Below are 240,713 nucleotides of genomic sequence, written 5' to 3' on the forward strand. Positions count from 1 at the left end.
TCAAATCAAAACAAAACCCAACCACATGTGGGAGCAATCCTAGGTGTTTCCCAGTCTCTAAATATTTTAAGACTGAAATAATGATTGGAAGTAATTGGCAGCATCGTGAAAAAAGAGTCAACTTGGCACACATCCTGATGCTCAAACATGAGAGAAGAACAGGTGTGCAAACCAAAAAGAAGAAGAAAAAAATGGCAAAGTTTCTCTAGTGGGAAGTTATATTCATAGACTAAGAGAATAGCTTGGGACCCAGACAGAATTTATGGAAAATTTATGGCTAATGAGAGAAAAGAACCATAAGAATGCTCAGATGCTAAGGAAGTACTAAGGCAAAGGTAAAAAACAGGCTTAATGGCTATGTAGGGAGAAAAAGCAGATCAATTATAAAGGAAAGGAATTTCTGAGCTGATACAGTTCATTTTATGGAAACAATGAGAGCTTTTTACTTTGCCAGATGAATTAGTAAATGAATACAGAATTGCAAAGTTTTCTGGGCCTCCAGAGGAGAATTAGTGGTACTGGCTGGTACTGACATTTGTTAAAAACTGTTTGGGGATTCTGCTAGAAACGCAAGTAATTGCTTTCCATTTTCAAGGGGAAGCAAAAGCAAGTGGAATAGACTGAATTCATATATGTCAGGCATTCCCCCCACCGTGTCACTCTTTTATGGATATTTAATACACTGCATGAGACCCAGCGGGTTCCAATGAGCCTTACAAACTTGCAATTTGTTATGGGTGGGCTACGCTATGGGAATCACTGACCTGAAAGAGATTTTTTTGAAGAAGGCTCATTCCTTTTTAAATTTTATTAGGGTTGCCATACTGCTCTGGAACAACCATAAAGTCCTTGCATCGCTCTGAGCTGGCAAGATACGTCCGGAGCTGTGGGTTTGGAAACCCTCTTCCATTTGGGAAAGGGGGTCTCGGGCACTTAAGACCCAATTGCCCTTTGCTTTTAACAAATGTACCAGCAATCAGATCTTTTTGGAAAAAAGGCTGAGTTCTGTACAGTCCTGCCAGTTCTGTACATTTAAAACCATGATTGGGCCCAAGTTAAAGCTTCAAAGCACACATAAGGAAGGGGACCGAGGTAACTGCTGGAAAGGGAGCCTCAATTAGAACAGGAGCGATGAGATCTCCAGAAACAAGTAGAGAGGGAAGCTGGAAGGTTCATTGGGCACCATCCAGAAACAGCAAATTCTCCTTTCAACTGCAATAACTCCCATGTACTTTGTAGGGTTAGCCCTCCTGACATAATTTCTTCCCATAGACTTCAAATTTCCTTCTTACTTCACTCTGCAAAGGCCTTCATACTGAACAGCTCCATCACCAAGCTTTCAAAAAGTCTCTCCTCCTAGGTAGCATTAACAACCCCTTTTTCTCTGTAGGAGAGAGATCACAAATCTACTCCTGCTCCTGAGAGCTCCTTGTTCATTGAAACTATTAAATATATGACACTCACAAAGTGCAGAGATGAATGCCGCATGTATTCTGTTATGCAAAACATTATTAAACTGAAGATACAAAGGGTCTACCTCACTTTGCCAACACCATTTGAGGAGCTCCTACATGGATTTCTTTCATTCCAAACCCCTAGTAAATGTGAGTGAAAAGTATGCAGGAGTGAGAACACAGATGCAGATATTGTACTACTACGCCGCTTCAATGTGACCTGCAAGTGCTAAGGAAAGACTTGCTTGTTTGATTATTTGTTTTATTTCTCTAAACCCAGGACTGGGAAGAGCACTATCAGCAAGAGAGTCCAAAGGGCAGATCTCGCTACTTATCCTGTTTGACACAACATTTTAGAGAAATCCTTTATGCAAGAAAAACAACAAAGCACAACAATATATTTTGTTCTCTGAGGGAAGAAGAATGAAAATAATCCTATTAAAATCAAAGATGCTATTTTTAAAAAAATTAATAAGGTTTTCATTGTATCTTTCTTGTTTCAAAACAATTTTCAAAATAAGATGTAGAAAACCTCATATATTATGAGTTCATTTTATAAAATGAAATACCACTACTACTAAAACAAACAAACAAACAACAACACAACACACAAAACCCAACAAACAACATCAACAAAATCAATATCTTTCCTAAATGAGAATACACAGAAGTTATCATAGGAAACAAACAAGCCAAAGGTACTGTAACCTAACTTTGGAGCCCACAGGCCTTATTTAAGCTCAGGTCCGAGGTGCCTGTGACTCCTTTACAAAGCAGAAGGACTTGGGCACTCAGAAAGAACCTGGAGAAAACAATCAGCTTCGTGGTGAGGGCATGAGACCTTCCCCTTCCTCCTGAGCTCACTTTTGTCACTTGCCTTCAAATTACACCAAGGCTCAGCCATCCTCAGGCAGAGGAGGGAGTGCAATCCATGTCTTGTTCCAGCCCCAAACTCCTGGATCGCGTTCGGATAAGCACATCTCTTCCTCCATTTTCAGCAGCAATACTGAAAGACAGGAGGCCTACCCTACAGCATTTACCTGACAGCCTAATCATGACAGCCTGCTCCAAGGTGACCACAACAGAAATATATTCTTTATTAACCCCACCAGCCCCTTCTGTTTTCACATCTGAAAATCTGATTTATCAACAGATTCTGAAGCTCTCCCCAACTAGGATGGCATAAACCTGCAACAACAGAACTACGGTCTCTCCTTACTGCCTTTTGTATCATAGGAGAAAAGCTTACTGCAGTTCTATAAGCCGGCAACCCTTGGCTATTGGGACATCCTGCAAAGGCTGTTTCAGTCAAGAGCATCCGCTGAGGTCTGACACTGCTCTAAATTTTATTGTGGCCCACACTAGTGTCAGTACTGAAGTGTTAGGTGACATTGTCCCATCACTTGCCCAGAAGTCTAAACTGGACACCTCTGTGGATTTTTCTCAGGGTTATCTTTGATCACAAAGTTGAAAATCTTGAATTATTTCATCTCTATTTACAAACCACCTCCCCAAACCTAAAATCTTGAAAAAAAAAATCCCAAACAATGGTTTATCATCACTCCAGTATCAACCAATGAGGAAAGGAAATGAAGCAGTGAATTCAAAGGAAACGATTCATCTGCTACAGTAAAACAAGCCTTGGCACATCCTAAGATTAAGTAAAGAAAATGGTGCTTCTATTGTGTGGGGTGGCTTTTTTTGTTTGTTTGTTGTGTTTTTTTTTTGTTTTTTTTTTTTTTGGCTTTTTTTAGAGGAACAATGACAGCTAGGTTCAATGATAGAACAGGGCATAGAAAGTCCCCTGATGACCTAGCAGGCAACTTTGAGCACGATCTCATTTGGAAAGCAAATTGGTATTTGCAGTCCCAGGTTGCATTCTCACGTTACAATTAGCTTGGCAACGTTTCCCAGCTTTCCCCCAGCACTTGTTTTTTGACTCCAGGTTCTAGTGCAGCTTTCCTCTGATGGTTCAAAAGGCTGTGCTGTGAATTGTCTTAGAGAAGTTTTGGTGAAGGAAATATAGATTTAAAATCAGCTCAGCTCATCTATATCATGAAAACAGCCTGCAGACAAATTAGATTGTGTTGGCAGAAGCTGGGAGTAGTGAACCACGGTGTGAGGGCACGATGCCACAAAGCCCAGTTACTGCCAAACTCTGGGCATTGTGAAACCGTGGTCTCAGCTAATAGAAATCAATGTGTGTAAATTCAGCTGTCAGCCACTGAAATTGCTGCACCTCTTTTCTCAGATAGCACCACAATTTAATTAAGTGTTGATGTGTTTTGGGTGGAAGCCTCTCAGCTGCACCGCTTTTGAATGAGCCATTTCAATTTTAAAAGGGTATGAGAACAGGGGCCTCTCCCATATGAGAGAAATACTCTGGGACTCAATTTGCATTTCACCTATCATTGCTTTCGTAGTAGCTGGATTTAAACTGAAACAAAAAATAACATCACAAGTGACATTCCTATAGCTCATTAATGGTGATCACAAAAGCAGTGGAAAAACTATTACCTAATCTACTATTCGGGGATCAATAAATTGTTTTCCCCTTCCTTTGCAGGTTTACAAAAGGGCATATATGCATTGGTCTTCATTTGCTAGATATTAAATAGTGTCAGGTTGGCAGAGGGGAAACAGTAAGCTGTTCCTGTAGGACATGTCTATTTTTCATGTTAAAATTACTGTGTTTTACATCTTGGCAAGCCTCTGGAGCAGATTAAAAGTCAGCATAAACAAAACAAGATGCAAATTGACAGCTATTTCATCATACTTCTTTCTCAAAAAAGGAGAAACCACCCCCTCTCCTCCTTGCATGTATCTTAGTGTCTTTATGGCACCAAGTGCAGGCCAAGTGGACATATGGCAGTTGGATTTCTTCTGGGTGAGGTCATTTTGAAGGGCTTTTTTTCCTCCCTCTACAGACATTTACATGCTGTCCTCAGAATTTGGCCATGACATTCCAGATAAAATTATCACTTTCCCAGTCCTTAGTATCTTCTCAATTTCCTTTTTTAAGTCAGCTCTGGGATGATAGCCGTATCACTGCAGAATAGCTAACAGATTTTATGGATTCTAGCCAAAATGCTGTTTTATAATTGCTTTTTGCTATGTTTTGGACCGTTGTGCTGCTACATAGCTGGAGTTTTGGAAGTGTTTTCAGGAGTCGTTTTCCTAAGAGTGTTAAGTGGCTTCTATAGCACAGTTAGTCCTGTTTTTGAGAAAATTCAGGCAGCTCTTTCTGGAAACAAGAATTAAGGTAGTATTGCAAGATCCTGTTTTGAAAATGAGGTATATTCCCTAATAATAGAAGAAATAGCATCAGCACAAGTTTCTCAGTCTAGATCAGCTAAGCCTTGTTTTAGATAGACGGTTCACAAATAAGAAAATAGGTTAGTCCACATGATCTGCTGCAACTGGTGACAAAATTGCACATTAACAGTGATTGTACTGGTGTGTGTTTTGTGGTGCACCCTACATGTACCAAGAATACCAGTCATTGTATAGAGGGAACTGAAAAAAAAACATGTATTTTTTTTCTGCAAGCACTTATTACATAGGTTGGACTAGAAGTAGAAAGAAAAAAGAGACTATCAACAAACGTGAAGTTATTCTGATTAAGAAAATGTAAAAAGGATAGCAGACCAATCCACTAATAACATACCTTAAATGATTTCTTTTCTCTCATTAGAAGACATCCTCTGTTTTCACATTTCTGTAAACAGAAGCGAATAGTCAATAGTCTATTAGTCAATAGTCAAAACAAAACAAAAAAAAATCATTTAACACAGCTAAAAATACTTTTAATAAAATAACTGAAGTAATTCAAAATAAAATGCATTATTTCTTAAATCCAGTTTATCTTTTTAGCTCATGAAATCTTCTGCTGAATTGTACATTAGCTCACATTCATGGGGAAAAAAGTGCTCCACAAGGGCAAAGGATGAAGCCAAGAGATATGAACCCCAATCCGAGTGGAGTGTTATCTGCAGCTTAGAGCAGTCATTTAGCTCTCGCTGCCTTATCACTCCCACTCGTGGAGCACTGACCTGCCCCACAGGTGCTGTGCAGCTCAGTCAGTGTTCGTTAGAAATACGGAGATTTTCAGCTGAAAGGCACTACTAAAAATATTTTTGTTTCCATAGTAACAGACTGTGAAATACAATAGTATGGCTCTTTGCAGGATATTGCCAGAAGATCACAGATGAGAAACTCTTACTTGAAGCGGTATAACTGCAGTAGAGCAAAGGACTGACAAAAGCCATTGCTATTTATGTAATTGTACCTTGCTCTGCTTTGCACCACTGTGCAAATCTCTTTTTCTTTCAGCAGAATTATAAAGACAAACTTCCCCTGACTGAAGAATAACAGTAACAATAATATCTAACACAGTATATAAAATCTTCAGGCATCCTTAGTTTTCATACTAGTTACCAAAATGCTTTCTAATTCATAAATTTCAATAAGCCTCCAAGCACCTTTATGGCCCTATCAATAATTAAACTTGAACTATATCGATATACTGAAACTATGGAGAGGCTGCCCTGACTCACTTCAATAACAGCACCATTATCATTGCTTGGGGCAGAAGATTTCATAAATATGTGCCTATAGAAAGGTTTGGAAATTCATGCCCAGGTTGAACACTCTCTAGCCCTTTGGGAATTAGTAGGAGAAAAGCCTTTACTGCAATCACAGGACTATCATTTGACAGCCTGGATGGAGGTTAGACCTCACTTTCAATCCTATTCTTGAAATTCTTTGCATAAAAAGTAGAAATTGACTAGAAAGTCCATCTTTTTGGCTTTCATGAGAGCTGTGCTTGCTCATTATCTCTGTCTAACTTGGATAAACACAGTTTGTGATATATTATTTCTGAGTGAATAGCTTAGCTGGAAAAGAATTCAAGGAGCCTGGCTCTCAGTTCCTTGCTCCAAGTTATCCAATTTTCATCTTCAAAATTGGTCAGTCTGCCAAGGCTTCATATAAAAATGAATCAAGGCAAAGTACAACCAAATGAAAACGTTTCTTGAGAGCTTATCTTATTTTAATGATTAAAACAAGAGACCATTTGAATTAAAGTGAATCAACTGTTTATTCTTGGTGCAGCGTGACTCCATGCAGAAAGAGATTCAGTTTACATTATTGTTAGTCTGGCTGGGATTGAATAACTGCGGGCCAGTGTGCCTCATTCAGCTATTCAAGAAATAGCATTCAGCAAAGTCTTTCTACAAACATCTAATTGGCATCTCATGCTAATGGAATTAAATCAGCCTCAAACACTCATTTAGTTGCCAAATTGTTTGAAGTACAGTAGAACACAGAGAGACTGCCAGGGAGAAAATGTGGGTTAGCAAAAGAAAGAAAGAAAGAAATAGAGATCTTTGAGCCTAAAAATAGCAGAAGCATTGTACTGGAAAAAATGATAGTTTACAATTAAGAAGTGAATATTTATCACAGCCGAGATTTATAATAAAATGAAAGAAAGCTCCCTGGTTATATTGACACAAAAGGAGGTTAATGTGTCTGTTTCTCCTGATGAAAAATCTAAGTCCAATTATTTTGGCTATTTTGTCAGGTCAAAAGTTCTGGAATTTAGTATCTGAAGATCAAAGCCAATGTGTTCACAGCCAAGTTCTCCCCTAAAAATGGAAGGGAGGGAGGAAAGGAGGAAGGAAGGAAAATCCAGCTTTGAAATATGAAAGGAAGCGCGGAAAGACCTGAAATCAATGAGTGCTTGAAGAATGTAGGGTTTTGTCATTAAAAAACAGTTACAGTATAAAGGTATACAATAGAGGAATTCTATGGGGCCAGCAAGTATTTACCTGTAATCTACTATTAATACACATCTTTTGCTCTTTCTAAATATTATCTCCATTAGTTGTCCTGCTATAATTTTGAGTAATTTACATGCACCAAAGCACTCAATCATGTGATTTCAAAGGGATGTAAGCACATACTTAAAGTTAAGCCTATATAAGTCCTTTGGTGGAAAGGGATAAACTTCAGCATATGCTTAAATGCTTACTGAATTGCAACCTAGCCTCCTTTGGCACTTCGCCCATCCTGCCGGGTTAATTTCACAGTTTGTTTCCTTCACCTACAAGGGATTCAGTGCTTACCTGTGGTAAAATACCTCTCCCTTAACATGGATATACCAACAAAAGGCATTAAATAATAAGTAAAATAATAAAGGTTGTGTTTTAAGAACTTTTTTCAAATTTGACGTCACCTAACTGACACAGAAGTCCAACAGAGAAGAACAGATATATTTTCTCCTGTAACTCTGAAAACAAGGATTATCAATAATCACATTTTGCCAGGAAGTGCACCTTCCCTTTTCTTCTATTTCCTTCCAAAGTAATCACCCCTGTTATTCTTCCGTTGGAGAACAGGAAAGATTTCTCTCAGTGTCTGACCTGAACTGATTTTTGATCTACCGGAACAACTGGACCATATCTTACTGATTCTGATAAAGGAGCTTGTAGGTAAAATTCGGCAGTAGGATAAGGTGCAATAAGAGCTCTTGGGCATAAAAACAATAGAGTCAGTTAATATTTTGTGTCCCCCTTCTCTGTAGAAATTAGCTATCAAAGCAAGAACTGTACGACTTACGATTCAATACAAAGAATCTTTAACTGTTGTATTAAAGAACAGCATGGAAATAGAATGGAATAGGAATTAACATTCTTAATGTGCACATGCTACTGAAAGGAAAGAAAGAATTCTTAGTAATGTTATAGGAACATCTACACAGTAAAAACAAAACAACAACAACAAAAAAAAACACAACACAGTAGAACAAAACATTTTAGAAAAATACTGAAGAACTAACTGAGCAGTTGTGGCAAACCGCGAGCTAAAAGCACACAGCATCTTGGAAAATTGGTCTTCCAAGCACATAAAGAGCATTCTACATGTTACTTGACAGGTCTCTCAAGGACTAATGAAACACAAGGGCAACTAAATGCAGTTTTTTGTATTTTTATTAACAGAAACACATCTCACGCAAAGACTTAATCTGCCAGTTTCCAGCCTAGACTGAATTGTAATAGCTGAATTTGAAACTCTTCAAAATAGGAGTTTATATAATGGAAAGGCTGACACAGCTTTGAGTTCAGTGATGAGAACTATGCCATCATATTTTCCTCTCTTGCTGAGGAAATTAGGAATGGTTTCAAGCAAAATTGTGGTAAAGAAAAGATGAAAATGATCAGGAGCTCTTTAGATGCATCTTGAAGAAAAAGGTTTTGAGTGGTAAATCAGAGCAGATTATAAAACACGGTATAAAATAGCACGCAATATAGATGTTAGCCAGTATCACAGGATATAGAAGGAAATAATTTTGCTCTTCCCTGAGGCAGATCTTCTTCAGACATGTGCTGTGAAGGAAATGTAACTTGAAAGCAGTAAAACTTTCCTGAAGAAAAGTAATAACAGGTGATGTCGTGCCAGAGAAAGAGGAAATGTTCTCCTTCACCTGTTTTTTGAATGGGATGCTGTGTGATATCAACCAGAAATCAATTCCTTGGAAATTCTCTAACATGACTATTACTCTCAGGATCTCTGCAAACATCTCTAGGCTTCTTGACAGTTGTAAAAAGAGGAACACTGCAACCCTGCAGCAGATGTACATGTATTTCTGCAGTATTGTAGGAAACGTGGGCATTACTTCTGAGCTTCCATCATTTTTTAGTCTGCTTTTACAAAACCTGTTTCTTTGTTTCTTATGAAACAGAATGTGTGTTTGGGGGACTGTTCTTTAATTAAAAAAAAAAAAAAAAAAAAGTTTTTAAACTCTTCCTTTATGCTCGCAAATATTCCTTGAGGAAACGACAAGTGTTTTTTTCTGTGACTGAAAATACACCTAACTGTGGTGGGCTAACTGAGCAGACTTGAGAGGACAAAGTTCAAGAAGCCATGAGGTAAATGAGACACAACAGGAAACAAAAAAAGTGCTGGAGAAGCTCCTGGAGGCCTCTGCACATACTGTTGGCCAGTCAGAAGTTTTCTGAGGCAGCCAAAATCAAGCCTACAAGCTACTACCTAGTAAGGGATGGAAAAGACTTGTGTATAAACTATTTTTGTTTCTGTTGAGTTTTTATTAAAGACCTATTTACAATCAGTTCTATCTTTATTTTTAATAAATCTTTATTTTTATTTGTTTATTTTTTTGACTGTAAAATCATCTTTGTCTCCTCTTATGGGATTCATTACAGCAGAGTCTAGGATCTGCAACATTCTGGTAGATGTTGGATACTCAGAGCCCATCTGAGGTTTACTTGCTACAGTGACTTTGGGTGACAATAGAAATAAAAAGAAATACATGTAAACATAGAGATTTCATTTTCACCATATTCCCAGAATCAACAATGGCATCAATTTTCAGGAGAGCAACTGAGTGACTGAATGGAAATTGAGTGTTTCTTTCAGATATTTAGGACAAGACTTAAGCAAATAAACAAATGCTGTAGACCAGCACACTAAAACTGGTGCCAAAATAAACCCAGACAAATACTGTAGTAATTGAGGCTCTGAAATTGTATATAAATGAGTGTTCACAAATGTTTTTACTCCTAAAACAATAATAACAACAACAGAAAGTTACCGCAAGCACTGCATGACTTATCTCTCAGCTAAAGTAGTAACAGCACAAATCATGGTTGTGTTATATTGATGACATTATAGGGCACAAATTCACCGCAAGCACAGTGGATAACTCTCTGTTCTACAAAAGTATCAATCAGAAAGTTAAACAGATGTTTTCCAAAAACCCACCCAGGCACACATTTGCCTCAAAGACTAGCACTCCTCTTGTGCCATTCCCTAATCTCTTCAGTAACTACAAAACAATTTAAGAACAAAATAGAATTGTTCAAAAAATGTATTTCTAAGAAAAAATAGAGATATGTATTCTAACTTTTTCTTTCATACATAGGCTAATACAAAGAAAGTAACTGTACAAAGTTGGGTTTTGAAAATCAATGCTCTGGTAAATTATGCTGGTGTAAGTCCAAGGAACTTCACTGAAGGCAGTGGAAGTTCACAAGTTCTTACCATCATATTACTGACGCTCTCAGAAACCCTCCCAGTGAGGAAACTGTCCCTCATTTTCCCCAAACTCTGAATGTACAGAAGTTGTTTGACATCTTATTTATTTATATGCCTTTTTTTTTTTTTTTTTTTTCTTCCTCAGGAGCTATACTTCAGCAAAAGCTTCTTTTTCCTTTTAGATATGCCAAAAGTCCATTTCATGAGGTACTTTTCTGCTGGTTTGGAGCTGAATGTGGACAACTAGGTGGCCTGAGGATGGCAAGGTGAACAAGCATACAGGTTGATGAAGACCATCTACTTAAAAGCAACAACAAAAATACTCAAAATGGTCCAAAATGAAACATAAACCAACCTAAACAATCAAAGCAGAATTTTCTCAGCTTCAAAAACTATATTGCCTTTTAACTCTTTTTTTTTTTTTTTTTTTTTTTTTTTTTCTGCACCTCTGCACTTTTTAGGTCTGGTCATGCCTGGAAGCAAAAATATCAACTTCTGCCAAAGAACCTGTTGTCACAGGATTTCCACTACATTTTGGCAGGTGCTAAAGATAGTTGCTTGCATGTGAATATCTGTCTGTTTATCCAGTTAAAAACTCCAAGCCTTTAGAGATTCCACCAGCACAAGTTGGAATAGGAGCCTAAAGCCATTTCCTTCCTTTTATAGAAGAGTCAGGCTCACCTTCCAGTTAAACAAAATTCAGCAGCATTTCCAGCATAGGTTTATTTCATGGAATTTCTACTACCTTAGTTCCCTTTCTGTCATTCAACAGTCAGAAAGGTAGCTGTAGTTTACCAAGGCATGAGGATGCAGTTAAATATAGGAACCCAGGTTAATAATGCTAAAAATCAAAATGATATGGTCTTGCTTTTGATTTGAGGCTTCTGAGAGATCAGACTTACATGTCATCTCCAAGAACTGAAGTTCATTAATCATAGCAATGCTTATTTTTCTGAACACTAAATGTCTCCTACCGCTTTCTAATACGTGTATGATTTCTTAAATTTTGAAGAACAGCATAATGTGTTCACTTTCCTGCTGTGTTATTGCTATAGGCTGGTTAGCACCTGCATACAGAAATACTCTTGAAATCATGCCAAGCTGAATGGAAGAAATAAAGCAGAATACAAAAGGTATTTTTTTTCTGGGAATACCACCGAGCTTACAGGTCTCCTTTCATCTTAATCATTTTAAAACGTCCTTTAGTTGTCTGCTTACAACTCTCCTCAACAATCTCCCACTCTACTCTGTGCTGGTGCGGCCTCACCTCAAGTACTGTGTGCAGTTCTGGGCACCACAGTACAAGAAGGACATTGAACTGTTGGAGAGTGTCCAGAGGAGGGCAACGAAGATGGTGAAGGGCCTAGAGGGGAAGACATATGAGGAGCAGCTGAGGGCACTGGGCCTGTCCAGCCTGGAGAAGAGGAGGCTGAGGGGGGAACCTCATCGCAGTTTACAACTTCCTTGCAAGGGGGAGTGGAGAGGCAGGTGACCTATTCTCTGTAAACACCAGTGATAGGACATCAGGAGGAGGTTCTTCACAGAGAGGGTGGTTGCACACTGGAACAGGCTCCCCAGGGACATAGTCACTGCACCAAGCCTGCCTGAATTTAAAAAGCAATTGAACTGTGCACTTAGTCACATGGTCTAAACTTTTGGGTGGACCTGTGCGGTGCCAGGAGTTGGACTTGATGATCCTCATAGGTCCCTTCCAACTCGGGATATTCTATGATTCTATGAATGGTGTTTTTTTTTTTTTTTTTTTTTTGTTTTGTTTTGTTTTGTTTTGTTTTTTGTTTTTTTTTTTGTTTGTTTGTTTTTTTTTTTTTTGTTTGTTTCTTTTGTTTTTACTTCCAGTGGCAGAAAAATCCTTCAGAAACATCCTAGAAGGTTACAGCAGGTGGTTGATTCACTGAAAAAGAAAACCATATAGCAGATACATGTTTTTTTCAAGTTTCTGTATTTCACTCCTACTTCAAAGCATGCTTTATTAACTTGCTAAAACACAAAGATATTTGATTTGCTGAGATGATCTTATACTGAAAAATAAATGACTCAGTGTTGTTTTTCTTATTTTGAAAATAGTTGTTGTGAGTTGCTAAGAAGCTGGATTTTAGACATGATTTCTAGTTTTAGGTTTAACACTTGACTGACTGCTTAACTTAGAAGAAACTTATTAAATATATTATTAAGGGAAGAGGTGAAATGCAAGAGAATTACAGATGATCTACTTTGTTATTAGGTAGGGTCTTGCTTACTCCTAGGAATATCACAACCTGTTCATTATTAGAAGTGCACACATACATATTATATAAAGTCCATCCACATATAAAAAAAAGCATACAAAATATTACAGCAAACATAGAACAGCATTTAAGTCTTCATGTCTATAGCAACAGAAAATGCTATTGTACTCTCGTACACTCTTGTACTAATAAGATATAAAAATGAAGCATCTTTTAAAACACATGTAGCTTATATTTCCATTTTTCACATTACTTCCTACTCTTGGCCATTTTTAATTCAATGCCTGTTCTAAATAGTGTATATACTAAATGTGAGTTTTACCATGAAACATAATTTCTGTGCAATGATTTTTTTTTTCACTTTTTAAAGCAAATCTTACAATAAAGTGCATTCAAATGAACCTGCATTTTTTTAACTGGCCTTTTCAGATGATATCCAGTTATGTCTCTTGTAGAATAACACTATATCAACTACCACTTCCAGTATATGCAAAATCATTTTATAGACAGTTTCCAGAGGGTGCATCACAAAACCTGTTACACTTGTCTACCTAAGCACAGAAGCAATATAAGGAATGAAGTTGGGAATAATCTTAGGAGAAGTAATATAAGGAATGAAGTTGGGAGTAACCTTAGATACTCCTGTGAATCAGGTCTACAGTAAAGCAAATAAATATGAAAGACCATGGTGGTTATTACCCTAATTTTGTTATATGGATACAGACAGCTTTTTAGTCTCAAGGGATGGATGCTACTAGTGCCTGAGATGTACTTATTTTTTTGGGGTAATTTATGTGGAACTGTATCTTAGAGCAAACAGAATCATTTGACAACAGTGTCTGGGGCAAGAAGTAGCTTGCACGCTCCCTAACAGTGTAAAAAGCAATAGGAAGTTCAGAGACAGAGCTGAGTGAACCTTTCAAAGTGGCCCCCACTTTTCAGGCATCAAAGATCTGTTGGGGTTTTAGAGCTTGATAGGAAAACTCTAATAAGGTGTCTATGTTAAGAGCTACACTTGCACTTACAAATTGTGACTACAAAGGGAAAACTTACAAAAGCTTTTCGTTCCACAAATGCCATGAGCTACATCCATCTCCTTGAGCCCATTTGGGGTGCATCCTTTATTCATATTTATTCACACTGCAGTACTTTCATAGCTGGCCTAAACTTTTGCTGCTGCTTCTCTACCAAGGTGCTTCTCATCACAGAGAGCAGAAGCCCATTTGTTGAAACAAAGGGAAAAAATGGTGTTGCGCAAATTATTAGGGAAACTTTTAATCTCTCTGAAAGATTCCAGAAATGTCTTGGTAAATAAATGACTGGATTAATGAACTATTAAGAATAACTAAGATGAACGTTGGCCATGGGATTCTTATTAAAAGCAACAACAAATTGCTCAGTAAAAGAGTCTCTCATTCTGAGACTCAAGTTTCTAAAAAAAATTAGGGTACAGAAATCCAACAGACATTAACGACAATTGGTTATCTCTCTTCCTTTGAAATTGATTCTCCAGTAAAATATTACAAAAAAAGATTTATTGTCTGTGAGTTGAAGATCGTCAGTCCCATACAACCCTTTGAAAATTACAATGAACCTGTAATTACCTCCCCTAAACCACCTTTCCCTGGTGACATTGAGCAGGCTGAGGCTTTTCTGTTCAGACCTGAGCTTTGCCACTGTGCATCCAGCAGAGGATTTGTTAAAAGAAAGAGAGGAAGAAGACAAAATGGGTGTAACTTTTTTGGGAATTGTCTGGGTGGTAAAAAGCTGAGGGCTAAGCCTGGACAATTGTGTAGCAACCAGACAGCTCAGCCAAGCTGTTTCTTCACTTGAAAAATAATAAAATAAAATAAGAAGAAAGAGATGAGTTTATGCTACTGATATGAAGCCAAATTGCTTCAAGTGTTTAAGCATTCCACTTCAAGCAGTTCAGGGAAGGTCCCTGAAATGGCTAAGGAAGACTAGCAGCAGCCTGACAACTCCTGCCCCCACAAATGGCTTTCGTGCTGCTGGCTGCATGGTCCCACCTCATCCCGGGTGCTTTCTCTGTTGGCCTGTTGGGACCCAAGAGGCAGTGTGAGGGGCAGAGCTGGGCTGTGCAGGGGTGAAGGCAGGCCCTCAGGGTAAATTCTGCTGCAATGAAGGGTTAGATGAGCTCACCAACCTCTCATGGCATTTCAGCCTCAGCTGAAATCAGTCAGAGAAAAATGCCTAAATGCCTCTGAGAAGCACCTCTGATATTCACTCTTGGACAGGAAACATCTATTCAGTGGGAGGAACACGGGGTACAAATGAACACCCATGTTTTGTTTAACTTAGTTCTCTCCACATTTTCTTATTTGCAGTTTTTATTTTCATTTTGCCTAAACTAGGCAAAATGGTGTATTGTTTTTACCAAGTGCACATTCATTAGTACTTTAAAAGGTAATGAGATTACTCTGAAATTTTTGGAAAGAATAATGAACCAGATACTTTACTAGTCAAAATAACTATTGACCTCAATAAACACAATGCAATGCCAGCACCAAAAAGCAAAGGCTGTTTCTTCAATGGGGACATCACACGTTGTTTTAGCTCATACTTGAGCAACTGTTTTGAAATTCTCCTTTTCCCAAGAATGCAGACTGCTCTCATTGCCTAGGAGCCCAGGGACTGTTCCCCAGAATATGAGTAGCCAAAATGAAGTACTTGGATGACTTGTGAGTAAAGCCTTGATGTGGTGTGTTTGGAAGAGGGCAGCTTTTGAAATATTTAGTAACAAACCACAAGGCATTGTGCTTCTGCAGACAGATTTTTGCAGCAATTTGCTTGCCTTGCAATCATATTTTGTTTCTAATACAGCATAAAAAAAAATTGTCCCAGGTTTTTGTTGAGTAATTTGAGTACAAGATACATAGCATCAGGTTTGGAGGGCAGAATAGGTGGCAAGACTGTCAAGGGTAGAATTGAAGCTGGTCTTTCATTTCTGCTTTAATAGAAGGGCTCACTGCTATGTCAAATGAGAAAAAAAAAAAAAAAAAAAAAAGGAAAGAAGAAAAGTCTAATTATTTTTATTTTTTAAAAGAAATGCTTAACATTTAGTTACAACATTCCATACTCATCATACTTTAAATCCACAGGCATTTAGATTCCTGCAGTGGCAAGAATGGAATATGTTTTGAGTGATGGTTTTAAAAACTGGGAAAGTGAAAGCCAGAACTCAATGGTAAGAATATTTCTGAAATATTCACAGTGGCAAGACAGGAAAAAACAAACCACGCTTTTCACAAGTTACTAAGTTTCTGACTGTGTCACAGCAAATTGAATTTGCTTGGATGTGGAGCAATTGGAGCAATCTCCCTTACCACTGGGAGATTTTCAAAAGGGTAAATAATATGTTTGTTTCAAAATCAAGAGGAAGAGCATAGGAAAATGATTTTGGCTCAAATCCTGGATTCATGAGGTAGAAGTATTTTGCTATAATTTCACAGTGGCATTGTTTACGTTACAAATTGTGACAAGCTTCATGTTTCACCTGTTCTAACTAGCAAGTAAGTTCAAGCACAAAAATGTCAGAGCTGTATAACCAGATCTCTTATCAACTACATATTCATGAGCAGAGTAAACTCCTAGGTAGAAATGTGTCAGAAGATAAGCAAAAGATGGAATTTGCTTGGATCATCCAAGTCAAATACTGCGTCTAGAGCTGTTACTCAGACTGAGCTGTGCCTTTCTGAAAGATTTTGAAACTCAAACTTATTTATGGATTTAATATATATATAAATTTAAAAGCATCCTCTTGCTTCATTTTGTTTTTAAACTGTCCTCATTATTGACTCATTCTTAGACAAATATATCCTCAAAGAAATATAAACTGTGTATGCCTACCTGTTGCTCATGAATGTCTGGCAGTTAAGCATGTAAGTTAAGAATTTTGAAAAATGCATTGCTACAAGCAATGAACAATACAAATGGAATTTGTTTTTACTGCAGTGAATATTTATGAAACCCTCACAGGATTTGCCCTGTTCTTTACAGTATATCCTTGTTCATAGTTTTAAATATGATATAGTCTTCCTTGAGATTTTGTTTGTTTTATGGAACTTTGATGAAAACATCTTTCTTACAACCTTAGTTATTTTCCAGTTCAGGAGCTAAGCACCTGAATTGTTTTTAAAGGATGAACACTTGGGCCCTAATCCAGGTTGGGTCTTTCTGTAACAGACACTTTACTATAAAATTTGTACATTCCTTTCTGAGAGAGCATCCAGATAGAAACATCACTCTAGCACTGATATTAACCAGCCTTTGTTATAACCAGTGGGGCTGTATTGGAGAAGAAATGGTGTTCTAAACGCAGCAGATCCTGTTGTGAGAAGGCAGGAAGAAAAACTACTGTTTGTGTGAACGGTGGCAGAGAAAGAAAAATGATGAAGTACAGGGTAAATGAAATACAGGAAAAAAATTGTAAAGGAGATTAAAGTGTTTTGTGAGACCTTTTAAGATCAATGATTTTAAGAGAACAGCCTCAGCTATAATCCTTCCTTAACTTTACATGAAAGAGTATGATGAAATAATGAATTCATAGGATGGTTCTTTCATGTATATGTGAAATTGAGAGAGACTTTCAGTGCCACAAAATGGTATCAAACACCCTTCTGTATGGGGCCAATATAGCCTCAGACAGACAGTCCTGGCATATAATGGCACAGAGAGAAACAAGCTGGGAATAAGCTGATTCTGGGGATTTCTACATCAGAAATGCAAGTAAGGTCATTATGAAGAAATCTAAAAGCTCTTGTTTTTTAACTAGATGAATATTTTTATTACCTTTTTTTTTTTGTGAATGAAAGTATGCAGTCTGTAGAAGCCAAATCAGAATTTGAATAATTGGGGACAGAAGAGACCTGTGGCGTTGTGTAGTCCAACCTCTGCTACTCAAAGCAGCGTCTGCTGGAGCAGGTTGCTCAGGGCTGCACCCAGTCCAGTTTGGTCAAGCATCCAGAGAAGTAGGGAGACCCCACAACCTCTGCACAACCTGCTCCAATGTTTGACAGCCTTCAGAGTAAAAGTGTTTGTTTTTATGTTTAAATGGAATTCCCTGTATTTCAGTTTGTGCCTGCTGCCTCTTGCCTTATCACTGGGCACCACTGAGCAGAGTCTGACCTGTTTTCTTCAGTCCCCCCTTCACGTTTCTGTACTCATTGACAGGATCTCTGAGCCTTCTCCTCTCCAGTTGAACAGACCCAGCTCCCTCTGAGCACAGCAGTTCAGCCTGTTTTCAGTCCATCTCACTGATCCCCTATCTAGTCCATGCTTCATCAGTTTGTTAATACACTTTCCTATGAAAGGAGAATTTGATAAACATTCATAAAGGTTTTACTGAGAATTATCCCTAAGCCTAGGATATTTTTTTTTTTTTTTTTTTTTTTGCTAAAGAGAGATAGCTGAAAGCCATACAAATTGCATCTTCTGCCTTAGATGAGACTTGCAAGAAATCACTCCAGTTGCTAGGTATTCACTATTCTCTTCTGATTTTCATTCTAGCCAGCAAAACTAACTTCTGACAGATTAAGATGTGTTTAGTATGGGGGGAAAAAGCAAACAGTGAGAGACTGTAAGTTACTGAGAGTATTCCATAACAAAAGATTAAAGGGAAAAAAAATATAAACTAAAACTTTAGCTTCCAGCCAGAGATATTCAACAGTCTTCATCTCATATCAGTTTCCAGTGTTTAGCAGAAACTCCGTTATTTCACCTCATCTCCTGAAGTGGAAGACAGACATATTTCACTTTCAGCTAGTTGATCTTATCTCCTTGCTTGAGACCGCAGAGGAAGTCAGTGTCCCCACATCAGAATTAAGGAACTGGGCAAACCACTGCCAGGGAGTTTATTGTTGTGGCTGCCCACATCTGGTTGAAATGCTGTGGAGCTTCTGGGCTCACTTTCCTACTCCTTTTGCATCTTTGCTTACTTGTGCCATGTCTGTGACCACTGAGGAGAGGTAGTGTTTTCCTCTATTCCTAATTCCAGAGGCAGAGCAAGGAAGTTGGTGCACACTGGGTTCACCTTGTGCTGATTAGGACTCCCAACTCTCTGCCTTCAAATCCCCTGCTCTGGGAAGAACAGGCTTTGGCAATATGAGCTGTTGGGATTATATTGCACACCATATCAAATATCACCATACCAATCCTTATCATTAGGCTAGAAAGATTACCTGACCTGGAGAAAGAAGAAATAGAAGTCTGCACATCCCTCAGATTGTATGTATTTCTTTTCTAAACTTATTTTTTCATGGGTAATCTTAAAACGATAGGCAGGGTTGTTCCAGCTTTAGAGATGGAGAACCTGAAGAACATGTTAGGTCCAGGTGACAGCGCAAACTCTCACAGAAGAGAAGTTCATCTTTCTGCTCCTTCTTTTTAGGCAGTTGCATTAAAGTAGCCTGCCTGCTGTATGAAGCTGTTGTATTTGACCTTTTTGATAGTATGAATGCCACAAAGAATCAGTAATTTTACATTATGGGCTATTTAGCTCATTTATGAATACTACTGGAAGCATTTTAGTTCTTTAGTGACTTCATCTGATTAAGATGGTAATTTACAGAAAATTGATTTCACATTTACAAACTCATTACTAAACTCTAAACCTCCAAATACCAGACAAGAATATTTATTTCTTACCGTAAGTGTATAATCACTGCTTATTGTGATCTGCTAATTAATTAGGACTAGGTCCTATACCACCCACTGATTGTTGCCTGACATACAACAATAAGTCATTAAAAATCCTAACTGAAGTCCCTACAAATGATGCAACATCAGACCTTAACCAACCTGTAATTTATTTATTGTGTTTCCTGAAGCAGAATGTATGAGACCTGTTAAAATGTATATTTTTGAACATCAGTCTAATGTAAGGACCCAAACTTACAGACTGCGGTCTTGTAGCAAAACATTTTGGACATAACCCTTTTAAGTACATTGTGTCTGAGGTGTATTAGGAACTTTGCAAACACAGAACAGGTCACATATAACTAAATCAAAATAAAATGTAAACGAAAGGCATGGTGATAGTTATGAAGTAAAATTGCTTCCTAACTTCTACCTACTACTTCTTAGAAACATTAGGATAATCCCTAACTCTGTAGAAATTAGCAACCAATGTTTCTTATTGCTGGATGAGCAGCATTGCATCTGGCTGCATTTATTCACATTTTGTATACATAGATCCAGCTTCCAAATGTTTCAGATTGCACTGTATGACTGTCCTGTCCCTGTCATCATTTTCCATTCCACCAATCTTGATGTCTTTGGTCAATTTTATCAGCAGTGACTCAATGTTTGCTTCCAAATCACTGACGAAAATGTCACTTTGCCTGATAACCTTCTCTTCTTGGTAACCCACACTTTGCATTTTGCACTGAAACAATTACCTTGCTTGAGCAGTGAAGTTGGAAGTTTACTCTTGTCATTGCATTTGTTTATTGGAACCAGGTTTCATTAGTGTTTCTGCAAGACACTGCATCAACAGATTTAAAGGCTGTCAAAAACAAAATCCAAAGAAGAAAAAACCCTAGGGGATAAAATGATTCAGCCTATAAAAAGGTACCATGTCCTGTTACCCAGTCGGATTTCTTTTGTAGAATTCTGTTCTATAAATTCACTTGAAGTGTAATACTGGCACCATGGGGTGAGACCTCATTATCTGGGAGATAACTGAACTCTTTTACAAGGAGAGGGGGAGCTTGGGGCCACTGGGTATGTTAGAAGAGTATTTCATTTGAGAACTGGCAGGTCAAATTGCTTCCACTTGCTTTGTTAGCCAACTGTGACAAATAATAATGTCTGTGCTAAGAAGAACAACAGGTTATATTAATTTTTGTTTTTTTTTTTTTTTCCTCCTCAGGTTCAGGGTTTTTATCCCGTATTTATGTTTAGTAGTTAAAACAGACAAGTCACCTACTAGGAGAACCTTCCTCATTAAAAGCCAGCACTGAAAACAAAGCCTGAATGACTGAAGCAAACAATGTTTAACGGTTTCCAGCCAATCTATGCAATACAGTGTATTTGCGGGGTTGAGACAAAGGGAGAGGAAAATAAAAGCAAATATTCTTCATAGTGTTGTAAATATTTATGTTACACCAAAGTATCTTCAACAGTTTACTCAGAGGTTCATAAAACATGAAGATAGAAGAGTCCTACCTTCTGCCAGATCGGGTTTGGCAGAACACAAGCAAATAATTTACAGATAGTAGGAAGAGATTACCTTACTCTTCCCTGAAACAGCAATCCCTGGACTGAGTAAAGGCAGCACTTCATACAGCAGTTACTTAGGAAGGAAAGAAAAAAGCACCGCTGGTTATCTACTCTGCTCTTCAATACACTGAAATAATACAGAGCCTAAAATAGACGTTTTATCTCCTCAGATCACAAAGGAGGTAGATTCCAGATAAATGTATATATTATAACTGATACAGATCAACATACATATTTCATACATGCTTCCCAGTACTAGTGTCTGGGTTATATATCGCAAAATGACAGACTTTGCAAGAGATGGAAAGTAACTATATTATGAAGGATAGATATTACTATCTACCTCTACTCTGTACAGGTAAGGAAGCGTTGTCATTACTGGGTGACGTGCTGAGACATCAGGAAAGCCCATATAAACATCTTACAGAAGTGTGTGGAAAATTGTATTAGGATCACGTTCACATTTTCACACACGAACAGGCAGAAATCCTGAGCTACTGAAAGCAGGCACTGGCCAGATAAGGCTTTCCATTAGGTCGTTCAGGACTATTAAATCTCCCTCACCCTAATTCCCTCTCACTACCAGCATGCGCTGTCTGCTATATTTAAAAGGTCAACAAAATAATGATCATAATTGTAAAAACTAGCTGTTATATCTTGCTGTTCATTAGTATATTCACTAACCTCAACCAAAAATTGCTCACATTACTCTCTCCACTTTATGGAGGGAGAACCAAGGCCACAGCTGCATCACCGTATCTATGCAGACAAATGTGAGACAGGCAGAGAACAACAGTTTGAGTGGCACAAGATGTGGCCATATATTTTGCTGACTGGAGCTGGTTCATGGCCAGCTTTGTAGCAGCATGGCCTGAGTTTTAAAGCCTGTTTACATGTGCCTGCATAGGAAAAAGCATAATAAATGAACCCAGGCAGCCCAAGCATGCAGAGACAGAACCAAGAGCAGGCTGCATGGGTGAGGTAAGCCCTGGCAGGCGGTCTGGTGAAAATGGGGAAAGGAGAGGTTACTTTCTGTATAGTGCCTGGCATGGGCAGCTCTTACTGAGGGAGGTCTGTGTGAAGGGGTCTTGAAAACAGACACTTTGGTTGCAGGAGGTCCAGACACTTTGGTTGCAGGTCCCAGCCTGTTTGCTGCTGGGATCCAGACTGCCAGCTGCAGTGCGGGTCCCTTATGCTCAAACTCCATTAACTGAGGAAAATGGTTAAGAGGAAAGTAATACCCTTGCAAGTCAAAAATCTGTTTTGGAAATACCCCTGTGTGAATAAAGCCATTTCTGTAACCAAATGTTTACCTTTGGCCTTTGCTTATTTGATCTAACTGTATGTTCAAAAATGATCTCCAAAAGGATTCAATTAAACAATGGAGGTTGTGTACTTCCCCTTATCCTCACCCACAGAAACTGCTGATCTGCTTTCGTGCTCCCAACACACGTCACTCCTGGGGGAGACTAAGCTCTAATCTACACAGGAAATTTGTCCAGCAGGTAATGAGCGCTGGCATGCATTTACAGCATCAACACCACGTGCATATGGCACAAACACATGCTATGAACACTGTTCGCTTCATGTTACTGCACAACAAAAATATGCACCAAGGTTTTAATATACAGTAATTACACGCAGTAAATTCACACCCTTGGTTATTGTGTACATGCTTTCTTTGACAAAAAACCCTAGTATGCAAGACTGTAAAATTGCAGGCAACTGCAGAAAGGTAAGGGTAGCAACAAACTTAGCCACAATATGGCTGTAATTTCCAGCTTGCATAGAGTATGGCTTCCTTCGGGTGACTTTATCTCGGGTCAGACCACAAATCAGCAGGCATTTCACTCCAGTGCTTTATCTCTACCTAGGCTATCAACCTAATCAGGATGAGTTTAAATAATTGGCCAAAGGCAGCAGCATAGATCAGGCAGGTATCTGCAAAGTAGGTATCAATTTCTGAACACCATGCATACATATGAACAAACCCCCCAATTTTTCTCCACTTACTCATTAATACAGACTCATTGCCCGTACCATCATTATGTTTATGCTGCATCTCTTTGCATTCTCTTTTCTACTTGAAGTCACTGAGAAATTATTCTGAATATACAAACTTATGTATCTTGTGTGTGGTTCCTCACAAGAATGTTAAACGTTTCAAAAAGTTCTGATTCCTCATTACTATTACCTCCTTGGTGGGTTTTAAGCCCTTACTTTTTCTTTTGGCACAGCTGTGGGAGGTTGCCCAAAGAATGAATTTTGACAGCTTTAGCTCTTTCTATTTATATTAAATGAAAGCTAGCTATCCAAAACAGTGATCTTTTTTGTTTTGTAAATTATAATGAGCATCAAGGAAATGAACATGTGGGTACTGTACCACTGGAATAGAAAGAACAAGATGTTCTTTCATTCAGAATTGAGAAGAAACTGCCTACCTGACAATAGGAATCATGCTAGCGCATAAACAAGTAGCAGTTTCCTATGTTATTAGAGGCCATAAAATAAGGAAACTTTAAATCTTTATACTCCCAAAACTAAGCTCACATTGCAGGCACAATGCATTACAAAAGCCTTTTGATTGTGTTTCTCTTTTCTAGTTCAGGAAGGGATACACGCGTAATACCTGTTACCCTTATAAACCAACTGGTATATTTGGAGAGGTGGTCTCATCTTTTTATGAGCACAATACATCAAGCTGCACGGATTTTAGAGATTTGATGACACACATTACATTTTATCATTCCCGTGAAGAAAACAATGCATGTCATCCTAAAGTCTATAGTCAGATCAGGCAACAGCAGCATGTCTACAAAATCAAGGTCATTCTGGAAATCATGCAAAATCATGGTGCCAAGACAGTTCTGCCAGATACAAGAAAAAAAACATTGGGAAAAAAAGGCAATAAAACTGCAGAGTAAGGAGAAAAAACACTATACTTATAAAAGGGTTGTTAGATCTCAAGTGTACCTACTATCTCTGATTTGTAAGTGGATGTGGTGTTTGCATGTCAGGAATTGATAAAGTGAGGGAAACTGCTATTGAGGATTGATGTGCTAGTTATGTGGGCCACAAGGCTCTACCTTGTACATGAAATTCCAGTCTTCCTTTGTATTTATTTCTGTAGTGTCCCGCTGGACAGAAGATGTATTTTTTTTCTTTAAAATGCCTTAAAGTCTACTTCCTATCAGATGCTTCTGTTACTCTTTCTTTTGCCTTTAAAAGCTCTGGGAGACCACCCAACACTCCTGTCAGAGTACTTACAGAGGTCTGTATTTCTGTAGTTTGGTTTTCCTCTACACTGATGCAAATAAAAAGTGGCTCTACTTAAGACGGGCATAAATAAGGAGAAGCAAACAGAACTTTCAAATAAAAATGAATGACGTATTTTACTAGGAAAAAGAAACCCAAATCTCAGAATGGATAACCAGGGACTGTGGCCAAAAGGAAGAATTGAATGAAAGCCAGTATGAATTTGTCAGGGACAAATCATGCCAAGCCCATGCAATTTACTCATAGAGCAAAGTAACAAGTCCTGTAGGAAGAGAAGAATTTGCAAAAGCTTTTTAACATTTCTGAGAAGGTATTCTTATGAACAAATAAAAGATGGACCATGTGTTTATGAAGAGGACATGAGTCTGACTGACATATGCTAAGAGGACAGAATTCAAGTAAAGCACAATCTTCAGACTGGAGTGAAAGCACCTACCCTCCTCTTCTATGTCAACCAGCAGGGACTAGTGCAGGAAATGTAACTGATACAGAAATTTTTAGCCTAAAACTACAGGATGGAGAACAGAAAAAAATCTGGGATCATGAAGAGAGCACAAGTTTTTTCTTGAATTTAAATACTATCATATCATGGCATTCATGAGATATTTATATGTATCTTTTATTTTAACACTGGTAAGACCTCCACTAGAGCTCTAGGTTCAAGTTTTTACTGCAATGCAGAATCAAAACTGAACAACTGGAAAAGGCTGAGAAGAAACCAGTAGAAATGGTGACAGGTCTGTAAGACAAGGCCCATAAGAAAAGAATGAATTGAAGTGCTGGAAAATGGGTGCAATTCTCTTTCTTCCCATATATACTGGATAAGACAAGGAAAAATAGGACTGAAATGGATGAAAGAAGATCTATGCAAATCTTCGTGTTACAAAAAGCCCTGCAATTACAAGGTTGATATGGGACATCGTGGGTTATTCCCACTGGAAAACTTTAAGAAAGCGCTAGACACAGGCATCAGGAGTGACGAAAACACAGCTGATACATCCTGAGGCGGGGGAGGCAGGGTGGAGAAGGGAATGGACTAAAGGATCTCCTGAAGTTACATCCAGCCTTGTGATGCTCTGATTTCATGGTACATTCCTGTGCACCACAGAGCTGCTTTTTACTGTTTATAGTGGTTCTCTCAGGAATTATATCACTTTCTCTTATTATTTACTCTTATTATAGTCCATTCCCTATAAATAGTGTAATATTGTGCTCCACAACCCAAGTTAGTTTTGTTTTTTTTTTTTTAAAACAAACAAAAAAAACTTTCCTGTATAAAATACCCTTTTCAATAAAGCATGGCAGCAATAATAAATGACCCATAGCAAGAGGAGAACTGGAATGGGAATCATAACAGGGGGAATTCTCCTGTTTCATATACATTCAACTAATTTATTTCCATCAGGAGAACCCTGTTTCCCTCTCACCAGTGCAAACCCTGAGCCCATGTCTACAGCTGTGGTTCGGGAAACACTCTCATAGCACAGACTCAAATAAATACTTCACAATTTCCTACTGATACTTCCTCTATAGTTGAAGTGGTTCCTCTGCCAAACGGGTGAAGTCACAGAGTGCAGATTAAATTTCATTATATCCATCAGCAACAGAAAGTGAAGTTTCACCATTGCAGGGTGTTTATGAAAACCAAGAAATAAAAATCTTTCTGAAACGTAGTGGCTGCGAGCCTAACAGGTGACACCACTTTCCTAAGTGAAGGCACCACCCACTGCTGATTCACCCATAGCTATTTCCATTTCTTGCTAGCCTGCGTGTGCTTAATAATGTGACATTCAGCTCCTTCCCAATGCTCTTGGCATTTAGCTCTGCACCCCAGTCCTGTGGTGCTTCTCTCTATTCACCATGCAAGTCTCAGGCCCAAACAGAAAACTTGAGTACAGCGCTACCCCTCAAACCTTAGATCCCATAAGGACTGAATTGGGATACATTTGTACACAGCATCATTTTTTGCTATATCTTAAATACATTGAATCCTTATTCTTTCAATGGCTGAGCACTGCACACTTAAAAAAAAAAAAAAAAAGAGGAAGTCCTCTACTCTTGATCTTTTCTATGATCTTTTCTAATTCCTAGATCTCCAGTTCAGCGAATGGAAAGCACTTTACTAATATTTATGAATAAAGACTCATAACGCTTTTGCATTTCCCCCATGCAGAGATCAGTGACAAGAAAAAAGCCAAGAAGGGGTAAGTATTTTTTCAGAGTTACAGAAGGAGCTTCTGGGAGCGTTCTGTTTTAGCCACTCTTCTCCCTGACTCCACCACTGCTGCTGCAGCCTTCACTAAGCACATCCCTGGGATTCTCCAAACATCTCTAGCATGAAAATTGTTTTAGATTTACCACTTTTCATGTATGGGCCATTCCTGTTCAATGAAATTCCACATTTGCTTTTTTCTCTGGGTCATTAATCTCAATCTCCATCTGTTCCTCCTTTATTGGCCTAGGTTTTCCAGGGCAAACCTTTAAGTCCCCACCAGAGAATCTCTCTTCAAGAAGCCAGAAGTACCTGTTTGCCATCATCTTTCTGAATATGTTATTTCCTTCCAAATCCAATTTGGTTTCTTGCTTCTTTAAAAAGCACACAGATAAGTTACCATTTTTATTACAATGATGCCAACGTTTACAAGAGAAATCAGTATATTTTTTCCCGTCCTAAGAGAGCTTAGAGGCAAATAATGTTTTCAGAAAACTAAAGTATAGTACCAGATAGGAGATCCTCCCATAATCATCTATTTTTTGGTCTTTTTTGATGAAGTGTTTTGAAACACTATAAGGAATGTTGGAGATCTAGGTAATTCATGTCCTATTGTTACAACACCTGAATTTAAGGCAACCTCAGATCAGAGCTCAGAGCCCTTACCTGAGCACTTGTATTTCCTCCTGCTCAGTGCCCAGAGGTAAGGACTGCCAAAGGCTGTCACCATACCAGCTCACAGGGCACCAAAGACAGTAGCTAAGGGACTTTTACCTTATAAAAAGTTAGGTATTTTATGGTAGGCTGACATCTCCTTCATTTGAGGTTCACGGCCTTCAAAGCTCTACTGAGGCAAGTCTTGGCTTCTTCTCTCAAAAATGGTCAAGGGGCTGGCCCTTCCTTTTAAAGGCAGAAGGAAAGGGAATTGGTTTATTTTTTAATGCAGTCAGATTTTATTCAGATGCTGGAGAGATCACTTGAATTGTATGATAAAACCTTTATCATGTATCTCAACCAGGCTGAACTCAGCTGTAGGCTCTTGTTGAAGTCTCATTTTGAGAAATATTGTAGAGACTCTACAAAATACCAGTTAGGGATTTCATTTGATAGGGAAGAGACTTGGATGTCAGTCCTTCCAACACATACCTCATGTAAAATAGGCTTCCTCACACAAAATATGATGGCAGTCTCATGCTGTCTGCATCTGCTGGGTTGAACCATTCAGGCAGATCCCACAGGAGATCAGATAATTTCTTGTCAAGACAAAGTCATTTGCAGTCCTGTTCAGACATGCAATGCTAATGTACAGAGCATCACTTAGAGATTCACGTGCTTTCAGAGCACTGTAGCAGAAAAAACATGACTACTGTCGTGTATTTTAGGACTTGGATGGCCTAAGTGGGAACTGGACAGACCTCAAGTGCACAGGTCAATCTACACACCTGCCCTAAAATCTTATAACTGCAGGAAGAAGTCTTTGTGTGCTTCTACCAAAAGACTCTCTCAATTTAGAAACTGGACAGTCTCAAAAACAGAATCACAGAATTTCTAGGTTGGAAGAGACCTCAAGATCATCGAGTCCAACCTCTGACCTAACACTAACAGTCCCCACTAAACCATATCCCTGAGCTCTATATCTAAACGTCTTTTAAAGACCTCCAAGGATGGTGACTCCACCACTTCCCTGGGCAGCCCATTCCAATGGGCTTCTGATCATGCCATGCTTTACAACGTTTAAGAAAACCTAATAGACCATTGAGTTATTATCCTGATATTTATAAGATTAAAAGTTATAACATCCTGAGGGATGAGGGAAGATAGAGTGAATGTACAGCCATCCTCTAACCAATGCTGCTTCAGCAGAGGAACATGCTGTTAAACTAATCTTCCTGATTATATTCAAGAAAGTACAGAAAATGCAGGACACATCACATGCCTCACTTAGCCTTTTGGAAAACCGCTGATAACATTTTACTAAGAGCTTGTCATGTGAAACTTAACAGATTATCTACAATAAGATAAAGAGTTCAAATGAAAATCCCTGTTATGAACAAACATCTAGTCAATGCCAAGATCTCTGAATTTTCAGATTTACCAAGGAATAAGAAAAAGTAAAGAGCAGTAAGTGGAAAACCTGCCCGCATTTATTTAGGTAGCCCGTGGTAATAGAGTTTCTAATGTATGTGTCAAATCTTTTCTCAGAGCAGTCAGTATTGTCTTACTGCTTCTTCATACACAACTTTATATTTATTATCTCCTGGCCAGACAGCAAAATTCTTTGTGAATGTCTTGCTATTGGAAGTCTCTACAGCATGTAACACAAATGATCCTGATTTATAGCCACAGGTTAGTTATGCGAATTTATAATAACAGAAAACTATCTCAATCAGAGCTACAAAGTGCTTATTATTTTGATATTAAATAGTTTACATCACTAAAGCTGTTTGGAGACCCTCATAACAATCCTGTGGGTGCTCTTCTTTTTAATTACATCCAGCCAGGATAGAATGGAATTCCTTATTCCATAAGGAATAACTCATGAGCCACATACCTGCCACATCTTTGCTCAGAGGCTGCAGTTCAGTTCTTGACCCCTCTGCTTCGTAAGATATGGCATGAAAGGACTTAAAATAAATAAATAAGTCCCACCACAGTTTCCTGGAGACTGTAGGAGGCACTGGTAAGCAGTCCTGATTCCAGCTGTACAGCTCAGGTCTTTTGCTGTGTCTATGCAGACCTGCTGCTGCCAGTAATGCATTCAAGACCTCATTATGTTAAGTGCTTTGACTTGGAAAGAGGAGTGTAGCCAGAAGTTCTTGAAAATGCTCTGCTCCAAGCCTTTTACTTCATATCCCATTTCCAAAAAGTTTAATTTAATTTATGTGTCACTGTGCTAATACCTTCATACATGATAATTATTCATTATGAAGCTAAGGAATCACTTCTAATCTTTGTTGGTAATGAATGGACAAAAGCATTTGGTGCAGACTCGTGTTTATACGGGCCCCAAGGCCACACAAAACAGATGCCTTTCCACTCGCTGGCTGCACAGCAGGCTGAGCGATCCTCAGCACAATGCACAAGTGGTGGCAATGCTTAAATTCTCACTGAAGAGAAGGTGTGGAGCTAGAATGCATCGCTAGAGTTACCTTTCATCCAATTCCCCAGCCACATATTCCCATGCCTGAATCCTCTTCCCACTGCAGGCTACAGAGGCTCACTGTGACGACATTAGAGTCAATGGAGGGAGGAGAGGAACAGGACTTTTTACCTTTTAGAAGCTAATTTTTACAGGTAGATGAAGTGCTAATGCTGTCACGCTGTGAGAAAGTACTCTATTTTCTTTTCTGCTTGTTCCGTATAACAGGAGACGGCTTCACCATTACTGACAGCTGTTTGAGAGCTTTTGTCCTAACCTGCACCGCAGCAAGAGGCACGACCCAGCCTCTCAACCAACCGGAAAAATACAGGAGCCCTCCAGTGGCCAGAACTGCTTTAAACCGTACCACAGTTACAGTTCCCTCGGTTTCACTCTCCCTTACAGAGCCTTTCTGGAAAGATGCTCTGTTTTTATTCATCTTGACGCTGCTGATGGATGGTGGCCCTGGCAGGAATCAAAAGGCTATTTTCTTGGGAAGTCTCTTTGGCTTTGAAACGCTCTTGTCCTGCTTTCAAATAACCCAAATCTTTCTTACTAACTGTGCACAGTGGAACGTATGGCTTTAACTGGGTTTTTGGCAAATGAGAAAAGTGAATTATCCTCTAATTGTTTCAATAAAATGTAAATGAGACTGGCAGAAAGCTCTGGTGCATTTAGTAGCACTTTCAGTTTGCAAACTAGGTATTGCATGTGGTTAATATGTGCCATCACACTCAAACTACACTCTGGTGGCTCAGAATTTACTGCATACTCTGTTTTTCAGGATATAAATTCAGTTCTGCTTCCACTGAAATGCAGAGAATATTTTTATTCCATAGCTTATTCGCTTAAGTCTATAAAGAAAACACTTTGCGGTACACAAAGACCTCTGCGGTCCTCGGGGTGATCATCCCCCTAACCTTTAAAAGGACAGAAACATTACCTTGAGGAGGGTAAGTGGTGTGCTTCTGACATTCCTTTGTATGTTGAATTGTGCTTTATTCTGCAGTAGTATTGGTTATTTAACCAGGGTTACATATGAAGCACGGTCCTACCCCTTGCAAGACTCTGCTAGCTGAGACAACACACCCACAGCATGCAGATGAAAAGCATCAAGCATCCTCTAATCTTATTGAGACACAGCATAATCATAGGCAACTGAAATGAATGGGAACTGTCATTTATTTCAATAAAAGTGAAATTGCTTCCCCTTTCTACAGCTTCAAGGACAAAAAAAAAAAAAAAAATGTACTAAGAGAAAGCAAATCTTGTTCCTGTCAACCAGTTCTTTCTTTAATATTGCTTTTGGCAATTGCATGCCTAATAACAAGGGACATTATTACTGCCCAGGGTTTTGGTCAAACAGCGACCAAAAATAAAGTTCCTACATTTCTAAGAAAAAAACAAACAAACAAAAAAACCCATATAAGTCAGAGCCAAGGTATCATAATTCAGACAACCTTCAACTGTTAATGATTTACTTGTATATTTCTGTAGGACTTAAACAAAGGAAAAGGTACTGCTTACGTAATTGCCCTTAATTTTACTGCTGCATTACAAATACATTATGATATTTAGATGATATATACATAGATAAGATTATATATGTATTATGTACATTTAGATGATATACATAGGTACAAAAATACTTAGATGATATATATATATATAGATAAGAATATCTACATTCTTACCAGAACTGTATCTGAGTATCTTCCAACTCCTCCAGAGCAATTGCTCAACTTAGACAACTTTATATATGACCCCAAAGATGCAAGTACACCTTCCCACCTCACTGACCATTACAACTCTAGCTTCACAGCTGTTTGCAATACCCTTAGATCTCTTTAGTAGACTTTGGGCCAGATTCACAGCTGATAGTGATTTTTCACTGCTTTGCTAAGCTGTAGACCAAAACTGACATCTCCAATTTAACAGGAGATGAAGAACAATGCACTGTCCTCTAGATAAACGTCAGGCTGGATCAGACTCTATTCCTGTTTATGCTACTTTGGCTCCGCTGAGCTCAGATGGGGTTTACATGATTTCACCATTTGTGCTCAGCATACAATTCTCCCCACAGCTAGGAGTTACCCTAACAATTCAGCAGAGGCTTTGAGCTTACAACCTGTAACATTTGCCTAAGTCTTATCTGGCAGTCTGCTTTCTGTTTCCCAGCTAGCCCAGTAATTGTCCGTGAGGGCCGAGTTAAATGATTCAAATGATAAACTTTCTTCCACTTCCCCAGTCACCCAAAGGAGTTGCTGTCAGTGTTCTGGAAAAGTAGTTCTAGTCATTACACTTGCTAAGTAAACACACAATGTAAAAATTAAAACCCAGAAAAATATTTCCAGACTTCTTATATAAACATAGTTTACCAGTTTCTTTAAGCCAAGAAAGTTGAATGGATCACTTATGATCCATCTTTTCTCCTTCCTTAAAAGCCTAATTCAGCTCATCAAAATCACTGATTCTACATTAAGGCTTAATTTGTTTTTTCATAAGTTGAGACTGCAGAGGAAAGCCAGAGAGACATAAAACATAATTTTACTACAATAATCAATATCTTCTGCCCTTTTTTTGTTGTTTATTAGTATTTTATGAGGCACTAATTCATTATTCTTGGTCCAAATTATACATTGATGTAACTACAAAGACTTGGAAGAATCGTTCCTGGTATACAAGGACTGATGTAACTCTTTCTTGTCTTTGAAATGATTTTTAAGTCCTCATTTCACAAAACCAAGGAAATGCTATTTCTATTTCAATAACATCTGTAAGCTCTGCAGGAGAATACATTTCTCTATTCTTTCAGGGAATACAGCTCTGCATTATAAACTAGCTATAGCTCTTTTCTACTTTACAGCATGCACAGATTAGCTTTTTCCAGAGATTACTTGCTATGAAGTAAATATACTGGTGCCCTGCTGATAAATTCATTGTTTCCTTATAACAACTGCACATAAATCCTGTTTCCTTCTCTAGACTGACAAGCTCTTGAAAATATGCTTCATGCAGACATTGGCAGTGAGTCACTTATAGTATTGCCCTAATAATATCTGAAATGTCTGTTCTTCCCAGAATCTCAGTTAACCTCTACTCTTTGCTGCCTATGGACTAGGAATAAAAATCTGCCTTGCACTGTGCTGGATTGAGCGTTAGCAATCTCACCCAACAATGTGACTAAGTACTATGGGTGGCTCTTGACAGGAATTCATCAGGGACGTCTCTGATACAGGATCAGATCCACTATGTCCATACATTATCTATAGACAACAGCAGGATGTATCTTTTTAAAGGTGCAAAAAGAAATAATTTTATTCCATTTAATCATGAGCTGCAAAAACATCAGGTTTACTGTTTCTACCATTGCTGATGTATGGGGTGCCCAGTCTTCTAGGACAACTGTCCCCAGGCCATACATATTATTTGGGTTCATTAACTGGTATATTCTGTATTAGGAATTCTGAACTTCTGTGTTGAAAAGGCCAGGGGGGATATTGAAGGAGAGCTGCTTTCTGCTGATTCTGAGGTTTTCCATACATGGTAAAATCCCTCTGTGACTTTAGCTGCTGCAGAATCCTTTCTGAGATATGTCCTTCAGAATATCTTTAATCAGAATGCATCCAGAAATAGAGATGGGAATATAAGGACTGCAGCAAAAGCAATAGATCAGCACTTCTGACAATGGTAAAGCACACACTTGGAGATAAAGAGGGTGATCTGCTTTCACTCTCAATTCCCTTATAGCTAGCTCTACCACACACTGCCTAAAATCCTGAAGTGCCTGTTCTGATGCTTGTGGGATGAAAAGATCTTGTGAATTTGGCTTGGAAATCTAGTAACAATAGAGCACACCACTGATTCACTGCATATGACAGTGAGCAGGAGGAACAATCCTGCGGGATTTGCTGCAGGATTTCTGCAGGAACAATCTAAAATGCAGTTCCTGCGTGAGGCACTGGGCTGGCTGGATAATCTCAGTTCCTAGAAATGGCAGTAAATGAGCCGAAGGGACCGGTGACGTTATATGGCCCATGGATGCTCGTGATCTGGCTGCACCATCCCGGAGAAGCCGTTGCCATTCTGTTGGAGAAAGGCTGGGCTGACAGGGGCTGCTCTCATCCCAGACACCTTGTTTCCTCCCACCTGACAGCTCTTAGGAGTACATAACGCACTGCTGATGGAGCTCAGATACATGAGCCAGTAGTTTAACTTTTCTAGATAGAGGAGTTCTCATTTAAAAGGCAGCCATTAACCACATAACCCAGTGACATCAGCTACACCTGGGGTTTCTCAGTACCTCCAAAAATGTGATTTTTGGTTTAATTTCTCTGAGTAGTGTCCATATGCTGAGAGCGAGGGGGAAGGTGTAAGCAAATGCAGTGATTTTTCACTTTTTTAAAATGGAAAAGCAGTGTATGCCAAGAAATGCCGTCTTTCTGTTTGCTCAGACAAGTTGCTAATGTCTATATTGCAAGATGCGAGAGATAAAATATTCTCCTTTATGTGTGCACATGTGGGAAGGAAAAGGGCTGGCATAATGTAAATTATGACTGTTGAAAGCACAGCCCCATGGGAGTAACTTCCTAACATGCTCAGCTGCAATGAGCAAGCACTGCTTGAGAGAAGAAACAGGGGGATCTTTGTGAATGCCCTCCTTTCCCCTCCGTGCCTTTCAATATTTAGCAAGTCCTTCCCCAAATCCTTATTGGTTGACTCTGTTCTCCGAAGGGGTGGGAAGGGTCGACTCTTTATTTTAAACATATGGTGAAAACACTGAATATAACATTGGGAATTTGCAGCTGGAAAATGGATAGCAAAAGGGATGTGATTAAAAAATAATAATAAAATTAAATCACAGCTCAAAAAGGGGAGGGGTAAGAGGTATGGGAAATCTTTGCAGCTGGAGCAGGTCAGAAGGATAGAATGCATTTGCACATTCAGTTTATTATTCCAAACTGAACTGAAAACAAGGCTCAGAAGTGTAAGTCTGTAGTCAAGGACCAGAAGGGTGGGCAATGGTTGGACAGAACATTTTTTAAAGATTAGTCACTTTAATATACCCATACATATCTTCAAAAAAATGGACCAGATTCTCAGTGGGTGTAGAAGACAGCAGTTCATAGAACCATATTATTTACACTAGCGGAGAATATTTCTAGTCCTGCCAAACACCAGAGTAAAAACTTCACAGAAACACACACATAGAGCAACAAAGTGGGAAAGAGCAGACATTGCAAAAAGTGTCTTACTGCTAAAAATACATGTCATGTTTTCCTTTTAGTTTTAAAAAGATTTTGCTCTAGAGGTCTACTTTCTCCACACAGTGCAGCTAATTTTAGTTGCTCCCACAAGACACAACGCTAAACATTTGTGCCAGGCTGCCCATTCTTCTTAGGGGGTATTTTTTGTTTTGTTTTCAAAGCAGTCAGCAAGGTGGAGTCTACACTGCAATATTTAGTATTGCAAAGGAAAAAAAAAAAAAGAAAAGAAAAGGAAAGGAAAGGAAAGGAAAGGAAAGGAAAGGAAAGGAAAGGAAAGGAAAGGAAAGGAAAGGAAAGGAAAGGAAAGGAAAGGAAAGGAAAGGAAAGGAAAGGAAAGGAAAGGAAAGGAAAGGAAAGGAAAGGAAAGGAAAGGAAAGAAAAGAAAAGAAAAGAAAAGAAAAGAAAAGAAAAGAAAAGAAAAGAAAAGAAAAGAAAAGAAAAGAAAAGAAAAGAAAAGAAAAGAAAAGAAAAGAAAAGAAAACCAGCTCTGATAGTTGTATATATACTGGGTTAAACTTTTGGAGACTAACCAACTTAGCCAGTCCCTATTAAAAAATGTCCCTGCAAGTGCTTACTGTGTATTTTCCACTACAAAGTGGAGACACCCTCACAGCCAGCCTAGCTATGCTTGCCTATCCCATGCTGGCAGGTCATATGTCCTTCTGCAGTGGCGTTGTCCTTTTCTGTTTGTGACCTCCCCCTTCTTGCAACGCGCTGTTATAAATTATAATGAGGAAAAAGACCTGCATCTAGGTTGCACTAAATGTAAAGAAGTAAAACAACAAAAATACAGATAGCAATTATCTTTCTCATTTTCTTTGACAGGGGCCACGTCCATATAATTCGGAGGAAAGGCTGAACTGAGAAGCCTCCATTAACCAAGAGCTGTGCTGAGGCCCTGCAGAAGGGGTAATATGTTCTTTCAAAATGCTCTGGTATGCCAAGAAGTTTCTAGACATTTTACAAACCAGATGCAGTAACTTTAGCTTCGAACAGATGACTTTCTTAGCAACTGAAAAGAGGAGGGCAGAGCAAAGCAGGCTATTATTTTGATACATGGGAGAAAGAGCAGCAATTTCCTTAGCACCACAAAATGAGGTGTTCCAGGGAGAAAGACTGAGATATCTGAGGCAACAACTGCTGCAGCAGGTGACACTGCTCTGACACCCCTCAGGTGTGCAGGACGAACCCAGCCCCAGCTTTCTCATCCAGAAACCTCTTCACGCTCCCCTCTGCTAATGATCTGCTGTGGGCTTGGTATGTGGTGTGCACACCAGACAGCTTCAATTAGAAGTAAGAGGCAGTGTCATATTTTGTTAAAAGTAAAAGTACTCAGCTTTGAATGCTTTCTAGCAGGCACTTTTTTTTTTTTTTTTTTTTTTTTTTTTTTTTTTTTTTTTCCTAGGAAAAAAGCAGACCAAGAGGCAGAACTGGTGGGTAACATTTGGCATATTCTTAGTCTTCTGGAAATTCACAGTTCTACTTTTAACTTTCCTGCTTAATGGTAACTATATCCACAAAACACTAAGTACAATTTACGCCTAGGACTTTCTTTGTCTTATTTAGCATCAACCCCAGCTGACGATGTGCTTTAAATACAATTAACCAATCTGTTCTGGTACAAATTTTCTTCTATTTTTGGCAAAACTCCATCACTTTCCTCAGTACTGTTTTTAGAGAGAACTATAAAAGGTAAGGTAAACATGATATGCTTCCTACACACACACTGCAACTAGAGTCTGACCTCTTGTTCTGGTTTTGTGTCTTCTGAGAGAGATAATAGCTAGGGAATTTTTAAATAAAAGAAACATCAGAATGAATAGGTAGTGCTGGCATAACAAAATAGAAAGGAGGCAGGCTCTTTGTTACAGAATTCATACTCATTAAAATTCACTTTAATAAGGCAGGACTATTTATATTTTTCTAATAAAAAGGTATTTTGATAAAAAGCAAAATCATAACCTTTTTTCTTGTAATAACCTTTTTCATCAGTACAAAACTGGAATCACACAAACCTTCATTCCCTGGACTATTTCACACCTTACTCCAGAGAGGTCTGAAGCTACAAATTTTGATGACAACTAGTAGCGACTTTCAGAATTGAAATGAGTTAGATCTAAAGAGCTATAAGAAAAGAAGGCATAAGACAGGTACAAGAGAGATGTCAGAAACAAGAAAGCAGGGCAAGGACTGAAGACTGTACATACACATGAACATGAGGCTGGGAAACCAGCAGCAGGAAGCAGAGCTCTGCATCTGGTGACACAACTGATGTTGAGGTGACGGAGATGCAGTAGGGCAGCTCACACAAGTGGAGTGCTGTGATGGAGATGGAGAAGCTCCCTGGGATGGGCAGGCCCTCCACGTGAAGGAGCAGCTTTGAAAAAAGATGGGGCTCTCCTATGGGACAGGTGGAAGTCTGGGTAAGTGCTTGTGGGTAATGATCAGAGGGCAGGCTAGCAAAGGGGACATCATGGTGAGAAATTGTTATGGACCACCTAAGTGGGGTTAGGAAGCAGATGAAGTCTTCTTTAAATAAACCTGAAGGTTCTGTATTGCAGGCCACAGTTCTCAAGGAGGACTTTAACCTCCCCGAGATCTGCTGGAAGAGCAGAATGGCAGAGCACAAGCAGTCCAGACTTCTGGAAGGTGTCAGAAATAACTTGGTACTGGCACTGCATGGGCCATGCATGGGAAGATGCACAGCTGAATGTTCACCACCAAAGACATGATGGAAATGCAGAAACACTGCCTGGGACATGTAGGGATTGTGTTAGGAAAGCCAAAGCTCATCTGAAGTTTAGACTTAGGAGGGACATCAAGGATAACAATGAGAGATCCTACTGCTCCATCAGTAGGAAAAGGCTGAAGAATCACAGAATCATCCAGGTTGGAAAAGACCTCCAAGATCTTTTGGCAGCCCCAGTACTGAGCCCTGGGGGACACTACTAGTGACCGGCCTCCAGCTGGATTTGACTCCATTCACCACAACTCTTTGGGCCTGGATATCCAGCCAGTTTCTAACCCAATGAAGCATACGCCAGTCCAAGCCAAGAGCAGCCAGTTTCTTGAGGAGAATGCTGTGGGAAACAGTGTCAAAATCCTTACTGAAGTCAAAGTAGACCACATCCACAGCCTTTCCCTCATCCACCCAGCGTATCACTTTACCATAGAAGGAGATCAGGTTCGTCAAGCAGGACCTGCCTTTCATAAACCCATGCTGACTGGGCCTGATCGCCTGCTTGCCCTGTAAGTGCTGTGTGATGACTCTCAACATAATCTGCTCCATGAGCTTCCCTGGCACTGAGGACAACTGACAAGCCTGTAGTACCCCGGGGTCTGCCCTCCAGCCCTTCTTGTAGATGGGCGTCACATTTGCTAGCCGCCAGTTGACTGGGACCTCCCCCAATAGCCAGGACTGCTGATAAATGATGGAGAGTAGCTAGGCCAGCTCGTCTGCCAGTTCTCTCAGTATCCTCAGATGGATCCCATCCGGCCCAATTGACTTGTGTACATCCAAGTGCTGTCGTGGGTCGCCAACCATTTCCTCATGGATTGTGAGGGCCACATCCTGCTCCCCATCCCCTTCCACCAGCTCAGGTAACCCTATTTAGAGAACAACTGGTCTTGCTGCTAAAGACTGAGGCAAAGAAGGCATTAAGCACCTCAGCCTTTTCCTCATCTCTTGTCACTAAGTTTCCCCCTGCATCCAGTAAAGGATGGGGATTCTCCTCAGTCCTCCTTTTTGTGTCAATGTATTTATAAAAACATTTTCTGTAGTCTTTAACAGCAGTAGCCAGACTGAGCTCCAGATGAGCTTTGGCCTTTCTAATTTTGTCCCTACACTTCCTTACAACATCCTTATAATCCTTCTGAGTGGCCTGCCCTCTTTTCCAAATATCTTAAACCCTCTTTTTTTTTTTTTTTTGGTTCAGCCAGGCCAGTCTTCTTCCATGCTGGCTCGTCTTTGGGCACGTGGGGACAGACCACTCCTGAGCCATTAAGATTTCCTTCTTGAAGAGCGCCCAGCCTTCCTGGACTCCTCTGCCCTTCAGAACCGCCTCCCAAGGGACTCTGCCAACCAGTGTCCTGAGCAGCTCAAAGTCAGCCCTCCGGAAGTCCAAGGCTGCAGTTTTACAGATTCCTCTCCTGACTTCACCAAGAATAGAGAACTCTACTATTTTGTGGTCACTCTGCCCAAGACAGCTCCCAACCACCACATCTCCCACCAGTCCTTCTCTGTTTGTGAACAGAAGGTCCAGCGGGGCACCTCCCCTAGTAGGCTCACTAACCAGCTGTGTCAGGAAGTTATCTTCCATGCTCTCCAGAAACCTCCTAGACTGCTTCCTCTGAGATGTATTTCATGTCCAGGATATGTCTGGGAATTTGAAGTCCCCCATGAGGACAAGAGCTGATTTCACAACTTTTGCCAGCTGCCAGTAGAATTCCTCATCCATCTCCTAATCCTGGTTTGTCAGTCTGTAACAGACCCCCACCAGGATGCCTGCCTTGTTGTTGGCCTTCCCACCGATCCCAACACATAGGGACTCAACCTTATCATTCCCAGTCTCAGCCTTGAGTTCCACAACATCAAAACACTTTCTAATATAGAGAGCCACACCACCACCCCTTCTGTGCTGCCTGTCCCTTCTGAAGAGCCTATAGCCAGTCATTGCAGCACCCAGTCATGAGAGTGGTCCCACCATGTTTCAGTGATGGCAACCAAGTCATAGCCTGCTTGCTGCACGATGGCTTCCAGCTCCTCATGTTTGTTACTCATGCTGTGTGCATTAGTGTCGATGCACTTCAGCTGGGCCATTGCCTGCTCCGCACCTTCTTTGCCTCGCTCTTCACCATAAGGCGAGGCAAAGCTGTCACCCACACAAGTCTGTGGGATCAGACAGGCTGTACCAGGGGTGCTGAGAGAGCTGGACAGTGTCCTTGCAAGGCTGCTTGCTGTCACTCTTGAAATGTCATGAAGACTGGGGAGAAGGTTGATAGCAGTGCACTCAGCAGAGGGCCATCGAAATGGCTGGGGGCTGAAGGACTTGACCTTTCCTTGCAGAGATAAAAATTTTCACATCATTTTAAAGGACGGGTAACATTTTGGAGCAGCATGAAGTTTTCTCTTTATAGGACTTGCGACTTTTGTGCCAATCTCTACCAAATAAACCACAATATGCCACATAATGACCCAAACTCACTTCCCATTTACAGCTTCACAACAATAAACCCAAAGTCTTCTCAAGAATACAGAATTAAATATTATTTCAACAGAAACCTGTTCTCAAATAAAAACATGAGATTATGAACCTGCCTGAAAATCTTCACTATAACCTGAGAGAAAGAATGCTTCTAAATAACTCTTGCAAAGTATTTGGACAGCTGTTTAATAACAACCTAAAAATCCTGCTAGTTGAGTTATATTAGAGTTTCTACTTGTGCTTCCAGCTGGCTGATGCCTGGTCTGTGGGGACCAGAGACAAGAGCCAAAGATACACTTTGCTCTGTGCAAGGATCAGAAAATGGACAGGTGGAGAGCCAAATCATCCCCTCCACTTCAAGGTGCCTTGGGCTGGAACTTGCATAAAAACTGACCAGACAGCCTGGAACTCCATAAAGAAACGTAGATGCAGATGCCATGTGTCTGTGCATGTGGTCTGAGGCCGCTGCAATTGCTTCATGACTCTCAGGTCTTGGATGCTGATGGGTGGCCAACCTCCCTCTGCAGATGAGGCTTTTCACCAGATGGATTTTGACCTCTTGTAGAAAACTGAGCCATGCAACCTTGAGAGGCCTCTGCAAGTGAAAACTGACCTTGGCTTCCTTACAGAGAAACCTGGCCCCTGCGCCTGTAACAGGAAAATGTGATATATAAAAGTTCGCTCATATTTAGATATAAAAAAGGAAAAATACATAATGTCATAGGGCTGGGTTAAACCACCTGAGAAGAAAAGGTCATTCCATATAGTTTGTTGGAAAAAAATAGCACTGGAAGCATGTTTTATTTGAATATGCAGACCTGCTGAAGTCAAAAAGTTGTGAAAACACGTTAATTTCACTTTCATTTTGTTTCATGAGAAAGCAGAAAACTGGTTGAAATGTCACCGTAAGAAGAAAATATTTTTATTATTAAAATACTAAACCTTGTTCTTCATGAAGAATTCTCAAATGCTAGCATTTTGCCCTGCTCTTTATTGTAGACAGACTTCAAAATTTCTAAATCTTCCACAAGAAGAAACTCTGCCTTAGCACAGTTCCAAAATTTAGCTTGCCTGTTCCTTAAGTGTTTTGTGGTGTATATCCTATATAATAGAGGAGAAACAAGATGAGATAACTAAGATAAACAAGATAAGTAAGAATGCCTCATGCCTTATTTTTTGGCCAATTCTTGTAGCATATATGGACTTTCACGTCATATAACAGTGCAACCATGTGACAGAATTCAATATCAGTTCAATCCCTCAACTGCTTTTATACCTAATCCTCACAATATTGAGGATGCACGGAGACAACAAGCAGAAGCAGCGCAGGGCAAAGCCTTTGACTCAGCTCAGAATATGCGTATGCCTTAAAGACATGTTAGCAGTAGTGGTATGTTAAACACCAAAAATATTTCATCTTATCCACAAAGAACGGTTCATGTAGAGATTAGGGTGTCCCGGGGGGATATCCCAGTGCAGGAGCTCTGTATGTGAAACCATTCTTCCCGCCTTGCTCACCGTACTGATTTATTCAGAGTTCTGCCTGAATGCATTTGCCTGACATGGAGTTTCTTCATCTTTAAGCAATGTTTTACAGAACCCACTTCCTGTCTTGCCATTGCCTGAAAAGGAGTTTCTGGTAAAATGAGAAACAAAGCATGTCAACTAAGCATTTAATGTAAATCAGTTGTGATCTTACATACTTCATATGGAAAGCTTCTCACTGATTTGAATATAGATCACAACAGGTCCTTCAGGTACTGTGCTTCAGAAGCCACGTACCTGGGCAGGGTTCACTTGCCTGTACTGCATGAACTGCAGGGGCACTTCTCCCCACAGTCGCACCAGGAATCAGTTTAGGTGAATCCATGTCACACAACTCATTCTTCTCATAACTGACTGTGTGTCTACATTGCCAGGTTAATATTTTGTATAGAATCACTGCTGTTCATTTTTAGGCAAATTCTAGCTAACAATTTGCAGAAGCAAACATTAAGTTCATGAGTTTTTAAAAAGTCCTGTCTTTCTTTGTAATAGTTTATTCCTTCCATTTATTTTTTTTACTATTAATGGGACAATTTTACATCCTATTCAGTTGCTCCCACAAGCCATTTTTACTTACCTAAACTGTTTTTAAGTATCTAAGTTTCAAAATCCATTTTTGCATATTTGCTTCAAAGGAGCTGATAAAATTTAAAAGAGCTGAAAGCATGTGGACCTGCAGGGAGGGCACATTGTTCTGAGGGTATTAATATAAGCCTAATGTTTACAATGTATGTCTTTAGGAAGGATGCTAGAAAATACTCCAAGCTGGGACAAAACACACATCCTGTGTCAGTCTTGTTATCTAGATATAGGCATGTGATGGTTTACTACAGTTTCAAAAGTTATTCTTGAAGGTGTGGTGCATTCTATGGATGTACAAAGGCCTGGACAGTGGCTATGTGCTTACTTCATCATGATGCCTTTTTCCCTGTTAGCAGCAGCAACAACAACAAAATCAATGAAACACTAGCCTGCAAGATAAAGAAAGAAACTGAACCTTGATTTCGTTTCCTTCATGAGGACAAATTATCATAGCTTTTCTGTGCAGTAGGCTCTGTGAGTATCCATGGCTTGCACAGATCTCCATCATCCTGCAGCATAACTCTCTGCTGTTATGCAACTGGCATTAACTGCATGAAGCCATGTCTAGGGCTTTTCTACTTTTATAACATTACTTCCTACATTTACCTGCACCTGAAGAAATACCCTTCTTTCTCCTGCATACACTAATGAAGGAGAAATCAGAGAAAATGGAAATTAGGTGCTAGATATAAAATGATAGCGTAAGTATTTAAAATCAAACTGTTGACATCCACTAGCTTCCTCACCCAGCAGAAAGCATTACTCATGGTAGGAATCACGGGGCAAAAATGCTATGCTCTGAGTTAAGCAAGACGTAGAGTATCTCTTGTGCCCTTAAAATCTATAATTCTGTCTAAACCCTCCATTTTTTGCCCGTATTTTGCACTGTTAGCAATGATAGCTGAGTCAGCACTTCACGTGTGACCCAATGGTTAAGAGGAAGAAGATGTAACTCCAGTTGTTTGAAGTTTCGCAGCATACTGGGAAAAACAAACAAACAAACAAACAAACAAACAAAAAACACAGTGTAGGCCTGCCTAGCAACTAGCTAATCCAGAGCATTTTTATGAGATGAAGCTCACTTCAGTTTTTCCCAGGGGCTCACTCAGGTGGCACCTTTCTGTGAGATATTACTGATGTCATTCGAGAGGAGACTGCTGTTGGGCCTGGGCTGCTTGTACGATGGATGTGATGTTTGCTGGGGAGCAGGGTGTGGTGTTCAGGCGGTGAAGGACTTCATAAATGAAGCAGCAGGACAGAGGTATGAAGTAAAGTAACTCAGCTAAGGAAGAACAGTTTCTGAAAGGAATAACAAAATAATAACATGTGAGATGGCTTCTATGGGCATTTCATGAAGTCAGAATACCTTATGTATGAGAGGAAGGATTTTCCACCACCACAATATGATTAGATGAGTTAATCCAGAAAGCCTTGGTGAATGTCACCTTCACAAATGGCAAGATCACAGGTCACAAAATGATTCCCCAAACCTTGTAACATGACTTAAGATTCATATATTTATGTCTCAACACCAGAAGCAGAAAGAGAGCAGAAAAAGCTGATGCTCTAAAATAATTTCTATGGAAATACGTAAAGCAAAGACTATGGGATAGAATGCTACAGCAACTCAGAAGGGGAGAAGTTTTAAACCAAACTGATCTTTGATGCTGAGGAAACCTTAGAAAGATTTGAAGAACGTGTCTTTTTATTACAGTGGAAAAGATATCACGACAAAGTGGACTTAAGAAAATTTATACTGTAGAATGACAACTTCTTGACTTGTAAATGACTTGTAAAAATTATTCTAACACAACAGAGAAGCATGCATTAGCTTTTGGTGCTGCAGCAAAGGCAAATTAATTCAAGGGCCAGAAACAAAATCTATGGTTTGCTAGGGAACTCCAAGGAAAATGTTTTTACACAATGAAAGAAACTCAAACTTGTTGGTACCTTAAATTAAGATATCATACATAGAGAATTATTCAGATTATCTAAGAAGCTTGTTTCAAATACCAGAAATTTCAAATATCAGAGCCTGGTATATGAAAAACCCTTTTGTCTGCTTGTCAGATCCCTTTTAGAATCCAAATTTAGTCAGAACTATGTGCTGCAGAACTTACAAAAGGCCAAAGCATCCAAAGCCTAGCCAAATTGATGGCATTAAAACAAGCCACTACGGACCAGCTAGCAGCAGGACTTCCATGAAATTTCAAGTGTATAAACTCTCTTTTTGATAGAAATATATGTACAGAAGCATAATTCATTCCTCATAGGTCTTTATGCCCCTAATGGTTGGTGCAAACAGAGCCAAAGATGTTGCAGTATAGTGTCTTCTGGGTTTTGTGAGTTTTATTTTAAGGTATGCACCAAAGAGCTGGGCAAATACCCAAAGGATATAAAAGGTAGAGAAAATGTAGCAGGGAAGTTCTTTTATGCTACTTGCAGAAGAGTGTTTGCAGATCCCAGAAATGCATAGAGGAGTACTCTCAAAGCTAATTTATTAAGTTTATTATTGGACTTTAAAAAGGATTACTTCCACTGAGATATATTACAGCTAGTCTAGACTGTAACAGAAATCATGACTGCAGAATAACAAGAAGGGCAAACCATGAAAAAAGAAAGATTTAGATGGAAAGAATTCTACCAGTCACCGTTTCTCTTTCTGCCACCCAGAACTCTATGCGCAACAGAACAAAAATGCGGGGCTGTGTGCCAAGCCATTTGGATCTAAAATGTTTTTTAGGCCTTCAAAAGAGGGGCAAGAGAGTCAGTCATTTAGCTGAAAGCAGTAGCCAGTTATAAAACATCCTCAAATATAAGCTATGTTTTTATTATGTTGACAAAATCATGTTGAAGAATATCTAGAATGTATCAATGAACATAACTAGAAGCAACAGGGTAGCAGAGACAAGACTGAGATTCTCTGTGAGCCACTGGATTTTACGTAACTGGCTGAACAGTACAGAGGACACCAATTGTGGATTTACGGGAGGCCAAATAAACCACCAAGGAAGTAAAAGAAGATGAGAATTATTGTGTCATTTTCTCCCTTGGATCACTTCAGAGGAAAAAAAAAAAAAAAGCAGCAAAATCACCACCATCAACAAAAAACAGCATTAAAGACAACAGTAACAAAATAAGAAAGCAAACAGGATAAAAAATATTTCTTAGTGGAGAAAAGCAAAAAACTACCCACAGATTTGTTTGGAGATTACTGAAACAAGATGAAGGACAAGCCTAATTTGGTTGCTCTGCAGTTCACAAACTCATTTGCAAGTGTTTGGTAATTTGTACAAACTGGGTGGCTGAATACACTGCACCCAAAAGTTATGCAATAGGATCTGCAATTGTTTCTTTAGATGTAGGCCTTTGGCAGAAGCTTGTGCTTACAAACATCTGCAGAGTACACACACTTACCTGGGATTTCCAGCAGCACAGGTCTGTTCTGAACTATTTTCCTCTCTGCTTTCCAGTCTCAGCATGCCAGTTTCTGTCTCGGTATCTTTGTTCTCATAACACTGAGGAACAGGCAAGAGGAACAACATGTCACAAGTCACAACCAGCCTTCTGCTCACATCTGTACAGAGGAGCAGGAGGAGCCCAACACCTGCCTTACCCAAAAGCTGTTTGTGTAGGTTTTGATGCACCATCAAAAATGTGCCTCTCTTCCATTTTTCTTTTTTATAATTAAATGTCTTTCTTTCTGAGTGTGGGTTTTGCTATGCTGGTGCAAAAGAAAGCACAAAGAACATTGTTGCTGTGAGCACTTTGCTGATAAACTGATCCTGAACAAATGAAATACTCTAATGACAGACTCTTCAGCTGATAAAGTGGGAAGCCAGAAAACTAATTGTAAGGCAATTTTATTTGGAAATCTTGTTTGTTCACCTGCAAATCCTCTGGCACGTATAGCTATGAGCTGTTTGAGCAAAATGAATCAGTTTCATGAGGAACTGCAGCAATTTGCTGAAGACTGACAGAAAAACATAGCTACAGGATAACAACATAAACTGAGAGATCTGCACTTCTCCAATTTTTGCACTAGAGACAACCACAGAACTGTTGTCTCTGTCAGGGACTGTGACTGGCCAGAAACCCACATCCATTAAAAGAAGACACTGCAATTCCTCCCCAGTTTTCTCCCAGCACTCTGAGCTGCTTGCTTATAGCATCAATATCATCTTTTTGTTCAGCTGACACCTGGGGAGAATGCAACTCTGATTTCTGGCCTGTGGTTTTATTGCTATTTTACTCCAAATAAAACCCAGCAGTCAAAATATGATGCTCTCCTGGTAATTTTCAGACACAAATCAGGCAGCAAAAATTTCTTAATAGACGACAAGAGTACATTTTTTTTTCTGTTTGCAGTTGATTCCACAAATGTTTCTGATATCAGCAGATACCAGACAGTGAACCAGACAGACACTGAACTATTTGTGAGGAAATAAGGACCAGAAAGTGCAAATCAGGGAGACTCTTTGGGTTTAATTACAGAGAAACTTGGTGCATGGATAGTATTCCCTAATTTCTAGTGGTCCTAATGGTAATATGCACAGAGCTGTTTGTTTTGAGTGGTAGCAGAGATAAAAGCAATAAAGTTATCCTGAACTTAGACAAACTCTACAACCCTGTAGCATTTATTAGAGAAGGTTCTCTTTTCCTGTCGAAGTTGCAAACCACCATGCAGACGTTAGCAGGGAGTGATTTATCTGCTGCACAATTCCCTGGGACCTCTCCGAAGCCGTCTGTCTGACAGGTCCTCAAATTCCACACTTTATGAGCTCTGGAGAACGTCAGACGCTCAGCGCCCTGGGTGTGCCAGCTCCTGCTGCTGTTGTGAAGGGATTTCTTGGCATGCTACCAAGCGGTGCTCTTTCACAAAGCCTGCTCAGTTTTGCTCCGATTATCTATTTTGATCATCACAGTAGATTTATCCTGAAAATGGATGGAGTTCTGCCTTCCCTTTTTTTTTTTTTTTTATTATTTTTATTTTTATCTGTTGCAGGCTAACATTTGAATATCTGGTCTTTATTTAATGGAGGTGGAGTGATTCTGCCTCTGATTTATAGGACTATCCCATACTAGTGCAGAGACCTGTTAAATGGATAAAATTATACCAGGAAAGCACCTACGAACCACAATTCACAGAGAGTTTTAGAGTCTTGGGACTGGCGAAATGAATTTGTGATTCCCTATGGGCAGCACCTCGTTAGGGATGATCTTTCAATGCACAGACATCCTGCACAACTCTGTATGCTTCAGTTCTGCTCAGAAAAGCAGGAAGGAGCTCAGGCTAGAACTGCGGTACAATGCTTGAGCTTAGTAACATTTGTTTGTGAGATCAGTCTGACTCTTCTGCTTGCACACAGCACCTGCATGTTTCAGAACAGTACTCTTTAAAGACTATTTTTGCAGTGTTTGAAACAACTTGAGAGTGATATCGTAGATTTGCTTTTAAAAGCAAATCTGACCACAACTTGGTATTAATTGTCACGGTATTCCCCTGCTACCGTTGAATGGAGTGACATGAGCAGTTACATTTACACAGGTTACAGCCAAATGACCAAATCACACAGCATAAACAAAATAGGAACGCAAAGAATTTCACTAAGCTGTAGCTGAGCTTCAAAATTCTAGTCCCCATTAGAAGGTGAATAAATTTCTGCTTTAAGGAGCTGGGTTCTGGTTTTGAACATATGGATTTGAAGGCATTGCACTCTCATACTAAGGTCCCGTGGGTCTAGTGAGGGTCAGTATCTGGCTGCAGGAAGGAAAGCTGTAAGTGAATGCAGGGCTTTACTCTTCAGTTTGACTAAAGACTGAAAAGTTCTGCGTGGTTTTTTTTTTGTTTGTTTGTTTTTTTTATTAACCATCAGTCACCTAAAATGTTCTGCTTCCTGGTATTTAAGTTGAAGGCCATTTTTTAAACACATGAATGAAAAAGATTGTTTACTGAGAGTGAAACATCTTGGTCTAAGAAATGGGATTAGGTCTACCCTCCAAGCCCCAGCTCCGATTGCACAGAGCCCAGTGTTCTGCTGGAGGCTCAGCACACACAGTTTCCTTCTCTTGCCCGTCCACACACAATTTAGTTCCCATGGGAAGGAAACCTGAGCCTGCAGGGCAGAACAGAGCCATGGTATGCTTTTGCTCCAACCCCAGTGTAAGGTAAAAGCAGAGGTAAGAACGAGGAGAACTCCTGCCCTACAGTTTACACATAATGGCTGATCAAAGATGACTACATTGTAAATGTATAAAAAGATATAAAATCCTACAAATATGGTAAATGTGGAACAGACAGTTACGCATACCTTATAGTATTACCACACTCAGACAAAGCTGAAATGTCCTACTTAAACAATTTCCTCCTCTTTCTTATCTGATGGAGCTTTATAGCGTTAGAGGAATTGACCTTTGGTTCACATATATCATGAGTTTTGCTATTCCATGTTTTGTCTTTTTTTTCCTTTTTCTTTCTTTCTTTTTTTTTTTTTTTTCAATAATTCAGAGCTCTAGTCACTTTTATTGAGCAAACATCCCCTATATGCTCCAGTAGGCACTTTACTGTCTCCTTTGCTCTCTCAATGTTTTTACTTTGAGCACAGCTTAAACAGATGCTTTATATTTATCCTAATGTCTATTTACTTATTTAAGCAGGAAACTATTTAGGAGTTAAAAAATAGCATATTAGCTCTTTGTTTTTCTTGAGATGAGTTCTGCTTTTGAAAACTACCTGAACATCTAGTTTGATTGAAGATCTTCTGCCTTCATCAGACAGCTAGAAAACGTTTATGCAGAACAGATGGTTCTTGGATGTGGGTGTATGACTGCTATAAAAATTAGCAGATAATAATGACTTTCATGAAAGATTTGTCAAATTCAAGGTGGTACCTGTTAAAGTTTGTTGTTCCTGAGAACCTGCTAGAATAACAGAATACCGAGTTGTCAAAAATACATATAACTCCTTTTTCTATCTACGTGGGTCCTTCCAACTGAGGGGAAAAAAATCAGAACATTTATCACTCTTGTGGTCAGAATTGGTCCCTTTTGTATCTCGAACATTATTGTTTATCTTCTTTAAATAAAGAAACCACAGTGCATGATAATCAACATTTCTCAATTTTTTATACCAAATCTTATGATAATTTAAGGAGAAAATTTAATTTATCTTGTTTCATTACTGGCTCCTGAATCATATTGTCTTACAATGCTAATGTAGTAGCTATAATTCTAATTCCCTTGACGTCAAGAGGGAATTTTACCTGTGACTGCATCAGGATCTGGATTTTACTCAACGTCTTTAAATCAAAGTCTAAATAAGGAAAAGAAAAAAGGGCAGAGCAAAACTGATTTTAGTCATGGTGAATTCACTGGATCCTGGTGCATGTTTATACTGGATTTAAGGCTGAAGCATTGATTGACAAAGTAGCATGAACATTGCTATGCTGATGTAGCAGAGAAAAAAGAAGTTTGTGATGTCTGCTCAGAAAAGAACTGACAGCTGTCAGTGTGGATTTTCCTTGTCATTTATAAAATACTTGAAGATGAATTTTGAAGATGAGTTTCTGTGGTGGGAAGCACAAAAAGGTTTCAGCCTACAAAAGGCTGTGATTCCTATTCATCTGGGGGAATGCACCAGCAGAGAAGGTCCTGGTTTTCCCCTAAGCTCTCAGGAGTAAAAAATTCCTCTCTCCTGCAGTCAAAGGCAACTGTCCCTAGAGAACAGGACAAAACTTCTCTTTTAGCTCCTATAACAAACTTCCAACCTTCAGCAAAAAAGACCAGAGGCCAAAAATCTAAAGCTTTCCATTAGAGATGGAAACCAGAGAGATCAACTTCTCATGTATCTACAACATGTCATGGTTGTTTTAAGGATTTAGCTGGACTAAAAAAGTAAATTGAATGGAAACACCTGTTAGTTAACATTTTCCACTAAAAATATTCCCAATAACTATAATGAACAAGTCAGTGAGCCACTGTCAACTTAAAGTTTGACCACAGCTAGGTTAAATGCTATTCATTCGTCCACACGTACCTTAATGCCAGAGCCTGGTGGACCAATGAGCCTTTTGCTGAGCAAAGAGTTCATTAAGGAGCTCTTTGAGCCAACTGTTGGTGTAAGTTATTCTTATCTGCTCAGTTTGTGAGCCCATTTGAAAAGCTCCTGCAAAGCCTCAATATTCAATATTGCTTTCTCAATATTCAATTTGATATGCCCATAACTCAGTCTGACGAAAACCAATTTTCTCTAGAGAACTCCAAAGCCTTTCTTCTTGGTGAGGGCAATTTCCAAGCCATATTTCAAGTTTCAACTCCCAGTAGTTTTGGCTGTAGAAGTGTTTAAAAAGTCACTCTCTGTATAAATACAAATGCAGATAAATCATATACATATATATTTTTACTTTGGCATAGAGATTTTTTTACCACTCAATTTCACCATATTCAGGAACAGTTGAATTGCCTTTGCTCAGACTTTCCAGGCAAAATAAAAATGCAAGCAGTTGTAGGCAGAGTGGAACATCTGAGACTCAAAGGTGAAACTTCAGAAAGCAATTAAACCTGAGAGACAGAAATCTTAATTATAGTTGTTTGTTCTGCCCTTTCTGCGGCGTAATGAAAAGCTCTCTCCTTCCAACACTTTTGGTCAGATGTTTAGAAGCTTTAGAAACATGTCAATGTTTAGAAGCTTATCCAAATTCATACGGAGCAAAAATACCATTGTAGATACACTTAATAAATACCACATCATGTTTATGCTATGCTATATCCTTGTGCAGCCTACTGCATGCATATTAGCTAATCTGTAATCTACATCTTGTCTCAAGTATTCTATATACTATATAGCATATATAATCCAAACTGAAAATAGATGTTCTTTGTGTGGTCAAATTAAGCCACTACTTGTATGAATTTTGTCTCCTATGATCTTTGTTTTATTCATGCAGTAATGATGAAAGAACAGCTTTGTTTCCAATGTAATTTCATTGTTATACTGCACATTTTAAACAGGAAGCAGAAAATAAATATTTGCTTTTAAGTAATCCAAAAGAGTGCCTTTCTCAGAAGAATAGTTTCCATATTTATTTAAATGTGCACAATATGTATGAATACACCAATGCTTCCTACATTATCTTTTCAATTAGTTTTTACAACTTACATTATGCTCAAATCTTGTGTTCTTCTATGCCATGGTAGTGTTCACACTTATGTCCTTAAATTCTAGATGGTAAAAGCAACACATTTGTAGTGGCTCATCAAAGAGGAGCATGCTTAAGGAAGAAAAAAAAAAAGGTGGCAGACCTCTGATTTGGCATGTGAATAGATCTTCTGGTTACTTGAGAAAGGCACTCATGACTGCAAGTCAAGTGCTTGGGCTGGAACTCAAACTAGTCATGAAATATTCAGATGACTGATTTACAGTGACACTTGTAGGGTACTGTAAGATGGGCTACTTCTACCCAAAATGTGAGTTTTTTGTCCTAACTCAGCTGGCAAGCTTGTGTAGGAACTGAAGTAACAATGATCCCCAAGGAACTGCAAAGCAGAAGTGAAGAAACTTGAGCAGATGAAGAACAACTTAAGTAAACCTAGGAAAAAAGGGATAATGTAAAGAATAGAGCAACAAGAGGCACAAGAGTAAGAGGGAAAGAGGCACAGTGTGGTAGGAAAAGATGACAAACGTTGAAACACTTGCTAAATCTCATGAAGACTTCAACAGGTAAATCTCCTTTGACTAAGGTAGGAAAAAGCACGGTCCACACATCTGTGAAGTTTGTAATCTGTAACACTCACCAGTGAATGGCTTATTAATGAAACTTCCTGAACTATTCAGCACTCAGAGAGTCATAGGACAGTGCTGTTACGCATACCTCCCCCTGAAAATTGGCAGAAAGCAAGGAGGAAGGGCTAGGACTGCACTAGGTTACTGTAGAACAGATATGCAGGTCTGTAATAAAAGTTGTTAGTTCCCACTACACCTCCATTAGTTCCTCTTAGGATTTAGAGACTTTTGGATAGCTAGAAAATAGGGCTAGGGAGGAAGTTAAGAATGATCCCTTTCCATCAACTCTTTCATACAAAAAAAAAAAAAGATGACACTGAAAACATGAGAAACCCAATCCCAAGTGCTGAAGTGCTACCAAAGGAAGCTACAAAGGCACCTGAGAATCCTCACAGAGCTGCAAGTCTCTGGCCTACTCTGTAACCCGAAAGCGATAAAACATGCATACAATTCTAGCCATGTAGTTGCTTGCAGCCCTGTCTGGAGACGACAAGAAATTAATTAATCTCATTGCTTTTTAAAAAATAAAATAGGCTTTTTTTTTTTTTTTTTTTTTTTTTTTTTTCATGGCAAATTTGAGGCTTTGCCATTTGTTTGCTACAACAGCATCCTGTGGAGAGAACCCCATAGATGTTAATTTCACCTTACGGCCTTTGCTAGGAATTAAATACTACTTCAATTTTACTTGCTGACAGCAAAAAGAACAGTCACACTGAGGTCAGGATTGTAAAAATTACTGAGCTGGGCATGTTAATAAATAGCCATCCAATCTGTCACAATTCGGCCCTAGTAGTCCCCTGATTCTTAATAAAGAGTAATCCAGACAAATATACTGAGCTTAAATACACACCCTTGCAAACCAGGGTCAAAACATCCATTTGATCAGCTGACAAGGAACGAGACCCCGTGAAAGTGCGCAGTGTACTCACTCATTCGCCAGTGACAACGCAGCGATGCTGGCAGCAGCACTGGGGGCTGAGACCAAGACAGATTTTGACACCTTCAGGAGCACAGAACTGTGGCTTGAGTGTTGTTTTTTTTTTTAAAAGGAGGCCATGAAATAAAGGACTGCTGACTGCTACGCAGAGTGTCTTTGGCTTTAGAGGGCTCACAGTAGTAGGTACACAACAGTGGAAACTAAACAGATTTTTCCTGATTTCCTCCCCCCACTCTCATTGTTTCATACAGGAAATCTGCTCACAGGGTTTTATTAAAAGGAGAACGTAAAGGAGAGACAGCCAGAAGAAGGTTCTCGGTTAGCCTAGATGACAGGTCTTTCCCTTTGGTGTTTGAATTCTCCCTTCTGTGAGAAGGGACAGGAAACCAGATCAATGTCTGGTGACTGGGCTTTAGCTAGCGATATCTGGGGTGCCTCTGCTCTCAGCATGAGGAAATCTGGAGGCCTGGTCCTACGTCTCAACACTTAATACTCTGAATTGCCTTCTTTTACCATTCAGCTGTTTCATTTTGTCTTGACAAGAAAGAGTGCTGGAAAGTTTTACAGCAGCGTATGATTAGCAGGAAAGCACTTCTCGCTGCTTAATAAGCATTTTTCCTGGTGAAGGAAAAGGTGAAAGGTTGTGATCATTCCCATGCCTGCTGCTTGGTCTCTGCTTGGCTTACTGGATGGTCTGAAATACTAGTGGTCAGATGTGAGAAATCCAAACCTTACCTAGAAATATACCTTACAGAAGACTTCTTGTTCTGCCTCTTAGAGGGGCAAGGCAGGAGAATGAGACATGGGGACTCACAGGACTATGGCCCTTTTCTCACCAGTACCATGCAACGTATACCTGTTTCTTCCTGCTCGTTTCCCAGTCATAATCCATCCATGGGGTTTGCTTTGCAGCACTTTCTAGACAGCTTCTCTAGTGCAATGCATACTCTTCCCTTTTATGAGTGGTACATAGCTAGCACAAGCCTTTTGTAACTTGGCTTTTGCTGCCTGCCACTTTTCTCATGTGCTCTATGCCTGCTGCCTCGTGTACACTACACGTAGCTCTCTGTTAGCCGATTTGGTCTACTCTGCTAGTTACAAGCTGTTGGGAAGAACCCAATGCTGCAGCCATTTTGCTCAAAGTGCACATTTAGAAACCAAATGCGTCACAGTTCCAATTAAATCAAGCACGTAGCTATGAGATAATTGTTTTAATGCCATCCCCAGATCAAACACTCGTGCCCCTATGCCAGTTCATGGAGGTTTTGTAACACAGAACACATCTTGCAATTGTTTTTTTGATGCACGGGTATGCAGGGTGAAATGAGGACAGCGTCCTCCTGTAGAGCTCCTTGCTCTGCCAATTTAACAGATGCTTCTCATTATTTCAGCATCTTTTGCATTTAATAACAACTGCCACACACAAACAGCAGGTTAATGACTAAATCATGGTTTTACCTGTGAAAAACAGCGGCAGGCATTCAGGAACAAAGCCTCATAAAACTTTAGTATTTGGGGCAGTATTAAGGAGTAACAGTTTGGCTTACTGATTCTTATAACCTCCAGCACTCTGTGGTCACTTTGACAGTTTAAGAAATATTAATGTAAGCAAAACCAAACCACATCACACTCTTATCTTTGAGAAAAATCTAGAAATTATAATAAACTCCAGCTGGGAATAAGAAAGATGTAATTCTCTCAAAGGTCATTATAATTTGGAAGTTAAAATCTAGATTTTTAGTACAAGTAGAATTTACGTTGGATCAAACTATTTTTTGGCATAAGCAAAGAAGAATCATTCGTTTTAAATGGAATTTCATCAAGGTATAAAAATAAAAGATTCGTGCCACTGATGTTAGACCCTCATTGGTTTCAAAATCGCTCATATTTCAAAGTAAGTGTTGGAATACTTAGGTTGGTTATAACCACCCATCTTGGAACCTTGCAGTGTGTCTTGGTGTCTCAGATACAAAACCGTACAGACAGCAGCTGAGTGCAATTGCTCTTACTTTCAAACAAGAGACAAGGCCATAGACAGGTGGACCAGGCTAGAGATGGACTTTACTGAAAATGTATTTCATAGCTGTAAAATCTTGCATTACAGCTGAAAATGAGTATTTCTCAAAGACCTGAACACACTACAATGAACAGAAATGTTGTCATGTCTGTAATAGTATCAAAGGATTAATTCATCCAGTATCACACTTATCCTTTCTTATGGACTGGAAGAAAAAAAAAAATCTGCATTTAGAGTAACAGCATTCAATCAGAAACACTAAAATGCACATTCAAATCAGTATTAAAATGATATACAGACATGAATACGCTTCCTATACACTACAGTTAATTAGGGAGTTTTAGGTTAGATGTTAGGAAGAACTTCTTCACTGAAAGGGTTGTGAGGCACTGGAACAGGCTGCCCAGGGAAGTGGTGGAGTCACCATCCCTGGAAGTCTTCAAAAGACGTTTAGATGTAGAGCTTAGGGATATGGTTTAGTGGAGGGCTGTTAGCGTTAGGTCAGAGGTTGGACTCGATGACCTTGAGGTCTCTTCCAACCTAGAAAATTCTGTGATTCTGTGATTCTGTGATGTATGATTCGGCATCAATAAAAAAGAAAAGGGATGCTGAATGCATGATAACGTTTTGTGCTAAAGCTGAGGTTTACTGGGCTTTTCACCCACAGATTACCAGGCAATGGCTGTTGGATTACATCAGCAACTCAGTGTCATGCAGAGCAAGTTCACTTGCATGCAATTTTTTATTTTTTTCCAAGAGATTAGTACAGAAAGATGCCACTAATGTGAGAATTTTATTTACGTATAAACATTTCAAGTAGTGCAGCTGGACTTAAACACAGATTAGGGAGAAAAGATTCTTCAGAACACTACAAAAGCTAAAGACAGGAGTTGGGGGGAATGGAAAAATAGATTAGAAGAGTGTGTTAAAAGTAACAAGATCAAATGAAGCAATTGCTTCAGAAACATGTGCTTCTCTTTCCAAGGAATGTGCCAGAAAATCCCAAATATTTTGCACTACAGTTGATAAGCGATTATTTTTTAGATGGCAACTACTGTATATACAGCTAAAATTTACCTAGGGTGATGCTTTCAAAGGCAGACTTTATCCACATTGATTAAAGTATTTTCAGGCAAGTTTCTACTTTCATGCACAACAGACTGGGCAGCAACATTCTGAACCCTGATTTCATCAAGGTAACTCCCAAACTGCTGAAGTTACTATGTCTATGCAGAAGGAACAGTGAAAATAAATGCTTATGTGAGGGAGGACTGCCAGTCTTACCTTTTCAAACAAGATGATCTTACAAATTTTATCATCTGAAGCATAACATTTGTTCAAAAATAACAGGTATCTTTTGAAAATATTTTCACAGATTGGCAAACAAACCTTACTTGTCCAATAGTGTCACTGTTACTGTCAGCTTTGCAAATAGTATTTGCTAGTAAAGTGTTGATGCCGAGAGATTAAACTAGTCAGAAAATACACAAGTACTGAACTAGGCTGGCCTTTGAAAATGTAGCAACTTGGAATGAATCACTGCATATAATAAACCACAAATTACAGCATGAACACAGGGCTTACTGCAGACCGATTTCGGTGGCTTGTTAAAACTGATTGGTGAGCATGTCAAGTATTTCTTGCAACGCTTGACAAGAAGATGAGCTATATGTTCCTTTATATGTATTTTTGAGTGTATTCCTCACCAAACACTGCATTCAGCTCTGAGTCTGGCCAGTTGCCTTGTGTAAATTATAGATGAATTCTTACAGACCTAATCACACCATTTTAAATACGCAGGCCATGGCTGAAAACATCTTCTCCTAATTCATGTGCTACGGAGAGATTAATGGAGCTGATGTTTGTGAGCACAAAGATAAAGCTGAAAGTCAAGAGAAACAGATCAAAACATGCATCAGCAAACCATACAATGACAGATGTATTTTCTTCTTGCATACTGCTTTATTCTCTGTCTAGAACAACAGATTTATATGAGCTACCAGCGGCATTTTTATAGTGAAACTGAGCTCTGGATGAATATGGCACCAGTCTGTATGTGCATGAAACGAAATTTTCTTTCCTTAATAAACGCAGCTCTACTGAATATCCAAATTTAAAAACACAAGACAGTGAACTAAATATATCAAAAGAGAAGGACGGGTAAGAAACTAACTATAAGCAGCATGCTAAAAGCTATAAATAAACTTGCAGCACCCCTGACAGTCAGTGACAAGGCTCTCCCATAGACAGCCCATGCAAGTTCGAAGCTAAGCAGCAAAGGAGCAGAGGAGACAAGGAGGTTGCCTGAATCTTCTTAAATGATTGGCACTTTGCTCACACTAAAAATATTCTCAAAGTATTTCGATTTTTTTTTTTTATAGGGCAAAAAGTTTATCATTACTTATTGCAACTTCAGGGACTGATTTATTTGCATTGTTATCTAATGGCATCTTTACTTTGAAATGGATTTTTGCAGCCAGTTTTGCGGGCTGGCAGGCTATTAGCTGTCTGTTTTGTGTAGGCTTCTCTTTCTTGCTCAAGCCAAAAGTTTCCTTTCCATTTACATTCACTGTATTAAATCAGCAGTTTCAAAACACTGGGAAGTTAAGAATTACACAAGAGAACCAAAATGTGTGTTATGGAACAGATTGTTGTCAAATACAAAAATCTATTCCATTTTAGGATGTTTTCTATTTTAGCTACTTTCCTCTTACAAATTTATATGCTTCTGAACTATTTATTTTTAAAAACCTTTGCTTTCAAGGTATGTACTGTATTCTTACTTAAAGAAGTTCAACAGAACTCTGATTATCTGTTTTTACTGATTTTCCCAGCTTCTATGTACTTTTTCTACGAGCTGTACTTTTCTGAGTATGATTAATGATATTACATCAGTGGATTTTTCCCTCTTTCCAGTCCTTCTCAGCTTTAAAACAGTTCAAAGAAATTCCCTATCTGTTTCCTGAAATTTAACAATAATTTTTGTGGGAGATCCTGTGAGGTTGTATTCAGTCAATAACACAAAGACAAATCTTGGGTTTTCACATCATCAGTCAGGAGAAGTATTTTGCATGCTTTTACTTCTAGTAAATGTCAAGTTTGCACAAAGCACTATGGGGACATGAACAAATACCAGTGGTTTAATTACCATTAAACTTAATGATGACAAGGACAGGTAGTTACAAAAAAACCCTGAGGGCAACTGACAGAAGTGTGGTATTTATTTGAACAAAATCAGTGTTAGGAAACAGTTCAATATTTGTTTTAATTTTGTTCTAATCCCAGCTTTACTACTGACCCACTGTGAATTCTGGATAAAACACAATCTTTTGGGGTGAAACATCCATCTTTGAAAACCACAGTATGGTTTCCAGAAAGTAGTTAAACAGTTATAATTATGGACGGACTAAAATATTTTATCACTGATGAAACAAGCATATGATACGTGAAAAACCAAGTGCTAATCAGCTAACAAAATGTCACTTAAGAAACTAATACAGAATATGAGTGTAGAGACAGACAAAACCTAACAAAAATGGTGTTCTGTCTATAACCTTCAGGGCCTTCAACAAATCCTTTAACTTTATATATTTGGGGTTGAAAGTTTCTGCTGGAAGAGATAGGAGTGGAGAAAGAGTTGTAACAGAAAGAGAAATTACATTTTTCTGGAGTTTTCATACTTCAATCTGCTACTTGTAGGTGACTAACAGCACAGTAAGAAAATAGAATTAGCAGAATTTTTTAAAAGAAACACACACACACACAAAAAGAAACACACTGCATAGCCCTGTAAAATATTCTTTTAGTGTATTACCATTCTTATTTTAAAAACAGGATTGACAAGTGTAAGTAGTCTATAACAATACAAATCAATCAACAGAAAAGTCTGAAGTTCAAGTTTAGCAGGAAATGCAAATGCTATTTTTACCCCAAATACATTTTGAAGTGTTTTCACTTGTTAGTGGAAACTAGCATCAAGCTGAGTGCTTTGTGCTGATAAAAAAAATAAAATAAAATAAAATAAAAGGCATGGCCTCCGATACTAAGGAGTGTGTTAATTCAAAGGCCAGATCTTTTAAGCAGAACCCAAGTATTTTTATATAAGATAAATATGAAACCAGTTTTGAGTTAAGTATGCTATTCGCGTGCATAAAGCTGGCATGCTATAAATACTTTTAAAATGAAGACCTTCTCCCCCTGAAGTCAGCATCAGTATTACCACTGAATTCAGTGAGATTAGGTCTAGAATGTAAAATTTCACTGAAAAATATGTACCTGCTTGTCTTCTGACATCTTGTGGTATTCTGCTCTGCGCTGGTGTGGCCTCACCTCAGGCACTGTGTGTGGTTTTGGCTGCCACTGTATCAGAAGGACATAAATCTATTAGGGAGTGTCAAAGGACGGCAACTAAGATGGAGAAGGGTCTGGAAAGGAAGATGTCCGAGGAGCAGCTGAGGTCCCTTGTGTTATAAATGAAGATACAACTCAATCTGAATTTAGTAATATTCATAAAAGGCAAGTAAACAACACTGGGTGCACAGGGAGCCTATACACTACCAACGTACACACAAACATCGAACTTTCTAAATATACAGAACATTGCTTTTACATTATCATAAGAAACCCAAGTATGCCTATACATATGTACAATCAGAGAAGGTATCAATTGAAACAAAAACATGGCAAAGTTTTCTGAATTCTGGCAAGCGTTTAACAAACAATCCTTTAAGTCTATTACTATTAATGTCTATGACTGGGGAGCATAGTTGGAGTTGGTAATCCTGATTGAAGCGCTCCCATATCTTCCATGACTTCATTAATTTCTCTCAGATCATATAACAGTCTCCATTTTCCATTCCTTTTCTCAATTACAAACACCGGAGAATTCCAGGGCTAGTTGTAGGAACAATATCTCTCACTTTAAGTTGTCAAGCAACTCGGCCTTCGGGCCTTATGTATCCTGTTCTTCCCAGATTGGAGGGAAACATTTCTGTCTCCTTTTCAAGGCCAATAGGGCCTGGGTCAAAAGGCACGTCCAGATCACCAGGGGGCGGAACAGCAAAGGCCTGCGATGGCAGTAGCCGTGTGGGAGGGCCGATGGTGTAGCAGAAGGATCGGTGGACGAGCCCGCAGCTCCCTCACTGTCTGGCAAACCCCACGTGTCTGACTGTGGCCCCACATGGCTCTTTAAGGCCTCAGAGACTGCTCGCCAGGAGCTGAGCAATCCCACCGCAACCTTGTTGTTTTTAGTTGCAGAGTCCCACAGCTTGACCTCAATTTGGTCCCATGTTTCAGGATCATAAACTGTCGGATTGTTAATAAAGGGAATAAGCTGTAAGGTTACCAGGACAGTCTTTGTTTCTGAGGACATATGATTCCCCATAATGCGCAACTGCTAACCAGCAAGGGGCAATTGTGTGCAGGGTTCTGCTTCTCTCAGCTTGAGCTTCTTCCCAGCTCCGGTGCGTCCATTTCCAGCGACTTTCTGCACGAGCTTCTCTGAGCAGTTTGCTGACTTTGGCCAAACCGATCTTCATAAGGCGATCAATGTGCCTGTTCCCGTCCTGGTCCCTGTTCTGCTAGCCTGTCCCTATTCATTCCTTCTTTCTACTTCTCTATTGATGACATAACTTCATTATATCGTGTTGCCTTTTTCATCTTGAGGACAGGCTCCCCTCTTATACCCTTCTCCCCACAGCAGTCCTTTTCAAACATCTTTTAATTGGTCGAACAACTTTGTCCAGCAACAGCAAACACCCAGCAACTTCCATGCCTTAATGGCTGGAGAACAAGCAACCCCAGATGGCATGGTGTCTCCTGAATCACCCTTCTTTGCTCCCTCTAAACTCTTTACATTCCTGATGGCCTCATCATTAGGAGTCTGATGTTATCACCAACCATGGGGCTTGTCGACCCCCATGGCCACACTCCCACATCTCCCCCTTCTTTATTAACATTAACTGTCTTCTTGACACGAATTATTACTCCATATATCAGTCACACTTGGTTTGCTCAGCCCAGAGCAGAGCAGGCCAAGGGGAGGCCTCATGGCAGCCTGCAGCTCCCTCACAGGGGAGCAGAGGGGCAGGCGCTGAGCTCTGCTCTCTGGGGACAGCGACAGGATCTGAGGGAATGCAATGGAACTGGGACAGGGGAGGGTCAGGCTGGGGGTTAGCAAAAGGCTCTGCACCCAGAGGTGGTCAGGCACTGGGACAGGCTGCCCAGGGCAGTGGTCATGGCACCAAGCCTGATGGAGTTTAAGAGGCCTTTGGACAATGCTCACAGACACAGGGTTTGGTTTTGGAGTGGTTCTGTGTGGAGCCAGGAGTTGGACTCAGTGGTCCTTGTGGGTCCCATGTATTCCAGGATATTCCGTGGTGCTGGTATCTTGTGGTAACTAGATTAAATATTACTGCACTTGAAAGAACACAGGGACATTTTAAAAACTCTTCTTTACTTCAAATTGGTATCATTGAGTGGAAAAAGTATTTTGTATCCTTCATGTTTTTAAAAATGCTGAATTGACATATGCTCTAAGAATTTAATAAATAATAAATTAGCTCTATTTTGTTAACAGATTAGATGAATTAATTAAAAAGCCCTAGGCATTTAGAAATGCATCTATATTCTGCATAATCGCCTTGGATGTGTTTTAGCAAATTGATAAATGAATGTTTATGGTGTCTTTTCCCCTGTGCTGCACAAATAATGTGCTTATCTGTACAACACAGTAGTGGGAAAGGAAAGTGTTATTATCCTTAACAGTAATAGACAGAAAATGAGATGTATAGGGAAGCTAAGTGTCTGCTTGCAAACTTTACTGCAGATGAATCTGAGTTTATGCTTTCTAAGCAACAAACCAGCCAGGCATAAACTACTTGAAATTGGAAACTATATAGTCCATAGAACTGCATCACTGGAGAGCACGTGCATATTGAGCAGAATACTAGGTTGATAAAATTACTTAGAGTAATCATGGCCAAGTGTCCTGAAAGTGAGTAAGCTTGGGTTTATGCAGAAGACCACCAAAAGGTACCCTAGGCTTACAGCAAGTCAGAGCAAATAACTGATCGGGGTCTCCCAGATTCCAAACTTGTAAGAGGATTCTTAGACCAACATTATTTACCTATTTATTTCATAGAGAGTTTAAAGATTTAAATCGCATTTGATTTTCAGTCCATAAGGATGGTACTGAATTGTACTTGGAACTTTTGCTTAATGCCACTTAAACAAGTATACGCATGCTATTAAAAACTATGCTTCAACAGGGAACAGTTTGATCTTGATATCTTTTCCTTAAAATTTCACTTATTTTTAATTGATGGCTTTTGAATATTAAAACAATCCATTAAAATACTTTTCATACTTTATTATATTTTATAAAAATCTAAACTATTGCAGTCGTATCTCAAAATTTCTTGAGAAATCTGATCTCATGCACAGAGCATTTAAGAACAATTTGTTCGGCTTAATGAGATCTCTTACTGAGGAATAAGCTGAGGAGCTCCCAATGTAGTGTTTTACTAAATGGTCTTTTTTAATACCACAAGAAGAAACATTTCATTTTTCTATTTCCTCTGGCAAGCTTTGAGCATTTTCCCTTTCATCATTTTTTTCTTGATCTCTTTCTAACTCTCTCCCCCTATCGCATAATGAAAACCTTTTATATCCCAAACTGTACCGTATCTGACACCATATAATTCATAGTAGCAAATGAATTCCATAAGTGAAGAGAACTGTACTGCCATGTAAGAAATAAAGAGAGTATCTGTTTTTTTCTACAGTGTTGCCAAAAAGATTCTGAAAAAGCATAATTACAAGTTGTGATAGATATCTCCACATTAATTTTTATCTTATATGATTCGCTTATATAGTGATTTGCATTAGATGCACATATTTCTCCTCCTTTTCTAAGTTTTTCTGTAATTGTTTCTACAGAAAAGAGCAACCTCATATTGACAATGAAGCCTATCTTTGAACTCAGGCAATAAAAATCTGTTTTTTAGGACATGCATGCATCGCGTTGACATATACGTTAGGATTAGACATTTATCTGCATACCTCCTGGGCGACATCATATCACTTGATTTCTACAGCTGCTAAATATGATATTCCTAGGTTAGCTACATTTTTTCCATCTGGCTGTTCTAACTGCTTGCATTGGCATTCTTGCTTAGACATGCAGAAAATCCTTGTTATCTGAGGAAGGATTTCAGTACAGGAACTGTGATGTCAAATTTAAATATATAAATACAAATAAAACCTGAGTAATGTGAGATTTGTTTGAGTTCTTTCTTTTTTATTCTAGACATATGCAGCTCACAAGTAAAGGGATAAATCCCCTAAAATAAACAGCACTAATAATCTACCTATTAAAATAGATACTTCCCTACTTTTCATCCTTAATTATCAACAATTTCCAACTAGTTGAATGTCCTTCTCATTGCCAATAAATCCCCTGTTGCCTATAAAAAAAACAAGCTGAGCAGATATATGTTATTCAGTATCTTGAAAATGGTCAAACTTTGACAAATCACAGGAGCGGGGAAAAAAATTTAAAGGAAAGGGCAGTCCTCTACCAGTATCCAGGCATTCCCCAATGCCAAAAGAACAGGACAGGGGAGTTACCACAGCAAAATTATCTGTATATCGTTTACTAGTAATAGGATATAGCAGGACAGGCATTTTCAAAGATAAGCTATTGTAAGGCATGTTTACAGTGTTATAGGCCAGAAATGCCTGGTATTTCTAGATGAATGGGAATTCTCCCATGATCACAAACTGTTCTCACATTCCAGCCTTTAAAGTAACTGTGCTTCCTACTAAGTAAGGTCTTCCAAAACCATTTCAGCCATCTCCATACTGTAAGGTGGCAATGACATAATTTACCTAACATAAAGTGTTCCTTCAGTTTTGTCTAAAGCTGGGAGATGCTGCTTGGGAGATGTGCATATGCTGCTTTTTTCATCTGTGGCAGAGAAGTCAATCAGCTGAAAGCAGCAGGACATGCAACCATTTCAGCCAGAACTTTGACTTAGTCCTCAACATTTTGATTTTATAAAGTAAATGTCTGCACTCCATGAAGAAAAGGCAAAATGTGTATATTTTGCTCAGTAGAAATGAAATTTAAAAATTGAAACTCTGTGCATGTGCATAATCGGAGAGAGATTTTTCTCCTGATAGAATAAGACTCCACACATAGCACACTTTTTTATACTTCTAAATACAGAAAAAAAAAAAAAAAAAAAAAGAAAGAAAGAAAGAAAGAAACTGAATTGAGATTCAAATAATTTTAATCTTCATTTGATAACAGAAATCAGTAATTAGGTTCAAGTAGAGGATTTCTTTTGGGAGCTAGACATGCCCAGGATGGTCTAAACTATTCTTTATGCAGCTCTGTATCTACCCTACAAAGGCAGACAAAGCAAAATTTCCAGAGCTAAGATTAGAATGTGAGCTTCAGACACAAATTGGAATATTTCATATTCTGAGTAGATCTGGAGTGAGAATTTAATAGTAAACTTTCTATATCATGACTTTGTCCAGCTTCCTCTTTATTGTCAGCTTGGCAACAACAATCAACTTAGAATCATTTTCTATGATTCAATAAATGGTTGACTTCCATTTTTTTTGCCTTGAGAAAACAGTTTCACTAGTTTTCAGAAAAAAAAAAGTTTTTTGCCTGTATTAGAATGTACCAATTCTGTGATGTTTTTGTGTAGACATGATTACACAGCCAGTGCAGCACTGACTGAACACTCCAAGAAATACTCATTTTTTTCCTTCAGAACAACTGACCCCAAGCTGAGTCAGTCAGATCTTTCTATAGAGCTTCCATGAGTTTCCTATTAAGCACGCACATCATTCAAAATGAAAACCACATTCAACGATGTAAATTCAACATGGGGACATGATTCTAAATATTGATCAGTATTATTCCCAGTGAGGCTTTGAAAAGATGAAACACTATAAAACTAATTTGTGAGAAGACCCTGGTGCTCAGAATGGTTACCTTCTAACATCAAATTTAGTGGTTTACCAGCTCGTTATTAAAAATAATAAAAATATACATATATATACATATGGCACTGTCTCTGTGTGCATAGGTACATATATATATGGTTCTTGTGACTGCTTCTGACTGTTTAGCTGAAGCATACTCTACATTTTAATGTTGAATATTACATCTTAGGCATGACAAGTTCTGTAGCACCTCACAAATTATCAGAAACCATAGTAAAGCATGAATATTCAGTTCATGAAGCATGAATTTAGCTCTGTTGGTAACAGCACAGAATTTATCTCACACAGAAGTATTGTGTTGTTTGATATGGAAAAATACATCCAGGATTACAGCCTATGTTTTAGTAAGATATTTGTGAAAACCCCTGAATATAATGTCAGCAGTGATCAGTAGTAATCAGTACATCTGCCTATAAATAGTGTGACCTAATACTTTGGATTGGAAGTGGATTGGAAGGCATTTTTTTTTCTAACTTTCTTCTTTTCCCTTGTCTCCCCCCCCCCCCTTTTTTTTTTTTTTTTTTTTTTTTTTGCATTGTATCCAATTTCAGGGAAGAATAAACTGAATTTTGGGGCTGAAACAAAGTTTGTGCATTTTACAATGAAGGCTTTTTGAGAAAGTTGTTGGCAAACCTGGTGTAAAGAAATTGAAAACAGGACATGGCCATTTAAGTCCCTTTTATGGCTTCACACCTCAACAACAGCTTTTATACCTTTGTGGCTATAATTAAAAGGATGACAGACAGAAAAGGCTGTGTTTCACGATTACGTATGGTAAAGATTGCTAGGAACGTAGATGGTCATTAAGAGTTCATGAGAAGCTTCAGTCTCAACAGCCTTTCCCTATACATGGCAGGACCACAGACATTGCTGGCACCATGATTTTGGAAACCTGCAGTCTGCTCAAGGATCGAGTGGACTGTTTCCTTAGCTGTCTGTATGAACATGTAGAAGCGTTAATCCATGTTAACTAAAATGGATGCACCGGTGATGTAGGCATTATCTTAAAATGTCTTCATTTTTGTTAATGACATCTGAAAAGCAGCAGCATTTTATGTTAGCACTACCATATCCAAAAATATATTATTATTACCTTGTACATTTCCCTTTCTTTTCACTCTCTTTTTTTTTTTGATGGGGGACAATTCAAAAATTAGTTATGAAATTCAATTTATACATAGCACCCTATGATTTACAATCACTGCAGTTTTCTATATTAGTTGATGACAAGCTCATAAATCAACATGCATCAAATTGTTTTATTTTGCTTAAGTGCTAACGTTCTCCATGCTAATTCCATTTACTGGGTCTAAGTTGTTACACAAAAAGCTTTGAATGTATTTGTTTCAGTTTTTAAACTTGTCATGGTTTGAAATGTGAGACTAATAAAAAATATAAAATGATGACTGGGCATTAAGGGTGAGATAAATGGCAGCATTGTCTAATGCCTAATGTATGAACTGCTTGTCAGATACCTCCTAATTGCTAATTTTATTTATTAGAAAGATGACCTCTAATGGGACTACCTCTAATCACACACTGTCCACACCTGAATAAGGATGTTTCTGAAGCCTGAGCTTTGTTTTCCTTCTGAAACATCCATTTTTGTTCCTGTTTTTCAGATTTCAACTAATTCATCAATTATTGATAAGAATCAGTTCTTATAAGAAGCCATTGATCTATATTATAATTTGAAAAGCTAATTATGATCATGCATAGCAGAAATATTTTTCATCTTTGTTAGTCTGGATATTAAATTTTGAAAACTTTTAACACCCTCTAAATTAATATTATAACTTACTAGTAGTTACCAAGAAGACATCCAAAACAGGTTTCAATGCAGAGTATAGGAAGGAGTTCTAGATCTTTATTCTCCAGCACCATGAGGCTTGGCCAGGAGACAAGACAATTTTCAGAAATCTCAGGCAATCAGAGCTTCTGGTTAAGACAGAGGTGGTCCTGCACACCTTTAGCGTGGGGAAACTAAAACTCAAAAATCACTTTGAAAACACTGGTCCTTATATCTGAGGGGACACTGAAGATATAAAAATAAATGCATTACTGTAGAGAGAAAGCAGCTAAGGCAATTGCCAGACATGTGAAGCCTCCAGAATGCTATTAGAATAAAACAAGGAGTGATTCAGTCAGTCCAACTTGTGGTCACCAGGAGAGAATGGCCCACTCTCTGGTTCTCCCAAAGCCCCCTAAATTTACCATTACCAGCCCTGGTGATAAAACTTTCTCATCACAATTTGCTGATCCCCCAACAAAAGCATTTTTCCCCTAACGCTTATAAAATGACTTAAAAAAAAATATATATTTCATCCATAAACGAGATTTAATTTCTACCATGTCAAATTATAACCATCTCATAATCCTACCTACTTTTGGGCAAAATAACTGGTTCTTTGCAATTAGGATAACTAAGTTGCCTTTGATTTTTACAAATGTGTTTAAAAACATAATCATATTTTGTTGCCCAGGACAATTTAAAGTGGACAAAAATTTATAGTATCTCAGATTTATTAAACCTGATATTTATCACTATTTCAAATATAAGAAAAGATTGCTAATAGTTACACAGAAAAGACCTGCTGTTTCAGTGGAGCTGTTATACCAAAACAAACAAAAAATCCTTTCTTTGCTTAATATTCAGCACAGACTTGAAGACTGCTGTTTCAGACCTGATGAAAATACAGTTACTAGAGATACATTTGGATTTTGTTAATTAATGTTAGCTGGTATCTGGAGTTTGCCTAATAACAAAAATAAAACAGAAGCTTGTAATGTTAATTTTCATAGCAATATAAGCATTTTAAAACAAATAGGCACTTCTAAAATGGCCTACAGACATGTTAATGCATTCAAAAATAATGTTAGTTTTAATTATGACACACAATGCAAACCCAGAAAAATTTGAAATAGAGAATATTTTAGTAGTTACATCTCCTACACAGACTGAAATGAAGGACTCAAAGTGCAGGATTTAATCAGAAAAATTATTCACTAAAGGCAACTGAACAAGTCAACCATACCTCCAGCTTCCCTGCTCCCCACTTCCTATGTACAGACTTACTGTATGTAGGGTTGGAAGAGAAGTTCTATAAATAGATAAAAATGGTAAAAATCAGCTCTTTTTTCCCTCTTTATGCAGTATCTCTAGGTATATTATCTTGATTTTTCCCCAAAAATGTTTCATTTAAAAAAATTGTTTTGTTTTAAAATTATTCTTCCTCCGTGAAATAACTATTTTGGCTCAGATTTTTCAAATAACAACAAAAACAAAGCAAACAACAACAAGCAAACAAAACAACAACCCCAAATTACAGTATTTCTATCACTGTTCAGATAAAACATATTTTCTGTTCTGGTGTTCTATAAGCATGTAAGTACCCCCAACACAATTGCAAGGGCAATCGCTGAACCCAGAGAAACTAGCACCGTATATTTTTGGTGATTGTTCCTCATTCAAATTTCAAACTTAGCAGTTATTTGAAATAATATAAAATCATATTAATAAAATTCATAATAATTCTATATCGCACTTTCTTAAACATAAAAATTACATGCGGTTTCTCAGCACTCTACCACTATTATCTTTTGTCAACAAAATTCTTCCTACACATAAAGATACCAAGATACCAAGTTAGTTTGGTCAGAACTACTTCCCCAACTCCTTGTATTATTTTTTCTCTCTTTTATGCAATTCCATATAGATAATTCTATTATCTATATAGGGCTGACAGCTTTAGATTTACCTGTCAGTTCTTTTTTCTTATCTAAAGATTTATCTGAAACATTCTAAGTGTTGCAAGACCTATTCACATAAATGTTAACAGCATGGATGGATCTGCAGCCAACTGCTTCAAAATTGCTGCATGTGAATTGCCTAGATTTCGGACTGCTTAAAAAAAAAATAATAATCTGTTTCTTACTGTCTCCCATAATAGTAACATGAGAGAAAGCTTGTAATATCATTCTGCATTTCTGAAAAGACAAAGTTCCAGAATAGCTTCATCTCAGCACTTAAAGTAATTTATTAAGTTTTTGAATAAAATGCTGCGATGACTTCAAAGAAACATGAAGCAATATTGTAGTCATTCAAACTATAGTAAGGCTCCCATTTAAAGGACCAAAGGGTGGATTCCTACCTTTGATCTACCGGAACACCAGCAATACAATATTGTTTGTCAAACAATATCTGGAAGAGACTCTAAATTCCAAAAATCCTTGGCTGAACAATCATGTAATCTTTTGACTGTCAAATTATATGCCCAGTGAACTGTAAGGTCTTTGGGAAAGTAATTTTTTTCAGATACGAAATGGTCAGTATATGCTGGATGATAAAGCAGAGCATTACGTACCCATCAAGCAATTTGACCCTTTGAAATGCCGGGTATGCCTGGTCTGTGTGGTCAACATGAATCCAAAACATTCCTGAACAGTAACTGTAATGCCTATACTGAAATCGATGACAAAATCCCACTGGATTTCAGTGGGGCTAAGATAGGATTCTGTCATTCTTCCCAGAATTAAACTTCTGGGTTCACAGAGGCTCTAGGACAGGAAGGAAATAAAGGTCCTTGGTCCCCTCGGAGGGGAACATTGTCATAAATGCAGGGTTTTGTAGACCTGACCACCCCTGGTGCTTGATCAATTTTTTAGGCAAATGTTGTTACGTTGTCATGTTGTTATGGGACCAGCTGAGGTTTGGCATGAATTTATCTCAAGGGTGTTTCTGAAGGTACATACCACCAACTACTGTAGCAGCTGAAGAGAGCTCTGATGCTACATGTTCAGGGACTTCTGGATGCCATGACTGCTACATACAGATAATGCCACTGCAGAGCAAAGCTGGCTAAAAAGATTGGCTTCAAAACAGTTTCTCACTTCATCAGTTTTTAAAGTTTTTGTCAGCTTAAATATCTATTACATTCAATGTTTAAATATTTATGAAATACTTGAATCAGTAAGAATTATGAGTTTCAACAATTATCTTATGTCTCACCTTCTTCTTTTGAGTAGCAAATAGATTCTTTAGTCTGCTTTTAAGAAAAATACATGATTTTATAAGTCCCACAAGTCATTAATATATCAAATTTGATTTTTAAAAAGTTTTATTTCATACTGTTGTTCCTGAATAGAACAAAGATATAATTTTCTACTTTTATCTTCAAGGAAATCCCCTGGAGGAAGTCTATTAAAAATCTTTTTTTTTTTTTTTTTTTTTTTTTTTTTTAATGATATATTTTGATGGGATTTTTAAAGCAAGAAATACCATAGAGATCATCATCAAAATTACAAAAGAGTTTGGGAAGACTGAGAAGGGAAAGTGTTTTTAAATACCACAGTTGAAAAGTATTTCTTTTTAAATGATAAATTGTAATTTTAACTGCCCTCATATAATGGGAAGCCTATAGGAGTAACCAGAAGCCTAACAGATCCTTAGGATTCCTTGCTAAATTAGTGGTGTTATCAGCATAACAGTATTTGTGCCTTTAAAAATCTTGTCATAAAACTTGAGTGCATTTTTATTACGAATGTTCTGCAAAAATGTTACTTTGCTCAGATTCTTTCCCTTCCATTTTCCTCAGTAAAATAATTTCCATGATGGATTTTCAAATAAAGGGAGGCAAGGGATATTGAATTAGAGCCAAAAGTGCAAGAATTTGTAATATTGAGGAAATCTACATTATTGGCTTTATACACAGTACTTCGATAACAATTGCATTTCAACAACAAAATTCTGCCTCTGGAAGTATGTGAAAGGTAAAGGCAGTATCCACGCTCATTCGAAAGACAAATGTTAAGTTTGTTTATCTTCTGTGAGGGATATGACATCACCTCTTCTCATCATATATTTTATAATCATATTTTCATAGTATAACATATGCCCTCGGTGATATATAAACAAAGGATAATTAAACAATATAGGTAATCAGTATCCAACAGTTATATTATGATTTCAGCAGTTACCTAGAAACCACCCTAGAAAACATCTGTGCAGAAGTACAATGAAGAAGGCATGCAGAAATTATATTTCCTTCTCCCCTAATTAGAGCCTATCAGAGTCTCATCTCTTTTGCAGAACATAATAAAGTATCATTAGCAGAAGTGCAATTCTGTTTGACAGAACTGTTTAATTTCTTTTGATTTACAAAGCAAACTGCATGCTAGGTCTGTCATAAGCCTGTCTGGTGTTGTTTTCCCTCACTCCAGCCCCTGCCAGGAGCATTGTAGCTGCACCGAGGAGGCACGGAGCTGACCCAGGCTGAGCCGTGTGGGCAGGGGGCTGCAATAGCTGGGATGGCACTTGCAGGTGTAATGCATGCCAAGCGTGACTGTATCATGCTCTGAGTGCAGGCAGCATCAGCTTATATCAGTATTGGTGCACGGTTACTTGGGGAATAGGTGGAAGACAGCATGCGATCCATTCTTAGCTTGTTTCATTTATTTTTTTACCATTGGGTTACAAATACTTGTGGTTTTTATTTCAGTGCGTTTGCAAAATGTCTGAGCCAAACAAAAGCTTAAATCAGAACAAGTAGCTGCAGTCCCCTTGGTGCTGAATCTGCACAGAGTGGTGTGCTCGTGCCACATTCCCTTCCCAGGGTGCCGGCCCTTCACACAGGAGCCATTTTTTGTTTTGTTTTGTTTATTTTTTTAAAGACTGGCAGGGCTCTGAGCACTGCACCCATGTGCCAGAGGAAAACAGGCAGTGTGCAGAGCCACACCGACTGCACTGCTATGAACCTTAGCACGTATGGTCCGTAGGTCTGGCTTCCTGATCACTTCTCAGTCGTTCTGGTCAGCTAAGTGCCTACCACTGCCTCAGACCTGGAGATCCTGGATATATAGCTTAAAAGAAAAAATCTGGTTTTGGATTGTTTTGCCACTATATCCTGATTGTTGCCGTAATCCCTACTATGTTCCAAATCCAGAGATTTCAGCACATTTTTCGAAAGCTAGCAATTATTCCAATAAATTTCAGTGGTTCAAAGTTATTGCTTTTGTCACTGATTCGTTACTTGAGACCTAATGTCCAGGCCTTGCTAAAGCCCAAATGGAACCTGGCTGCAAGCAGAGACGTGAGCAACAGAGATGTCTGTAGGTCAGGTTCTGCTTTCAGGTATGCTGCACCCATGAAAAAGGAGGGTGGTTAGAGCAGTAAAGAAATGCTAGAATAAGATAAAAATATTTGACTTTATGCATACAAACCTGAGGCTGTATTTATGATGAATTACTTCTCCCAAAGTAAAATTATTAGAAAATATGCTGGGCAGAAAATGTGGTGTGTCTGCTCCACAAGCATAGCTCTCATACCACCAAGGGCAGGGCAGGGATGGGGAGAGCAGCATTTCTAACACGGTGCGAGAGGCTTAGATGCCAAACCACAAAATGCATAACCCTTATTAAAGCAGAATAAAATTCAAAGGGCTGTATTAGGCCATTATACACCGTATGCTTCCTTTTCATTAGTTTAATTGACACAGGTGAGCCAGTACCCTAGCTTGTGACAACACCTGCCACTGGCAAAAACATCTACATTCTTGCACTGCTCACATTCCATACAGGAGAGGTGACTACAGAGAGGTGTTTTAACTGGAGACACACAAACTTACAGTTTTATTTTTGATTTTTTAATCTTTCAACTGAAAATATTTAGATTTTTAAGGGATTTATTTGGTTAATAGGAATTCACCAACACTGCTGTATTGTAGATAAGAATGCCAAATTAAAATGGGAAGTACAAAGCGTGTAACAATTATTTATAACCTACACATTAAACAATGATGGAAAATTACAACAGGGGTGAGAGAGACCTCTATAGGATTTGTCAGATACAGACTTGAATGAGTTTTGAAGCTATTACTTCCATTTGAATAAAATATCTATGAATTTGCTGCAGAATGAAGGAAAGAGTTTAAGTTGCATATTATTCCTCTGTGTTCATATAATCTTTCAATCCAGCTGCCTATAAAACCAGCCAGAATATTGCAAGGACAATTATCTTCCAAACTGTTGATGTTTCTGTATTCCCAAATGTTTGAATTTTAAGGCAGCTCAGCATGCTTCCATCCAGAAGCAAATATTTACAAAAGCTAAGATTTTAAAGCTCAGTGTCGAAGTCTTAGGTCCTAAAAACTTAATCCCCAACTGATTTATTATATTGGTGGCACACGTAAAAAAATAGCAGTATGGGACGAGAATGAGACAAATACCTAGGATTTCTCTTGTGGTCATTGAGAGGTGATGGTTGAACTATATATTGAATTTATACTGCTCCCTGCTGCCCTTGAGGAATATATAGGACCTATTGCCTGCATTTTTAGCATTTTCTTTATTGTTCCTGTAAGCTTTTGTGCTGCTTTTAAATTGTTCTTGTTTTAGAAGGCAAGGATGCTTAGCAAAGAGTGACAGCCTATAGTCTATTTGCCTTCTGTTTGTCTGCTTCAGGTCAAATTGTTATTACTTATCAAGCTCACAATACAGAATTTACTGTGTAAATAGAGACACAAGAGGATAGACAGAAGGACACTAATATACAAGCAAACCAACAGAGCTACATTCTCAGCATTCTCACTTTTTTTTTCCCTGCACATGGTTTTATTTCCCTCCTCCCTCTCATTTTTATTTTTTTCCCCCTGATCCAGGCATTTCTTTTTCCATTATTACAAGCATTGGACTCAATTTGGGATGTATGGAATACGACTAAAGTGATTAGTCAGTTGTGAGATGCCTTGAAAGGTATTATCTGTCTGCCTATCTACATGCACTTCTCTGACTGTTGGGGATGCCATTTTCATTGCACGCTCCCATTTACCTTCCCTCTTTATATGGAATAACAAGCAAATGTAATATATTCAGAGTAATCATTATTATTGTGGCACCTGCATTCATGTGAATAAAGACAGCTGGGTTATGTTACACAGCTTGGTTTTTGCAGGTATACAGGAGGCTTATTGGGTCTGAATGCAGAAGAATAACTCTGCCTCTCTCCTGCAACTACTACAGCACAGCACAAAAGCACCTTAACGGCTTTTCTTTTTCTGGAGGCAGATCTCTTTCATTTCTATAGAAAATGAAAATACCTCTCAATTTTGTATAATCACTCTTGTACCTCAAATGAACAGATATAGCCCTTTTTCTTATTTGGTCTACTGCTACTGCTGCATTACATCTTTGAAATCAGACTAATCAGGCTAATAAGGATTTTGCAGGGATATTTTTAGGAATCGTTCCCTGGCTTCATGGCTAAGCGAACTAAATAGATTGCAGTCGGCACAGACTTCACTCGTACAGCATAAACGCTAAGCCTGGGAAAATGGCTGATGTGGCACAGTAGAACAGGATCTCTGAGGCTTTTAGTAGCGATTTCTGCATAATGCCAAACAGCGTAAAATACAATGTGATTCTGAGTGTTCCTCTGATAGCAGGAGGAGTAATTAATGCCAGCGGTTATTATGGAGGAGCGCAGCCAACCTCATTTGCATCAACAGCACCCTGCCAAACTCTTTACGTTTGTAATAAATGGTAATTTCCAGGCCATTTTGGAGTCCCTTTGCATGACCAGTGTGAAGGGCATAAAAATAAATAAATGAACGAGATTTAGGACACTTCTCACAGCCTGAAATACAAACTGAAATCAACGTGAGGAGTTAGACTCTCAGAATAAAAACGGATAAATACTTTCTCAGGCACACTAAGTTTCATGTTGAGCATGAAAACAGTGAAAGAACCCCTGAAATAAGTAAAATTGTTTCTTACACAAGGACTCAAAATAGTTGGTACTGAAGCTACTAAAGATACGTCCAAAACATAATGAAAAACATTTCATCTACTTTCACTTTCTTGGAACAGCATGATCAAAGTGAGTTAAATCATTAATCCTTCTTTTGTAAGAAAATGTGTGAGACATCTGCTGGCAGCACATTAAAAAATACAGCTTTCTTTTTTCTACTGGATAATATAAGAAAAGATACTGAAGTCTAGTTCAAAACCCAGTAAGATTAGTAGAGTCAGTCCTATCAGCATCAGTGGATTTTTAAAAACAGCCTCCTAATATGTAAAAGGTTCAAAAGCCAGCTAGCATGCTTGTCTTTTATGTGTTGTTTGTTGTTGTTTTCCCTCCAGTCGGATGAACCAGATGCCCTCCATTCTCTGCAGTGATCAAATGCAAAATGAAGGCTTACAGTACTACCACAATGAGGCACAGGGAAACAGCTGAAGAATACAGGAGCAAACAAATGCTTCAAAAGACAGAAACAGGAACTCTGAAAATAATTTTCAAATATATATGATAGATCTGTTCTGCAATGTACAGAAGATGCACTCTTGGTCAAGGTATGCTGACAGAATTGGCCCTTGTGGATCACATAGAAATACCATCTGTAAGCTTTACCTAACAATCTCAAATTCTGGTGCTTTTCAAGTTTGCGTTGCTCTAAACCTCAGAAGCCATTACAACGGCAAGCAGACCTGATTCACTGCTGTTGTAGGTGGAAATTCAACTTGAAATAAAAGATTTGCCAATTTATATCCACTCTCTCTATATATTGTAAAACAGTAATATTGCCATATATGCACAGAGTTTGGGATAAATCAAAACCCAACTCCCTCTTACATGTCAGTTTTCTGTACTGCTAATTGCTAATATGAAATTAATTACCATTCATGTAAGAGGAAGTGAAAGGTTTAATAAATTCTTTCAAAACCACATCAAATTAAAGATTCTGTGTACATTCAGTTGAATAGTACTCTATGTGTGTTTGACTGATGGGACTAAATTACCTTGAGCTGGGCATAGAAGCTTAATTCTACCTGCAAAAGTGAGGAAATGATCGCTTAAACGATGATCATATGCTTTACTGTAGCTGCCAGGTAAAAGGTTCAAAATGAGAACTGTTTCTCTGACGGCAAGGAGAAGAAAAACAGCAGCTAGTACGCACCCACATAGAATTATCTGCCAGAATACTTCACCCTTAAATAATTTCTCGTATGGTTTCTCACTTCTTTTCCTCCATCCCTAAGAAAAAAGGTTTGTGGTATATCTTCTCCTTATTAACACTAGAGCGAATAAACTCGCTAAGGTTGAGATGTTCAAGCAGACATAAGTGTTCTTGAAAGGTGTAATACAGGCATCTGTGTCAACATTAAACATGAAGTGCATTTTCTCACAACAGTTTCATGCTATTTCTTGTCAGATCATGCATCCCCAATGGTTCTGTTTACTGGAGGATTCTGAGTAGATTTATTTCTGTAAGTGAATGAGAAGCAATACAGTTAGAAGTGGTATGTCTACACTGAAGAACTAAAAAGTGGAAACCCACATACTTGGCAAATGACCCCTCACTAAATTCAACACTTGCTATTTTCCACACCCTTCTTTCTACAGAGATCAATTTAGAATCTAAAGCCCTTGGCATCAGCAGGTGAGAGTAGGTGCTGACAGCTCAAGATATTGTAATAACAATGTAACTGAATATAAAGGAAAAATGGAAGTTATTTTCTCCCTATAACCAGATGTTTCTATATTAATTTGCCATATATAACTCATTATTCTGAGTCAGTTGTAGAGTTTCTGCAATTATTTAAACAGAAAGGTTTAAACTTTTTAAACTGAATCAAAATAAGCCTTCTCTGCTGATGGTCTACAAAACCACTACTAACTACAACAAACATCAAAGGACAAAGTAAAGATCTGAGGGGCAGTGACACAAAGAACATAAGAACTTCATCCCATTCATTGGAACTGGTATAGAAAGTGTTTTTTTGTTTTTTTTTTTAATTTTACTTTATTTTATAGTTAAGTCAAGGATGGAGTTTTGATAGGGTGAACAGCATAACCTTGAATGTTATGTTGTGGAAAAGAGGACGAGTAAAGAGCCTGTGAGGAAAGAAAACATGTAAAACAGGCAAGGTCTGCAGTCCTAGCGATGCTTGCACAACCCTAATGTTTTAGTTGACTTCAATTAACTGTGCAATTTGGAATTCCAGCATTCTCTCTTTTTTTTTTTGTTATTATTTTTTGTTGTTGTTCATAAAATAATTAACTGGCTTCACTAGATTGCCTTCAAGACTGCATAAGCCTAAGACACCCATGAGAACCAAATGCACCCATGTTAAGTAGTCAGGATACAAACACTTTTAGCACTGGTAGAATACACAGATGACCTTGGATGATGAGAGAAAGCACAAATGCAGAAGGACCTCTCTTTCCCAGACTGAAAATTACTACCATTTTCAGTCATGCATATAGTTTTAATAGGCAAACAATTTTCCCCCAGTCACTCATAAATATAACCTTCTTTATATAGACACTGGAAAATGAACAAACAAACAAAGCAGAATTGTGGAAACTATTAGGCAGAAAGGTTATTTTTCAATCACAGTTTCAACAATCTGACATGATTTTAGAAGGCTGGGTTGAATGTTACTTAGAAACTAGAAAAAAAAGCTCATATAAGGAAAGCTCTACACAATACAGAATCACAGAATTGTAGGTGTTGGAAGGATCTTGAGAGATCATCCGGTCCAATCCCCCTGCCAATGCAGGTTCCTTAGAGCAGGCTGCCCAGGTAGGCGTCTAGATGGTCTTGAATACCTCCAGAGAAGGAGGCTCCACAACCTCCCTGGGCAGTCTGTTCCAGTAAAACAGAAATACAAAGGTTTATTAAAAACAAACAAATAAACAAAAAACAACAACAAAAAAGCCTAACAACCAACAAATACTCTGAATTCTTTTACAGCTGTCTGATGTGTAGGAATTGAGAGTAAGACTACAGAGAAGACACCAGGGGCAGTGGGATTTGGTTACCTGGCTGCTTGTGTGCCATTCCCAGCCCTAACACTACCCATGTTGAACTTCCAGACTCTTTGGTCATGCCTTAGGAAACTCCATCAGCTGAGAATGGAGTGGAAAAGAAATGATAAGGAGAATAGGTGGAGTTAGGTCCTACCCTTCAAAGTCAAGTCAGCAGTTAATTCAGTGATAGCAAGTAATTCCTGCCTTCACACAGGCATTTTATCTCTGAGCCTTTCATGAAATTAAGCACTTCTTCAGTATCAGTGCTTTTTCAGCAGTCTGCAAACCTCTCCCTCCTGTCTCAAATCGCTTTGAATATTCACAGGAGGATCTGCTTGAGTGGAAGGTGAGGTGATATATACATACCTCAGGCAAACAGGCTGTACTGGAAAAAGCTAGTGAAGCTAGAGAACTTTACAAAAAATAGAATATAAACCAGATCAACGACATAAGTCAAGCTGTTCATACATGACTGCAGCATTAAAATATTCAGTTCTGTTTTCCCTTCCTTTTCTATCCATAACTGATTACTTGTACAAAATGTTACTGTTTAATAGGAGGCTTCCTTAAAATACTTCAAGCGTATTTGAATCCAACACTGTTGCAAATTGGGCATAGCAGATTTTTAAACGTGACTCTTTCACATTTCACGCAAGCACACAAAACGTTATGCCAATAGCAGTAAAGAAAATTCACCTCACCTTCACAGCCTCCACTATCCCATGTGTCAGTGGTCACTTGCAAGCAACACACATGACTTTATAAATTCCATATATTACATTTATTATATTTATATCGTATCTACGTATAGAATCATATGGGTTGGAAAAGACCTCCAAGATATCTGGTCCAACCATCCCCCTACCACCAATATCACCCACTAAACCCTGTCCCTAAGCACTATGTCCAACCTTTCCTTGAACACCCCCAGGGATGGTGATGCCACCCCTCCCTGGGCAACCCATCCCTGTACCTAACCATTCTTTCTGAGAAGAAACGTCTCCTAATTACCAACCTGATCCTCCCTTAGCACAACTTTAGGCCATTCTCTCTAGTCCTATCTCTATTTACCCATGAGAAGAGGCTGACCCTCATCTCCCACACCTTCCTTTCAGGTAGTTGTGAAGAGCAATAACGTCTCCCCTGAGCCTCCTCTTCTCCAGACTAAACAACCCCACAAGACAGCATTTCTTCATGGTTTTTGTATACATGAACTGTTTTGGATCTTGCTTACATCTCATTAATGAGCAGAACATGGTCATCAGAAAAAGTCATTTGTATTGAGTGTGAAGTCATTACAGAAAGTAAAATCAATCCAAAACCATTCCTGTACACATGCTTTAAACTCTAATCCTTTCAAAAAATGGTATTTAAACTATCAGATTTATCCCAGCTGCTATTTCATACCGCACACATTTTCTGCTATTGTTAAGCTTCCTCTTTAATTAAAGAGAAAGAAATTATTCTGTTATGTCTGTGAAGATTTTTGTTTGCCTCAACCAGAATCAGCAGGCAAACAACAGTTTTTGATTCACAGGCTTACTTCTACAGAAGTTAGGTAAGTTTTAATGACAGAAGGGGAGAGTCCTCATGTTGGAAACCTGACTGCATACATCCTTTGTCCAATAAACAGATCTTCCTATGTTTAAGACTAGCTATTGTGTTACTTCTCTTCATACTGATGATTTCAAAAGAGCTCCTCAATTTCATACATTACGATGAAGAAATAACACATACCATCTGGAAGAGAGTTTTGAATGATTTTTCTATGTAGGAAGAACACTTTTATTAAAAAAATAAATAAAAATTTCCAGCAAACTGTGAAGAAAAACAAAAAACAAACAAAACAAAAAAAAAAAAAAACAATACACACACACAAAAAAAAAACGCAACACAAAACCAAATACAGTAGACTGCCTAAGAGACCAATTAGCTTTGACAATAAGGTGGTCAGTTCTGCTAGCTGCTGTTTTACCTTAAAACTGGAAATAATGACAAGAATGTTCATGAGTCTTAAACTCTTGCCAACCTTATTCCTGTCTGCAAACAGGTCTAAAACCATAATACACAAAATTCTTGCTTCTGCCTTCCTGCAAACAGGCATTTAAAAGCAGTCTGTCCAGATGTTCCAATCAGTGTTTTCAATTTTCTTCTGTTCAGAAACCAAATGTGGGTTGGGGATGACTCGTACATCCTTGAATATACTTTCACATATGACCTACTCCACGCAGATTTGCATTGCGTGAAGAACGCTTTGCCAAGAGGGTTACTCAGAACATCAAAAATTCAAAATCCATAATTCAGGCCAATTTTGAATGTTTTCTTCCATTAAAATTTTTATTTATTTTTATTTATTTTTTTAACATATGCTGAGTACTGAGAAAGCAACATAACCAGGCTCTCAGGACAGCACACTGCCAATTGATCATGCTTTTACTCTAGCAAATCATCATCTTTTTTTTCTCCACTGAGAAGTTTGGCTAATTGTGTTTCCTGTCCTGCCTTAGGACTCAGGGCAAAGAAAGATTCCAAGATTCACTATTTGACTTCTCCACCTCAGCCTATGATTGAGTAGAAGCTATTTTACAGAAGTTGGATCCTTATGCAAAATCAGCATGTGCAGATTTTAGCTAAGAACGTATACATCCTGTGAGGTGTTATAGAGATCATGACTAGCAGCAAAGCAAAGTCTGAAATAGGAGCTGAGAAGCTCAAATAAAGAGCTGAATTTGACTTTCCTTGAACTTGACAGCATCTTGACTTGTCTGAGAATGAATCCTTCCTCTCGTTAAGGCTTGGGGATGTTCTGGGAAGGTACATTTTCACATAATCTTTGCTCAGTAACTGACATGAACCTCATCCCTCAGGGCTTTGACATGACAGGAATTCTTGATGAGCTTTCCTGGTCAATGTGACTTTCGACAGACACGTTCAACTGTAGAAGTGATGCTACCTGCACACTTACTGCTTCTTTGGTAGGCACCGAGGTACCAAGGGAAGGGAGACAGGGGAAGAGCAGAGGCATGGAGTATGTACCATTATCATTTCAAAAGGAACTCCCAAACCAGACGAACAAAGGGGATGGAGATGCATCCAGACCACCTGGGGAGCAGAGAGAGAAAAAATTAATTAAGAAATAATAATTTTCAGAAGCAGTCCTGTGTGTAAGAATCAAAGGGGCTGGTAAACTAAGGCCATTCCATAGCAGTAAAATCTATTAGTAGTGTCATATAATGCAATTGTTAGTTCTTACTGTGGCAGCAGAACTCTCTATACACCAAACACTGAATCCTGATACAAAAACAAAACAAAACAAAATAATAATAAAAAAAAACAACAACCAACTAACCAAAAAAAAACAACAGGACATTATTTTAATATTTATAATGTTTCTTCAGAGATACTGCTATGCATAAGTAAGATTCTGCCACACATACATGAATAACTGTATTTAATCTACATGGCCATGGACCTCTTATTTACCCTGAGATGTACCTGACATGATCTTGTGCACTGGATAAATTATAAATTTCCTCACTATATTACCTCACAGTTTGCAGTAGCCTCAAACAATATCCACAGGCTTCTCTGATAACAATTTTGAGCTTTCCACACCTGAGATAAAGATAAAGGCACTTGTACTTCTTTGGTGAGCCCTGCTGATTTTTGCCTAGACTTTAAAGCTGTCACAGTTTTAGGGGCTGAGAAACCATAGCAAACCTATAAAGGCGCTCTCTCTTTTAGGAATAGATGGAACATTCCTCTCTGATGTGAAGTGAATTCAGAAGTGAGCTGTCTTTCTAAATCCCCTGCTTCCCACTATTATTTTAGCTGTCACTTAAGTATCGAAGTAATCTAACAAAGTAAGGAGGTGAAACACAAGGAGGTCTACACAATTAATACACCAGATTTTTATTTTTTTTTCTAAAACACTGCAACTACAGCATAGGGAAACATTTCAAAAGCTCACGGGTTTGCACTGAATACATTTTGGCTGTTGATTAAGGATGGATACCTGAGGTGAAAGCTAACAAGTAGCTTGTGCAAACTGGGTTTGTCCATACTAAGAAAGGGAAGTCTAGGGAACTACAATGAGGTAAACATCTACTCTCACTAAGTGTATAGTGAGGATCGTTATGTTTTTATTTTTAATATGACATCTGACACATAAAAGCCAAGAGTTTCTGCCTGTATGATAAAGCTTAAAATAAAATAAAAAAATAATCCAAAACACCACCAACCCCAAATGATCTTCACTAAAGCTGCTTCTATCTTCTACAAAAGGACATTAACCTCTGACTTTGTATTTTGCAAGCTTATTTTAGGAAACCTTAATTTAAGAAACCTGTTATTCCACACTACCTAGCCCTGCAAAGCTGAATCTGAACAGCTCGAGGAACACTGAGATTCCAAGGATTTCATGAAGTGAAACAAAATCCTGTGAGGGATTTTTGGTACTACAAAAATATTATACTTTTTGGCTTTTCATCTTGAATTGGGATTGTCTTCTCGTTCAAACTGTAGTAGTTCTGTAAAACAGGCAGTTGGGTTCTTCAGTCAACTCTGTAAGCAGAAGCTCACGTGAACCTAATTATCACAAACAGGTAATTAAAACTCTATCTAAACCCAGAAAGCAGCTACGATGTATTTTAATTGCCACCCAGGTCCTTTTTCCTTTCCTAAACATGTTTTCTTCTCCCAGATCACTGTCTGGAAAAATAACCTACATGAAGCACTCAAAAAAGGGTAATAAGGAATATGAACACTGACCAAAGAAAAGTGAACAATGTCATAAAACACTTTGCCAACTCATGAGTCTTACATGACTCAGATTCATTAGCACTTGTCCAGAATTTTTCCTCACAAAGGATGAATCTTCTTCACTGCATCTCATTACAATTTCTTAATGTATACTGAAGAAAAACAAAACACATAGGATAAAAAACTTATTCCGATACCCTTGGAACTGAATGGGAAGAATCATGTTTGCTTCAGCATGCTTGAATGAGAATTTACATCACAGCACATATACATTAGTAAATGTGCATATTGTTTTTATTCCTTTACGTGCGTATCCTTTTTATTCCTTTTCACTATTTTATTGATGTAAATCTAGAGTAATTTCAAAAATGCTCAAGTACTAGTAAAGTCTGGTCTCTGACACCAGAACAGTGAACATTTAGGAAGTGCATTTTTCTACTTTTTCTACTGGACAGCAGCTAGGTTTCCTTACTCTCATAGTCCCACCATATACGTTTACAAAATTTGGTAGTAAAGCATCAAGTAGAAAAAATAAATGAGCTTTATTGCTGACATGGAAATCTTTTAGCTATGGCATATGCAAGATGTAAAGCAATTATGTCTTTGGGAGTAAGCACAGCGTATCTGTGATTTTCTTGGAAAATTCCAGTTAAATCACAGGGATCAAAACTTCAGCATACACATGGTACTTGAGGAATTGGATGCTATCCTCTTCTATCACAGATACATTTTGGAATCAGCTTGTATTTGAATAGCAGATGTCTTATTTTCTCTTACATTCAATCCTGCATTTATGTTGCCGTTACACAGCTGCAACCCTTAATTTATTTCTTGCACCTGATACAACATTCTGGGGTCAATGATGTATTAACTCTGGTTCTGCAAACGCTTCCAATAGGAAACCATGAAAAAGCCACTCTTTTTATACTGTAAAGGGAAACTAAAATGAAGAGGACTCTATATGGGTTGCAGTTGGTTTTGATTTCCAGAACAAAGCTGAGAAGAAACACAACCACTTCAAGGGAATAACTCATTATGTAAACAATATGAAGCAGCATGGAGACTGTGTAAAACCAAGCACACACAAGGAAAAAAAAAAAAAGTTTTTTAATGGTTATATTATATTGAGGCTGGAAATGAAAAAAAAAAAAAAAAAAGAAGAAAAAAGTTTAAGTTATTCAATATGTGAAACTGAATTAAGCTTTTACAGTGATTCACAGGAGCCTGGGGGACAAAGAAGTCAACTGGCTTAGGTATGGATCCCAACAAACTGTATGGACAGGCTTATGCAGCTATATTGCTCACAAGTAGATGAATTTAACAGTGCAATTCAGAAGATACCTGTTGGTTCTCAATCTTATATTTGGGATTTTCTCCATGATTGATTTATCCATTTGATGAACCTCTCTTTTAGAAATTGCTATAAAAGTTTATTATGGTAAACAAATACAATTCTCTTCTTTGAAGGCCTTTCACAAAATGTAGCATTTTCTTTAAATTCTCAACTACTAAAGTGAGTAGTGGAAAGAATATTTTTGTAAACTTTATTGTGACAGGTAGAGATGCATTTAATAGAAAATAGTTGTGCATGAGAAACTATAGTTCAGTGAAAAATACTTAAAATCTATTTTATCAATTAAAATAATCATTTTTGATTTAACAGCACTATTTTACTATTTCCTGTAATTCTATAAAAACAGTATCTAATTATGATTTGACATTATCTGTGTTGCTGGAGTGTCATCTACTGGACGTTGCTAGTACACTTGGATCAGCAAGAGTATTATTGGATATTCACCTAACTGAAAAGGAAGGGTCAGTAAGGAAAAAGTCTCTGCTAATATCTCAAATAACTTCAGTATATATAAGGCATCAAAAAAGTCATCTCATAAGTAATACAAATTCAGCAAACTTGTCCCAAATATTTGATTTTGTTTCCAGACCTTTCAACATGTCTCTGGTCAAACTATATGCTTGATAAAAAAAGGATTTACTTGTGACATCCGATTTTTTCTTCATCTGGCTGTTCCATGTGCAATCTTCAGCAAATAAACAGCATGACACTATAGAAAAAGAGCACTGTCGAGTTCTGGAGGAAAATAAATTGAAGCCCTCATACTAACAGCTAAATCTGTTATTTTGATTTTCAGTTTTCTCACTCCTAAGATGAGGATGATAACACTGACTTCATTATTTGATATCCTTATAAGAATGTTGCAGTTATCAGCTAAATGAATGTAAAAAATAGATGACATACCTGGTAACAACTAGGTGCTCCACATATTGATACAATACCCTTAAAACCAGCACTGTTTGTAAAACAGAGCACCTGGACACTGAATCAAATAATTAAAAATTCTCCTTTAGTTTAGCAGACCCTACTTAGGATTCACCATGGTTATTCCACCTTTCCCACTGCTGTGAATTTGAGTAGCCACAATGTCTATGTACAACATCAGGTTATAATGATTTCTCTGTTTTAAAAGCTAGGCTACCCAGGAATGGCAATTACATGATTTGTACCCTGAACCACAAGCAGGAAAAAACAACACACACAGACACACACACACACGGACAGACACAGCCTAAAACAGAAGAAAACAAGATTGTCTTTGCTCTCCAGTATTGCCATCAATATATCATGGTCACCTTTACCATCAGATGTCTCAGCAAAGGAACAAGTTATTTGTTAGCTGACAGTCTTCCGGAACCTGACAGCTGTTATAACATACTTGATAACAGCCTTCTAGATTTGCTTCTCCTTTTCCAGCTTCTTCAGGTTTTATGCGTTTTCTAGATCATCAAAGGCATTTAGCAGGTGCTAAATAATCCTCAATTCTGCTTTTTAAAACTGAAGTTTATATTAAAGTATATTAGATATCAAAAGTATTATTCTACAGCAAAACAAATAATTAACAAAACTGGAATAAATATAGAAGTGCAATCAAAGAAATCATTTAAACAGTACTAATTTCTCTCAATAACATATTAAAATTAAAAATTAATAGGTCTTTATTTGACAAGAATATACGTAAAAGAATAAAGCCTGAAAATTAACCTATTTCACTGGGCTAAGAATTCACTAATTCAACAACTGTAAAATACTGACACCTTCAGGTGGAAGAGCAATTGAAGTACGTAAATAATAGAATGGGCTGAATTTAAAACATTAAAATTAGAAATAATTCTTTAAGCAGGATACTTTCTTGTATTTATTTTTGTCTCTTCTCTATTTTGAATGAAATATATCTATCTAGATATACATTTTAAAAATGTTAAAATAGTTATGAAATGCCTGCAGCCTTTTCAATATGTGGTTTGAGTAATGTTGTAATCAGGTGCACATGAGAGCTCTTAACAAAATATCCTAGAAAATGTCAATAAAATCAAGAGTTATTTACGAAAACTTTTCAAAGGAGTTACTTCTTATGGGAAAGCCAACTTTTTTTTTTTTTTCTTTTTAAATCAACTTATGATATTGGTATAAGCAGGCAAAACATAGAAACAGGTTAAGTAATTAAAGGAAAACTAATAAACTTTTTAAATCATGTTCTCTATATTTGGATGAAATTAAAGTCAAGTGGGTAGACTAATGCTGGATATACATTGGTGATAGGTAAACTAAAAGCTGTCTTTGAGGTCCTGCTGTTGTCCTCCTGTTTCATAGCATTTGGTAGATTTCATTACCAGAAGGGATCATTAGCCTTTATTTACATACCATCAAAACTAGTGTCCACTTTCCACAATTCTGACTGACCACAATCACGTACTGAGATACCCAGACTGACTCTGCATCATCTGGAACAAGTGCTGAAAGATATCTAGCTCTTGTAGCAAAAAGTCCATACGGGCTAGTTTAATACTAGGGGGAACTACAACAGAATGTGAACAGTCTCTGCAATCTGAGCCTACATGGGAAAAAATTCAATTTAATCCCCAAATCGGTGTCTGTCCAGCAGCACAAACTTCAGTATATCCAAAGAACTCAATACAGACTTTGACACTGACAGTACACAGTTATCTGACACTTTGGGCAGATGTTGATGGAAAAATAATAGAGTTTTCATAATAATGACTTTGGGTGTATTTTATTTTGGATTTGAAGGCTTTAATTGTGTAAGAAAGCACATAAGAGATGGCTCTGATCTTTGTAATAGGTGATTCAAGAGAAGTCAAGTTCTTCAAGAAATATAAGAAAAGTTACCTTATCTTATCTGACCTTTATGGCCCAATAAGCTAAATAAGTTCTGATACTTCTACTTATTTTTAATTTTTACAAAATGAAAAAACTCTCGAGATTTTCCCCTTGTTTTTACAAATAATTTTGTTTTATAATATCAAAATCAAAAAAAAGCTATCAAAAAGCAAGACAATGCACATTGCAGACTGTTCCCATCGGAGAGCCCTGCAGCCACCAGAGGGTGTTAGCAGCACAGGGCAGTCCGTAGAGGAATACCTGGGAGAAGAGCACACCTGGAAAGGAGCATCATATCTGTACCACAGCAGCTAAAAGGACATGGGGGGACTTGCCTGAACAAACAATGCTTAAATGAATAAACCTCTTTAAGCTTTTAACAGTGGTTTTCTCCTTGCTGAGGAATCGAGTGACCCGTTGGCTTTCTTGTTTAGATGATGTGATTCCTCTTAATGCTTAATGAGGTTGGTGACCCGCAGACTCAGACCATCCCCTAAGGAGTAACCAACCCAACCATGCACAGTAGGTCATCGCTGACCCCTGGCTTCAATTTATAGCTGACAGCAGAACAAAACACTATTTCCAATGACACAATCTACAAGCTTGGGTGTTTTGGAAGGTTCTAAGTTCACATAAAAAATGCACGACCATGAAGACGGCACGTGAAGATTAATCTGCTTATTTTTCAAGGAGGAAACTACATAATCATCACTCACCATATAAAACCAATAAAACCCCTACATTTGTGCTCATTCATCCTTCCCTGAATGTTTTATTCCTACTTTTAAATGTGCCAGAGGGAAGAGAGAGCAAAAAAAGCTTTCACATCTGGCAGCTGTACTCAGCCAAACCTTTCAGAGCTCTGTTGTGCCATTGGGTAGTTATTTGTTCTGGCAACTTGTTGAAAGACTACTAGCGTTACTTAGGGCTTTGAGGAAGGTCAGACAAAGAAAGTCAAGTGTAAACTGTAACTGTTTGCAAAACAAATATAAACAGTCTTGATTGTATACACAATGCAGAAGATAGTATTCCGTGGCATTCTGCAGAGAATTCATTCTCCTTCTTAACCCCCAAGGGTCGATGATTAACTACATTTGGTCGATGCCTAACTACATTTGGATGATAATGGTTAATGTAAGTTGTGATTTCACTGAAAGCCTCAGGCATTTATCTTAAGATATCGTACATTTTACCACTACATGAAGCATGTGTTTCAAGTACCAATGAAAAAGGGTAGCGTCCAAAATCTTGGACAGTCACAATATAAAGTAAAGGAAAAGGCTGCTTACAAGCTCAGACAATTGAAAACAATTTTAAAATGTGCATGAATGCATGAACTATAAAAATCAGGTTTAGACAAAGAGGCTCAACTACCGTGTAAATACAAAAAAAAAAAAAAAAAAAAAAGCCCTTCAGTGCCATGAATTTCTTATCACAGTAGTACTGTGCATCCTGACTTACTGTTCCATGTATTGTACAAACACAGAACAAGGAGACATGACTCATTTCCTCTCTCCAAAGAAAGGACAACGTACTACTTTTGCTCTCCAGCGGTCCTCCACAAGTTGCAATTGCTCAACTTCAAGGTCTTGTAAGGACTTACGCTGATGTGTGGCATCAGGAGACCTGCAACTTCGTGCCTATCTTGTCCATAACATCTCTCTTTCTGCACTTACATGAACAATTGCTCATCACACTTGCATAATAAGTGACCAATTGTAAGAATGACTATCATGCGTCATCACAGGTATATCCCCAACTAGCAGTTATCACCAGTACAGAAGACAATTTAAAATCCCTTTCAACACTGGTGATTTCTAGCCCTGCCTTACTGCTTGCAGCTCAAAGCAGCCCCTGCTGAAATCAGCCTGAAAGTATGGCTCTACCTGACAAACAAAGGTGTCTGTGGATACCACAGAATAAAAATTCCATGCTGCAGCTGCTTAAGGAAAAAAATAAATAAATAAAATTAAAAAATAATATATAAAATAGGAAATTGTTCTGAATTAATTTCAACAGGAGTACTCAAGGGTAGATTTAGAAGAGACAGAAGGAAGGAGTGCAGTCCAGAAATTTGTTCTGCCATTAAAGACTATAAAGCCAGTTATAGGAAATGCCACAAAGCTAACAGTCTCCATGGGTTATTATCTGATGACTACAGCTATTTGGCCATCAAGAGCTGATGAACATTAATGAATCCTTTTTTTTTTTTGCCTTTTGTATTTTAGAGAATGTCCTCCTTTCACATGCATTGCAGTGTTATCTATACAGAAACTAATTGCTATCTTTAAGGTTACTTAAGATTTCATTTCCTTTCTAAGTGTCAGATATCAAAGTCACTTTCTCTTCTGGTACATGTTTGGGATGTAGTAGCCAAAACTCATCTTAAGGGTACTGCCTACACTGCCTCTGTAATCACCAATTCCAATACTACAGGAATTGATAGGAAAACAGCTGTTTCTGTAGGTCATTTTCAACTAAAGCACAAGGATGTACAAAAATATCAGAGGCACTGTAGCACCGTTCCTGTCAAGCAGGTGGCTCCATTTTCTCAGACTTGTTGGAAACATTCTGTTCTTCACCATCACTAATTGAGTAGTCATTTAAAGGAGATGCACATCACCATTAACTTACATCTGCTCTTTTGAAGTTCATATATACAAAAACATCGGGAGAAAAAAAATAAGTGTGAGAAAATAAGGTTTAATTAATGTTGACGTTTTGAACTCTGAAAGTGCAATAATCATTTTAATAACATTTTTGCCAGTCTGGAATTTGAAGCCTTAATCTCAATCTCTTAACTCCTCCTCCTTCCCCACTGATAGGCTTGCTTCATTCATAGCTTCACAGCAGGAGCCCCACTTGAGATCTTCTAGTGCCATTTGTGGCAAGCCACTGGACATACTGTTCTGTGCTATGACATTTCTCCCTGGCGTAATAGTACGGTATCTCAACCTGAGAAACAAGAAGCTTGGAAGAGCAATAAATTCTGCCTTGGTCAGCTGGCAGACTTTCAGCATACAGGCAGGTTCCCTGCTTCTTGGGTGGTGGGGTGGACATTCCTCTGTCCTGTGTTTGCTAAGAGTTATGATAATTATAGCCTTTTGCTCTGTGCACAGGGGTAACCTAACTTGATTTCACTGTCAATTACTCTCATCCTCAATCTCATCAAATCAATCTATAATGTGTCATAATCATAAATCATGTTTAATTAGATGGGAGGTACCGTGTGGTAGGGGCAATGCCTCTCCATGTACAAGAACTTGCATGCTAGGATCCCAGTTCTGATTTTTGTGTGTCACTGCAATACAAATGACAACCTGTGCTCCTAAATAACCTATAAAATGTAACCTCCTTCTAATAGAGATGTTAATAAAATGATTTAGTGGATGTCACACTACATTAGCATATACAGCTTTATTTTTTAAAGAGGTAACTGATTCTCATGACTTTATTTTCAAGGGATACATAAAATATTTAAGGTAGGACAAATAAGCTGATAAAAGATCACTCAAATAATGCAAACTACATCCAAACCTTGTTTCTTTTTCTGTTTAATTACTAAACTAACCTCAACTGTTATACTGACAGATTCTGGTCATAAAAATGACTACTACAAGGAAATGTAGTATAGTAGTATAAATCACAGATTTTGTACCAAATGTCTTAACAAAAAATTCAGTGTAAGGACTTAATTATGCATTACATCTTTACTATAATCTTTCTTAAGGAGCATTAGTATGGTTTAGCTTTATTGACAGTTCTACACTCCCTATTTACATGTTCCACCTAAAGAAAAAAAACATCAAAGCAATTCCACAAATAAAGGTCAAGATATTTTTCATATCAGGATTTGTTAGTTGAGAATAACCCAATTCATTCCAGCTCAAAATGTTTCATTTGGGGGAAGAGGGAGCAGGGGGTAAAGAAGCCATTTCCCTTTAACAAAACGACGCGGAAAAAATTAGAACTGTTTTAACCTTTTATTCGTTTCCTTCTTTTTCCTCCATGCAATTTTGAGCAATTCAGCGAGATTTAATTCCACTCTGCTGCTCACCTTCTCACCTGTGGAGACATTCATGTTCTCCTGGTGATCTTCATCACACCATGGCCCCCAGCTGAATAATGAACACTTTTTTTTTTCCTCACATCTGGTTAACTTTCAGGTTAAGAAAAATTACCTGACCTGGCTCTTCCTGTAGCTGTATCCATGGCATTGACAAGAGCACCAATACGAGATTCAAGTATTGACTAAGAATGTGGAAACTAGTTTTGACCATTCAGTGTTAATGACAGCTTTATTAGATGGAAACATTAGCCCCTGCAAACATTACAGTCTGTGAAGGCTGTGTTCAGCCTTTAGAAAGGTTCAAACTGCTAAAAGTCATCACTTAATGGTGTGGCTATCATATGAGAGAAGGTGTAAAGGTTGAAGAAGTGGAGAAAACACCACGTGAAAATATACCTAGAGTGCTGAGGTCACTCTGCCTTCTAGGTATGTATCAATACTGAAGGAACATCTTAATTGTCAATGAATTCATGTATGCTTATCAGACTATCCCCCCAAATACTGCAAATTTTAAAAGACTGCCTCAAAAGCAAGCTGCTAGGACATGCAAATTACTAATCACAGCAGTAATGGTTCTCAGATTATTTTTCCTCCCCTGTTCTTCAAATCAAAAACACACACAAAAACACACACATACAAAAAATAAATAAATTAAAAATAGTGCACTGACAGATCTCTAAAGCTAATTTGATAGCCAAAAAAACCCACAACCCTTTTTCATCACTTACTACCTCATGACTGGTGTTACATTGAAGTTGTTTTTGAAATGCAGAAGATTTTGATTCCTCTTTTCAGAGGTGGCTCATACTGCTGGCTATTGCAGTGTTCTGTAACAAGAGGTCATTGACAGTTAGGGTGATAAATACCTTGTGCATTGAAATATATATGGCTCAATTTATATACTGTCAAAACTGTTGTACCGCCTAACAAACATATGCAGAAAGCTACCTAAAAGCAACTACGATAACAAATTCTAAGCATTTTTTCTCGTGCACTCTCAAGGGAAACAGAGCTTCAATGTCACTCAAAATTAATTTGAAGGACACACCTATTTTAGATAATCAGTGAACAAAGGAGCCAGAACTTCATTCTATATTCCTTTGAAGCTAATTATCCTTATTACTAACAGAGCAGAAGTTTACTGGAAGACCTCAAGTATTTTAACTTGCTCATTATTTCTAAAACACAGAATATCTAAAACATTCCAAGAAACCGATTGTAAAATAGATCCACTTATTCTCACAAACAAGCTTTCTTTTATGTGGTCTGGGGGTGTGGAATATTTGTGATGTTGACATTTGTGACTTGGTGAAATCCCAAAAGTATACTTTATACCACGCTAGCCTACTCAGCGAGAATTCTCTGTGTGTACTCGGTTATTTACAAGAAAATACAAAAGGAGCAATCAGTTATCAGAGCTGAAAATCTAAAGCAGGGTAGGGCTACTAAATCCATATCTTCTACATAAGTAGCCTGAATAATGTGATGGTACAAGAGCGCTGTAGAAATAATAGCTCACGTAGGATAATCTGAAGTGGTTTTCAACTAATTACACATGAAGCCTAGATTAAATTTTATTACAAGTTTTTGTAAGACTTAATTTTATAATTTGGTCAAAAAGCAGGGCAAGGACCTGATGAAACAATAAGAGTCCCACCACAGTTCAAAAACAGAGTGCTATGAAATGCTGACTTACATCACTCTGGCATGCTGGGGACAGAAATCCAGCCTTTTGTCTTCATATTTCTGCACACCCCTCAACCCTGCCTAACGCAAAGGTACAGTGATTGCTCCCAGTGCAATGAGGAAGCCTATGTATGAGAGTGAAAAGGTTTTGTTTTTGTTTTATTATTTTTTTTGGTGCTCTCAATTTGATGAGTTAAAAGGAAGAAAATTCAATTAAGTTTGGATCCCAGGATCTGTCCCATCATTTCTTCGAACTTTAAAATGTATTAAAGATACTGCTTTTTATTTCTTTTTTTTTTTTTTTTTCAAATGCTATCTTGTCTTACATAAAATGGAAAGATAGAACAGAAACACAGAAACATCCATAAACACAGTTACTCCATCATGCTATTTTGAGGTAAATGCATAAGCCCAGACTCTGAGTCCCAAATGTATTTTCTCATACTTGTACAACTTAGGATGCACTGCACCTCTTTCCATCATCTCCATTTACAAATTAATGCTTTGATTAATGGGAAAATACTATGCAAAAAGTATCTCAGACAAGTGTCATTTTGACTCTAGTTTTATGGATCAGTTGAAATCAACAAGTAATGTAAAATAGGTGATTAAAAACACCTTAGAAATCCACATCACAGCCATTATAGAAGAAAATACACAAGTGGATGCATATTTTATAACAAGCATACATTATGATTAAAAATTATATAACTATTTATGCGTTAATTTCTTCCCCCTCCTCTTACACTCTAAAAACACAGGCAAGTTTGTCAACTATTTTCTGCATTATCTTGTACAACTGGACAGCATATAGCCCATCCCTGTTTTTAATGCACACTGTCACAAATTTTTTTAAAGTAACTTAATTTTCTTTCTGAGTCATTGTGAAATGAGGGTCATTCCTGACCTTTTAAAATGAAATCTGGCTAACTGTATAACCACATATAACACATTGGTTTTGCAATAATCTGACAAAGCTACATTTTTCTTACACTTCTCATTTCTAAATTGCTTAGTTAACTGTCCAAATAGACAATCAACAGAGAAAGAAAATATTTAAATACTCCACAGTAAGTCAAACTTGGGGAGTATTGTAATGTATGGTAGTGTCCCCTTATATCAATGTTATAGATTCAGATCCTTCTCTAATATGTAGACATAGCCATTGAAGATTGTATCCTCAGGATAACTGCACATTAAGTAAAAGACTGCTTACTGTTTATTTTTGGGTGAAAAATGGACACTATTTCTTGTTGTGAACCTGTCAGCTGTCATAAAGACAGTAGTGTGAAGCAAAGTAAATGCTTGGATTGAAGCTGTCACTTCAGTGCTTACTGCATGTGCTGGTGACAGTGGTCTGGAAAGACTGAAACACTATTTGTGGCCACTCAGAAGTGCGGTGAGCATGGATTCATTACTACTTGCAAATAGTTTTAGTCTTTGAGATGTTCACGTAGTAATTCTGGGTACAAAGCAAAGATGTAAATATGGGAGAAATTTTCTAGGATCTAAAAAAGCAAACAAAATCAACAGAAAGCTGGAAAAAAGAAAAAAAAAATTCTCGATTGACTCCACTATTTTGTAATTAACCATCTGAAAGAAATTAATCATCAAATTGCCATAAAACTCTGGTAAAGTCTTTTAACACTCTCAGTGCAGTGGGAGTATGATACAAGTATAACCTGGTAAATGTAGCATATATGAAGCAGAATTGTTCATTGATAATATCAAATGAAATCAAACAAATGCAGTAAGCCTAATTTAGCTTAACTCAGACTTTGATGTTACACTCTATTACAAATAATTATTTTAGAAAAAGATTAAAATAAATATTGTGTGATCAGTAACAGGCTAAAGGAGAGGTGTTAGAAGCAGAAACTGCAACGGAGTCACCACTGATAGTCTTCTCTATGAACTGTCTCACTTTGTATTTTCATTTGCTGATTTGCTTTATCAGTACAATTTTATTTTTTCCTTGTTCGTTATTGAAAATACAATGCATTTCTGCTGACACATATTACAGTAAACACCAGAGCAACACTGTTTAAACACCAGAGCCCTGTTAAAGCAATTGTGAGAGGATGTAAACTGTCTGTAAGCAAATTCACTCTGGAAATCAAGAGTTGAACCAGCCCTTCCTTTAAGGTTCAACTTTATTAAACAGCTGTTGCATTTTATAGATTCAAAAGAATAATGCAAGTAAGTCCAAATAAACCAAGTCTATCCTCTTCTTTGGAAGCAGGATCAAAACATTATTTTATTCTTAAGTAATCTTGGAATGAACGTTGTCTGATTATGTCTGAAAGCGGATTCTAGGCCTTTCCTATAGATACCAGAAGCACCTCCAATAACTCTGTTTCAGTCTGAGATACTTTTTGACATTTTTTTCAACATTTTCCTATAATAAACCATTCTTACCCCAGGGCACTTATGTGAGTTGAGACTGTGCAAGGAATACATCTGAGTTTACCCTTAATAATAGTAAATCAATAATTTGCACGTGTAAAGAACGTGCCAAATGAAGGAAACTTTAAAAAGTTCTTTGTACACCAATTTCCTACTTCTGCTACTAAAACAAACGTGAAATGATCATTTTAAGTTAGGGGATTTTTTAGTGTGTGTTCTTTTCTTTGTCGTCATTTTTGTTTTGTTTAAACAGCGAATTATATATCACTAAGGCAGGATGAAGTGGAAGGAGATGAGGAAGAGTGCTGGGAGCTATAGCGCTGCACACCAAACCTAACTATTATCACTGAAGCTTCAAGTGGGTTAAACAGCTCCTCAGCAGGAGCACCTCCTGTGTAAATGTTAAACACAATGAAGCATATGGTTGCTGATATCATATTCACTTTACTGCAAAACAAATATCATACCTAGCATTCACCAGGACAAGTATACATAGCACTGAAATCTACAGCACGGAGTTTATCCAGTTTTTCTAATACAAATGGTTACACCGTTTTCTCAAAGAATGGAAAAGAAAAGAATGGCTGGTTTTGACCATTACATTCCACAACACCTAGGTTTTGCTTCACAAAACATTAATTCAGAACAATGTAAGAATAGCTCCCAGTCTGCACCAACATGAGAACTCCTGGGTAAGGATTACAGATTACCCATGTGTGGAACATTTTCCTACATTCAGGCTGAATAGGGGCAGGAAGTAGAGAAACAATTGGACACTGCTTTTTAGACAGAGAGCTGCTTGGTTAACAGAAGCTCAGCAAGTTCAAGGCTGTCGTCTACTGTAATGATAGCAGACCTCATCTTGGATGACGCTGAGTCTGCTCCTCTTTGTGAAACAATGCACGACACAAAACAGTTCTCAGAAATGAGGAAATTATTTTTCAAATTGTTAAAACCTTTGTGCAAACTGAACCCTTTCAGAACTACTGTTTTGAAACTTCTCAAATCTACCTTTTTACATGAACAGCCCCCCTCATAAAACAAAATGACAGAAGCAATGTGATTTGTTCCGTTACACTCTAAATTGACATCCCAGCTACAGGACTACAAAAGTGCTGATGACTAAAAAAATACATAACACACATATGACACAAATACACACACATTTTCCAGCAGTCAGACATAATTAGCACAATGTTCAACTAGTTTTCATTTTGCGTGCCCTTTCCTAACAAAGGGAAGCTTGTCAGCAGTTCTGATAAGCTGATGGAACTACACTTTATATGATTTAGAAACATGTACAAAAATAGAGTAAAGGAAATCCTAGGATTTGCAAGAATATCTAGGTATCTCACTGCCATTTCTGAAGAATGTGTGTGCATTTGAGACAACACAAACATGCTCTTTTATATCTAGAGTAGCAGACTATATTTTAAAAAGCTAACTCAAACATTCAAGGTTCCTGTTCAAACCTGTTCTTAAATACTGTATAAACTGGCATATATTCAACAATGTAGAGATTAATATGATATTCACACATTCTTCTTTCTTCCAGAAATAAATATATATATATATATATATATTTTTTTTTTAAACAGACCTAAAATAAGAGAATAAATAGACAAAAAGTATACAAAATGAGCTTCTCCAAGTTGTGCCCCCCCCCCCCTTCCCTCCCTTAGCAGTTTAGGATTTAATCTTCCTTCAACAGTATTGTTTCAGGAATAGTGAATGATGATTTCCTGGGGTATAGTTGCAGGTCAAAATTTTCCCTCCTACATAAGAGTGCTTCTCAAGTCTTGGGATAGCTCATTACACGTTTTGTAATACTACCAGGGAATCATGTTGCTGTATTAGCTCCTTTTACTGCTCTCTAATGCATTCACAAACCAGTCTTTTTTTTTTTTCTTGGGTGGGCATGATTTGTCCCCATTCTCAGGCTGGTCTGTGACACGTTGCCTTCTGACATCTGCGAGTGTCACCAACCTTTCTAACACCCCGCCCATTACTTGTTGGTCTACATCCCAGTCTGTAGTACACACAAGCACACCCACCGGACACGTGCAAATTTCTGGCACTTCCAGCAGCTGTTTCCAGAGGAAAATACATGCGGGTTAAATCTTCAACAGAAGATCTTAGTCAGTAACATATGCTGCATTAAATGCACAGTAATTTGTTTTCTTGAGCTGTGCCATATTTGAGGGGTGTCATTCCTTTCCTATGGCATCACCCAGATTAGGGAACTCAGTAGGGCTCGCAGATTCCAGATACTGGATGCACACCCTGCCTGCATCCCTGGTGTGTTGTAATCTGACCTCCTTACGTGCTCTGCGCCGTGACCTCCATGCGAACAAACACACCAGCAGCTCTCGGGCCAGGTCGTGGCAGAAGGAACAGGCAGGGGCTGAGCTGGGTGCCTGAGCGCAGCTGGTACCGCACAGTACCACTAGGGAACAGCCTTGTCTCCTCCTTGGGCTGCTAGTACCATTGCAAGTTACAGCCAGGGAAAAAATAAGAAGATTGAGAGCACCAACACTGTCCCTTGGTCTTTTCAATTCTTACTTGGATGTCCATCCTGGGTGATAGGTTGTTATTCAGTCACTCTCTACTTATATTTGAAGTTATTATTATATCTGAAGCTCTTATATGATTTGGCTTCTTCAAAAAATATTTGCAGTAAAATTGACTTCCCAACTAGGGGTGATAGCATGCTGAATTACACACTGTTTAATATAACTGTAGCATTTTACTTCAAAGCATTGTTTGCTCTAGTGTTAGTACAATTGTATTTATTTCCTTAACATCTACTTTAATAAGGGATTTGTTATTGGAAGTTGTACGGTTCATCACAATGCAGCAGAAGCAGTGGATGACCTTACCAGACTGTTAAGCAAGGTCGTCAAAACACCAAAGATCAGAAAAAATACCTGATCTAAACCTTGTATATGTTCCTATCAAAACTACCTTAACAATGGTGCTATATGAACTCAGAACGAGTCACAGCTAGTTAAGCCTTGGCCCTTGTCTGGAAATGCAGTGGAGTACCAGCATATGAGCAGTTCAGCAGAAACCACAATTCAGTATGTGCCACTGCTAGGTCCCTGTGTCATCATTTAGAGGTCCACACACAGCATGCTGAGGAACATCACCGAGCATTTCTTTATTTCTTTCTATCCCTCTGTCCTGGTTTCAGTTAGGACAGAGTTAATTTTCTTCCTAGTAGCTGGTAGAATGCTATGTTTTGGCTTAGGATGAGAAGAGTGCTGGTAACACCCTGATGTTTTAATTGTTGCAGAGCAGTGCTTACACCAAGCCAAGGACGTCTCAGCTTCTTGCTCTGTCCTGCCAACAGGCAGGCTGGGGGTGCAGTAAGAGCTGGGAGGGGACAGACCCAGGACAGGTGACCCAAATTAGCCAAAGGGGTATTCCATCCCATCTGGGGTCATACTAAACAATATATAGGGATGGCTAGCCGGGGGAGGGGGGCTGGACTGCTCGGGGTTAGGCTGGGCATCGGTCAGCAGGTGGTGAGCAATTGCATTGTGCATCACTTGTTCGTACACATTATTAGTAGTAGTACTATTATCATCATTCTTGTTATTATTATTAGTTATTATTATTATTGCTATTATTATTTTCCTGTCTTAATAAACTGTCTTTACCTCAACTCACGGGCTTTACTTTCCCATTTCTCTCCCCCATCCCAGAGAGGGAGGGGGGAGGGTGAGCGAATGGCTGTGTGGTGTTTAGCTGCCGGCCGGGTTAAACCACTGCACCCTCCTGCAGGTATTTTTTTTTTAAATTTTTTTTAAGACACAGGTGGTTTCAGTCAAGGGACATTCAGAATAAGTTGGGTAAGTGGGTTAGTAAAAGAAAGACAATGACAGATACCCCCCAGCCCCATGAGACAATGACAGCTAAGGTGACAGCAAAGGTTATATCCAGCAATACATTAACCGTGTAGCTGCAGAAACCACAGTAAAATATGCAGATTGGCAGATGTCCTAAAGGAAACTTCAAATTTGCTATAGAATTGTACGCATATAGACTGCCAAGGTAAGGTTTTTTCCAGGGCAACAGGCAGGAATATCTATCTTTACCCTTTGCCTCCCTTTCTCCCTGCCATTTTACCCATTCAGGCTCTCTTGCTGTGCTTATCACCACAATTTCTTAATCCTCTCATCTTCAAGAAGCAAACAAATTAATAAATGTGTGATTAAGTCAGCTGTTCAGAAAATTTCATCCTGCTGACAGAAGAACATCTTATCACATGATACAGACAACAAACAACATATAAGGACTAAGAAAAATGAAAACAAATCCTCAGATAACCATGTGGCCTACTCACATTTTTTGGAGTTCATTTGCTCCAATCTGGACACCGACACAGAGCTCTTTGCCAGGACACCTACTCATTTTTCATATGGTAGACCTAAACAGTTAGCTCTAACTCCACGATACATAACATTTGTTTTAGTAAACAAAAGAAATCTTTCATAAACAGTTATTCCTAAATAGCTTAGAGCTTTACTCCTACAGCTCTGGTCAATAATTTCTCTCTCTTTTTTTTTTTTTTTTTTTTAGTTTTTAAGTTACAAAAATGCAGCCTACATGCTGCAGTGGGCAGCCATTTCTGGCAACTAACACTACTAAAAGGCATTTTAAAATGCTTAAAAAAAAAAAAAAAGATACTGTCACCAACAGTTGTGTAGACTTAATATCCAAAGCCTGTCAAAACATCAAACAACATATATGCTCATGTTCCTAAAGGAAATGACAAATTTTGGAAATATAATCAGTCCCTTTACAAAAAAGGCAAGCTGTGCCTAAGTATGCGAGTTATCCCCAGTACAGACATTGTGTATTCTCTGAAAGACAAAGTGGAGGAGGAGGTCTGCACGCATTCCTATAAATGCCCACTCCGACTGGCTCGGAGGGAATGCATGCTGCTAAGACATTCTTCAGGCTCTGAGAGTCAGCATCACCTACAGCCTACTGTAACAAACTGCAGAAGAATGACAGGCATCCAAGCTAAAGCCTGTGTGTGTGCACATGCACACACAAGCATGCGTGTGGAAATGCAAATGCAATCAGTCTGAAACTATTTGAGATCTTGGCCTGAGTTCCCCACACATTCAGGACTGATTTCTTTTTCCTAGGGATAGGATCTGTGTGGAATCAGAATAGCAATGGGGATGGCACCCTTACATCCACAACATGGTGGTTATGGCCTCAGTGCGGGGGCTTATGTCTAAAACTTGCTTTCTGAGGGGATATAAAGTCCACTCCTCAGGGCAAAAATGACATTGCCAGCTTTCCCCAAGCATATTTGGTTTGACAATGGTGTTATTGAGACCACTGGTCAACTTTTAACATCAGAACCATGCTCCGTTGTTCTGATTCTGTGACAACCCGGCGGGCTCTGCAGAACAGAATGCACCCAGGGACCTTGGGGTTGTTTGCAACACGTACCCAGCACGGACACTCCATGTCATTTTGCATTAAGTGCCAGCACTGGTTTGTGCTCAAGGAAATAGATTCTGCAGAATGAGGACAGTGCTGCAATGTGAATGCCAAAGAGTTCTGTCCTTTCTCAGGCACGTTACCTCCTTGTGAAATGAGATTCTGAAGCCATAATAAACCTTCCCTAATTCACAAGGAAATAGATCTAAGACAAGCAGAGAGAAAATCAATTCTTCCTCACAAGCACTTAATTTACATCCTGATAAGATTTGCATACTCTTGAGAAGTTTGTGCTTACACATTGGCTACCTTGCAGATAAACACTAGAAGAAAATATAAAATAAAAATGAAAGCATTATCCACGTTTGGAGCATTAAGGGTCTTCCTTGGTACTACAGCTGCTCAGCAAACCAAGCAGATGAAAGAAAAGGCACAGGAGACTGATTTCAGCAGCTTTTGGTCAAAAGCCAAGGAAACCTTTTGGCACAGCAGACGATGATTGCTGTGAATGACAATATCTGGTCCACAGAAGGCATCAAGTTTATCGTACCTTTTTTGTACAGCTCCCCGCTCCCACTATTTTTGGCTAACCACTTAGGTAGGTGTGAATCAACCAACTTGTCACAGTTGTTGACAGTAGTTAATGAGCTAGGGAGGAAAGGAATTTCCAATGAATTTGTTTGCCTGAACACAACATTTGTTCATGGCCCAAGACAACTCTGAAGGGTTCAAACTGAGAACACAATTATACAATATTAAGAATTGTCCTACGTTTTGTTTGATGTATGACGGTGATATAACTGTTTACGAATGTGACCGACCCACAGCTTTGCCTACTGATTTGTATTTGTCCCTTTTCAACACTGCCACCCTCCATGTCTGCTTTGACACGCAATTTAGAGTTTCATAATCATGAGTTCTGGCATTGTACTTTCTATTTTGTAAAATCTCAGAAGACAAGGCATGCTGTCCTGGAAAAACACTTCAAGTTGGATGACAAGCAAGTTTATCATGAAGTACACACTCCCAGTACATTTCTTAAGAATACACTCTACTCTAGCCATGCAAACACTGGATTTTATTTCTGTTAAAGAGTTCAAGAAGTTAATAAACCAAAAATTATTCATTTTTTTAATCAGTGCTGGTTAGGACTTAGCTAGTATATCACAATACAAAAAAAAATAAATAATAATAATAATACGCAAACAAAACATGCAAGGCTTACAGAGTATATCTCCAGATCATTTTCAGTATGACACATTTAGGGCCTTTTGACATCTTTTTAATCTGTGTGGTAGCCAAGAACTCTCCCCAAAACATTTGTAAGAATCTCAAACTGTCATTTTTTTTTTATTTATTTATTTTTAGAATCCTGAATTCATTTTGAAAGTCATCTCAAAATTTATCACCACCTGAGAGTGATATAACCTTCATATCCTTGAACTTTACCCAAGCCCCCACAGAATGGTACTCTCAGTGGCCTTCAGAATGCAGGTTTGACTCAAACTCACTACTCAGTCTGGGACAAGGAAGGTAGTAGCTAGACCCTCGAAGTCACAAATTCAGCCTGGAGAAGAGAAGGCTCCATGAAGACCTTACAGGGGCATTCCAGTACCAAAAGGCAGGCCTACAAGAAAGCTGGGGAGGGACTTTTTGTCAGGGAGTGGAGTGATAGGGCAAGGGGAAATGGTTTTAAATGGAAAAAAAAAAAAAAAAAAGGTAGATTTAGATTAGATATAAGGAAGAAATCCGTCACTCGGGGGTGGTGAGGCACTGGCACAGGTTGCCCAGAGAACCCGTGGATGCCACATCCCTGGCAGTGTTGAAGGCCAGGTTGGATAGGGCTGAGAGCAACATGGTCTGGTGGGAGGTGTCCCTGCCTATGTCAAGGGGGTTGGAACTGGGTGACTCTTAGGGTGTCTTCCAACCCAAACCATTCTATGAAATCTCTTATTTTCTTCTTTTTACACTACTAGGTGTAGTCTGTATGGAGGTGTATGATGAAGAACAATCTAGCTCCTTTGCAGATTGTCTTACCATGACCTCAAGGAGGGTAGGAACTACAAGACTGGAACAAAGTGTTTGATTACAATCAAGTACAAACACTGCTACAGCAACCAAAGTGTTTTACTTTGCCTGGCCAGATTTTAGACTGCAGATATTACTTGAATATCTGCAAAGACAACAGCACCTGAAGTACTTATGATGCTACAGGAGAAGTCATATACCACAGCTCAATATGCTCATGGCTGACCTGGGAGCCATGTACTCCTAAAATCAAGTGAAGCTATGGCTTATAACAGCATCCAGTTATAACATCCCTTACTGCAAGGTCCTCAAACCTGCAACATCAAGCTTGGGTGAAGAATTCTAAAGCAGAAGAATTGTGATTTACCTGTCTGTAAATGAAAAGCATTGATTAGTTTTCATCATCATCACCCCCCTCCCCCCAGCCACCTCTCCCAGATAACAGCCATCACAGGCAGCTCTAACAGAGTTTCAGGTGAGCTCAGCTGTGCATGTAGTCTGAGTCCTGCCATCTTCCTTGAGACACAGTTCAGCTGAAATCAAGCAGGCCTATCCTAGCCAACAATTATTTCAGCTCTAGTGCATTGCACAGCCCTGGCTTTGCCTTTCCCCTTTCCTAAGACAGCTCTTTCCATTACTGCCCTCCCAGGGAGGCCTGACACCTCTGAGTCTCATTCTCTGACCTTGCAGTTGTATTATTCTATGCCTAATGACACCCGTCCTTACATTTTGTCCTTATCCACTGATAGGACACTGAACACAAGATCAAGGTAGCATGGTAAGGTTTTCTCTGCTTCTCTATCACACTGCTTTCCCCACAGCCTCTGTCTGTTCCTCTGTCACTGTTAGTTGTTTTTCTCCTCCCCCTTCAGCATCACTATGTATTTATTACCTACTCTCAGAGAGCATTCCCTATGTTGGTCACTGAAAACTGCTGATAGCTCTTGAGAATCAGCAATTTTGAATCGTTTTGCATTGTTAAGGATAAGTTAGCAGTTAAGGCTCCATATTATCCACATCACCCTTTCCCCTCACAAAGGATGGGCTGTGCTAGCGTTCGACTGCGTCTGACTTTAATCAGGAACTCTGCAGCAGTGCTTACGTTTCAGAGATCTCTCTTGCTGATACACAAGAAGCAGGCACAGATTTGCATAACGTATTCCATCAAGTTCAACTGGATACAATAGTGTAACAGAATACAATGTAGGGTAGTAATAGGGGGATACAAAAGAGGGCCACACACCACTCAGAGGAACAATTCCAGTTATTTCGTTACCTAAAAAATAAAATGACCAAAAGAAAATGATGCATGCATGTTTTCAGGTCATGATTGTATAAAGCTAACTGTATGAGTCACAATTATGTAATAAACAGCAAATAGCATGTACAGTCTGAATAAAATCTGTGGCTCGCAAATGCTTTTGAAGGTCAGGTCAATGCAAATGGTATTTGTTTTTTCCTCAGAATTACAGAACCGGACATGTTTAAGGATGAGTGCAATCTTTCAGCACTGTAAGTATATCAGATACTTAAATAGGGGAGGAAGGAAGTAGAAAGATTTCCAATCCTTAATACGTACAAAATAAAGCTCATTTTGGCTACGTGATAAAAGTCCTATCCTAACATGGGCCCTACCTAGCTGTGGGGCTGACTGAGGAACCCAGGGGTTTCATCATCCACTCTTGTAGCACAGCAAGGATTCAGCATGAGCTAGCAGACACTGTTCCCTGTGCAGTCACCCAGTTAAAGCAGTGCAGGATGCAGTTTGTGGAGCCCAGCTTCATGCTGCCATGATGGCAGGATGAGCTTCCTGATGCAACAGAGCCAGCTCCCAGGCTGCAGCCTGTTTGCATCTAGCTAGTATGCAAGACCAGCATCTGCTCCTCTGCGGCTGGTACAGACATGCCCCATGTTACTTTCAGCCACTGTTACACTATTTAGACCTCCACATTTAATTTCCTTTTTCCTCTTGGCTTGCAGCATCTCTTATATTTGCGTAAGTTATTGAACCAGGGTTTTGGTTTTTGTTTGTTTGCTTTTAAATAAAATTATATTTAATTCAACAAAAATTAAAGCAAGCAGGTAAATGATACAGTTCCTATATACTGTGATATCTTACTAGATAAATGGAATCAGGTAACAGCAAATCCCATATTTCCTCTCAAAGTAACCACCTAAGTTGTGAATTTGGCTGACTTCCCAATGTTCCTTACTAACTCTTAGCATCTCAGAGTTTCTGGTACATAAAATTCTTACCTTAATTAGTATTCCTCTCCCTCCCCTTCCTTACTCATGGGTTTGGAGGAGAAAAAGTACAGTATGACCTCCTATGTAGCACAGGCTACAGAAGCTCCTAGGGTTATACCAAACTACACTTGTAGTGCAAACATAGCTTACAGATTGACATCACCTGCAAATTATGAAGATACAGCAGAAAATCTATCCATGTGATTTGGTGGTAAAGTTCATGTGCAGTTAATACAGCATTTAATTTATACTAGGAAACTAATATTATGAATGCATTATTCCTATGAGCTTATCTTTTGTCCTGCCTGTAGAAACCACGTTGCTATATGTTTTGTGTACTTTCACTGTAAATGTTTGGAAGATGCTCCTAACTTCAAAACAGACGAACCTGTTCTGAGTTCTGTTCTGTATGTCAACTGAGGAACAGAAAGGCTCAATTCAAATCCCCACCCATAAAAGCAAATATAGTTAATCACCCTTAGACATATATATTTAACTTTTTATATTTTTACTTGCAATTGGATTAGTTGGGATTTGGAACGTCACACTGCACACAAGCCTGCAGGGAACAGTACTGAAAGCTCTGGGCAGGACAGGGAGAAGAACAATAGAACAGCCACTGCCACTCATTATGTTGGGGCACACCCCACCAAAAAAATGTTCCTTAGCAACACTTCATGAGAGGTAAACCTTACCTCAAAAATGACAACAAATTCTATGACGTACCCACTCAATTTCCTTTTGTTTCTCCATTTGGAAAAGAGAGCTTCTGGCACCAATGTCCTGATATTAATTGTGCTACAGAATGCCAGCAAGAAAGTGACTGATACTGATAATAACAGTGAAAGATCTCAGACTTTTTTTTAACCATTTTTTGAACTTTTTTCCTCTTTTGATTACGTGATGGTTTTCATAAACTCTGCCATTTTCTCTCAATCACTTTCTCCAGTGTAATAATGATAGAGTAGAAGCGGTACATTCCTGAGAATAGACAAGAATTACTACCAAAAAGTAGGTAAAAGAATGTTAAATTTTCAAAGTCAAAGATGAATTACAGAGCACTAAACTTAAATTTTGCTCCCTTTTATGCATACACTACAGTACAGTCTACACTTACAGGCAGAAACAGATTCCTGGGGTTCTCAGCTCCAGGAACAATCAGCATCACAATCTCTTCCACCTATTAGAAACTCTCCTGCTATTTAATCTCCTTAAAGATTGCAATACTGAGCTATAGTATATACAGCACACACACAATTTTAGCAGAATTTAACTTCCAAACTCTAACAAGTCTCTACTAAGCATGTACAAATCTCTGATGTTTCTGAGATCTGCTCCTTCAATAAACTATTCCTCTATCAAACACCAAACTCCTGCTTCTCAGAATAGAGACAGCAAAGCTCAACTGATCTTTAATGTTTATTTAACACTAGAAAAATAGTGTATTCTTCCTCTTTCTTCATCTTCCTTTTCATCTTTCTTTTCAAATGCCCTTGATACCATAGCCAAAATTATAATGTCATTAGGCACAGGCAGGGAAAGATGGATGGAAAATTTCAGAGCAAACTGGTAGGGAGAAGAAATGCCATAACATGCTACAAAGCATTTTAGGATGCAAAGCACCGTGCAGTTTTAACAATAGATGGCACTATCTTGTTTTTCTGAAATTGATACTTACGATCTATGTATATTTATTGGACACTAGGCAGGACACATATATAGATTTTTTGCATGCTAAGCATTTCTCTCTTGCTACACTGAAGAACAGCACCATCTTCAATAAATGACTGCACAGAGTTTATTTAAATGTAGCTTAATTTAAGAAAAGAATGGAAAACCAATTTCATTGAAGCCATTTTTTGGAAACTAAATCAGTACTGAACAGTACAAAGCACAAGTGGACAGAAAACACAAAAGACCTTTTTCTCCAGCAAAGCACACAGAAGCCAAAGAGGTTGTGAAAATATTTAACATTTGACTAACATTAAATTGAGGAGAAGCTTGCCTTAAATTACAGCATTCACCTAAGGTGATTAAGCAACCTTTTTGGCACAAAAATAATGAAATGAAGGAAGAAAAACCAGACATGAAGTGACTCTACTCTTTCAAGACTCACATTTCCTGCTCTACTGAAAGCAGTATCCAGAATTACATTCTTCTGTGATGAAGCTATAGATAGAAGTTGGCAATGTTTTGGTGAATAAACCTAAAAAAATAAAGCTAGTAGACGCATTGAGAAAGTATGGAAGAAATGCAAGTTACAGAAGTTTTTGGAAAATGAAACACTAAGCACTCCTCAAGAGCGCTTCACAGTGTCAATACAGAATGGCATAGCATATCCAGTATTTGTAACAGGTTTGCAGTGGGTGCTCTGATGGTTGTGCTTTAGTCAAAACAATGCCATTGATGTTTGATTTCAAATAAAATTAATAAAATCAATGAAGATTTCCCTAAAACCCTAGATCCCACTTTTTTTTTTTTTTTTTTCATACAAAAAATGCACACTCCTCAGCTTTTGGAAGATCACTACCTGGATATTCTGTTTTGCCTGATGCTGTTTCATAGGATAATTTCTTGTATTCTTCCTGCTTGTGCATTTTCACAATACCTGATGTATCCTAAGCTGCTTCTAACGACAAGCCAATGAAAGGACTCTACCTGTAGTACTGGAGGTCAAGGTATCAAACAGGCTCCCTCTATGTTTGTGGTGCCATCCTGCAGCATAAGAAAGTTGCAGGGGTTGTTTACTCACACAGCTGTGAAGGTCACAGCAAAAACTCATATCTATTAAGAAACCCTTTAGTGACATTGCTTCTAAACACAAGATTTCAAAAGGGCTTCAATCACTACGTTTCGATAGTTGTAAAAGCTGCTGTGAAGGAAGGTCAGCAGCCAACTAGGAAATGCCCCTGCAGAGAGGCCTACCAGTTAGTGTTATGTGTCGTATTCACATTTATAAGGAGAAAGTTAAAAGTATTTTTACACCACTAGTCCCCACTTCTGTCTGATACCAGACTGTATGGATCCAAAAGCCTCTTTCCCCTTAGGATTTTACCCCCTCCTTCTCAACACTATGCTCAAAACAGGTTCTAGAGACTCACAGCATACAACTTCTTTTCCTGCCCTATCAAACTGGCAGCCATCACTGACCCCAAACGTCTCTGGCAGCTTTCATTTACCCAGCTGAATTCCAGTCATTCTCCTGCAGTCTGCCTCTTCGAGCCCTTTCTCAATATTGGCATTGGGAAGATGGCAAAAACACAAATATGTTGCATGACGCACAGGTCTATTGCATTGTCCCGTACAGAAGGCACTAGAAACCTTCTACAGTTTTATCTTCAACTTTCGTCAACATTAATGAAAAATTAACCCACTAAAGGCAAAAGAACCAGCCAGGAGAGTTGAACACCGAAAAGTTACACCAGTCTGTATTACCCCATTTCTACGCTGATAACTTACACCAGCACATGCCTGAACTTTGCAAGTCACAAAAAGCACAGCTTTTCCTGAAAATTACTCTGCAGAAGTAGAAAGTTACCATCACCTTGTTTCTCCTTTTTCATATTATTACGTACCAAAAGCTCTACGAAATGGCAGCACCATGCCTGCTGGTTGCTGCTTCAAATGCACCAAAGTTTCATCTGCATTCACAACTGGACACGGGCACCAGCCACGCATCTTCCCTGTGTCACGTAACTGTTTTGAAAGACAAAATGCGATATGAGGAATCCTGGGGGTTTGGTGATTTAATTACCAAAGCCATATTCCTATTGTGCCTCACTGCAGACACTGAGCCGTGCAGGAAAACAATGCTCCCTGTGAATATGGCTTGGAAGCCTGAGAAGTTATAGAAGGATTGCACAGAAATGTGTGGATACTTAACAAATGAAATCTCAAGGAAGCATAACAAAATAGCAGGGATAAACTTTAATTTAATCTCAAAATACTGCAAGACCAAAAAAACCACCACCACAAGTAACCTAGTATTCTGTCTGAGGTACAGTCTAAGAAAAATCAAAAGCAAAATCTAGTTATCAGCTAGGAAATACTTAAGGATGTGTTATCATAAGAGAAAACAGAACAGCAACAATAGACCCCAGCATTTCATTTGTTCCACTCAATAATTTAATAATAGATACAGTACTTCAGTCAAGGGAACCACACAAACTGCATTTCCAACTTATAATCCATTACCAACATCATACAGTATACACATAAACACTATGTACCTAAATAACTCATCAGACTGATGCCTAGAGCAAGGAACACTACTCTCATTCTTGCATCATTTTTTCTGTTAAAGTCTGATTTATAGACTGAATCCTGCAGAAAGTGTATCAAGTAGAAATGCTTGTTGTCAAAATGATTTACTTAAGTGCCACACCACTCTTTAAAACCATGCCCCAGTACTTGTACTGGAGGGGACGTATAAACTCTGCTAGAGATATGCTGATTGCACTACAGAATGGGAAATGCCAAATTACTTCAATCTATTTAGGTAATACTATCAGCATACAGAAGTCTTTTTGATAGCTGATAATCGTATTTCACAATTTTTAGTGCATTAAATAATACCCAAACAAGGAGCTAGAAGGAGCCAACTCTTTCTGGAGACAACAAACAACAGGAATGCTTAGCGTTAGGGACCAGCATGGAAACATATGTTAACGTGCACTACTAGATATACATCTCAGTGACATGTCCGGGGGAATTAACCACTCCACACTTCCAATCTCAGTAGTGCTCCCTTTTATAAAATACAAGAAATGTCAAACTGGTAAATTCCATTTAAAACTATATTAAATGCCACTGTTGAAGCATTCGTTTGGACGTGGCATATTGATATGATACATATAATACACATAGATTACATAATCATATAAGAATGCCGTTGTAACTTATCACTCAGCAATACGCATTATGGGGCAACTGTTAGGGCAGTGGATAACTATAGCCTATTAAAAGGTAGATGATAATTATTTTCAAAGGAAGTTGCACCCAGTTTTTCTCAGCTGCATTCGGAACATTCATTGCCAGTCACTTAGGAATTTTGCAAAACAACTGTTTACTTGTCAAACTTGCATTCCCTGTTTCTAGAGAAGACACCACATAGCAGTGTTACCTCTCATTAGATTGCAAAATGTTAATCCTAGAATTGCCTTTCACCTGTAAGAAGGTGCATTCATGAAAAAATAGAAAGAGAGAGGCAGAACCTAAGAAAATTTAAGTACACGGTTATAATTTGGGATTTACAGCTCATTCTAAATAAAACAAACATCCAAACTCATCTGGAAAACAATTGTGCATGAAAGTTTAGTGAATGGGTTTGAATAAAAATTGAATAACAAAACTATTATTGGACTATAATCATTACAATGATTTGATTTGCAGAACTAGATTAAAAAAAAAAAAACAAAAACAAAACAAAAAAAACCTTATGCATCATTTACATGAGTAATAGGCTCAAAGATGCTAAGCATAATAGAAACAGATTCCTATCTGTGCACTTAATGTCACTATTTAAATTCTTGGGCATTTGGACCAAACCAAACAGCAATTTAAGAGGAACAACTTATTACATATAAGCTCTCATGTTTTCATTTATAATTACCGATAAAATATGAATTGACTGTGTTTCTGCAGTTGCAGAGCAGAAAGGATTTGCATTTGCATGGATTTAGATTTTATATACAAAATGAACCATAAGCAGTTAAAATGCTGCAGCCAGAGAACAAACAGCCTTCTCAATCAAAAATAAATAAGTAAATAAATGAAAACACCTTGAAATCAAAGACAAAAGAAGAAACCAATTTTGTATCCTTTTGTGGTAACCTGTTTTTTTGTTTTTTTTTTTTTTTTTCTTTTTTTACCCTCTTCGAGGACTTGGATGCTTTGTGCTATTTTAATGCTCAGGCTATCATTTTCCTAAAGCACTTGAATGAACACTGAGGGACAAAGGTATCATTCTGAAGGGCGTAGCTGTTGCAGTGAGGTAGCCCTGAGATCTTTATTCTGTTGATTCAGTGTCTCTTCAGATCAGGTGAATGGTAGGAGGTGCATCTGTCAGCAACTTTGCAACTTCATCTTTATTGCATACTCCCATGCCAATGCAAGCAGGTCAACAATGTCTTAGTGGAATCTATTGATGGCCTGTATCTTCACCACCAAGGGTATAATCAGAACGGGATATACTATTCAGTGAGCAACAAAATCTCTCACACACACCCTAAATATATATGCTGAAGTCTGTTTTCTTAAACTGTGTCTTTGAAAGAAAACTGGAAGGGAACTTACTGCCTGACATCCAGCTGCTTTATTGTTTAGATGACCCAGATTGTGTTTTCAAACACATTTGTTCAGCTGAGCTATGAACTGGCTTCTTCAGGGAAAAAGAATTATGCAGAGCATTAAGGCCGATTAGAAGACACCTCCTTTCATTTCTGAATTCAGAGAAGTCCTGCAATGTTCTAACAAAAACTGGTCAGGAAGATCAAAGGAGCAGGGATGGCAATTAGCAGATTGGCACTTATCCCTCTTCAAAAGAAACAGTTTGCAGCTTTTGTTAATAAGAAAAAACTACTACCATATTTTAAAGGGCTCTTAGCAAACTATCTTAAACCACAGGGGCATCTGTGTAAGGCTCGTGAAAGATGTCTGCTTATTTTAAAACCCTAATTGGTGAGAAATATCTGTTCATTCTGATGAGGGAAGAGCCTCAATAATCTAATTAACATAGATAAATAAAAAAAAATAAAAAATAAAAGGACGGTGCAGACTGTACAGAATTTGGAACACTGAAAGAAAAAATAATAAAGGACACCATAGATATTAACTGTAGCACTTACAAAGGAAGTCCAAAGAAACAACGAACACTACACCTGACAGAATCCCCCTTGAAAACATATTACAGGCCTAAGAAATAAGCTTCATACTGAAGGTCCCATTTCTGACTGAAGATACAAATGGCTATGGGTCAGAGAAGAGCTTACTGGATTTTATGAATTCTTTAAAGCAGTAAAAGTTCTCTAGTAATTCCCTGAACAGACAAGAGGATGTAAAGCCATACATTAACTAAACATGGGCATTACAGAGTGAGAAAGCAGTAACAGATGCATAAGAAACAAGACACTAGAATCATTGCTGAACGAAGCTACCACAGCCAGGAGAAGGTCTTTGTTGAGTTTTGGCTTATCCTCCAAGGATTCAAGGATGTCTTTGGCCAAGCTGAAAACACAGCCAAGTCAGTTAATACAGAACATGCAAACAAGCAAAAATGCAACTTCCCTTCAGTAGCTAAATGCCTTATCTCAAAACATAAGCATGAAGATTAAGTGCCTAATTATCTAACCAAGGTTTGTCTCCAAAAGGCAACTCATGGACATACTGAATCAAAGAACAACAAGGGAATGGCTGAAACTGCTGCAGTGCCATTATGCAAGACTGGTAAAGGCAATGCAGAAGACAGATGAGGTTGGCACTTGGAATCTCAGGCACTGCAAAACGTTTTTGTGCCAAAGCCAGAACAGTCTTCTGCAATATACAAGTTAAACACAGAATCACACTTCAAAATGAAAAATAACCAAACAGAACCCCTCGCAGATAATACAGTTTATGATACTAGGTATAACTGAATAGAGAAACAGTATTAACTTAGTGGGAGATAGCACCAAAAATGTTATCAGCATGAAGCCGTAACAAATTGCTGGCAGCTGGTAACTTCCAGAGTACTGAACACATTTATACCTGAGCTGCGGAAGAGCAGACCAAAAATATGTACTACTTCTGGCCCAACACAGGTGAGATGCACCATGTTTCATCCAGGATTTCTCTAACTAACTAATTAAAATAAATCAAAAACAGAAAAAGACATCCCACAGCTTAAGTCAGATTGCTATTGTATTTAGGCCATGGTACTTATGTATTTCTACAGACTTCTAACACGCCATGAGGAAAGCATGCTTCTCAGGACACCGTGCTGCAGTAAACAGCAGCGTGTGCTGTGACTGGAGGAAAAGCACTGCTGCACCCGGGAAGGATTTACAGATTTATGGTTCTTTCCTCAGCAATCTGTGTAATACAAACACAACATTTGGGCTCATATTTGACAGGCTACTGTGGGACAAGTGAGGTGACAGCACCAAATTTTTGGCCAACAATTCAGAGATCGTTTGAGAGAATGAATGGGGGGAGTGGGGGGTAGGATGGGGGGACAAAAAGACACATAATTTGATGCCTTCGCCTCAGGAACTGCTGAAGAGCTACCACCCTTTGTAGCAGAAGAATTATGTCCAAGGGTGGAAAGTGGCCCACCCATCAATGCCTGAGACTGACTCAGACTCCCCAGATTTACTCCACCCTAACACAGATCATCTCCTGATCCATCCCTTGCAGTGGGTGTTCTCTTCACTCCCATTCTTTTCTTCTCCTAAGCTGTCACAGTTCCTACTTTGGCATGCCAATGTCCCAGAAAGCCTGGCATACAGGTAGATAAATGCTCAGATTTTATTAAAAACAAACAAACAAACAACAGCTTCACTTCAGGGAAACTACCTCTCTTCATGACATAAGATTACATTATGTGTTTCCAGCATTACATCTCCCCTCTGGCATACTCAATAACCAAGGAAAGTTTACACAAACAGAAGTCAAGGACTGCCCTTGATGCAGGTGACATTTTGAGGAGTTTGAACATTAATGACAGTACCCATGTTGTATTGAATATGGATAACTCCTTCATCAAACCACCACCTCAACCACAACAGTACTGGCAACCTCTACAAGCAACAGAGGCACCGTTTTGTCTTAAGTATTAATAATAATATAGCTGAAATTGCACCTAGAATTTCCAGTTTAGGGAAAGATCTACCAGCTCTCCATCTCTTCAGCAATGTGTTTCCCAACTATTATCACCATTACTTGGACTACAGACCTTTGTAAGGAGATTAATAATTCTGGCTGTTATAGAAGGAGACATGAAGTAAATGTTTCCTCCTGCTCCACACACACCACACAGACAGCCACAGAATTACTGTAGAGAAGCCTTGCCCAGACCTGCTGCACTTAAAGCCCAAACTTGGCTCAAGTCTGCACGTGTCTGCTCTGCTTTTCTACCCCATCCAAATCATTTACAAGCTATAGAAACTGAAAGATAGTTATATGGCTGACTTGTCATGTTTTCTGAAGATCCTTGAAGATTTTCAGTTATTGCACTCAGCAGAGACTAAAGAAAACTTCTGTAACTAACTCTGTAACTACAAGGTGAGCAGGGCTGATTTTGGGGCTCAAGAAACACCGAGGAAAGAAATGCCCAACAAGCCTGAGGAAGTCTCATACTTGACATTAAACAACTATGGTCACAGAACCTCCAAAGAGACAAAAGTCTTTTTGGCTTTTGGGGTTGTTATGTATGACTGCTGCTTGCAAAGGGCGATATTCAGATGGAATCTATTTCTTTTGTTTCCTTCTGCAGATTGAAGATGTTGAGCCTTTTCCTGGAAAAGAAAATACTACATCAGAAAAATGCTAGGCAGTACCTGGTTGGAGATGTACCAGCAGCAAGTTCTAAACCCACCACCACATGCAAAACTGAGAATCATGCAGAAGGATGGGCAGGCTGCTCAAGAGAAACACTGACAAGCCAGAGCAGCACAGACTGCTCTCACTGTATTCACCAAATAAATCAACTTTTGGATTGTGCTATCCTCGAGGAAGTGGATTTGCTTTATGAAATCCAGAGATAAATATGTCTATGGACAACTGGTCAATATGCAGCTGTTAATGCACCTTCAAAGCCAAGTGATATCTCCTAGTTACAGGTGAAATTAGAACAACATTGGGCTCAGAGGCCCACGCTAGAACTGCCTAGATATGAAAGCTCAATTAGGCAATAAAAAATTTAGTATCCCACTTATATTGTAGGGCCAGCACACCTACAGGATCCATATAATTTGCATCTGTCGCTGATAGTGGTCTTTTCAGTTTAGGTATCTAGTTTAAGGATCAGTAGACAATTAACAATTGATAACCAGCTCAAATAGCTCATTTGATACCTCCGCTGCTGAGGCATTACTCCTGCACTGTCAGTGTCTCAGTTCACTCTCTCAGCTACACTGAACAATAACTCTAAATCAAAACAGAGGCAGCTGCACTAACAACGTCAGTAAGAAAAAGGCTTCAGTGCTGCCTTAAAAAATAAATCAGCATTTATTGGCGAGTCTTCCTTTAACATTGAAGTCTTGCAGCATGTTCTTAGAACCAGATTATTAAAAGCAGATAACGTACCGTATTGCTTGTGAATTGCTGCTTAAGTGGATTTTAATAATTGAGGAGGGAAAATTTTGTCTTTGTGCAGTGGAACCTTGTCAAGATAGGATGAAATGCTGGGGAGCTGAAATTTCCTTTATTTTGGCATTTTATTCTCATTTCATTAGGATTAGAGGGAATCCTGACCCTTTTTTGCTTCTAATTAAATTATTTCAACTATCTATTAGACTTTTTATTTTTTTTCAAGGGCAGAATACAATGTAAGAAACAACTTGTTAAAAAAAGACAATTCACAGGCAGTCCAAAGCAGGCTCCTAGAGAAATTACTGCCCTTTAATTTGCACTTGATGCGTGTGCACCAGTAAAGAGAGTCACAGCCCAGGAAACAGTGTGCAAAGTGGCTGGGAGGCCACGGCATGTCCTGCATACACGTCCTTCTCCTTCTTCCTACTTGACAGAATCAGTGCTCCTTGCTCATTAAAGCGATGCAGATAACATCTGTGTAGCCTCAAGGTCACCCTTCCAGAGAAATGCTTCAAGAACCAGCTCTCCCAATTTGAAATGGTAAAACACATGAACCGCCCCCTGCTGTGTAATTTTTCCTCTTCACCCACCAATATTTTGAACACTTGTTAACACACTTTTCCAGTCTTTCTGGTTTTCACATCCTGCTGGGGTTTTGCCAGTTTCTATACCAGAATCCTTGCCTGGAAGATTCAAATTACAGGTTTTTGTCACTGGACCCAGCCCTGTCAGCTGCAAAACAAAAGGCTTATATCTAAACGATTTGGTAGAATCAGAAGCTAGTTAAAAAGCAGATAAGAGAATTAAAATGCAAGTGATATCAGTGTCAGTGGTCATGAAGAACAAAAAATGCAATTGAAAAAATACAACCTGGTCTGATTTAAAATTCCTCTAAACACATAACCCACTTTGCATCTCCCATTCATTTTCCCTTCTGCAAGCCACTCACATTTTCCTATGAATCTTTCTGTTTCATGAGGCAAGAATCATCCCCTTTAGAAAAGAAATTAAAAAAATAAAAATACTTGGATTAGCCAGGCCTTACTGACCTTCCTTCATGAATAAACAATGAGCTTTTCCAGAACTGTGAGAGAAATTCATTATACACAATGAATGTGTTGCTTTGTTGTTAGACAAAAAAAACAGTGCAGTATCAAAGCACTTTGTTCTATGCTGCTTTCACTTAGTGTACTTTCTAAATCTTGAACTTCTGGAGGAAGAAATTACCAGCTTCCCCTTCCCCCCCCCCCCCCCCCCCAGCAAATGACTCCAAACTCTCATCACATACACATCTCAAAAATTACACTGCAATAGATTACATGTAGCACACTTGCTTTGGTTAAGCTCTTGGCACTGGGATAGATTTAATCAAAATGGGAATACACTCATTTGTTGTTCCCCTTTGAGCTTTGGCTCTTTAAAATAAAACTACTCGAATCCTTCCTTCATGCCCTTTTTCTGGTTGAATAAAAGTGGTGAGGCATTAACACGTCAGTACTTCCAGTCAGTCAAATGTTTTAAAAACAGGAACTCACATTTTTTTCTAGATGTTAACATCTGTCAATAAAGTGTTCCTTTTCTGCTTTCAAAATATTTTTTAGACCATAATAGATTTCCACTTGACTGTCTCTTTGACTGTCTATAGAACTGTCAAATCTAATACAAAAAAAAAAAAACAAACAAACTCATCATGCATGCAATTTCCAAAAACTCTTCAGGAAAAAAAACTTTATTAATGGTTTTAGGGCACTGCAGGAAAATAAAGCAAAATAGAGTAGAAAGACAAATAGAGATGGCATGGCTTGTGTCATTAACGAGTTTTATGGTATTTCCTAATGAGAGTGAAGTTGATCATTAAATTCTCTTCTTTTCCCCCCCGAGTCTTCAAAAATAAATATTTCTTAAAAAACTTCATATACTGTTAGAAAAGAAAAAAAAAAAAAAAATACACACTGGAAATGGCTCCAGTTTCAGAGTAGAACCATAGCAGAGAGAGACATACCAGCTTCTCTAAAATAACAAGTAACTTAGTAGGAGGATGTGCTTTTCACAAACTAGAGAAAAAGAAAGGAGTACTCAGCTCTTAATATATCAGGTTACCTGGTAAGAAGCCAGCTGTTATTCATGTAGAAATACATATTTTCAGTAAGCAATTATGTATCAAGGAAGCAACAAGGACAACCTGCTGACAGCCAACAGGAGATATTAGAACGTCTTCCCAGGCAGCCTCCTACCAGTGCCCATTTCCATTGCCTCACTCTTTGCCTCCGTGCTCGGCGTATTTATTTTGAAGAGAGAGAGATGTCTTTCCCTTACTGTTCTGGGAGGAGTTAGGGGTGACACAAAGTTGACCAGGGGGAGAAATGAAGAAATATAGCCCCTGAGTTCTACCAAAACCCCATGTTGCTGTTTTTCCACCCTACAACATACAAGGCGCAGAAACCACAGTCCTAGTCTATGTGCAACTGTTTGATTAGGCAGTAATCCAACTGCATTGGTATCAGGATGGACCAGCCTCTCAGATTTTCTCATTTTTCACACACACTATTCAGTGCCTGACATGTTTTTACTACAGATAAATGAGTACTGCTGACTTGCCACGCTTCATAAAACTCTTCTTTTTCATAATCATATGGTGGTGACAAACACAACGGGGGAAAAAGAAACTAACAGATTTAGTATCAGTAAATCATTTGCAGTGCATTTATAACCAATAAGCGATTCTCCAGATCACAGGGACAAGGCACACACGTAATGGTTCCTCAGTTAATGAACTATTCTGGAGCTATGCAGGTCAAAGTTATGTGTGAATGAAGGAGGACTGAAATGAGATTGATTAGGAATCAGCCAAATCAGATTAGAACTGCACATAGCACATATTCTACCAGAACAGCCACATATCAGAAAACCTGCCTTTCTCTGTTACTCCTAATACCAACTTCTGAGGAAAAGCACATAGCTATCCTTCACTGCTTTTAGGCTTCCTCTTTTCCAGGTCCATCCAGTCCTGGTCAGAATCTATGGCTTCTCCTGGATCCTCCTTTTGCCTTTAAGCAAGTATCTGAAATTTGTCAATATTGCCTCCTTTGAGGTCAGTTGTGTGTGTTACTTGGTACACAACCATAATGAAAGTAAGCAGTTACCTGCTTTTAAGAAACAACAACAACAGAGCCCTTTTCTAAGTACTACATACAGACCTATGTTAAAGATGAATGTGGTCTTCCTGTTGATTGATTGTCATGGCTTTAAAGCTGCGTAGAAGAAAGTTATTAAAGCTTTTTGGATCACACTTATGTCAATGCCAGAAATCATCTCCAAATACGTTTCTTTAAGGTGTAATGGTATAACCAAACATCTTCAGCAAATATGCCTTTCAGACACATTAAGTGTTCAAGCTGCTTGCTTTTAATGAAAGGACACAACCACCAACTAAAGACAGAGTGAGCTGATTATTATTGCTTTCTGTGTGTTGGTTTCCCTGGCCAGCTTTTGTATTCCTCAAAGCAATTCTGAGTTACAGAAGCTTCACTGCTGTTTCTACTCACCATGGTCCTTGAAGAGCAAATCTTGGGTTTTTACTGCTGCCTGGTTTTACTGAGGTAACAATTAAAAACAGTATTTGCAAGCCATCGTTAACTATGAATACAGCTGAGAACTATTCAACTTCCCATTAACAGACCTGTGGCTACACCAGCAATAGGCTGGGTAGAGATTGTGGCCAGGAATTTGTTGCTGCTGTGATGCTGAGCATACCTGAACTGGATTCAATTAACACACGCTCTAAAAGCACTGTTGCTAGAAAACAGAGCTCCATATTTTTAATTATAGTTATGACCTTTATCTGATCAATAAAGAATATGAATTAGCTTGGAGTGAATACGAGGCAGAAGAATACAAACAAGCTTGAAGTTCTAATAATTTAAGAATTGAAGATAATAGAAGCCAATCCTGTCTTAAGCTGATGCAACAAAAAGATTCAACACAAACTTAGACCTAACTCAGGCTTACGTGAAAATTGATATTACTGACTCACATCCATTCCCCAGTCTCTGATCAAATACTAGAGCAAGGAAAAAGCCCCAACTAACAAAACAAAACAAAAAACACTAAACACCTATTTAGGGTGGCAGATGAAATACCATGAGGCTGACTTTTCATCAAAAAGAGAATACAGAATATTTTTGTTTACTAAACCATGACTTACAAAAAAATCTGTACTTATGTCTATGGCTGGTTAAGTGTGTGATGCCAGCAGGATTACCCTTTTCCTTTCAGAAGTGTAAAATATCCATCTTAATTTCTTTCAGAGTTTTATTTAAATCTGCATTCTATGATATTTTCTATGTTATCTATTGTTACCTGTAATATTATACATATAAAATAGATAAGTACTTGTATATAGAATATTATTTACACAGCCTGTTTTGAATGATATATTTACTTTCCTATCTGAGAAGCAGAAGAAGTTAAAATGCCAGGGCATTATTTTTAACTACAGAGCTAACTCCTATTCCCAGCAAACTCAGTTCCAGGTGGGCTAAATGGAACAGACTGGACTTAGAAATGTAGATTTCAGAATAGTAATTTAGAAATATATGACTGTGTAATAGCTGTAATTCATATTTTCTTTGGAGTGCTGACAGCACAGTTAGTGTTTGGGTCTTTGTTGCTATTTGCTACTTCGTTGCCTGCAAAGATAATGCATGCATAATACAAGGACAGAGCAGGTTATCTACATCATATGTTTAACAGAAAGAAAAACCTGAGGATGCCCGCTGTTTCCACCCTCACAGGCTATTCAGCTTTCTGCAGGACGCTCTCTATAAGGACTGAGAGGCATGGAAATACAGTAGGAATATATATAGGATGGTAGAGCAGTGCTGACACTGCAACGAAAGCAAGTTTTTAAGAGGCATAAAGAGCTGCATCTGCTATTACTGAAATGAGCATACTAATAACATGCATGCCTGTGAGCCATGCTATGGAAGAAAATTAATACCCAGGAAGGATTTAAAAACAAAAAGAAACAAAACCACCACCACCAAAAAAAAAAACACAACAAAACAGATTAAGTTCTAGAGGAAAAGTTTACATTGCTTATGTATTCTGTACACTTGCATCTTGATTGTACTACAGTTCCTTATATCTGGTAAACATAACCTAGATCATCCTGTTATTATTCAAATAACATATTGGTATTTAAAGCCAAAGTAAAAAGACCACCCAAATCAGACCATTGCTTTTCTAATGCTAAATAATTAAGCTGTAATTTGCTGTCATTTACATATTCAGATATCTTCCAGAAGCAAAATAATAATGCTTTGTTAAGTTGTATAATCAAAGTGGTGGAAAAAATGCTTCCGACTATTTTAGGGTTCAAATTTTATTTATTAAAATTAATGTTGCTCATTTAATTACACAGAAAATAATTTCCATTTAATTATCAACCTTGTGACTTCACACATCCTTAATACTACATAATTGTGATCACTGCTGATACAGTAATTTATGCATTAATCACTGACGTAGCTGCATTTCATTATTTCTGCAATGTTGACCTATCTCATGTACCTGGTGTTGGACTAAGACAAAAAAATTATAATTTAAAACAGAAAAAATCCTATTTCAGGAAGGCAGCCCAATGGCTGTATGTAGGATCCTAAGGGACACTGATATCTGTTTTAAAACAGGTAAGAACAGTAATCATTTATTACTCCTGGTGCTTCTTACACTGACTTCCTCCCCCAGTTCCACAGCCAGCCCCTACAAGCACTAGAAGTGCTGGTGGTGTACACTCCTCAGCAATGGGGGATGGAGGAAGCATCTCATCTGCATGCAAACATGACTTTATGCATTGTAAAACTTGACTGGAAATTAACAAGTGTAACTACAGCTGTCAGAAACTAATGCAAACTTTTTTTTTCCTCTCTCATTCATCAGTTGCTGTCTATTTTGAGCCTAGTGGCACTATTTTCAGCATTTCTGATGTACAGATATTACATGTTATGCTGGCTAGTAAAGAAAGCAGACTGGAGTCTTGGTCTAGGCAGAAATAAAATTGATGGATAAAACTGCTGGTCAGAAGTGATTTAGCTGAAAGAAGGGTAAGTACTTATAATAATTTTTTGTATTCTTTCATTATTTTCAGAATATCCCCATGTTCCCATTATGAGCTTTGGAAGACTCTGGTTCACAATTTTTGTAGTTTTTAAAGGACTTTAAGACAACAGACATTTTAAAATCAGTTTTCTAAGCTTTCTGGATACTATTGACTTAGACAATATAGAAAAACTAGCTTACTCTTCATAATTCCCTGGAAGAAAATAAATAAACAAAATGCTTTTGTGAGACCTTGAGAGGACTGACCTGCAGTCTGCTGCAATGCTGTGAGCAATCATGCTACTCGAGCTGTTCAAATTAGGCTCTTCCTGCTGTGACAGCACTTCCAGGGTGCATGCATGATTAAACTTTCAGAATGATTTTTTTTTATTATTATTATTTAAAACGTGGACCATTTGGAAACAAGTAGGACTTGACTTAAGAATTCTGTATGCATAGTATTTTTTTTTATTTTTATTTTTTTTACTATCCTACACTGATCAGTTGTGCTTGGAACAAAAGTGCAGCTACATCTATAGTTGTCTATTAGCTTGGCTAATGCTGTCTTTACAATAACTATGCAATATTAAGGAAGCTTTCTGGATCTTAAATTAAGGTGAATAGCTCCTCACACTGGATGAAAATACAGCATCTTCTAATATTCCCATCTGGGATCAAACAGCAATCTTGCAAGCAATGGTCGACATATTCCACCTAAGCCCATTTTCTCTTTATTTCCCCTAGATAATTAATAATAAATACCTCAGATAGGGACCAAGCTTATTCCCATGGATGCAAACTGAAATTGTGATCATTTATACAGGTTTGTCTTGTATCAGCATAATGTAACATACTGTAAGAGCATTCCAGAGCTGGAACAAAACTCTGGAAGCGCATCCACACAGCCAGAATTGTGCCCCTAAACATTTGGATATCCATCTCTCATTGAAACCAATGGATATTATTACTATAATTCAATTAGACAACCTAAAGCTATTTTAAGAACTCCTGCCCAGCTTCCAGATTTCACTGCAGGAAAGCAGAGACCTCTTCTAGGTCTTGTGCCATCTGCCAGCTCTACATGAATGATTTTAACATCCTTGGCAATCTCAAATTGTAATAGATACCTGTTCCTAAGCACTCAGTCACAGCGTTGAACTCTCTCTGTAGTCTTAGTTTCTTTGTGAATCTGTCTTATTGTTTGCCTTCCCCCCTCATTAAACTGCTGGTTCATTTTTGGAACAGTCAAAATTCCAAAGGGCATCCCTTAACCACCCCAGACCTACTAAACAAACATGACATAACAAAAACATGATCTAAAACTTTTTAGAAAATTATACACAGTAAACTGTCCTCCTGAAGCAAAATTTTTTGCATTCAAACCTGAAATCTGCTGTTTGACTTGGCATGAGAATTCAATGGCTATTTCAGTGTAACATGAGTTAGCCTCGTGCTGAAGTCCTTGGAGTAAACAGAGCCAGAAGAGCTGCAGTAATGCTCCTGTTGATACAATCAACCAGATCTGTTATTTTCACCAGGCTCCTTGTTCTAAAAGGCATCTAACAGCTGCCTGCCCTTTTTACTGCACCAGCAATGTTTGTAACTGAAACTGAGTCAACTCAGCATGAACTGAATGGAGGTTGCACACTGTCAAGTTCATTGAAACTGGATGTACTACACAGATATGACTGTAGAAATAAAGAAAATTATGCTTTAGCATATCATTTTTCATGATAAACACTCATATTTTGGATAAACACATGGAAACCTCTATGTTGATCAATAAAGGTTTACAAGTCTATTTATTATAAGATCAGAGACATGTGGCTGTCCTATACAAAATCATGAGTTGTACTTTGGATTTTGACTGATAGATTAGTCGATGATGATGATGATGAAGTGTACAGGAAGTTACTCATTTTGAAGTGTGATCTTATATCTCACTTGGAATACGTCTCTATTCATTAATTTCTATGCACTGACAGAAGTGGAAACATAAATAACCCAAACTTAACCAGTAAAAGCAAAAAGCTTCCAGCAGAAAACTAGGTGAGCTGAAACACTTCTAGTTTTGCTAGGATTAACCATCTTTAGAATTCTCTTCATTTCCTCACTTCAAACCACCTCTACAGTCTTACTGCTGTTGCTCCAGCAGATCTACAATGTGAACAATCTGGAAATACAAAAGGACATGTAGGTAGACCTACACAGCTTGCCTCGGGTTGGCAGCATGCCCTGTTAGTTCTGGAAGCTTCATTTCATACAGAACCCTGCCTCTTCCTTTTTTAATGTGTCGCGCACCCCTCCACCTGAACATTCTGGCATCAAACATTTAAGTACAGCTTGTTCTCCTAGATGTGGCCGTCCTGCTCATCAGATCAATACGATTTGGTTTGATTTTTTAGGGCCATGGAAGAAAAAAAAAAAAAAAAAAAAAGAAAGAAAAAAATACTTGGCAATTACAGTTGTAAGCGCAAAACAGTGCAAACCAAAAGCACATTCAACTTCTCAGCCAAACTGCACTGAAATGAAAGGCAGTCAGTATTTCAGTAATCCCCTCTGACTTGCTAAGAAGTAAACTGAAGTGAATGACAATTCCACCACCTGAATACAACATCTTACTCGTATTGGTCACAATTTAGGCCATACAGCAGGTCATTTCAGTTCTGATCAGCCATGCCTTAGCACACCCCTGCTGCACAAGGCTGAGCTCCACCAAGAAACGCCTTTCCACAGGAGTAGTCCCACTAACGCAAACATTTGGCTTTGCTTATATTGATCTAAGTCTAGCAGCCAGGGTTCGCAGTTTCTGTAAAACCTTTGAGACTCTCTAGGGCTTGTTTCTGCTACAGCTCTACAGCTTATCTGGTTGTCAGGTGTTAAGATGAAGGAGCACGGATGAGTGAGAAAACTTCTGGCCAAACCCAGAATCCTTAATCCTGTGAGCAAGTCCACATGCATACATATGGATCTGAGGAGGCTAACATGACACGACAGGATTTGCAAGGCAACCAGGTCAGGCTATTGATTACTTTGCAGCAAGGAATGAAAAAGCAGCAGAAGCACAGCAGAGCTCTGGGCTGCTGACATCAGAGGAATGCCAAAGTTCTTAACAACGTGAGTGGAAGTAACATAAAGGGCTCATTATTGATATCTACTTGTTGATCTTTACAGCTGATTTCCAAACTGTGATATCCTCAAACTCCCCAAACTAGATCTGAAAAGTTGAAGAGCCACATGCTATAGATGCAATAATTTGCTAAGAACAAGCATAAAAGATAAGAGAACATCCCCTAGGGGCTCACTCATCTGTATGGTGGCAACATCCATGGAAGTAGAGATTATGAATAGTCAAATACAGCCTACACCTTTGAAACTACAGTTCTATTTTGCTTACTTCAAAAGGTAAAAACCTTGTCTGAATAAAGCAGTCTCTGAAAGTGCTGTAACATTTATAAAGATTATTAAAAGCCTTTCTGAGTTAAACAGAGATCACTTTTCCTTACAACATCTTTCCTCCTCTGTTTACCTACCTATCTTCAGAGTCAAGGATTCATCTTAGTTATAGCTTAAACCATGGACAGAAACTCTACTTGTGGCCTTTAGCAGCAGGCTCTGAGGAACACAACAGCCAGAAGACATCTGGGCCCTCTCTCTGCTTGGTCCACTTGCCAGCACGGCAGCAGCAGTAATGAAGGGCTCTGAAATGGGATATGCTGAGGTAGGTAAGATTAATTCAGTGGCAAATCTAAGTGTGCAGAGAATGCAATAGTTTTTTCAAAGGCAAGGCCCAGCACATTGGCTATTTCACAGCAGTAGCAAAGCAATTATTTTTTCTAAAAAGAAGGAGCTTTACCAGAATTCAAGGTCACTATCAGATTTCAGAGGAAAATAGTAAACTAAGTACCCTTAAACAAATTGTCTGAGCTGGTTAGGAAGGTGATAATCTCTCGTTATCCTAAACCACAACTTAATCATTTTAAATAAGATTTCTTTATGGTTTGGAGGATTCCTTGCAAAATCTAGACCTATTCCCCAATCACTACTTTTTTTCCAAATTACTATCCCAAGCCTGTTCTTTTTTTAAGAAGTATACAGGCAAATTATCAAACTTTGCCCTAAATGTACACAGAGCATGAATTACAAAGGGGTGTGAAATGCCATTGTGAAAAAGCCATTTATAACAGGGGTCTGGTCATTAATGAGAATTTAATTTATTGGGGAGAAATAGGAGAGAATGTTTCCAGTTCTTTACTCGTCTGACAAATATTTTTATGATTTTAACAGCATGTAGTCACCCTGTTTTGCAAATAATCATTATTGTTCATATCTTCCTCTGTTGCATCTAGAGTATTTGAAATGACAATACTGGAATTGGGTTTACAAAACCTTTGTGACAGCCACAACAGTGCTGTTGAAGGCTCTGTAGGTGGCTAAAGCTAGAATATGTTGTTCCCTGCTGCTGCATTGCCATGGACTTTCAGAGAGTTTCTCACAGCAGAGGAACTACACTCACTCCGTGCCTTTGAGAAGGGTAAGCACAGGGGGCAGTGGTAGCACCTTAAGTTCATCTTGTGACACTGGAGCACAAAGGAGCATTTGGATTTAGCCATGAATCTCTGACTGCAAATATTGCAAGAAACAGACTTTTGTTTGTCTCTATGTGCACAGATATGTAAGATATAATATTAAAACATTCCTAGCTGCTTTCCCCTACTATAGAGTTAACTGAAAAACACTTTGCAAGGCCAGAGACAAAGCTGTAAAATGACACAGGGATCACCCTGAAAAAGAGAAGGATCTGGGGAACCTCACCACAGTTTTCCAGTCCTTAAAGGGTGGGCTGAGCTGCTCTTTTCACAAGAGACATTGATAGGACAAGGGGCAACAGGAACTAGTTGGGCTGGGAGAGGTTTCATCTTGGTCTAAGAAACATTTTTTTTAAACAGTGAGAGCTATCACTGGAACAGCCTCCCCAGGGACATTGTGGAGTTCCCATTAGTGGTGGCTTTAAGATGCAAGTGGACAGGGTGCTAAGATAATTTGTCTAAGCTCCATGTTCCATGAAAGGCCAGGCCAGACAATGTTTTGGAGGTCTCTTTCAACCTGGGCTGTTTTATGATTCGATATGACTACTGAAGTGGAAATTTGGAGGAGGATTTACCAGCTCGCTCTTTCATCCTCTGCTACTAAAACTGACTCTTCATTTCTGTCTAGGAGCAAATGTTCTTCTGTGGGTTTACTCACTACAGTAAAACCAAGGAGACAGATACTAAGTATTCTGCAAGAGAGGCAATTTAATAAAATAACGACTGAAAGCATCAGAACACAATTTTTCCTGTCATAAAGGCTCTTCATAAACAAAATATTATAGTGTAGCTAAGAAGCCATCGCAAAGAAAGCAGCTGGTGGTTTAAATTGCTTCCCCCAACCAATAATCATTTACTTTTGCTTATATCAGTGACTCCTTAGGGAGCTCCAAGAAACAAAAAAAATTTGCAATGCTTTAGAGTATTTAATCTCATTATTCTGATTGCTGATCCTCTCACTTTCTAAGGGTACCTGTAAAACTTTTAACCATCTTGTCTGTATTCACATTCATTTTAAAGTCTTCTGCAGGACTGCTGGTTGGCAGATGTTCCAAAGAACAAGTTTATTAGATCAGCTGAATGATATCTCATTACCCCTCATTTAAGGAAAAAAGAAAATGCCTTTACTGCCACAATATTGCAGACATTGCTATAAGCTTTTCTTTCTGAGAAGAGACAAAAGCACTTGCAGCTTTGGATCTGTGGGAATGTGGGTACTTTACTTAACGAAAGTGCAAAATTAGTTCTAGGAGCTTCCCAAATTTGTAGCATGTAACAGAGAAATGTACTACATAAGAAGCAATGTGAGCACAAAACCAGGCACCCGTGGCAGCAGTACCACAATAGTCTTTATACAAACAATTGCACTAATGAAAACTGAACAATAGTCTTCATTATCTACAAACTGCCTAGCTAAGTAGGGCTTTTGGGGGGTTTTCTAATCAAAACAATACCCATTATTTCCTGTGGATATGAATGAAATTTCAGCTTTCCTTTACCGATTAATACATTTAACAGAATGTTTTTATCCATATTTCTTACTACTGCAATCACTATAAAATTGATTTGGAATAACCAAATACAAGATTTTATATAATATATACATATATATATACACACACATAAAAGGAAATTGGCAGAAACACTGCAACTCTCTGTATTATCCTTTTAGTGAAATAGTAACTATACTTTCAAAACTGCAAAAGATGCATTTGAGAAGTAAGAAATTTGAACTAACTTTAGAGGGAAGGTTGAGGGCAACCTCTTCAAAGGTAAGAAATCTGCATAGATTCTGACTTGAAAGGAAAGGTTGAGTGAATCCTTAGAGCACATACCTGTGACTTGCATTAAAAAACAGCATGTTACCTATAATGCCATTAGGGGTGCTATTTGGATGCTGTCATAGATCACAGCAGCAAGTACATAAGTTATATAAAAATACATTGCCAAGAGATTAAAGATTTATATAATACATTTTTGTTACTTCATTGTATTATTACTCACCAATCTTAAAGATACATCTTTAGGGTCTCAATGATATGTCAATATTTGGGTTATGTTCATAAACACGATTCTCTGATTCTAAATATAGTTGTGTTCTTTACTCAATAGCCTTAACAGGCATAAACAACGCATGCTTATTCTATTCAGCCATAGCTAGGGTGAAGTCAAGGGTTCCCAAAGTCCTGCTTGGGAGCAGTAGTACAGCAATGGAAAGTGGGCTTTCCCATAAAACAGCTCATATGACTGGTTAATGAATGACATTACAGTGAGTCTGATGTTTGTAAAACCTTGAAAGTGTAACTTCCTGGTATCTAACATGGAGCTCACTGCGTTCAGTGACATAGTGAAGTCAGAAACAAGGGACAGGTACAACAAAGGGCTTTTAATCTAATCTAAGAATGAATCAAAACAGCAACACATCAAAATAAAAACAATATATATATAACGAGCCATTTGTTAGAATTCAGTTCTAAATTCCACAGGGAGCAAGCCGGATTATTAGGTTCTTCTGATTATTCTTAAAAGAGGCCTAGACAACATGTGCAGTTTACATTAACAGGAAGAAAAAGTGTTAGAATTCACGCTAAGTTTGTGAAAGGGAAAGCATCCAGAGCTCCACAGATAACAGCAACAAAGTTTTTAGTGGCATTGCCCTGACATCAGCCTTCTTCATCAAGAGCAATTTAATTTGCTCATACAATAAGCATTAAAAAAAAGTATTTCTCTTTGTAAATATACAAAGGTCCGATCAGAAAAGACTTTGCTATGATTAAAATACAAAATATATTAAGAAAAGGTCAAACCTGTATCTAGATTTTGAACTAGATATTTGAAGGGGCCCAGCAGCACTTCAAAGATTTCACGTAGAGAATACCAATAGCCAGGTTTTCCACATATACTACCTGTCTTTGGATACATCTAAGCTGTGGAGCAGGTTGATCACTGCTCTCAAAAAAACTTGTAGTGCTGTTCTCCCCAGCAGCGTCCTCTAGAACTGCCTCCCTGTTCCCCTTCCTCAAACTTCATCCAGCAGGGAGCAGGGTGATGCACAGAGCTAGTGTGCCCCCCAGGCCTGCCCTGATGCTCACAGGGACATGGCTGGAGCATGTCCTTGCAGCCAGAGCCAGAATACAGTCCCAGGTTTCCTGCTGCATATCATCTGCTGAGGAATTTGGGATTCTGCCCTTTAGAGATTAAGAGGTCAAACTATACAGCTGGACAAACTACTGATTTACACAGGGATTCCAAAAAGATTGATCATTTAATGAGAAGTTTGGATAATTTAACTGGAAGTCCCTAGTCCTAGTAAAATTTTAACTACACATAACACATTTCTAAGTCACACCTCCTTACGCTAATGCATCAATTTAGCACAGCTATGTCAGAGCGGCAGGTCTGGGAAAGCCTGGTACAGAACCAAAGTACCCTCCAAAGGCATTAAAGCATAACTAATTTGATCCTGCAATGTTACAGTTCTTGAATCATTAACACATGGGGGAAAGCTACTACAAGGTCAGAGAGGCTTGTCCGTGCAGAGGAACTGTGCAGAATAACAGTGCCAATTTTCCTTAAAGCATTCTAGCACCAAGAGGGTTTTTAATACCACAGCATACATGTATAACCATTCTCTGATTTGGCTTAAAAGATCTTTTACTACACTGCTGACCCAGATTTTATGCTACAATAAAAACAAATTACTCCTTAACTACATAGTTAAACTAAGTCAAAGATATTATAACATGATGTTTCTTCCCCTTAAAAATAAGAAACCTAGAACTCTTGATTTTTAGCTTTGGTCAACTTATGGTTTGCACAAACAAATGCCATTCCGAATAAATAAACAGCATAAGAAGTGGTTGCGTAGCTAGAACTATCTTCCAGTGTTGAAAAAGTCCATTCAACAAAGGTTACGTTGATTTGATTATCTGGGGATCTTGCAGTCACACACTGAGAAGAATCGCTATTCAACATCAAGGTGACAAGACAACCTTTATTTTCAATGTGAAACCTTTGCATTTTTCTCCCCAGTAGCTTTTATGAATGATGCTGCAAAATCTATGCTATTCCTTCCCAACCCTGCTACAAGAAACATGTAGAATTAGTTACCCTTTAGGCCTCAAAGATGTGTGGATAAAGCTTGGGGAAGAAGTAACTGGTTTGATGTTAATTTCACAAGCCATACCATTGAGGCAACAAAAGTGGGAGTAATGTGAATGAGGTCACAAAGACCTGACAAATGAAGCAACTGAAACTAGATCTCCTGAGTTCTGACTCACAGGAGCCCTTTGAACTTAAATTACAAATGTGTTGATTTTATTGACCATTTAAATACACAAAAGGCAATATATGCAGAAGTACATGGCGTAAGCAACACAAATTACATGACTTTATCAAATTCATTAAGACTTCCTCATGCTATGATTGCATTGCAGTAAAACTTTAAAAAAATGGTTAACTACAATTCTAATGTGAAGTGTCCTTTCAAATACATATTGCAGAGAAGTTTCTAAAATTATTTCACAGACTACATTTTTGTAGGAAGGTGAACCAAAAAGCCAGCACAAAGCCAGTGCTGTTAATCCAGTGTCATGAACAATGTACTTATGATACAGGATTTCAGTTGGAAAATCCTGACACGGATCACAGACTTCTCTTAGAAGAGATTGCAATGACTAAGCAAACAGCAGCATGCTAGGAAGACAGTCACTGCTGTAGCTAGCCTGATTTATCACGTTACTCTAGTTACCTTGACTTACTCATTGTTAGGATCACTTTTCTGTTGTGGAAACTTCAGGCAGCCTCAAGCTCAAAAGACTTTAGTAAGTACATCCTAATTCAATAAATAATTAAGCTTCCAAGTCCAATGCTTTTTAAAAACATTTATAGCAAAGCACAATATCAATGGATATACACTAGGAATATGTAATGCTAGGGATTCTCATTCACATTATAACCACATTAATTTATTATGAATCTCAGCTTACAGAAGTTATATAGATTTCTTGCCATGTATTTTCATATTTCTCTAAAGTCAGCAAGAGTAAAAAAATTTATAGACTGAATTCTACAATAATCTCAGTAATAAAATTGTTGTTCATTTACTCCTTTATAGCCCAGTAATTTGAAGGCTGTGCTCATCTGTTGTTTTACTTCTATTTACAGAACCACTTTCATTCAGCTGTTTTATACACTTGTGGTGAGACGAAGCAGTTTTTTAACCTGACTTCTCTACCTGGCTAAGATGGACCTGTAAAAACTTTGGCTTATGAGAGTGAAAGTAGATAGGTAGGGAGATGGAGTTGATTTGCCCTGATCTTACCACATTTTGTCATCAGTTATACCTCTGATGGTTCATTTGATATAAAATGCTGTTAAAGATAACACATTTTCCAGTATGATTTAAATGCCCCCCAATATTTTGTTCTGTAAGTTTTTATTATGCATGTGTGTTCAACACACAACACTGTTTGAGACGCATTGTTATTAACAGGCGAGCTGTACCTTAATGAGGATTCACATTAATCCCATGATAAGCCTTACCATACGTCTGAGCTGAGTTTAGTACTTACAAACATTCACTTTGCTACAGATCTTCCTGCTCATCTATTAATGGAATAGCACAGATTTGACAGAGAAAAGAGTTTGACTTTGTGCATGCAATGAAATAAAGTCCAATAGTAATATGACCTGACCCAAACTATGTAAAGTTATACAATAAGAGGGCAGTGCACTCTTGTTCTGATCTGAAATTCTCCTCTTCTGCTTTTTTCTAATATATCCCTTTTAAAACACATTGCTTCATCTGTGGTCCACAGTTCACTTATACCATCTTTTCAAGGTGTATCTCAAAAGGCAGAATGCAGCCAACATTCTGTGTCCATGGAGTTCTTAATCTTTCCAGGGAAACCATACATAGTAATATTTTTCAGAAAAAAATCTTTATCTCCTTATAGAATACTTAAACAATCATGGTGCATCACAGTGATTTGTGACATCTGTATATTCACTTTGACACATAATCTATACCTCACCTCCCATCCTCCAGGAAACTATTGCTGGAAAGAAATGATGTATATGCTATTAAGAAACCTTTTGCCTAAGTAGTCATGCACATTATAAATGGTCAGTTTTTGTTTTCTTCAGCTCTTCAAGCCCTCATCATTCCTAGTCACACGTACAAATGATTTCCAAATTGTACTCGTGAATCCAGTGGTCCGCATATAGGCGAAAGCCGATGCCTCTTCAAATTGATGATGCTTTAGGTAGATATACATCTAAATAACAGTGCACTGACATTGACAGGCATGGCTGGGGGGGGGGGGGGGAATCCAGTCCTGCCACTGTAAATAGATTAAAACTGCATGGATTGCAAGGTAAATTTCAGCCTATGACATGATCCAGTGATTTTTGCCTAAGAGTGAGTCAAGCATGAAGATTAAGAAGGGAATTGTCTTTACCAAACATCTGTTCTTATACCAGTGATATACCAGTGATAAGAAGAATTGAAATATTTATTCAGATCTTTAGTGGGCTTCAAAGGCAGTTTCCCTATATGGATGGCTGGTAGACAAGATGGGCTGGAGGGTCATTTGAAAACCAGTTGTGCAGTACCCAGCGCCTGATGCCCTTCGAACATCACACAGGAAATCTGAATGCTCAGCATGGGTCCCTCCACATGAGCTTGTTACTGCAGGATTTGTTACGCAGGGTCACATATCTATAACCCTTTCCTTCTCTTTTAGAAGATGTTTAAAAGTATGCGTGACAGACAGGAAGTTTATCCCTGTGGAGAGAGACAGAGTTAAGCCTCTATTTAAGCCTCACTGAAGTCCTCCCAGTATCTCACAAAGAACAAGTCACTACCAGTTTCTTCATTCCATGGTTAAACTCTCATCCTAATTTCACCAAAATGTTTTTTTAAAAAAAGAAAGCATCACTACAACTGTGATTGGGAAATTAGGCTATTCACCAACCACCACACTGTGGCACAAGCATCAGTCAGGTTTTTCAAACTCTCAGTGATGAAAAAAACCTCAGTGATGAAAGTCAGCCCAGCCAAAATAAGAAATTGCACAAAATGAAAGGACTGACTTGCAAACACAAATAAGACATCAACACTCATTACTCCACCTCTGCCTTGATGGCACAGAAGAATTAACTTCTTAATGCAATGCCCTAATAGGGGATCATAAATCACAAGCCTCTTAAACCTGAAATGATTGATTTGCTTTTTATTTAGTCTTTAACCTTATTAGAATCTGCAACTGTATGAAATGTTAGCTAGTACAAATAATAGTAGTACTTTACAGAGTATGGCTTTTTTAAGTTATAGCTTTTTTTTCACAGCAGCAGTGCATGACAAGCAGTATAGTAGTACAGTTCCTTGATTTTCAGTGCTAATTGGTATTGCTGCAGACCCCAAATTAGTCAAAATTTGAGAGGTAAACACAACCACTAAACTCAAAGGGATTAGTCTACAACAGAAAAGCCAGAGCCTTACCTGTAGTTTCTTGTTTCATATAGCTGGCATATAATTATTTTCTAACATCATTTTGATGTTGCAGCAGGACATAACTCTGGCCTTTAGATGCAGCTGTTAAAAAAAAGGGTATAACTTCCAACCTTACACAGACATTTTTCTAGTTTAACTATTTTACTAAATGTTTCATCTACTAGATGTTGCTATTTTGGAATAGAAATTTGTATGCTCTTTTCCCCACCCCCCTCAAGATTCATGTAATTATTTTACTTGCTCCTGCTTCAGCAATGTTCTGGGTATAATGCATTTCCACAACATTTTATTTGCTTACCATGCTTTTGTTTTCCCTGTATTTCAGTCCACAGATTTTCATTCTGTCTCCCATCATGCCATATACAGCCATGGTACCACACACAGCAGGATGTAATCTATGTTGCTAGTGCTATCAGTCAAATGGAGCTGGTGTTATGTATTGCGTACACAAAAGAGTTGAAGAGAGGCTGTTTCATCTTATCAACTCTATCCTCCTTCTTAGCCAAAATGGTCCTTTCCTTGCTCATTTAAGTATGCCTTTGAAAATAAGTTGCCTGCTTAAAGTCATCTTGGCTCTGCCGAGTGGAATCTTTTCTTGACGAGTAAATCACATCACCTACAGCACCAAGAAACTGCTTGTTACACTCTGAGCCAAAGAAAATTTCCTGGATAGCTGTACTTTCTGGCAAACATACATTAAGGATCAAGAACCATTCTCTGAGGCTTCCCCAAGGACACATGCTTGGCCAACCATTACCAAAAGCACAAGAGAAATAACACAAACCCAGTCTGGCTGAGTTTTGTTGCCGAAGTCTGGTGAGAGGGAAAAAAAATATGCCGTATTGTACAGTTCCTCTCTATGCACAATAAATACACCCTGTAAAGTCACCACAATTTCCACAGACCTTCGTGGTCACTTTTTACATCACAGCTGTAACAGAACTGACGAGCTTTAATGCCCTTCTTGGGAAACAATTCTGATGCCACTGTCAGCCCTTAACTAGGAGTGACAAATCCTCTGTACTAAACAAAGGTTGTGTGACTGGTTGACTGGCCTATATATAGAGAATATACATACACACACACGTACCTTCTTGTCTGTTAATGCAGTTGTAAAGTTTGCTCAGAACTAGTGAAACTACACAGCAGCCTTGAAGTAAACAGAAGCCAGTATCAGACTGCAATATTAAGGCCTATACATGAGAAGACTTGCTGCGGATGTTCAGAAGTTTTAGCATTGGAAAAATATCCATTCCCTTTAAACGAAGTATTTTGTGATGGTATATAAATATTTTAAAATTTATTTTGAAACCTACAGTGAGTGGAGATGTAACTGGCTTCTTGGGGCAAACTGAACAAAGATTTTCATTCATACTTCTACTCAAAGCCTGGGACCAGAAGTTTTCCAGGTTTTTGCCTCTGGGATAAGGAGCCTTAGAGATCCTAGTCCAAAAGTGGTCTGTTCTCATACGAACACTCCCTTTTTAGACTCCCCATAAGGAAAGCAACATTAATGATCAAGAATGCCAGAGTAATTTAAGATCCAATTTCCTGCACTTAGAGAATTTAGTGACCCAGCAAAACTCGCATTTAAAAGTGGAGTCAATTATTACCATGCAGAGCACCCCCCAAATGGTGACATCTACTTGTACTAGGCACCATACTCAGTCATTTCGCGTACAATGTATGGAAGGTATCTATGTAAATGTTTCCAGCTACGTAGATGTGGGACACTCACTTTGTGAGAAGCTCATCAATGATGCTTAAGAAACAGATGACAATGCTTTCTTACTGATTACACTAATTGTAGGACTCCTTAAATGCACGGTTTGGTCAACATAAGCTATAACCGCACATACATCAGAAGTGACAGAGTAAGGTAAGTTTGATTTCACGTTTACTATGCTACTGAAAAGCATTTCGGCAACTCCTGTCTAAAATTCAGTTGCTATTCTCTATACAATAGCCACACTAATACCACTTGCACACTGTTTCACAAATGCCTTAAGGTTTGTATGATATTTCACACCTAATTACAATTTGGAGTCAAGTTTTTGAGGGTTATTTCTTATCTACAGTTGCAGTACAGCATGGATTACAACACAGTTCCTGAGTCACTATCAGTATCATGTCCTTACTTGTCACATAATGAAACAGTCTTTACAATTACCTGACTGCTCTGTTGACTTGACCTCACTTATTCCAGCACCTTTTGCCTCTGTGCCACCTGTTCTGGCAGAAAAGAAGCAAATGAACTCCAGCAGATCTTTTGACGGGTAAGACAAGAATTGAGATCTTGTGATAGCTCAAGGTTTCATGTTGTGAGGATACACCCTCTTTTATAACTTAAGAAAAACATTTACAGGATCTTTATCCCACAACAGATATGAAGTGGCCTGTTAGTAATGTTTCTATTGCTGTATGCTTTAAAGATAAGTAACTTCACCAGTACTGTACCTCACTCAAACAGAATGAGATAGCCATGGCTGTCTTTCATCCTTTTTTTCTCCACATCTGTGCTTGGAAGCTTATACAGCAATATAATTTTACAGCATTATTGCAGACCTCAGTGAGGTTTTTAATGCTAACAATGAATCCTATGTCTAAATTACCATCTTAACATTATGCCTTTGTTGTAACAAATAGCTGTAATATGTAAGCATAAAACTGAGAAACGTTTTGGCTCCCAATGTTTTAGATGTATTGCATGCAGCACAATAATTAAAACACTGCAACTTTTTTGTTTCATTGTGAATTTATTCACCCCAAAATATATCTGTTAGTTCAAAACTGAAATTAGGCTGAAAATATTTCTAGAATCAATTATTTTAAAGCTCTTATTTTATTCATAATCTTTTTAATTATATGCCATTTTCCTTGGTTTAAAAAACAAAACAAAACAACAACAACAACAACAAAAAAAACAGGATTTCAAACCTCTTTCTTTTTAAAGAGGCTCAAAGCTTATATCTTCCTCTCTAAATGTTCCCACAAGCAGAAACCAACATATTGCAGGACAGGTCTTTCATGATTTATCTGCTAAGATGTTGCACTTATGTACATCCATACTTGATGATGATCAGAAAACATTGCTTTTCCTTGATATTTCAAATGACTGAAAGACAACACTAGTATTCTTTAATACTGTGATGATGCAAAGGAAAGGTAGCATTACCCTGGGAGCGAGAGAGATTTTTAAAGACCCATTGGTGAGAGGAAGGATTTCATCCATGCCAGAGAGCAAGGTGTGACACCATCTGCTCATCCCTGTGGTTGTCAATGTTTATGAACAGCTAAATTTTATTGTAATTTCTTTCATTTTGTTGAAAGTAACTGCAACGTTTTTCACTAGTACTATTTCAGTAGCAAAAATATTGTTCATTTCATTGGGCTGAATTTATGTTTTGTTCTGTGAGCAGAACACATCAATTATTTGTGCAGACTTAAAGATGCTCATGTTATTGAAACCAAGCTATCAATATAGATACAACAAAGAAACTATTGCCAACCTTGCCATGAACAAGTCACCTCAAAAATTCTTTGACTTGTCCTGACTTCTGTCAACTCTCCATGCACCGTGGTATTCAGATGCTCCTAATTCTCTGCCTTCACATCTATGTTCTCTATGATTTATTATTCCTGTAGTTCCTCACTTTCTGGTTCTTAGCCATTTCTATCCCTTGATACTATGGCATTTGCTGCTTTTACAACAGGTGGCAGAAACTGTCTCTCCCCTGTCTGCTATCCTTGTCCTTACTTTGCACCCTGCTTCTCAACTGTGTGCACCTTGCTCCTTGGAAGCCAGCCTTCTGGTACACATGTCATTTTGCTGTGGAAATCACAGCATCGTTGCATGCTGTTTACTGCTTTGGAAGAACTCTGTTGTATCAAAAATATATGTAAATCACTTTACCGATGGGAAAAACAAAACAAACAAACAAAAAACACACACCACCTGCAGCACCACCAAACAGGGGGCAGAGCTCTGCTTCATCTAGCCTCGCTGCAGACTAATCTACCTCTAGAGCAGCACTAGGCGCTTCCACTGGTAGAGCATCATCTCTATCTGACTATAATATAGCAGTCATCTTTTATACTTCTTGGTGACTGGTCCTTTTGACTCAAGCATTTGGCAAAAGCACACAACAGAGAGGTGGGATGCACCCAGCTGGCTTTCAAATTGGAACTAGGCTGGCAAGGAATCTGGGGAAATGTTCTTGACCCTTATGTTTAGCAAATGGAAGAGAAAAGATTTACTGCAGGAAAAAAGCACTGATGCAGGTCTCCTTGTGATCAAAATCTTCTGCTATGACTAGGCCACGCTGTGGTTCTGTGACAGAGAAAGGAAGCCTTAAAACACACTGCCATCACAACAGGGACACGACCAAGAAAAATGTATTAATACAAGATTCCTAGTTCTTAATTGCTCCCAACAAATAATACTGGGGCATGGAGAGAAGAAAAACTATTGCAGCCTCTGGGCAAGCAGATGGCCTGTTGAGAAAATAGATGTATTGCACTGAAAGTGCCCTGAAGTCATCTCTGTTACCACCTCTAAGTATAACCCTGGATTGCTGGGCTCAGTGGTCTGGGAAAAGACAAAAAAGCTGGTGTTCATCCTTGTGACCAAACAAAAATAGAAAGAGCTCTGCAGTGTATTTTCTTCATTTAGAACCTAGTCAATCAGTATGAAAAGTGGGGTAATTGCCTTTTGAAAGATGTTGCATTTTGCTTTAAAAAAAAATTAACATAGCTGTAACTCATCTGGTTGGAAGCTTCAAGACACTGCTTTGGTTTGTGCTTTAATCAGGTAACGAATAGAACATGGTACAGAAAAAGTATATATACATTTTAATTTCAGCCCTTGCACTGTCTTATTGTTTGTTTAAGCCTGTTCAACTGAGACTCCTTACACTATACGCCCCTGGATGCATTCCATTTGAAACAAAGGCATATTTCAGGGAAGTACCTCTCACAAAGAGGTATTGATGAACCAGAAATCAGAGTCTGGACAAATGACCATTTTACTACAAACACAGCTCTATTGTTTCCGTTTTTCTTCTCCTAGGGAATAAATATTTCATTATTCAAAACAGTGGCTGAAATGCAAATTTCTCCTCCCCTTTCTACCAATGATTTCCCCCCGCTACTCCACAGAAATGCAACTCAATGGTTTCCATGACTCCTCTCTTGCAATATTTGTATTATTTTTTCCTCTTATCTTGCCCACAAATAAATTACCGTGGAGTTAAAAGAAAAAGAAGTAATTTCCTGTTCCTCAATGACTTAGATCCACAAAACCCTGAGCCTGATAAGATGTACACAGTGATTTCTGTGACCATTTGCCCGTCACACGTAATTATAGTTTGCTCTTTTATTTTCATGATCTATCCTTAACTTCCAGTCATGCCCTGCTTTTACCAATGCCTTTATTTCCACCAATGCCATCTTTTTCTTTTCTTTCTTTTTTTTTTTTTTTTTTTTATTATTATTCCATCTCTCAAATTTCCTCTATTGGTAATGAGTTCCTTCAAGAGTGCTTTCTCAGCTGTTTCACAGAGATGAAATAAATCAAAGAGAGGAACCACTTCTGTCTTCACTCCAGCCTTTGCAGATTTCAAGAATTGATCTGAGCCATGAATATGAGTTAAATTTGTTCTCAGAATCCTATCCTTATGGTAACTGTTTACTGGTCATAGCTACTGTGGATAGGCAGGATCTCCAGACTTTATTCTAAAACTCCTACTGGGTCAACATTAAGCACCAGACTTCTCTTCTGCAGAAGGAAGATTAATCATGGCTTCTAAATAATCAAAGCAAGATGTAGAACATTTCTATAGTGAATTTTGGTACACTTCCCCGTTCACAGAAAAATAAAGCACATAGATCCAAAAATCTCAGAAGATAATCATCCAAGTTTCTCTCTTTCCTAATAGATTAATAGGATAATGGGAAAAATTACAGTGTAATGGATCACTACTCCAAATATCTTGATCCACTTGTATAATTTACACAGCCTTAAAACAAAACTGAGAAGAATCAATTTCCTTTAGCAAAATGTTCAATATATTACTCAAAGCTCCCAAGAGAACTTTAATATAAATGTACACAGTCACAGATAATAGCTTCAACTAAATCACCAAAGGTTCATCCAGGGTCATGCAGAAGATCATTCATATGAACAGGACAACACACGGAATGTATCATTGTAAGACAGCATCAGCACACGACTGCAAAGGAGCTAGAAAATTAAGAAATGTTTCATCTGCTCTCCCTCCATCACAAATTTGGGCCAACATGTCTCTGTTAGCAGTTTCTCTGTCAGCAGTTATCTATTCGTTCTACTAATCCTGTCCAACCTCAGTTTCCTTGGTAGCTTGTAAGCATGGACCAGGTTACATGAGTATTAACTGTTTCTAAGCAGAAATAACAGTGTTGGGTAGAAAATTATTCTCCTTCCTCATCTGATTTCAAGCAAAAGGAAATAGAGCTCAGATTTCCTTGTTCTAGATATTAAGTACTTCAGAGGTAAAATCTAAGTATCTGCTGCATTCGAATCAGTGAATACAGTTCATCTTATTCCCTATGTAAGGAACATAAAATGTAAGCTTGTGACTTTTTTTAGGGGAAAAATAAACAAAAGCAAATTGCATTAGTCAAGAAAGTTTATCAAAAGGAAAATTGAAGTAACAAACACCACCTAAGATTCTTGATAACATCATTACAGCAACGCTCAACTATAAAGTTATAGGAAAAGCTGTAGCTTTAAGAAAATCTTTAGTAGTAATCAGCATAGGAGATTTACAGGTATGCTTGTTAAAAGTGATTAACAACATTCTCCATCGTTCATAGATGCAAACAAGATACCAGCTAAGTAGCTCTGTATTTGGAGAACTACATTTTACAATATATTTGTAGAAAGACAAAGAAAATAAACTGTGATGATTAATACAAACTTCCCCCTCCAGAAGGGGAAAGGGAGGAAAGATACCTAGGAAACAAAAGCAAACAAAATGCTTATTCAAAAAGGAGGGATAATGTGTATTTCAGTTACGTAAAATATTAGTTAATTCCTGAAACTGTTTACAGTAGATTTTCTAGAATTTGTTTCTATAGAATATCAGCATTGGCGATACATAAATCCTATTTAAAACAAAATTCCTTGTTCTGATTGACATTCTTATTTTACACAGCTTTTTGCCATTACGCTGTTGAGAATTTAATCTAAACTATTAAATACATGAAGTAAATTCAAAAGTTAGTGCACGGGTTATTCATCTGAAAAACATAGTCAAATACACATATCAATGATTACTCATGTCATACCACTGGTCTAAAACAAAAATAATAAGTATGCTAGCATTGGAAACAGATTTCCAGTATCTATATATACGTTAAATATGTAATTAAAATTTTCAATTTTTTTCATGGGTTGTTGGAAGTCTACTCTGCTAAGACTGTTCTTTTCTCTGATTTGGGGAGAAAGGGAAATCAAGAATTGATCTTCTTGGAAGTTTATTTCCCATCCTTCTTCAGGTATTTAGCACCACTCCTAAAAATGAGAGAAGGCCACACTACAAACTTAACAAGTAAGAGTAGTCCGGGGAGAAAATTAATTTCAACTTGTTCCAAAGCACATCCCCTGCCCTAAGTGAATCATTCCACACATTCAGGTTTACAAGCTTTCTGCTTGTTTTCAGCCCAGTGATAACAGAATAGGTGGAAGAAAAGGAAAAAATATTTTAGGAAGTGTCAGCAGATATACTTTTAAAAACTGATTTAAAAAATACAGAATTAATATTGGAATAATTACACAGTGTTTTTATAAGAAAATGTAAAGCCACTTGTAACAGAAGAGGCAGTATGAAATTGCACAGCCTGTATTCCAGAATGGCTAGTTAATAAAAACAAGAGAGAACCTTAGTTGCAAATGGCTGGCATCTCAAATAGATTTTGATTGTGGAATTGCAGAGTATGGATACATTTCCTAGATGTGAATGGAAGAAAGGAAACACACTATGATGCTTGTAGCACATAGATGTGTTGAAAAAAGGTATAAGATAGAAAAAGGCTTGTGCAGCACTCAGAAGAGAACCTGACAGAACGCTTTTGTTACCAGGGCTGCTTAAAAGCAAGGAAGGTGGCAAGTAGTTCAAAGCACCTACTGGAACATGCAAAAATGAAACAGGGACAAGAAAATTCGGTGAAGACACTTACTACTTTAGAAACCGAAGAACAAAAAGGAATGCCTTTCTAGTTCTCTAGACAAATTACAAAATTTTCATCTGCCGAGTTTTAAAACGGATGGTGATGACTTCAGTACAACATTCTGTGAGAGTATACTGGTGTTTGCAGGCTGAAACACAGGTATGCAAGGGAAGAATTTGTTTAGAATACGTGACACTGCGAGTTGCTGGTGGCTACTCAAACATTGGTAAACTTCTTTTTGGTGTGTTGCTGGTACACAGGGTGATTTTGGTATGCTTCCCATCACAGCCAATGCAAGGCTTATAAGAAGATTAACAGGCATTGCTAGTGAAGGTATACAGATGTCACAAGGAATTTAATACTAGAAGTTGCTGACTTACTAAAGCACTGCAGAGCTGCTGAGCTGACCTATGGCACTTAAAACTTCATACATTCTTCATGCTTTGTGGACTTGAATCAGTGGCCATATTTTATTACCCTAGCCATTTTGATTCATCGCATTGTTGTTTTATTTTATAATAAATCCAGTTTCTGGATCACAGTCCCCCCTACCTCTCCTAGCTTTCTGTGTCACGAAGACAGAGTATTTATATTAAACAGTCACCTGGCATTGGAAACTCAGGATCTTTGCCCTGTACCCCATACAAATGTCCTAACAAGAAGGCTGAGGAGTCCTATTCTTCCCCACCCCCCCTCATGTTTTGTAAGTCTCTAGTCAACAATTTGGGACTGAAAAGGACCTCCTGGGTTGAGACTCTTATCCTACTATTGCAGGAACTCTGTCCTACAATGTCTTTCATAGACTCATCAAGCTCATTATAAAAACAGTATTGTTATGACAAACGGAAAATGTGCAAAAAATTACAGTCATTATTAGTTAACCAAGGAGAACGAGCGCAGCTAGAGCACTGTCCTAGGTGATAAAAGGTGTCTTGTTGGAAGGAAGGACCTGAACTCTTCTCTGGAGGCTGAAACACTGTTTAGCATATTTTTTTAAACTATTGCCAAGTGTGACCTTTGACAACAAAGACATAACACTGAGACCAATGTGGTTTATCTATCTTATCTTACCCTCTCAAAACTGAACCAAAAAAAAAAAAAAGTCTACTTCGTGAGACTAAGAGGAAATGTAGAACCCATATGAGTAAGTATTTGTTTAGTCAGGCTTTTGCTACTCTACAATTAAGACTATGAACACCCATTTATAAAACAGAAAACTGAACACACAAACATACCATACCACACCCCTGTCAATTACCCCAGTACCGAATGACCAGCTGGATCTCAGTTCAGTTAACTATTTCCTTGAGTCCTTACTGAGGGACATGTTGGGTCTCTTTGTTACTCCTGCCTTTCAGGTGAGGTAAAGAGAACAGATGAAATTCACAAAGGTTTTTGGTTCTGGTGTTTTTTTTAGTAGGTGTAGTAAGCCAATACTCTTATTAGTGGGAAATGTTACAAGAATCAAATAAAATACTACTGGAGTAATAGATCTGTTTGTTGCCTTTTTTTATTCTCAAACAGCAAGATGTTTTAGTAGAACCTCTGAGCACTATTAGGTACCTTATTTATTTTTGGTCACACAGTACTAGCCTTTTCTGCTTTTAAAAAAAAGATAACATCAACCGCAGCACCACAGCTTATCGTCATGTGAGATTTTGAGTTATAACTATCTGCAAGCCTAACCAGTACTTCCTAAAATCGTGTATCAAAGTAGTATAAAATCAAAGCACATCCAGGCTTTTTATTTTTTTGGATTGATTCACCTTGTATGCAGTCAGATTTTTAACTCAGTACCTATTACAATATGTAGCTAACAAACCAGAGCAATCTTATTTGGTTCTGAAGAAGCAGCCTACCTCTGTTAGGATTAAGAATTAGTACCACCTCCATGCTTTGCTAAGTATTTAGAAGATTTATTTTTTTTTAATTGTAGTAGTCACAGCATTTTGTAACCTCTTCTTCATCTTTAATGAACGAAGTAGATTAAGTAAAAGCCTCACAGCATAACAATAGACTCTAAACATTTGATTTTGTAATACCTTTTGATATTTTAAAATGACAAAAGACCATCACTAGTGTCTGCTATTTGTTCTCTTCCTCAAGCTTACTGAAGTAAAATTATAACTCTTACCTTCTTTAAACAGGATAACAATGGCTGTAAATGGCATTACTTGCACACACAGTTTGGAAGCCTGAAAAATAAAGAGTTACATTTGTAAATAATAAAGTATTTCTAACTACAGCTAAAACTACAATCTTCAAAGCCATACAGATGGTTTGTGAGTTTATCTGGATTAGCTTGGTAAAAGATGCAACAATAATTTGTCATTTGAAACTTCATTTGAATGATACCAATAACTTTTCAGTTTTTGGCTTCCATTTCACTTCCCAAAGAGTTAAAGAAGGCATCATAACTCAACATAGAAGTTTATGGACAGAAACAATAATAATAAATAAAACTTTGGACCTGACTTTTCTAGTGATTTTTTTTATATACTTTGAAAAGAAGACAGCTCAGTTGGAATATGAACACAAACACCAAATCTTGGTATTTCTGCCTTTTTTTAAAAAAAGGCCTAAGTGGCTATTGCACTATTAAAGAATAACTCAAGCGTGCAATGTCAAATAGCATTACGATGTGAGAACAATATACTGAGTTACACAGGCTTTGAACTGATTCCAGTGAATTATAGCTAAATGGAAAACAAATGAACAAAATATCACAATAGTTAACAACAACAAAAAGCAATCAAGAAATATCCACACATCTAGCCTTCCTACCTGAATGTGATGTTTCAGAGTAACATCTATACAAACTTAATACCTCAAAGTGCTCAAAAATAAGTACACAATTTAATTTTCCAGAGCTTAAACCTTGAAGGAACACACTCCCATTTACTACCAACAAGAAAAGCAAGAGTCCTTAGATTTTTCAAACCTTGTTTTTCAAAGTTTTTATTCTCTGTTTAAATTGATACAAAGCTAGTGGGAAAAAAAAAAAAAAAAACACAACAACAAATAAAAAACTCGACTCGTGAGTTCACATGCCTTTGAGCTGAGTTCTCAACAAAAGAAATACACTATGGGTGAACCAAGCCCCTCCAGGCCACCACCCAGTTTCTGCCAGTAAGAGAAACAAAACAAAACAAAAACTTTAGAGAGAATGTGAGAGCCCAGCCACCTCCTGTAATCAATTCTTCTCTCTTCCCTAGGTCAAACACTGATTGTGCTGCCACAGTTGCAGGTGTAACCCTACCCTATAATAGTCATTTATGGACTTGTAGCCATAAAAATGCTTACCCCCTTTCCAAACATACTGAAACTGTGTGCTTCCACAATTTCCGTTGTTAATAAATAACCAAGTTCAGCTGCTCCTTTCATCTCTTTGGTCTGTTTTGATAATTGCTGCAGTGAGAATCACACAGTGCTTGGATTAAAGGATCTAGTGAGTAAGAGCTGTGTATCTCTTTGCTCTACTTCTTTCACCATTTAATAAATCTTGACCATATCCTACCTCTCAGCTTTTTCCTTTCTACACAGAGGAGTGCCAGCTTCTTTAGTCCCTACTCATAAGGCAGCTGCTCTACCCCCTTACACACTTTACGCACTCTACGCTGTACCTTCGCTAACCATAGTATGTACTTTAAAACAACAGTGAAGCAACATTAATAATTTTAACATTTTTCTACATGAACATGTTCTGACCTTACAGTTAACAAATAAAAAATAAACAGTTGGAAGAAAAGACTCCTCAGAAAGTTACAGTATTGCCAGACAAGCAGTAGACAAAGATGAGATCTTACCTAACTTTGTTTATAGATGAGTCCTTCTTCCTTTATTGAAATTAAGGCTCAAGGAAACAGAACTTATGTTTTGTAAACATACAGGTTGCACAGAGACAACTGTAACTGCACCACAGATTTCTCCTCTAAGTGAAAAAATGACAGAGAAGCCCCATGTTCTGCTGCTACCCAGGTATCTATTAGTCAACTGGAAATTACCATTTCATACTTACAAAATCCACAAAATGCAGCATGATAAAACAATAGTTATTGTCTATTGGAAACCACCATTCAGAGCTATAACATATGGTTATGGTAGCAACCTATACCAGTAGAATAAACACCACTTTTGTGAAAGTATCAATTATGTGAGATAATAAGGCTAAGAGTTGCATACAGTAAAGGCAGACCCTTCTGTACACCTTTATTGGGCTTATGTGTATCTGTGAACAACGTCACAAGATGTGGCAAGTAGATCTGAAAGAGGTGGTTGTCTGGCAACACTGCAATTAAATTAGATAATATACATTTTAGATAATTAGATCCATCTGGCAAATTGGTAAGGCAATAGAACTAAAAACCTTATTTAAATAAATTAGTTTGGCTACTTATGATCTCATACCAATTAACAACCAAAGTTAGCTAACACTATCTTACATAAGTTACAAGAAAGGTTATACTTCTACTTTTCCCTGTAGAAATCCTTAAAGTATGCGTTTATAGTCAAAACAATGGAGAAACTAGGAAAAAATAGCTGAAGAATTGTATGTTAATCATCACAATCCAGGAATCTAGGAAATTACTTTCTTTTACCAAGAGAGCAGTGCAAATCAGGAGAAAATCATAAAAGACGTAATTTTCCATTTAATGTACATGCATTGTCCAGTCTAAGAAAAGAAGTCTGAAGAAAAACAAATCTGGAATTAATGCAGTATTTCTATATTTTTATGACATAAACTCTAGCAGAAAGACAACATAGTTCTGCAAACAGAAAAAACACTCTCCAAGATCTGAACTCTAGAAGCAACATTCCCTCTTTAGTTAGTATTAAATAGTATGTAGTAATTAAATTGAAAATGTTACCATCACTGTGAGACACTTTCAGTAAGAAATTCCATGAAAAGTCTCTTAAATGATTTCTAACTGAGGTCAGATAAGTAACTTTATTAAAATTCCCCAGATAACTGCATCAATAGCTACTTTGGGGCGTTTCTATTTCCACAACCAGAACAGCTTTATTAAAGTTGCTAACGAAGAAATGAGAAGAACACTCAGAAACATGCAGGAAATATGAATACGTTTCAGGGAAGGCTGAACAAAATTTACATTTGGTTCAAATCTAGTCTTAAGCCCACTATTAACCTAAAAGTGGATTCGTTTAATTTGGATTTTACTAAGTCAATTATCACTAGAATAAGACAATAGTTCAGACATTTAGAGAAGCTGAACTTATTCAACTATTACTTTCTGCCTTCAACTAGCATTATAGTTCGAATTTTATTTTGCCTGGAAGTAACAAAAACTTTCAGTACAATAATGGCTCTATATGCTTGATTCTGGAGCATTTAACTTCAGAACCCGATTTGTAGATGCTCCTCAACACCTACCTCAAAGCTAACTGCCACTATTAGCTTGTAGGATCTGGGTATCGCCCACTAAAGCCTAATACCTGATTTAATCTTGACTAGATGTCATATGGGGCATGAGATTTGAGTAACTTTAATGATTGGTTTTATATGTGGGAAATGCAAGAGCTCTTAAGATGTGCCATGATGATGAATATCGTAGGAAGCTCTATGTCCCAAATACATGGGATTAACTTAAATTAACCTTTCATTTCCTTTTGCAAGCCATCTTTACTAGAATGGAGATCAATTTAAAGCTTATGTCGAGTTTTCTTATCGTGGCATTCTTTCACCTTACCTAAAGATGGATTATAAATTTCATTAACTTCCTTGCTTTGTTTGATAGGACTTAAACCTCCACTTTTATTGAAGAAGCAACTTGATCTTCAGCCACATCAGAAAGGCTACCTGAAACTTTTTTTCCCTTGAGGCTCATTATAAGAACTTCAACAGGAAGAACCATTCACCTCAGTAGACCCCCCAAAAAAACACTTCTGAACTTACAACTTGTTCATGAGGAACAATTTGTTTTTAAAAGGTGTGTGGTGGGTGGGGGTGTGTGGCCTGTTGTCTGGCCACTGCTGACAGAATTTTGTTCTGTCAGCTGTGTCTATTACCATTTTGTTTGGTGAGTTAAAATAAAGCCACAGACACATACAAAAATAATTATTGGAGAATTACCAATTGTATTTAAGTTTTGCCGGGTGATAGTTGGCAGCCTGCTGTAAGGTCTCTTTGAGGACAGCAGAGGAGAGGGACCAGCAGTGCTCTGTGCCCTGTCAGTCAGCTTTCCCCAAGCAGGGTTCAGGAGCAGTAGGAACCTCACATTTTCGGCAGGGCAAGGGACCGTGCATCACTCGAGGCAGCCAGGATCGATTAAGCAACCGTAATTAGCTCTAACAAACCGGGGAGACAAAAATGAGGGGCTCGTGAGCGCCTGTGCCTCGTGTTTTTCCACAACCACCACGGAGGGAGCCGGGCGCTGGGCAGCACCCGGCCGCCCCGTGAGGAGGCGAGGAGCACCCGGAGGCTGCGGGGAGCCACCGGGGCCGCTCCTTCCTCCTCCTCCTCCTCCTCCTCCCGCCGCAGCGGGGCCCATTGGCGGAGCCCGGCCCCGGTCCCACCCGCCAGAGGCGTGCCCAGGGCACCTGCCCCGCCGGGAGCCCCTGCCCGCCGTCCGGGGCGCCGGGGCAGTGCATGGGGCGGCAGGGCGCCCGGGGACCCGGACAGCGGCTCGCCGGTGCCGGCCAGGGGGGAGCCTCCGCTCGTCTGGCCCAGGGGCCGCCGCTGGCTCCGGGAGGGTCGAGGGCAGAGCCGGGGCGGCGAGGCGGAGGGGAGGGATGAGAAGTTGAGGGAGGACGGAGCGGGGGTGCCCTCTCCTCCTCCCGGCCCCGCCGCAGGTGCAGCGGAGCCGCAGCGCCGCAGGGAGCAGGGCCTGGGCTGAAGGGCGGCCAGCGGAGCCCCGAGCGGGGGGCGGCGGCGGCGGCGTTAACGGAGGCAGCGACGAGGAGAAGCGGCCCCGAGGACAGAGCGGTGAGGGAGCCGGGCAGCACCCCGGGGTGCCGGCCGGGCGGCGAGCGGGGTGGAGAGGGGCCGCAGGGGAGGGGAGCAGCGCCCCTGTGGCGTCCCCCGGGGAGGGGGAGCGGGCAGCGCCGTGCCCTTGGTGGGGGACTGAGGGGCGTCGTTGTGGGGCGAGGAGGGGCTGCGCGCCCCTGAGGCGAGCCCGGGCTGGCGCCGTGAGGAGGGGAGGGGGCAGCCCCAGCCGCCCGTCGAGCGCCCCTAAGGAGGGGCCGGCGGCTTCCTCAGCGCAGGGGAGGCGCCCGGGAGAAGTTTTGGGGGGCTAAAGGGGGGCACCGCAGGTGTTTGGGGTCGGGAGACCTCACCGCGAGGGGCATGGGCTGCCCTGCTGCGGGGGGTGCTGGGTGGCGTCCTGCCCCCTCGGCTCTGTGGGGTTTAGGAGGAAAGGAGTTAAGCGGCGAAGGGAGGAGGTCAATAAAAGTCCCGGTGTTAGGACAGGTATTAAGCGGTGTCCTGTCTTTTATGGCTTGTTTGCGCACTCACTGTAGTATGGCTGTGGAGCAATAGGAAATCATAAAACATAAAAAAAAAAAAAAAAAAAAAAAAAGCCTGTGTTGTGTGCTCTTTGGGATTGCCTAGGAAGAGCAGCAGTGGATAAGTTTAGTAGAAGATAATCTTAAAGGTCTTTCCCCCGAAGCAAACACCTTGAAAGTAGTATTTTTGCTCTTCGTGCCGTGGCTAGGATGCTCAGTTTTTGAAGTAATTCACATAATATCGGTTGTTTCTAGGTGTTTATTCTAAAAATGGCCTGAGTTGTGCTTCCTATTGGAAACTGCCTGCCTGGTTTTCCAAGCAATTATCACCCAAGGTCACTTAACGTATTTTAGCTGAGCTAGTTTTATAGCACTGACACAACCCTGTATGCAATTAACCTTTACTTCACATTTCCTTGTTGTTGTTCCCTTGCTCCAGCCATTGATCCAGACTGGGTGCTGCAGTGATGTCTTTTTTTTTTCCAGAACTACTAACAAGTTCGTGCTAGGGCCTTAAATTCTTCCAAATGGCTCTCACGCGTTGTGAGCTGTCTTTGTTGAAAGAGTTATCTGTGAAATACTGGGGAGTGAGCGTGCATTGCTTGCATTTTGTTCTTGACCTTCGTGCAAGAGAAGTCATACGCTTGAAACAAGAAATCCATTTCACTGTGTCATATGCCTATTAAGTATAGGGACTCTAAGGTGAGTCTGAGTGCACTGTAACGTGTCTAATCACATTAGGGTACTCTATTAATACCCCTTAGTTTTTATATTAATGCACACTGAGCTCAGTTGGGTTGTTCTGAAGTAGGACATGGACTGAGAGACCTGCAAGTGGAAGAGAGCCTCGGAGACGTCCTGGCCTCCTGGTGGTGTGTGGGGCTGGGCTCACCTGCAGGGCAGAGGGCAGTGGGTCAGCTCTGCGCAGTGGCTGCGGGCTGTTGTTGCAGTTCAGTGGAGTCGCCGCTGGATTTGGGCTTGGTCTAAGGTCAGGAAGGATGCTGCTGTAACTCTGGGTTGGTCCCCTCTAATGCACTTAGGAAAATTAGTTCCTGTTTAGAGAACTTGAATGTAGTCTGTGAGACTTTGGTGCCGTATTTATCGTATCTGAAAGACTTGAGAGGTTATGCGCTAAGCCTGGTCAGCCATTTGGAATGGTAAGTGTCTTAATAGATTCACCTGGAGGAGTTGTGTTTGAGCCAGTAAATGAATGCTGGGGGTGCTATGGAATTGTAACAACATAAATTAGTTTTGGCAGAAAGTTCTCTTAATTTTTCTTTACAATGCCACTTGATGCAGATTGACTTGATTGATTTCTGGAAATATGTTTTATTCCCAGGACTAGAAAAACAAATGATCAAATTCGTGTCTTCTCCCTGTGGCGTGTTACTACACACGCAGACATTGAGTAAGAAGGCACTGTGGCAAGCCTCGTATCCCCAAAATGATGCCACCATGCATCAGTTTGTGTATGGCCTTCTATGGCACAGGCCTGTTGAGGCTTGTGCTCAGCTGGAACGCTCCTACCACTTCAAGTGCCTTCTGCAATTATACTAATAACTGTAATAAAATAAAATAAAAAATCCTTTTCTGACTTTATTATTCTCTAATTGACCTTCCTGAGTGTGAACTGAGTTACTTCTGACTTGAACAGCTGAGTATTTTATTGCCTTCCGTTGTGTGTTCCACTTCGGGCTCCTTGAGGCGCATCTTTCCACATCGCTGCTTTTGTCTGGCGTCTTGCTTTAGACTAGTACCAAGAACTTGCATCAGTTTATTTTTATCCTGAATGAGTCCCTTATCACTTACTAGAAAAATCACAGTACAGCTTCAAAATCTATTGAGACATTTGTTGTAAGGTCATATTGAAGACGTGGTTACTAAAGTAAATGTCTATTCTCTGCAGCTCCAAACTTAACAGAAATGCTTTTATTACAGTTTCAGTGATATTAGTGATATTTAAGAAGAGACTAAAACTGGCTGACAAATGCTGATACATGATAAGCAACTGAAATCATTCACTCTGTCTTGCTTGGAGTTTTATTCTTTTAACAATTTTTAGCATACGTGGCTGTCTTTTGTTTTTGTTTTTTTTTTTTTTTTGGAAAGTATCTTGGGCTTAAAACAGACATTCTGATACAGATCACGGTGTTGTTTATGAATAGGCATTTTAGAGGGCTCTTCTGCCAGTTTTCCAGGAAGTAAAATATAGTAGCATCGTTTAATAGAATTATTGCTCCTAAATCATGTGCTTTATTTTTTCTAATTACGTGGAAGGTTTTTATTGCAGTTCTTTACTTGGATCCAGTGTACTGGAGAAGTAGTGAATCCCTTTGGAAGCTTTTAAAATGTTTATATGTTTTAACATAGTGTTCTGTGTTCTCAACCCCTAAATACGTTGGCATTCTTACCTATGTTTTTATGAAATAATGTACTTATTTAGCGTTAGAATGCACATAATCAACTGTGTGTGGGGCTAAAGGACACACAACATCCTTGCTTGAATATCGGACTCTTGGAAATAGTATTTAACACTTTTTACAACAGGCATAGCTACTAGCTCAGTTCAAAAAAAAATCTTTCTATGGGAAGTAATCCTAAATGGAGAAAAAATACCCCGAAACTTATGTTAAAAAAACAAACACCTGTAAATGTAACAGTTATGATTTAGGGGTTAAAGAGCAGTTGAAAGACAGTGTAGATACTTGTTTTCTAAATATTATGGGTCAGAGTTGCAATAACATGACTCCTGACCACGATTTCTGGTAAGTAGCACAGTTGTCATGCACATAACTTTATTCCTATAGTGAAACAAGCACAGCTTTCCTCTTTGCTCTGTGCTGTGCTTTCCTTCTGTGAATGGGTGTTTCAGCTTCATGGGAAGTGAGTGATTTTAGAGTGTTTTCCCCTCCTGCTCAACAACTGAAGGGAGACTTTACTGGGAAGTCAGGAATTCAATAGCCAGCCTCAGGTTCTCAGCTGAGTTGGAAATGAGCCCTGTTGAAACAACGTGCATTGTAAAAGAACAAAAACTGATGAAATTTTTGGTGGGGTAAAGCCCTCTCTTCAAGGGGAGGTAGCAATGCGAATGTAAAAGGTAGAGTTCCTTATTTTAAGACAATTTAAAACAATTGGAAAAATTGTTTTCACCTGTACATTGACAGCAGTCTTTTTGGAAGTTGACATTTCATACTTCTGTTACATGTGGGAATTGACTGCATAGCTGTAGCAACCTTCAAACATTAACTCCCCGGTTCAAGGACTAGGTTGTAGCTGCATTTTAATCAGTGCCTTCACATCTGCTGAATTTGGTGGTTTTTGTTTTTTTTTTTTTTCTCAACCTGGAAGTCATTTGACTTTCACATAAGTCACATGAAGACGGTTCTGTAATTTAATGCCAAGTACACTGATTCATGAAGTCTGGGTGTTTAAAAAAGGGTTGTAACGATTTTCAACAAAAGCATGGCCAGGAGTCACACTGCTACTTACTTGTACTTAACTTTGTTTTCAGAACTTCTGTGTTCCCCCCCGATTTAATGTTTAAAATGAGAGATTTCAAGTTCAGAGGAAAGTCAGATACTTCCTTGCTAACACTGTGAAAGAAGCATATTTGTCTGAATGAAATGTGGGTTAGGAACAGGGATTTTGGCCGGGGTAGTGCTCTGAACATCACAAGAATTTAGCAGCGAGGAGGTGCACAGCTTGCTTTTGAGGAGGAATGGGCAGCAGAGCTGCGAAGCCCACGGCACCTGACAGCTCAGCAGTGTGGCTGGGTGTGCTCTCTGCAACTTGCAGCACCTGGAGAGGGAATGCACTCTTCTGAACGCGCTCGTGCGTTTCTCCTCTCGGCTACACCTTTCCTTGAACTCGCTGAGACTGCAGATGTAGTTAGTCATTTCAATCTCTTTTGTTCCATGGAAGAAAGAAGTACCTCCTACCCCCATCACAGTTGATTAAATACTGTTGTCTAAGATGAAACATGGGAAAAAGACTCCAGGAATATCAAGGCAAACATAGGAGATGTGCCAAATACATTAATGTTTCATGTGGTTGGAAACTAGATAGTGAAATATTCCTTCAAATGAGTACTTTACTCTGTTTCCCCCCTCTTACATGCTGTTCCTGCACTGCAGAAGTAGTTTGCTCTGTTTCAGACTACCAAGATTCAGAACTTTTTTTACGGGATAGTTGTTGGAGAACGTAGATGCCGTATGCAAGTAGTTAAGTGTTTATTCTGTACGTTTGCTTGGGAAGCCAGTTTTGCCAACTTATCATAATGTAAGCAAGTGCTGAAAACGGCTTTTGTATAACATGGGTGTGCTGGGACTTACACTTGGACCTTAGTGGCAGTACCTTGAGGTGCATTCTTGACTGGGAGGTTGCTGCCAGTGAAGGTCTCGCAGGTGAAGTTTGGCATTGGCTGCACTCAGGATAGAGCATGTGCTGCAGATTGCCATGCCTTTGCAGGAATTTCCCTTGGGGGAAGGAAAGGCTCAACCAACTGTGGTGCCTGCCGAGTCAGCAGGTGCACAGAATTACAGAACTGTTGGCTGGAAGGATCTCTGGAGGCTCTTACACAAACTTCCAATCAATGCAGGATTGTTGGCAGCATAAGATTGGATCAGCTGTGGCTGTTTTTTATCCAAGTCCTGAACAGATCCAAGGATGGAAATCCCACATGCTCCCTGGTAGCCTTTTCCAGTGTCACACTGGGACTCGTTAAGCTGCAGTTTGTGGCTGCTGTTCCCCACAGTAAGAGCAAACAGATAGCTAAGGAGTTTGGCTAGGAAGCTAAATGGGAACATCTGACAGAGTGGATTGGTAAGGTAGAAGCAAGTGCAGACTCTGATCACCGCATTATTATTATTATTATTACTATTATTTTAAACCATTGTACCTCTCAGGTTGCTGCATGGTTGCCAAGTCACATCTGTGTGTATTCCTGGTGGTTTTAGGGCATCAGCTGAAATTCTGGTTATTGCTTGTGGGCCATGGGTAGTGCTGGCTGCAAATACTCATGTGGTGTAAGAGGTGCATCAGTTCTTCATGCACTGAGCATGCTGCACTGATACTCTGAAGTGAGCTACAGGCCACGTAAATCTTGCTGCTATTCTGTACCTTGCTGTAAAATGAGATGTGAATCTCTTCTGTTTCTTTCTAGGGCTCTGTCCACTAAGCCTGTTACACCTGAGGGAAATTGGCGGTCACAGCAGTCTAAATAAAATGTGTATACCATCTTAAATACAAAGAAAGATTTGTTGTAGAATTAGACCCTTGATTAAACCTTGCTGGTCATTGAAAGATTCTTATTGCCTGTCCCTGGGATATTTCAGCGATGTCAAAGAAACTGAACCTTCAGAGCTGTGCCTTTGTGTATGGTGTTTCTTGGGCACAGAAGTCTCTCAAATGAAATTGAGCATATAATACTCGTGGGAAGTTTTGCTTACAGAAATTCTTCATTTTAGAGAGCTTGGGATGGAAGATTTCAGGTGATTTTAGTAATGTGACTGGATAGGCCAGCCTAGTGTTTGGGGTATCCGTTGCTTGTGAGGTCTAGAAGTCTGTAAATGAGTTATTAGTGTAAATCTGGAGGGCTTGCGTGGAAACTCACCCACATTTGACTGTGAGAATTCTTATTTGAAGCTTGAGGATCTTGTAAAAGAGATCCTACTCTCCTGTATGCCATGTCTACCTTAGAAATATGACAGCTTTGTTACAGTCTTTAACTGTTGTAGTGATATATCATTAATTACTCTCCCTTGTGATACTTTGGCAGTTGCTTAGCTTATTAGTTAGCTTTATTTTCATGAAAGCACTCCAGAAGATTAGAATACTCCAAATTATTGTAATCTCACTTTTTTTATGGAATGGTCAATCTTGCATTAGTACCATAATTTTTAATTTACTGTTGAAGTAACTTGATAGTCTACAGTAGGGCTGTAGTTAAGAGAGCATGTTTGTTATAAACAACCATCAACTATTCCTTATTACACAGTGGTAGCATCCAAAAAGTCCTAGTTGCTTTCCAGAAGTGGATTAAGATGATCACATCTTCCTGAAGGTGGAATTTTGCTGGGTAAGGGTAGGTGCACGAGCACTTGCACAGCACTTGGTGCGCATCTGGGTGGCTTCTTGATTTGTTTTGGTGTTACACCCAGATTGACCTCTGTGAATCTTGTTCTCAGAACTGCAAGTCATCGTTACCGTGACTCTGAGTTGGATCCAAGTTCAATTTTTCTTTAATATTTGTAAATTAACAAATTGTAAAGAAAAAAAAAACAACAAACCTTATCTTCAGACTGTTTCCTTTCTGAAGTTATAATGCAATTTTAGCCCACTGCTGATACTAGAAACTTCCAGGAAGCTTCTGTGTATTTAAAATTGCTTATGCAGTAGCTGCATAAGCTCGAGTCTTTTGTTAGCCCTTGCTGGAGTGCAGTCTGTACATCTTAAGGTTCCTGAGCTGATTTTTGTCTTCTGTCATTCTGACAGGCCGTGAGCATTGTATTCAGAAGGAGAAAAGCAGTTGTGTGCATAATTTTTCTCTTTAACTATTGACTCATACTAGGAGTTGGTTCAAAGCAGACACCACAAAACATGCACGTATCTGAAAGCAGAAAAAAAATAAATAAAGTAGTATCAAAAACCTGCCTGTTGATGCAAACGTTTCAAAGCAACCTAGCACTGAACAGACTGTCCAAGCTGGATCTCGTTGGAGTACAAGTTGTTGCTGCATATGATCTCGAGCAATGCAATTAATTGAGCTGAATAAGAGGAAAACATTTTTAATAAAGTATTTTAACTTTGAATAAAGTTTTATTTCCCACTGCAGTAACAAATGTGCCATGGTTTCCTTTGTGAATCTGTTTGTGCAGCTTATTAAAATGTAGTTATTTGCTATAGGGTGAAGTCACAACAGAACAAAGAATTGCTCAGTGCTGCTAGGTGTCATGTGATGGCGTGACCAGGGACAGCTTGTACCAAGCTGAAGCTAGCTGTAGTGAAAGATGAAGCGTCCCCCTGCTCCTCCAAAGGATTATCAAGGTTGGAATAAAACCCCCATAAAATGTTTGTTTAGAAGGAATACATTGTTTCAGATTGTGAGGTTTGTTTGAGGCAGACTTTATGCTGGCCTGAGGTCTCTTCCAACCTAGATGACTCTGTGATGGCCTGCATAGGCTTTGTCATGTCAAGTTTGCAACACAGCCCTGCACTGCAATGTCTTCCATCCTATTCTTTAGAGAGTCATTTTACCAAAGAAGAATCTTGGCACTGATAAGTGTTTAAAATAAGTAAGTTTTACTCACCCCCCCCCCCCCCCCCTTTGTTTTTTGGTGCTTAATGAAACCAATATTTCAGCTTGTGCCAGTGAGAAAGGGAAGGATTTTGGGGTGACTTTTCCTGCCTCCTAGTGAAATGCTCGTCCCATTGGTGGAGGCATGCTTTTCTCTTCTCTCTCCGCAGGTAAAAGGATTTCTTCGTTTTCCTCCCTGGCTTGCAGCTGCAGTTCCTGGTGGTGCAGTGCTGCACGTGTTGCCATAAGCTACACCAGGACCATGCTGATGGGAGAGCACTCACTTCTTAGGGACGGATTCATTGACAAGGAATACCAGTGTCACACTTCAAAGCAGGTGACTTGTGCTGTGTGTAGGCAGCACAGGAGCTGGGGGTGAAGTAACCCCAGACAGCACAGAGGAGACCTGCATAATACGGGGCGTGCTGCAGCAGAACCTGAGCTGTCTGTGGGTGAGGGCGCAGGGTGCCGGAGCAGCCCGCTGCTTCCTCAGGTTTCTGTGCTGAGCTTCCTTCTTGTCCCCAGGCCCAGGGCAGCACGTCAGCTCCGCTGCCACGCCACATCTGCTGGGATTTCCTCCGGTTCGGGCTCAAAACAAAGAGCTGCCCCACTGATGTCTCTGCATGTCCCCTTCCAGCCACGGCCCCGCGGTGGGCTTCAGGTCCCCTGTCAAATGGCTTGGCACACAGCAGAACAAAAGACCACTTGCTGCTCCTGCCCTCTGTGCTCTCACTGGAGTTACTAAAATCTCTTCTTCCTTTGTTGTGAAGTGTTTTTAACTAGCTTGCTGGCTAGCTCTAGGAATGTGAGTATTTCAGAGGGTGCAAAATCTTTATGGAGCTTATTTTCATGCAGTTATTTGGGAGGGTGCCTCTCTCCCTTCCAACCACAACTGTTCTGTGAATCATTTATTCTGAGGGAAATCTCTCCGTGACCAGTGCTGTCGATGTTGCAGCATTATCATGCTGAGGCGTGTGGGGCTTGCTGTGGTTTATAAGTGACTTGTTTAAACGATTGAATATATTACTGTTAATAATTTACCAGTCTTGTAGGAATTTCTAATATATTCATAGAGTAATAAAGATTATCTTTTTAGAGATAATCAGTCTTTTCAGATGTTTAGGATTACTTTTCATGGCCACGAAGTTTCTAATTACAGCAGTTATTTCAGAAAGCCAGTGGTGAAGTGCTAGCAGGAACGTTAGACCTCAGTCACTGTTGCTCTGTGTTCACATTAATAAGGCATTGTCTTATGTACGAGCTCTATTCCCATGTAATGTTTTTAATAAAATCTACCTACTAGCATGTCTATTCAGTGTTTTGCCTGCTGACTCTAAAACCTGTATTTTTGAATGTCACTTTTTGAGTGACGTTTTTTATTTAAATCTTTTTTTTTTTTTTTTTTTTTGCACAGCTCTCAAAAAGCTTAGGTAAAACCCTGTGTTTAATAAAACACAAATAATGAGCCCTCACTGAAAAGGGCGCCATAAATTGCATAGCTTGTGGACTCCTTCATAACTGCTTTGCTGTTTGCCTAAGTGGCACAGTGGGTCTGTGGTGGATGCTTACAGCAACGTCGTCATGTCTGTGGATCTTCCTCTCAGCTGTGGATGTGGCACTCTTGTAGTCATGGAAATGCTTCAGTCACTGGGTAAAAGAATGCAGTAGTTGAATAAACTGCACAAAGTAAATGCAAAGGCCTGTCCCTGTTTGTGTGCACACCATTTCTTTCGAATCATTTCCAATAACATCTTAATTTATTCATTTGGTTGAAACAGGAGCCTGTAGTTACAAGCCAAATCTCAGTACTTATCTAAACCATTGCAACACAAAATAACAATCAGAGCATGCACTACCTCAGTAATTTGTTGAAAGATCTGTGCTAGGAAAAACTGAAGAATATAAATCTGAAGGTTCTGCAGTCCTTGTTATCAGAATCTCTTCCTAGACAATGTATTTTGCTGCTCCAAGGCTCTGTACATACACACATTTCTGATGCTTTCATCTCTGAGAGTACATGGGGTGTTTAGTAGTGGTTACTTCCTAATCTTAAACTGCAGTGTGCTGCCTGAAGTCAGTTTATGGGCCTGATTTCCTTTAATGCTCCTAAAGGATTATAGCATAATGCTTCCTATTACCTACAGAATACGTACAGCACAGTAAGTGGGATTATAGGTTGTGTGTTTTGCAATTGCCAGCTTTGAAGGTTTAGGAGTCAACTTGGACTTTCAGATTGAAGAACAGGGTCTTCTCTTACCCTTATCTGCTATGTCACTTTAATTAAAAACCTTCGCGTGTCTGTGATCATTTGATCCTCTTCTGAATATGCTACTACATGTGATTTGGTCAGTGAATTTCTTCAAATTTTGGCATTTCTGTATACCAGTGCTTGACAAGAAATACTGATGTGGGCTGGTATTAAACGTTGAAGAAAATGTTTTGAGGGGAACTTGAAATTATTTTTTTTTTGAAGCGATGTCTTGGAGCACATCACAAATAGAAAGGAAGACCTGTTCTTTTATTTGTTCCCTGGTATAAGTAATGCACTGCATTCACGCTTGTGTGTGCTTATATATTTTGTATTTTTGTTGTTAACACCAACTATTTGCTTGTGTCTGATAGAGCTGAGGCTTGCTTGGGTTGCATATATTTTATTACTGAATCATGCTGTAAGTACTGTTAGAGAACCATTTATTTGTTTTGGAATATCTTCTTCCTCTTTCAGCTTTACACCTAAGTGTAAATGGTTTTTGTTAGTCATTCCTTGCTATCTTGGGCTTGATAAAATGCTTTGCTTACAGGGCCTTTGGTCATGCAACTAGCTCCGTAGGGCTTGGCTCTCTATTTGTTTAACTGAAATGTTTACAAGCCTATGAAGGCTGGATACCATGTTTTATCTGTGAAACTGTGTTTAATAACAGTGAAAGCAAACAGATTTGCACATAAAATAGGTGGATGTTGATGGGATTTCGAACAGGCAGTGCAGCACTGGGGCTCCAATAAATTGGGTAATGTGGGTAACGCTTCAGGTAACAACCTGCTTTTTGGCCTGCCTCACGCTCCACTGCCCAAGATAACCTGTGCTCTTTCTTTCTCCTCTTTAATGCTTCAGTTTTATGAAGAGCAGTAGTAACCCACAGTCAGTAGCTGCCAGCGCTTTACGGGGAGCTTCTGGTGCTCTTGGTAACTTGTTGGCTTTCAGCCACAGCCTAGAGCAGCCTTTAAGGCACGGTGCTTTCCACAACACGTTTCTTGCTACAGCTAGAAGGCACACTATCTAAAAACCACGTTGGGTGTGTTGATACCTGTGGTGGGCGCTGTAAGGTGGGACTGACTGCTGAGGTGACGCTGTCCTGCTTATTGTCCTGCTTATGGTGCTGGTTTCTTGCCCCCAGGTGGAGATGCGAGCCAGTGGGTTAGCTGATGGCAAATCTGACTCGGTGACGGAAAGCACCCTGCTCTGCAGTGCCCTGGTGTATCCCAGTGTGGAAACTGCATCAGATTTGCAACTTATATTTCAGTTTATTCACTGATAAGTATGCCTCATTTCTTTGTCCAGAAAAGTTTTCTGCTTTCCTGCCTTTTCTTCAAGTCAAATCAGGTCATTCATGAGCTGACAGCTGTAAAAGTAAGGTTTTTATTCTCCTTTTTGAAATACTGAGTTTTATATAACTAATTGATAGTAGAGAGAGAGGACAATACTGTGAGCAAGGCTCAGGTGATAAATCTGTATGTTACCAGGACTCTGTTGGCAGTTTGCAGTGAATGCTGTTCGCTGAAATGCATGTAAGTCTCAATTTTCCCCCTTTTTGGTAATTATACTTCTGTGAGGCACCTTATTAGCTTCCCACTTGCAGCTAGTCATTTCAGTGCTAATCAGCATTTGCACTTGGGCTTGCAGAGGTGAAAATCTAGTTGGTAAGCCTGCTTTTTTTAATGCGTGCTGGTATCTGTTAAATTGTAATGAGAAATTGGAAACCTTTGGGTAAGATGAGAGAGATCAGTGGCCGGGAAGATTGCTCCTTTGCTGTCGGTGCAGTGCTGCTGTTTGGTATGAAGGGCACCTTCCTAGCTCCCAGTCTTCTGACCAAACTGCCCAGGTAAACTCAGCCACCCGTAGCAAATCTAAAGAAAGGCTGAAAGGCAGGAAGGGACTTGAAAAAGTCCCTCCTGTCACGCAACTCCATGTCTGTAAACTTCATTTGCTTCTTCAGAAGTGAGGAGAGTTCTGTTATTAGTGACTAAAAAGTACTGCTTTACTACTGTGTGTAAGTACTGCCTGCTTTTTTGAGTAGTGGTGACTATTCTCACAGTTTGTTCCAGCTGTGCAGAGTGCCAAGGTGCTTGGGAGCTGCTTTGGCTTCTAGAACTGACTGCTCTAGGGAAAACCAACCAACCAAACAAAAAAAAAAACACTGAAAACAGTATTGCTGGTTTGAAAATGGGTATTGCTGGGAGATTCAGAAATAGGCAGGTAGGCAGCCAGTGGAAGAAACCAGAGAAAAAAGTCCGGGTTTTAATTACAGGGTGGTTAGCACATTGTTAAGGGTTGGCAGTAAATCTTATCTTCGGTATGTATTTCAGTGCTGTAGCTGGCTGTTGCATAAATTATGAATAAGGATGATTTAAAAATATTTTTTAGGATTGAAATACAAACGTAGTGTTAGTTCACTTTTAAAATACTAATTTAAGCATTAGGACTTCTTTGTGTAATTCATATGAACTTAAATGTCACCCCATTTCTTTCTGTGTTTCCAAATTTTTCTGTATAGGGCCTTCACGAATAAAACACGGACTTCTTATCTGCACAGTCACATTTCCTGTTCTCAGTCCTGCTTTGTCTTTCTGGGTGAATAGTAACATGTTCTGTTAAAGTAAAAATAAACCAGGAATTAGAACTCTTAATCAGCTGGAAACATCCCTTCAACAGTCCTCTGTAGGTGCTTGGTTTTCTGCAGCCCACGTTAAAACTTGTACTTTCTCTTTCATTTGAAGAACGACATGCAAGCCATTAACTTTATGAGAAGCCATTGGAATAGGTTTAATGTTTAACTTCTTGGTGTTTCTTTAACTTCTTCCAAGAGCTGAACTCTCTACAGACAGCAGTTGCGTTTACTTGTGTAAAGCTGCTCCTTACGTCTCCTTTTTCTCCATACCTCTTCTTGCTTTTTGGCTTAGAGGAGTAAATGGTTTCATTCCGTGGTAATTGTCTTAAGTATTTAAAAAAATAAAATTGAGTTTTGTTCCTTCTCATTTTTATGCCTTCTGCTTTAAGAGGCTAGTATATGCCACCAGAAGGAAATCTTACTCTATGCAGGCAAGTTCTAGGCAGAAAGATTTAGGACATTTTTTATACTATTAACTGTGATGGAGAAATGTCACCCTCTGGCTTTGTGTTTTTTTTTTCGTTCCTACTATACAGACATTTGACCATTCCTTTTCACAGGATCCCTTGCAGCAGAACGCAGTGGTGCTGGATGCTGATCCCTTTTAGATATTTTGCCGATGCCTTGTTCTGGGAGTTTGTGGATGATGGGTTGCAGGGGGAGTGCTCTGGTTTCGATGGGCTGGCACTGAAATGAGCCTTGTGGCTCTCGGAGGTGAGACGGGTTGGAGATTCCCATCGAGATGGGCATCAGCAGCTCTCTGTGTCGTGCTGGGAGTACCTCAGGTCTCCAGAGGACCCCTGGCTGATGGCAGGGAGCTGAACGCACGGGGTTGTGTGTTGCTGCTGGGGGTACCTCACTCAGTGTCTGCTACCTAGTCTGCAAAATGGGAATTGGGAGCACGGTTAGTTGGTGAACTGAGTGCTGTTGCATATTGCCCGTGCTTCTGCTCGATGCAGACCTTGCAAGCTCCCAGCCCAGGGCTGGCCAAGGGATGAAGTTACGAGGCCACATCCTGGGGGCTCCCACCACAGGTGGAGACTTTGGTTGAGAGCAATATGAGGTCAATGCCATTGCTTCCAGTAAGAAGGGTCCCTTAGTGGGCATTTCTCTATAGAGTCACGTGTTTACTACCTCTGTGGTTTGGCAGGCCCTGTACGTATATTTTCTTGTCCCTGTGGAAGATGCTTGCGTTGGAAAGGGGAACTCCGTAACAGCATTTTGGATTGGTTCTGACTAGTGAAGGTGCTGAGAGGCTTCTAGAGAGGAGTGTCATCTGTTATCATCGATGCACGGCAGGAGAGGAAAAACTAGTGTTTCGTAGCTGCTTGTAATTCTGGTGACAGATTTACATGTTAGCTAGCTTGTGCTTTATGGGAGGCTCATGAAGATGAAGTCACTCGACGTGTTCTCATGTAAGGCAGCGCTGTGCAGTGAGGGCGGGGATCGGAAGAGGTGGTGTGATACTGACAGCATCCTAAGGAAGTGCAGAGGTAATTCTGGGTGGCTTTCGGTGGCATGTGCAGAGATGAAGCAGTGGAAAATGCGCCTTAGGGCTAAGGATTGTACCTGCGTGCTCACTAAGACGTGCTGTGCTCGGAGCCCGCGTCGGGTCAGGAGATCAAAGTACAGCATGGGGCTCCTGCAGCTGGCAGCTGGTTGGGTCACGGCGTGCCCTGAGGCTTCTGATACCTCTGATTTACAGGGATCTCAGAAACATCAACTGTTTCTGCATTTCCCAATCCATCTACGGTTTTGTAACATCCCTGTTGTTGACAGAAGCAGTAACTTAGATCATGGGAATGCTTATAGCACGAGGAGGTAATCAATAGTGTTTTTTCCAAGTTTGACTCATCGCTTTCCTTTCATATTTCATTCATAAACCATTTTTATTTAAAACCAAGCTTATGTAGTGCATGCTCTCCTCCAGCAGCATTGATGGTGATAGCCATCATCCTTTGGGCTCATCCTTCCCCAGCACAGCCCCCTGCTGCTGTGTAAAATCTGCCAGCCCCACAGCTGGGAACGAAACAAGGTGATCAGTGAAGTAATTAGCGGGGGCCTGGGTAGTCACATCCTTCAACGGGGAGCTCCTGGGAGGGCAGCTGAGCCTCGTGGTGTGCTGTGGTTTTTTAGAAAGCCTCCAGTGAAAGCCAAGGCCTGGACCCAAACGGCAATTTAATGCTTTAATTGGTCTGTGAGGTCCAGCATTTGTGCTGGAAGTGTAACCAATGAGAAGTAATGGAGCCATGCAGTACTGGACTCTTTTTTCTCAGCGTTGGTGTCATCGTTCATTTTTTGTCAAAGCTTTAATAGTTCTTAGGAAAAAAAAAATGTAGAGGCAAGCTGTTTTTCATGTAGAAAGAATGCTTTTTTGAACTTCGTTGGAGAATGAACAGGGCTATTGTTTTGTTTGATGTTAATTACTGCTGTTGCAGGGGAGGAGGTGTTTTAGGGTCACCTCTGACACCCTGATTGAGGCAGCTTAGCAAACAACTCGATCTCATCCGATGTCAGGCAAGAATGCAGCATAGCAAAGGCTTTGAAAGCCGCTGGTAATATTTGCAGCAAGGAATTTCCTCTCTCTTCCCCTGAAGTGTTATCTTGGTAAAATTGAGCTTTGTGCCTAGGAACAGCAAAACTTCTCCAAGTTCTTCCCAGAGGTACTTCAGCCCGTGGATGTGTTGTGTTGGGGGGATCTCAGTGAATTCTCTGTGCTTCAGTTCTTTACCACCTGCTCTTGGGTACCATAAGGTTTTACTGTGCCTCTTCCTGGTGTGGGCTTTTTCACAGCAAAAGGAGGAAAAAAAAGTCTCTTTGCCTGTGTGAACTTTCTTGTGTGTACCTGTGTGCACAGGCACACGGCTGCTGGTGGTAATAAGTTGGGAGGATTTTCATAAGCGCTGGTCAGTAATCTCCTAGGTGGTGGTAATGCAAGCGTGGGACAGGTTTCAAGTACAGGAAGAAGACTTATTACACGAGAAATTTGATCTAAATATAATCTATATACCTTGTCGTAATTCTGCAGCTTTAAGTTAGACTCTGCATGCTTATAAAAGCTTCAAAGTCAAGCAAGCTGCAAAATCTGGAGTAGGGGAAAAAAATGGGACATAATTCAGAAAGACCCACGTTAGATTGCAGCAATACAATTCAGGTGCTCTTTTGGTGAGCTGGTAACCCACCTAACATTACCAAAAAAAAAAACAATAACGAAACAAAAAACTAAGCAATCTGTAGGAGGGTTACAGGAGAACACTGTGAGGAGATAAGACCTGAGTAGTAGCATTATCAGTTTCTGTACTGCTTATTTCTAAAGGACACCGCAACAGACTCCTGTTTCCACATGGATTTGGTTTGGCACGAGACAAGAGCAGATTGTTTGGTTTGGCTTGTCCTCAATTCCCTGTGCTAGGAGGGTTAATGTGACTGAGGGGCATTCTGACATGCCCTCTCCGTGCTTTTCATATGCTTTGTTTTCATCCGGCTTTATTCACCAAAACACAAGGAAAATTCTTTTCCCATTCCCTTGAAGCCCGCTACTGTCAAGAACTGCCTTTAAAGTGACGTTGTTTGTGGTGTAGGCTAGAGTTCATGCCTGAACGTCTGTGCAAGTGCCAATTAAAGCAGCTGGAGAGTCCAGCACTTGTAGAAGTGCCTCAGTGGAGGCTGATGGTCATGTATGTGTTATAACTCCCTTTATTTCATTTGTTCTCATACACAGAGTGCGATTTTTGAGAGATGAAAGCAGTCACGCTGGTTCTTACTGGTAACGTCTCCCTGCCAGATCTCGATTCTCCATCCCGATGTGGCCGATCAGTGTCACACTAACCAAGAAAAACATTGCCTGAATTTCCACGTCCTTTTAGAGGAAAAACTTATCTTCTTAGTTCTTATTAGCTTATATGAAAATAAAACAGCAGGAAACGCTGTCCTTAAATCAGAATGGAAGCCTGAAGGCAGTGGGCACCCATCAGAAGCACTTGCAGCAGAAGCGCTCACAACCACGTCAGCGGTAGGGGGTGTGGGTATCAGTACAGGGAGCACAAACTAAAAAGCAAGAATTGTATATTAGAAGTTCCAGTTGAGGATGCGAGACTGAAATGTATCTGTAAAAGTGTTATGTCCTGTGCTGAAAGGAATAATAAATGACACGTTCATCCTTAGGATCTGATGTGTGAATAAATGAGGAATTCTGGCCTTTGGGTCTGCACGTGTGGTGTCTTTTAAGAATGCTTAATTCGCTCAGTATATCACGATGACAGTAATGCAGTTGTGATTTTAAGTATAATCCCGAACGTAGCAGGATCTGGCTTTCTGAGCTGACTACAAGATCTTGTAGCTGTTGGATTGCGTATATAATTCAGAAGCAACGTGCGCACTATCTCTGTGGAGGGTACAAGCCTCGCTGTCTGTGTCGGTTCTCCAGCCTGTAGTGCAGGTGCCCTATAGATATCTGTGCTGGAAGAAGTCTCATCTACTCTCTGTTCCAGATGGAAAGGGAGGAAGGGGGGAAAAAGGCAGACCTTGCTGGAAAATGAGCACAACCAAATGTATTCTGAAGCCTAGTGGCTCTGTTCTTCCCCCTTGACTGTTGCAAAGATATTTTTGAGATAGGGAGATGTGATTAGCTTTCATGGGTCTACTGAGTTGTATTACATAACTTTTTTCCCCCCCTAATTCCCAGGTAATGTGCCAACCTGTTTTCTGTTGATGTAATGCTTCTATTTTTTGTTTCAGCTATGAAGCCGTACACTCCAGCTTTCATCCTCCTGTGGAGCGCTGTTGGGATAGCAAGGGCTGCCAAAATCGTTGTTGTGCCGCCAATTATGTTTGAAAGCCATCTTTATATTTTTAAGACTCTGGCCTCAGCCTTGCATGACCAAGGTCACCAGACAGTGTTTCTCCTCTCTGAGGGCAGAGAGATTCCTCCATCTAATCACTATAGACTTCAGCGCTACCCAGGGATCTTTAACAGCAGCACCTCGGATGACTTTCTCCAGTCCAAGATGAGGAGTATCTTCTCTGGGAGACTGACGGCCCTGGAACTGTTCGATATCCTGGACCACTATTCCAAGAACTGTGACATGATTGTTGGCAACCAAAACCTCATGCGTACCCTGAAACAGGAAAAATTTGACCTGCTCCTGGTAGATCCCAATGAGATGTGTGGATTTGTTATAGCTCACCTTTTAGGGGTTAAGTACGCCGTCTTTTCCACTGGCCTTTGGTATCCAGCAGAAGTGGGTGCTCCAGCTCCCCTCTCTTACGTTCCAGAGTTTAACTCGCTGCTCACAGATCACATGAACCTATTTGAGAGGATTAAAAATACTGTTGTGTATCTTATTTCAAGATTTGGAGTCAGCTTTTTGGTTCTGCCAAAATACGAAAGGATAATGCAGAAATACAAGGTTATGCCAGAACGGTCCATGTATGACTTGGTTCATGGATCCAGCCTGTGGATGCTTTGTACTGATGTAGCACTGGAGTTTCCAAGACCCACGCTACCAAATGTTGTTTATGTGGGAGGAATCCTAACCAAACCGGCCAGTCCGCTGCCAGAAGTAAGGTTTGCTGAGCTTTACAGTAATTCCTGTGGTATCTGGTTTACCTCATATGATGAGTGGCGGTTCTGAGCAATGAATTTTAAAAGGGATCAGTATCTTGATGTTTTAGAGCTCGTTTTGTTGTTTCTCCGAGGGAATATACCCCTGAAGTAGTTGGAAACGGTTTGGGGTGGGGGGAGAAACTGAGATGCAAGCTCACCAGAATTAGTCTTTTGTGGTTGCGGGAGGTATTTTTCTTTGGAGTTAAGTGCTTAATAACAGAGGAGAGGAAAAGGCAGTACACACTAACTTGAAAATTACTTCTAACCAAGTGTGGGTTAAAATAGGAGAATGAACAGGTGAAGAAACTTACGCTTAAATAAGCCCATTAACAGGTTATACCATCTTTAATTTCATGGTATTAGTGTTTGTATGGAAAGTTTGATTCCTTTGGTTTGATAGGTAAAAATGTCTTTAAAGCTAGCTGCATGAAGAAACTATAAAGTTGAACAAATGGAGATGATGTGAGTTGACCAATGAGGCACCAGTGCTGTATTCAGAAAAAAAAAAAAATTTACAGTACTCTTATTTGCCATCAGGTAATGAACTTCAGACTGAAATAGTAATAGTGGATGGATAGATTCCAGAAATCCTGGCTGCACAGATTAATAATTAAGCTTGATTAATACAGTGTACCATGTGGTCTTGATACCTGATAGCCAAGAATGCCTTTGTTCAGCAACACAATAGCAAGCGTGACAGGCAGAACAAAATTTCACAGAAGATCATGTCGTTTGCACTTACTATTTATTTATCTGTACATAAACAAATAGATAATGATTTGGAGTTGATTAATAATAGACACTTCTGACTGGGCAATAGGTAGGTAGATCTGCACCACTCGCTGATTTGCTTCTGAAAATGACTAATTTGGCCTTTGCTTTTTGCATGAGAACATTCAGGCCCACTTTTCATCTGTTTTTCCCCTGACAATTGGTGTTGGAGGGCTTGTTTTCTCTTCTTTACACTTCCTGTTCTGACTTAGCAGTACCTTTTTTCACCAGATCAGGAAAACATCAGACAGTTCTGCTTCAGGCTGCAGGATTTGGATCACTGTACCAATTTCCTTATCTTTTTTTTTTTTTTTTTTTTTTCCCCTGCTCAACTTCCATTGGGTTTGAGCACTTGCTGAGCTTTCTGAACATGCAGGAGCTTGTATGCTACTATCCAGTGCATCTTCCCAGAAATTCAGAAGTGGGCAGACTTTGTGTAGTCTTGGCACAGATTAGGGCATTTCTGTAGGTAGCCTAACTTGCAGCTGAGCAAAATCTTCTGGCTTTTTTTTTTTTTTTTTTTTTTCCAGATTTGCTGGAAACAGAAGTGCTGAGGAACTAACAGCACTATGCTCCTGTTCTTACTCAAGCCATCAGAGTGGTTCCAAAGAGTGTTTATCAATATGGTGATAGGTGTGATTTCTATATTTATAAATATATATTTATTTATTTATTTATTTATTTATTTATTGGAGGTGATAAAAAAGGTGAACTCTCAAACAGGTATTTGGGAGTAAGATGGCTGCTGCAGATTCCTGCTTAGAGCCATTTTTGCAAGGTCTGCTGCTTTAGGGTAATTCTAGGCCTCCATTTAGGGTACCGTCTCTACCCGTATCTCTTTGTATTGCTACAGGGGGAGGATACAATTGCCTTCTATTGTTGTTTTTTGGAGAACAAATTCAGGTTAGGGAACATCATATTTTGCATGGTTTTCATTTGATGGATCCCCATAACAGGCAGCTTGTTACTTGTATTAGTGAACAAAACAGTGCTTCTTTAAGGAGCTCTCCCTTAATGTATAGATAGACATATGTTTAGAAAGTCAGCAAACAGACATCCTGAGACAGCAGACTAAAGGTGGTCTTGTGCTGTCTAAACAAAGTTCAACCACACTCTCTCCAGGACAGCCTTTCTGACTGGATTGAATTTCAGCTGTTCATTTTCCAAACAGATATTTTCTTTTTCTGTAAGAAGAAAAATGTGTGTTCTGTTGCATGATAAATTTGAGTGCTACGTCGTCACTGTCTTTTGTGGTCTTTTTGGATTGGTCTTCAGGGTAAAAAATAAACTGTCCCCAAAGCAAGCGGGAATTTTCTCTTCTATAAAATGAGATGGAAGAATATGGAAAGAACAGTTTTACTTTGCTGTTTTACTATGGGGTTATACCTATACCTATGTGTGCATAAAAATGCATGTTTGTATATAAACATGTCTGTACACACATACAAACATAGACATGTATATACATTTTTAAACCTTCTTAAATTGCTTCTGTATACTTCCTAAATTTGCTCTGGAACCATGAATGTTGCTATGAAATGTTGTGATGGGAGGAGAGGGAGCCGTAAGTATCGTCTTCAGTGTACTCAGGCTGCCAGTGACCTTGAGGTAGACCTATGGGTAGCGTATGTATTGGCAAATATTTATTGCAGTGGGGCTAAAGAAAGAAAAACAAACACAAAAGCAAACTGTGAGGCGTTTTTTGCCTTCTTTTCAGTTTTACTGGGTAATGCATTCTTGCATTAAGTGTGGGCTGTGATTGCATATGAAAGTGGGAGCATTTCTCTCCTACCATATCGCTTATCCACGTCCATGCTGCTATGCGCAATCCTACTTCCCGTGGCACCGTATTGTGGGTAAATTGGGCAATAGGGTTCATTTTCTAGCTAAAATTCAGATCTGTCACTGTACCCTGGTAGATGAAAAGCGGATGGCTGGTGCCGCGACTGCTTTCAGCTGCTGCCCTGTCCTGGGGCTGGAGCCCTCACCCAAACGGCTCCTGCAGCTTTCTGCCTCCTGCCTGGGGCTGAGGTGGCCCCGAGCTGCCTCGGCTGGGCTGGAAGGGGCACCGGGTGACAGGGCTGCCCTGCCCAGAGGCCGTGGCTGCCTCTCTATGTGCATTACCCATAAATGAATAGAAACTGGCAAGGAGTCCAGGGTTTGTACAGGTAACTGCAAAAATAGTGCATTTTGAATTGTTTATAGAGGGTAGGATTGCCTTAACAGGCCCAAAGCTGGAGACAGACGCTAAATATCAGTCTCTAAGGTGATTGCTGACTTAACATACTAAGTGTATGGCGTTACTTGTATTTTCTGGTTAGCTGGCATCGGCAGCTAGAAAGAAAAAGGCTCCTCCGCCGCCTCCTTGTAGCACTTCTCCAGGGGGATCCTGTTAAGCTGGGTGAAACTGGAGTTTGAAGTAACGCACGTTTTAAGAAACAATGGGGAAACCTCTTGTGAGTAGGTTGTTAGGCAGTTAGGCATTAATCAGCCTGATAAGATACGTCCTTGAATAAGGGTAGAAACCCTATGGCTCTTCTAAGCAGCAGCGCCAGGAAATGCCAACTGCGTAGTCAGGGAGGGGGCAAAGGGCACTGAAAATGAGGAGGAACTGTGCTGCAAGAAAAGAAGGTAAACATTATTTTGAAAGACTTGTTTAGATCAACCAGTTGTCTGTACGGGTGTGTTGGGACACAGATTGGATCCCACAGCTTGGATACAGTTGTGCGTGAGATCATCTGTATTAGCATTTATCAAAAACATCACTGAAAGTAAAATCATGCCTACTGTCTGGCATGCAAATTGAGCTTTTCTTTCTTCATACCTGCTCAGCTTTTAAAGCCTCTTAGCTACTTTTGTCATATCGTGCTTTCCTTCAGTGCTGGTCTTGCACTTCTTTTGGACTGAATGCCACTTATTATTGCTATGAAGACAGAAACAAACGTCAGGTTGTTTTTTAATTCTCTTCTACCTGAGTAAATTTACACTGCAAAGGAGGATGCTCACATTTCAGAAGTAAAAGCTATCCTTTCAGCCATAGTTGTCATCAAATAGTAATTAGAGTAATTTATTTGCTCCTCCCTGTAGATCTCTTATCTAATCTTGCTACTGTATTCATCTAGATCTAGGTAACAAATTGGTGGCTTTGAAATATCTTTATTAAAAGTTTTTTTTTGAGTCTTGCAGACAGTTGCCTGTTCAGACTGGTGTTGGTTGACTTGTCTTTACAGTTGAGTGGAAGAATAAGGACACGTTTCTTAGATCGGATTTTTATTTCACTCATCATATTAAGAACAATTTCCTTACAGCTTGCTCTTGCAGACTGTATCATTAGATTTTAGCACATTGCTAGTACCATTTTTTATTATTTTTTGTTGTAAAGGACTGGGAAAATAGTTCTTATGGAGATACTTTTGACAATAAATATCTGGCAATGTGAAGCAATTCTAGAGCTCTTTTAAAATGTACGTGATGTATCAGCTGGGGAGGCAAAAAGTCTTGAGGACGATAAAGATTGTGGGCCACTGTGTGAATTCTGTACTGTACCGTATCATCATGTATTCTGCCCCTTAAATATATTTCCACATACAGCTTCATCACCACTGACTACTGATATTTTGCTACACAAGGAAGGACATAACCTGAGCTCCTTAGGTACTGTCATCAGAAATAAAAATTGCCTTTTTTCCTTGTCATAATCTCCAGTCTTAAATGCAGCAGTATTGCTAGGTTGACAAACCACATCTATTCCAGCTGTAGTGTTGAATTTCAAATTTGGGAAGAAATGTGACTCAGCATGTACCTGGACAGTAGGAGAGGGGGAAGAGGGTGCCATGATGATTTCAGAAGTCAGGTCGGTATCTCCAGTAAAACTTTGGAAGGGGAAGGATGTCCTCTGAGTACGTAAGCTGGCGTCCTGTGCTCTGAGGGGCAAACACCGAACCTCTTCAAGAGGTTGGGAATGGAAGTCCTCATTCCTGGCCTTCAGCAGTGCATCAAAAAGCAAGTTGTCTTGGTTTGTGGATAATTGCATAATGTGTTGTGTTTTGTGGTTTGTTTTTTTTTTTTTAGCTAAATGATTGCATGTACTGGGAATGGAGAATTCAAGGTTCAGTGTGGGTGTTGCATAGGTCAAATGATGAAAATTAAAAGCAGCAGAAGGTATTTTAGTATTTCCTTCATTTAAAAAAAAAAAAAAAAGTTAATATAAGCTATTACCTGTAAACAGGTTTTCTGATTTTAGAATGGTCTTGTGCACTTCAACATGAAAATGAATAAATCAACAAAATTAATTCACTTTGATAATCTGCAGTGCTTTAATGGTGAATGTCAGTTGAGAGTTTTTAAGGCTAAGCTGTATGTAGGACAAATAATGAGCTAGGTTTATTTCCACGATTGTCTTCTCTGGCATACTATAATTTCTAATATCGTGGAGGTAAGATCTTAAAAGGTAAGATCTTATTTCCAAATGCATGTTTTTTTCTCTTGTGTTCGGTACATTCATCAGCTTGAACAGTGTTTGAATAGTTAGGGATGTGTTCAGAGCTGACATTCAAGAGCAGCAAGCCTAATGAATAATGTTATTGATTTAAAAAAAAAAAAATTGTAATCAAGCCAACTTTTCTTGTCAGATGTCCTGATTGCTTAAAGGTTATTTAGGTAAAGCAGATACCTTGTGCTTGGCTGATACTCTGCTTGGGTGTTCATTGATCCTGATGCTGGTCAGCCTCAGGTGGCAGCCATCTGTCGTGGCAGTGACGTGTGGGAGTGTGGCAGGGTCACCTGGAAGGGATCGGTGATGTGTGAGGAAGAACAGGATGGGACAGGTGAGGGAGGAGAAGTCCCCACCACTGTCACCCATGGTTTCATTGCCCCCGTGTTTTTAGCAGCTAAGAGTAGGTAGCACACAACCTCTTCAGCAGTGTGGTTTCAAGCGCCTTTTCTCTGACCTTTTGAGGAGTGCTAGGAAAATTGGTAACACCTCTTCAGCTTCTAACAAAGCATCTGTCTGCCAAATAATGCCATTCTTATTGCAAACTTGCCTTCGAGGGAGTCGTAGCTTAGGGGAACCGATGAATGTTCAACTGAAACTTGCTGTACAGTAACCTTGTTCATTGTCCATTGTTCCATTGTATACAAATGTCCTGAAATAATTAAGGCTTTCATTACCTGGCCGAGTGATCCTGTCAGTGAACTCCCTTCCTCCTTTCTCCAGGGAGATGAACTAAAGCTGCAAATAATTCTCCTTGGACTTCTCCTTTCTTCTTTTTCTTCTTTTTTTTTTTTTTTTCTCCCCCGCTTTTTGGGAAGACTGCCCCAATGGCCTTGTTTAGCCAGGGGCAGGATAAGTGGTCCCAGACTAAAGACAACAAAGCATTGATTTGTACCTCACCCAAATCAGAATTGTTTTGGGTCACAAAAACATGTCAAAATGAAGTTTTGCCATCGCTGACCTCTGCAATCAAACATTAACTTCCCCTGCTGCTTTGCTGCCAGCTCCTGCAGCTCGGCTGTGCCTGACCGGGTTTCCTCAGGCTGCGCTCTGTGCCTGCCGCAAGCAATCCCAGGCTTGGGAGGTGGACGTGGGGGGGGCCAGGAGCTGTCCCAGTTTATGGCCCCCTGGTTGTACCCACTGGGGTGTCCGTGTGCGTGGAGAGGCTTGGCGAGGATTTCTGGAAGGCTAGAGATGATGGCTTCAGCACGGACTCAGAAGCCAGCTGTTTTTATGCCTGTTAAAGAAGAGGTGATGACTGTCTTGTTAAAAACGTGCATGTTTTATATCATACATCATGTGTGTGTGTATATACATGTAGGTATTTTAATACAGGGAGAAAGGAGGAGAGTGAAGGGCTTGTCAACCTGAACAAGAAATGAGTAACAACTTGTCATTATCCAAATCAAAGCTGCTGGTTACTTAGATCTCCTGCCATCCACAGAGTACAGGCGTTGTACTGGAGCAGTGAAGGACAAAATTGCCTGCCTAAATTACTTTATAATATGGATTTATGGAAGAGGTTGTAGGACAGTAGCTGTAACACAGAGGTCTAGGTTTAAAATTCATCTTCTCTTCCATTTTCTTGTTACTGTAGTTCTGGAAGTTCAATTTGACCGAGTGTTCTGGAGGTGGAAAGTGTAGAGGTGGTGTCAGTAGAAGCATTTCTCTGTACTTAGAGTTTTCTTTCTAAAAACAACCAACAAAATATTCCCCACAGAGTTTAACCTGCTCTTTCTGTTATATATGCAACTACTGAAATGGTAGGATTGACAAAATGTTGGTTTGCGTTTAATAATCCCAAGTCTGTCTTTGCATGCTTACAAGTTACATGAGGGGGCTGCGTGCTGAGGAATGTGCAGATTTTATTTTTGAAGAGATTGGTGCTTCTGTGATAGTGCCAACAATATTGTTGATTTGAATCGTGGAGGTGAGGATACCTTTAGTGTACCCTTCACCGGTATGCAGCTGTCTGAATAACCTCTCTTGAAGGGCAAGCTTCTTGTTTCCACTGCCTCCCATTCCTTTGCAAAGCAAGGTTGCTTTCCCAGGGTGTTTGCCAAAGTCCCTGTGAGTAATGGATTTTTGATGAAGAGTTGCATCAGAGTGTTGCGCAGCAGTTTTCTGGTTGACCTCTAGTTTTGGGTAGACCGCGTTCTTGGAGGCTTCACTGGATGCGCCTGTAACTCTAGAGAAGGATGAGATGCAGGACAAAAGACCAAAGCTTGTGGTGCTGTGATTTGTACCTGTGTTTGGGGTCCGAAATTCATTCTTTTTCAAAGCTAAAAGGACTTAACCATTCTTCTGGTATTGGACTGTAAGTGGGCAAAGGTCAGGGACAATAAAATGTGGCCCTCCAGGCGCTGAAAAGCTTCACTAGGTTTTAAAAACACTTTTTTCAGTGCATGTTTGATGAGGCAAATGTACGGTGTATACCAAATAATTAGTGAGAAACGGTAGAAAACGCTGAATTTGTTTCTCAGCAAGGCTGAATCTGTGCCTAGTATTATTAAAGAGGCACTTTGTTATCAGCAGCATTCCTGGGTGACTTGTGCCAGCAGCACGCTCACCGCTGCTTGGAGACCTCGCAGAAAACAGCTCGGATGTTACATCTTGCTTCGTGTGCTAGTGTGGCTTACAGATGGCTTTAACCAGCAAGAAAATAGAGGAATTTAGTCTGCCTAAATTATTGGTTTGGGGATTGCCTTATTTGTTGCTGATATGAACAAAACTTTAAAATCAACTGGAGGGACTTTTTTTTGCTTACAGCGGGTCTCATTAATAGATTGAAGTTGATGAGCTGCTTAATAGTATGTGGTGCAGGTCAGACAATGTCAGTGTACCCGGGGAAGAGGGGATACATAGCTTGTTGAGAGTTTTAAAAAACGTGACCTTTTCTGTTTCGTTTTTAAAGTTTCAGTTTGAATTCATACAGCAGGAAGAGTCCAGGGAGAGAAGGGAGGGGACAGACCAGAAACAGTAAGTTTAGTTACAGGATCCCCGTAGAGAAGTGGGTGATCGACAGCAGCTTGTACCTGAGGAAGGAGAACAAAAAATCTGCAGTGAATTGAGACGCAATTAATTGAGAGGCAGGTGGTGGGGTGGGAAGGGTCGTGCCCTGGTTGGGAGCAGCAAGGCTGGTGCTCACGAAGTGGTGCCTGGTAACACAAACGCTGTCCTGATACAGTGGAGCCAGCACACTGGCCGTGTGGTCATTGCTTTTAAAACGCAGGAAGGCTGCTGGCCAAAAAATCACCTTCATCGTGTTGTGCGGGTGAGCCGACGCAGAGGGTTGGGCTGAGCCAGCAGGCAGCTGGCGGCGTTGAGGCAGGGAGGTGCGGGCTGTCCGCTGCTCACTGCAGGCAGAAGCTCGTGGCCGTGTCTCTGTCCTTTGCTTGTCACAGCAGATATTGCCATCAGGTGTAAGCTAACTTGCAAGCTCATGGCAAGTCAATACAAACGTCAAACTTTGCCCAGAGTGCTGCTGCTGCTGCTCTGGCTTTGCTGTGGGCAGGTGTGTTATTTTAGAGCTTTCAGGCAATGTGATAGGACCCTGTTTGCTCAGTGATATTAGAGGTCATACAGTTGCATATACATGGCCTTTAGCTGCCTCTGCTGAAGCAATGTTTTAAAATAAAAATTTGAAATTAAGTTAAAATGTATTAATACAATATTTAAGTACCTCACATGAGAGAAGTGCTATTTAGAAGATGCTAAAAAGTTAGGCCACTAAAAAAAAAATATTCTGTGTACCTTTCTGTGTATTTCTCAGTGTCTTGCTTCTAAAGATCACTTCATGTGGCTATTTTATTTATTTATTTTCAAATAGATCTGGTTTTGTCCACCCTGAGCAGCGTTTTGCAGCAGGAGCTGCATAGCGTGCCTGTGCTCCCCGCTGGAGAGTGGTGGCTCGCAACCATATTCAAAGAACAGACACTTGTGCTATCACACATTTGAATCGAGCAGCTGAACAGGGGAAGCTTCGGATATTAAACCCGGTTATGTTTGTATTTGTGTACTTTGTTTATCTGAAGCAAGGCTCAGTATTAGGCACCACTGGTTACTGCCAGCTGGGTCCTCACTCTATAGTCACAGCTGTGCATTTAGCAGCTAAGCCTGCTAATTAGAAAACCAAACTGAACAAAGCTCGCATAGTGGGCTCAGCACAATAACATTCCTGTCTGAGAATGCTAAAAAGATTTTTATTTTATTTATTCCCCCATCCCCTGTCCTGCCTACAGAAGAGCGTAGCTCAATAAGCGCTTATTCTCCCTATGCAAGCACAGGGAGGCTTTAAGGAAAAGAGCAACGTACATGCAAAACCCTTCACTCTTCGTAACATCGCGTCGTACCGGGATGGTTGCACACAGGCAGCTGAAACCAGAAAAGAGAACGTGGCAGGGTCGTAGTATCTGTGCCTGTGCTAAGCTGTGAGTGCAATAAATATTGCCAACACTGAAAAAGCAGCAGCCTGCGCGCAGTGTGTATGCGGAGCTCGAGGAGTGCTCTGAAGGTAAACGTGGGACGAATCGGGCACGAGGCCAGCCAGTCCCTGTCAGCTCCCTCCCTAGAGAAGGAAGGGGCAGGAAGGCACAGCAGCGGGCTGCCTCTGCCTGGGCTGTGCATGTGCCGTTCCCCCCGTGAAACCCACGAGCATGTTTAGCTACCACCGTGAAAGGGATGGGAAAGCACACCTGGTGTGGGGTGGTGTTGAACATCAGTCGGTACCTCCTTGCGACCCTGCCTGCCAGGATCAGGCAGTCAGTGCCTGTGAAATGAGGGATATGACTCAACTGGCAGGTGGTTTCAGAGGAAAGTTTATTATTTCAGTCCTTTAGTGTTGTACTAATTTACCCAAAGAGCATGCATGTGCGTGGACGTGAACATGAAAGCAGACAAGGACCTGGCAGGGTTTGGCCCAGCAGAATACGTGGGACACCGTTAAATGTTTCATACCTTAGCATGCATGGATCTTAATCACCTCAGTAAAAATAGTAAGTAATGAATGTATTTACTACATGATGATGTTTTGTTGGGGTCATAATATATAAAGTTATAATTGGATGAGAACCAAACAACCTCCCTCACTCAAGGGGGTTTTGTGAATCTCTCCCCAGATTTTAGGCTTTTCAGCTCTGCTTTGCATAAAATTTCAGGGGAACCCCAGAATGCACCTGTGTGTCTAAGGTAATTCATTAACATCAGCTTCTCTTCTATGTAACTTTACTAAAAGAAAATAATCTTTCTTTAGCTGGAAGTTGCATAAGTGCCTGATTTAAGTTTTTGGCAGCTCAATCCAGAATTGACTACCTTCTTCTGAGGACCTTGCTGTCAGGTACTTCATGGTTTTGGGGTTTTAGCTGTTCAGGTTTTGATTCCTATTTTGGAAAGGGGGAAACAAAGTCAGTGCTTCTTAGTGTCTGGTTTCTCAAGTGTGCAGGGTAGCCTCAGCGAAGGAAATGTCTGCAATTGCTGGCTGTGCTAGGATGTGAAGTAACTGAGGCAAGAGGTTTTCCTTCTACGCAACAAAACCGGAAAATACTTACACCTGAAGAAAAAAAAATGGGCAAGGACTCTACAACAGTCACTGGAAAAGTTAGTTTGTCTTTACCACGTGTATGTAAAGCTTGAATTAATTGTAAAAGCCAAAGGTGCATCTGTGTTCAGCTGAAGTTTGAAGAAAAGGTTGAAGAAGGCTCAGTAATGCAGCTCTTTATGTAATAACTCCCTGCCCCAGACCTTTACTGTAGGTGTAGACCTCAGAAGCTGTAATTTCAGTTATTAATCATCTTTCCCTTGCATTGAAAAAAAAAAATCACGCTGCATTTACAACAAATGTGAACGTCGTTTAAACTGGGGAAAATGAAGTCGCTATCATGCTGCAAATGAGAAGTGTAAAATGCTGCCCCAACAAGGAACGCTTTATTTTTCTTAAACAAAGGTGGGTCTAATGACTCATTCTGGCTCAATTTTCATATGGTGTGTAATTGAATCAGGAAGACAGCGAGTGCTGGAGGACAAAAATGTAAGCGGATTTGGAGGAAGAAATAGCTAAGTTCATACTGGGTAAGCCTTGATCTCTGTGCAAGTTTTCAGTTTCATAGACAGTTTTGGGAGTTCATACAGTGCCAATTGGAGTGGTGATTTCAGTTGTTTTCTAGTGAAAGTCAGTGGGTTTTTTTGAGGCTACCCGTCTCCTGAGCTCACTAACTGGAACCTAACTGAGTGTGTGTTGTTTTCTCTCCAGCTGAGCACCAAGCTGGTTTCCCTGGTTTCTGCCCTGATGCAGGAGATTTCTTGTTGTTGGAGCGCTAGGGCTAATGTGGTCTAAGTCAGTAACAGGTAGGAAGGTGACTACAGACTAGAGTGGCTAGGTATGTTGAAATTTTAGACACAAAGAAGTCCTGTTGCATCACTGTGTTCTCTTCTGTGACTCGGGTTTTGCAAGATTAGAGAAAAACAAAAGTTTTGGGCTGCTAATCCTTCATTGCAGTTCCTGCTGCATGCTTCATAAAGTAAATATTAGGAATGTATCTGCACCAGTGAAGTATGTAGCTGTAGTACTGAGAGTGGCCTCTTCCGTGTGCCAAGATCAGAATCTGCTTTTTATCTGCTGTATCGCTTCCATACCTTGTAGGACACACAAAGAACGGGGGAAGAAAATACTGAGCCTTTGTACCATGGCCCAGCTAACGTAGCGGGGCATGCAGATTTGTTTTGCAACCAATGATCTACAAACACCACTCACTCGGATTCAGTTGTGCTAGAACTTTATCTTAGAAAATCCGTAGTGAAAACTGCCTGGAGAAATAGTTACAGAAAGTTAAAGGAACCTGAGAGAGAGAGAATCCTTCAGGTCACTAACTCTGGTGGCCTTACCAGGAGGGGATATCGGTTCCCCCATCCTTCATTTCCTCCTTTTATCCTGACTTGCAGTTTTAGCAATGCTTAGTGATCCTATTTAATTAATGCTGTGCTCTGCCAGAAATTATACAAATGTATGCAAGGAGAACCCTTGTTCTGACAAGTCTGCAGTTCATTTTCTGCAGCTCCTGCACCGCGCTGATTTCCAGCACCCCTCTGGGGAGGCAGCTTGGAAAGGGGCTGCGTATCAGAAGGCAGACGAGCAATTCCTCTTGCTACCAGCATGAATTAAAGCTTAAGGAAAACTCGAACAAATCTGAGTGAAAGAAGAGCCTTTCAGTTGATGTCAAAGTATGATGAACTGAGTTGAAAGTCTTTGGATCCTTTGTAGGGTGCCGCAGAGCAGTTTTGCCCTGTAAAATTGTGTTGTAGAGGAAAACCTGAGGACGAATTCAAGTTCCTGTGCTTTTGATTTGGGTCGAGCAGGCATTGTGGTCTGGAAGCCTGCTTTAGCCATGTGGGCTGCTCCTCTGAGCGGAGTGCCCTGCCAGCTGTGCTTGCATTTATCATCACACCCCTGGAGGATCCGAGTTGGTCCGCACCTGCCCAGCTCAAAGCACGGCAAACCCCGTCTCACCTGTCCCTTCAAAAAGCTGCAATTCGCACAAAACGAGCCAACTCATCCTGTTAATTTCTATAATCTTACTGAAGACAGCAAACACTTGTTTGTTGGAGCCTGATGGCAGGTTCTTGTCTCGCCTGTCAAGATTTTAAGTTCCTCAGTGGAAAGACTGTTTTCATAATGTTTATACATTTATTGCATCCTGTTGAACCAGAGACGTGTTTCAAAGGGAAGGGTTACAAAAGTTTGGCCGTGAAGTGAGTCATAATAACAGCAAGGCAACCAGCTTTATGTTGCACAGTAATAAAATGCAAAAGCCTGTTTGTAGGGTGACTCTAATGCCACAGTATGGCGTAAAGTGTCCTTTTTTCTTCCTACATTATTCAGTACTTATTAAGTACTGAGAATTGTAATTCTATTAGCTGTGCTACAGACATGGGGCTTTTCAAATGCTGTTTTAGAAATGCCATTACGAGGAAACGTCCTCGCTGTATGCGTAACGACATGTAATTTGTCATTCTGTGAGTGGATCACAGAGTTGTGAAGTCTCCTGCAATTCCCAGTTAGGCACAAAGAGGCAGGAGCAGGAGCCTCGGGAGCCCTATCCGAGCTGGAACGAGCCGATCCCTAGTAGAAACCCCATGTCTGACCAAGCGTAAGTAATGATAGGAATTTCTGATGCTGCATGAGAAATACTTGAGCAGTAGTGCTGGGTACTGAGTTTTTGTCTTCTTAAAGCAAACACATTTCCAGCTGCTCTTGAGCTTGGAAGGGGTGATGCTTGGCTATCAACCAGTTCTCCTGAACCCCTCTTCTCTCCAGGGCTTTATCTCACTTTTTTTTTTTTTTTTTTTTTTTCCAAGCATCTTCCTGAAGAGACCAAAGTTGGCTCTCTTGAGGTCCAGGAGATCCTACTGTTGCCTTCCTTGTCCTCTCAGCGTCCTGAACAGCTAACTCCATCTCACGGTCACAGCAGCCGAGGCTGCCCTGACCTTCACGCTCCTGTCCAGTTCCTCCTTGTCTGTAAGGATGAGGTCTGATGGAGTGTCTCCCCTCACTGGCTTTTTGAGCCTGTCAGGAAGTTGGCAGCAAGGCGCAGGAGTTACCTCCAGGTTTCAGCAGGTATCGGTGTGTTAAGTCCCCTGTGAAGACCAGGGAACCTCTAGAGGCTCCTTCCAGTTGTCTGAAGCAAACCTCACACTTCTTCCTCACACACCCTGCAGCCTGTGCTGCTCTTCTAACCTTCGTCTGCCAGCTCCCTGTGGGCTCATCACCCATCCCAGGCAGAACTCCACACCTTCAGAAACACCGAGATTATCTTTGGCATGCTGTGGGGCACTTCTGTGGTGCCAGGGAACACCAGGTTTTAGGGCTTTACAAGACCCGGGGGATTGCAATGCATCATCACAGCGAATTTATGCTGGCTTTGTGTGTGCATTGCTGTCTTCCGAAGGAAGGACCTGGTTTAAATTTAAGCTGATAGTAGCTGGGGAGCTTATCAGCAGATCTGATATGTATTTTGTCTTATATTTTCAATGCCACGAGGAGCTCCAGCTCAAAAGATTAGTCGTACTGAAAGCACTTCCTAGGAAATAAATTGCAACCTGCCTACCAAAGGGTGCCTAGCAAAGGGAGTGCAGGGTACGCAGGGGCTGGGAGACAAGCGAGCCTAAAAAAGTCCACCTCGTAATAGGTGACTTCAGCTCCTGGAATATAACTTGATGAAATATTACAGACAGGCACAGATAGGTCTTTTAGAGCATAGTAGGCAATTGCTTTTTAGAAAAGTTTATCTTGGAGCCCCCAAAGTGGATTTTTTTTTTTTAGCTTTAAAGAAGAGATAGGAAATAGCTCAAGATGTAAGTAGTTGAACCGCTGCGCGACTATAATATAATTACATTTGGAGCATGCCTTAGGTCCTTAAGTAAAATTCAAGGACAAACTTTAAATCACAAACCCGGTTGGAAACTTCTGTGCCAGAAGTGTAGCCAATAATAAATGATTCAGCTTCCAGGCAGGTCACAGACACTTCCCTCCCTCTGCTTTCCCTTCTTCCCCCTCCCTCTGCAGACAAAGGAAAAAAAAATAGAAAAGAAAGGGCACTGGAAGAGGATGAAGAAAAACGAAGAAGCATGGAGTCAAGAGAAAATGGAAATCCCTTTTTTCACTGCATAACTGGGCTAGTGCACAATCCCAGCCTGATGTGCAGCTCGTTGTTGTGCCTGCTGGTTTTTGTGTTTATGCACCGAGGTACGACAGTGCAGCGTTGCCCTGTTACTGTCTGGCCCACTGTTTATTACTGGGACAAGAGTGAACCATTACTGGCACATTGTGAACCCAGTGCTTAGTTTTCCTTTTACTCATTTCCTATTGCTCTTCTGGTGCTGAGTAGGCTTATGTTTAGTTTGGATGGGATTAGGATTAAACCATATCCTGGGAAAAATAAGATATCCTTTGGAGACTGACATGTCTGTAGGTCAGTGGTATAGTTTTTTTTAGTTTCCACTGTGAACAGTTGTATTAGAAATAGAAATTTAATTGGTTTTGACAAACCAAGGGTACACCGGACCTTTTTTTGCCTTTTTTTTTTTTTTCCTGAAGCCCAATGACATTGTTCTGGTGTTGGAGACTTGTTTAGCTTGCAGCTCTGCTCCATCTACTACACTAAGATGGTTTTTCCTCTTACTCTGCAGAGCTCTGCCATCCCGGTGGTGTTAGGTACTCGCATCTGCTGGCTTGCATTTTCATCAGTTACATAAACCCTGCTTCCACAAAGTCAGCCCCAGGGTTCAGATTTTGCTGTCTCCTTTATAACTTAACTGTGCTTGCCTGAAGCAGTAGCTGCGGTGAATTACCTGCGCCTGGCCCGGCGCAGCATGGTTTCAATGCAGCAAAACCCCGGGCCCGGCAGGATTTGGGCTGGATTTGGGTAAGCGTACCAGCCCTGAAGTGTCTTGTGCCAGCGAAGCTCAGGCTACATTTATGGCTTGTTGGTTGCTTCAAGCCCAGGGGAAATTTCACCTGTAATTTCTGCGGTGACCAAGGTCGCTTGGAGGTGGGCGTTGTAACTTGCTTCCGAGCTGATGTGTGGGTGGAGGTGACAGCGCTCCCTGGGATCCATCCATCACCCAGAAGGCTGGCACCAACACTGCTGCAGTCCTCTCTTGCTTGCTTTTCCTCTCTTCGGGCCAGGGGCTGGAGCACCATGATGCCTCCAGGTGCCTTTTGAAGGCTCTGGGTTCTGTTGTGTTCTATTACTTTTCTATAAGTCAAATAAAAAATAACCTCTCGCTGTCTTTAAGGACAGAGGTCAACCAGTTGAGTCCCTGACTTAGTGTTTTTACTGTGTTTTGCAACCAGGCTGATACTACAAGATCTATTTATATTTTGCTGTGTTAAAATGCAGAGTTATTTCTTTTTCTTTTTTTACTTGTGTGTCAACTGAAAAGAAATTGTCTCAGGAAGTTAGTTGTTAATACGGAAGCTAAAACAAACCTGGCAGAATTTTGGTGTTCATAGCCCATACCTTGTATTCTGAGTCATTGTACTTTGTAATTTCCAAAGCATTTTACTTCTGAAACTTGCCTTATGAAGTAACCAGGGACCAGCAAATGATTGTGCTAAGCAATGCTTACTTAATCTGTTTCTACTTATTTAGCTGGTAAACACCCGTGCTTCTACAGTGCTCAATGCAAATTTTGCTTTAACAGGATCTCCAGGCATGGGTGAATGGTGCTAATGAAAATGGCTTTGTCCTCGTTTCATTCGGAGCTGGAGTGAAATATCTGTCAGAAGACATAGCAAATAAGTTAGCACTTGCACTGGGAAGACTGCCTCAGAGAGTTATTTGGAGGTAAGTGTGATGACAGATGTATTTGGGGTAATTTGAAGCACAGTCACTTCCTATTGTGCCATCTTTAGAGTCGCATCTAAGGCAGAATCTGAAATGCAGGCAGTCTGGGTGGCACAGAGGACCTGACTCTTTTGAAAGACAGTCTATATGGAAATGCTGTATTCCCCTGGTAACAAGCAAGAGCAACGATTTCGTGGCAGGATAAGGCATAGGTTATATACGCCTGTGCTGAGTTCATATCCTGGAAGGACTAGGGAGAGCAAAAAGAGTTTCTGAGGTTATAACATTTGTGACATGCTCTCATCACTTGTGATAAAGAAATCCCTGTAGGGAGTGAAAATGACATTCTGCTGATACAATCTTAGGAAGGATTCAAGGCTTGCTCCCCCCTGCTTTCGTTTCTTCCCCCCTATCCTCTGAAAACAGGGACTTTCAATATTGCTCCTTTTATTTGGCTTTCTCTGTGAGAAATCAGAGGAAGAAAAATGTGCAGAAGTAAGAATCAGTAAGATTTTTTGGCTGTAAAAACTTGAGCAGCTCCTTAAAGTTACTGTAAAAATGCAGTATCAACTGTCCTTAGCCAGCTTTGTTTCATGTGCAGCATCACTCTCTGGATGCGTAATCCTCTGGAGTGTGATTCGGAGGATGCACGTGAGCCATTAGCTTCCAAGTAACACTTCATCAGGTCAATGGTTTGACTGCTGTTCTTGCTGAACTTTCAGAGTTGTATTAGCAGTCTATGCAACATTTTTCCCCCACTTCTCCCATTTCTTCTTCTGTTTTTATCATCTATTATCTGTTAAGGGGCTTTTTTGGATAAAGAAACTTAACTCTCTTTCTTTCCAGCATGATTCAGGCGATGGGAAGATGTCTTTGGGACTAGGTGCAAGACATGGCCTTTGGGAGAGCTGAGCGAGTGGCTTTCTGTCAGATCTATGGGAATTTGAGATCCACAGTTAGACACCTAAATATGAAATTTAGTCCAATTTTACTCAGATTTTTTTTTGCTCTTCAGATTGTTCACCTATGATCTGTGTTGGAAGCAGGTGGTTTTTGTACTAGGCATTCCTGAGAATAGGAAAGGTGGTACTGTTTGTAACTCTTAAGTCAGGATGCCAAATCAAGGGAATCTTTGCAGTTCTTTATATTCTTCTGCTTATGTGATACTAGTTAGAACCAAAACCAGTAATGTGGCTTATTTGCTTTTATATAAGGTCAGAAATTTGCCTTTTTTTAACATGTCTTTCTAAATGGCTTATATATTCTATATGGTTCAAGTAATTGGGAATCCGTAGGTGATTCTCTATGAAGCTACAGTTCTAATGCTGTCTAATAACCAGGAGTGTTTTTAGGTCTTCTGATGGAGCTGTCAAACTAAGAAATTCTCTAGTCACTGTTAGCTTATTTCCCCCTCTTTATTTTGTTTAAAATATATTTAATTTACATATAAACTGTACATGATGTATAAATCAGTTTGAGGATGTATTCTGTTCATAAAGCTTCCAAAAACCTCAGGTGACCAAGACATTTCCATTAGATTTCAGGCAGGTGGGCAAGTAACAGAAATGCACCTTACAGTCTAATCTCAACTTTTTTACCAATAGCTTCTCGCCTCATAAACTGAGCTGTCACCCTTTCCTTTCCATGTAGTATTAATTTCTCTTAAAATGAGATGGTGTCGGTTCTTAAAAGCTGTAAGGAACAGGCTAACTGAAAGGGAGTGCCTTGTGTTAATGATAATAGGGCTTATTATTTTTGTGCTGATGGGATGTTCTCAGTGGAGTTACGCAGTGCTAATCAGTGTTTTCAGTAAAGTAACAAACTTGGAGCCACAGAGAGGTTATAAAACCTTCTGTCGGTCACCATGGTAAGTTGTATACATTTTTAGAAATAACTGCATTGCCATTATGTAAATAGAAAACATTGAATTTTGAACTAGGCCGTAAGGAAATGGAATGATGAAAAAACATTTTCTAGTTATTAATTATATAGTATTTTGGTTGAGGCTATTTTCTTTTAATGGTAAATAAATGGTATCTCTGTGTAACTAGAAATGTGCTCGGCTCTCATGGATCATTTGGTTTGATTCTCTGCTTAGAGTTTATCAATTTTTGAGGTTTTGATAACTTAGCTTCAATTTGATTTTATTTTAGGTTTTCAGGAAACAAACCAAGGAATCTAGGCAACAATACAAAGCTTATAGAATGGTTACCACAAAACGACCTTCTCGGTGAGTATCTGTAACAATGATACTTTGATTATTCTCACTCAAGTTCAGTTTGCTCTTCCAACAGCCAACAACATTCTACTGAAATAGCAGTCATTGTGATACAAGTCACAGAGCAAGAATACAGAATTCACACAAGATGATGAAATGAAACATCTTTCTGATGGTACTTCTCTTTACCTGGTATCACCTCCATTTTTTTCTTTGGTCAATTGAGTAGAAAAGCATAGTTATTCCAAAGCCTATTTAGCTTAATAATAGGGACATTTGCTATGCAAAATCTTGTATGCAATCTGTGCAGTTAAAAATAAAAAATAATCCTAAAGGATAAGGAGGAGTTTTCTAGAATCTGCTGTTTTAGGTAACTGATGCCTGTAACTACTGATGTCTTGGTTATGAAGAAGTGTGGTATGGTCTTCATTGGTCTCTTCATGGAAGAATCATCAAACCAGACATTGAAAATTTGTTCCCATCACACCAAAACAAGTCTTCAGACTCTGAACATAATGTTATATGTTTATTATTAATATTAATTTAAAATACATATATATATATATATATATTTCTCCAATTAAATCTTTAACAGAAATTTGGAATGTGTTGCAAGCTGATAATAACCTCTCTGTTTAACTATCCTGAGATACTGAGTTCTCAGATGCAGAGCTAAAGCTTGATGTTCTTTCATCTTTTGGTACAGTTTCTTAGAGTGTATGTATTTACTTTTTCTTTCCCTTCTTCCTGTGTTGAAATGCAGCTGAATATTTTGGATCCCAGGGACTGCAAAGTGCTTAGTGTTGTCTCTGGGATGCCTATTTGTGTTTGCAAAATAACTCCTGTACTACGATGAGTGCTGATGAATGCATTAAGAATGTGTGCGCGTCAATGTACGTGCATGTCAACCAGAGTATTTATCATAATGTAGTGATTAGGCAAATGACTTCTAAACCAGGTAGATTTGTTTTGGTTACTAAATTGCTCTGAGGCAGTCTCATTTTTCCATTGCATATTAGCAGTAGTATATTGCTGTCACTGTTGTCATATCTTGCTAGCCTGAAGTAAGGCATGTGAAGCTTTAGAGAGAAAGCAACATGAGTTGTCCCGTCATTAAATAGCTTGTATTTCATATGAACAATGAGGAAAAATGCTCTCTCCCTGGTTCATTTGTAATGCTAAATAGGTAAATAACAGTTGTAGTCACCAACTGCAGTTACTCAGGAGTAGACAGTGTATTAGTTAATCCATTAATAATTTCACACAACTTGTATACATGAGATATTTTTTTTTTTGCCTTGGCCATTTCCTCTCGATTTGTATATAAGGAAATAATCTAATGCATGCAAAATTTCTGCAGAGAGAGTTTAAGTGGAGGGGAACTTCAGAACAAATTGGATTCATTCTACCTTCCCGAATTGGAGTCATAGGAACCCAGTGATAAATGTGTTGTACCATTTGCTTCGATAACTTTACCTTAAGGAGATGTAAAAGTTTCTTTTTGTCTTCATGCCTCTTCTATTTTCAGGTCACCCTAACATTAAAGCTTTTCTTAGTCATGGCGGTTTGAACAGCATTTTTGAAACCATGTACCATGGGGTCCCGGTGGTGGGAATTCCCCTTTTTGGAGACCATTACGATACTATGACCCGAGTACAGGCCAAAGGCATGGGAATATTGTTGAACTGGAAGACTGTCACTGAGAGTGAATTGTATGAAGCACTAGTAAAAGTTATTAATGATCCCAGGTATGGAACGAGTGATTGTTTCTTGCTTTTGTCGTAAGTTACTGTTATGGGTTAGATATGTATATGCAGAGCCTTCACGCAAGGGGAAAAGTTTGTGTTGGGACTAATTGTGTGTACAGCTGGGGCAAGTCTTCGGATAGATGTCCCCATTTCACAAGATTACTCAACTGAACGTGTTCCTGTATAGATGCCAAGCTCACTGATCAGCATACCAAAACTCAATTGTCTTGCTTTTCTGTCATTGTGACAGATGCCATGGGAAGGACAGCAAGGTTATAGAAACACACCTGGCCTGACTAGCTTCTTGTTGTAGACCAACACCTCTTTTTGTGTCTTGATTTACACCACAATAATGTATTTAAATCTGTTATGCTCCCTAGGGGGTCTTGTGGGAAAATATACCTGTATGATTGTCAGGTCATGTGTTTGGTTTGTAGCTGAAAATGTGGAGGTACTAAAAAAAAAGTGACTGTTCTAAAGTCCCATGACTTTAAAAAAAAAAAAAAAAAAAAAAAAAAAAAAAGACAAAACCAAACCCCAAAATTCTTTGTCTTCTGGCCAGTAATATATGTGTAGGGGTCATGGGGGCCATTTGTTAGAACACTGTCATTGCAACAAATTATTATGAATGAGGGCGCCAGCCTTTCTGTAACTCTTTGTCATTCAGGTGGAATAAATACAAGCTCATGAACTGGGTTTTGTAACTATTTTTAATCCCATCAAATCAATTTGCTCAGTAATATTAAAGTATGAGGACAGTCAATTTACAGTCTATCTCTGGATTAAAAAAAGTGATGTTTTAGCTGGTTGCTTCTTGTATTAAATTAATAGACATTTTAGAGTATAGTGAAGACAATGTTTCTTGCTCTCATGGGAGCAAAGTTTTTAAGCAGCACTTGCCATGGAAAAGGAGAAATCTGTACAAAACGAGCTCGTTAGCAGCAGAATCTCAGTGAAGGGGAGAGTTGCTGAAGTCATCTTGGTAGCATCAGTTGCTTCGGCTTTTTCTTGTATAATTATCCCTAGTATAAAGGTAAGTCCTGCACAAATAACCCGTCGACCCTGCAGCAGAGGGAAGGGAAGGAATTTGATGTGATCAGCTTCCAGGGGCAGCTCATCATGAAAAATCAGTTTTAGGCTGAACTTAAGACCTAAGAGGAATTCTAGACCCAAGCCAAGATTCTCACTTTGTTCTGTTTCCCTATTAATACAGTTGCACAATAGCGTGAGGGAGCAGCGTGTTAGGGTATGTTGCCACTTTGAGTGGGAAGGGCAAATATGTTCATCTGAGATCAGATAGGATTCACATCTGTCAGCAGGTCAGTTCGGTTCTTCATCACTGCTACAGGCCTGTTGCTGAAGGGTGGATTTCAACCTGGCTCATCCATGGGTCTGTATTTGTAGTAATTCTTTGTCAATGAGCTGTAAAGACTGATGCAGAGAGGTCATCCCTTGTGTATGTTCCTCTGAATGTGGGTTGTTGTGAGAGTTCTGCAGTAAATGACGTACTCTGGCCTCTAGAGTATATTTACGTGTTTACAGGCTTGCATTGCTCAGAGTGCTGGCTGTGCTTTTTACCTTGTCCCATTTTCTTTGTTTCTTTCACACAGCTACAGGCAACGGGCCCAGAGGCTGTCTGAAATTCACAAAGACCAACCCGGTCATCCCGTTAACCGGACTGTGTACTGGATTAACTATATCCTCCGTCACAACGGAGCGCAACATCTACGTGCCGCTGTTTACAGCATCTCTTTCTATCAGTATTTCTTACTGGATATTGCCTTTGTTGTTCTAGTGGGTGCTGCCTTATTTTATTATGTTCTGGCCAGGCTAACAAAATTTATCCGCAAAAAAAGCAAACATCTTTGGTCAAATGATGAACATAGCACTATTAATGGACATTACCAGAACGGGATACCAAATGGCAAGTATAGAAGAAATGGCCACATGAAACATGAAAAAAAGGTGAAATGAGCCAACCACCCCATGTAAAATAGTAATGAATCAGATCAGTAATCAAATTTTATCGCTGTAACTTAGTCTAACAACTACTTAAAATGTCAATAAGCAGTTCTAACACTCCCCTACAGTATGTAATATTACGTGACAAAATTCTATGGAACTAAGGAAAGTCTTTTTTTAAAAATGAAAGAAAAGCAAGCACAACCGAAAATAGAAGATACTTTATTCTTAATACTGATGCAGAGAGGTTATTTTGGCACTGAAGTTTTTAGAAGCCTTAATTCTCTAAAGTTATATGATGATCGTATTTATGAATTTTCAGTTTTTAAAAGCTAAATGTGTCCCAAATGAGGAAAGGTTTCTTTTTATTTGCAGAGTTTTATCCTTCTATTTTTTTATTTTAATATATCCATCTTTTAGCTGAGAGAACTTAGTGCTAGCTGTGTTTCATTTGTTGAAGGCTCAGTGTGTATAAGAAAGCTGTTTTAAAAAAAATCCCAATGCTTTTGCAAGAAATAGTAAGTTGCAGAATGAGAACACAGATATTAAAAAAAAAAATCTTAAAATGAGCACTGAAGAAAAATGGTAAAGATGTGTACTATCTTTTCTGATAAGCTGCATGACTCTGCTGCTCACTACCAGTACTTCAGAGAGAAGGGTACTGAGCAAGCCTACAATAAGTCTTAATTCTTAATTTATACAAAACTGTATTTGTTGCCTTTCTCTGCATATGTAATTTATGCCATGAAAATATTAGGGAGTTTTATTTCAGTTTAAAATATGGCTGTGTGGGAAGTAGATATGCATAATTAAGAAAAATGAAACCAAAAAAAAAATCTACCCTGTGCTTAACGCAGAATGTTTCATAATGGCCCAGAGCAGTGCAGAATCAAACCACCGTGTGAGGTTTAGGAAACAAACAAGCGAACAGGAAAACACTACAAGTTTGAATGTCTTTCCTATTAATTCTCATTACTATTACGTTTTTTTCTAAATCACAATGTTGTAGATGTTCTCTTCGAACGGTTGTATCTGGAAAACTATTACCTTCTCTTGGTCTGGGCCGCGCAATCCATGTTTCCCATAGTTGCCAATGTCACTTCTGCGACTGCGGGGCACGAGGCCGGGCGGGAGGCGCGAGGCCAAGCCCAGCCCAGTGAGCGCAGGGGCTGTGGTGGCCGTCTCTGCCACCCCCTGCTCCGGCTGGCCCCTTCTGCAACAATCTCTTTCAATCATTCTAGCTGACACGGGACTCCTGCGGCGGTGCGGTGCGAACCGAGGGCGGGGAGGCTGGGCGTTAAACAAACAAAAAAAAGATAAAAATAAATGATCGCGGCCCTGCCGAACCAGAGCTGGCAACTATGCGTTTATTTCCATGTCATTCTGTTTACTTGGAATTTGCACTACACACGTTGTGAGTGTATGCTTTATTTATTTGTAGTTTGAAATCCCATGCCTGGAAGAGGAAGGAAGGAAACCCATTTTACTTAGTGTTGTTCACTAACATGGGAAAAGTTGTGATGCTAACAGAGCGCTGAGATCATCTTCATACACGGTGATGCAATATTTCACTACCATTCCATCAGGAGCCTCTGTCCTATAGCAATAAATAACCGTACGGATATGTTTCTAATATGCAGTACGGCTACATGTACTGCTTTCTGAATACTTGAAGAAAATGGTGTTACAAATAGGTCTATTAGCTATACCTTTTTACAATCTTACAGTTTGTGGCAACTAAAGGAGCACACAGAGGCGATGAATGGTGGGATGGTAATAAGACTTCGAGTGTATGAATGACTTGGTTTAAATGTTTTTTTGGTATTGAAGAAGGTACAAAAGCACTGACCGGATGATTAAGCGTAATTTAATCTCCACTGTGATAAAACTTAAGCAATAAACATGGATTTAATAGAGAAAATCTGTTGTTGGAAGTGTATTTTTTATTCAAATGAGTGCTGTTTATTTTGAAGTACCCCGAGTGTGTGTGTGTATGTGACTGGCTATTAAGATGCACAAATTTCATGTTTTCAGTATATGCAGTGATGCATGACATGTCTTTGAAACAAAACATTATATTTTGTGAACATAGATCGATTTCCTACAGGATTGTTGAATCACTTGAAAGACTGAATGCTTAATCAGACTTTTTTAGGTCAGTTTAAATGTTTTAGTTTGTGAATGTTTGTTATTTTTCTGTACATGTTATATTTTTTTCTTAGAAAGCATTACCAAAAACAGTGATAGATGAGATGTGTTTATAGAGACTATTCAGAAACAATTTCAGTTCAGTTGCATGAAGAGGAAATTAGCACAATATTAGTCTTATCAATTTTATTAGTCTGATCAACCTGAACTATAAAAACACCTGTTTTGTTCAAATTTCCTTTCTCGTAAGTCAGAGTATGATCTGACGCTGTAGCTATTTTTCACTTCACCCCTGCAGTAATACAAGAATATGTATTAGAAGAAATAAATGGTTAATGGCAATGGTTTGGGAGGAACACTGCCACAAGACATGTCTGACAGGAGAGTAAAACTGGTGCAAAATAAGTTGCTTCTGAGCTGTTCCTGGGGCAGGTTTGCCAACAGCACAGCGGAGCTGTGTAATGTATAGCCCTCATGCAGCTTTGTCAGTGGGTTTAACTGCTCTCCCAAACAGGTGCTTCGTATCTGTGGGGTAAGGTAATTGGAACAATTAAAAAATTAAAAAAAAAATACTCAATGTAAAAAATCGGCAGCCAAGAAGTAGCCACAACAACTGGTGTAGCAGATGCGGGGCACTTCCATAAAGGTGCTTGAGACTTGGGCACTCACCATAGGCTTTGATATTCTTTCTTATTTCCTTTGGATAGCTCAACTATTAAAGAATAAAGAAGCCATAAAAGCAGGACAGTTTAATTATCACCTACAGAAATAGGTTCTAGAGATGGTTATGTATTCAGAGTTTAAGGAAAATCAATAAATGTGCCACCATTTATTTCTTACTCTCCAGAGCACTTGCAAGACCAAGTTTCTAATACTATTCTGTGTTAATCTTTTTGATGTTATTGAAAGATACTACTTCTCATGCAGCTGATTGCTTTCTGGTTTTATTCTATGTGCATACATGTACATACACACATTTAAGCAAAATTATAACCCTGTTATTTCCAGGGTGCTAAATTATTCCTGTTAATTTGTGCGGGTACCTGTATTAAATTTCATACATAAATAAACCCACTCACGTGTGCCCAGCTGCATTGGTAAGGAACAGAAGAGAGGTGTTTGATTATTATCAAGTATTAGAAAAATTGATTATTATCAAATATTAGAAAATTAAGCTATGCTTAAGCTATGCTTAATTTTCTCTGGTGGCTTTTGGAAGACATGAACATGTTCAGTAAATTTCAGGTGTTTTTGGTGTCTTGATAAATGACTCATCTTGCTGCACAATGCTAGAGATGGCTAGTGGCCAGTAAATACAAGAGTTATGATTGTTCTGTCGTTCACAGGGCAAATTTCAACATAATGTTACTGTAATTTTTCCTTCAGTGAGATCACGTTACTTGTTTGAATTTTTTTTTTTTTTTTGGTGGGGGCGTGGGGGGAGGGGAAGGAAAGGGGAGGGGTCAAAGACAAAGCTGATGGACACAGCAAATCCAGTTCTGTACAAGAAATACTCTGTGCATTGGGATACAAGGTCTGCATACTTGCAATCAAAAAAAAAAAAAAAAAAAAGAAAAATGGAGTGGTAGTAGCGCTTCCAAATATTTTGGGATTCCCTGGAGTGGAAATGTTCTCCTATTTCTAAGAACAAAGGCAGCACCTTTCAGGAGAAGATTGTTATGGAAATATGGGACAAGAGTCTCTGGAGTCACATCACTGCTCTTTAATCACTGCTCAGGGTAGTTAAGGTATATGCATTTCACAGAACAAAGGTGAGAGCTACAGCCCTATTGCACTTGCTTCTTGAAAAACGCTGCTCAATTTTTTATAATTCACAAATAGGATGGAAGGATGGAGATGAAGGTTGTCTGAGGAGAAGAAGGGGGTAGGAGGGATCTTCCTCAGAGAAATGTCATGTTTGTTCTCTGTGAATTATTTCATTACAGAGCTGTAAAATACTCAAATAATATATTATTTACTCCAGCAGCAGCGGTAGGAGAGACTTGGCTATAATCAGGAAGAACCTAACTCCTTCCTTTCATTGGGATAATTATTTTACTCATGAAATATAGAAATTGTATTCCAGCACATTCCTGTGTGAAGAGGAGTTTGATATTGTCAATGCCAGCATGTAGTCACCTGAGGAAAGCTGTACATGCTACACATATCTACTGCCCCAATCAAAAAACAGCCCCAAACCCACCTGTATTTTTGGTATATATTCCAAATCTGTATTGTGGGCAAATGGGGGGAAAAAACAAACAAACAAACAAAAAAACCCTCTTTGCCATAATAAGCAAATGTTTTTGTTTTTCAGGACTAAAAAATCCAAGAGAGATTGGTATCAGCTCTCAGCCAGAATCTAAATAAGTCAGTGTTTAGGGAATGTTAAAAAGGCACCAAGGCACGGTAAAAATACATATGTGGCTCCAGGCTGCATACCAAATCATGATACTAAATGTGAGGGTTTACTTGCCTCTTTGATCAATGTTGTTTGTTATGCACTAAACAGAGAAAACAGTCTTTATATAGACAACCAAAAAACAATCTTCTGAGATAGCTTTCAGTCCTTGATCACTGTGGCAAATACCAGAGATGAGTTGAGGGTTAGTTTATCCGAATGAAAACTACACATTTCATTACGTGAAACTGATCCCTCTAGTTTTTTTTGCCTGTTTTAAACAAAGCTGCTGAATTTGACTTACATCATTGTAAAGTAACAAAAATAGGTTTCTGGCATGCATCTTTGGATGATTTTTGTCGCAGGAAGAACGGCTGAAAACATGACAGACATGGTAAGATCATGCTCCATATTATTGCCCGAATAGCCTAGCTTTTATAGTGAACTTAACAGGGGCGGATAGTGTCTCACACAAGATTATTGGTCAAAAACACTCAGACAAACAACTACAAGAAAACAACCCCACCTGCAAGAAAACAACCCCCTTGTGATTAGCAGTCACATAGACCTTGTCCTTGAAGCCAGCTGCTGGTAACAATATTTTTCTGAATTCCTCAATTGGGCGATGTGGGAACGCTGTCATGGGAACTTCTCACAGTTGTCCTGGTAGTTTGGTTTGCTCAGCTGCAGCAAGCCATGGGATCTTTGCTGTTTCAAAAATACCTCAACAGATTTTAGTTACTGTGTAATGAAACAAACGTTTTTAGAAAAGATGGTATTTCACATTCATTGAGGGCTGGAAGTTTGAGCAGTGGTTAAGGAAAACTACGAATGTATTTGCTGGAAGTTACTCGTATCTTTGTGTGCTCCTTATGGCAAAGAGGATGCCTTTGGCTTATATTATCTAGATATCAAATAAAACCCAAAAAACTGAGAGGTGAGGAATACCAAAACCTCCCTTCTGAGCTTTCTTGCAATACCATTGTGAGGCAATTCAGGAATTGCTCGTTAGAAGAACAGCACCATACATTTCAGCATGATTTGGGGAAATTTGGATTGAAGGATAAAGTTTGTCAAATTGCTGTTTGAACCACAGACAGCGACTTTCAATGAGTTTAAAAGTGTTCTCTTAAAAATTCTTTTATATTAAATGTCACTATGATTATATGTTGCTAATGACATAATTGTATGTTCAGGCGCAAGAACTAGAAGCAGGTAAGAGTTAGTGTTAGCGTTGTTACTTCTTGCAAATGAGCTTGCACATTTTTGGCAGTCAGTTGTCCTGTGCACTGGTATCTTTAAATTTGATGATTTTCACACTGATGCCCAAGTGCTGAGAGCCCTCTTTTCTGTAACAGTTTGATGTCATTGTTAACTCATTATAACGAGCATTCATGTGATGTCTTCATCTCCCTGTATGATTTATCTGATTCTGTCCTGCCATCTATTAAGTCTGTGAATTAACTTCCACTTTCATTTTTGCGAGGTACCTCAAATTTGGTTCCTAGCCTTTTGCTCTTGCCTCAGGTCTCTCTTATTTTCACAGGAGATACGGCCAACAATCAGCAGTCCAAAGGGCAGACCTTGTTTCCAGGGTCTCCATCTTGTTTTCCATCTCACCATATGCCAGAAACAGCTAAAAAAAAGTTCTTTCAAAACTTTGCCTTCTATGGGGCATGGCTCTAGAGCAGATTTGGAGACCTTTCCTTGATAACACTGCTTGACAGGGAAAAAGAAATAATTTTGGATGTTGGTCTATAGCAGTGTTGCTTTTTTTTTTTTTTTTTGGTGTTTTTTTTTTTTTTTTTTTTGTTTTGTTTTGTTTTAGTTTGATTTTTTTTTTTTAATTTTTTATTTTTAGTTAGAACTTAGTTTGAACCGTAGGGCATCTGGCTTGATTGTGTCGCTCTTTATAGTTTTACTGGAATGTTACTGGAACAATTTTAGATGTCAAGGTACCTACTAGAGAAGCAAACCATTCCAAAGGGAATGTCCCAACTACACAGTACTACTACACAGTAGTTGCAGTACTGCCAGCTTTCTGGAGATGCAGAATTTCTGCCACCTTTCTTCTTCCGTTTTATTTCATGCATGAGACAGAAAATGTAATCAAAATTCAGTATAAATTAAGATGGTTTAAAAAAAAAATTGCCACACAGACACTTTTATTCCAGCCAGATTTCACTCTCCAGTTCAACTTGTTGCAAATGGGGAGAAAAGATCCTCTGACACAGGAGTGCTTTCCTTTGCTCCTGTCTTCATAGCTAGAGAAACACCACACATACTTTAGTTGTATATTTTGCTGTGTTTTGTGATCCTGCACTGAAAATCCCTGTTTGATATGGTTGTCTATTTCAGAGTGCTCAGTTTAGTACAACTCCAAGCCATAAATCCATCCTCTAGCAAGCAGAGACAGAGCTGGAGGAAAGGAGAAGGCCTCTAGTTAAGAAATCCAAATGATTTGTTTTGACTCGTTTTTAACCTTGCCTGGAAGTTCAAGGGCTTCTGTCAGTTGAAGATATGAATACATATTCTCATTATGATCAGACTCAGTTCTTTTTTTGAGGTGCGTGTTTCCCAAGGGCTGTTGGTAATTTGCTGAGCAGGTTCACAGCCTCGGGTCCAGTGAGTTGGGGGTGGGCTGGAGGGGGAAGCAGGCTCCTTGGGGTTAAAATGGTGGCGGCCTGAAAATGCAGCCTGGTTCGGAAGGGGTGATATCAGCACTGACACAGCTGACTTGTAGAAGTCCTGAGAGCAAATCGATGTGGAGAGCCCAAGTGGCAAAGTCATTCCTCCCAGGCCGTGTCTGACACAGCCCTGCAGGGCCTGACCCTGCATCCCCACCTCCCAGAGGACTGATGTTCCTCACAGGGAGGAGCTGGGAGGTGATGTCGGGCTGGAGCTGGGAAGCTCTGAGCTACTCGGTGTCCTGCTGCTTTCCTGGCAGCTGTGGAAGGGCTGCACTCCTTGGCCTCGGGTGAGCCCTCCCTGCCAACAGCAATGACACAGGGATGGAGAGGGAGCTACTCTGGTGTGCTTCTTCTCAGAGGCAGTGAAAACAATTTGTCTCATTTTGCTTGTGACAGGTAATTGCATACTGCGTGACAAAACCAGATTTTATCAAAAGTTTAGATAATTCGTTGTCTGGGTTCCATGGAAATAAATATTTTACTACGTTCCTGCAAGTTTAAGCATCATCTAGGACAAGCTAATGCTCAAAATCTTAATATCTATGTTTCTATTCTCTGTTCCAAAAAATAATAATAATCTTACCACCTCTTATAAAACTGGGAAATTACTTGGGCAGACTGTGAGATAATGTAGCGAAATAGATATGTACAGCTATTTTCCTCCTTTTTGAGAAATGTTTCACCATGGAAAGCAGAGGGGCGAAGCTGAGATTAGGAAAGCAGGTGTGGGTATGAAGTGTCGGTTCTTTAGAAATCAGGGAGGATTCCTTATCTCACTTTTTCTTGCGCGGTGTTGCTCTGATTGGGCTGTGTAGTGTAATAATTAACCTGGGAGAGATATAAGCAGTGTTTTATGTCTTTATCTGTACTGGCGTTACAAGAAAACGCACAATTGCATCAATTGTTCAAAACTAGACATGGCAAAGGTCATATAGGAACTGCTGATCCAGCTTAGTAGTTTGGGCACAAAGGTGAACTATGAGAAAGGAAGCCTTGAACCAGGGGCTAGTTCGAAATAAGCCACAAGCAACGAGTAAAACAAGCTTCAGCACTCATACATCTTAATGTATGTATCAGCCTTGTGCTCAGGGGTAAACAAACACAAGTAAACCAATGATAAGTTTCTCTGAGCCCTTGGTTTTAGGCCACCTTAAACAGATAAAATGGACAAAAGACAGTTCAGGGAGTGAACAAATAATGAGAGGAATGGAAATCATTCAGCCTGAGGAAAAATAAAAGGTAGAAAAAAAGCTTAGTACCTGATCTGTATTGCACCAGCATGAAGCTGCAGTAACCACTGCCTCAACAAAACTGTGATGTTATAAACCTGAGGTATTAAAATAATGGTACAGGAAGGCAAAATTGAACTCACCTGTGTACCTTTCCCAATGGCAAAGAACTGAGTAAAATTTAAGAGCCGCACATTTAAAAATGATTCAAGAAATTAAAATGCTGCATTGCATAATATGCAATTAATTTGAGCTACTGCCATGTTGCCTTTTAACACAGCTTTAGCAAGAGCCATCAGTGTTGTAGGCAACTTGTCCGGTAATAACACAGATTCTTGCTTAGGTTAAAAGGTGGTAGATGTCCCTCTCTGTTCAAGACATAAGCAATAGCTAGGTAAAATTGGGAAGCAACTTTCCCCTTTGTTCTTACAAAGCTTTGTCCTTTTCCCTGGTGGCTCAGATATCGCTTACTTAGAAGACAAATCACTAGCTTTGGTCTTTGAAGTCCAAGTTACAGGCTGGATCTGCAGTGATGGTGCATCAGGCTTTAAAGATCATTAGTCTGACTTGGTTTGGCAAGTTTGGGCTAAATATTAAGCCATCATAAAGTGAGGAAAGAGGTGATAGATCTCCACTTTAGATACTCAGATACTTTTATAGAGTTTTTTTTTTGTTTGTTTGTTTGTTTGTTTTTCCCTCTGTTATCTGTATTTCTCATAGGACGACTAAAACTTCTATGGACATTTTCAAAATTCATTGTGCAAAGATTTACTGAATTCCCCTGAGAGCTTCATAGGAAGAAAATGTTTTCCTCATTCAAAACACAAACAACTTGTTTACTTCTTGAAGCTAAATATCAGATATGTGATAATCTCAGATACAGGCTTTGAATAAATTCTCTTCTTTGACTCCTGTGAGATTTAGAGCAAGAAAATTTTGAACTCCAGCAGATGCCCACCGAGAAAACTCTTTATAAAGAAAACAAATGCATAGAAAACACGGAGCTCTACAAGGAATTAAAGTACTTGCCTGTATTTATGAGGTTCTTCTCTGACATGCCCTGTTTTTCTAGTCTCGATGTTGCCTTTATGCCTTTCTACATGCTTCTGTATCTTCCCTTTATGCTGCAACAATTTTTCTAACTAGATTTTTTTGTGTGTATAATTTTCGTGTACATTAAGCATTGATCTACCACTTTACCAAGGCCTCCTGGCATTTCGCAGTCCTCCTGGCACTGTTTTCCTGGGTAACACTCCTGGTGGCGAAGTAACTATGCCAGAAGCTGTCCCAGCAGCCCCATCCTAACTCTGCGCGTACAGAAAGCTTACGTAGGTCCTACATACTGCTTGCATCTTTTCTGGGCTTGGTTGGCTTTCCAGTCAAGGGGGGCTGTTGCTCTGGGGAAGGTTTTCAAGCTCAGATCTTAAGACTGTAAGTTTGGTTGTTTAGTTTCACTGCAGACAATGCCTTTCAATGCTATGAGCCTAGCCTGTAAGTGTCCTGGTGGAAGAAAAGTTTATTTTGCCCTTACTTTCTGCTGCTTTTAGCTCTGTAGCTTCTGTCTGATGATACAGAAGGCATGATGTTGGGTCTTTTGGTGACACTGAAGATAAGAAGTCTGTCTATTGTCGGAGAAGACATGCATTAAAATTCTTGCATTACTTTACTGGAAAAAAGACAGCTGATGTATAGATTTTTCTTTTAAATACAAAATCATACAGAATTTGTAATGTGATTGATCACAGGCAACAGCAAAGGCAGCAATTTTTTGTTTCCTGGAGCACATCACTTAGGTGCAAGAGCTTTTTATGTTCTTTTTTAAGGAATCCTTGCCACCAGCCATGAACTGCAGCATGCTGTCTCTCTTTTATTTATTTATTTATTTATCTTTGGTGGAGCTGCACCATAAGCAAAACTGGTGAAAAGATTCAGGTTAAAAATAACCCTGCAGAAACAAAACCTAGGTCATTTCCCTGTTTGTTTCCTTTTTCAAAGCAGTCTTACAAAATTTGTATTAGTATAACAGATGGAGCAGTGAAGAATGCAATGTGTAAGGTATGGCATGTAATGAAGGACCATATGATGATGCTTTTGCCAAAAAGGCAAATGAATCCACACCTGTGCATGGCACTTAGGTTCCTGAAAGACTCGTCAGCTTCCTTTTTTTTTTTTCTCCTTTGTTTCCTGTTGTTGGCTCGAGGTGCTCTTCCCTTAATACCCACTAACTGCATTATTTTCTTACAGAAATCATTTTAGCCTTTCCACAGGATCACTCATGGGATTGCTGTAAGATGTTTTTAAGTTCATGAATAAGAAAAGCTTTTAGTTAAGGAGGCTGAAGTAATATTATAAGACAACTCTCTCTTTAAGTAATAAACAAGTTGTCCTCAATGATCAGTCAGGATCTTTTAAAGAGGTGAGGCTTGCCTTTACCTGGAGAAGATATAGGAACAATTCCAGCAAAAGAATTAAAAGGTTTCAGGAGTCAAAAATGTTGCCCCTCCTGCCTTATATCTAGCTTCCTTAGGCATATGGATACCTGCTCCCTGTATTTCTGCAGTTTATTCCCAGTCCTGTGACCAATTTCTTTGCCACCAGCTTCATTCATAATTACACAGTCCTCACATTCTTGGCTTTCAGGGTCCTGAGAACATTTGGAGAGTCTCTGTTAAACAGTTTATGTACCTGAAGACACAGAGACAGGCCAGACAGGAGTTTCACAGGAGAGGCAAAGCACCGTGCTCAGCTGGTTTGAGAAGAAGAGGTTCTCCCAGACCTTCAGCTGAGGCTTGTTGTAACCATTCACTTGCAACAGCTGGGGAGGCAAGGGGGAAGGTGCTAAAAATGGGGGTCTGCCAGGCTTGCCAAGTGCTGGGAAGGTTGCTTAACTATTAGTAACGTGATAAAAAAAAAAAAGGAGATAAAATAATGGTTTTGCAGAGTCTCTTGAGATTTCACTTGCAAAGGAAAAGGTCCTAAAGAAGGGAAAGTTGGGGTTGGGATCCATCTTTTCATTTCTTGGGTGGTGGGATGGAGGCAGCTATTCTGCATGTTATTGCGGTTGATATGGAGCAGTTTATCTGTGATGGATAGGGACTGATGCCAGAAGAGTTACGTTTCTTGCTATGGGTGATGGCAGGTGCTGACGGGTACCCCTGGGATGGTCTGGGAGCAGGTCCATGGGAGAGGCCAAGTCTGTTCTTCCTCTGCTGTCTGCCAGGTTGTTTTGGGTGGGGAAGGGCCACAGGCAGGTCCCACCAACAGCTGCTGGTCTCCAGCGGGTATCTTCTCAGATCACAGCAAAGGAGTCAGGGCAATGTTGTCTCCTCTTGTGGGCATATTCTGGCAGAGCATCCAGCCAGCCCACTGGTGACCTCTGGGCAACTTCAGGGCAAGGAGCAGCTGCTTAGCTATGACTGGTGCTGCTTTCCTTTCATCATAGTGCCCAGACAGGTCAGGGTGGCCAGATGTCAATGTCTTGTGAGTGAGTAGGTCAAGTGAGCACTTGTTTTTCTCAAAATGTTGATCTGTTGATCAACCTTCCCCATGTCCCCATGGCTTTTTTTTTTTTTTTTTTTTTTTTTTTTTTTTTTTTAATGAGCAAAAGAGGAAGAGCAGGCAACCCAGGGCTGTTCCTGTGTTGGTAACATCAGCTGTAGCTGCTGGAAACCAGCTGCGGGGAAACACTCTAATTGCACAGCACTGGTCTTGGCCAGCAGCACCTCTGTAGAAATACTGCACCTTCATCAGCCTGGAGACCAGGGAGCTCCTGTAGGAGATGGACCCAAGAGTGTTAATCGAGGAGAAAGCATGATCCACCTGGATCCTGGCTACAGTTCACCATCTCCACCTTTGCCTATCAGGACACTTTCTTGGGTGAACACAGCCTATACAACCTGCTGTCCTGGAAAGTATTTTGAAGGGACTTCATAGCTGGGACAGAGGAATAGTGTTGGGGGGCAGCTGATGCTCCCTAGCAGGCATGTCCCCTCAGGGGTGAAAGACAAAATTACTGCTGTACCTTTTGGAGAGAAACCTGTCTCCTTTGGGCATGTACCCAAACTTCTTCACCAGGTCTTTTCACAAGGACAGCTTCTGGGCAGTCCTGCTCTTCTGGGTGTGGGAGGAAAGGGCTAAGCTGGTGGGTAATTTTGACATTTTCAGTTGTGTAATATAAGCCAACGTACGTCCAGCCGTAGGCACACCTTGGTATAAGTGCAATGCTGCTGTTGCTGTAAGAGAACAGAGATAACTCTCAGGGGGAAGAGCAAGCATGTGACCTTTTCCTTCTCCTTTCTTTCCTCCCCCTCTCCCATTTTATGGTGTGAGGTCTGTGAAGGCTAACGGTAGTTCAGGTTTAGGGCTGTCCCACCATGGCAGTGAGTGCCTTCTACTGTCTGCCTCATGCTTCTGTGATGTCCTTCCAGCTCTTCTTCACATAGCTGTCTTCCCAAAAAAGCACACGCTGTGACCCTTCTCTGGCCAAGCTATCTCAGGATGCAATCTTCAGCAGCATGAAGAATTTTTCACATTCCATTCCAAGTCAGAAGGGGCTATTTCCACCATATAGCAGTTGATCTTGGGTGCTTTTATGTTCTGTGCAGGGGGTCCTCATGGATCCCCCTCTCTCAGCCACATCACTCACTTTTGCTTTTAGCTGTGATCTAAATATTGCCAAGGGTGTTCCTGACTGCCATTCTTGAGCTATTTACTGAGTTTTAGACCTTCACCACTCTGTGCAACATCTTTGTTTTTGCATGTGCCTACAACATATCAGCTTTCTGTCCCATCCTTATTAACATGTGATCTTTCTATGCAATACCTTGCATGATGCACCGTTTCTGGGAATTATCATCTCACTCATTTTGTTATGTTATTTTCCAGTGTGCCAAAAACACCCCTGCACTGCTCTGTTTTTTCCCCAGTGTTGTTAGCAGCCACCTAGTCAAGGGTGACCCTGGAGGAGGCAGATGCCCTGTGCCATGCAGTAGCCCATGGGGACCATGTGCATGGTGAGCACGGTCTGAGTGCTGAGACTGCAGTGCTGCATGTGCCTAGATGAAGAGGAGTTGGAGGGTTTCGGCTAGCTCTGCCAGAAACCCAGAGCTGCTGGGAGGAGACGCCCCTTTTCTTCTGATTGTTGGGAACATCAGAGAATTTGCTGTATGGGAGTGGGGAATAACGGAGCTGTAAGTGTGGACAGTGTGCGAGTGCAACCGGAGGCTACCCTGCTGGTCAGGTCAAGTTAAAAGGAAAATATCATTGTTCAGGCTGACGGGCTTCAGGAGGGTAGTTTTTTATGTAAGCAATGTCATTTCCTAAGCTTTTAACCCTCTGACCGTAAACTATCAATTTAAGCAATATGCTAGACAAAGTTACATGAATCACCGTGATTCTGATTAAATGAAGACAAAGTTGTAGGTCCATCTTCAGTTTCCAGTGAAGATATGTATGTGAATATACAGGTCTTTTAAGCTTTCCATATCCGTGTGGTTTGCAGTACCATCCATTTTCAAGCTGGGATTGCTTCAACAAAATTGCTTGGATCTGTAAGAACATTTTGTCCAGTCCCTACCCAACACAGGGCCACAAGCAGGTATGTCACGTGTTGTGCTAGAGAGATCATTATCTCTGGTTAGAGATACCAGTCACGCAAAGTGAACTGGTGTACTGCTTATTTAATTTGTGTGTGTTTCCAGTTAAATGGAAAACCCCCACAAAATAATACAGAAGTACTTTCCTTCTTCTCTGTAGTAATTCTCAAGGGTGTAGTCCAAAACTTTGCTCCAGTGCCAAGTAGAGTCTGGGGTCCAATTCAGCCCTATTCAGTTTAGCTGAACACAGATATGACTACAAATACTGGAGCATTGCTGCCCTCTCCCTCTCCTTGTTGCCTTTATTTGTGTTTTCTTCTTCATACTTGGCTTCACCGTGGTCTCTGTAAGAAGTCTGGAGAAACAGCGGCCTCCCAGAAAAGTCCCTGCTAACTGGAAGTTCACCTCTACCTCCCCAGCACCAATGTTGTGAAATATGTATGTTGAAAAAAAAAAAAAACACAAAACATATGGAGAGGTTACACGGGTGGGAAAAGGGGAAAAGGGTGCTGCCTTTTTGTTAGGTTGTGCAATGAGGTGTTGAATAATGAGTGCATCTTTTGTGCTGCTTGGGTTTTGTGGTTAGATTGCCACAGCTTGCACTTGGCTCTTTGCTTAACAAACTTCAGACAAGATCAGTAGCCAAGCAAGTACTTGGCAAACATCCAGCTCCGCAAGAAGGATATTAGCAGTGGTGCACGAGATATAATCTTTGGCTTTGCTGGAATTACATGAGGAAGGAGCTGTCAGGAAATGAGCCCTGAAATCCTCAGCGACCTGCGGTGGACTGGGCCACATGGTCCAGGGGCAGTTGCTGGGGAGTTACGGTATCTGAGGTATTTATGGCAGGTGAGGTTACTGAGGTCTCAAGAAAGCTTCTCTATAAAGATGAGATGGGCTGTAATACAGTCACTATTAAAGCTGAAGAGGCGTGACCTCCATCTGGGTCAAGGTTGCGTTGCTTCACGCAGTCGTATATGTCACCTGCATGCCATCTGCTCTTTGCTCCACGTGTTGACAAAACCCAGGGGTGGCCATGACCCTTTGCCTGCCCTCCTCCCCCTGATGTCCTGCCCACCCAGACTGCTTGGGAAAACCAACCCCAGAAGGAGCAATCTGGGGCTTTTTAGCACAATTTCTCTGTTACCTGTGTGGAGTGTAGGCATTTTCCAGGCGGCCACATCCCAAAGGCAATGACTGTGGGGCCTGGTTGCGAGGCCTGTGCCTGGCCCTCTGCTCCTGGCCTCTCCTCAGCTCTCCGGAGCTGCCATGGTCTGGGAACTCGCAACTGAGTGGTTTTTGGAACAGCAGAAGCGAATTTGTTGACACTGAAGTTGTTTATGAGGAAGTATGAGTCTCAGGAAAAGAGAGGCTAGCGCCCAGGATGGAACAAAGCCGGTCCAGCCTAACCACGGCACAAGGGCAAGGAGAAGCTGTGGCTCTGCAGCAGCGCAGCACAAAAGGGCTCAGGGAGGTGTTTTAGGCGAAGAACGATACTGAGGCAAAGATAGAGGGATAGAAGTTAGCCTGGAGAGTGCTTAAATTGCTAGTTTTCTAATGTTAGCGTGCAGGTGCAGGCCAGGATTCTAGGTACAGTTAGGAGAGGGGAATGCTTCTTGGTTTCACCCTGGAGCAGGATGGCTGTGGGGAGCCCTGGGGCCCCTCTCCTCCCCCCCCCCCCCCCCCCCCCCCCTCTATTTCTGGACATTTCTGGGGCTGGAAATAAATTAGAAACGAAGCTTTTGTGTCAAAACAGTCCCCATATATATTTCCTAGTGGAACCTTTGCTTCTCTCTGTTACTTCTTTCAAACGATTGCAATCTTTTATTCTTGAATTGCCGGTTTATGGCTTTTTTTTTTTTTTTCTTCTTTTCTTTCTCTCTCTCTTTTTCTTCCCCCCTCCGCCGTGTGCGGCCGTGGCCGGGGCTGCGCTGCCACCTGGCGTCGCCGCCGCGGGAGGGCGCGGGGAAGGAAGGGGCCGGCCCCTCTGCCGCCCCCCCGGCTGCACAAGGCAGGAGAAGGCACCGAAACGAAATGCAACAGAAAAATAGCATAATCGATCGATACATCATTTAAAAGTTAAATGAAAAAAAAAAAAAAAAAAAAAAAAAAGAAAGAAAAAAGCACACGTTAATTAAATAAAATGAATAAAAAAATAATAATAATGATGTGGAGCAAAACTACATTGCTAGCATCTAGCATCTCCCCAAAGGCTGGAACTTCCTCATTTGCAGGAATTTCTTATTATATGTAATTATATATCCTTTACTATATATTATTATTAGATAGTTCAGCTGGGATTTGAGCACTGCTGCAGTAAGCTATCCCTATCCCTGTCCCTGCTAACCCCCATAGCCCTTTGCCAGTGTCCTGCTCTCTTCTTGCTCACCTCCTGCCCCCCAAGCTGCAGCCCCCCGCTGCAGAGCAGCACTCTGCAGGTTTTTGGGGTCCCAGCCTGGGATGTGTGTGTACAGACGGCCCTGCTTTGGTTTTGCTGCTGACAGATGAGACATCCCTGTGGTCAGTGTATGGGGAGTGCTTCGTTCTGCTTGCTTGGGGCCAGTAATGTTTTCTGTAGAGTTGATATGCTTTTAAAATAAATATAAAATTCAGTATAGATCATACAAATGAACAACTGCAATTATTAAAGTGGAGCTCTCTGTCTTCATCATGTCCGTGTATTATCACCTTTCTGCCAATGGACCGCTGTGGTACAGGGGATTAGTTTTCTCACTAATTTCACATAGTGACATTAACTGGGTTTTACAAGTCTCAGTGTGCAGAATTAGGCCTTTGCTGTCAGATGCAAAAATCATCGCAGCTAATATGCCTGACTTTGGAGTTGAAGGCTGGTGAAAGATAAGGATAATATTTATTTGTAGCAGAATATGCAGTAATCCTCTTTTCTAAGAGATTGTAAACCTTGCAGGCTCCAGCTGTGGTTTTCAAGTCTTGCTGTTTTCTGGGATGGTGCCACGTCTCCAAAGAGCCTTTTCTCCTGTGAGAAATCCTCACCGGGACTTGCTTCTGAGTAATCACAGCTCAGGGTGAACTTCCAGGCCAGAGGGATGAATCACAACCATCCTTCTGTAGCATAAACTTACGGTATCACTCCCGTTTCCAGTCTGCTTCATCCGAAATAATCAGCTGGCATCAGCCTGCAGCACCTTGTGGCAGACAACGCTGACCTGAGATGTACCTGATCTTGTTGTGGCTTCTGATGAGTGATATGGCTGCTGACGTGCAAGTTTGAGGTCTAAATAACACTGACTCCGGTCCTGCAAAATTAAATAGAAAATATTTCTCTCTCCTCCAGCCCCGTCCAGGCTTTTCCTCCCAGTGCACTGGGGATACGCTCACAGATGCCGTTTTGCTAAAAGCCGGATAATACTGAGTGCTCTCTGAAACCGAATACAAGGCAGCAATTCAGGGGGATGTTTCTGTTGATGCCATGAAGCACAAAAGCACAATTCAAGTGGAGCAGCCAAATCTCAGGGATGAAATTGCAGCCCTTGTATTGTGCTGAGGATGGGGCCTTGTTTTACTAATCTACTACAGCTCTGCAGGGCTTTCAATTTTAAATATGAAGAAAAGAAGATCTGGATGTAAATGCAGTGGCAAATGGGGTTACTCATGACAAAGAAATGTGCTACAGAAACTTAGCCAGGCAGAGATTTCTTTTGGACAGGGGAGTCACATTCAAGCACACATGCACAAATGCAAGTTCTGGGTTTCTCTCAGCCTTAGGAAGAACAGCTAGATGCGGTGCTGCCTCCTATGAGGGTTGCTGTTAAGGTACCAAAGGTTGCATCTTTCCCCTTAATTATGCTGGATCCTCACTCTCAAAGGCACATGTTTTTAAGCTGTATTGCCACCTTCATCTTTTTGTGTGTGTTGAGGAATTCCTCAGCTTCCTAGCTGAGAAATGAGCATGTTTTCTCTAAGTATTTTCCCTTGCTGTCGGATGCAAAAATAGAGTAGATTGTACTGAGTACATTGTAAAATCACATGCTAAGCACCAAAGGACAGTTGCTGTTTCAAGGCTTCAGTGTATTTCTTCCCTATGCCCTTACTCAGGAAAGATGCAAATGAGCTGTGGAGTGAAAGTCAATGTATATTGCAAATAATATTTTGCTCCTGATAAATTAACACACTGACCTCCTCAAGGTGCTTTTGAAGGTTGTTCAAAGCATCGGTGGCATTGTTGAATTGCTTTTCTGTGACATTCATCATCTAACCCAAAAGGATTCTGCAATAGTTATAAAAGGGAAAAAAAAAGTGAGCAATACTTCAAAGGCTCAAGAGGAAATACGTTCGGCCAGATCTTGCTCATTATAAAGTACCTGGGAATGTTTTATTTCTGAGAGATGCTCTCCTCAAGCTCTGTTATTTTATACCAGAGGAAAACCTCTGCAATAGTTTAGCGAGTCTAATGCTAAGCCAGATGAAGCTGGTGCTAACAGGGGGCAGAGTTTGCGCTGTCTCTGGGGGCTGCATTCTGGGAGAAGCAAGGAGGTTGCTGCTGCAGGCGGCTGGCTGCTGCTGCTGCTGCAGGATTTGGGCAAACCAGAGCTGCGGCTGCTACGTTCTGGGGCTTTGTCAGTTTTGGGCAGCACTCTGTGCTCCACGCCTGGATCTCAACTGCCAGGATTTAGACAGATTCTCTTTCTGAGGCAAAATGCAGAGAATTTGCCATGATTAATCATTCTTTTGAGATTTCAGATGCATTTAAATCCACAAAGTGGGGGAAGATACTGCAGGTTTTATAGCTTAAACAGCACCTCAGGTCTTTTATCAGCAGAAATGAATCAGACCATCAGAGGAGCGAAGGGTTTTAATTCCAGGTTCTTATTTTGATTTAACCCATATACAAACCATCCTGCCATAGCGGTGCAGTTTATTGTGAGACGATTCATGTGGCAGGTGAGTTTCCCCCCAGGACATGTTTGCTCCTCATTTTGTTTGCAGTCGCATGCTTTTGGTCTAGCAATGCTTTTTTTTTCAAACTTCATTAATACAGTGAGATGTTTACCCGTATCAGACTGCACTACGTGACTGCTTACGAAGGGAAAATTATTGCAAAGAAGATTAAAACACATCCTAGGGACAGCCTGAAGTTCCAGGGGCTAGTTTCTAACTCAAAAACAAAACAAAACTAAAAAAAAACCAACACACATCATATTGGAAAAGCAATGGTGCGATGCAAAGACACAAGTTGCAAGCATGCAGATCTATCACTGTGTTTGGGAGAGGATGTAAAGCTTTGAAGAAATGCAGGGCCTAATTCTCCTGCCACGGCATTGTCCTGCTGACCTCGGTGGAGATGTTCCTGAATGACAAAAGTGAAATCCTGACCCTTCAGAAGCAAAGTCAGTCTTCAGAAGGGCATAGGTGTGTATCTGTGTGTATTAAGTCTCAGCTACTAAACTTTTGTTACCTGCAATGAATCTGTGTGGGGCCAGGCAATTGGTGACTTTTTTTTTTTTTTTTTTTTTTTTTTAAACTTTTAATAAATCTTGCATTGTCAGTTGGCATTTTAATAGAATCACAGAATCACAGAATCACAGAATTTTCTAGGTTGGAAGAGACCTCAAGGTCATCGAGTCCAACCTCCAACCTAACGCTAACAGCCCTCCACTAAACCATATCCCTAAGCTCTACATCTAAGCGTCTTTTGAAGACTTCCAGGGATGGTGACTCCACCACTTCCCTGGGCAGCCTGTTCCAGTGCCTCACAACCCTTTCTGTAAAGAAGTTCTTCCTAACATCTAACCTAAAACTCCCCTGGCTCAACTTAAGCCCATTCCCCCTCGTCCTGTCACCAGGCACGTGGGAGAACAGGCCAACCCCCACCTCGCTACAGCCTCCCTTGAGGTACCTAAAAAGAGCGATAAGGTCGCCCCTGAGCCTCCTCTTCTCCAGGCTGAACAAGCCCAGCTCCCTCAGCCGCTCCTCGTAGGACTTGTTCTCCAGGCCCCTCACCAGCTTCGTCGCCCTTCTCTGCACCCGCTCAAGCACCTCGATGTCCTTCTTGTAGCGAGGGGCCCAAAACTGAACACAGTACTCGAGGTGCGGCCTCACCAGAGCTGAGTACAGGGGGACGATCACCTCCCTAGCCCTGCTGGTCACGCTGTTCCTAATACAAGCCAGGATGCTGTTGGCCTTCTTGGCCACCTGAGCACACTGCTGGCTCATATTCAGCCGACTGTCCACCATCACTCCCAGGTCCTTCTCTGCCTGGCAGCTTTCCAACCATTCCTCTCCCAGCCTGTAGCTCTGCTTGGGGTTATTGCGCCCCAGGTGCAGGACCCGGCACTTGGCCTTGTTAAACTTCATGCAGTTGACCTCAGCCCATCGGTCCAGCCTATCCAGATCCTCCTGCAGAGCTTTCCTACCCTCAAGCAGATCGACACACGCACCTAACTTGGTGTCATCTGCGAACTTACTGAGGGTGCACTCAATGCCCTCGTCCAGATCATCGATGAAGATATTAAAGAGGACCGGCCCCAGCACCGAGCCCTGGGGGACGCCACTAGTGACTGGCCTCCAACTGGATTTGGCTCCATTCACCACGACTCTTTGGGCCCGGCTATCCAGCCAGTTTCTAACCCAACGAAGCGTGCGCCAGTCCAAGCCAAGAGCAGCCAGTTTCTTGAGGAGAATGCTGTGGGAGACGGTGTCAAAAGCCTTGCTGAAGTCAAGGTAGACCACATCCACAGCCTTTCCCTCATCCACCCAGCGCGTCACTCTGTCATAGAAGGAGATCAGGTTCGTCAGGCATGACCTGCCTTTCATAAAGCCATGCTGACTGGGCCTGATCGCCTGCTTCCCCTTCAAGTGCTGCATGATGACTCTCAGGAGGATCTGCTCCATGAGCTTTCCTGGCACTGAGGTCAAACTGACAGGCCTGTAGTTTCCTGGGTCTGCCCTCCGGCCCTTCTTGTAGATGGGCGTCACGTTTGCTAGCCGCCAGTCGATTGGGACCTCCCCCGATAGCCAGGACTGTTGATAAATGATGGACAGCGGCTTCAGGCTGAAAGCTTAGTCTGTAAAAGTGCATGTCAAGTGCTTGATGGGTATAAATTGCAATACAAGAGAGGCCTATGAGGCTGGAGGATGCAGGAGAGAGACATTTCTATCTTCCATACTGAGGAACTGGACTGTGAAATTAAGCATATGGTTTTGCAGCCTTGTTATTTTGCCTTTCATTTCTTGGAGTTCCAGTGCTGTGTACACGTTCGATTTATGAAGACACCCAAATAGATAAGAAATCCTCTGTGACAAAGACAAAAAGCCAACAAACAAACAAAAAAGCTATAGGAAGGAGGTTAAAGAGCACAGAAGTCTGGTATTGCTTTAGAAAAGCCCTCAAGAAATACAGATGTTATCCAAATGACATATAGAGTACAGCATCTTTTTCATCTTCAGGAAGGATAAATGTATGAAATATGCTGTTCTTAAATACAAGGCAGAAAACGTTCCTCAACACATGTCAAATCTCATAGCTCAGCATAATCCTACATGTGCAATGTTAGATTGAATTGTGCCCCATTTTCTCAAGTTGTTCTGATAGATTGGCTTTCAGATTCGCTCCTTGTCTTGCTGTGGAGCATTTTATCTCCTTTCTTGGCCTTAGTCTTTTGCTGTTGCATGATGTAAGGTCTGACAAAACTTTCCACATGGGAAAACGAGTGGGTTCACTGCTCTTTGCAAGGGGAGGAGGAGCTGGAAATGCAGCAGTGTATTGCCTTTTACCTGTGTGTGAGGTACCCCCCAGGGTGAACCATGGGGATCAGACAAGGAATGATGGGCTGAACTTGCAGCAGGAAAGATTCCAGCTAGAAAAGCTGCATAACCTCAAGGACATCAAGGAACTGCATGGGCTTGCAGGGCTCTGGTGTCAGTAATAGACTGTTCAAAGCACCTTTCTGCAATGCTGTAGGTGCAACTCACCTTGGTTTGGGGCAAAAGGATGGACGGGGAGACCTTTTGCAGTCTTTTCAGTCTCTCTTTTTCTCCATTTCTGTGATGATGAGAGGAGGGACTCTACTCTCCTCAGTTTTCTGCTAGAGGCAGTTGCTCATCCCAGTCTCAAACATTACTGAGTCTTTTGCCTGTAATGTGGTGCATGTCTGTAGCTTGCCCCTGCACAGGTGAGTTTCAAGTCTTTTCATTATTATCTTCTATTGTGTTGTTTGTTTGTTTGTTTGTTTTCTATTTATTCTACAAGCAAACAACAAAAAAAATCATGCTCCACGTTGCTCATGACCTATAGTTTGGTTAACAGATAAATCAAGACCCAAAGGTTTAAATGAAGGAAGGCAAGGGGACAGCCTGTACAGAATGAAAGTGGACAGAGATAAATAGGACAGATCACAGTTTGGAGAAGTCAGTCGCATATATTAAAATAATGTAATTCTGCTGTTTTCTGGCTCTTGGTGTACACAGAAAGCTAGACCTTGTCAAGCTAGGCCTGGCAACATTTCTGCCCAGCCCTGTCTAGTGAGAACAATCAGTAGCAGAAAACTGGGGATAGCAGACAGGAAACGAGGCTGTTATGGTCGGTGCTTCTCCTGCCAGCTCCCAGCAGTCGGTGCTTCAACAGCTTCCTAGGCACGCAGTTGCACATGGACCAGTGCGATTACTGCCAGCTGGTGGCCCTGCTTACAAGGGCTTCCAGCACTTGTAGTCACTTTGTGTACACTTTCTTGTTCTCTGCACCCCCCCCCCCTTTTTTTTTTTTTTTTTTTTTTTTTTTAAAAAAAAAAAAAACTTTCTGCAAGGGCTCCCCGTCTGTTTGGGTGATGCTTGGGAAGAGCCACATGCATGGCAGCGGGGACACCTGCGTGGATGTGGGAGGACAGACACCATCCTGGGGGGAACACCTCAAGCATGTCCACGCACTGTCTGTTCCTGCCAGGGTTGTATTGTACCTTCCCTGATGCTTCAGCTGAGCAAAATTTGCTTTCACTGTGTAAGAAAATGTGACTTGCACATGCTTTGAACTTTGGTCTAGTATTAACATTGCATCAAAGTAAATGAGGTGTATAATAAATAATGATGCATGGAGGGTTTTCCGGCCATTACTCTAAGTGAGGAAAATAGTCTGCCTTACGCTGCCTGGCCAAAACCTTGATGGCCTAAATAATTTTACTGGCTGAAGGCTTTGAAAAAATATTTTGTCAAATTCCTGATTACAACAAAGAAGTAAATAGACTGCACTTCTCCATTACAGAAGCAATTTCAATCACTCTTCTCTTACAAAAGAAGAAGTCAGAAAGACAGTTGATATATAATTAAATACAAATGTGAACCAGAGATTTCATGTTTCTCATGAAATGGGACTTTGTGGTGTTCACAGCAGAAGCTCAGGAGGGAATCAGAAAGCTTTGACACGGAAGATGTTTTTGGTAATATCCCCGTGTACAAGGTGTTCTGCCACATCTTGGAGATGAACCAAATAGATTATAAAGAAAAGGTTCATTTACTCTGGATGGATGGCACTTTCTCAAATAAAATGTCATTGGATAGATTTTATCTGACACAGAAGCTACCTTATAGCCAAGGTCTTCAGGATGGATGAATCTGGAGCTCCAAGCCCCAGCAATTCGGCAGGTCTCCCAAGAAGACCACAATTTTGCACATTGCAGCTATTTTCTCTGTGCTTCTGCAAGTCCTGCGGCTGCTGGGTGAGCACCTCCAGGGGGCTGGTGTTCTCACGGTCCGTTTGGGGCAGTCTGCTGCAAATGTGTTCTTGCAGATGTAGTCTAGAAAGAGGTACTTCAGGCTCTGTTGGAGTTTGGGTGGTGTTATGCTTGGAGCCTCTAGCAGGTGACTTGTGGCATCGCAGACCCACAGGTCACAGCCCTTTGCTGCACCTTGCCCAGGAGATGTTCATACAACCATGGCTGTGGGTCTAAACGTGCAGCCTGAGGGCTGGTAGCAGTGGCAGTGACATTTCTTCAGGCCCACTGCCACCTTTTATGTCCATTAATAGGAGAGCAGGGACATTGGGGCTCACTGACTGCCAGCCACCCCTGCCCAGGTACCCAGCTCTGTCTGTCCAGCAAGGGCCCAAAGCTCAAAATGATGTGTGCAGGTCAGTGGACCTGCCATCTACTCCTTCATGTCGTACACCTGGCACCACCATCTAAGGATGACAGAGCTCAGGATCAGTTAGAAAACAGTCTATAAATGTGTACACCTATCTACCACAGGTGCCTATGAGCTCAAAACCTTACATGAAGTCACTCAGCCACCCAAAGCAGGAGCTAGTGACCCCCTGAATACTCCAGCACATGAGCAGTCCCCACAGCCTTACTGAAAATATCTACATGCCTTGTGCCTTGGCTCACATTTGTGTTTCTTAGAATCGGACCTCAGTGCTGGTTCTTGTAGGATTGAGCCCCAATTTAAGGAAGCTCTGCCACTTCACCTAGCAGAGTACATTTAAATGGTGGAGCAGTAAGGAAATCCTCAGCACGTTTTCTCTTGTGAGGGTCAGCAGATTTGTGTTAGCTTTAATCCAGGTTTTGGTGGTGGATTTTGGAAAAGGGGCAATTGGATGGCATTTATAGCAACTTTTTGCTTTCAGACACTAATAAAACTAATACATTTTTACATTTTTTTAATTATTTTCTATTATAAAGACCAAATGGTGAGAGATCAGATGGAGGGGAGGGAGTAGAGTATAATGGTAAAGAATAAACTTGAGCAAGGTGGGGGCAAGGAGGGAAGGGCTGGGCACAAAGCAAAACCTCCAAGTTTGTTTAAGATTTATGTGAGTTTTTAGTTCTTTTCTTAAAAAACAAACAAGCAAAAAAAATGAAGCATTGGTCACTGCTGGGATTTAAACTGTTGAGTATCTGATTGACAGTAGGGAGTGACATCTGGTGAGTGAGTTTTGTCAGTGGCTTTATTCACAGATAAATTAAATGCACAAAAACATGAATCAAAATTCACATATATAAACGAGGACACTCATACTAAGTGCATTGACCCACTCCTCACGGTTCATTTCCCAGCCTGCCACTGTCTGCCGGAGTGCCACTGCATGCATCCTGCTCTCTTGAATCATTGCCTGCAAAATGGAGACATTTCTGATATGGATAATAAACCCATATGGAAGATCTGGGGATTTGCTGTCAGACAAAAGGAGGGCAACGCCAACACTGGGTAGTGAAAGCTGTACTTTTCATCTGATTCTTGATTCTCCAGAGACAGCTGACAGAACGGTGATAGAAAGACGACTGCCTTTGTTATTGCAAAGGGCTGCCATCACGCAGCATGCCAGGGAAATGAAAAATGCAAAACGAGCAAGAGATACAGTCTGCAGGACATTTCCTACTGTTTTCACTTTATAGCATGTTTAGTTGTCAAGGGCCCCACAGGTGGTATAATGAAGCCCTGTAAAATTATTCTTCTGTAGTGAACTGGGGACATGTAAGCAAGACTGCCCCAATTGCAGAAGTCACTTCACATGGCAGAAGCCTGGCAAATAGAATCACAGAATCACAGAATTTTCTAGGTTGGAAGAGACCTCAAGGTCATCGAGTCCAACCTCCAACCTAATGCTAACAGCCCTCCACTAAACCATATCCCTAAGCTCTACATCTAAGCGTCTTTTGAAGACTTCCAGGGATGGTGACTCCACCACTTCCCTGGGCAGCCTGTTCCAATGTCTAACAACCCTTTCAGTGAAGAAGTTCTTCCTAACATCTAACCTAAAACTCCCCTGGCTCAACTTAAACCCATTCCCCCTCGTCCTGTCACCAGGCACGTGGGAGAACAGGCCAACCCCCACCTCGCTACAGCCTCCCTTGAGGTACCTAAAAAGAGCGATAAGGTCACCCCTGAGCCTCCTCTTCTCCAGGCTGAACAAGCCCAGCTCCCTCAGCCGCTCCTTGTAGGACTTGTTCTCCAGGCCCCTCACCAGCTTCGTCGCCCTTCTCTGTACCCGCTCAAGCACCTCGATGTCCTTCTTGTAGCGAGGGGCCCAAAACTGAACACAGTACTCGAGGTGCGGCCTCACCAGAGCTGAGTACAGGGGGACGATCACCTCCCTAGCCCTGCTGGTCACGCTGTTCCTGATACAAGCCAGGATGCTGTTGGCCTTCTTGGCCACCTGAGCACACTGCTGGCTCATATTCAGCTGACTATCCACCATCACTCCCAGGTCCTTCTCTGCCTGGCAGCTTTCCAACCATTCCTCTCCCAGCCTGTAGCTCTGCTTGGGGTTATTGCGCCCCAGGTGCAGGACCCGGCACTTGGCCTTGTTGAACTTCATGCAGTTGACAAGTGCATAAGTGCTCAGAATTGCTCTAGGCATACCAAGCACCAAAAGGCTATCGTTTCCTCAGATGAATCCCTAATGAGAGCTTAGAGTGAGCAAGTATTCCTGTCCTCACACGTGTGTTATGCTCCTTAACCAGAAGTCTTCCATCTGAACTAGCTGAAGACACTCGCAACCAGCTCGCAATCCAAGTTCTTGACATCTTTCTTGGAGCTAACAAAAGAGAACATATGGTTCTGAAGAGCAAGCGTTAGGTTTTTCACTTGTGTGCTTTTGAGATAAATGGGAACAGGGGAGTGAACCTATGAAATCACCAGCTGGGGGATGCTGTCTCACTTGAACTGGGCGTGTGGGACATGCTCTGACCAGACCTGGAGCTGAAACCCCAGCAGAAGAGTGCAAACGGCTGCCTCCAGCTCTGAAGAAAGATACAATTTTTTATAATTTTAAGTGTGGCTGCATGAATGGAAAAAAGCCACTTTTTTTTTTTTTTTTTTTTTTTTTTTTTTTTTTCCCTAGTGGACAGCCAAATCACTATTTGCACAAATAAATATTTACAGAAATTAATTTATGGATAATTACAGAACACATACTAGTTGCAAAGTAACAAGTATAAATATTTGCAAAATTAATTCCTCTTGGTTCCCAGTGCAGCAGATGCAAAAATTTCAGTTAAAATGTTTCTACATTGCTCACTAGATATATAAAGAACACATTCAAATCCAGTGATAATAAGAGCTTAACTTAGGTTTCTTTTTTTTTTTTTTCCCCTTTACTTTGCCTGTGTGCCATAAGGATTAAATCGGAATCAATCTTTGTATTTGAATGCAATCGTAAGGAAGCGTAAGACTGAGTAGGCTTAGATCTGCACTGCAGAAAACATGTTTAAAACCGCATATTTTGAAAAATATTCTAACTTTGGTGAAAAGAATGGATAACGGATAACCTTTTTATTCATTGTCTGAAGCATATTATCATGACAGAGGGCTTTATGACAAAACACACGGGTAACTAATCAGTATTTACATTTTCCTTTTAAACATGAAGTTATATTAGTTTGTCTTGCTGAATCTAGAAAATCCCCCAGGCAGGGAGGAGTGGTTGTGCTGTGCAAGCTGTGAGGCCCAGCAGAATTTGTGGTATCTGCAGAAAGCTCAATCAATGGACAATAGATGTGCTTGGAGAAACAAATCTGCTTGTCATCAAGTAATTCATGGGAATTAGGAAACGAAAACCTTTTGCAGATTAGTCACATGGGGGGGAAAAAAAAAAAAAAAAAAGATAAAGAAACCTTTTGCCAAAAAACTGATTCACCCTGTTGTGGCATGGAGAGGTGTTTGCCACCAGAGGCCTGAATGTGGGTTACAGAGAGTTCAGCCTAGCACAGCCATCGAGGGACAATCTCTGGCTTCACGAAGGGCAATCTGTGAGCCATGGAGGAGGAAGGCCCCTGTGCTTCCTGCTGCCCTGCCGGACATACGAGCAGGATGTGGGCTCAGCTCTCTCCAGCATTGAATTTATTCCGAAAATACAGTGCAATGGAAAACAGATATCATATGGGGTTTGCTTTCCTATTCTCTGTAGACTGCCATGTTTCTACAAGTAGGAGCTGGCTGGGCACCTCCTTAACATTATGGCTTTGAAGCTATCATCTTGTTTTCTGCTGTTGCTGGACTTCTGCTCTGAAGATGTTTCGTGGTGGCTAAACCATGGCTGATCAGACTCCAGGGAAGCTTTGGGGACTCTTGTTAGGTTTATTCTTCTGTGTTACTGAAGTCTCAGTGGGTTTCTTCTTTGGGGTTATTTTATCATTCTGTGGAAAACACACGGATATAATTTCTTCAGAGTTTTTGGGAAATTATCATCTGTATAGATTCAATACCCTAACAGTTAGAAGAAGAATAAAAAGAAGGAGAAAAAAAAGATATGTATCACCTAAATATAGGAAGATTTCCTATTATGCTTCATAGGCATGGCATGTACTGTAGAATTAACCCATTTTAGATATTAATCCCCTGAAAAAAAATAACAGATAATTCTCCTGGGTGGCTATGAAAGAAAATAAAGGGGAACAAGCCCCACACTCTGTCTTGCTACATGGCCCAGAGCCTGCTTGTCAGATGTATTCTCATCCCCACACAGTCCCAAGTACTTCTTCTTCCTCTGGAGTGGGACCTCTGCTCCCACGGACATCAGAGAAGCCCTGTCTTTCAGAGATGATGGGACTGAAATTGCCTCTGTACTAACAGCCAACGAGAGCACTGTTTGCACTACCCAGGGGACTCTCCTGCTTTGTTCTGGATGAAGTTCATGAAATCCTGAGGATGACTGGGAATTGGCATGGCTGTGGGTTTTGTTGCCCTTACTGCTGGCCCACACGGATTTCCTCTGTAACCAAGGGAACAAAGCATGTTAAATCTGTGGGCCTGTAATTCTGAGCACCTGTTGCTGCTGTCCTTGGGACTGCATGGCTCTGTAAAGCCTTTGGTTAGCCCGTGAATAGCCTCAGTTTAGTTTTGGTTGATCCCTTACTATGAATCACTTTAACAATGATGGAAAACAAAAGCTAGGGAACAAATGAGGCAAAAGACTACATGCTTCTCATGCTTCAGCATTTCAAAACGTATATTAAATTAACGGAGGAGTGCCAACAAGGATTGACACCTCATCTGATCATGCAGCCTGCACTGATACTATTTATGTGCCTCCGTATGAGCCCATTTTCTGCTGGGAGAGTAATTTTACCAGTGTGGTACTGAAGCCCATTACATAAAATGACAAATACTTTCATATCTTTCATGCACTTACCTCTGTTGCAGAAGTCTTCATTTCACAACACATACTGCAAAGGGGAAAAAATATGGCTTTGTCTTTACCTGATGACTGAAGCTTTTGAGTTTGTGTCCCTCACAGCTATTTATTTCCACATCCTCCTGGAGGGGCTGTTCTGTCTGCAGAAGGAAAAATATTCAATGTGTTTCAAGTAATCTTCAAATTAGAGGCCAAGTGGGAAATGTTCCCACAAATGTTCCTTGGAATTCATAATAGCCGGACATCAAAAATTATGAAGTTATTTGAGGTTTTAGGCTCTGCAGCTAGAACAACACAAGATAAATCAGAGAAAACAACATAGTGTCTTCCAAGTGTTTGGATCCAAAGCTTTTGCAATTCTATGTGTATCTGTATACCAGAGACCATATCTACTTCCCTTTCATTCATATGCAGATTTCTCTTGCAGTATGCTGAGAAGCTCACACATCTGATAGTTAGCGGGTAAACATTTACAGAACAAAGTAATATAGTTCCCAAAATAATTTAAAAATTGGCCTAGCTGCAAATTACACTGAATGATGATCATCTGTGATCCCAACAGGATGCAATTAGCATACGCCAAAGTCAGCAGAGCTGCGAGTGAAGGCGCAAGAAGTGCTGGGGCTGGGGAGGAAGCTGGGCCATGCAGGAGGAGGAAGAGGAGAAGGAGGTTTGTCAGCAGCAGCCATCTGAGAGCCAGCTCCCTCTCTCCCAGTGTCTGCTGGGCTCTGGGGGTTCTTTTTGTAATCCTGCAGCTGGTGTTCCCCTTAATGGCCACAAATTGCTTTGGCTGCTGCAGCAGATCCCATGCATTAAGCAAAGTGTGTGGGAGCAGCCGCAGCTCAGCCTCTCCCCCAGTTCCACCGATCTGGGATTCCAAGTGGTTTTCCAACCACTTTCATTCAAGGGTGGTGTTTGCTTCTTCCTGCGTGTGCAGGAGCACCAGTGTGCCCGGGGCCGGCTGTGGCACCAAGTGCCTGGTTTGGATGGCACTGTGTGGTGTTTGCCATGCAGGCAGTGGCTGTTTGACAAGCAGGATGCAATGACCTAAATAAGAAACAAAGCGTTTCTCTGCAGAAGTGATGATAACAGACCTGTTTACCACAAGCCAAGGTAACTAGGTTTATTCAGGCTTTTGGTTTAGTTAGATTCAGACCTGCATAACTTTCCCTTACTGGAATGTTACTATGAAATGTATAGGGCACTCTTCAGTGGGTGGCTCTGTTGGTGGAGACTGGCTAAAATAAGCTCTCAGTAATTTAAATCAGGATTCTGAAATCCCTAAAATTAAGGAAACTCAGTTAGGAATTAAGAAACCTCTCTCTCTCTCTTTTTTTTTTTTTTTTTTTTTTTAGGGAGTGTTTTATGAGGTGGCAGAATATTTATGAATATAGCTGCTGCTAAGCCATTCTCCCAAGGAATGGCAAAGGCAGATGGTGTTTGGATCAGGATCGAAGCAGGGAGCCCCAGGGCTGTGTGGACGGTTCTGTTTCGGCTGTAAATCTCCCAGTGCTTGTCTTCATCCTATCACTCCTATAATTCACATGTACTGCTAAACTGTCAGCACATTTCTTCTTGTTAATAATAAGTCTAAGAAGGGTTTTATTTTTCATTTTTAAGAGTGGAAGATTGCAGATGATGCTAAAAAAAACAGGTCATGACATTTTCCTCAGAGGACACCAGACATAATTTTGTATTACACAGACAGATAAGGGAAGAAAGAGAATTAATTACAAGGAAAATAACAGTGCAAAACACATTACTTTTTTTTTTTTTTTTTTTTTTCTTTTTCAGAAAGTCATCTTTATTTTCCATGAGAGCATGATTCAGGTAGACATTTAACCATCTGCCCAAAATTTAAGGTCAGGAATATTCCACTGTCACATATTCTCTTGCTTTAAGCTACTCATGTCCTTAAAAACCTAAGGTTTGCAAAACGAAGGTAAAACTTATATGTCTGACTGTGCATAGAAAAAAAGGTCAGTTTGAAAATGTATGGCCAAAGTCAAACTACTCGTGCTTAAGGCCCACTGACCTCAAAAGAAAGCATGACTCTCTAAAACTGTGGGCAGCAGAGTTCTTTCTAGAAGTCATTGTTGACAGAAGAGGATGAGCCCTGCAAATGTAAGGAGCAGTAAATACCTGGGTATCTTGCAACCCCCCAGTTTCCTCTCCAAATTAAAGGCAAAATTCTGCTCACAAAACTTGTTTTCCAAATGAACTCTTTACTGGAGGGCTATCTTTTTTCTTTTAAAAGAGTAATGCATGTTCAGTGCTGCAAATGCATGTTCAGTCCCTGCTATTTTCTTTCCACAAAGTGTCTGGATGAGGACTCAGGGGCAGAGGACAATCATTTCACTGCACCTACAGGCTGCTGCAGGGGACGGGGGAGATGTGGTGTCTCCCCAGCATGCTCGTGTGTGCTCTGTAGACACCCCTGCCACAGACAAGGATTGATACCAGGAATTGTGAAGGATGTGAAACTCATAATTCAACCACAGGGGAAAGGCAAAAAAAAAAAAAAAAAGAAACAACAGAGTTCTTCTTTGCTCATGGCAATTTTGTTGACCACTTATTAAGTTACATCCATTGTATGATATGAAAGGACTCCTCCTTTTATCTCGACAGCCATCAGGATCGAAACAGTAATAAAACTCCACTGGCAAGTGCCACAAAGGTGACTTTGTTCCCACAGCCCCTCTTAAATTTTGGCTCGATCAGCGAGCAAATAAACCCCATGAAGTTCTCACTGAGCAATTTTAGGCTGAGGAGGAGTGTTGTAAATGCTCATTTTAGTTTTGGCCAACTCTGCTGGAAGACAAAAGAGGTGCTTTAATAGCAGATTATGTGTATATGTTAAGCCCGCAGAAGCCAGAAGCTGAGGCGGAGCGGGTGATGTTCTGATGACAGCTTCATAAGATGACTCACAGACTCAGTCTGTTTAACCAGTGCTGCTGAAAGCCACTGTTATTTATGCTTCTGTGGACAAACAACATCCAACTTCTTACCAGGGTGAGACTCGGGGCCACGTCAGGCTCTGTCCCACCACACCTGGGTGCATGCGGGCTGTCTGAGGCCAGACACCAAGAAACAGGCAGTCCAGAGACAAGGCACCATCCACCCCCTCCCTAGCCCTGATGGCAAAAGGCACTGCAGTATCACTAAGAAATGCAGTCTTCACGGACATTTTTGGGTAAGCACTGCAGGGCTTTAGGAGGCTGTGTGTGCGGGTCCTCTTTCCTCCCCTTTCATTCTCGGATCCCCAGCCAGCCTGGGAGGGAAGGGGAAATGGGCTTATCCCCGGAGCCTGGGGGGCTCACCCCACCACAGAGGCTGCAGCACGGCAGAGCTGTAGGGCAGGAATTTGTTCCTCCCCAGGCTGCTCTCCTTGCCACACAGGCAGTAGCTCAGTCCTGCTGAGGAGGAAGCCAGAGAGGGGTGCTGCAGGTCCGTCCTTGCCGTTCCCCAGCGCAGAGCAGAGGAGCCTGCGGGGGTACAAAGACAGCAAACCAAAGCAGACAGCCTGGCACCAATATTGCAGATATTGGAAATGGCATCTGATCATTTTGATATTGCTGAGGATACCATACATCTAAAAATCCCATCACAGAGGTGAGTAAACAGAGCAGAAGGAGGATCACCACAGCCTGACTCTGCCTGCATAAACACCCTCTATATGGCTTTATGGAGTCATTGTACAGTTTATTGCATTTTTTGGCTCAGTACGAGACATTTTATAATGACACTAGTAGGTGGCCCTACAAGAGCAAAGTCTCCTATCTGGCAGCATATAATTAATATGTAAAAAATAAAGTCAGGCTCTCTCTTTGACAGCTTATGAGTATTCTAGGCATCACAATGTTATACACTTTATGACAGCTTTGATCTTGAGGAATGAAAAAAAAAAAAAAAGTCTATATTCAAAAATTTAATTTGAAGTATTTAGAGATCATAAACTCCCAGGGTGAGATTTTCTGCTGCCGTGCTCCTTGCACAGAGTCCACAAGAAGCAGGTCTCGGTCTCTGCCTGCCCAGTATTTCCAACCTGTGGGTTAAATGACCACCCCAAAACCAGGTCCTGGTTCTGATCTCAGCTTAGTCAATGTAAATGCAAAGCAGCTTCTACAAAATCAGTACAGGCACACCAGGGGAAGACCAGGACAACGAAGCTCTGTGGCTTTATGCAACGCGGCAGGAAGAGTAGGCCAGGCTCCATAAGTGGGCTCATCAGTATGCTCCTCGTGGCAATGATCTCAACACCAGCAGATTTCCCAGTTCAGTGCCTTCCTGAACTGCCTTTGGAAACTTCCCAAGAGAAGCCCCAGAGTGACCCCGTGCAATCATTTTGCCAGGGAAAATGGGCTGTCAGTCGCCTGTTCTTATAGCGCTGGTCACAGGCCAGGGATCAGGGCCTGCACACACGGGAGGCTGGTGTGAGTCAGCAGATGTGAGCACAAGAAATTTAGCTTGTATTTATGCCTTACCAGTGAATGTCCCTATTATTTATTTATTTATTCTCCTTTATGACACTAACCCTTACCTCCTTTGAGCAGTAATGTGGCTGAAGATTTGGAGCAGGTGTGGAGACCATCCCGTCTCTCCTACCCTTGACTGTTTACTACCTGGCCTCTCCCCCGAGAGCTGAGGTTTTTGCTGATAGCTTTTGGTGCTGCTGGTTGAGGATGAGTGCACCTGAGAGCCTCTCACACATACAGAGGGGAGAGAGAGGCTGTGATCAGCTCCTCACTGCCTCTCTCTTGCTACAAACCCACACCACAGGTTAGTGTCTTAGCATGTCCCATAATAGGTGTATATGTCCCCAAATTATCCAAGCTCGGGAGGCTTGGATACTGACGTGTGAATGATTTACAGGAGAGCAAAGAAGAGGGCTTGCACATTTGGGAAACCTTGTTTGGCAAACACAGACCACTCCCATGCTGCTGGTAACCCTGGCAAAACCAGAGGCAGAAGTGAGCTACAAGAATCTCTTTCAGATTGCAGCTCCTATCCACAACATCTCCCTGAATTTCATATAGACAATTTTTCCAGGCACTTTGATGCCATACATCCATTTTTCCAGGTGAGAAAGCTGCCACACACAGGCAACTTACAGGAGTTGTGAAGCATCACTTGGTGGTAGAGACAAGCAAGAAGACTGTGCTGCTTCCCTTCCTCCTGGCCACGACAGTCTGGTGCCAGTTTGCACAGAGGCATGGGGAAAGGCAGCAGTTAAACAAATGAGCCTGATGCAAAGGGTGATTTAATAGCTGGGTTTTCATATGGCCAGGTGTGGTACTCCAAATTAACCCACGCACAAGTGTGGTAACTCAGTATTAGGCCGAGCGGAGATGCTCTATTGTACTGATTTGGCTCGCTGGAAATGATTGGGAATTTTCTGATAGAAAGCTGTAGAAAATGAGCACATTGGGCTCATGATGTGCAATTCCCTGTGCAAATGTTTCTAGATCAGAGCTATCTTTTGCCCTTGTGAGATCTCTGAGTTATATGTTTACTTATTAACCGCAAACCACCAGTAAAACAAGGCAAGATTTTGTTGCTCTATTTGTGGACAGATAATGAGTACGTAGATACATTTGTAGTCCTCAGGATGTGTATTAAGAGACATTAACTGTCTAAGTTCACCAATTTAATGCCATATCATCCAGGAAGAGGCTTGTGTTAAATAAGTTTGAAGATTTTACGGCCTTCCAACTAGTGGAATTTTTTTAAAGGGCATAAAAGAGATAGCTATCTTCTCCAGCATTGCCCCGGAGAATTGACCTTCCTACAAAGAGAGCAGTCTTTCAGCAGGAAATGTTTGGGCATGTTTTTCCTGCCCTTCAAATTGATTTCACTGAGTACATCTCCGCAGTCTCAAAGCAAGAACAGATTGTTGCTATTAACCTCATGATGAAACTTGATATTAATGTGTGTTTAAGTAGTACGTAAACGATTAACAAGTGTTAGAAGCCTGCAAAGGCTACGGAGCCTGGAGTGCATGCATACCGCAGCATATATTCCCAGGACTGGTTTTGGCTGGCCAGCCTGCTATATGGACCAGACGCCGTGTTGTCCTGGTTTTGTTATCACCACTTGTCCCTGCAATTGGGAACTGAGCAAGCTGCTGTGGGCACTTACCAGCGGCCAGAGCAGGAGATGTTGGGCTGTGGGAGCCCGAGCAATGCCTGAGGATGCCGCTGTTCAGCCTCAGGGACAACAGCAGTGCCAATTGCTTTAGAAAGGCCAGTTTTTAAAAGCCTGTTGTTATTACTTGGTGCTCTTTTCCCTGTGATTAGTATGGAGTTGCTGCCTTGGGTAGTCATGGGGCCCCTGGTCCCGATATTTATTGTGAAACTGTCCTCAGTGTGGTTTCAGTGATTTTTTTAACTCTGCATGCATTTCCTGGCCCAGAGGAACTGGATTTATCGAGGCCTGTGCTTCATCATCCAGTACATGCTAGTTTGTGGGTTTGCACCTGCTTGCAATTTATCAAAGTCTCTTTTAAATGAATCGGAAGGTGTGAAAGGCAGAAGCTGTTTAGCACCTTCTGGATAATCGGAGGTGTGTCAGGCACCTAATAATAATGTATGCTCCACATTTCCCAGCGCCATTTGCAATGCAAACTACCAGCGTGAGGGCAATTTTCCAGAATGATTTGAAAATGTATGAATTCATTCAGTGCTTTTGTCAGCCAGAGCAGCTAGAACAGTGGCTGGACACGAATTGGGTATGAGGAATAATGGCACTGCCGTCCCGTCTTCTTGTCTTTGCCCAAATCCAGGTTGGCACTGTTTATATTTGCTCATCCCCAGGCCTATTTTTGCACTGGGAGCTTCCTGCTGGACGTGCCACAAAATGCTGTGCTGTTTAGTCAGCGAAAAGGTGGCAATACTCCATACTTATAAATCTTGTAAAACCAGAAGTTTCCAAAACTCTAGTTTTCAGTGCACTAAGCATTCAAACTATATGTGATGTGTGTTTATTCTGCACAGGTGCACTGCATGTTAAAAAATAATGGAAGTTAGCAAGTCCAGCATGAGAACTGCAGAAGTTTGGCATCAAGAGTGATTGAGTAATTGTGGGTGGTTTCCTGACATGTATATATGTGGTTGTAGGATTTCATTGCATGGGTTGGGATCTGACAGCTTCAGTGCTCTGAAGGAGCAGGGGCCCATAAGTGGGTGGCTGTGTGCATTTGCTGCCAGCGGAGTTATTTCCCCAGAGGCTTCCCTGTGGTGTGTGTGCTCGAACACACAACACGGCACCACGCTACCTGAAGTATCACAACAGTATGTGAGTTCCCTCACAAGTAATTCTGCCTTTATACACTAACAACTCCTGTTTGACAAGGGCTATTATTATTCGCTGTGAATGGGTAAGAAATCAAGAGTTGAAATGGGTTGATTCATTTTGAATAACAAGCAGGGATTTCATTTTTCAGGCGTTTTGCATTGTGCAGCACTCTCTGTAGTGCACAACAGGGCTGCGGGGTGGTTGAGCTGTGGAAGCACAGGCTCTGGGCAGAGCTCAGGGGTAGGACATGGGGCTAGGAGAGGAAACGGGGAGAGGACAGACCTTGAATGAGAAGGGCAGCTTTAAGCAAGGTGCCCTGGCTCTCATACTGGCGGAGGGACAGCACTGAAGTGCCGCAGCAGGGACATCAGCGGTTTCAAGTGAACTAAGGGGTCAATATGTGCAAAGACAATTACAGAATCACAGAATTTTCTAGGTTGGAAGAGACCTCAAGGTAGTTTTGGTGTTAGGATGGCTACAGCATTTATTTCAAACATCCCTTCTCCCATCTGCAAAGGAGTTTTGGAGAAACACCTGTCCTGGAAAGTTTCTGTGCTAATGTGAGAGCCCAGCAAGACTGCAAGCAATTTTCTAAAGAGAAGTGCCGGCTCTACGTGCCAGTCCACTGGCCCCAGCAGTAATAAAGAATATAACTAAGGCTATGGCTATGCTGGTTGGATTAGGAAGGATATCTTCTCAGTAATAATGACGAAGGCAATGCACATTTCTGCTGTGATTATACCCTCCCTGTAAAGCTGCTATTCACGTTGTCACGAGTGACAAAAGGTTTTACTTCCAAAGCACCGCATACTTGTTTTGTAATGGCTCATTTCGCAAAGGCTCTTCTGGAAGCTGTATTATTTGGTTCATCTACTTTGTTTTTGGGTTTTGTGACTCCAGATTCAAAGGTATGCCCCTTGGTATCTCAAATCTGCAGTTAGAAACGTTGGGATAGTAATGGATATTTATTTCATATTGAAAGTATCGTGTGACCAAGTTCAGGTTCACAATCTGCTTTAAAGATGTAAAGTGGTGCATTAATCTAAGTTTTATACTCACACTCATGTATATGCAAAAAAAATTGTTATGGACTTACCTTACAGAGAAATGTTTTATATGGGTTGAGATTATTTATTTATTTATTTATTTATTTATTTTCTTCTGAAGTGTAACAAAGCTTATGCAAACAAGGAAAACAAACTTTGCTGATATTTATAGTGAAACTGCAAAGTGACACCACCAGCTTTTAAAGAAAGCTAGTGGATAAATGCCACATGGAAAATAAATTGTTAGCACCCCAGAAAGTGACAGTGCTATGTTTACTATGTTGATCTCTTTTTTATTAAGGATTGAATACCCAAATTAGGGTATTAGCTTTGTCTCAGCGTTCAGATTCCTCTAATGCACAGGTGATGCTGAGAATACTCTTTCTTCGCCTCTCTATCTGCTGAAAGCGATGCATATGTGATATTTAAAATTAATAAGGCTGGAAATTTCAAATACCAGACAAGACACATGCAAGCATTGCAACCGGGGCTTCTTTCACAGCCATGAAAACAATGCCATGGCTTTATACTTGCTGTGTGCTTTATTGTGTCTTAAAATAACAAACAAAATAATTAAGATTGCTGCAGTTCATGTTTTCTTGTGTCAGTTCCAGACCCTGAAGTAAAGGCTTAATCCAAGTCAAGTGTCTGGAGGTTGATCCCAAGGTGACTGGAAGTGCCAGAAGGTTTTACTGGTGTAATTGGTGGATGCTGGATGATGCTGTGGGAGCAGCCAGAGGAGCTGCTGGTGGCATGCTGCTCTGTGGGGTGAGCAGGGAGCTCAGGATGTGGAGCTGGCTGCTCAGCTCATAGGAGCTCAGACCATACAGAGGTGATTCCTCCTCCTGTATAGGCTAGAGGTATTGCAATGGGCTGCTACCCAGCCTGATGGGAGAAGCTGGCAGCCTCCAAGGGGGTTTCCAGGTCTCTGCTGCACACAGGGATAGATCAATCAGAAGGATGAGTCGAAAAAACCTTTAAATACAGAGAAACAGCACTCTGTATTCAAGGAGGATTCTGAGAGATTCAAGGAGATAAGAACAGACAGGAAAACATTTGGAAAACAAGCACGCATCCCTACTATGTATCACTGCAGTGCTCAGTGCATGTGGAAAAAGCATTTGATCAAATGTTGCCAAAGTCAACTTTAGGTACTATGATCATCCCCTGCCATGCACCAAAGCCTTATTTGAACCCATGTGCTTATTTGAACCTCAGGTAGTGGTTTTGCTGCTGGCAGCACCTGGCACAAGGTGGGATCGATGTGAAGGGCGGTGCTGCGGGAGCTAGCAGCCGCAGGAAGCAGAAAGCTGCAAACTGCTCAGTGCTTTGTGCCTACGTTTTCCTGCAAAACATACAGGGATGCATTATGCACCCATCACGCTGAAAGGGTTGGGCTCTTGGTGGCACCCGTGCTTCCTTCCAGCAGAGCCTCAGATCATCTCCATCACTGAGTTGAGGCCACCAAGCCATGGCCTTAAATGAAAATAAACCACGTGGTAGCAAGTGTTAGCTACAAGGCAGATCAGGTCTTGCCCACTCTTCTTAAGCTTGAAGTTACACCCTCGCTCCAGCCTTCCCTGTGATGCTTTGTGTGAGTGCTGCAAATATATGATGGATTTTAGGAACCCAGTTCTGTCATTAATAGTGTTGTTTGCCCTGCACACTGGGACTGTGACCCGGCTACTTCAGGCCCTGTAAAACACACATCAGAGAGTTCCTGTCCCCAGAAATTCTAGATAGATGTTCAGGGGGGGAAAGAGGAGCAAAACACCAAAGGACTCACTCAGCCACCCAGGACATTGGTGGTGGAGCTGGTTTTCCTTCCGTCTTTGCATCCTCTGTTCACTGGAACAGGCTGCCTCTGCAGGGTGCTGTGCTCTCTTTGACCTGATGTCTGGAGATAAACCCTTTGCAGCTTTGATTCAATGTTCTGGCTGGCTGTTGGCCCCGAATCACATTAAGAATGGCTACGAACAACATCACTGCTGAGGGATGTCGCAGGGGTGTTGGTGAAAATCATTGGGACCAGTGATAACACCTGTGTGAAGGAGATAGCATGGAGCTGTACTCTCGAAACTTAAAGCTGGTGTCCGCTGGTTGTCCCACCAGTTTGTCCTCAGTGTGAGTGGCTGGAAATCAAGTTTAGAAAGATTTAGAAATGACGGTGAGGGAAAGATTGGAGAAAATGAATTGATTTTGTCAGGGAGGGAGCAAAGGGCAGGGAGAGAGAAAAAAGCTGGAAGGGATAGTGCTATGCAAAAGACTATAATAAAATGGAAACTAAGTCAGCCGTTTTCCACAGATGCTGGACAGCAGTGAGGAGTCATGAGCTCAGTCCATTGAGAAACTGGAGCTGGTGGAGCAGAAGCTAGCAGGCCAGGTCAGAGCCATGGGGCAACAAGGGCAATAAGGCAGGGAACAGGCCATCCAGGGATGCTGCTAAGCATCCCTGCAGGAGGCTTAAAAGAGTGGACTGTACTGATCTCTGCTAGTATAAACCCATGTGGTCCTGCTGCTGCTCCTCTGATCACCTGTGAGGAGGCTCAGTGACATTTTAATACTTTTTCTTGTTCTGCACTGCATATTGCTCCCACATTAAGCTATTTGTAATATCCGTATTATTGTTTTCCATTGCGTCGCTCTAAACGTGAGTGGTGTTGTCCATCACGTCCCTGTATTGCTGAAAACCCACGCTAGGTAATTCTGGATATGTTAATATGTAAGAGCTGGAATGAAATTTTTACTAGGAGTCCCATATAAAACCAGGAAATTCAATGAATACAATAAATGCTGCACTCAATAAATCCAGTAAGCTCCACTGTGATATTTCTACCCATAAATGCCACACTGAATAGGTATTTGGAGCTCTGCTGAATTATCCATCACTAGTTAGGTGTCCTGCACAGGGCTGCTCTCTGATGTGGCACCTTGTTGGCATGGCTTTGTGTTTCTGCATGGACTGGACCTAAATCTGCTGCCACTCTCCTGTGGCACTTTGGAAAATGTTCTTGTTCTGTATTCTTTATGAGAATGAATAACACAGACTAACCTGTAATTGCTTCAGTGTATTGAGTTACTTTGCTGGGTTTTAATGTTGAATTAGTTACACTTCCCAGATCTTCATGCAGTCTACAGCTGTAGGGAAGTGGCTTTGGAGGCTGGAGGACTCTGTAGCATGTGTCTGTGAACCACCACCTCTCACACATGGAGCCTGCCCATGACAAGCTTCTAGCTCATAAACTGCACATAACTACTCTGCCCTGCTCTCTTTTAATATAGATTTTTAAAAATGTATAGAAATGCCATGCTCTGTACCTCTCTGAGATCCCCTGTGTACTTCTTCCCCACCTCTCACAGGTGAACACAGGTGAAAAAAACATGTTCCTATAACAAGGAGAAAGTTAGCTGACTATAGCACTGAAAGCTTTTATAATCCTGTGACACCACCCTGCTGGTTCATTCCCTGGGCTGGAAGGGGGAGAGCATGCTGTCTGCACCAGGGCTGGCTGCTGTATGCAGCAGAAACGTTAATGCTATGTTATTTTTTGTATATGTAATATGGGGGGGGGGGGGGGGGGGTTGGAATACAGTTTTTATTTGAAAGAGATGGTTGTTTCTGAAGGTTACTGTGGCTAGTTTAGGAAGGTCATGTGTTATGTAGAATTAGGAGGCTAGAGCTCTGTTTCAAGGGTGTTTATAGTGGCAGGTGCGCCAGCAGAAGGTGTAGCAAGGACTGAACAACAAAGAGGCTCAATGATCAAGAGGTTTAGCTTCATGTGGATTTAGGAGCTATACTGCTAAATGTGAGGCTAGTGTGAACCCATGTGCATGTGAACATGGCTCCTGGTGTGCTCGGGTTTGTCTTGAAAACTGCTAAAGGCCTTAATGGGGTAAAATCTGCGGCTAGAGAAAGGGAAGGGGAGGAAAATGCATTTGAACCTTAATAAATTAAATGAGGAAAGAAGGAATAATTATTGCCTACTGTGAGAATATTTAAGCTCTTAAAGACGGAGAGAGTAGAGCAAAGGCCAAGGCCAGTCTGTAGTTGATAAGAGGACCACCTTGTTAGCAAGATGAAACAGCTTTGTGAAGGCCCAAGTCCAGGAAGGGGCAATGAAATAAAATTCCTCTTTTTTGAGCATTTTTGGATTCTTTTTTTTTCATAACCCATTGAAAGGCAAATAGATCCCTCTACTCTTCTGATGCTGTTTTCATGCTCTTTTGTGTAACAGTACATAGTCACAGGTGAACTCCTGCTGGTTTTCCATCTCTAAGAGGAAAGGTCTCTGGCCAGCCTGGTGAAGGATCAGCTTTGAAATACCTCGATGGCCAGAGTGGTGCTTTCCTTTCTGCCCACATCTATGAGTCCATACCACTAGCAGCCACGTGAAGCCATCGGACTGTCTCCAGGGATATTTTAATGGGGAGACTAATGGGTTTATTTTAGTGGAAGAGACTTCTGCCACCGTGTTACCCCCAGCAGCTGTTCCGGTCTATTGCAACAAAGCTGTAACTGCTGTGGTGTGCTGCAGGCACCCTCTGAAATGATTAAGACTTGGCTAACAGAATTGTCATCCCATAGATTTGAAAAGGAGGAAAGATTTTTGGTTGGCTTTACATTCGTACTGGCATCACTTGCATCATATGGGTAGATATTTATCATTAAGACACCCCAAGGAAGAAGATGACATCCACTTCCAGTTGCCTCTGGCTTGGGAAGCTTTTACATGTATCTACATGTTGGCTGAAGGCAGAGTGGGATACAACACGTACAGAAAGCTTGCAAGCCCTTGGAAAACAGCAGCAGATGCTTCCCATAAATAATGGGGATAAACAGTGTGCTTGGGCAGCAGCGCAGGCATGTAGTGAAATCTTCTGAGCAAAAAACTCAGTACAAGCAATACTTCATGATGAACATAACAGCATGGATTTTTTTTCTTGTATTAGGTGCTTGCACGCTGCGCTGTTTTTGTGGTAGAGTCTTCTCAAGCACAGACTAGTGCACCCATTTCAAAGGGCTCTGATGTATGCTTCATCTTAGACATATTTTAAAGGAAAAAAATCCAGTTAACATCTATATATTCACAGATGAACCAAGTACTTCAGTGCAAAACTGTCAGTGTTATTTTGTGGGGAGAAGAGATCTTTTTCCTACCAACAGAGACAGAATATATCTCAGCCTCCAAACAAAGCTAGAGAAAGCTGACTGAATATCAAACAGATTTTTCTAAAAGGAGACATACTATTCATTCCCAAGCTGTGTCTTCCATAAATAGAAAATCTCTGTGAGTATCAAAGGTGCTTCCAACCCAAGTACCACGCCTTTGACATAAATAAAGGACAGGCACCTAGGTATAACTCTTCCAAAACAGTTTTATAGCTAGCTAATCAATACATTGCAACAGACATATTGCCTTTTATTTTCTGTTTATACACCGCCCCGGATCCTTGTATATAGTCTTGATGCCAGCACAAGGATACACGAGCTTAGAGATCAATACAGAACACTTCTTCAGGTATATTGATCGCCAGCTGCTGAGGATGACGATAAATTCCTGCAGATTATCTTTCTGTCAGGAAGCCTGTTAAACCCTCAACCCATAAGTGAGCTGTGGCAGGCTGGTTGTGTCCGTGGTGGCACCACCCAGGGACACGGATGCGTGCCATTCACATTCAGGAAGCATGAAACCAAAAGCAGGGTTTTCACATGCCCCCAAGAGCTCACCCCTTCTGACTGCCAAAAAGTTCGGCAACAGCTTTGAGGCTGCAAGTTTGTGGTGTGAGCCTTCGGGCTCTGAAGGGTGACGCTGCTGGGCAGCTCCCGGGACGCTTGGCTGGCCTCTGGGCACATGGCTGCTCTCAGCTCCACCAGGAGCACACGGGAGATGTGGGAGAGGAAGAAATGCCTTGTTTCTCTTTTCTATTCCTCTGGGAAAAGGTGGCAGGAGCTTGGGGACGTTGGTTGGGTTTTGTTTAGAGAGGCAGGGAGGCTAATGTGCCCTATTTTACTTTTGTATTCTGTCTTGGGAGGAGAGATTGAGAATGACAGCTAAAAGGGACAGAATGCCAAAAGAGGAAAAACATCCTGAAAAGATGACTTCTTACATATTTTTTTTTTTTTTGACTAATCTCATCAATATTTGCTTCAGTATTGAAATATTGGAGAAAAAAAAATAAAACAAATTTAATTACCCCCTCATTGCTATGGAAAATGGGAGCTGTGTACCACAGATTTCCGTAATGCCCTGATCTAACCTTATTTCTGCAAACACTAGACCTCTATTTGGAACAATATTTCCCACTCAAGATGCAGGGGCTCTAAGAGCACGGGCTTGCCGGATGTGCTCTGCATATTGCAGAAGTAGGCGAGCAGCGAGGCCACCTGCTCAAGGACACTTGTCTCCAGTTTATCTCCTGAATTACGCTGCAGAAGCTTGAATTGTTTCCATCAGCAAGTGTCTCTTGCATTTTGGAGAAGATCTGTGATGAATAAAGGAGGTGCCAGGGCACAAATGAAAGAAGTGGAATATTTCGAGCTTGGTAACCTTTAACAAAACATATTCATTATGGTTCATTTTGTCAAGGGAGCAAGGTGGACACTGAAGTGTTGCATTGCTCTGCACAAACAAGACATCCTTGAGTCTCAGTGTCACTTGTAGCTGAGCCAGATACCAGTTGCTTCCCCTTCCTGTTGAGTGAGATGTCCACAGAGGAAAGCAGTGATCAGAGCAAAGTGCGAGCACAGCATCAAGTCCTCCATGTCTGCGCATTTTCAGAGAAGGAAAAGAAAACGAGTGGGCTTGCTAAGGTACATCTATAAAACAAAGCTTGTTCTTGCTCCCTTGCTGTCCAGGAAGAATTCCCATATGATCTTTAAAGACTCAGAGCATGCCATAGCATCTTTTTATAAAACAAACTACAGTCAACGCTGCCTCCTTCTTCTGCTGTTCCAGTGCATATGTTGGAAACTGAGTGAAAACAGTGCAGTGATGCTTGTGCATATACAGCTCATGATTTGATTGTTTTGTTAATATTTTCTTAGCTATTTCATTAAACTGAATGAGGTTATTTATTTATTCTTGTGTAAATAATTGCTACTGGAGAAGAAAGAAAACTTTGTTTCATCATTTGAATTACCCGCACTACCCAGGGTTCATGAGCTGGCTGGTTCTGTGCACCCTCCAATTAACAAGCCTCCAATTAACAGGTGCTCTTTGGAAAAGAGGCCATCTCTCTTTGATGTACTTTTTGGTCTTTGCTTGTCAAAAATATGCATGTCCAGTGATCATAGCTCTGCAGCAATAAAGATAGTAAATCAGGTTAGCCTGGAGGTGAAGCCTGGAAAAGCAGGTGACTTGCCTGGCAAGGTGTTGCAAAGGGAAGAGCTGAAGCTTTGTGCCCTAGTTCCTGGTTCCCTGTAAAATATTGCTTGTCACTGAGAAGTTCCCAATGGACATGTGTATGTCTACATGGCTTTTCACTGAGCTGCATCTGCTAAAGTTTTTGCCCCTATGGAGAAAATTAGGCTCAGAAAAAATAACTGTGTCTATGATGGGTTAGTGAACTCCAGGGCATTATCCTGTGGCAAAGGGAGATCTGAGCCAGTGTGTGCTTCTGGCTGGAGTCAGCCACATTCATCATCTAAGGAAGCAACAGCACACGCAGTGCCTTCCAAAGGTGTAGCAGCAATGTTCTTATGCCTCACTTCATGCTCCTGCAATCCTGGCTGGGCTTGTGTCCAGCACTCAGCCAGAGCATCCCTGCCGTCGCACCTCCACCTTGCACGGGCAAGATCTGTGGACAGAGCTGCTCTCATGCCCCTGTCATATCCCTGGTGTCTCAGCACCATAAGTGTTTGTTGATGTTTGATGAGTTATGACCTGAAGAAGAAGAAAAAAAATAGCCTTGCCTAGCTAAGAGGCTGAGAATTCCCACCAAAAGGGTGGCATGTGGCTAGAGGATGCAAAGGCATAGGTGAAAGCAAAATGATGTTTGCTGGTGGGAGAAAAAAAAAAGGGGGGGCTGTTCTACATTTCCATAGGGTGAGTAGTTGCTGCCAGTAGTGCTTTCTGTGACTGTCTAACAATAAACCTGTCTGTTGAGTGTGTGGTTTTCTGATACTTGGTGAAATTGCCTTATTTTGTTTTTCTACATGTGTACACTGGAAACTGTGAAGTGTTATGAGGGGTCCAGAAATCTGCACGGATAAGAGGTTGCTGACGAGGCTGAATGCATCACTTCATCTGGCAGAGTTGAACTGTGGGATTAAAAGGAAAAGCTGGAACCAGCCATGGGTAAGGAAGTGCTCTGCACCGGGCTTGAGACCTGTTCTGTGCAGCCTGCCTGGAGATAGCGTGTTTTTCTGCTTTTAAAATATGCATGATTTTCTTCTCTCATAAATGTGACAATCTTATATTGAGTGATGCTGGTGACTGGCTCTGAAGTAAATGGCTATACGTGTGGTGAGAGAGGGAGATGTGTAGGATACAGAGGGTATCTCCAGGCAGGGGGCTTAGCTGCCTCTGGGACATCACCTCCCCTTCTTTATATACTAAACGCAACATAAAAAGGGTGGTTGGTTTTTCCTCACTGTATGTGAGGGAGGATGAATCAGTGCAGACACTCAGGCTGGTTAGCTGGGGATAGCAAGCTCTGTGCCATGTCCCCGGCCCTTGGCAATTGGCCCCATCGGCATACCTGGACTCCGCGGGCAAGCATCCAATTAATCACAGTCTAATCACAGAGGGACAAGGGTCTCGCTGCTCAAATAACAGTGAGGCGATGCTGTGCTGGTGGTGTAAATTATGCAGTCCAATCTTGGGAGAGCTGCGGGAAAGACAGTCTATCAAAATGCCATTACGCGGCGTGCACAATTCGCCGCTGGTGTCTGGGCAGGCAGGTAGCTGCGGACTCTGTTTAATGACGAATTTAATGATGGGCTCCTGAAGAATTACTGTTGATTACTCTGCTCATATTCATTTCAACCCTTCTCCCTGTGGACACGGAGACGGGCACACAGTGACCGCATGTCAAATCGCCCTCTCTAGCCCTGTGTGCAACAGCTCCGAGCACCAGCTGGGGATGGTCAGGTGTGGCTCTGAAGCAAAAAAGTCTGTGTATTGAGGGGCCTGATCCTCCCGCAGGAGGCAGGGGGGCCTGTGGGCAGCAAGGTGTGCTGGGGACACCTGAGGGGTGTGGAGGTGACGGTCCCTTTGGGGCCTGGGCTGGAAGTGGGAGGGCTGGTGCCCTGACAGGGACACTGCTGAGACACCCCACTGCTGCCCTAAGATGGCCGCCTCTGCTTTCCACCCTGAGCAGGGGAGAGGCCAAAAACAAACAAACAAACAAACAAACAAACAAAAAAAAAACACGTATCAGCAAGTTCATGAATGTAGAATTTTCCTATTGTTTTATGACCCAAATTCTCACCTTTGCAGGTGGTCCCTCAATTTGTCTTTGCAGAAGCAAAGCTCTTTGTGGCACTGTCTGGGCCTAGGACCTCATCCAAGGCTGGTGGAATGAATGCGGTGGGATTTCTGGCTCAGGGGACACCGGGCTGCTTCATGCAGTTTTGGATGCATGATCAAAAAGTACATATATACATGTATGTGTAGTAATGGCATCCACATCATGTCCATGACAGCAGGGGGAATTTGAACCATCGCACTTTAAATGACAGTATGGGTAAAACTGAAGCTTTGTTTAATTCTGTGGAATGACAAACATTTTCCCCCTTCACTGGAGAATTTTCCTTGCATATCTGAATGAAGAAGCTCTCATTTGCTTTGTGCTCTGTACAAGATACAGCTTTTGGCAATAAATGAACAGTAATCTGGTTTCAACCTTTACCTCTTCCCTCACCCCCTGCAAAAAAAAAGATTTAAAAATGTGTATTGTTTTGTCAAGATGGTTAGATCCCAACAGAACTTGTGTCTGCAGCACAGCCTACTTGAAATAACGTTATCTTGCATCATAGAGGCCTCCCTGAAACTTTATCATCACTGTTCCCAGTGCAAAGTGTTGCTCTTTCATGGCATCTTTGTATTCCCCAATCCAGCCACTTTAGCTACTAAAAATAAATTGTCTGTGTTATCAGGGAATAAAAGCAGCTGAAGTATCATGGGAGCTGTTTCTGCCCGCAAAAGCATAAAGTTAGAAACTACCTTTTTCAAGACAATCATATTTTTGTTATGATCCATTTTGGACCATGTATTCATTAATCTCTTTCTAGCAGTAGCCACAATTAAACTTTACATTCAGGGTAGTCTGAGGAAAAAGATCATGACTATGTTTCTTCAAAGTGTAATAGTAGACAATAAAACATGAACGTGAGGAAATAATATTTAAATTTAATCCCCCTAGTCTGTACAATAACCTTCACCTTATCTCTGTACTATGCAACATTAGCTATTCCTTTTTTATTTTGGCTACCTGGTTCTGTTAGCTGATAACTGTATCACAAAGCTGTAGGTACGTGAGATGAATTTTTGTGACTGACTGTGAGATGGCTTCATGCATGTCTTATTGGAGACATTCTTACTCTGAGTCTGACCTGTTCTGACTTTCACTGTGATGGTAACAGCAGCCTTCGGGAAGCAGAAAAGGAGACAAAACTTGGAGTCCGTTGCAGGGGTGGTCAGTAAGATGGGAAGTAAATTGTATTGTAAACCTACAAAACTATGCTATGCTCTAGCTCGTATTGCACAACATGGTGGTACAGAAACACATACATGAACCTATCTCTTCCACTGTTTAAATGTGTTTTAGGACTGACTGCAAATCCTGTAAGTATGTGTAGGTTGTGGAAGCAGGGTGGGATGGGAGGCTTTGGGATGGGGATCTGTTAGCACTGGCACACAGAAGTCCAACTCTTGATGCAGGAAGGTGGAGCTAGCCTGAGGAGGGTCTTATCCAGAGTCAGTGAGATACTCTCAACTTAAAGAAAGATCTGAATGAGATCTGGGAGCCTACATTTCACCGAGTACAGTAAGCCAATCAGGGTGATTAGTAAGTAGAGATGAATGAATTTAGGCAAAGATGTGTTCTGTTTTCTAATGCTGGTACGTTGAGATTAGTATTAAGCCACTAAACAATATAGATTTAGAAATAATATCATCATCTCATCAGAGCTGTCAGTTGTGCGTTTTTCTTTTGTGTGTGTTTTTTTTTTGCTTTGTTTTGTTTCAGTGAGGAACAGGCTTTTGCTGTAATGTTCATTTATGGATTTTTGCTCACTTTGCTTTTTTTTTTTTTTTTTAATGATTTAAAAACGAATTTGTAATTGTTTCATTCCTTCTTGAAAAAGCTTTCTTTTTTTGAAGAAGCTGCAGTATGTCAGATTAAAGTGCAAATATCCGCTTGAAGACTCTAACAAGTTCTTTGCCACTAAGAGCCTTTGATTTCTGCATTTAATTATGTCTCATTGGATTATAATAATCCTATTCCTCCTTGTTTCTTGAACTCAGTCTTCCATACTTGTCTTGCACTTAATTAAAGGTGCCTCCTTTGCTTCTAGGCTGGTAGGGAAATTAAGGCTGACACACGAGGGAGCTTTGCATCTGGAGGAATCTTATTTTTAACCTCTCAAACTCAGCACCTGCAGGGCTCCTGGCAGGTGAATTTATATTCTAATATTGTGATATCTGCCAAGAGAGTGGTCCCATCTGCATTACCAGAAGGTTGGAAAAGGTTCCCTGGAGACCTATGCCAGGTGGCACCACCTTCCAAAGTAGTTTAAAATCCAGTGCAGTACATCATTTGACCTGTTTTTACTCTGACTTGTGGTTGGAGAACATACCTGCAGGCTCAGAAAATATGTGGGAGTTGACACCAACCAGCAAGACCCAGAGACAGGCAGGGTGCTTGGATGGCAGAGCATGGTCCTCCTGGTTATCCTTTCTGGGGAAGCTGATGGTGATAGGGTGTTCTTTGCTGGTCATGGTCCCCATTGTAGGGATGACTGATGGCTCTCCAAACCATGTGACCATATCTATCTCCATATGGGCTCATGTTGGCCAAGGAATCAGTGTTTCCTCTGGCAGATCTCCTAACATAAAACACAGTCATTGAACTAATATCAATCAAGGCAGTCTTGTTTCTTCATTTTCTCCCCATAAACCTCATCTATTTTATATTGCTCAGTATGAAAGTAACAGCCAGCAATGGTATACTGTCCATGGTATATTGTCTATGGGACTGATGAGATACATCTGTAGGTTCTGAGGAAACTAGTGGATGTAGTTGCTAAGCCATCACGTGTGAAGTGACAATCCAATGAAGTTCCCACTGACTGGAAGAGAGGAAACATAACCTCAGTTTTTAAAAAGGGAAAAAGGAAGATCTAGGGAACTACAGGCCAGTGAGTCTCACCTTGGTGCCTGGCAAGATCACTGAGCAAATCCTCCTGGAAACTATGCAAAGGCACATGGAAAATAAGGAAGCAATTGATGGCAGCCAGCATGGCTTCACTAAGGGCAGATTGTGACTGAAAAATTTGGTGGCCTTTTACAATGGGGTTATAGCATTGGTGAATAGGGAAAAAGCAACTGACATCAGCTACCTGGACTCGTGCAAAGCAATTGGCACTGCCCTGCATGACATCCGTGTCTCTAAATGGGAGACACGTGGATTTGATGGATGGACCACCATTTGATGGTGAGGAATTGGCCGTACAGTTGCACTCAGACAGTTGTGGTCAAAGGCTGAATGTCCAGGTGGAGAACCCTAATGAGTGGTGCTCCTCAGGTGCTCCAGTACCTAAAGGGGGCCTACAGGAAAGCTGGAGAGGGTCTCCTTCAGGAAGTGTAGGGATAGACAAGGAGTAATGGTTTTAAGCTAAAAGAGGGTGGGGCTAGGTTAAATAAGGAAGAAATTCCTCACACAGAGGGTGGTGAGGCACTGGAACAGGTTGCCCAGAGAAGCTGTGGATACCCTGTTCCTGGAAGTGTTCAAGGCCATGTTGGACAGGGCTCTGAACAACCTGGTCTAGTAGGAGGTGTGGAAGGGGTTGAAATTAGATGGTCTTTGAGGTCTCTTTCAACCCAAACCATTCTACGACACAATAATTTGGACACAATCAAACTGCTCAAAAGCTGTCTTCTCAGAGCCCATGTCATGAGGCACAGGTGATTTTCATTTTTCCTTTTAAGTAGGCCATGACCTGCTCCAGAAGTGTCTTTCTCAAATTCCAGTGGTTGAAATTCCCAAATTTGCATGGTTGTGTTGTAGGTACCTAAAGGGTAACAAGCTTTTCAAAAGTTTAGGAAGCCTGAAACTGCTCTCTCATGCAAAAGGACCATCTTGGTTTTTTGGTTCCCTGTTTTTGTTTTCAGAGAGCAAAAACACATGCATATATGCTAGTTTCCATTCTTCCCTTACATAAAGAAATAATCATAACAAGTCTAAAAAAGTGAAAGGTTATTCTGGAAATCTGCTGTTAAACATTTATGAGATATTTAGAGGTGAAAAGAAAGAGAAACTTGAATACTGTGCTAATTTCTAACTAAATCTGGCTAAATTCTAACTAATGTCTTGGCAAAGCTTCCCCCAACTCTCCTTTTTCTTTTAATAGTAGCATTTTATGATTAGTGATGAGTTTATGCTTTTGACCCTCTTTTTGCTGTGGGAGTAGCTTCATTAACAGAAATGGAAGAAGGAGCAGCACTTGACCCTTTTCTGAGAGCTGGGTGCTCAGGAGAGGAGGGTGGATCTTCTCTCCCTGCCCCTCTGCTGTCTGCTGGGCTTTGTGTGAAGCAGGAATGCTGCAGGAATGGGGAGAAGAAAAATCTTTGGACAAGTGGAAGAAATGCTGTGTCCAAACCAGCCTTATGTTACAGAGAGCTCTCTATGCTGGGGCGGAGGAAATCAAAGAATTGTTTGGGTTGGAAAAATGCAGTGTTTTATATTTCTGATGAATGCAGAATGCCTCAGTGGACAATAAAATCACCTTTTCAGAAAGTATTGTGTGACTCCATTGCAGTCCAGTCAAGTTACAGCAGGGAAGAATCTTGCCTGCTGCCTACATAGATTCAGTGCTTTATGGACAATATTGTTTATTGTTTTTAAAATAATACTTTGCACAGAAATGCTCTGAAATC

At 40.2% G+C, this 240,713-nt stretch overlaps 4 protein-coding genes and 1 long non-coding RNA gene across 23 annotated transcripts; 2 read left to right on the top strand and 3 right to left on the bottom strand.

The window, feature by feature from the left end:
* Positions 1-2,359: 2,359 nt before the first annotated feature.
* Positions 2,360-31,877, bottom strand: LOC311436020. Its single transcript, XR_014692549.1, has 3 exons — positions 31,314-31,877; positions 5,122-5,172; positions 2,360-2,460 (listed from the first exon to the last, which is right to left on the bottom strand). It is a non-coding gene; the product is annotated as an uncharacterized lncRNA (long non-coding RNA).
* Positions 31,878-40,076: 8,199 nt separating this feature from the next.
* On the bottom strand, positions 40,077-147,782 carry LOC311436019 (uncharacterized protein). 13 transcript variants are annotated; one of them, XM_084517714.1, is made up of 6 exons: positions 118,468-118,601; positions 80,817-80,882; positions 59,228-59,311; positions 45,635-45,735; positions 43,334-43,516; positions 40,077-40,738 (listed from the first exon to the last, which is right to left on the bottom strand). In XM_084517714.1, exons 1-5 carry the CDS (start codon positions 118,468-118,470, stop codon positions 43,357-43,359), a joined length of 414 nt encoding a protein of 137 aa, XP_084373840.1. In that variant the 5' UTR covers positions 118,471-118,601; the 3' UTR covers positions 40,077-40,738; positions 43,334-43,356. The 13 variants fall into 13 exon arrangements, 3 of the variants coding, with proteins under 3 accessions (XP_084373840.1, XP_084373841.1, XP_084373842.1); XR_014692540.1 differs by lacking the exon at positions 40,077-40,738 and adding an exon at positions 41,362-41,726 and having other exon boundaries at positions 43,300-43,516; XM_084517715.1 differs by lacking the exon at positions 43,334-43,516.
* A 174-nt stretch (positions 147,783-147,956) lies between these two features.
* Positions 147,957-191,031, top strand: UGT8 (UDP glycosyltransferase 8). Its single transcript, XM_084517713.1, has 6 exons — positions 147,957-148,277; positions 165,713-166,536; positions 183,040-183,182; positions 185,336-185,412; positions 186,929-187,148; positions 188,759-191,031. The coding sequence occupies exons 2-6, from the start codon at positions 165,715-165,717 to the stop codon at positions 189,120-189,122; spliced, it is 1,626 nt and encodes a 541-aa protein (XP_084373839.1). The 5' UTR covers positions 147,957-148,277; positions 165,713-165,714; the 3' UTR covers positions 189,123-191,031.
* Positions 191,032-199,810: 8,779 nt separating this feature from the next.
* Positions 199,811-208,338, top strand: LOC311436423 (uncharacterized protein). The gene is made up of 4 exons (XM_084518587.1): positions 199,811-199,994; positions 202,504-202,590; positions 203,079-203,174; positions 206,102-208,338. Exons 1-4 carry the CDS (start codon positions 199,969-199,971, stop codon positions 206,205-206,207), a joined length of 315 nt encoding a protein of 104 aa, XP_084374713.1. The 5' UTR covers positions 199,811-199,968; the 3' UTR covers positions 206,208-208,338.
* Positions 208,339-217,009: 8,671 nt separating this feature from the next.
* LOC311436549 (uncharacterized protein) lies at positions 217,010-218,982 on the bottom strand. 7 transcript variants are annotated; one of them, XM_084518805.1, is made up of 4 exons: positions 218,854-218,976; positions 218,341-218,415; positions 217,739-217,852; positions 217,010-217,277 (listed from the first exon to the last, which is right to left on the bottom strand). In XM_084518805.1, exons 1-4 carry the CDS (start codon positions 218,962-218,964, stop codon positions 217,182-217,184), a joined length of 396 nt encoding a protein of 131 aa, XP_084374931.1. In that variant the 5' UTR covers positions 218,965-218,976; the 3' UTR covers positions 217,010-217,181. The 7 variants fall into 7 exon arrangements, 1 of the variants encoding a protein (XP_084374931.1); XR_014692935.1 differs by lacking the exon at positions 217,739-217,852 and having other exon boundaries at positions 218,854-218,982; XR_014692936.1 differs by lacking the exon at positions 217,739-217,852 and having other exon boundaries at positions 218,273-218,415; positions 218,854-218,982.
* Positions 218,983-240,713: the final 21,731 nt, after the last annotated feature.

The sequence above is a fragment of the Aythya ferina genome, assembly GCF_964211825.1.
Source record: "Aythya ferina genome assembly, chromosome: 4".
Classification (NCBI taxonomy): domain Eukaryota; kingdom Metazoa; phylum Chordata; class Aves; order Anseriformes; family Anatidae; genus Aythya; species Aythya ferina.

What these genes read in the sequence shown, in the direction of transcription:
- LOC311436019 (XM_084517714.1), bottom strand. An exon ending in TTCCTTTTGAAATGATAATG is followed by an intron (nt 59,312 to 80,816) that starts GTACATACTCCA and finishes CTTCTGATACAG; the next exon opens with TGGCAGCCAAAACCACACAC. An exon ending in TGTGCTGCTGGAAATCCCAG is followed by an intron (nt 43,517 to 45,634) that starts GTAAGTGTGTGT and finishes TATTCCTTTCAG; the next exon opens with AAACTGTTCTTCCTTAGCTG.
- LOC311436549 (XM_084518805.1), bottom strand. Translation starts at nt 218,964, where the DNA reads ATGGCTGCTGCTGACAAACCTCCTTCTCCTCTTCCTCCTCCTGCATGG. An exon ending in GCAGCTCTGCTGACTTTGGC is followed by an intron (nt 218,416 to 218,853) that starts GTATGCTAATTG and finishes TTCCTTCTGCAG; the next exon opens with ACAGAACAGCCCCTCCAGGA. An exon ending in AAAGCAGGAGAGTCCCCTGG is followed by an intron (nt 217,278 to 217,738) that starts GTAGTGCAAACA and finishes TGTTTTCCACAG; the next exon opens with AATGATAAAATAACCCCAAA.
- UGT8 (XM_084517713.1), top strand. Translation starts at nt 165,715, where the DNA reads ATGAAGCCGTACACTCCAGCTTTCATCCTCCTGTGGAGCGCTGTTGGG. An exon ending in CCTCAGAGAGTTATTTGGAG is followed by an intron (nt 183,183 to 185,335) that starts GTAAGTGTGATG and finishes ATTTTATTTTAG; the next exon opens with GTTTTCAGGAAACAAACCAA. An exon ending in ACCACAAAACGACCTTCTCG is followed by an intron (nt 185,413 to 186,928) that starts GTGAGTATCTGT and finishes TTCTATTTTCAG; the next exon opens with GTCACCCTAACATTAAAGCT.
- LOC311436423 (XM_084518587.1), top strand. Translation starts at nt 199,969, where the DNA reads ATGATCAGTCAGGATCTTTTAAAGAG. An exon ending in AGTCAGGATCTTTTAAAGAG is followed by an intron (nt 199,995 to 202,503) that starts GTGAGGCTTGCC and finishes TTTTTTCCCCAG; the next exon opens with TGTTGTTAGCAGCCACCTAG. An exon ending in CCATGGGGACCATGTGCATG is followed by an intron (nt 202,591 to 203,078) that starts GTGAGCACGGTC and finishes TGTGGTTTGCAG; the next exon opens with TACCATCCATTTTCAAGCTG.